The 288,358-nt window shown below is 48.3% G+C and overlaps 2 protein-coding genes and 1 long non-coding RNA gene across 3 annotated transcripts; all 3 read left to right on the plus strand.

Annotated features, from left to right (window-relative positions):
• Positions 1-8,249: 8,249 nt before the first annotated feature.
• Positions 8,250-10,212, plus strand: LOC122383168. The gene is made up of 2 exons (XR_006256788.1): positions 8,250-9,593; positions 9,979-10,212. It is a non-coding gene; the product is annotated as an uncharacterized LOC122383168 (long non-coding RNA).
• Positions 10,213-55,900: 45,688 nt separating this feature from the next.
• Positions 55,901-72,500, plus strand: LOC122383181. Its single transcript, XM_043369343.1, has 6 exons — positions 55,901-55,939; positions 59,625-59,837; positions 69,550-69,762; positions 70,623-71,090; positions 71,812-72,157; positions 72,445-72,500. Exons 1-6 carry the CDS (start codon positions 55,901-55,903, stop codon positions 72,498-72,500), a joined length of 1,335 nt encoding a protein of 444 aa, XP_043225278.1.
• Positions 72,501-73,448: 948 nt separating this feature from the next.
• On the plus strand, positions 73,449-238,202 carry LOC122383169. The gene is made up of 21 exons (XM_043369339.1): positions 73,449-74,006; positions 91,037-91,395; positions 92,227-92,376; positions 97,140-97,344; positions 97,825-97,970; positions 98,851-99,093; positions 135,133-135,337; positions 136,812-136,957; positions 146,296-146,544; positions 148,269-148,418; positions 151,114-151,318; positions 151,783-151,928; positions 155,132-155,374; positions 219,668-219,872; positions 220,316-220,461; positions 228,334-228,582; positions 230,361-230,504; positions 232,356-232,560; positions 233,028-233,173; positions 234,360-234,495; positions 237,191-238,202. The coding sequence occupies exons 3-20, from the start codon at positions 92,370-92,372 to the stop codon at positions 234,449-234,451; spliced, it is 3,132 nt and encodes a 1,043-aa protein (XP_043225274.1). The 5' UTR covers positions 73,449-74,006; positions 91,037-91,395; positions 92,227-92,369; the 3' UTR covers positions 234,452-234,495; positions 237,191-238,202.
• The last annotated feature ends 50,156 nt before the right edge of the window (positions 238,203-288,358 follow it).

Genomic DNA, 288,358 nt, shown 5'->3' on the forward strand with positions numbered 1-288,358 from the left:
CTGCAGCACATCCTCCGTCTCAAACTACCAGAGATGGACGGCCCGACGGTGGTCGCCACGGCCGGCCTCTGGCGCCGGCGGACGCAGCAGCTGCTGACCGGTGACCGGCTGCGCGCGGCCTATGACGCGGCCGTCGGCCGGTGGCCGGACCGGTGGCAGCTGCTGCAGCATTACCTGGCGGAGGACGACACACAAGGTAAGTCCGCCGCCGGCGCCGCCGCGCGGGTTTCGCTTTGGCAACCGAGCCACTCACTGAATAAATGCTACTTAGAAATACAGGCAAAAGCAAATGGATCAACCCGCCCGCGAACCCGCGACCTTTGGCTCGGAATGCGACTGCGCTAACTATTACGCCACGCAGCCACTTTTATTGAGGGGACTTATTAGTAACTTATAAGGAGAAGTTGATTTTTCCCCGTGTGGCTCCTCCCCCTCCCTCTGACACACAGACACACACACAAGTGGGCGGTGCACTCCGTCACCCGGTGGCCACAACACTGGACCGGATTGGTCATCACTGTACAGCGGCAATACGAGAGACCACCGACTGTTCAATGGCCGTGGACCGATACTGAATCATAATGTGACCCGTGGCATTGATCAATTCTACATATATAAGTAAATTATATGCTATGATCAGTATGATTGTATGATTAGGTAGATATACGCTCTATTATATGGTCCAAATGCGATTTGCCCATATCATGCTAATGAATATCTGTAAGAGTTTGCATCTCTCTAATGATGCCAAAGTTTATGCAATGCCGTTAACCCGCGCCCGGCTGGGGGTCCTGGATTTCCACGCCCTGCTGGGGGGGGGGGGGTGTTTGAACACCCCCCCCCTTGTAACTCGGCTCCTGGGCCACGTAGCGATACGCGGAAGGCGGCGTTCGAAAGAGCGTCAAAAATAATGACGAAATCATTTCGGTCAATTTTTTGGTCAGGTCAAAGGTCAGGTCACCAGAGGTCATTGAAGGCAAAATTTCGCCGATTTCCAGGTCGAATATCGAAAATTTCCAAGAAGCCAACGCATAACTCGGGAACCAATAGAGCTACAGCGCCGCGGAAAATCGCGTTCGATAGCCCTATTAACGCCCTTTCTGAGTAATTCTCTCAGATTTGACCTAACGTCAACGGTTTTGCCTGCAGGGGGCAAAAACTGCAAAAATAGACGATTTTTTTCGGAAACAGTTTTTCGGCAATTACTTTTGACCCAAGCCTTTTACGAGCTTACTTTTACCGGCATCGTGTTCCTCTCGTCAAGACGCATCGAATGAACTATAATTTGACCTTGAAAGGTCAACTTGAAAATATGACCTCAGGTCAAGGTCATGACCTGACCGGAAAGGGTCATGTTGCATATCAGTCGATCCGTATCGTCGAGTTGAACACATCTAAGGCGTTTTCATCGCTCTAGCATGCCTCTATCAAAAGTTATTTGCGAAAAACTGTTAGATACCATTCGTGACCTAAGATGACCTCAGGGCATAAGCAAGGGTCACGGACACCATTTTCATGTTCAGTGTGTCTAAACCACTTGTAATTCAGTGTTTGGGAGTGTTTATAATGTCTCTCGTCCAAAAGAGGCGCATTTCAATTTTCTCCCATTGACTTATAATGGGGAGGTCGCAAAATTGACCTGACCTTAGGTCACCGATATCAAAATTCCGAGGTATACATTTTATAGACACTGTTACCCTTATCAATCGCTTAAAGTTTCAAAGCGATCGGTCACTCGGTGTAGCTATGACAGACATTGAAACTTTTTATGAGGTGAGGTCACTTCAAGTGACCTGGTGACCTGACCTTGAATGACCTTGGTCTGAAATTTTCACAGCATGTGTAGAATTGATGTATGATAAGGTGTACCAAAAACGGCGGCGCTCCGCGCCGCCGTTTTTGAGATATTCGCGAAAAACCACAAGGGGGGTGTTCAAACACCCCCCCCCAGCAGGGCGCGGGTTAAAACCTCCAATACAATACCAATAGCACGGTGTTGAAAAGCCTCAGTAGCGAAGACGGCCCTTGGAGACAAATGTCCAAGATATGAGCTGTAGTCGGCTCCGAAAGCAGTTTGACAGATGGCAGCACCGTCAACTGATGCTTGTGTAGGTGGCAGCACCAGTCACAGAAACACCAGGCCAGAGCTGCAATCACAAACAAAAGGGTTATTGGTAACGAGCATGGGTGTCCATTTCCGCCAAGTCGGGGGTGCCCGAGCTCTCCAAATTCCCCGCCGGCTCGGCCGGCTTGGCTTTGGAGCCTCAACAGACCGCGCGGGTCAAGGTCACCGCTAGGGCAGCGGCGGATTTGCTGCGCCCGGGCACCCCCAACTCGGTAGAAATCGACACCTATGGTAACAAGACGCATATCGTTGAAAGGTGCGTCGAACTCTACGAATACAGCACAACGGAAAGGTATGCCAGTCATACTCGTTTTAGAGGAAGCATATTATGAATCATTTCCAGCTGCTGCATTGATTATTTCTCATTTGCGTTTCAGATTAGCTATAGGTAGCCATAGCCAGGATATTTGCAATAAAATAAAATGGTTAACGAAACTAGATTCAGCAGATGGAAAGTACATTTATTGTGCTAAATACAATGATAACGTTTGTATAGAGCTATACTTGATCCAGTCTCCAAGATACCCATCTGCTGCCGTCGGTGCCGTAATATGCCGTCAGATGACAGGACCGACATCAGAATAGGAACCGATTAAAATGTCCATATCAGTCTCAGAAACACCATGGAGTCGAGCTGCGAACAGAAACAACAAAACATGTCAGAGTGACCGAAACGTGCAGCTGAGTGAGCACTTGCCATTTCTGTGATGGACAAATAGGCACACACAACAAGAAACGAACAAAACAACAAACGTGCATCGTTAGCTCATGTTGAGGTCATCGTTACTCGAGGGCAGCGCTTTTCGAGGAGCGCTGTGGCCCGAAGGTTTGAACTTTGCATTGTGAAAAACGCCCGCCCGTCGTTAGCTCATGTTGAGGTCATCGTTATGGACAACTCAGAGTCTTGCATATCTCAAAGTGGTTTGACAAAAATTGACTATGGGACAACTTTGCACAGAAGGGCTATACCCCCCCCCCCTCCCCCTAGGATCTCGAAAACGATGGGATACATTCGGTTGTCTGCAATTTTTACACCGGGGTTTTTCAAGTCAGTGCAAAGATGACGTTGCAGGGGTGAAACTAGTCAAAGTTGTGGCGTGTGAGGCCAAGAAAGTACAGGGTGTCCCAAAAAAGGTTATGATTTAAAACTTCACCCTCGCCCTGGCAGGGGGGTCGATGCGACCCCCCCCCCTAAGGTTTTTCGAAGATAGCGTAAAAACGGCAGCGCGCAGCGTTGACAAATTTGGCACAGCCTATGGGGCATTTTTTTACATACGACCTGAAAATTTCAGGTCCAGGTGACCTTGGGTCAGGTCACCAGGTCAGTAAAAACCGGTACAGGGTCATGGTCAAATTTCAATTTTCTTTTTGCACCTGTTCTTCTCACAGTTTTGGACTGATTTCCTTTAAACTGTCAGGATGTGCTAAGTTCACCGAGTTGTATAACATATAGTTCGGGTTTTTTGAGGTCACTGACCTGAGGTCAGTTAGATTAGAGGTCATGACGTCGTAATGTTAAGCCTATGCGAAAATATTAAATTCCGAAAATACTGGAGATGTCTACTTCTTTCTATCACTTTTGTGCTTTCAATCCATAGTAATTAACAGCAGGTCACTTGGTGCTTCGTTGTTTGGTGTACTTATCCATGGGTCAGGTCAAATGAGGTCAACTGAGGTCAAATGACGTTTTTGCCAATAACTTGGCACATAATGACGCTAGAACTTAACCCTATTAGTGGCAGGCTCCTGGCTACCCCATATTAGTGGCAGGGGGGGGGGGGGGGCTGTTTACGACCCCCCCTTGATATCTCGAGATCTAACGGGCCGATTTTCAAAATTCAAACGGCATTCGATTTGGCTCAACGAGATCTACATTTCTAAAAAAAATAAAATTAAAAAATGTCAATAGGGGGTAGAGGGGGGTAAAAAAGGGCAAATTGCGACTCGCTTCACGAATAGGACCCCCCAATTCCCAGTGCTCTGGAGCCGCCCCTGGTAAAGTTATGAACTTGAAAATTTCAGGGAATGTGCCCAATTTAGTTTTAGGAAGAGTCAGAAAATTTCAGCATCGCAGCTTCAGCGGTTTCGGAGATATTCCCGAAAAACCTAATGGGTGGATAAAAACACCCCCCCTGCCACTAATAGGGTTAAAAATGGTATCATTGTGTTCCTGGTGATCAGCCGAATCGAATGATATGCGATAAGATGCAATTTGGTTAGCTTGAACTTATTTTATAATTTTAAGTTTACAAGAAAAACTTTAAGCACACTCAAGCAAGCTAAAAAGTATATCATTCGACGCGCCTTGACGTGCTGAGTTCACTGGTGCTTTTCTTTTTGCTCTATCTTAATTAGATCAAAAGTTATAAGCGAAAACTATTGACTTGATTTTAGCGAAATTTTTACATTTATACCCCCAAAACCCCCCTAAATATTGACCTAGAGCAACCAAATTTGCACAAAAGCGAGAACTCCAGGAAGCTCACCTACCTACCAAATTTGGTGTTTCTAGGTGCCATAGGAGCCAATCGCGAGGGGGGGTTGCATCGACCCCCCTTCCCCTGCCAGGCCGTGTTATGAAAAATGCCCTGCCAGGGCGAGGGTTAAATATCTCGAGAAGTAAGAGTCCGAATCACTTCCAATTTTAACACGTGCAAGGTACATCCATAAAATTATTTTTTTGCATGCTTAAACCATTTTTGATCATAACTACACCGAGCAGTAGGCATAAAACTGAGAAGGTCGAAATTCAACTCTTAGAGAGGGTCTGTCATTAACCCGGCAGTTGCTGGGGTATTTCGCCACCCACCGTTTGCTGGGGGGGGGGGGGGGGGGGCGTTAAACGCCCCAGCCGATAACTCGAGAACCAATAGGCGCAGCGAAACGCACGAGGCGGCAAACGAAAGAGCGCGACGAGACGCTTCAGATGAGTACTTTGAAGTTGAATTTTGAGGACACAGGTCGGGTCAAGGTCAGGTCAAACACCTGAAATCGGGCTTTCAGTAGCATGGACTTCAGGACTTCGCAATGGGCGCCTCTCGTCATAAACTCTGTCAAAACGGTGCACAATCCATCATATAAGGCCTACAAGAGTGTCAGTTCCATGTAGGGGTCAGTCAAGCATAGGTCAGGGTCAAGGTCAGGTCAACCGGGTAGGCACATATCCCCGAAAATCAAAACTGATATTCGCAGCCTGTGACACCTGTTTTATAGGTAATTTGGGGCGTAGAACACGATGGTGACATTCATTTTATCATATGTGTACGTGTTTGGCTCAAAAAGTTCAATTTAAGAAATGCATGTATCATGGTCGTGAAGTAGTCACGAAAAATTGCCAAGATTCAGTTCAAGATTATGGAAAATGCGGAACGATAATCAATAATCGAAGATATCCATTTGATTGATCATGGTATTTGCAGTCTAATGGCGTTTACGGCATGTCTGTATGTCTATTCTGTGATTTGATATGATTTTTTGAACATATGCCGTTTTTGGTCGAAAACTCAGAAATCATGACGTCACTAAAACCTCGATATCTCAAAAATTTTCCAACCGATTTTTTTGAATCTTTGTCACAATAAACTTCAATCAATTTCCTACAGGTACTCAAAATTTGGCGCGCCTGCGGCGCGCCGTTTTTATGCTATGGCCCGGCGAAAAAAGTGGGGGCGTTTAACGCCCCCCCCCCCAGCAACTCGCGGGTTAACCCGCGCCCCAGTGGCGGTCTCAGCCAACTTCGCCCTAGTGGGGGAGGGGGGGGGCATATCCCAGCCAGCCTTCCCAAATGGGGCCCATATGGGCTGAAAGTGGGGCATCTGGGCTTAAGTGGGCATGGGCTACATGTGGGCTATTATCTGGGCTAAATCTGGGTCCCATATGGGCTGAGCCCCAGCAAACATGCCCACATGGGTCCCATATGGGATGAACATGGGCCAGATGGGCCCACGTGGGACATGGGCTACAGATGGGCTACCCACATGGGCCCCATATGGAATAAAAATGGGCCAGGTGGGCCAAACGCATGTGGGCTGGAGATGGGCATCCCATGTGGGTCCCATATGGGGTGAACATGGGCCAGATGGGCCCACGTGGGACATGGGCTACAGATGGGCTACCCATATGGGCCCCATATGGGATAAAAATGGGCCAGGTGGGCCAAACGCATGTGGGCTGGAGATGGGCATCCCATGTGGGTCCCATATGGGGTGAACATGGGCCAGATGGGCTCACGTGGGACATGGGTTACAGATGGCCAACCCATATGGGCCCCATATGGGATAAAAATGGGCCAGGTGGGCCAAACGCATGTGGGCTGGAGATGGGCATCCCATGTGGGTCCCATATGGGGTAAACATGGGCCAGATGGGCCCAGTGGGACATGGGCTACAGATGGGCTACTCATATGGGCCCCATGTGGGATAAAAATGGGCCAGGTGGGCCAAACGCATGTGGGCTGGAGATGGGCATCCCATGTGGGTCCCAGATGGGCCCACGTGGGACATGGGCTACAGATGGGCTACCCATATGGGCCCCATAAGGGATAAAAATGAGCCAGGTGGGCCAAACGCATGTGGGCTGGAGATGGGCGTCCCATGTGGGTCCCATATGCGGTGAACATGGGCCAGATGGGCCCACGTGGGACATGGGCTACAGATGGGCTACCCATATGGGCCCCATATGGGATAAAAATGGGCCAGGTGGGCCAAACGCATGTGGGCTGGAGATGGGCATCCCATGTGGGTCCCATATGGGGTGAACATGGGCCAGATGGGCCCACGTGGGACATGGGCTACAGATGGGCTACCCATATGGGCCCCATATGGGATAAAAATGGGCCAGGTGGGCCAAACGCATGTGGGCTGGAGATGGGCATCCCATGTGGGTCCCATATGGGGTAAACATGGGCAGGATGGGCCCAGTGGGACATGGGCTACAGATGGGCTACCCATATGGGCCCCATATGGGATAAAAATGGGCCAGGTGGGCCAATCGCATGTGGGCTGGAGATGGATATCCCATGTGGGTCTTATATGGGGTAAACATGGGCCAGATGGGCTCACGTGGGACATGGGCTACAGATGGGCTACCCATATGGGCCCCATATGGGATAAAAATGGGCCAGGTGGGCCAAACGCATGTGGGCTGGAGATGGGCATCCCATGTGGGTCCCATATGGGGTGAACATGGGCCAGATGGGCCCACGTGGGACATGGGCTACAGATGGGCTACCCATATGGGCCCCATATGGGAAAAATGGGCCAGGTGGGCCAAACGCATGTGGGCTGGAGATGGGCAATTTGGGCATCCCATGTGGGTCCCATATGGATCACCCATGTAGGCCCCATTTAAGTTACTCCAAGAGCATAAAAGCAAAAAAAGTGACTGTTGTTCATGTGAATTTTGGACTCCAAGTACATCAAGTTCATACATGATGCCATATGGGGTCAATGTAGGCTGGCCCATATGGGTCCCATGTGGGGGCCGCGTGGGTCTCATATGGGGCCTACGTGGGCTTGCCCATATGGGTCCCATGTGTCACCCACTGCCATTCCCATGTGGGGCCCATATGGAAGAGGTGGGGGCCATGTGGGCCCATAAGGGAACCATGTGGGCATGTTTGCTGGGATATGAACATTTCCTTTACTACAAAATGTTGGTATCTGACCCGACACCTATCTGGGCTGGATGCGGGCAGCATGTGGGCAAACTGGGCACCAACAAGCTGGGCACACCCATCCGGGGCCCACATGGGGCCCAAATGGGCAAACTTTACTACACTTTGTTAACTGACCCGACACCTACTGGGCTGGATGCGGGCAGCATGTGGGCAGACTGGGCACCAACAAGCTGGGCACACCCATCCGGGGCCCACATGGGGCCCAAATGGGCAAACCTTACTACAAAACTTTGTTAACTGACCCGACACCTATCTGGGCTGGATGCGGGCAGCATGTGGGCAGACTGGGCACTAACAAACTGGGCACACCCATCCGGGGCCCACGTGGGGCCCAAATGGGCAAACCCCAGCCAGCATGCCCATGTGGGCCCCACATGGGCATTTGATGGGCATCGTGGGCTAGGTGGGCCATGGGCTTATATGTGGGCAAATATGTATATGGATGGGCAAATATGTGGGCTGCATGTGGGCCCCACATGGGCTGCCCACATATTTTTTGGCAGGCATAATGCTTGATAATGAGATTGCTTGCACATGTACGAGGGCATATCCAGGAATTTTGGTGAACACAGGCATTCACGCGGTGTTCCTGTATGGTGGGCTTAACATGGGCACTGCGTGGGCAGCCCATGTAGTGGGGTGTAGGTGGGCTGGATGTGGGCAGCCTATTATTTATTTTTTCACTGTCCAATGTGTATGATATTACAAGAAAAAAGAACTCGCTGTTTAGTCTCATGCCTCCAAAATACACTTCGACGTCGTGAGGAAGTCGCATAGTTGATGTTTGTGAGACCAGCTACGGCTGATATTGGACAGTCAATGTTGTGATTGTGTCGTATGATTGTGTCACCTGAGCCCGCCCCTGCGCGGGCGACCCGCCGGCGGAGCTCGGCCCACCGGACGGGGCCTGGGGCCGCCTCTGCACCGCCCGGGGCGGTGACCGGCCGACCGGCTGGCGGGGCTGCGGCGTCTGGGCGGGCCAGTTGGCGTTGAGACTCTGAGTGGTGTGCGTGTCCAATAAAGCCTTAATTCGGGCGGAACCGACACATGGCGCGGTCGGTATTAGCTCGAACCCGCCCATAGTGAGTACAAAGTGCGATGAACGAAAGTGAAAGGAAGCAGGAATGCGTAGCCGTGGCGGCCGCGCCGCAACCACGACCGCGTTCGAGTCTCTTCGGAGAGGCGCGCCCGCAGCGACGCCAGCTGTATCGCTAGTTGGTCGAGTCGCAGCTGTGACATCAGGACGTAGTCGTCCCATCTCTCCTTCCAGAGGTAGAAGGCGTCACTGCGGTCGGTGGAGATGTCCAGTCGGTCAGGCCGGATCGGCTGCAGGCTCGTCATACCACAGCGATTATGAAGGACTGTTCTAGAAGCCCTCCACGCCAGCCACCTGGTGAAGGAGAAGACGAAAGCCCGCGCAAGACAGATCGTCTACTGGCCCGGGATCTACCGGGATGTGGAAAATGTCACCCGCTGCTGTACCAGCTGCCAGAGAGATCTACCCGCTCAGCAGCAAGAGACCATGATGAGGAGACCGCCAGCGGAAAGGCCGTTCGAACTACACATCGACTTCGCCGATCACGCCGGCAGGAAGTACCTCGTGGCAGTGGACAGATTGAGATACTCCGGGTGGCTGTTTGTCGCCGACCTCGGTGTAAGCGCCCCCGCTTACACCGGTCCGAAGGACGATAGCAGGCGTCATGACGAGCGCACTCGCTACGCGACTAAGCGTAAATGGACGGCACGGGAAAAGGGCTTTCGGCGGTACCCGGCTTTTTGATGTCGTGTTCAGTAAGTAATGGTTTTATCTCTTTATTTAATTGCCCAACTCCCTTGGACACCTGATAGCGGATGTCAGAATAACAGCAGCACTCCCATTCATATGTTATTTCAGGTGTCGTCAATTACTGTCCGATTAGCGAATTCCAAGCAGCCGACTTATAAAGCACTAATGTCCTTTGTGTCCATCATAATCGGACCTTGTATGTTTATTCTGCATCAGATTATTTCCTGCAAAAAAAAAAATATTTAAAGTTCATTTCTCAATTATTCAAGTCAAATCAGATGATGTTACTTTTAATGCAGGTAATACAGAATCATGATAGAACACAGCACGGGCAATACACAATTCGCTTATGTGTCTGCACATTTTACATTGCTGGTGCTTATTTTACAGGAGCCGTGCGGCGGAACGGGCTTACCCAGGACACCAACAACGGCCAGCTGGAGGTGGCGCCACGAAAGTGGTTTACGGGTGCCAGGAACCGCGACGGAGGCCGCCAGGAGAGGAGACCAGCTGGAGTTTAAGCGGAGGAGCAGATGAGAGAAGAAGTCTAGAGATGAGCAGAAGAGAGCAGAGAGTTTAAACAGCATTTTTGTGTTTATCGATAATATAAATATTGATCACTGACAGTTTGTTTTGTTGCGGTGGTGAACGTTCAGCAATGATCAGGGGGAGTGATTGAAATAGCAGACATCGATTATACTATAATCATATTGAAATTAATTGTAGGTTCTGGTGGGAACTAAGATGGGCTTTGGTGAATATTTATTGATTAATACAAACGATGCTAGGGAGGTGTGAGCCAGCATGGGGCCCACCTAGGGCCCACATCTGCTGGCCCACGTGGACCCCATATGGTACCCACCTTGAGCCCATGTGGGCCAGCCCAGGTGGGCCACATATGGTACCCATCTTGAGCCCATTTGGGCCAGCCCAGGTGGGCCCCATATGGTACCCACCTTGAGCCCACGTGGGCCAGCCCAGGTGGGCCCCACCATTTACCCAGGGACAGATTTATGTGGGCCCCGCATGGGCTGCCCACATGGGTCCCACCAAGTGGCCCACCTGGGCCCCATGTGGGGCCAAGGTAATAATGTTGGCTGGGTATGGGTCCCAGCTGGGTCCCATTTCGAACCCACATGGGCTCCAGGTGGGATTTTTCGCTTATACCCATTTGGGTCCCGGCTGGGAAAGCCCATATGGGACCCGGCTGGGCCCCATATGGGTCCCATGTCGAACCCACATGGGCCCCATGTGGGATTTTTCGCTTATACCCATGTGGGTCCCGGCTGGGAAAGCCCATGTGGGACCCATATGTGCCCGGCTGGGCCCCATTTGGGTCCCATTTCGAACCCACATGGGCCCCATGTGGGATTTTTCGCTTATACCCATGTGGGTCCCGGCTGGGAAAGCCCATGTGGGACCCATATGTGCCCCGGCTGGGCCCCATATGGGTCCCATTTCGAACCCACATGAGCCCCATGTGGGATTTTTCGCTTATACCCATGTGGGTCCCGGCTGGGAAAGCCCATGTGGGACCCATATGTGCCCCGGCTGGGCCCCATATGGGTCCCATTTCGAACCCACATGGGCCCCATGTGGGATTTTTCAGTTATACCCATGTGGGTCCCAGCTGGGAAAGCCCATGTGGGACCCATATGTGCCCCGGCTGGGCCCCATATGGGTCCCATTTCGAACCCACATGGGCCCCATGTGGGATTCTTCAATTATACCCATGTGGGTCCCGGCTGGGAAAGCCCATGTGGGACCCATATGTGCCCCGGCTGGGCCCCATATGGGGCCCATCTGGGCTGCCCATATGGGACCCAGTTGGACGCCCATGACAAACACATCTGGGTCCCAAGTGGGCAGCCCAGATGGGCCCCAGTTTGCTGCCCACTTGGGGCCCATATGGGCCCCATTTGGGAAGGCTGGCTGGGATGTTACCACCCACCTCTAACTAAAAAACTAAGAGGGCTAGAAAGACGCGGGAAAAAGCAGTCGATAGCTCTCAATGCGTACGTTTGAAGGTAATTCAGTCATTTTTCATCTTAGAGCAATATTGGGGTCACCAGAGGTCATCAAAGGTCAAAATTTGCCAACGGTCATAATATTTTTTAGAAAACATACCGCTATCTCAGGAACTAATAACTATTGTAGCTAGAAAAACGCATGGAAAAGCAGTCGATAGCTCTTGAACTCTTCTTTTGAAAAGGTCATTATCAAAATTGACTTCAGGTCAACGGTTTAGCCTCCAGAGGGCAAAAACTCCAAAAATAGCTGTTTTTACGAAAAGTGTTTTTCGACAATTACTTTCAACTACAAAAAGCCACGACATTTCTATTGCCAGAATCGTATTCCCCTCGCCGAGACGCGTCGAATGAACTATAATTTGACCTTGAAAGGTCAGCTTGAAAATTTGACCTCAGGTCAAGGTCATGACCTGACCGGAAAAGGTCGTCATGTTGCATATCAGTCGATGCGTCTCGGCAAGACAAACACAATGAGACCATCCCCAGCGTTCTATCTCTTTCCATTCGCGAGTTATGGGCAAAAATCTGTTTGTAGCCTCAAATGACCTCGGATGACCTTTCTAGAGGCTATCAGCAAAAATGACATCTTGGTCATCACGGTTGGTCCAAATCATTGTGATTCTGAAATATTTGGACTGTTCCTATGCGTACACACGGATCTAGAGGCATTTTCATTTTTCTCCATTGACTTGTAATGTAAAGGTCACGCCACTGACCTGACCTTAGGTCACAAATATAACAAATCCGATATATGCAAATTGTCGGCGCCCATAACATCATGCACTCCACCAAGTTTCAAACCTTTCCGACAAACACTGCAGGCTGGACATGATTGCAAACTTTTTTAGGCTTGGTCAGTTAACTTGACCTGGTGACCTGACCTGAAATGGCCTCGGTCAAAAAATTCACACATTGTCCAAAATTGATGTACCAAAAGCTACCCCAAGCGGCGCGGCGCTACGCGCCGCGGTTTTTTATTCACACGTCAAAAACGCAACAGGGTGGTAACATATGCCCCATTTGGGGCGACGGTTAGGGTAAGGGCGGGTAAGAGGACGCAGGCGACAAGAGTACGCAGCAGCTGTTTCGGTTGCTTAGCAACGCCTCATCAGCGTCATCTCGAGTCCTAAGGAAGCTGTCTCTCACGCGGCTTCGATGGTGGAAGGTGGGCGCGCTACGGGTTCACATGTCTTTTTTAGAGGCTTAGACGTGTTTATCACATCGCTTTTAGACTTTTTGGGGTGCAGGAAAAGGTGTGACCTTCCTCAGGGAGCGGCAATAGAATTTTCATTTTTTCCTATCAAGATACCACGGGGAATCTGGTGCGTGTGTCAAGTCCCAATTGTTCACGCGACGACTGTGGCGCCAGCTCTCAGCCCGCGTTGTGTCTACCGTATGTGTCGGCCATGAGTACGCATTGCCGTGGCGGATAAGAGTACGCAGTTTTCCGAGTGCGTGGTTGTGTTGCATTTATCCGACTCAGTGTATCAGGCGCGCAACCCCTCAGCAGATTCACGGGATTGGCCAACAAGGTGGATGACACTCGGGGGGACGCCGATCAGTTGGGGAAACCACGAAGAGCATCACTGTTTCTGGTAGACCAGGGGGCATTTGCACGACCACAGCGGGGCGCCTCGACTCTGTTAAGAGTGACCGTTTTAGTGGCTGCGGCAATAAAGATAACAATAGTTTAATTACTTGCATGAATGCATTGATTGCAGCGAGTAAGAATACATACACGTAGTGCGTACTCCACCCGCACGAAGTGCGTACTCTTGTACTGCCTATCGGGCAAGAGTACGCAAATGCAGGGTGTTAGAAAATTGCTTACGGTCATGCTTTAAATTGGACGTAGGCCGCTGTGGTCATGACAGTTTGTGGACAAATGATCAGGCTTTATGGGAATATACTGATCGTAGCCGTAAACCAAAACCGAACGGCGTGAGACGACAAAATGCATTAGGTGCGTACTCTTGTACGGTCCTCCCCTAATTATAACCAGTCGATGCGTCTCGTAACGGCTCACACGTTCGTTTTTTCCGTGACGTTCTAGCTCCATCGGGGGCGAAACGGCAAAGGGGTCGTACCCTCCCCCATCGGCCGGCACGTATGTAGAAAACAAATATGTCCAGCGAGGGTTAACCCTCGCCCTGGCAGGGGGGGGGGGGGGGTAATGCAACCCCCCTAAGGTTTTTCGAAGATATCGTAAAAACGGCGGCGTTTAGCATAACCTATGGGGCAACCTTTTTACATATGACCTGAAAATTTGAAGTCCAGTTGACATTGGGTCAGGTCACCAGGTCAGAAAAACCGGTAAAAGGTCATGGTCAAATTTTAATTTTCTTTTTTCACCTGTCCAACTCACAGTTTTGGACAGATTTCCTTCAATCTTTCTGGATGTGCTAAGTTCACCGAGTTGTATAGCATATAGTTCGTTTTTTTTAGGTCATTGACCTGAGGTCAGGTAGAGGTCATTACGTCGTAATGTTAAGCCTATGGGAAAATACTAAATTCGGAAAATACTGGAGATATCCGCTTTGTTCCATAACATTTGTGCTTTGAAACCATAGTAATTAATAACAGGTCATTTGGTGCTGCTTTGTTTGGTGTACTTATCCATGGGTCAGGTCAAATGAGGTCAACTGAGGTCAAATGACGTCTTTGCCAATAACTTGGCACATATTGACGCTAGAGCTTAACCCTCGCCCGCACATGCCATTTTCCCATCCTAGAACGCACATGGGGGGGATGGTTGCCACCCCCCCCCGCGCCATTTCGTTCCTGTTGGAGATAGAGCTTAGCAGTAAAGACCAAAAAGATTCTTTGGGAACAGACGAATCCAATGATACCCAGTTTTAGCTTCTAAGGTCAGTCATTGACCTTCCAGGTCAGGTCAAACTAAAAAATGTTGCTGTTTTGGGTCACCGTTTGATATCAAGTGCGCTGCTTATCAAATACCGATGACGATGCTGTTTTCTGGTGCCAAGCCAGCTAGAACCTCTTTGTCACACTATCCGACCAGAATTTTGCTGCTGAGGTCATTTCAGGTCAAGGTCAATTATATGTGTTTGTATGTCTGTGTGTGTCTGTGTGTATACTGATGTGTGCACCGATTGTTTTTGGGTCCATATCACATCATGGTGTGTCAAAAGTGGAAATAGCCAGTGCGCCGTCTGGCAACCCGGCAGCCCGCCGCCATAGGGAAATTCATGCTTTTTGTTGCTTTTTCGCTCCTTATGAGTCACTTGATCTAATTAGAGCTTAACTAGGAACGAGGCGGGTCACTTGGACGTATTCGGGAGCCGAATGCGGTGTTTTGGAGCCAATACCTGAGAAATCCTATCCGCCCAATGCGAGTTTTTAAGAGTCTGCATGCCCAAATTAACGTTGAGCGCGGCCGTCTTCGGTCGGTTTTCCGCGACCTTGTGGCGAAATCGCCTTATTTATTCAACCAGGGTGGGCTAATTCGCTTAACTAGGAATGAGGCGTTGAAGAGAATTGTTCAAGGAATAGAGCTGTGCAAAAATATTTTTTGTATTGTTAAAACTGTTTCCGCCCTCGAACGATAAATATTGTTGACCCATTAGAAACACATCCCCTGGAATGCGTTTGGACTTGGCTGGATCTAATATTAGCGAGTATCTGCTAATGCAGTTTCTTGGCTTACACAGTACGCACACAAGCATACATACTTCCTTCCCTTGGTTATTCCTCACTTGAATGAAAATTTTGCTGTAATAACTATTCCCAGCAGTTAACAGGTTTTAGCGCAGTGCCAATTCGGAACCGTTCAGCGCCGCCATTCGGCGGCCGGCGGCGGCGCGGCGCCGCCGGCCGCCGCGCCGCCGCTCTGGCAGGGTGTTTAACTTCATATCTCTGTTGCTAGAAAAGTTGTGGACCGATTTACTTGAATCTTGCATGAAAAGATCCGCCGTTCAATTCTTAGCAGGTAGCGAAAATTTGACGTCAATTGCACGATCCGCTGCCCATATTGTGGTACTGCCATCTATTGACAAGGCTGGCGAACTAAAGCCGGGCGGCTATTTCCACTTTTGACACACCATGGAATTCATGATCTGAGAAGCTTTTACCAAAAATGCAGTCAAAAAACTTTAAATTCAGCTTGACTAAAACGCAATTATCTTAGATGACCTAGGTTGACCTTGACCCTGACCTTGACCCCTGTACATCGTCGAACAACATGTTCCATGATAGGTGGGAGGTAAAACTGGCAAAAAAAGCCGAAATCAGGGTGTCAAAAGCTCACAAGGCCCATGGCAAACGCAAGATGTTGAGAATTGGCCATTTGGGTCATGACATGACCTGAAAAACAAGGTCATATCTCCGAAACCAAAAATCACAGAAACTTGAAATTTTCAGTGGACATCAAGAAAGGATAGACGAGCAGCTATACGAAAAAATCAGCCTTCTAACTCTAAAAATGTTGAGTGCAGAGCAGAAAGACTCCCTGGGGGGTGGCAACCCCCCCCCCCATGTGCGGGCGAGGGTTAAAAAATGGTGTCATTATGTTCCTTGTGATCAGCCGAATCGAATGATATGCGATATGATGCAATTTTGATTTGGTTAACTTGAACTTAGTTAATTAACCCTCGCCGGCCGAGGGGGGCGGGTGCCGCCCCCCCCTAGTTTTTTTTTTTCGCGATAGCTCCGAACACGCTGGCGATAGAGAGCTGAAACTTCGCATACCTGACCTTTGATCCAAGCCGGATCTTTTGACACCAACCGCGTTTTTGGTCAGGTCAGGTCACTGACCTATGACGTCATAAGTGAACCTCTGCACGGTCTTCAGATGTCGCAACTTCGCAACGCCCTCACTGCCAGAGGAGATGTCACAGGGAAATGAAACTTGCAGGATGTAGTATCCATTATGAGTCCCACAACTTGTATATCTCGGATTTTTCCTTAAGGTCATATGAGGTCAGGTCATTTTCGTGACCTCACCATTATAAGTCAATTAGGAAAAATGAAAACTTATAAAATATATTTTAAAACTTATATATATATATATATATATATAAATAAAACTTATAAAAAATACTTATATCATTCGACGCGACTTGACGTGCTGAGGTCACTGGTGCTTTTGTTTTTTCTCTATCCTAATTAGATCAAAAGTTATAAGCGAAAAACTTTTGACCTGTTTTTAGCGAAATTTTTTACATTTATACCCCCTAAATATTGACCTAGAGCAACTAAATTTGCACAGGGGCGAGAAATCCAGGGGGCCAGCCTACCTACCAAATTTGGTGTTTCTAAGTGCCATAGGAGCCAATCGCGAGGGGGGTCGCATCAACCCCCCTGCCAGGCCGTGTTATGAAAAATGTCCTGCCAGAGCGGGGTTAACCCGCGCACTGTTGGGGTCTGTTTATAACGCGACCTGGTGGGGGGGGGGGGCTATTTTTGGCCCCTCGTATCTCCGAAACAACTGGACGGATCCGCGAAATTCAAACGGCGTTCGAAAGGCCTGTCAAATTTGTCGAAGGAAATCAAATTTCATTGACCTTAGGGTCACCGATGACGTCACAGGTCAGGTCAAAGATGAAATGTTTCACCGTTCACGGTTCATCTAGGGAATGCGCTATAACACCGAAGAAAACGCATTTTGTCGAAAATCAGCGATAGGGCGTCAGTTGCCTAGTACATATGTTGCTATAAGAGTTCACTGACATTACCAGGTCAGGTCACAGGTCAGGTCACCAAGGGTCACAGGTCAGGTCACATGAACCTAACTTTAGGTACTAAGGTTGTGCGATGCATGTTTTGTGGCCAATTTTTCATTTCCAACTCAATGGTGTTGGTTATAAGACTTTTAGGTACGGCTTAGGTCACTTTCTGGTGAAGGTCAGGTCAAGGTCAGGTCAAAAAAGATCAAATTTTAAAGTTGATAGGTTTGCATAAAAGGGGTAATAATTCGATGCAGCTCGTCACGGGGAGTCTAATGGTGGTCTTTGTTTTGCGCTAAGGGGTCTAGAATTGCTAAAAATTAAGTTTGAAAATTTGACGTCATCAATTTTGAACCGTTTTTCGCTATAACTTCGCCAAAAAAGAGATATCAATCTCAAATTTGGTATGTGGATAGGAGGTGAGGACTATCACATATATTGTTTTTTGCGAAATTCAAAAAACTTTTGGATTTTTCGGCTATTATATTCAAAAAATCTATTTTTTGATTTTTGGGGGGTCAAAATCCAAAAATTTCAAAAACCCGAGATAGTAGTTTTGTAGCCCTGTCAATTCTACAGCTTTTATGTCTTTATCGTTTTTCTGTTTTTGCAAAGCTATAGGCCTGACAGCTCTTCCCGCGAAACCCTTTTTTTGGGTCGAAAACGGCAGAACATGACGTCACTCTGACGTCATTTCCGGCCAACCTATCATAGCCTTTGGAATTTTTTGTCACAATGTGTAAAATTGATGTCCGGGAGGGTACTGAAAGTTTGGTGACGATCGGCGCAGCGGTTCTGGAGATATATCGAAAAGTCAGGAGGGGGGGGGGAATTCCCCCCCCCACCAGGGCGCAGTTTAACCCTCGCCCGTAAACGGCGATCTGCCACCTTCGCCCATGCAGGGGGGGGGGGGGGTTGGTGCGACCCCCCCCTTGGCGTTTGAAAACGGAGCGTCGTAGAGCTTAGCGGAAAAGACCAACGGATTGCTCTCGCCGAGATCTCGCGATTGGTGGTATATTTTTTGGTCCTAGGTCAACATTTGACCTACTTTTGACCGGTCAAAGGTCAAATTTTCGGAAAATAGACTTTTTTCAACTTTCGGCGGCGATTGCGGCAAAACGGTGGGAGATATCGACTTGAAACCTTCACTATCGTGTTCCTTGATCAATTCTCTATCGTTTGGTATGTATTTCGTTTCCCTAGCTCTAAAAATGGCGCGTTGGGAGCGCCGGAAGTCGGCAAGGTCACAGTCGGCGGCAGAAATTCGAAAAATCAAAATTTAAATTTTTGAAATCTGATTGTATTTTTGGATTTGGGAGGTCCATTTGCTCCCTATAGAAGCTAATATTGCTGCATATTCCCATTGAGGTGACAAGAATTAGCAAAATAGTGGTTCGGGCGCTTTTCAAAAATAGTACCGGACGCTGTTCCTCTTGTGACGTCATAGCTCCGTGACCTGACCTGACCCGGTCAAGTTACTTATACCATATGATAGCCAATACTTGCCCCAACATGCATGGGAAGTTTCATCACGATCCATCAACCGATCTCCGTACCACCGGCAGGAAACCTCGGGCGTTGGCACTCAGTTTGTGAAAATCCGGCCGGAGGCTGTTCCCTTTGTGACGTCATAACTCCGTGACCTGACATGACCCGGTCAAATTTTTTTTATCAAAAGATGCGCAAGGTTTGCCCCATAAGGTACCCAAAATTTGGCGGCGCTGCGCGCCGCCGTTTTTGCACTATTTCCGAAAAACCTCAGGGGGGGTTGCACCAACCCCCCCCCCCTACATGGGCGAGGGTTAACCCGCGACCTGGTGGGGGGGGGGGGCTATTTTTTGCCCCCCCCTCCAGACTTTTCGATATATCTCCAGAACCGCTGCGCCGATCGTCACCAAACTTTCAGTACCCTCCCGGACATCAATTTTACACATTGTGACCAAAAATTTTTCCAAAAGCTATGATAGGTTGGCCGGAAATGACGTCAGAGTGACGTCATGTTCTGCCGTTTTCGACCCAAAAAAGGGTTTCGCGGGAAGAGCTGTCAGGCCTATAGCTTTGCAAATACAGAAAAATGTTTAGAACATAAAAGCTGTAGAATTGACAGGGCTACAAAACTGCTATCTCGGATTTTTGATTTTTTTTTATTTTGACCCCCAAAAATCAAAAAATAGATTTTTGGGATATAATAGTCAAAAAATCCAAAAAGTTTTTTGAATTTCGCAAAAACCGGAATATATGTGATAGTCCTTACCGCCTTCCATCCACATACCAAATTTTAGATTGATACCTCTTTTTTTGGCGAAGTTATAGCGAAAAAAACTGTTCAAAATTGATGACGTCAAATTTTCAAACTCAATTTTTGGCAATTCTAGACCTCGTAGTGCAAAACAAAGACCACCATTAGACTCCCCGTGACGAGCTGCATCGAATCGACACCCATTTTATGCAAAAATATCAACTTTAAAATTTGACCTTTTTTGACCTGACCTTGACCTGACCTCCACCAGAAAGTGACCTAAACCGTACCTGATGGTCTTATAACCAACACCATTGGGTTGGAAATGAAAAACTGGCCATAAAACATGCATCGCACAACCTTAGTAAAGTTGGGTTCATGTGGTGACCCTTGGTGACCTTTGGCGACCTGACCTGTGACCTGACCTGGTATGACCAGTGACCTCTAATAGCAACATATGTACTAGACAACTGACGTCTTATCGCTGATTTTCGACAAAATGCGTTTTACTCGGTGTTATAGCGCTTTCCCTAGAAGCCCCGTGAACGGTGAAACATTTTATCTTTGACCTGACCTGTGACGTCATCGGTGACCCCGAGGTCAATAAAATTTGGTTTCCCTCGACAAATTTGACAGGGCTATCGAACGCCGTTTGAATTTTGCGGATCCGTCCAGTAGTTTCGGAGATACGAGGGGGGGGGGGGGCAAAAAATAGCCCCCCCCCACCAGGTCGCGTTATAAACAGACCCCACCAGGGCGCGGGTTAAGGGGCGAAATAGCCCCCCTACGGGTGGCAGTGTACTGCGATAGCCCCACGGCTCACGGGGCGTACGGGTTATGCGAATCATTTAGATAGCTTACCTTCTGTCATGACGAAATAGAAGTAGGTATTGGTTTTTTGTAACAAAAAAGTTGGAACTTGGACGAGCGGTCACCATTACAAAAGAATCTAAGGCGGAAAAATAAAAATAAATAGTACAAAATGCAGTAAAGCAATTATTACACCTACAATGTATTAGATATTATTCAGGAGGATGAATGAAGCTATGAAGGTTTTCGAGCATTTACTTTACCGTTTACGTATCGTGACCGAGTTGTGACCCAAATTCCTGAAGGCCGTCTTTCTGATCTTCGCTCTCAATCACGTTTACATCTTCTTATACCAATACCTATTTAGAGTTGATGCCGCATGAAAACACAAGAATCCGTTTTCGCCGGCATTTCCGGCATTTCCATCCGCTCCCTCCCTCCGCTCCCCGATACAAGCCGTTGCCAGGCAACCGTTGTCATGACAACCAATCTGGGCATTCCAATTCGCCGAGTTTCCCGCCATACCGGGATCCAAGATTGTGAAGGATGCACAGTTTACAGTTCGCATGACGCATTGGCCCGGGGGGGGGGGGGGGACTTCCCTTTTCGGTGATTCACTATCCACCCACAAAATGCCTGTTTTTTGTTATATGGTGAGCTCAAATGGGGTTAACCCGCCCCCTGCATGGCCGTCAACCGACCCTGCCACCCGTGACACCCCCCCCCCCCCTCCCAAAGATCTCGGAAAGTTACCGACCGATTTTCGAATTTCAAACGACATTCGATAGCCCCAGCGGAGAACTACCTTGTGACCAAATTTCATTGACCTAGTTTAACCCTCGCCGGCACAGGGGGGGGGGGGGTTGATGCAACCCCCCCCCCCCTCTAAGGTTTTTCGCGAATAACTCGCGTAAAAAGCGGCCGATCGCGACGAAACTTTCAGTGCCCTCGCATTGATCAATTTTACACTATCCCTGAAAATTTCATGACCCTGACCCCAATGACCTTTGATCTGTGACCTCTTTTCCGAGACCATGTTTGGCCGGAAACGCGATTCAGCATATGTCGGCTCACAGCCGCGCGTTTGCAAGCTTTTTGTGGTTTCAAACGTTCAAACATGTAATTTGATGTCGCTCCCATACATTAGGGTGGGTGTCAATGTCACCTGAAGGTCAGGTCAGGTCATTGACTTTTGGTGACCTCGGGTGACCTCGGTTCACTTTTTCGAGTTTTACATGTTTCTAGGCTAGTTTTTTTAGCTGAATTCGAATTTGGCAACCATTTGAACATTTACGAAGTAGTTTTGTTGCCTTCGTAACATGTTACGAAGCTGTCTAACTTGGCATTTTTTTAACAAACTGATTTTAAATTAAATCATTAAAAATTCTGAACTTTCTAATTTTACCAAAACATACAGAGCATGCAGATAGGTCCCAACCCTGTTATTAATTTTTCAAATCAATTTTTCAGTACGTATTTGACATCGTACACCAATATAAATGGCACCATCGTGTTCCTGAGCTCAATCTGCATCCAATTGACACCTTTTTTGTTGAAAAATTTTAACTTCAAAATTTGACCTTTTTTGACCTGAAAGTGACCTGACCTAAGCTAAATTCGACTCAAAATGACCTCGAATGACACAGACGACATCAAATTCGAAATCTATGGCCTAAATGGACCATAAAACATGTGTCACGTGACCGACGCATGGTATAATATTTTCGTGACCTGTGATGACCTGACCCTGACCTGAAAATCAAAGTACAAGTTTGGTACCCTCAAGGTATCTAGAGAATCTGTTCACGGGTGTGGAAACCAAAAATGAGCCTGATCTGACTTGTAAGACGGCGGCCAGAGCCCAAAATAAGAACAAGCCAAAATGCTAATAATTTTTACTTTGACCTGACCTGTGACGTCATCGGTGACCTCGAGGTCAATGAAATTAGGTTTCGCTCGACAGTTTTTCCGGGGCTATCAGACGCCGTTTGAATTTTGACGATCGGCTCAGTAGTTTCGGAGTTAGGAGGGGGGGCTATGAATAGCCCCCCCCCCCAGTAGGGCGTGTTATACACAGACCCCAGTGGGGCGCGGATTAAGTTTTTTTTACTGCAATTTTGGTAAAAGCTTCTCAATTCATGATCTCATGTAACAGGGACACACAAACCAATCGGTGCACACATCACTATACACAGACACAAACACAGACATACAAACACATATCATTGACCCTGACCTAAGCTGACCTAAGACTCCAGTCAGTAAAAACTTAGTCGGATAGTGTAACAAAGAGCTGTTCTAGCTGGCTTGGCACCAATACTGCAGCGTCATCGGTATATGATGGGCACTGCACGTGATATTCCAACGGTGACCCCATACAGCAACATTTTTTAGTTTGACCTGACCTGGAAGGTCAATGACTGCACATTGAGGTAAAATTGGATACCATTGGATTTGTCTCTTCCAAAAGAACCTGTTGGTTTTTACTTTTTACCGCGAAGCTCTATCTCTAGCAGGAACGAAATGGCGCGGGGGTATAGCCCCCCTCCCCGATGTGCGCTCTACGGTGGAAAAATGGCATGCGTGGGCGAGGGTTAAAAAACTAACCCCGACCACTCTAAGTAGGTACCCTGTCCACCGACTGCCGTCCTGTGTTCTTTTCAAACATCATGGGCTAGATGGCGATAGTAATGACGCTGATACTGAACAGTTTTAGTAATGTACAGTACCGCGAGTCAGTGTCTTATTTGTAACATTATCACCGTGAGGCACGATGCAGTGTTCATTATTTGAATAAATGGTAAAAATTAAAAAAATCATTGATTGAACAAATCGTAACGAATCGTAAAAACAAATGCATAAAAAAATGTTGAGCGAAGTAACTAGATTTTGCAACTCTGTTGCCCATGCTGATAAATGGCATGCCATAACACAAGGTCTTTTACATTGTACTATGAATAGTGATCCAGTTTTATTTCGATTTGGTCGCCTATCGACCGTCCTCCCAGCATATGACTTCTGCCTGACCTGCTGTGTTCCAGACTCGCCACAGGGTGACCGCGACGGAGAGATCGAAGACGAGGAGCAGCACTGCGATGAGGAGGAGCGGCCATCAGATGGTCCTCCTCGCCCAAACCAAGGTCGATGTCAGGAGCTGGAACTGCGAGGTGCCGCACACAGTCGCAGCGGTCTGAACAAGAAACACGCAGAGGAGCGTCGGCAGCAGGAGCAGGAGCACGGCAAGGAGTGGCAGGAGCTGGACGAACGTCACTATGATGAGCGCATTGAGCTCCATCAGCAGCACAGGGGGGACACCAGATGCATCAACATGCCGTCTGAGGACCAGTTAAGGCAGTTGGATCGCTCCCACCAGAAGCAGTGGGAAGAACTCCTACAGGCCCTGCAACAGCAGTGTCGAGAGCTGGAGCTCAGACACCAGAGAGAGCCACGAGAGCTGGAGCAGAGACACCAGAGAGAGCCACGAGAGCTGGAACAGAGACGCCAGAGAGAGCCACGAGAGCTGGAACAGAGACACCAGAGAGAGCCACGAGAGCTGGAACAGAGACACCCCAACGAGGATGGTGAGCGGCAGGCTTAGAACTCAGATGGTGAACGAATTTACATTGAAACAATCAGACGTCAAACGCTTTCTGAGCACCCACGCTGTTTAGGCTGTGGGAAAAAAAAAACTGGTGATTTGTTTGACCCCAACCTTATTGAGACACCCTCACAACGTTTTGTAAATAATTTTCAAAGGTGGCCGAATTGGGCTAATTTTATTATGTACTGAGTCCTCATTTTCTTATTACATTCACAAAATAAATACACATGTTATCGTTACGATAGCCCAATGTATCTATCTTTAAATATTTCTACCTCCGTTTGATCTATATCGGAATCGTCTTTGTCCCTCTATGTTTTCTCTGTCCCTTTGCCCTAAGAGGTGTCCCTGACTCTGTTCGATACGAAATTTTATTTATTTTTCTCTCTGCCATCAATCCAAGAACTCATAGTGTCCCTGTCCTTCTCTGGCCAGCTTGTTCAACGACGTGAATTGTATTGGCCCTGATCTGCTGCAGAATCTGACGAGGAGCGGCAAGATCGGCGTCTCAGTCAGAGGCTGTTCGAGGCGAGCGAAAGACACCGCCGACAGCAGCTCCAGCTCAGTGAACGGCACCGCCAGGAGCTGGAGGAGCAGGAGAGCCGACACCGCCAGGAGAGGAAGGATCTGGAGCGGCGCCTCAGCCGCCGGCGGCACGGACAGCTGAGCGGCGCCATGGACACTGACCGCCCCGTGAGTATAGGCTCTGAAACAAACGGTATACGGTAAATGACGTGTTATTTGTTGGTCAGTCACTGAGCGGCGCCATGGACACTGACCGCCCCGTGAGTATAGGCTCTGAAACAAACGGTATACGGTAAATGACGTGTTATTTGTTGGTCAGTCACTGAGCGGCGCCATGGACACTGACCGCCCCGTGAGTATAGGCTCTGAAACAAACGGTATGCGGTAAATGACGTGTTATTAGTTGGTCAGTCTCTGAGCGGCGCCATGGACACTGACCGCCCCGTGAGTATATGTAGGCTCTGAAACAAACGGTATACGGTAAATGACGTGTTATTAGTTGGTCAGTCACTGAGCGGCGCCATGGACACTGACCGCCCCGTGAGTATAGGCTCTGAAACAAACGGTATGCGGTAAATGACGTGTTATTAGTTGGTCAGTCACTGAGCGGCACCATGGACACTGACCGCCCCGTGAGTATAGGCTCTGAAACATACGGTATACGGTAAATGATGTGTTATTAGTTGGTCAGTCACTGAGCGGCGCCATGGACACTGACCGCCCCGTGAGTATAGGCTCTGAAACAAACGGTATGCGGTTAATGACGTGTTATTAGTTGGTCAGTCACTGTGCGGCGCCATGGACACTGACCGCCCCGTGAGTATAGGCTCTGAAACAAACGGTATGCGGTAAATGACGTGTTATTTGTTGGTCAGTCACTGAGCGGCGCCATGGACACTGACCGCCCCGTGAGTATAGGCTCTGAAACAAACGGTATACGGTAAATGACGTGTTATTTGTTGGTCAGTCACTGAGCGGCGCCATGGACACTGACCGCCCCGTGAGTATAGGCTCTGAAACAAACGGTATGCGGTAAATGACGTGTTATTTGTTGGTCAGTCACTGAGTGGCGCCATGGACACTGACCGCCCCGTGAGTATAGGCTCTGAAACAAACGGTATGCGGTAAATGACGTGTTATTTGTTGGTCAGTCACTGAGCGGCGCCATGGACACTGACCGCCGTGAGTATAGGCTCTGAAACAAACGGTATGCGGTAAATGACGTGTTATTAGTTGGTCAGTCACTGAGCGGCGCCATGGACACTGACCGCCCCGTGAGTATAGGCTCTGAAACAAACGGTATGCGGTAAATGACGTGTTATTAGTTGGTCAGTCACTGAGCGGCGCCATGGACACTGACCGCCCCGTGAGTATAGGCTCTGAAACAAACGGTATGCGGTAAATGACGTGTTATTTGTTGGTCAGTCACAGTGGCGGGTAGAGCCATACTGAATGGCCGGTCCGGACCTGATTGTTTACTCAGTCGGACCGGCAGTTCGGGTGTGGGAGTGACGTCACACCACTGTCAGACCCGGTGTGGGATAGCGGTAGCGACACGGCGGGTGTGGGAGTGACGTCACACCACTGTCAGACCCGGTGTGGGATAGCGGTAGCGACACGGCGGGTGTGGGAGTGACGTCACACCACTGTCAGACCCGGTGTGGGATAGCGATAGCGACACGGCGGGTGGGGGAGTGACGTCACACCACTGTCAGACCCGGTGTGGGACAGCGGTAGCGACACGGCGGGTGTGGGAGTGACGTCACACCACTGTCAGACCCGGTGTGGGATAGCGGTAGCGACACGGCGGGTGTGGCTGTCAATATCAGGGGACCTAAAACTGGACACTGGTGTTTCAGATCACCACAGACGTCACCATCACCAGCAGTGACAGCACCACCGGCACCACCGGCAGGCGTGAGTACACCCACAGCAGTCGGGTCCAGCTTCACGGTCTCCGAAACCACTATCAAGTGAACTGCCATTGACTTAGAGTTACCGTAAATGATAATATAGCTACTATAAGACAATGTATGATGTTATTTTCACAATTTGTCTGCTGACTCAAAATATTTGTGGTTGTAATTTCGCTTCTTTAGCGCTGTATCTAAACTATAAACATCAAAGACGACATTAATAACTAGCGCCTTCTATTTCAGCTCCGCCATCACCACCGTCCCCAGCATAACCATCACCATCACCATCACCAGCACCATCACCAGCACCACCGGCTCCGGGATCAAACCCGTCACCAGCATGTCCGTAAGTGTCGAATCATAAAATGGCAATAAACATGTAAAACTCAAAACCTTTTTCCAATCGTCATAATTTTGACCAATTTCCTCTGTTTGTCATACTGCTTGTTCTTACTGTGGATAATACGCTGATCTAAAAACCTACTGACTGTTTTCAGATCATCTATCATCACCACCACCAGCACCACCGCCAGCACCACCGGCTCCGGGAACCAGTCCGCCACCAGCCTCCGTGAGTACAGACGCGATAACCGGGCAGACTGTTGCCTCTTGCTTGTCTCTGGGAAAGAAACATTTGGAGATGCGCAATGATGCATGAACTATAAAAAAACTAAAAATGAAAATAAGAATAAAAGCAGTGAAATATTTGATTGTTTTTCATTGTCTTCGTTACGTACATTTGTATTTATTCGGTCTACCAAACTGTCAGTTCCCACTCTTCTTTGATCTGACCAATAAATAGTCCTTTACTTGGCATGAAAAACACCACGAACGTTTTTTTTTTCAGTTATATATTTCACGGTCTTGCTATATGTTATCGATAGGTACTTTTTCTATTGAATGTACTTGTCCGAACATTTTTGTTTATTTTGCCGTAGATATTGCTACCGCTGTGTCTGTATGATAAGGTGATCGTTTCGTCTAATGATTCAATCGTTTATATTGTTTCAGGTCCGCCATCACCACCATCACCAGCATCATCACCATCACCGCCACCGCCACCAGCACCACCGGCTCCGGGATCAAGCCCGCCACCAGCGTCCGTGAGTGTCTTATCATTGGATGCATCCTGAAACGTAAAACTTGTTCTTTCCGCAATGTTACATAGGATTTGTGGTCCATATTTTTTTTCATAATCAGATCGATAGGAATAACAAATAGTAATATTGATATATTGATACAACAATAATAACGGATTCCGTCAGGATTTTGCTGACCGTAGGACTGGTTGAGAGGAGAATCCACTGTATTTTATAGGAGTTCTATCGGTTTGCGGTTAATTTGTATTATCTCCCTTTCAGGTCATCTACCAGCACCACCACCAGCACCACCGGCCTCAACACCAAGCCCGCCACCACCAGCAACACCGGCCTCAGCACCAAGTCCGCCACCAGCCTCCGTGAGTATCTTATTATCAAGTGACCATAAAAGCGTATATTTTTGTATTTTAGTCGTAAGTTCGAGACACACTGATATTTTATTTTCCATCACCAATTTTTTATCGATAGGCTACATATTTTATTGTAACATATATTTCATCAGGAATGCAGTGCTAATTAGCGCAAGAGGTGTTGAAATTGGCGCAATAGTTTTCTTACAGTGAATAACAATTGGAGCTCAACATGTGCTACTTCTCTTCCAGGTCATCTACCATCAATACCACCAGCACCACCGGCTCCGGGACCAAGCCCGCCACCAGCCTCCGTGAGTACAGACGGGATATCGGCGGGCACACTGTCTTCTCCTGTACGCACGGCTCAGTAGTTTGAAATTAAGCCAACAGATGGCTCTGGCATACAGCGCCTGAAGCATGCTGTACCGCGCGAATCAGTAGTTTCAGTGTTAGCCACCAGATGGCTCTGGCATACAGCGCCTGAAGCATGCTGTACCGCACGACTCAGTAGTTTCTTATGTCGACAACAGATGGCTCTGGCATACAGCACCTGAAGCATGCTGTACCGCACGACTCAGTAGTTTCTTATGTCGACAACAGATGGCTTTGGCATACAGCACCTGAAGATTGCTGCGCCGCACGACTCAGTAGTTTCTTATGTCGCCAACAGATGGCTCTGGCATACTGCCCTGAAGCATGCTGTACCGCACGGCTCAGTAGTTTCTTATGTCGACAACAGATGGCTCTGGCATACAGCACCTGAAGCATGCTGTACCGCACGGCTCAGTAGTTTCTTATGTCGACAACAGATGGCTCCGGCATACAGCGCCTGAAGCATGCTGTACCGTACGACTCAGTAGTTTCTTACTCAGTAGTTTCTTATGTCGACAACAGATGGCTCTGGCATACAGCACCTGAAGCATGCTGTACCGCACGGCTCAGTAGTTTCTTATGTCGACAACAGATGGCTCTGGCATACAGCACCTGAAGCATGCTGTACCGCACGGCTCAGTAGTTTCTTATGTCGACAACAGATGGCTCCGGCATACAGCGCCTGAAGCATGCTGTACCGTACGACTCAGTAGTTTCTTACTCAGTAGTTTCTTATGTCGACAACAGATGGCTCTGGCATACAGCACCTGAAACATGCTGTACCGCACGACTCAGTAGTTTCTTATGTCGCCAACAGATGGCTCTGGCATACAGCACCTGAAGCATGCTGCGCCGCACGACTCAGTAGTTTCTTATGTCGCCAACAGATGGCTCTGGCATACAGCACCTGAAGAGTGCTGCGCCGCAGGTCTCAGTAAATACATAGGGAAGACCACCACCGGCCTCTGATAGTACGGACACGATGTCATTTGGCACACTGTCGTCCGTGGCTAGTTTCTAGCTAAGGAACGCTTGACGTTGATAATTGATACACAAACGAAACAGATGGAATGATGTGTTCCGTCATTGTCTTGGATACACTTATTTAGATTCGATATACGAAACTGTAAATTGCGACTCTTCTTTGCTGTTTCTAATAGTCCTCTATCTGTGTGAAAAACAGCATGAACAATTGTTTTTTTTCAGCTACAGATTTCACGGTTGCGTTATTGGTGTCGAAACTTTTTGTATTGTATATTAGTGTCAGACCAATTTTGTTCATTTTGCCGTAGACAGTGCTACCGCTCTGTCTGTATGGTAAGGTGATCATGTCAAATACAATTAATAAATCGTTTGTATTTTTTCAGGTCCGCCATCACCACCGTCCCCAGCATCACCATCACCATCACCATCACCACCACCAGTTCCAGCACCACCGGCTCCGGGACCAAGCCCGCCACCAGCCTCCGTGAGTGTCTGATTTTTTTTAATTGAAACCTGAAAACTTGTTCTTCTCGCTATGTTACATAGGATATTTTGTTCGGTAATTTCTTCTTCATAATCAGATCAATAGGAATAATAATATGTATAATGAAATAAAACGCTGTTATGATAAAATATAATAATAAAACGCTGACAACGGATTCCGTCAGGATTTTGCTGACCTTTGGACTGGTTGAGAGGTGAATCCACTGCATTTTACAACAGTTTCATCGGTTTACGGTCAATTTGTATTCTTTCCATTTCAGGTCATCTACCATCACCACCACCAGCACCACCGGCCTCAGCACCAAGCCCGCCACCAGCCTCCGTGAGTGTCTTATCACAAATTGACTATAAAAGTGGAGATATCTTATTTTGGTCATAAGTTAGAGGCACATTTTTAATTTGTTTTTCATCGCCAAATCTATAACGATAGGCTATAAATTGTATCGTTACGAATAGGTATTCCATCAGGAATGCTAATGAGCGTATATGCAGCTTCGACTTGTCTCGAAGTCGCATCTATCAAATAGGTGGGGATGGGTGAGAAACTTCTTGCCCACTCTCTGAAACTTGTTAAGAAAAGAAGTGAATGCTATATTTTCATACAATGAATAACAATTAACCCGCGCCCCGTTGGGCTCTGCCGAGCAACGCGCCCGGTTGGGGGGGGGGCATTTTGGCCCCCCCCCTAAGATCTCGAGAACCACGCAACATAGCGACAAGCGGTAAACGGCGTTGGATAGCCCCAACGGGGAACTACCTTGTGACCCAATTTTATTGACCTAGGTCAAACCGATGACGTCACAGGTCAGGTCAAAGGTCCAATTTTCACCGTTTACAGGCACTTCAAGAAATGCGTTGTAAAATCGAGTAAAATGCATTTCATTGAAAATCATCGATGGGGAAATGTTCTTCAAACACATATTTTGCTATTTGAGGTCACTGATACCAGGTCAGGTCACAGAGGTCAGGTCACGGGGGGGTCACAATATGAAAGTGTCGTGTGATACATGTTTTATGGTCCATTTTACATGACAAATGCGATTATATGGGTCAGGCAGCCTTTGGGGCCAGCTTAGATCACGTTTTGGTCAAGGTCAGGTCAAGGTCAGGTCAAGGTCAGGTCAAATTAGGTCAAATTTCAAAGTTAATATTTTTGCTTAAAATGGGTATCGAATCGATGCAGCTCGTCACGGGGAGTTCAATGGTGGTCTTTGTTTTGCCGTACGAGGTCTAGAATTGCTAAAAATTGAGTTCAAAAATTTGACGTCATCATTTTTGAACAGTTTTTTCGCTATAACTTGGCCAAAAAACAAGATATCGATCTGAAATTTGGTATGTATATAGAAGAGCGCTGGGACTATCACGTATATTCCGGTTTTTTCGAAATTCGGAAAATTTTTGGATTTTTTCAAAGTTTTTCTAAAAAAATCAATTTTTTGATTTTTTTTGGGTCAAAAACCAAAAATTTTGAAAATCCGAGATAGCAGTTTTGTAGCGCCGCCTTTTGTCTACTAGACCATATAAAGAACTTTGAAATTGCTTGATAACTGTAGATTTGGTGAGCGTTTCAAGATTACATGTTTTTTGCTCATTTTTGCTCGAACATGACCTCAGTTTGACCTCAATAACTCCTGACCTAAGGTGACCTAAGACTTGAAATTTGGTGTGAAGGTGTCAAATTGATGCCCGGGAAGGTACTGAAAATTTGGCGGCGCTGCGCGCCGCCGTTTTCTTGCTATTCAGGAAAAACCACAGGGGGGGGGGCCAAAATGGCCCCCCCCCAACGGGGCGAGGGTTAATACTCAACATGTGCTGATTCTTTTTCAGGTCATCTACCAGCACCACCACCAGCACCTCTGGCCTCAGCACCAAGCCCGCCACCAGCCTCCGTGAGTACAGACGCGATATCGGCGGGCACACTGTTGCCCGCTGTAGCCTGTACTCGTCAATAGGAAATAAAATATTTGGCAATGTAATGAATGTTGATAGAATTCAAGTTTTATCTTAGATGATTTTCTTTTCAGCTAGGTACAAGACAATCAGTTCTGACTTTTCATTTTGTTATGAATGAACATGTTTCTGCGTCAAATAACCACAATTATATTTTTGTTTCTTACGAGATTTTTATCAAAATTTAAGAAGAAATTGGTACAATTTACCTAGGCCTACGTATGTAACGTCAAACCAATTTCAGTAATATCTGTTGTGTGCTTAGCCGTTGTATTGTATCTGTATTACATGCGGCGCTAATTGGTCTCTTCGTACCTAGTAATTAAAACGTTTGTATTATTTCAGGTCCACCACCACCACCAGCACCACCACCAGCACCACCGGCTCCGGGACCAGGCCCACCACCAGCCTCCGTGAGTGTGTGATCTTTGATTGAAACTGAAAACGATAAACTGATTTTTTTCTTTGCTATGCTGCTGATTATATTTTGTCAGAAATTTCTTCTTCATAATCAATGCAATGGAAGAACTGCAGTACCATCCTCACTCAAATATTGGTAACGGACTCCGTCATGATTTTTTCTGACCATTAGACTGGTTCAGAGGTGAACCCATTGTATTTCTGAACAGTTGCATCTATTTGCGGTCAGTTTGTACTTCTTTCCTTTCAGACCATCCACCAGCACCACCACCACCAGCACCACCGGCCTCAGCACCAAGTCCGACACCAGCAGGTAGGTGCGGCGCCAGAAATATTCCCTTTTCCAAACCTTTGACCTTTGTTTTGTTTCAATATGTATGTTTCAACTAACATTAACCCTCGCCGGACCTATTGGTTTTCTACATACGCGCCGGCCGAGGGGGGGGCGGGTACGACCCCCCCCCCTCGCCGTTTCGCCCCTGGTGGAGCTAGCGCGTCGCGGAAAAAACGAGCGTGTGCGCCGTTACGAGACGCAGAGATTGGTACCCGATTTTAAGGTCCTAGGTCAACCGGTGACCTCTGAGGTCAGGTCAAGTGCCCCAAGGTACGGTTCAGTTTTTGGTGAATAACTTCGCAAAAAACGGCCGCAGAGCGCCGATTTTGGCAGCATCGTGTTCGTCTCGCTCAGGCGCGTCGAATGGTATACTTTTTGTCCGGGTCAGGTCAACTTGGGGTGTTGACCTCAGGTCAAGGTCAGGTCAGCACCCCCAGGTCACAAAGTTGGTCGAAAGGGGTCATGTCGCATGTCATTCGATTCGGCAGGTCTTCCTGAGTCCATTGGTGGCTTTCTCGTCTCGCTAGCTCAATTTGATCAAGAGTTATTGACGAAAAACTAATATGACCTTGATGACGTCATAAATGACGTCACGCAAGGTCAACATTGCAAAAGTGACGCATCTATCCTTGCAAGGAGTGCATAAAATCACGATTCTGTGTGCTTGAGATAGTTGGAGATCGTTCCCGGCGCCAGAATAGCAGTTTTCATTTTTCCCCATTGACTTATAATGGTGAGGTCACGAAAATGACCTGACCTCATATGACCTTTAGGAAAAATCCGAGATATACAAGTTGTGGGACTCATAATGGATACTAGATCCTGCAAGTTTCATTTCCCTGTGACATCTCCTCTGGCAGTGAGGGCGTTGCGAAGTTGCGACATCTGAAGACCGTGCAGAGGTTCACTTATGACGTCATAGGTCAGTGACCTGACCTGACCCAAAAATGCGGTTGGTGTCAAAAGATGCGGCTTGGATCAAAGGTCAGGTATGCCAAGTTTCAGCTCTCTATCGCCAGCGTGTTCGGAGCTATCGCGAAAAAACCCTATGGGGGGGGCGGCACCCGCCCCCCCCCTCGGCCGGCGAGGGTTAACCCTCGCCGGCCGAGGGAGGGGGGGGGGCGGGTGCCGCCCCCCCCCCCATAGGGTTTTTTCGCGATAGCTCCGAACACGCTGGCGATAGAGAGCTGAAACTTGGCATACCTGACCTTTGATCCAAGCCGGATCTTATGACACCAACCGAATTTTGGGGTCAGGTCAGGTCACTGACCTATGACGTCATAAGTGAACCTCTGCACGGTCTTCAGATGTCGCAACTTCGCAACGCCCTCACTGCCAGAGGAGATGTCACAGGGAAATGAAACTTGCAGGATCTAGTATCCATTATGAGTCTCACAACTTGTATATCTCAGATTTTTCCTAAAGGTCATATGAGGTCAGGTCATTTTCGTGACCTCACCAATGTAAGTCAATGGGGAAAAATGAAAACTGCTATTCTGGCGCCGGGAACGATCTCCAACTATCTCAAGCACACAGAATCGTGATTTGATGCACTCCTTGCAAGGTTAGATGCGTCACTTTTGCAATGTTGACCTTGCGTGACGTCATTTATGACGTCATCAAGGTCATATTAGTTTTTCGTCAATAACTATTGATCAAATTGAGCTAGCGAGTCGGGAAAGCCACCAATGGACTCAGGAAGGCCTGCCGAATCGAATGATATGCGACATGACCTCTTTCGAACAACTTCGTGACCTGGGGGTGCTGACCTGACCTTGACCTGAGGTCAACACGCCAAGTTGATCTGACCCGAACAAAAAGTATATCATTCGACGCGCCTGAGCGAGGCGAACACGATGCAGCCAAAATCGCGGCTCTGCGACCGTTTTTCGCGAAGTTATTCACCAAAAACTGAACCGTACCTTGGGGCACTTGACCTGACCTCAGAGGTCACCGGCTGACCTAGGACCTTAAAATCGGGTACCAATCTCTGCGTCTCGTAACGGCGCACACGCTCGTTTTTTTTCGCGACGCGCTAGCTCCACCAGGGGCGAAACGGCGAGGGGGGGTCGACGAAACAAACACATCCTCATAAATGTTTGGCTGTTACGTCAAAACTTAGGTCATTTATCTCCAAAGTGTTCAATTATCTACAAAACCTCAGCAAATATAATTAAAAATATGATCAAGTATTGATGAGAATTACCATTTACCTTAGGTCCACCATCACCACCAGCCATCACCAGCACCAGCACCAGCACCACCGGCTCCGGAATCACCACCACCAGCCTCCGTGAGTGTTTTAGTATTGTATTGAGAGTGAACAGACACGCATGAATTGTGTATGTGTTATCAATACATTGATAAATGATTTGATAGTAATCTCAAACAGCTTTGTGTATGCTTAGTAGGTATTAGTTTATTTCTACCTTCATCTCGAAAATATTGTGAGGAGTCTTGCAAGCGATATACCTGGGCCAGTTGTCATGTCGTCAAAAAAAAAAAAAACTTCGAGTTACGATGTATACCTACAAATGGTGCAAGTGCTAAATATTTATCTATTGTGTTTCAGATCCCCTGCCAGCTTTGGCAGCACCACCACCATCACCGCCGGCCTCAGGACCAAGCCCACCACCTGCGGGCGTGAGTTTACCAGCTGAATCTGCTGATGATATACACATATTTCCCGGGGTCAATGTCCTGTGCTCCGTTCCGTGTGCCGTCCCCGTGTACCTTTTTATATATAAAGTCCTTCTTTGTTATATATGCTAACATAGACTACGGCTATGTCAATAATGCAGTTGTCAGAATTACAGTAGCTAGTAGTAATAGTAATACAGTAGTGTATGGTGCTAATCAAAGTAAAACTAGTAACTTACATATGACGTCATACATAAATCAGCTGGAATAATCATCTGTCCATTTTCTGCACTGGCAGGTTGACGGAGGCGGGTGTGCGGCTCTGGCGCAGCTGAGCCGTCGACCGCCGGAGCCAATCCGGCAGTCCGGCATTTCAGCTGCCGCACACTCGCCCGTCACAGGATGATAGGCCTCCCGAGACAGGTTAGTTTGGTGGGCGATTTTTGCATGATGCATACCTGTTTATGCTTCAACGTTTGTGAATATACTTGATACGTGGCGATTTGTAGTTAGCAGCATTCACAAATGACATCAGACCCATAATTATTGCATTACCAGCCCCCGGATGACGCGTTTTCCTTCCGCTGTTAGCGTCACCAGTTCCCCGCGCGGCCAGCTCTCTCCATAACGGTGAACAGAGCCCAGGGACAGGCGCTCAGTCGTTATACAGCCGTGTCAGCTGACTCCTGGGTATCCTTTCAGCCCACACGGTCACCTGGTGCGGCCGTCCTGAGCCAGTCGAGTTCTCGACAACCGGCTGCCGTCGGCCGTCTGGTGGGTAGCTGTCTGTCACCCAGTGGCAGTCCGTCTACGGTGGGTAGCTGTCTGTCACCCGGTGGCAGTCCGTCTGCCGTCTGGTGGGTAGCCGTCTGTCACCCGGTGGCAGTCCGTCGGCCGTCTGGTGGGTAGCTGTCTGTCACCCGGTGGCAGTCCGTCGGCCGTCTGGTGGGTAGCTGTCTGTCACCCGGTGACAGTCCGTCGGCCGTCTGGTGGGTGGCCGTCTGTCACCCAGTGGCAGTCTGTCTACGAGCAGCACACACCGAGATGGGATGCTCGGGGCCGGATGGCCGCCGTGTCTTCCCTCAGGAAATGGTGTGTGGGCTCTGCACTACCTGAGGGGTCTCGGGCGATAACAGAGACGCAGTCCGATGTGGCAGCCTCCACGTGGCGGATTGCGGGTCATGCTAATAGCCACACAGAGCCACACGTAAGTATTGCACTGTAGTATTCACCAGATTTGAGTGTGTTGCAGGAACCTGACACGTGACGTCACCTGTACCGCTGTTTCCGCTTCTAATGACGACGTGGTCAGGTGTCGGTTCTGCTGCAGTGTCAAGAGGACGCACGGGTTCTCCGACAGCATCATCTTGGTCGCGGTGGCGACTGTATCCGCCAGTGGGGGTGGTATTCAGGAGATCACTAACCTCTCGTCCTATTCTCCTCTCCATGCGGTGTACTCGACAACCACAGGTTCCGGACCAGACCGGTAGGCGGCGCTAGTGTCGCTGACGTGCTCTGTCTGCGGCTCTGTGCTCCCCTCCTCTGCCCGCTGCTCCTGTTGCTCTACCCAGACCTCACAGGTGGGTCCCCCTCTTCTGGTGGTGTCTACTACACACATTGTCAGATGGGCGGTACAGTGATAAGTAATGGACAGTGCACAGTGGACCGTGGTGCAATATATATTGACGATAAACCAGTCTGTGTGGTTTGTCACGCCGATGCTGTTTGCTATTTATGGCGACTCCGTTTGCTGTGTAGTGTGTGTCTCACACATATCATCTATGGTGTTTGTTGTGTGTTTGTTGTGACTCTGTTGTGTTTGCTGTCTGCTGCAGCTCCGGCCCGTACCGACATTGACTCACGACGAGTCTACTGAGTCATACAGAGTCATGGGGAGTCATCCAGAGTCCACATAGTCCTGGTAGTGATCATGAGTGTCGAGGAGTCCCCGGTAGTCAGTGAAGTCCCCCCGAGTGCCTAGAGTGCCGGCAGTGAGAATGAGCTCGGTCGGCGGGTAAAGACGCTTGTTATCCGCCTCCCACGCCGCTGCAGCTGCGGCTGACAGGAAGGACGTCAGATAGCCGGGCTAGTACCGCCGAGTCCCAGAGCCGCAGGCAGGATGGTGTGGTGAAACCGACGGCGGCCCTGGAAGGGGGGACGGGGCGGAACAGCAATCTGGTCGGGAACTGCGCAGTTCACAAACGGCGCCGTTGGGTCCGGGTCAGGTCACTGTGAAGGTCGGTGGGTCCGGGTCAGGTCACTGTAGAGGTCGGTGGGTCCGGGTCAGATCAATGGAAAGGTCGTTGGGTTGGGATCAGGTCACTGGAGAGGTCGGTGGGTCTGGGTCAGGTCACTGCAGAGGTCGGAGGGTCCGGGTGAGGTCACTGTAGAGGTCGGTGGGTCCGGGTCAGGTCACTGTAGAGGTCGGAGGGTCCGGTTTAGGTCACTGGAGAGGTCGGTGGGTCTGGGTGAGGTCACTGGAGAGGTCGGTGGGTCTGGGTGAGGTCACTGGAGAGGTCGGTAAGTCCGGGTCAGGTCACAGGAGAGGTCGGTTGGTCCGGCTCATGTCTCGTCTCATCTCCCCCCCCCATGCCGTATGTACGGAGCACAATGCACATCTAGCCCCCCATATCCAGAGTTGTTTTGAGCCGCCCTGTCCCATGGGGCCAGGTCCGCGGGTGTTTTACCGCCGTGTCAAACGGATTATTGTTTGAGTCGCCACCTGAAGGCCTGTCATTTGATTTAGGCACATATTGCTACGTTTGTTGACACTGCTTTGATAGACAGTAGGTTTGTTCAGTATCCGCGATTTATCACGCCCGAGAACACTGTCCAGCCGTCGGTAAACCGTTGTCACCGTGCCGGTGGTACCGCCGTGGTGACGTCACGTAGGTTGTGACGTCAGACGTGACGTCACGCTGGCTCACACCACTGCACTGTGCTGTTGTGTAGTAGTTTCAGTTTAGACCAGAGAGTGGTTGGAGCCAGCTAAGAGGGTGTCTGGTCCAGGCGATATCGGACCTCGCCCGTCACTGTGTCGGACCGTCGTTGGTCCGGTCGGCTGTGGATCGTTTGGACCAGATTTGTCCGGTTCGATGTCGTCCATTTTTGTGATATCACCGAACTGATGGCGATTGAATTACATTATTGATGGCTTAGTAATTTTATTCAAGAATCTGTGTTCAGGCCTCCTGTTAGTACATGAGAGCCTAAGGAGGGAGGTATCGAATACGCAATTTTACTGAAATGGCATTCGCAAGTGTTTAACCCTCGCCGGCCGAGGGGGGGGGGGGCGGGTGCCGCCCCCCCCCCATAGGGTTTTTTCGCGATAGCTCCGAACACGCTGGCGATAGAGAGCTGAAACTTGGCATACCTGACCTTTTATCCAAGCCGCATCTTTTGACACCAACCGCATTTTTGGGTCAGGTCAGGTCACTGACCTATGACGTCATAAGTGAACCTCTGCACGGTCTTCAGATGTCGCAACTTCGCAACGCCCTCACTGCCAGAGGAGATGTCACAGGGAAATGAAACTTGCAGGATCTAGTATCCATTATGAGTCTCACAACTTGTATATCTCGGATTTTTCCTAAAGGTCATATGAGGTCAGGTCATTTTCGTGACCTCACCATTATAAGTCAGAGGGGAAAAATGAAAACTGCTATTCTGGCGCCGGGAACGATCTCCAACTATCTCAAGCACACAGAATTGTGATTTGATGCACTCCTTGCAAGGTTAGATGCGTCACTTTTGCAATGTTGACCTTGCGTGACGTCATTTATGACGTCATCAAGGTCATATTAGTTTTTCGTCAATAACTCTTGATCAAATTGAGCTAGCGAGTCGAGAAAGCCACCAATGGACTCAGGAAGACCTGCCGAATCGAATGATATGCAACATGACCTCTTTCGACCAACTTCGTGACCTGGGGGTGCTGACCTGACCTTGACCTGAGGTCAACACCCCAAGTTGACCTGACCCGGACAAAAAGTATATCATTCGACGCGCCTGAGCGAGGCGAACACGATGCTGCCAAAATCGCGGCTCTGCGGCCGTTTTTTGCGAAGTTATTCACCAAAAACTGAACCGTACCCTGGGGCACTTGACCTGACCTCAGAGGTCACCGGTTGACCTAGGACCTTAAAATCGGGTACCAATCTCTGCGTCTCGTAACGGCGCACACGCTCGTTTTTTCCGCGACGCGCTAGCTCCACCAGGGGCGAAACGGCGAGGGGGGGGGGGTCGTACCCGCCCCCCCCCCCCCTCGGCCGGCGCGTATGTAGAAAACCAATAGGTCCGGCGAGGGTTAAACCCATTTATGCCCAGGAATATTGACCATCATGAAAATCGACGAAATCAAAATATGTTATGCTCCTACCAGGGCCTTGTATGGAATCGAAAATAATTTTTGCCTGCAGCAAAAGTTTCTCGAGAAAAACGTAAAAAACATGCGTTGCGAAATCGCAACGAAGGGCACACCGGGCGCCATCAGCGTTGCGAAAACGCAACGACGGGCACATCAGACGGACATAAAGTACACTGAACTGCCGTATATGCTAATATGTTTTGACAAAACATCAATCAACTGTTGACAACTATTGCTTGAAAATGCGGAACCCACATCCGTCATGCTCTATAACCCGCCTAAGAGCCTCAGTGAGGAAGCATAACTTCATGATTCGCGAACGGGGAGGTGGCAACACGGTCATTATCAACCATTTACGTTGTCCATTGCTGTTCATTTAAAGTTGTGGTCGACACGTATCCAGGGTGATGCTTTCTTTTTGGAAGCTAGACAGATCCATTACCTCCACCTATCAGACCCTGCACAGTGCACACTGAATACAATTAAACGGAGGATTGGGAGTAAACCAGTGCCTCTCGCATGCGCGTATATCCGCAATCATTTTTAACCACCCTCCTAGGAGTAAAGTTAAAATCCATTGCAGGTTAGTCGTACCCACTCTCAGCAAAAAGAAAAAAAGTACCGATCCGGCTCTAACAAATTACCCGCGTAAGGCGTAGCGCATCACAACAAATCGACTCCCAGTTTATCATGTTGACACCTAATCCAAAATTTTCATGGCCCCACACTCAGCGACCTTCACGTGTAACCTCTTTCTCGAGACAATGCCAGGACAGAATGGTGATTCGACGTCAATCCGTCCTTTCCATCTTCAGGATAGTTGAATCCTCCTCCACGCCTCATCCCCCTGTTCCGGGCTGGACCGGCAACGTATATCGCAATCGGGCAGCTCACATAGGAGCGCGCCTGTAGCCGGGTGCAGTGAGTGCTTGGGAGGGGGGAAGGGGGTGAGTCATGGGTGGCGGCTGCCCACTGGCTGGGCTCAGTCTCCAGTCTACGATTGACCGTGTCCGGTCAGACAAATGTCTCCCCTAATTCCAATAATCCTGCTAGCTCTAAAAATGGTCTGATTAGATAAAAAGCCTATCAAAGTAAGAAAACAGGCGTATACTCCACATCAAGCAGCTTATGAATCTATGCGAGTTATGAATCCTAAAAATTATTATTTTCCCATGGGTCCGCCCTCATTACCCCTGCCGAAGGGCTCAGCTACCCTCAGAGGGGGCCTATCCCACTATTTGCCGCCGACCCTCAGTTATCTTTTCTAACGTAAATGCTGGTAGTCAGCAGATTCTATCCAGAGAATGGCGATGCCTATATGTTGCCTGATACCAGAATACATCCCCGTTATTCATTATTTATGCACAATGTACATAGTAGATCCAATTTCCAAAGGACCTAATTATCTCTCAGCTCCGTTAGCATCGCCGACCGTTTGATGCATGGGTCCTTTTCCTACCATGCGATTTTCAGATGCATGGGAACACATTGCTTAGTGAACGAACAGCCCGAGGCCGAAAATCTGCGAGAGAAAAAGAAAGGAGTGTTTGTGGCTGTTTGAGCCAGCAAATATGAAATGTGTCGCAACATTTTACGTGCGAACGCACCTTGCACTAAACATACCTATATACGTCCCTCATGGCATAGGCGGCGGAGCGGGGGAGGGGGCACCGGGGCACCGTGCCCCCCTTGATTTTGCCATTTTAACATTATCCCGATAGGCGTTGCATGGAAATGGAAATGGAAAGAATGAGACCAAAAGTCAGCAGTGCTCCCCCCCCCCTTAATTGAAGATGTTCCGCCGCTACAGCCTCATGGCTACAAAATGAGAGAGAGAGAAAGAAAGAGAGAAAGAGAGAGAGAGAGAGAGGGGAGAGAGTTGGGGAACGAGGAGGAGAGGGAGGAAGATGGGGGAGAGAAAGAGAGAACCCACAGCGTATCACGAGTGAAGTCTACTGTTGATATTCATACTTCCGCTACCCTGCCAATGTGCCCATCGTTGCGTTTTCGCAACACCGCTGTCTTTCCGATGTGCCCTTCGTTGCGTTCCCGCAACGCGACCGTAGTCATATTTGAAAATAGTCACAAACCCTTTTTGTAGCATTATTTCTTAACAAAATGCATATCTACGCTATTGTAGGGACTCTGCAGAATATGTTTACACAATTTTCATTACGATATTATTAAGCACTTAGCCTACTTATCTTGGTTTTCGTGACCTCATCACTCATAAAACCTTCGACTTCCCTCTGGGAGCTCTAGGCAGTAACTTACCGGCCGCACAGACTTGTAACTGCGTAGTATCATGCGCACAACCATGCTACACACGCTGAAACTTGTCTCATCGGTTAGTCTCTTTTACACACTTCTCAAGCTTCGATCACGTCGACGCTTGCTTGCGTTGCGAAAACGCAACGAAGGGCGTAAATGGGTTAATTTATTGCCACAACCAACCATTATAAACGATGTAGGATGTTATTATTGTAATCGTCATGCATTCTACATATATGCATCATCTTCCATTGTATTGTATATCGATTTAGCATTGACATTCAGTAAGTTTGTACCTACTTTGTTGTCATGGGTAAGCGCCGTCAAATCGACCACCTGGGCTGGATGTACTGCCGGCTGAAACTGCAAGCTGCATGCCAGGGGAGGGGGAGCCTGCACACTGACCGACTCGTGTTGTCACGTTACCATGGTAGCTCTGATGACGTCATCAAATTATTGAGCCCCGCCACCAGGTTAATGGGTTAGTTCCAAGGCCATGCTAGTTCGGCCTCATGACAAAGCGACACAGGGGCGGCACTGCGCAGTGTCAGCGCTGTGACCTCGTACAGAGAGTGGAGGACTAGGACGAAAGGTGTGCTGCGGAAAGTAAGGTAAGCAATTCAAGTTGAGCCCGCGCCCCGGACTGGGGTCCTATATTTAAGGTTTCAACGCCCTGCTGGTGCGGTGCTTTGACTTCAAACTCGCGCCCCGCTCACTCGCTGGGGGGGGGGGGGGGCTGGATTTGCTCGCAATGTTGGTACGGTGTTATAACCCTCGCCGGTCGAGGAGGGGGGGGGGGGCTGCCACCCTCCCACATCGTTTTTTTTTTTCTTCGCAATAGCTCCTATTTTCGAACACGCTGGCGATGGAGAGCTGAGACTTAGGATACCTGACCTCAACCGCATTTTCGGGTCAGGTCAGGTCACTGACCTATGACGTCATAAAGGAGCGTCTGCACGGTCTTCAGATCAGATGTCGGAAATTCGCAACGCCCTCAGTGCCAGAGGAGCTTTTACAGGGAGATGAAACTTACCGAGCCTAGTATCCATTAGGAGTCTCACAACTTTTATTACTCGGATTTTCCTAAAGGCCACATGAGGTCAGGTCGGTCACTTGACCTCACTAGAGATGTCAATCGGATACCAACTTTTTGGTATACCGATAGGGGAAGGTGGGGTAAGACGGCCCAGCGGGGCAAGACGGACCACCAGCCCTCCCGGCTGAACCGCTGCTGGTATCTATTGCTTTATGCACTCACTATGTTTGTTTTCCTTCGTAACAATGGCCACCTTGAGCTGATGCTGCTAGGAGGCATAGCTTTTGAGTTATTGAGAAAAATGTTGTTTTTCGTCAAAACGATCTAATATAAGAGGTCTACGGGTGATTCAATTACGGTGCCTTTCTTGCATGATTAGTTTCTATTTTGCACTTTACTGTGAAGAACAAAGTTATAAACTTAGTTATAGTCACACTTTAGGAAAGGCAAGGTTTTGCAATGTTGCGCTATTTGACATATACGTCATGATAATGACAGAATTTAGATTTGGGGCAAGACGGACCACTGTGGTCCACCTTACCCTGTGGTGGTCCATTGTACCCTGCATATGGAAACTTCTTTTCCAAAACATTGACACAAGTTTAAGTAAGCTAATTTTTCAGGAAGGAGTCTTTGTTGCATGTGAGCCATGCATGCAAGTGCTCAGTTAGCATGCATTCATGCCAAACGACAATCAACACACATGTTCCCAGCTTTTAGCTGCACTTCCATCACACATGAGTAAAGAATAAAGGCTCATTTTGTTATTTTACCATTCTGGTTACTTTTTCTTACAAGAGTACAGAGCAGAAGTGTAACACACATGAACGGATAGCAGGCACTGCTGGGTGGTCCGTCTTACCCCACGTTTTTTCTTGTCTGAGTTTTTGACATGTCCCTCTTTAAGAGCATCCACCACCTAGATGTCTTTAATTTGAAATTTAGTCTTTACACATATCAACAGAGGAAGGATTGAGCATTCCGAAGACTATAAATAATATGAATTACGAGAGCAGTGTAGCAAGATATGCGGCCTCAAACCTTAGCTGGTCCGTCTTACCCCACCTTCCCCTACCCAACCGATACCAACTTGGTATTTGGTACTTCAATCCTAATGTGCTTGATATTTTGTTGGTATCAGGAATCCTCGCAGGCAGAGGTGGGGCAGAGGTCTAACCCGGCAGGCGGTGGGCCTCCCGGCCACCTTCCGCGCGGTGGGGGGGGGGGCATTTTTTGGCCCCCCTCCCGTATCTCCAAAACTACTGGATAGATCCGGAAAATTCAAACGGCGTTCGATAGCCCTGTCAAATTTGTTGAAGGAAACCAAATTTCATTGACCTCGGTGTCACCGATGACGTCATAGGTCAGGTCAAAGATAAAATGTTTCACCGTTCACGGGGCTTCTAGGGAAAGCGCTATAACACCGAGTAAAACGCATTTTGTCGAAAATTCAGAGGTGAAAAAAGCTGCTACTCGCCTGCGTGCGTAGGTGACAGCCATAGGAATAAAGAGACAGATTCGAACATCTCAGATGATGCACTTAACCCGCGCGGGGCTGGGGTCTCCAGCCGAAAGCGCGGGGCTGGGGGTGGGTAAATTTTACCCCCCTGTTGTCTCCCGAACTAATGGTCCGATTTGGAAAATTCAAACGCCAATCGAAAGATCTCATCACGAACAACTAAAAACATGTACTTAATTTAAAGTTTAAGCCTTGAGGTCAAGGTCAGGTCAAGGGTACTGAAATTGCAAGTTTCTACAGTATCGGCCTTACACCATAGAAGCCGAAGAATGGACTGAGACTGATTGCCCAAAACGTGTTCTTAGGCTACCAAGACAATATTCGCTGCATAAAATATCATTCGGAGGTCAAGGTCAAGGTCAGATCAGGTCAGGTCAGGTCACCAAAAACAAAATATAGAAAAGGGTATGTGCGACACATGTTTTATGGGTCATTTTATTCATAGAATTCAATAGGCACACTCAATTGGTGATTTTGACCACATCTGGTTGAATTTCAGGTCGAGGTCAGGTCAAGGTCAGGTCAAGTGAGGTCAAATTTTGAACTTGGTTGTTAAGGCCTAAAAAGGTGTCTATCTGATGCAGTTTTTCACGGCGAATCGAATGATGCTATTTTTGTTTCCGTGCAAGGCCTAGAACTTCCAAAAAATTCATTTTTCAAAATTTTGTGTGTCGTGACGCCATGGAATTTTTAAAAACTCCCACATTTTTGAACCGATTCTTCTAAAAATTGGTATGTAGGTCACATACACCACATCTCTGACATATATTCCGGTTTTTTCGATGCACGCAAAATTTTGGATTTTATAATTATTTTCCCAAAATAGTCAGTTTTTTGAAGAAAAAAAAAATTGAGCCAAAATCCAAAATTAAAAAAAAACGAGATAGTCATTTGATAGACAAAGCAGCATTACGTATAACCCTTTTTTTACGTCTTGATTCCTTTAAAAATGAAGATGTTAACGGCGTTTGAAATTTTGCCGTTTTTGAGGCGAAAGTGCAGAGGTGAATAAAACTGCTGAAAAAAAAAGCTGTCACCTGCGCGATGTCTAGCTGTCACTAATTTTTTACAAGTAATCTTGAAACAGAAGGTACTTTTTTGACGTTTTCTCATCACGGCTTAAAAATTGAAAATGAAGCCATAATGTTAAGAAACTGACCTTTTAAATTTCGGACTCTGGGACCTTTCAAACTTCGGACCTTTCAGATTTCGGACAACGCATCACCACATTGCAGTGACACAACACAACAAAAATAAATCACTACCATCCAACTTACCTATAGGTCTGATCGACGTCCTAGCTCGTCCTGGCTTCCTGATCCAGTTCAATCAGAACTCACGAAAGTGTCAGTTGTCACTGATTCACTTGCCTTTGCTTCAGTAGTCAGAACCAATTATCAACGCTCCTACCAAGTTTCTGGGACCGATGGTCATGGGCCTCACCCCAGTTGTGGCCCAGATGTGACGTCCCCCGTCCCAGTCACCCGGTCCTTCCCTACTCCGGCGGCGGCCAAGGCCGCGCCGGCCGCGCCGGTCCTCGCCACCGTTCAACCGGCGACGAGCGGGGACGAGCTGTCGCGCTGTCGCCGTTTTTCCTGCGTTATCTATGGCGCTTCACAACGCACCGGCTGTCGCACCGGCGGAATTTTTCAGCCCCAGCTGTCTACAAAGAGATGACGCTGTTAAATTTTTGTGCCGTGGTCCATAGTGGCCCTCTATGGGAAGACAGCTCTGATTTTAGCGGACACGGACTAGTTATCTACTTTAAATGCATCAACTGAGATGCTCGAATCTGTCTCTTTATGCCTATGGCTGTCACCTACGCACGCAGGCGAGTAGCAGGGTTTTTTCACCTCTGCGAAAGTGGCGAACATGACGTCACTAAAACGTCAATTTCTCAAAAATTTCCGACGGATTTCGCTCACATTTTCAGGGAACGTGTCAAATTGATGTAAGAAAAGGTACTGAAAGTTTCGCGGCGCTGTACGCCGCCGTTTTTGAGTTATTGCAAAAATTCGCGAGGGTTGGTAAAATTTACCCCCCCCCCCCCTCCCAGCCCCGCGCGGATTAAAATAGATAACTAGGCCGTTTCCGCTAAAATCAGAGCTGTCTTCCCACAGAGGGACACTATGGACCACGGCATAAAAATTTAACAGCGTCATCTCTTTGTAGCCAGCTCCTGCTGAAAAATCCCGCCGGTACGACAGCCGGTGCGTTATGAAGCGCCATAGACAACGCAGGAAAAACGGCGACAGTGCGACAGCTCGTCCCCGCTCGTCGCCGGTTGAGCGGTGGCGGGGACCGGCGCGGCCTTGGCCGCCGCCGGAGATAGGGAGGGACCGGGCGACGGGACGGGGGACGTCACATCTGGGCCACAACTGGGGTGAGGTCCATGACCATCGGTCCCGGGAACTTGGTAGGAGCGTTGATAATTGGTTCTGACTACTGAAGCAAAGGCAAGTGAATCAGTGACAACTGACAATCCTTTCGTGAGTTCTGATTGAACTAGATCAGGAAGCCAGGACGAGCTAGGAAGTCAATCAGACCTTAGGTAAGTTGGATGCTAGTAATTTATTTTTGTGTTGTTGTGTCACTGAAATGTGGTGATGCATTGTAATGCACAGAGGCCGAAATTTGAAAGGTCAGTTTCTTTCTAACATTCTGGCCTCATTTTATTAGGCCTACAAAGGTGATGAGAAAACGTAAAAAATATGGTACATACTGTTTCAAGATGACTTGTAAACAATTGGTGACAGCTAGACATTGCGTAGGTGACAGCTTTTGAGTTTTATTCACCTCTGCGAAAATTAGCGATAGGGCGTCAGTTGTCTAGTAGGTACATATGTTGCTATTAGAGGTCACTGGTCATACCAGGTCAGGTCACAGGTCAGGTCACCAAGGGTCACCACATGAACCCAACTTTACTATGGTAGTTTAACCCTCGCCGGCCGAGGGCAGGGGGGCGGGTGCCGCCCCCCCCCCCCATGGGGTTTTTTCGCGATAGCTCCGAACTCGCTGGCGATAGAGAGCTGAAACTTGGCATACCTGACCTTTGATTCAAGCCGCAGCTTTTGACGCCAACTGCATTTTTGGGTCAGGTCAGGTCACTGACCTATGACGTCATAAGTGAACCTCTGCAGGTCTTCAGATGTCGCAACTTCGCAACGCCCTCACTGCCAGATGAGATGTCACAGGGAAATGGCAGGATCTAGTATCCATTTTGAGTCTCAAAACTTGTATATCTCGGATTTTTCCTATAGGTCATATGAGGTCAGGTCATTTTCGTGACCTCACCATTATAAGTCAATGGGGAAAAATGAAAACTGCTATTCTGGCGCCGGGAACGATCTCCAACTATCTCAAGCACACAGAATCGTGATTTGATGCACTCCTTGCAAGGTCAGATGCGTCACTTTTGCAATGTTGACCTACCGTGACGTCATTTATGACGTCATCAAGGTCATATTAGTTTTTCGTCAATAACTCCCGATTAAATTGAGCTAGCGAGTCGAGAAAGCCACCAATGGACTCAGGAAGACCTGCCGAATCGAATGATATGCGACATGACCTCTTTCGACCAACTTCGTGACCTGGGGGTGCTGACCTGACCTTGACCTGAGGTCAACACCCCAAGTTGACCTGACCCGAACAAAAAGTATATCATTCGACGCGCCTGAGCGAGGCGAACACGATGCTGCCAAAATCGCGGCTCTGCGGCCGTTTTTTGCGAAGTTATTCGCCAAAAACTGAACCGTATCCTGGGGCACTTGACCTGACCTCAGAGGTCACCGGCTGACCTAGGACCTTAAAATCGGGTACCAATCTCTGCATCTCGTAACGGCGCACACGCTCGTTTTTTCCGCGACGCGCTAGCTCCACCAGGGGCGAAACGGCGAGGGGGGGTCGTACCCGCCCCCCCCCCCTCGGCCGGCGCGTATGTAGAAAACCAATAGGTCCGGCGAGGGTTAAAGCGGCTCCGGTGGAGCAGTATCCTTTACCGCGTTTTAATTAAAAGAGCTCTCAGCAAAGCTCCAGGGGAGTACGGTGTACTCAAAGGTTGATCTCAAATCGGGCTATAATCAGCTCCCTCTAGACGAAAAATCACGAGAATATCTTACCGTCATCACTCTAAAAGGCTTACTGATGCCCACGAGACTCGGGTTTGGTTATTCATCCGCACCAGCACTTTTCCAAAGGACGATGGAGGTGCTCTTAGCGGGCATCCCAGGGACGTGCGTCTGTCTGGATGACGTCGTAGTCTCGGTTAAGACGCTGCAGGAGCATAATGTCGCACTGCGAGCGGTGTTGGCGCGTATCCGTGAGGCCGGACTGCGGCTTAACAAGGACAAGTGCGTTTTCCGAGCTCACAGGGTGGTGTACCTTCAGTGGTGAGGGTATCAAACCGACAGATGACAACGTGGAGGCGATCACAGCGGCCCCGGAGCCGGAAAATGTCTCCCAGCTGCGCTGCTGGCTGGGACTGGTTAAGTTCTATGGGAAGTTTCTGCGTGGTCTCGCCACTACGCTGTCACCACTGTACGCTCCTTTGCGAAAGGATGCTGTTTGGAAATGGGCGGACGCGGAAAAGGAGGCGTTTCAGGATGCCAAGCGCCTGTTACGGAGCCCTCCTGTTCTGGCACACTTTGATCCTCAGTTACCGATCACGCTGGCATGTGACGCCAGTCCGGTGGGGATCGGTTGTGTCCTCATTCAAAAGACGCCGTCCGGCGAGCGTCCAGTAGCGTATTATTCGCGCACGCTCAATGAGACGGAGCGGCGTTACTCGCAAACAGACCGAGAGGGCTTAGCGGTGGTGGCAGGGTCAAACATTTTCACTTTTATTTAGCTGGCAAGACGTTCGTTATCCAAACTGATTATAAGCCCCTGCTGGGTTTAATTGGCGAGATGAAATCGAATGGCTTAGCTGAAAAGTGTGTGGGAACTTTTAAACGCAGTTTCAAGAAGCAGCAGTCGGGATCTGTGCACACAAAAGTTTCGAGATTTTTGTTTCATTACCGAGCGACTCCCCATACCACGACTCGCGCTACACCGGCAGAGTTGTTTTTGGGGCGGCGTATGCGAACACCGCTGAATGCTCTAGTGCCTGATTTAGGTGTGACAGTGCGGCAGACTCAGGTGAAACAGAAATTGTATCGCGATCGGCACACGGTTGGTCGTCAGGTGGCCGTGGGCGATGCTGTGTTTGTGTCTGCAGTGGACCAGCTCAGCGGTGGCGGGGGGAGGACGTGGCTGCCCGGTGTCCTGGTGGGGAGAGAGGGTGTGAAACTGTCAGTGCGACTCAGTGATGGGCGTGTGATTCATTGACACCTCGACCGTGTGCGGACGTCTGGCCAAAATGTTTGCAATGCTGCCCATCGCAATGTCAGCATACCCAGTGTTGGATACCCTCCCTCATGTGTGCGTGAGCCGTCCTCACGGGCCGCTGAGACGTCGCCCTCGGCGACGGAGGCCGAGGGAGACGGCCCGGGGGGCGGGGGACGTTACGCTTTGCGAGACCGTGCGCGGCTCCGTCCGCCTGAGAGACTGTCATATGTGTAAAGTGCTAGTGGCGACTGTTCAAAAGTGTCATGTTTTGTCCTGAGGTGGAGGGATGTAGTAGATTGCCCCACACCTGGCTGCGCCAGTGGCCCATGTGTCGCTGTACCAGGCGCCGCCCCTGACTCGGCCCGGCCCGCGGCGCACGGCCTGAGCCGAGGCCGCGGTTCAATAAACCAGTACAGAACGGACCGCCGTAGTGTAACAGGTCAATGAACTTGCATGTTCACATGCTGACCTCCGTGATGTGAGCTGTGTTTGGAGGGGTTTCTTGAGTTATGCGTTGGCTTCTTGGAAATTGTCGACATTCGACCTGAAAATCGGCGAACCTTTGCCTTCAATGACCTATGGTGACCTGATCTTTGACCCGAAGTGATTTCGTCATTATTTCTGGCGCTCTTTTCCGCGTAACACTACGTGGCCCAGGAGCCGAGTTAAAACGGGGGAGGGTGTTCAAACGATTGTTGAGATTTCATGACAAAATTTCGAAACGCAAAATATCGAATCCCAAAATATCGAGTCGCATAGTATCGAAATCGCAAAATATCGAAATAGCAAAATATCGACTCGCATACCTAAATCGAAGTTGCAAAATATCGAAATGGCAAAATATCGAAAGACAAAATATCGAACGCCAATTATCGAAAAGACAAAATATGGAAAGCAAAATATCGAAAAGACAAAATATCGGATGCAAAATATCGAAAAGACAAAATATCGAAAACATAATACCGAAAAGGCAAAATATCGAATGCATAATATCGAAAAGACAAAATACAGACAGCAGAATATCGAAAAGACAAAATATCGAAAGCATAATATCTAAAGGACAAAGTATTGAATGCAAAATATCGAACAGACAAAATATCGATGAAGCGAAATATAAAAAAAAAACGAAGGCATAGGCGGCACCAGGGTGGGATAATTGACGAGGCACTAAAACTGTATTCCATGACAACTGAACCAGTGACAACTAAACCAGTCACAGATGCACCGATGGCAAGTTAACCAGTAAACCGCTGAACCTGTGGACAACTAAGCCATAACTTGATTCAACCCTTCCCGTTATTGGCGTTTCATTAGAAGGAAACAGTTGCATTTGTTCTAAAATAATAATCAAACCTGATCAAACCTAATGAAACCTAACCCAACCTAACCTAACCTAACCTAATCTAGCCTAACCCAGCCCAACAGGACCTGGTAAAAAAGCAAATTGCGTCCCCGACCAAAAAATGAGAGCGAAAAATGACCCCGACCTTTTTACGATTCATGTATGCAGGCTGCATGCAACTACGATGCGCGTTTCCTTAGGTTTCATTTCTATATTATTTTTTTTTACGAGCAGTCATATGTACTAAATTGCTTATCAGACTCGCGCTTCGAAATTTCCAGTTTGTTAATTAAATGTCACGGCATCACTCGGTCAGCGGGTAGCGTAACAGACGATGAACCCGGAAAGGGTAGGGGGCGCTACGATCGTCGAACAGATGCAATAGGTGTCGCTATTGTATCGGTAGCTCACAACGACGACGGCTAGAAACTATCGACCCCGCATGAATTTACCATGTCCAACCGGTCTGACCCCGGTTCCGAATCTAGTCGTTTGTCTAGTCGTATAGCTGGCTACAACTGGTCGTCAATCAACCCCGCTTGAAATAGCACAGCCGACAGCGGGGTCGGTGTCTAAGCGTCTGTTAGTAAGTGTTTGATCATCTAGTTTGATTTAGTTTTCGTTAGCAACTGTCGACGGTAGTTTTGCTGTTAACGGAAGTGAGTTGTGGCTACTACTATGGACGTCAAACCCCTTGAGACCCCACTTTTTTGCGATAATTTTTAAATGTGTCAACTCTCGTTGACAATATTCTGGCAATGTGTGTTTCAGAACCTGCCGAAACTTTTATTACTAAGGTATTTTGACACCAAACGATTATGAAAGGTACTTCTCATTCACTCGTAATGTTAAATTTCACGGAACGAATCTGCTGTTTGGGTAGAGGCTACGCGCTCATGAGGCGGAGCCACGTAATGACGTCAGCGCTAAGCTCCGCCCTACCCCTCCGGCGCTCCTTGCCCGGCGGCCGGTCACTCGCGCCTCTCGCTCCATTCAGGCTTGATGGTGGGCGGTAGCTGGTAGCGGTAGCGGGCGCTGATAGATGACATTAAGAGCAGATGGCGCTGGTGGCGGGGCTCGAGTGTGGCCGAGCGCAAGCCTCTGCCCGGGCCTGAATTGACCTTAGCATTACGAGTGAATGAGAAGTACTTTTCATAATCGTTTGGCGTCAAAATACCTTAGTAATAAAAGTTTCGGCAGGTTCTGAAACACACATTGCCAGAATATTGTCAACGAGAGTTGACGCATTTAAGAATTATCGCAAAAAAGTGGGGTCTCAAGGGGTTTGACGTCCATAGTAATTGTTCATAACCATATTGTAGGTATGTATTAGGTATAGGGGCTTTTTATGTCCTTGTTAAAGGGGATATACGTTGTGGATTCAATGATATCTTTTACTTGCGTTTAGTTTCTGCTTTAGGTATTTGAAAGTTATTTAGGTAGGGGAGAGTGGGGTAAGATGCCCAGGGTGGGAAAGACGCCCCACCCCCTCTAGCGGCGAAACAAAGAATCGAACCTAGAAATTAATGTTCTTAGCGTAAAGCGGAAGCCTGCCTTGTTAACTGCACAAAAATTTGCGAAGCTCGGTTGGGCAACGGCTGGCTGGTGATTGCATGTTTTTTATTTGCTGTTTTAAAAAATATTTTGGTGTCAAAACATTGTAAATATCAAAGAAGGTAGATAATATTTGCGTCCCTTGCTATAGTCGTGATGCATCAACATGCGTGCACTGTGTCCCAAACAGTTTGTTTCAGGGTGTAGTTTTATGGCTAACAAATTGTACTGATTTAATGTTACTTCGGTACCTTGGGGTAAGATGCCCCTTGTCCTGATGGGGAAAGACGCCCCCCCCCCCCCTAAATCCGTAGGCTGTCCTTCAAGCAGCCCGTCAAATCATTTATTACATTTTTGTGATGAGAGACAGAAGCCGATCTGGGACTATTGAGAGTCCAGTACGGTCGGGTGCTCCCCATGCCGGTCTCTCGGCCCACACAGCGACTTTTTGGGCGGCATCTGACTCTGAGAGCCCTCACGACGGCCTCTGTGGGCCCCATTATTGGCTCCAGGGCCCCTCACGACATCCTTTGAGGGCTCCCACGTTGGCTCCACGGGCCGCGCTGGCATCTGAGGTCCCCACGATGGGCTCGAGGGCCCTCAAGCATCATGAAGACCTATAAGGGCCCCACAGTGGTCTCCGAACGCCACCACGGAGGCTTGTGTGGCCACGCTGGACTATGATGGCCCTAACGATGACCTCTGAAGCCCCTTACGACTACTTTTGAGGGCCCTTACGATGACGTTTGGTGTCTACTGCACACTGAAAACAATTCAACCCGCGGATTGCGAGTTGGCCCGGGTATCGCGGGTATTTTGAAGAAATTACCCGCTCTGCGCGAGTTTTTGCTGCCGGGTAGGCTGACTACCCGTTTAGCTTCCCGCGTTTCGCAGAGCATCCCGTTATCATCGTAGCTTGCACCCGCTTCAGGGGTGTCAACGCCCGCTATACTCGGGTAAAACAGCAACCCGTCATGCGCGGATACATGAAACCTCCTCTGGCGGGGTCAATCACTCGTCCGCAGCGGGTTGTGGCCGCAGGCGTTACTCGCGCCCACGGAGTAAGCGCATCACGCAGGTTTTGCATCGTGTAACTCGCTGCGCCAAGGTAGGTGACATGCTATACGCAGGTTGCCTTGATCACGCATGTGTCATGGCAGATATCCCACTGATGCACGGCATTGGTTTTGAAATTAATACTTTTGACTTCGACGCTCAAACGAGTGTTGAAATGTGACGCGCCACAATAGTCGCTTTTCGGCTCGGCTGCGTGCTTGTGCAGGCCTTGTGCAGGGGTAGAGATGTGCAAGGCAATTGTAATCGTAACTGTAACAGCTGTGGGGCTGCGTTCTGTGAGTTAGGAGGGTACTTAACGGGCTTGGGACATTTGAATCATTGTTTGGATGACGTCACGTCTTGGCCGGCAGAATATTTCGCTGGAACGCTCAGCAGAATATTCTGCAGTCCGCGAATCTGGCGCATTGTGGTGAAGTTTGCAGACCGTTCTTAGCACATTTTATTGGTAAAAATAAGCCTGGATAAATAAATATTTCCCGATGCAAATGAAATATTTGTCCAAACTATTCCTTAACCCATTTACGCCCTTCGTTGCGTTTTCGCAACACAAGCAAGCGTCGACGTGATCAAATTTTGAGAAGTGTGTAATGGCGTCTCACCGATGAGACAAGTTTCAGCGCGTTTAGCATGGTTGCGCGCATGATGCTACGCAGTTACAAGTCTGTGCGGCCGGTAACTTACCGTCCAGAGCTCCCAGAGGGATGTCGAAGGTCCCGTCAGTGATGACGTCACGAAAACCAAAATAAGTAGATTAAGTGATTAATTATATCGTAATGAATAATGTGTGAACATATTCTGCAGAGTCCCTACGATAGCTAGAATATGCAGTTTTTTAACAAATTCTGCTGCAAATAGGGTTTGTGACTATTTTCAAATATGACTACAGTCGTGTTGCGGTAACGCAACGTTGGGCACATCGGAAAGACAGGGGTGTTGCGAAAACGCAACGAGGGGCAAATTGGCAGGGCAGCGGAAGTATAGGAACATCAAATAGACTTCACTTGTGATACGTTGTGGGTTCTTTCCTTCTCTCCCCAATCTTCCTCCCTCTCTTCCACGCTCCCCCAACTCTCTCTCCTTCCTTCCCTCCCTCCCTCTCTCTCTCTCTCTCTCTCTCTCTCTCTCTCTCTCTCTCTCTCCCTCTCGTTTTGTAGTCGTGAGGGATGTGTAGGTATGTAAAGTGCAAGGTGCATTTGCACGTGAATGTTGCGACACGTTTCACATTAACTCACTTAAACAGCTATCAAACACTCATTTCTTTTTCTCTCGCAGATTATCGGGCTGTTCACTAAGCAATGGGTTTTCGAGCATCTGAAAATCGCATGGTAGGAAAAGGACCTGCATCAAACGGTCGGCGATGCTAACGGAGCTGAGAGATAGCGAGGTACTTTGAAAATTGGATCTACTTTGTACTAAATAATGGGGACGTAGTCTGGTATCAGACGACAGATAGGCATTGTCATTCTTTGGATACAATCCGCTGGCCCTTACGTTAGAAAAGATAACTCCCAGAGTCGGCAAATGTGGGATATGCCCCCTCGGGGGGGGGGGGGGGGGCAACAGACCCCTTCGGCAAGGGTGATGAGGGCGTCTGGAAAATAATAGTTTATTTTTAGAATTCATGGTTTGCACGGATTGATAAGATGGTTGATGTGAAGCATTGCTTGTTTGTTTACTGAGGGTAGGCCTTTTGTCTAATTAGACCATTTTAGAGCTGGAAGCATTATTGGAATTACGGAAAACATTGGTGTGAGCGGGGCCCGCTCAGCGTCGTCGAAACTGAGCCCATCCATCCAGGCACCCATGAACCAGCCCCCCCCCCCTTCCCAAGCACTTTCTGTATCCGGCTACAGACCTGTGCTCCTATGTGAGCTGCTCGAATGCGATATAGTTGCCCGTCCAGCTCGAAACAGGGGTTGAGGCATGAAGGAGAAGGATTCTACTATCCTGAAGATGGAAAGGACGGATTGACGGAACACTTGGAAACTGTGAACTGCGTCGAATCACCAGTCTGCCCTGGCATTGTCTCGAGAAAGAGGTTACAAGTGTGAAGGTCGCTGAGAGTGGGACAATGAAAATTTTGGATTAGGTGTTAAAGTGATAAATGGGTCCTGGGAGACACTTCAAGCCGAGTTGTTATGACGCGCTGCGACTTACGCGGGTAATTTGTGAAAGCCGGATAGGTTCATTTTTTGCTAAGAGTGGGCACGACTACCCTGCATTTGAATTTGTCTTTACTCCTAGGAGGGTGGTTAACAATGGTATTGCGGATAGGCGCTCAGGCGAGGCACTGGTTTACTCCCAATCCTCGGTTAAATTGTTTTCACTTTGGGGTTCACATATGAGAGGGTAATGGGCTAATGGCTCTGTCTAACTTCCAAAAAGAAAGCACCGCCCAGGTACGTGCCGACCACTAGGTACTTTAAATGGACAATTGTTGTTGATAATGACCGTTTGTTGCCATCTACCCGTTCGCGAACCCTTAAGTTATGCTCCCTCATTGAGGCTCTTAGACGGGTAATAAAGCATGAGGGATGTCGGTTCCGCATTCTCAAGCAATATTTTTCAACAGTTGGTGAAATATATGTTAAAACAAACTAGCATATACGGCGTTTAGTGTACTTTATGTCCGTCTGATGTGCCCGTCGTTGCGTTTTCGCAACGCTGATGGCGCCCGGTGTGCCCTTCGTTGCGATTTCGCAACGCACGTTTTTTACGTTTTTCTCGAAAAACTTTTGCTGCCGGCAAAAATTATTTTCGATTCCATGCAAGGCCCTGGTAGAATCGTAACATGTATTGATTTCATCAATTTTCATGATGGTCAATATTCCTGGGCATAAATGGGTTAATATTTAAAACACTATAGGCGGATTCATGTCAATTGTCTAAGATAAGCCTTTTTACTTTCTGTATTGAGACCGCCGTCAGTTCTTCATTTTAATCTGATATACACCGACATTTCAGTCGCTTTGAGTCAGGTCGCCTGTGGCGCAGGTGGTAGCGCATCGGTTTGTAATGTCAAAGATATCGGGTTCGAATCCCGGCGATGGCGGCGTTTTCCTCCTTGAACGCCGCCACTGGAGGGTACTTTACCCTCCAGCTGATTTGGACACCCTACCAGCGGATATTTGTACTCGCAGAAAGCGAGTTCCCAACCCACGCAGCGCAGGTAATACGCCATGTGCGGATTGTGTACCCGCTGCGAACGGGTAGGTTGCCTTCTGTGTGTGGATTGAGTCCCCATCCTATGCGGGTTAGGTACACAATATACTCGGGTTCACAGCCTGCGATATGCGGGTAAACGCACCCGCTGGTAGAGTGTCAAATTAGGTGGTGGGTAGGTGTACCCGCCAGCAGCGGGTTTTACTCGCTGTACGCGGGTTGAATTGTTTTCAGTGCAGGCTCGAAGGGACTACTGATTCGTTCAGGCGATTCACGTGCCCATTTATGTCATTTATAGTGCAGGGGGCATCTTCCCCAACGCCAGGGGGCGTCTTTCCCACCCTGTGGGGTAAGATGCCCCCTTTCACTTCTTCAGGAAAATGCTCAATAGCAAAAAAAGTTATCATATTTCAGGCACGAAAGTGTGATCTTTTTGGAGAAAAATGATGTCGGCTTCCGTTGAAACTCCAAGTTTTTGCTTTCCGATCGTCATTTTCGAATAATATATGACATAGTAAAACCCTGGGCATCTTTCCCCACTCTCCCCTACCTATTACTGTAAAAGTTTACTAAATGTGGTAATTTTGACCCCGGGTACTTGAACTTTTACTGGTACTGTGTCCCCGACGACGTCAATAGGACATAACACTTTACCAGCCCTGCAGCCCAACTTAACCCAGCCCAACAGCAACACAGCCTATGATGTTTTTTTCATTTCAAAGATAGAAGTGTTGGAAATGTCAGTGCATCAGCGATTCTTTTCAATATTCTACTTTCGATATTTTGTCTTTTCGATATTCTCCTTACCGATAATTTGTCTTTTCGATATTTAGCATTCGATATTTCGTCTTTTCGACATTCTGCTTTCGATAATTTGTCTTTTCGATATTCCGCTTTCCATATTTTGTCTTTTCGATATTCTGCATTCTATATTTTGTCTTTTCGATATTTTGTCTTTCGATATTTTGCCTTTTCGATATCTTGCCTTTCGATATTTCGTCTTTCGATATCCTGTCTTTTCGATCTTTTGTCTTTCGATATTTTGTCTTTCGATATTTTGCAGCTTCGATATTATGCTATTCGATATTTTGCGATTCGATATTTTGCCATTTCGATATTCTGCTTTTCAATATTTCGCAACTTCGATATTTTTCCATTTCGATATTTTTCCATTTCGATATTTTGCTTTCGATATTTTGTCACTTCGATATTTTACCTTCGATATTTTGCGATTCGATATTTTGAATTTCGATATTTTGTCCGGAACCCTGTTCGAACACCCCCCCCCCCCCAACAGGGTGTGGAAATCCAGGACCCCCAGCGGGGAGCGGGATACGATGTTGCTCCCATGGCATTAGGGTGGGTGTCAAGGTCACCGGAAGGTCAGGTCAGGTCATTTACCTTTGATGACTTCGGTTCAGTTTTTTTGAATTTTTCATGTTTCTGGCTTCTGGGCTAGTTTTTGGACCTGAATTCACATTCAGCATTAATTTGACATTAATTTGTCTTGGTGCCTTCGTAACACGTTACGAGGCCTTCAGAGGCGGATAACACGTCACCTACTACGAATACCCGGCAAAACCCTTACTAGTGACCTGATCTGACCTGACCCGACTTGGCCTAAATGCATGAAGACATCATCTATGATGGCATAACTATAACATGATATTCGTGATCTGCACCCCAAAAAAACACATAGCAGCCATGCTATACGACGTTCTGATAGGTCCTGATTTCCCCGACTTTTGGGTCATTTACCTGACCTGGAAGGTCGACCGATGATCTAGGGCCTTAACCCTCGCCCGTAAACGGCGATCTGCCACCTTCGCCCATGCAGGGGGGGGGGGTTGGTGCGACCCCCCCTTGGCGTTTGAAAACGGAGCGTCGTAGAGCTTAGCGGAAAAAACCAACGGATTGCTCTCAACGAGATCTCGCGATTGGTGGTATATTTTTTGGTCCTAGGTCAACATTTGACCTCTTTTTGACCGGTCAAAGGTCAAATTTTCGAAAAAATAGACTTTTTCAACTTTCCGCGGCGATTGCGGCAAAACGGTGAGAGATATCGACTTGAAACCTTCACTATCGTGTTCCTTGATCAATTCTCTATCGTTTGGTATGAATTTCGTTTCCCTGGCTCTAAAAATGGCGCGTTGGGAGCGCCGGAAGTCGGCAAGGTCACAGTCGGCGGCAGAAATTCGAAAAATCAAAATTTAAATTTTTGAAATCTGATTGTATTTTTGGATTTGGGAGGTCCATTTGCTCCCTATAGAAGCTAATATTGCTGCATATTCCCATTGAGGTGACAAGAATTAGCAACATAGTGGTTCGGGCGCTTTTCAAAAATAGTACCGGACGCTGTTCCTCTTGTGACGTCATAGCTCCGTGACCTGACATGACCCGGTCAATTTTTTTTTATCAAAAGATGCGCAAGGTTTGCCCCATAAGGTACCCAAAATTTGGCGGCGCTGCGCGCCGCCGTTTTTGCACTATTTCCGAAAAGCCTCAGGGGGGGGGGTGCACCAACCCCCCCCCCTACATGGGCGAGGGTTAAAATTGGGTATCAACGGCTTTCTGACGTGACGGGCAACACGCTCGTTTTTACCGTGAAGTTCTAGCTCGATCAGGGGCCAAAGGCGAGGGGGGTCGTACCCCCCCCCCCCCGTGTGCCGTCGAAGGACGCAAAATGACCTGTGCCGGCGAGGGTCGGGTCGAGGTCAGGACAGTGGTCTAATCGTGCGAAGGGAGAATAGACCTGGGATGGAACTTCCACATTAGGGAAACGAATTAGGGTTTTTTGACTACCATGAAACGTCACGGATGTAGGTATGTATGTGTTTATGATTGTTGTCCCCTATCCAAGGAATGACACTTTCTGGCGGACCTGAGGGTGTGGCTGACCCGAGACCTGTACTTTCCGCTCAGGAGGTGCGTCCCCTCATGGACCGCCTGTGCGACGAGCTGAAGGGTCTGAAGGAAGCCGTCATAACTCTGACGGAACAGCAGTCGCCGCCGGCGGCCGGCCCGCACACCCGGCCCCAGAGTTCCGCGGAGCTGCGGGACGCGGTGCTGGCCGACGTTCGCGGCATGCTGAACGAGGAGCTGCGGCAGCTGCGCCGAGAGCTGCAGAAGCTGAGCGTGAGTCAGGGGGACGTTTCATTGTGTTTGTCTTGTTGAGACGCATCGACTGATATGCATCATGACCTTTTCCGGTAAGGTCATGACCTTGACCTGAGGTCAAATTTTGAAGTTACCCTTCAATATCAAATTATAGTTCTTTCGACGCGCCTCGACGAGGGGAACACGATTCTGTTAACCCGCGCCCTGGTGTGGGTCTGAGCCACCTTCGCCCTGGTGGGGGGGGGGCCAAAATGACCCCCCCCGTCTAACTCGAAAACGAAGAGGGCTAGGAAGACGCGGAAAAAAGCAAACGAAAGCCCATAACAAGTACGTTCGAAAGTATTTCGGTCATTTTTTCGCTAAGGTCAATATTGAGGTCGCTAGAGGTCATCATAGGTCAAATTTCAGTGTTTTCGGTGTTGCCGGACATATTCCGCTGTAGCTCGGAAACTAGAAGAGCTAGAGAGCCGCGGAAAAAAGCAATCGATAGCTCTTTTCAAGCTCTTTCGCCAAAGTTCGTCAGATTTGACCTCAGCTCAACGGTTTGGCCTACAGAGGTCATGCAAGGTCAACTTGGCAAATTTCTTTGAAAATGTTTTTAACTATAGCATGCATTCACGAGAAAATAGAGAAACGATTCATGCACCATCGTGCTTGGCTCGTCGAGACGCGTCGAATGATATATAGTTTGACCTCGAAAGGTCATTTTGAAAATTTGACCTCAGGTCAAGGTCATGACCTTACCGAAATAGGTCATGCTGCATATCATTCGATCCGCATTGACGAGACAAACACGATAAACGTCGAACGGAGTCTCTATCTCTATTCAATAACAAGTAAGTGCAGAAAAACCGCTGGTGACCTCTGGTGACCAGGGAGATGACCTAGCGTGACCTCAGCGAGGTCACAAGCAAATGGTTTCACATGGGCTGTGATTTGCTGACCCAAGACACTTCAATAACGAAATATAGGAACAATCACGCCCGATTTAGCTGAAAAACAACTACTTTTCGATTCTCCCATTGACTTATAATGGGGAGCAGCGATGACCTGACCTGACCTTAGGTCACATTTATAAAAAAATCCGAGATAGCCATTTTGTAGAGCTGGGTGACATCTTCAAGTACTGTAAATTTTACATCGATCGGATAAAAGCTGTGCCTTTGAGAGAGCTTTGAACTTTTTTAGAGGTGGTGTCAGTTTTGGTGACCTTGTGACCTGACCTGACCTGACCCGAACCCCCCAAAAAAGGACATGATGTAAAAATGTTGAATAAACAGCTATACAAAGTTTCAGGGCGCTAACTCAAGTGGTTTCTGAGTTATCGCTGAAAAACCACAGGGGGGGCCAAAATGGCCCCCCCCACCAGGGCGAAGGTTAATAAAAATGCGGTGGCTTTTGGTAGTCGAAAGTTATTGTCGAAAAACACTTTTCGTAAAAACAGCTATTTTTGGAGTTTTTGCCCTCTGGAGGCTAAACCGTTGACCTGAGGTCAATATTGATAACGACCTTTTCAAAAGAAGAGTTCAAAAGCTATCGATTGCTTTCTATGCTTTTTTCTAGCTACCATAGTTCCTGAGATAGCGGCATGTTTTCTGAAAATATCATGACAATTGGCAAATTTTGACCTTTGATGACGTGTGGTGACCCCAATGTTGCTCTAAGGTGAAAAATGACCGAAATACTTTCAAACGTACGCATTGAGAGCTATCGACTGCTTTTTACCGCGTCTTTCTAGCCCTCTTAGTTTTTGAGTTAGAGGTGGGTGGTAACATAATACATATGCCCCCCCCCCCCCCCCACTAGGGCGAAGTTGGCTGAGACCGCAACTGGGGCGCGGGTTAAAAACTGAGCTCTTGGGAGCGATTCCAATGGTTCAATGTTTTGCGGCGAAATCGGCCGAACATGACGTCACTCTGACGTCATTTCCGGCCGACCTATGATAAATACGAAGTTGAAATTTAAAAAAAGTATCAAATTGATGCAGCCGAAGGTACTGAAAGCTTGGCGGCGATACGTCAAGCGGTTTAGAAGCTATTGCAGAAAACCCCCAGTGCAGTGGGTCGCGGATTGAAGGTGTTGACCTCGGGTCGAGGTCAGGACAGTGGTCTAATTGTGCGCAGGGAGAAGAGACCTGGGATGGAACTTCCACATTAGGGAACCGAATTAGGGTTTTTTTGACTACCATGAAACGTCATGGATGTAGGTATGTGTTAACCCTATTAGTGGCAGGCTCCTGGCTACCCCATATTAGTGGCAGGGGGGGGGGGGGGGGCTGTTTACGACCCCCCTTGATATCTCGAGATCTAACCGGCCGATTTTCACAATTCAAACGGCATTCGATTTGGCTCAACGAGATCTACATTTCTAAAAAAAAGTCAATAGGGGGGTAGAGGGGGGTAAAAACAGGCAAATTGCAGATACATTTTAGACTGTTTATCACGGCCAGGTTTCTGAACCAATCTTAACGCAACTTCTGCCGATCGATAGAGAATGAACCAGGAATTCACATGGATCCTAAAAATATGCATTTTCAAAAATCATAGGCGGATACAGATCATTGAGATTGGGGGTACACAAAAAGTATAGTAAATAAGGTTTTTGTTGGTACTGTTTCTAAAAAGGGTGGCAATGGTCTTGTTATGCATAGGCGTAGGAACGTTTTCGAAAGTGGGGGGGCCAGGGTCCCAGAGATCCAAAACCTAACCTACCCCCAAAATCCGATTTCTCCTCGGATTTCGGCCACTTTGTTTTCGCAAACATGCTCAGAGGTAAAAAAAATAGAGACAAAAAAAAGAAAAAAATTGGTTGAAATTTCAGGGAGTCTCCACTCTCCCGTCCATAAACTCAAACTGATGGACGCGTTCCCCTGTCCTCCGCAGCCGTTGGCACCCATGCAAATTCCAGAGGCATCCAGCAACTTTTTCATTACGAGCAAGCGTGAAACGTGCAAAGCGAGTCTTTTCAATATACCTATAAAAATCAGCATGAACGGCCAGCTAGGCTCAGCCAGGCCTATAACGTTTTAACCCTCGCCCATGTAGGGTGGGGTTGGTGCAACCCCCCCCCCCTGAGGTTTTTCGGAAATAGTGCAAAAACGGCGGCGCGCAGCGCCGCCAAATTTTGGGTACCTTATGGGGCAAACCTTGCGCATCTTTTGATAAAAAAAAATTTGACCGGGTCATGTCAGGTCACGGAGTTATGACGTCACAAAGGGAACAGCCTCCGGCCGGATTTTCACAAACTGAGTGCCAACGCCCGAGGTTTCCTGCCGGTGGTACGGACATCGGTTGATGGATCGTGATGAAACTTCCCATGCATGTTGGGGCAAGTATTGGCTATCATATGGTATAAGAAACTTGACCGGGTCAGGTCAGGTCACGGAGCTATGACGTCACAAGAGGAACAGCGTCCGGTACTATTTTTGAAAAGCGCCCGAACCACTATTTTGCTAATTCTTGTCACCTCGATGGGAATATGCAGCAATATTAGCTTCTATAGGGAGCAAATGGACCTCCCAAATCCAAAAATACAATCAGATTTCAAAAATTTTAATTTTGATTTTTCGAATTTCTGCCGCCGACTGTGACCTTGCCGACTTCCGGCGCTCCCAACGCGCCATTTTTAGAGCTAGGGAAACGAAATACATACCAAACGATAGAGAATTGATCAAGGAACACGATAGTGAAGGTTTCAAGTCGATATCTCCCACCGTTTTGCCGCAATCGCCGCGGAAAGTTGAAAAAGTCTATTTTTCCGAAAAATTTGACCTTTGACCGGTCAAAAGTAGGTCAAATGTTGACCTAGGACCAAAACATATACCACCAATCGCGAGATCTCGGCGAGAGCAATCCGTTGGTCTTTTCCGCTAAGCTCTACGACGCTCCGTTTTCAAACGCCAAGGGGGGGGGTCGCACCAACCCCCCCCCCCCTGCATGGGCGAAGGTGGCAGATCGCCGTTTACGGGCGAGGGTTAAGAGGTTTTATATCAGCGACCACTGCAACTGGGCTGATTGACTTTCACTTATCAGAGGCCGGTGTGGGACTTTTAGACGGTCTGGGCCTTCAGAGGCCAGTTTAACCCTCCACGGCCCGGTCCTATAGGTTTTCTACATATGCGCTGGCCGAGGGGGCGGAAGGCGGGTACGACCCCCCTCGCCGTTTCGCCCCAGGTGGAGCTAGCGCGTCGCGGTAAAACGAGCGTGTGCGCCGTTACGAGACGCAGAGATCGATACCCGATTTTATGGTCCTAGGTCAACCAGTGACCTCTGACACCGTTCCGTGCTTCTATCCTCAGGATACTGAAATCCTTCTCCTCCACACCGCAACCCCCTCCGGGCTGGACAGGCAACTTTATCTCATGCGGGCTGCTCCCTTGGAGCGGCACCGCTGCTCCCGAGGGAGCGCACCCCGTAGCCGGGTGCAGTGAGTGCCTTGGGGCTGGGTGGCCTGTCCTCTGGACGGGCTCAGCCCCGGCGACTCACTAGGGTGCCTGCCCAGACCAATGTCTCCCCCTATGTATATCCTATCATCCTTCCGACTCTGAAATGGTCTCATTGGACTGAAAGGGCCTAACCCAGCAAAACAAACAAAAACCGGTGACCTCTGAGGTCAGGTCAAGTGCCTCAAGGCACGGTTCCGTTTTTGGTGAATAACTTCGCAAAAAATGGCCGCAGAGCCGCGATTTTGCCAGCATCGTGTTCGCCTCTCTCAGGCGCGTCGAATGATATACTTTTTGTTTGGGTGAGGTAAACTTAGGGTGTTGACCTCGGGTCACGGTCAGGTCGGCGTCCCCAGGTCACGAAATTGGTCGAAGGAGGTCATGTCGCATATCATTCGATTCGGCAGGTCTTCTTGAGTCCATAGGTGGCTTTCCCGACTCGCTAGCTCAATTTGATCGGTACCTAGTTATTGACGAAAAACTCTTATTTCCACACACTTATTTCACACTCTCTTATCACACTCTCTTAAACACACTCTTATTTCCAAAGGTACCCATGAACAAAAGGCAACCTTTCATTTGTAGCTAATTTTGAATGAAATTGGGGAAATTGTAGGTAGGGTAGGTGCATAGGTCCGTCCAGAAAGGCAACCCTGGGATTTACATAATTCTCCACCCCTGTCAAGGTCGCATTAATCATGCAATAGGGGAGAGTGGGGCAATGGCGACACCATAAGCATTTTGCTCAATAGCTTAGCTTTTGAAGCTATTTTATGGTGATTTTGACTGTGGTTATAGCCAAAGGAATAGGCTTTCAGATAGCACCCAGTTTTAGTATCTTAGATCACTGATGGCAGATTCAGAGCCTACGCGAAAATGTGGTGAAAAATGGAGGTGCAAAAAAGCGAGGGGTAATGCCGGCCACTAAGTGCAATAGCACAAAAGTCGAAATATCGTCACTGGTATTCATCCTTAACCCTCGCCGGACCTATTGGTTTTCTACATACGCGCCGGCCGAGGGGGGGGGGGCGGGTACGACCCCCCCCCTCGCCGTTTCGCCCCTGGTGGAGCTAGCGCGACGCGGAAAAAACGAGCGTGTGCGCCGTTACGACACGCAGAGATTGGTACCCGATTTTAAGGTCCTAGGTCAACCGGTGACCTCTGAGGTCAGGTCAAGTGCCCCAAGGTACGGTTCAGTTTTTGGTGAATAACTTCGCAAAAAAACGGCCGCAGAGCGCCGATTTTGGCAGCATCGTGTTCGTCTCGCTCAGGCGCGTCGAATGATATACTTTTTGTCCGGGTCAGGTCAATTTGGGGTGTTGACCTCAGGTCAAGGTCAGGTCAGCACCCCCAGGTCACGAAGTTGGTCGAAAGGGGTCATGTCGCATATCATTCGATTCGGCAGGTCTTCCTGAGTCCATTGGTGGCTTTCCCGACTCGCTAGCTCAATTTGATCAAGAGTTATTGACGAAAAACTAATATGACCTTGATGACGTCATAAATGACGTCACGCAAGGTCAACATTGCAAAAGTGACGCATCTAACCTTGCAAGGAGTGCATCAAATCACGATTCTGTGTGCTTGAGATAGTTGGAGATCGTTCCCGGCGCCATAATAGCAGTTTGAATTTTTCCCCATTGACTTATAATGGTGAGGTCACGAAAATGACCTGACCTCATATGACCTTTAGGAAAAATCCGAGATATACAAGTTGTGGGACTCATAATGGATACTAGATCCTGCAAGTTTCATTTCCCTGTGACATCTCCTCTGGCAGTGAGGGCGTTGCGAAGTTGCGACATCTGAAGACCGTGCAGAGGTTCACTTATGACGTCATAGGTCAGTGACCTGACCTGACCCAAAAATGCGGTTGGTGTCAAAAGATGCGGCTTGGATCAAAGGTCAGGTATGCCAAGTTTCAGCTCTCTATCGCCAGCGTGTTCGGAGCTATCGCGAAAAAACCCTATGGGGGGGGCGGCACCCGCCCCCCCCCCCTCGGCCGGCGAGGGTTAAACCGTTCTTTCGATGGAAATTAAAGTGAGAATTAAGAAACGACAACTGTATTCAGCAGTTAACAGTACAGTCTGTCTTAAAAGTACCGCGCAAAGTGACTGTGGATTAGTGGTGTCAATTACGGAAAATCGGAATACCGATACCAAACCAAATACCAACCAAAACCGTGGGGAAATACCGAAACCAAACCAACTTGGGAAAATGAGGGAAATACCAACTTTATACCGACTTCTTAGCCTCTTATACATTAGTGAGGGTTCATGATACCAACAAAATACCAAACACATTAGGATTGAAATACCAAATGCCAAGTTGGTATCGGTTTGGTATCGGTATACCAAAAAGTTGGTATGCGATTGACATCTCTACTGTGGATCCATCAAGCCTGACTGAGGTAGGGCCTGCTTTAACCTTCGCCCCAGTGGGGGGGGGGGGCATATGTTACCACCCTGTCGCGTTTTTTTCGTATAAATAAAAAACCGCGGCGCGTAGCGCCGCGCCGCTTGGGGTAGCTTTTGGTACATCAATTTTGGACAATGTGTCAAATTTTTGACCCCAGGTCATGTCAGGTCAGGTCACTAGGTCAATTTAACTGACCAAGCCTAAAAAAAAGTTTGCAAGCATGTCCAGCCTGCAGTGTTTGTCAGAGAGGTTTCAAACTTGGTGGATTACATGATGTTATGGGTGCCTACAATTTGTATATCTCGGATTTTTTATATGCGTGACCTAAGGTCAGGTCAGTGGCGTGACCTTTCCATTATAAGTCAATGGAGAAAAACGAAAATGCCTCTAGATCCGTGTGTACGCATAGGAACAGTCCAAATATTTCAGGATAACAATGATTTGGACCACCCGTGACGACCAAAATGTCTTTTTTGCTGATAGCCTCTTGAAAGGTCATCCGAGGTCATTTGAGGCTACAAACAGTTTTTTGCCAATAACTCTCGATTGGAAAGAGATAGAACGCTGGGGTTGGCCTCATTGTGTTTGTCTTGCCGAGACGCATCGACTGATATGCAACATGACCTTTTTCGGTCAGGTCATGCCCTTGACCTGAGGTCAAATTTTGAAGTTGACCTTTCAAGGTCAAATTATAGTTCATTCGACGCGTCTCGGCGAGAGGAACACGATTCTGGCATTAGAAATGACCTAGCTTTTTTTAGTCAAAAGTTATTGTCGAAAAACACTTTTCTTAAAAACAGCTATTTTTGGAGTTTTTGCCCTCTGGAGGCTAAACCGTTGACCTGAGGTCATTTTTGATGATGACCTTATCAAAAGAAGAGTTCAAAAGCTATCGATTGCTTTTCCCAGCGTTTTTCTAGCTATCATAGTTCCTGAGATAATGGCATGTTTTCTGAAAAATATAATGACAATTCGCAAATTTTGACCTTTGATGACCTCTGGTGACCCCAATATTGCTCTAAGATGAAAAATGACCGAAATACTTTCAAACGTACGCATCAAGAGCTATCGACTGCTTTTCACCGCGTCTTTCTAGCCCTCTTAGTTTTTGAGTTAGAGGTGGGTGGTAACATATGCCCCCCCTCACTAGGGCGAAGTTGGCGGAGACCGCCACTGGGGCGCGGGTTAATTTGAAAGTCACCGAACCAATTGACCTAGGGAATGGACGAGGATGTGAATTGCTTCAGTGACTCAAATTTAGTAGGCCCTTCCTCGATCAGGCATGATGGATCCACCGTCACTTTGCGCGGTACTTTTAAGACAGACTGTACACTGCACTGCAACACAACACTGCACTCGCTGCAACACAACAGCGCGGCGCCAACAGAGCAGCAAACTAACACAACCGTAAACACAGCAAGCAAACTAACACAGCCGTAAACACAGCAACCCGAAACGTTGAGCTTTAACGACAGAAGTCGCAAACAAAACCGCGTGGAGTCATTCCGGACACGTGTCCGGTATTACCCCGAGGTCAGCTTTATTTTAAGAAAGCAGGCAGCAGTCAAAGGCATTGCGCCGCAAACGCCTGACATCCAGCAGTCGCCTAAGAAAGGCTTAATTGAAGGTCATTGCAAAGCAGCACTTCTGAAAATGCGTTAACACATTTCACAGTCAGCAAATAGATGCAACAAAAATTAAAAATCAGATACAAAAAACACATTTAACGCTATAAAAATGAAAATAATGGAGCTACCGTGACAACCTTGCACCACGTGCTAGAATGGCGCTCAACTGAAATGTAAACAACATCAGCTGATTAGTGATGGACAAAGTACTCACTAGAGATGGGTGGCCGGCATTACCCACCGTCCGCCATTGCCCCACTCTCCCCTATGTATATTCACCAGATGCACACCCACCTTTTTCGCAAAAAAACTTCTTATATCCATCTCATTTCTAAATTCTACCTGACTCAAACCAGATCTTCATCTTAGTGCCTTGACCAGATCCACAAAACGAAACCGGTTGGCGCAATAAACATATCAGATATGTCTCTTCTGCGCTGAATTTGAAAATTTACGCGCTAAATCGCTAAACTGCTGCATGTTTTAGACGGTGTTAATTCTACCTGCAAAGCACAGATTATCCGTGACAGAAACGGCACCGTGGCCCATCTTTTTGTGTTTAGTTGGTTGAATCGTGTTTAAAGTAAAGAGCGAATCTCAGACATTGGAGTGCTCTCAAAAGTGGGGGGGCCACACACATTACTGGCCCCACCCCCACTCCAAAATGGTGGGGTGGCCGTGGCCCCCCTGGCCCCCCGGTTCCTACGCCTATGTTGTTATGTTACAATTTTCTTATGAGAGAACGACTAAAATTGTATTGGTCATGCATAGGCGGTGTCAGGGCACCTATGTTGGGAGGTAAAAAATAACCCCCCTTTTTGGACGCCTGGATCCACCTATTATAGCAAAAACGTGTCAAAAGAGGATGCACAATAACTTTGTATATGTTATCACATGATACCTTTCATTCACTGTTCGTAAAACTGGTGCAGCATCGTGATCTTCGCCCAAATGACTCGCTTCACGAATAGGACCCCCAATTCCCAGTGCTCTGGAGCCGCCCCTGGTAAAGTTATGAACTTGAAATTTTCAGGGAATGTGCCCAATTTAGTTTTAGGAAAAGTCAGAAAATTTTAGCATCGTAGCTTCAGCGGTTTCGGAGATATTCTCGAAAAACCTGAGGGGTGGATAAAAACAACCCCCCTGCCACTAATAGGGTTAATGATTGTTGTGCCCTATCCAAGGAATGACACTTTCTGGCGGACCTGAGGGTGTGGCTGACCCGAGACCTGTACTTTCCGCTCAGGAGGTGCGTCCCCTCATGGACCGCCTGTGCGACGAGCTGCAGGGTCTGAAGGAAGCCGTCATAACTCTGACGGAACAGCAGTCGCCGCCGGCGGCCGGCCCGCACACCCGGCCCCAGAGTTCCGCGGAGCTGCGGGACGCGGTGCTGGCCGACGCTCGTGGCATGCTGAATGAGGAGCTGCGGCAGCTGCGCCGAGAGCTGCAGGAGCTGAGCGTGAGTCAGGAGGACGGCGATTCAGGCCCAGTGGCAGGCCCATGTCACTCCACTTTTGATGACATCATAAGGGGGCCTCAGGACAATCATGGCGCGGTGCGCCACAATCGCTTCAAAGCTACTTGCCAACAGTTGCCATTTTTGAAAATATCATTTTGAAATAAAGTTACAAATAATAAAAATATTTTAATAAAGTTGTTGAATAAATCGATACCATATCTAAAAACTTACTGAAAAATGATTTATTCATAGTAAAAATATAACCTCGATGCGTTTTCACGTTGATTTCCTGCAACTGCAGAGGATTTTTAAATCGTCTATATCTTCAAAACCGGTCATTTCTTAGCATATTGCTGCTCTTTTTTATCGCTAGAAAATTAGTTGGACTTTCCATTGACATCAACGGATGAGCGATATGTGTAGAGTGTCACCAACAATTTTCAAATTAGATTAGTCATTTTTACGTTGTAAAGGAATGGAGTACCCCTTGCGAGCATCAGGGGTGACGTCACTCAGGATCTGTCTCTTATTGGTCGGCGGGGGAGTGACTGTACCTTCTATATGTAGATGGCCTTGCCCAGTTGGACGGAGCGCTGCTGGTCCGTCAAACCCAGTGGTGGGTGGCCTGTGCAGTCACAACAATGTCCGATCGCATCATCAATGGCAGAGACCTTCACTGTGCTGACCATGTTTATCTCACTGATCCTTGTTGATTTAACCATCGCCGGTATGTTGTGTTGGATCTCATCGCATGGCGAGGAACGATAGTGTTGTGCATTTTCTGGTATGTCGTGCTCCTAGGTAGTGTCCCGTTGTCACTGAAGTCTCCACCTCTGACACTCCTTCTGCCCCTTCGGCAGCTGGAGGTGGACCAGATGAAGAACCAGAAGCAGCTGGAGGTGGACCAGATGAGGAACCAGAAGCAGCTGGAGGTGGACCAGATGAAGAACCAGAAGCAGCTGGAGGTGGACCAGATGAAGAACCAGAAGCAGCTGGAGGCGCAGGCGGCACCACAGCTGCAGCAGCTCCCCATACCGCAGCTGTTTTCCTGCGATGGCAAGGCCCCTGCCACGACGGCTCCCACCATCTTCGGGTCGGGGTTTAGTAAGACGACGCCCGCTACCAGGACGGTCTGTAGCACGGACGGCGGTCTCAGGTTCGGCCAGGCACCGTCGGCCTGGACTGGGCGTACCACCACTGGCGCCTCTGCTGCCGCCTCCACTGGCTTCAGCTTTGGACCGACCACAGCGCCACCTGCTCAGCCGAGCACGCCGAGCTTCTCGTTCCGTCCGCCGACCGCCGAGGGCGCCACCAGCACACCGGCCAAGGTCAGTCAGTCAGAACACAAACCGTCAGCCAGCTACGAACGATGCCCCCAGGGCTCACTACCTTTCCCGAGGCACGTGGCTAATAGTTTCTCGCCCCACTCTGTCCATCACTATTGTCTGCCCAGATAAAAGTACCACACTCTCCATTTCGTCGCCAGTTCGCCTGCTAACCTTGCTCATGGAATGTTCAGCTTATAGTGACTATATCTGCCTCCATCGATATCCGCACCGTTCCATCGTTTCCATCCTCAGGATAGTCAAATCCTTCTCCTCCACGCCGCAACCCCCTGATCCGGGCTGGACGGGCAACTTTATCCCATGCGGGATTGCCCGTAAGCCGAGCACCGCCCGTAGCCGGGTGCGGTGAGTGCTGGGGAGCCCCAAATTCCCCAGCAGGGCGTGGAAATCCAGGACCCCCAGCGGAGCGCGGACTTATAATCGGGTATCATTTACTGCGTATGGTAACAGGGCACACGCTCGTTTTTTCCGCAACGCTCTTGAGCTCCATCAGGAGCATAACGGCGAGGGGGTTCGTAACCCCCCTTCCATCGGCCGGCACGTGCGAGTATGTAGAAAATATAAAAGGTCCAGCGAGGGCTAAGTGTTCCCATGGCCTTGTCATTGTTCCTTTATTTTATATTGTATTTTCATGTGTTCAATTACTGATGTGTTCAACTGGATGTCTGAACTAAAGCCGCCCCTGCACCGGTTTCCATCGCAGGCAAGGGGCGAGAACACCACGGAGGAGGAGCCTGTCAGCTCGACCTCTGGCTCTGGCGCCGCGGTCTCCACTACCACCTCCAGCGTCGTGACCTCTGCCCCCGCCGTCGGCGCCGGAGCCGCCACCCCCAACAGTTCCTTCCATTTCAAGGCTGCCCCGTTTGCGTTCGGCGTCGACCAGGGTAAGGTCGTCGAGGCGACTCCCAAGGCCACGTTCGAGTTCGGCCTCTCGTCCGCAGCCTCGTCGCCGTTCAAATTCTCATTCGGCGGCGACGCTGACAAGTCTGGATCCTCGATCTTCGGAGGAGCGGCGGCAGCGGACACAAAGACCACGTCAATATTTGGAGGTTCATCGGGTAACAAGGCAACTTCGATCTTCGGAGGAGCGTCGTCAACTAAAACCAAACCTGTGTCTATTTTCGCAGGAACGCCCTCTTCCGAAACCAAAACCACGTCCATCTTTGGTACCCCATCGGTGTTCGGAGGAAAGGGAACTGACAAAGCCGTATCTCTCTTCGGTGGGGCGACCACCACCGACAAGACATCCAAAGAAGACCAGATATTCGGCGGCTCCGGGACTGACTCCAAGCCCGCCTCTCTGTTCGGCGGCTTTGGTGTGGCCTCTGGTGCCCAGTCGTCTACGTTCGGCTCCAGCTCCTCAGTGTTAAGTGGATGGCCGTCGTTCGGTAGCGCCGCGTCTAAGTCGGCCTCCAGCGAGAGCGGCGCCACGGCCAAGCCACCTACTCCGGCCAAGCTGTCCGCCCCCAAGGCGCCTGAGCCGGCCAGCTCCGTCTCGGCCCCGTCAGCACCACCGGCCGCCGCCACTGGATCGACTGGTGCCGGCGCTGCGGCCACCCCGGCCCCGTCAGCACCACCGGCCGCCGCCACTGGATCGACTGGTGCCGGCGCTGCGGCCACCCCGGCCCCGTCAGCACCACTGGCCGCCGCTACTGGATCGACTGGTGCCGGCGCTGCGGCCACCCCGGCCCCGTCGGCACCACCGGCCGCCGCCACTGGATCGACTGGTGCCGGCGCTGCGGCCACCCCGGCCTCGTCAGCACCACCGGCCGCCGCCACTGGATCGACTGGTGCCGACGCTGCAGCCACCCCGGCCCCGTCGGCACCACCGGCCGCTGCTACTGGATCGACTGGTGCCGGCGCTGCGGCCACCCCGGCCCCGTCAGCACCACCGGCCGCCGCCACTGGATCGACTGGTGCCGGCACTGCGGCCACCCCGGCCCCGTCGGCACCACCGGCCGCTGCTACTGGATCGACTGGTGCCGACGCTGCGGCCACCCCGGCCCCGTCAGCACCACCGGCCGCCGCTACTGGATCGACTGGTGCCGGCGCTGCGGCCACCCCGGCCCCGTCAGCACCACCGGCCGCCGCCACTGGATCGACTGGTGCCGGCGCTGCGGCCACCCCGGCCCCGTCGGCACCACCGGCCACTGCTACTGGATCGACTGGTGCCGGCGCTGCGGCCACCCCGGCCCCGTCAGCACCACCGGCCGCCGCCACTGGATCGACTGGTGCCGACGCTGCAGCCACCCCGGCCCCGTCGGCACCACCGGCCGCCGCTACTGGATCGACTGGTGCCGGCGCTGCGGTCACCCCGGCCCCGTCGGCACCACCGGCCGCCGCCACTGGATCGACTGGTGCCGGCGCTGCGGCCACCCCGGCCCCGTCGGCACCACCGGCCACTGCTACTGGATCGACTGGTGCCGGCGCTGCGGCCACCCCGGCCCCGTCGGCACCACCGGCCACTGCTACTGGATCGACTGGTGCCGGCGCTGCGGCCACCCCGGCCCCGTCGGCACCACCGGCCACTGCTACTGGATCGACTGGTGCCGGCGCTGCGGCCACCCCGGCCCCGTCGGCACCACCGGCCACTGCTACTGGATCGACTGGTGCCGGCGCTGCGGCCACCCCGGCCCCGTCGGCACCACCGGCCACTGCTACTGGATCGACTGGTGCCGGCGCTGCGGTCACCCCGACCCCGTCAGCACCACCGGCCGCCGACACTGGATCGACTGGTGCCAGCGCTGCGGTCACCCCGGCCCCGTCGGCACCACCGGCCACTGCTACTGGATCGACTGGTGCCGGCGCTGCGGTCACCCCGACCCCGTCAGCACCACCGGCCGCCGACACTGGATCGACTGGTGCCAGCGCTGCGGCCACCCCGGCCCCGACCAATGGGTGAGGCTCCGAACTAGGGATGTCTATTTTAGAAAACATATGTCCAATGTCTGTCCATTTTCCAATGCTTACGTCGACCGTTTGTCCAAAAATGTCCAAGCCAGCCATTTGTCCAAAGATGTCAGACATCTACGCAATAGTTTACACTCAACACCGTTATTTAACCCGCGCGGGGCTGGGGTCTCCAGCCGAACGCGCGGGGCTGGGGGGGGTAAATTTTACCCCCCTGTTATCTCCCGAACTAATGGTCCGATTTGGAAAATTCAAACGCCAATCGAAAGCTCTCATCACGAACTACTAAAAACATGTACTTAATTTAAAGTTTGAGGTCAAGGTCAAGGCCAGGTCAAGGGTACAAATTGCAAGTTTCTACAGTATCGGCCTTGCACCGTAGTTGCCGAAGAATGGAGTCATGGACTGAGACTGATCGCCCAAAACGTGTTCTTAGGCTACCAAGACAATATTCGTTGCCTACAATATCATTCAGAGGTCAAGGTCAAGGTCAGGTCAGGTCAGGTCAGGTCACCAAAAAAACAAAATATAGAAAAGGGCATGTGCGACACATGTTTTAACTTTTATGGGTCATTTTACTCATAGAATTCAATAGGCACACTCAATAAGTGATATGCACCACCTCTGGATGAATTTCAGGTCGAGGTCAGGTCAAGGTCAGGTCAAGTGAGGTCAAATTTTGAAGTTGGTTGTTAACCCTATTAGTGGCAGGGGGGTTGTTTTTATCCACCCCTCAGGTTTTTCGAGAATATCTCCGAAACCGCTGAAGCTACGATGCTGAAATTTTCTGACTTTTCCTAAAACTAAATTGGGCACATTCCCTGAAAATTTCAAGTTCATAACTTTACCAGGGGCGGCTCCAGAGCACTGGGAATTGGGGGGTCCTATTCGTGAGGCGAGTCATTTGGGCGAAGATCACGATGCTGCACCAGTTTTACGAACAGTGAATGAAAGGTATCATGTGATAACATATACAAAGTTATTGTCATCCTCTTTTGACACGTTTTTGCTATAATAGGCGCATCCAGGCGTCCAAAAAGGGGGGTTATTTTTTACCTCCCAACATAGGTGCCCTGACACCGCCTATGCATGACCAATACAATTTTAGTCGTTCTCTCATAAGAAAATTGTAACATAACAAGACCATTGCCACCCTTTTTAGAAACAGTACCAACAAAAACCTTATTTACTATACTTTTTGTGTACCCCCAATCTCAATGATCTGTATCCGCCTATGATTTTTGAAAATGCATATTTTTAGGATCCATGTGAATTCCTGGTTCATTCTCTATCGATCGGCAAAAGTTGCGTTAAGATTGGTTCAGAAACCTGGCCGTGATAAACAGTCTAAAATGTATCTGCAATTTGCCCGTTTTTACCCCCCTCTACCCCCCTATTGACATTTTTTAATTTTATTTTTTTTTAGAAATGTAGATCTCGTTGAGCCAAATCGAATGCCGTTTGAATTTTAAAAATCGGCCGGTTAGATCTCGAGATATCAAGGGGGGGTCGTAAACAGCCCCCCCTGCCACTAATATGGGGTAGCCAGGAGCCTGCCACTAATAGGGTTAAGGCCAAAAAAGGTGTCTATCTGATGCAGTTTTTCACGGCAAATTGAATGGTGCTATTTTTGTTTCCGTACGAGGTCTAGAACTTCCAAAAAAGTCATTTTTCAAAAAAAATTGTGTGTCGTGACGTCATAAAGTTTTGAATAACTCCCACATTTTTGAACCAATTCTTCTAAAATTTGGTATGTAGGTGCACATAGACCACTTCTCTGACATATATTCCGTTTTTTTTCGATAGACTCAAAATTTTTTGATTTTTTAATGATTTTCCCAAAAAAAGTCAGTTTTATGAAAAAAATTAGGTCAAAATCAAAAATTTTCAAAAAACCGAGATAGCCATTTGATAGACAAAGTAAAATTACGCATAACCTTTTTTGTTACGTCTTGATTCCTTTAAAAATGAAGATGTTAGCGCCGTTTGAACTTTTGCCGTTTTTGAGGCGAAAATGGCGAACATGACGTCACTAAAACGTCAATTTCTCAAAAATTTTCCGACGGATTTCGCTCAAATTTTCAGGGAACGTGTCAAATTGATGTAAGAAAAGGTACTGAAAGTTTGGCGGCGCTGCGCGCCGCCGTTTTTGAGATATCGCAAAAATTCGCGAGGAGGGGTAAAATTTACCCCACACCCCCGCGCGGTTAACCCTCGCCCTGGCAGCGCATTTTTCATAACACGGCCTGGCAGGGGGTCGCATCGACCCCCCTCGCAATTGGCTCCTATGGCACCTAGAAACACCAAATTTGGTGGGTAGGTGAACCCCCTGGAGTTCTCGCCCCTGTGCAAATTTGGTTGCTCTAGGTCAATATTTAGGGGGTTTTGGGGGGTATAAATGTAAAAAATTCGCTAAAAACTGGTCAAACGTTTTCGCTTATAACTTTTGATCTAATTAAGATAGAGCAAAAAGAAAAGCACCAGTGAACTCAGCACGTCAAGGCGCGTCGAATGATATACTTTTTAGCTTGATTAAGTGTACTTAACCCGCGCCCCACGGGGGGGGGGCTATTTATAGCCCCCTCCCGTTTTTTTGCAATAACTTCCAAACCGCTTGACGTATCGACGCCAAAATTTCAGTACCTTTGGCTGCATCAATTTGACACCTTGTGTCAAAATTTGAACTTCGTACCTACTATAGGTCGGCCGGAAATGACGTCAGAGTGACGTCATGTTCGGCCGATTTCGACGCAAAACATTGAACCACGGCAATCGCTCCCAAGAGCTCAGTTTTTAAGCTAGATCCAATTTCTTTGCATGAGAGGGCTCAGAATAGACTGCGCTATCAAACTGCAATCTCGGATTTTCAAATTTAAAAAAATGGAAATTTTATATAATAAATCTCAAAGTTTATATTTTTACATTTTTTTCACATTTTTTTTTTTACTTTTCGAAAAAAAAACGGAATATATGTGATAGAACGCATTATTATGACTAACTCTAGCAAGTTTTAGCTAAATATCTTCAAAAATGGCCAAGTTATACGCATTATTCCAAAAATTACCAATTATTAATTTTTCAAATCATTTTTTTAGCATGAATTTGACATCGTACGCCAATATAAATAGCACCATCGTGCTCGTGAGCTCAAACTGCATCCAATAGACACCTTTTGTGTTGAAAAATTTTAACTTGAAAATTTGACCTTTTTTGACCTGAAAGTGACCTGACCTGAGCTAAATTTGTCTCAAAATGACCTCGAAAGACACAGACGACATCAAAATCGAAATCTCTGACCTTAATGGATCATAAAACATGTGTCACGTGACCGACGGATGATATAATATTTTCGTGACCTGTGATGACCTGACCTTAACCTGAAAATCAAAGTACAAGTTTGGTACCCTCAGAGTATCTAGAGCATCTGTTCACGAGTGTGTGAACCAAAAATGAGCCTGATCTGACTTGTAAGACGGCGACCAGAGCCCAAAACGTGAAGAAACCAAAATGCTAATAATTTTTATTTTAACCTGACCTGTGACGTCATCGGTGACCTCGAGGTCAATGAAATTAGGTTTCGCTCGACAGTTTTTCCGGGGCTATCAGACGCCGTTTGAATTTTGACGATCGGCCCAGTAGTTTCGGAGTTAGGAGGGGGGGCTATGAATAGCCCCCCCCCCCCCAGTAGGGCGTGTTATACGCAGACCCCAGTTGGGCGCGGGTTAAAGTTTTTCTTGAATTTTAAGTAAACTTAAATTAATAGATTAAGTTCAAGTTAACCAAATTGCATCATATCGCATATCATTCGATTCGGCTGATCACCAGGAACACAATGATACCATTTTTTAAGCTCTAGCGTCATTATGTGCCAAGTTATTAGCAAAAACGTCATTTGACCTCATTTGACCTGTTTTGACCTGACCCATGGATATGCACACCAAACAAAGAAGCACCAAGTGACCTGCTGTTAAGTACTGTAGTTTCAAAGCACAAAAGTGATAGAACGAAGCGGATATCTCCAGTATTTTCCGAATTTAGTATTTTCCCATAGGCTTAACATTACGACGTAATGACCTCTAAATGACCTCAGGTCAGTGACCTCAAAAAACCCGAACTATATGTTATACAACTCGGTGAACTTAGCACATCCTGAAAGTTTGAAGGAAATCAGTCGAAAACTGTGAGTTGGACAGGTGCAAAAAGAAAATTAAAATTTGACCATGACCTTGTACCGGTTTTTCTGACCTGGTGACCTGACCCAAGGTCACCCGGACCTGAAATTTTTAGGTCATATGTGAAAAGGCTGCCCCATAGGCTTTGCCAAATTTAGCGGCGCTGGGTGCCGCCGTTTTTACGCTATCTTCGAAAAACCTTAGGGGGTCGCATCGACCCCCCCCCCTGCCAGGGCGAGGGTTAACCCTCGCCCATGTGGGGGGTAGCTACACGCCGAACCGTTTCAGATAGCCTGCTCAAATTTTTAGTACCCTTTGGGGCATTTCTTGCGCAACTTTTGTTTTTGTCAAGGTCATGTCAGGTCACGGAGTTATGATGTCATAAAGGGAACAACCTCCAGCCAGATTTACGCTAAATTTGAGATTGCTTCACATTGGTATAAATGCCGACTGACCTGACACACTGATGGATTGTTTTAGAATCACAACTGGCTGATTTGACATTGGCACAATGTCTGTTGACATTTTGAAGGTTACTAAAGGTCAGGGTAAGTTCAGTGACCTCGATTGACCTATAATGACTTCTTGCACTTGTAGGCCTTTTCGGGGTATTTTGATGCCCTGAATTCGAACTTGCTATCCATTTCAGGCATCGTCGGATGTCTCTTGTAGTTCATATTGGGTCAGGGTCAGGTCAGTGACGTCACACGCCTGACGTGACTCAATGCACAAATGACCTTGCAGACTTCCGATGCTCCCAACGCATCATTTTTAGAGTTATGATATCGAAATACACACCAAACGATAGAGAATTGATCAAGGATCACGATACTGAAGGTTTCAAGTCGATATCTCTTACCGTTTTGCCGCAATCGGCGCGGAAATCTGAAAAAAGTTAGATTTTTCCGAAAATTTGACCTTTGAACGGTCATAAGTAGGTCAAATACTGACCTAGGACCAAAAATATACCACCATCGCGAGATCTCGTTGGGAGCAATCCGTTGGTCTTTCCCGCTAAGCTCTACGACGCTCCGTTTTCAAACGCCAGGGGAGGGTCGCACCAACTGCATGGGCGAAGGTGGCAAAACACCGTTTACGGGCGAGGGTTAACCCTCGCCCTGGCAGTGCATTTTTCATAACACGGCCTGGCAGGGGGGGGGGGGTCGATGCGACCCCCCCTCGCGATTGGCTCCTATGGCACCTAGAAACACCAAATTTGGTAGGTAGGTGGGCCCCCTGGAGTTCTCGCCCCTGTGCAAATTTGGTTGCTCTAGGTCAATATTCAGGGGGGTTTTGGGGGGTATAAATGTAAAAATTTCGCTAAAAACAGGTCACAAGTTTTTCGCTTATAACTTTTGATCTAATTAAGATAGAGCAAAAAGAAAAGCACCAGTGAACTCAGCACGTCAAGGCGCGTCGAATGATATACTTTTAAGCTTCCTTAAGTGTACTTAAAGTTTTTCTTAAATTTTAAGTAAACTTAAATTAATAAATTAAGTTCAACTTAACCAAATTGCATCATATCGCATATCATTCGATTCGGCTGATCACCAGGAACACAATGATACCATTTTTGAAGCTCTAGCGTCATTATGTGCCAAGTTATTGGCAAAAACGTCATTTGACCTCAGTTGACCTCATTTGACCTGACCCATGGATAAGTACACCAAACAAAGAAGCACCAAGTGACCTGCTGTTAAGTACCGTGGTTTCAAAGCACAAAAGTGATAGAACGAAGCGGATATCTCCAGTATTTTCCGAATTTAGTATTTTCCCATAGGCTTAACATTACGACGTAATGACCTCTAACTGACCTCAGGTCAGTGACCTCAAAAAAGCCGGACTATATGTTATACAGCTCGGTGAACTTAGCACATCCTGAAAGTTTGAAGGAAATCAGTCAAAAACTGTGAGTTGGACAGGTGCAAAAAGAAAATTGAAATTTGACCATGACCTTGTACCGGTTTTTCTGACCTGGTGACCTGACCCAAGGTCACCCGGACCTGAAATTTTCAGGTCATATGTAAAAAGGTTGCCCCATAGGCTGTGCCAAATTTGGCGGCGCTGCGCGCCGCCGTTTTTACGCTATCTTCGAAAAACCTTAGGGGGGGTCGCATCGACCCCCCCCTGCCAGGGCGAGGGTTAATTTGCAATTAATGTATCGTTACCAGCTCAAAAGTGGTAATCATATCGAAAGCTGAGCTTTCTTATAGCCAATCAATGTTAAACACGATTACTTTATAAAAATGTTGAGGTGTAGCAAGCGATTGTCCAAAGTTGTCCAAAGCCTGCTGTCATTATCCAACCGAATTCCGAATTGGACATTGGACAAAATCGGAATTCCGAAGATTCAAGCTCCGATTGACACCACTACTCCGAACGGAGCGGGATCGTGGCTCCGAACGGGGCGGGATCGTGGCTCCGATGGCCGGGATTGGTAGTAATCTTAGAAAGAGTATGGCGGCGAAAACCACAGTCGGGTAATTAATGTAATGTGCTGGGCGTTTGCAGCGCTGGCATTAACCCTAGAACGCCTAGGGGAGGGGGGTTGTATCAACCCCCCCCCTGAGGTTTTTTCGAAGTGCACGCTAAACGGCTTGTCGTAGCGGGCTGAAATTTTCAATACCCTCTGGGGCAGCCTTTGCGCATCTTTTGCCGAAAAAAATTGATCGGGTCATGTCAGGTCACGGAGTTATGACGTCATAAGAGGTACAGCCTCCGGCCGGATTTTCACAAACTGAGTGCCAACGCCCGAGGTTTCCTGCCGGTGGTACGGACATCGGTTGATGGATCGTGATGAAACTTCCCATGCATGTTGGGGCAAGTATTGGCTATCATATGGTATAAGAAATTTGACCGGGTCAGGTCAGGTCACGGAGCTATGACGTCACAAGAGGAACAGCGTCCGGTACTATTTTTGAAAAGCGCCCGAACCACTATTTTGCTAATTCTTGTCACCTCAATGGGAATATGCAGCAATATTAGCTTCTATAGGGAGCAAATGGACCTCCCAAATCCAAAAATACAATCAGATTTCAAAAATTTAAATTTTGATTTTTCGAATTTCTGCCGCCGACTGTGACCTTGCCGACTTCCGGCGCTCCCAACGCGCCATTTTTAGAGCTAGGGAAACGAAATACATACCAAACGATAGAGAATTGATCAAGAAACACGATAGTGAAGGTTTCAAGTCGATATCTCCCACCATTTTGCCGCAATCGCCGCCGAAAGTTGAAAAAAGTCTATTTTTCCGAAAATTTGACCTTTGACCGGTCAAAAGTAGGTCAAATGTTGACCTAGGACCAAAAAATATACCACCAATCGCGAGATCTCCTTGAGAGCAATCTGTTGTTTTTTTCCGCTAAGCTCTACGACCTTCCGTTTCGAAACGCCAGGGGGGGGTTCGTAACAACCCCCCCCTGGTCGTTCGTGTTATGAGAAATGGCCTGGTCGTGCGAGGGTTAATCAGTAACTGCTAATAAATAACTCCATACCCTTTTGCATGATGATAGAGAAGACTGTGAACCCTCGCCCGCACATGGGGGTTCCCCCCCCCCCAGGTAGTCTTTCTGCTCTGCACTCAATATCTTTAGAGCTAGAAGCCTGATTTTTCGTGTAGCTGCTCCTCTATCCTTTCTTGATGTCCACTGAAAATTTCAACTTTCAGGTTTCTGTTTTTTTTTCGGAGATATGACCTCCTTTTTTCAGGTCTTGTCATGACCCAAATGACCAATTATTAACATCTTGCGTTGGCTATGGGTCTTGTGAGCTTTTGACACCTTGCTTTCGGTCTTTTTTGCCAGTCTTACCTCCCACCTATCATGGAACATGTTGTTCGACGATGTACTGATGTCGAGATCAGGGTCTAGGTCAACCTAGGTCATCTAAAATAATTGCGTTAGGCAAGTTGAATTTGCTTTTCGTGATTTTTTTTTTTGACTATATTTTTGGTAAAAGCTTCTCAGATCATGATTTCATGTACACACAGAAAAATATTAACACCGTTAGCGGTGTAATTGCACAGTACATATCTGAGCACTTGAGGAAAGTTAATTTAGTCCCTTCCCCGCTTAAATTACTCGCGCTTCTAAATGAACACCAGGAAGAAGGTAATAGAACACTGCTAGGAGGGTTGGGTGTTTTGCTACATGTAGTAAAACACCCAACCCTCCTAACAGTGTTCTATTACCTTCTTCCTGGTGTTCATTTAGAAGCGCGAGTAATTTAAGCGGGGAAGGGACTAAATTAACTTTCCTCAAGTGCTCAGATATGTACTGTGCAATTACACCGCTAACGGTGTCAATATTTTTCTGTGTGTAGGTAATATGGACACATAAACAATCGGTGCACACATCAGTAACACACAGACACACACAGACATACTAACACATATCATTGACCTTGACCTAGCTTGACCTGAAATGACCTCAGCAGCAAAAACCTGGTCGGGAAGTGTGACAAAGAGGTTCTAGCTGGCTTGGCACCAGAAAACGGCATCGTCTTCGGTATATGATAAGCAGCGCACTTGATATCCAACGGTGACCCAAAACAGGAACATTTTTTAGTTTAACCTGACCTGGAAGGTCAATGACTGACCTGAGAAGGTAAAACTGGGTATCATTGTATTCGTCTCTTCCCAAAGAATCTTTTTGGTCTTTACCGCGAAGCTCTATTTTCAACAGGAACGAAATGGCGCGGGGGGGTGGCAACCCCCCATGTGCGTTCTAGGATGGGAAAATGGCATGTGCGGGCGAGGGTTAAATTAACCCTCGCCCATATAGTGCGGGGAGGGGGGAGGCGTCGAACGGACCCCTTCTGCCATCGGTTTTTCGCGAATAACTCGCGCAAAAAGCGGCCGATCGCAACGAAACTTTCAGTACCCTCGCGTTAACCCGCGAGTTGCTGGGGGGGGGGGGGGGCGTTAAACGCCCCCACTTTTTTCGCCGCGCTATAGCATAAACACAATTTGGATACCTGTAGGGAATTGATTGAAGTTTCTTGTGACAAAGTTTCAAAAAAATCGGACGAAGCTTTTTTGAGATATCGAGGTTTTAGTGACGTAATAATTTCTGAGTTTTCGACCAAAAACGGCATATGTTCAAAAAACATAAAATCACAGATAAGACATACAAACATGCCGTAAACGCCATGAGACTGCCAATACCATGAACAATCAAATGGCTATCTTCGATTTTTGATTATCGTTCCGCATTTTCCAAAATCTTGAACTGAATCTTGGCAATTTCTCGTGACTACTTCACGACCATGATACATGCATTTCTTCAATTTAACTTTTTGAACCCAACACGTACACATATGATAAAATGAATGCCACCATCGTGTTCTACGTCCAAAATTACCCCTAAAACATGTGTCACAGGCTGCGAATATCAGTTTTGATTTTCGGGGATATGTGCCTACCTGGTTGACCTGACCTTGACCCTGACCTATGCTTGACTGACTCCTACACGGATCTGACACTCTTTTAGGCCTTATATAAAGGATTGTGCACCGTTGTGACAGAAATTATGACGAGAGGCGCCCATTGCGAGATTCTGAAGTCCATGCTACTGAAAACCCGATTTCAGGGGTTTGACCTAACCTTGACCCGACCTGTGAACTCAAAATTCAACTTAGAAGTACTCATCTGAAGCGTCACGTCGCGTTCTTTCGTTTGCCGCCTCGTGCGTTTCGCTGCGCCTATTGGTTCTCGAGTTATCGGCTGGGGGCGTTTAACCCCCCCCCCCAGCAAACGGTGGATGTCAAAATACCCCAACAACTGCCGGGATAATCAATTTTACACCTACCCTAAACATTTCATCACCCTGACCCAAATGACCTTTGACCTGTGACCTTTTTCTCGAGGCCATGTTTGGCCGGAATCGCGATTCGGCGTATGTCGGCTTGCATTAGCCGCGCGTTTGCTGTTTTTTTTTTCGTGGTTTCCAGCGTTCAAACATGCGAAAAGATAGTAGTCCCATGCATTAGGGCGGGTGTCAAGGTGACCTGAAGTTCAGGTCAGGTGATTAACCCTCGCCCTGGCAGGGGGGGGTCGATGCGACCCCCCCCCCCCTAAGGTTTTTCGAAGATAGCGTAAAAACGGCGGCGCGCAGCGCCGCCAAATTTGGCACAGCCTATGGGGCAACCTTTTTACATATGACCTGAAAATTTCAGGTCCGGGTGACCTTGGGTCAGGTCACCAGGTCAGAAAAACCGGTACAAGGTCATGGTCAAATTTCAATTTTCTTTTTGCACCTGTCCAACTCACAGTTTTGCACTGATTTCCTTCAAACTTTCAGGATGTGCTAAGTTCACCGAGTTGTATAACATATAGTTCGGGTTTTTTGAGGTCGTTGACCTGAGTTCAGTTAGAGCCTAGAGGTCATTACGTCGTAATGTTAAGCCTATGGGAAAATACTAAATTCGGAAAATACTGGAGATATCTGCTTCGTTCTATCACTTTTGTGCTTTGAAACGACTTTGCGACGAGCTTCGGCGTCTGACCGGTCGGCGGCGTTTCTGCCTCCGGACCGACCCGATGGATCCGGACCTCCTTCGTCTGGTGCTGTTCGCGCTCTTGGTGCGGGTCTTCGCCTCTGCCGCCGCGCCGGCCTCTATCCCGTGGCAGCACCGTGTACCGGCGGAAACCGGCAGCTCTATCGCCGGCTGGCCTGGGCCGCTGTATGGACGAGCCGCGCGCTATCTGGGATGCCTGGAGCCGTCAGCTGGCGGCGGCGGGTGTGTGGTGGCTGCGCGGACGGCTCGGCGTGGCGGACGTGGCGGACGTGGACGTGCCAGGGGGAGACGTGCGGGCAAGCACCATCGAAGGGGACAGGGACGGACTTCGGGAGGGGGGCTTGGTGGGGGTGGGGATGGGGGTTTATGTGTTATCTCTCTTAACGTACAGTCAGTGAAACCAAAGATTTTGTCATTGCGTCATGACCTCGATCATTTTAGCTGCGACGTTTGCATACTAACGGAAACCTGGCTGAAACCTGAGACTCTCTCTAGATATGTCAACTTCCCAGGCTACTCTCTTACGCGGGCTGATCGCTCCGATGGAAGGGGATATGGGGGTGTCGCTGTTCTGTGTAAAACTGATTTGAATGTCAAACGGCTCCAGTCGGTGTGTAACTGCAGGTCTTGCAAACTTGAAACCTTGTGGCTGTCAGTGTCAGATTCTAGAGGTAGGAAATTCAGTTTATGCGCAGCTTATAGACCACCTCGCCCCACCAGTGTTCATATATCAGCTGACTTCGACTGTTTAGAATCCCAACTACAGCGTGTGCTTTTAATGTCATCAGATCCCATTCTTATCGCCGGTGATTTTAACTGTGATTTACTCGCTTCAAACTCGAACTGTAGTAGAGATAGACTCATAGACTTCATGCACTGTTTTAGTCTCCATCAGTTTGTCGGCCAGTCAACTTTTAGAACCGGTTCGCTTTTAGATGTCTTTATATCTGACTTTGTTGGTTTAGTCCGTGATGTTTGTGTTCTACCATGTCCATATAGCGATCATTCTTTTATCAAAGCACGTCTTACTATACCAAAGCATCGATCTCGACCCACCATTGTGAACTCTAGACGCCTCGACCGCATCGATGTAGCTGATTTTCACCGTTCGCTTTGTCACACCGACTGGAGCCCGGTTTTCTCTCGTGTGGGTTTGACGGATCAGTGGGCCGCCTTTACTGAGCTACTCCTACCTATCCTTGACTTTCATGCTCCTTTACGACGTCTCAAAATCCGCAACCCCTCTGCACCCCCTGTCTCGGACACCACCCTGCGACTCATGGCACGGCGCCGTGGACTTCTTGCCCGAGAGGGCCGGACTCCTGCCTTCCTCACCCTGGACAAACAAGTAAAATCTGCTATACGTCGTGACGTTAAAAACGACATTGCCAGCCGGGTGAGGAGGCAGGGTCCGGCCTCCACTTTCCGTAACCTTCGGCAGGTGATCGAGGGCAAGAGGTCCACTCAGCGTATCGTGCCTGAGGCCACCCCCAACGAACTTAACAGCTTTTTTGTGGGGGTCGGCCCTCGCGTCGCGGCTGAGGTCCGGGACAGGGGGGAGCCTATCCCCCTTCCCTGCAGGCTACCTAGGGTAGGTGCCTGTGCCTTTTCCTTAAAACCTATTTCCCTTCAGTCCCTCCGATACATCCTTTTTTTCATGAAAAACTCCTCCTCCTCCGGCTCCGACGGTGTCAGCATCCGGATCCTTCGCCTCTGTTTCGATTCCATCAGTCACATCCTCCTTTACTTCGTCAACACCTGTCTCACAACTTGTGAATTTCCCGCATCCTGGAAGCACTCCATCGTCTACCCCATCCACAAAGCCGGTGATCCTACTGATCCATCCAACTATCGACCTATCTCCATTGTTCCTGCCTTTGCCAAACTTGTAGAAAAAGTTGCTCAGCAGCAGCTGTACACCTACATGTCTGGCAACCATCTGTTTTCCTCATCCCAGCACGGTTTCCGCTCTTGTCTCTCCACAGAAACCGCGCTCGCCACCGTATCCGATCACATCCTCTCTGCCACCGACCGACAGGAACTCACTCTCCTCTGTCTCCTCGATCTCTCCAAATGCTTTGACGTGATCGACCACACAAAGCTTCTGTCCAAACTTCAAACCTATTCTATCGATCCGACCTGGTTTTCTTCTTACCTCCGTGGCCATACCCAATCTGTTTGCACAGCTGACGGGCGAGGAAATCGAGTCCTCTCCGATCCTCTACCCAATCCTATCGGCGTGTTCCAAGGATCCTCGCTCGGTCCGCTCCTGTTCCAAATATTTGCCAATGACCTCCCCCTCTACGCCCCTGGGGCGCACGTGGTGCAGTACGCTGACGATACTCAAATCTTACTATCTGGCAAAAAAGACTCCCTCCCTCATCTCATTGCTACTTTGGAACAAATTTTGGACTCATTTGACGCCTGGTTTCATACCAACGGTTTGAAAGTTAACACTAACAAAACTGAACTCATCATGTTTGGCTCTCGTCAAAATTGCCGTGGCTTGGATCCCATCTCGATTCGGTTCCGTGAGGACACGATCCGTGAGGGCCCTACGGTGAGGAACCTTGGCGTGATTTTTGACAAGCACCTCACCTGGGACTCTCACGTATCGGCCCTCGTCCAAAAATGCAACGGTATTCTCATCGGGCTGTCCCACGTGCGTCACCACATCCCTAGTGAACTCCTGCCTACTGTGGTCAGCGCCTTGGTCCTCTCGCACGTCCGTTATTGTCTCTCGGTCTACGGAAACGGCTCGGACAAAAACATACAACGTCTCCAAAAAGTCATCAATTTTGCGCTGCGCGTTGTGTCTGGCCGAAGAAAATTTGACCACATATCGGACGTGCGAGAGGAACTGGGTTGGCCCACCGCCCGTCAGCTGTTCGAAATCCACTCACTCAATTTCCTTCACAAAATACGCTGCACTGGGGAGCCGGAGACTATATCCTCTCAAATCCTGACCAACTCTTCCCTGCGCTCACGCTCGACAAGGCGGGACACTGATCTGGCTCTCCCACGCGTGAGGACCGAAGCAGGGAGGCGCCGTCTGCTCTACAGCATCGCCCAGTTATATAATCGCCTGCCCCATGATTTTAGGAGCCTCTCTATGGGAAGTTTTAAACGCTCTGTTTCCGAGTGGTTTTTACGTATTTAGGGATGAGTGAATGGTTCGATATGTTTACTGAGTGCTGTGATTTGGGTGCATTTTAACTCGTTTTCCCCTTTTAACTCAGACGCGACACTCAGAATAGCCATTTTAATATGGAAAGTGTTTTAATTGTCAATACAATACAATACAATACAATACAAACCACAATACTTAACAGCAGGTCACTTGTTGCTTCTTTGTTTGGTGTACTTATCCATGGGTCAGGTCAAATGAGGTCAACTGAGGTCAAATGACGTTTTTGCCAGTAACTTGGCTTATAATGACGCTAGAGCTTAAAAAATGGTATCATTGTGTTCCTGGTGATAAGCCGAATCGAATGATATGCGATATGATGCAATTTGGTTAACTTAAACTTAATTTATTAATTTACGTTTACTTAAAATTTAAGAAAATTTTTAAGTACACCTAAGCAAGCTAAAAAGTATATCATTCGACGCGCCTGGACGTGCTGAGTTCACCGGTGCTTTTCTTTTTGTTCTATCTTAATTAGATCAAAAGTTATAAGCGAAAAACTTTTGACCTGTTTTTAGCGAAATTTTTACATTTATACCCCCCAAAACCCCCCTAGATATTGACCTAGAGCAACCAAATTTGCACAGGGGCGAGAACTCCAGGGGGCCCACTTACCTAATAAATTTGGTGTTTCTAGGTGCCATAGGCGCCAATCACGAGGGGGGGGGGGGTCGCATCGACCCCCCCCTGCCAGGCCGTGTTATGAAAAATGCCCTGCCAGGGCGAGGGTTAATCTTTAATGACCTCGATTCCTTTTTTGAGTTTTACATGTTACTAGGCTAGTTTTGGAGCTGAATTCAAATTTAGCAACCCTTTGATTGAACATTTACGAAGTACTTGTTGTACCTTCGTAACATGTTACGAAGCTGTCAGAGGCGGTTGACACATACTAGGAATCCCCGGCAGGACCCCTACTGGTTGACCTGACCTTACCCGACCTGGCCTAAATGCATGAAGACATCATTTGTGATCAAAGCTAACCGATGATATTCGTGATCAACACCCCGAAAACCCCCATAGCAGCCACACTTCACGACGTTCTAACACGTTACGGTCCAAACTCCATAGAGAAGGGGACATACGAATCTTCGAGAGTTAGGCGACGAAATACACAACTTGATTGTTAACCCTCGCCCGTATTGGTTTCTCAGCCGCGTACGTATAAAGGGGAGGGGGGGGGGTCCGTTGGACTCCCCTTGCCGTTTGGCCCCTGATTGAGCTAGAGCTTCGCGAAAAAAAAAAACGAGCGTGTTGCCCATGACGGGAGAAAGCCGATGATACCCAATTTTAAGGTCCTAGGTCATTAGTTGACCTTGCAGATCAAGTTAATGACCCAAAAGTCGGGAAAATCGGGACCTGTTAGAACATCGTAAAACGTGGCTTCTTTGGGGTTGTTCGGGGTGATGATCACCAATATCATGTCAGTTATGAATTATGATCATAGAGGGTGTCTTCATACATTTAGGCCAGGTCTGGTCAGGTCAGGATAACCAGTAAGGGTTTTGCCGGGTATTCATAGTAGGTGGCAACCGCCTCTGACAGATTCGTAACATGTTACGAAGGCACCAACCGAAGTCATCAAAGGTCAATGACCTGACCTGACCTTCCGGTGACATTGACACTCACCCTAATGAATGGGAGGAACACGATATCCCATGTTTGAACGCTTGAAACCATGAAAAGACTGCAAACGCGCGGCTAATGCGAGCCGACATACGCCGAATCGCGATCCTGGCCAAACATGGTCTCGAAAATTAGGTCACTGGTCAAAGGTCATTGGGATCAGGGTCATGAATTTTTTTTTAGGGTAGGTGTAAAATTGATTAACGCGAGGCCCGCGAGGGTACTGAAAGTTTCGTCGCGATCGGCCGCTTTTTACGCGAGTTATTCGCGAAAAGCCAAGGGGGGTCCGTTCGACCCCCCTATACGGACGAGGGTTAAGACTTTAGATATGATCATTTTGTGAATGTTGGGCAAAGCCTGACCACTACTGGGGCATTCCTTGACTCTGGCCCGGCCTGTAACGCTTTTGAGAGGCTTATATCTCAGCAACCGCTGGACCGATTAGCCTGCGGTCTTTTTTGCTGGGTAGCCCCATCCCTTCTACCCCGTAATTGACTACTTTTGATACATCTCAGTGACCGTCGTGGCACGTGCCACGTGAAAAGTCAAGGGTGTTCAAGCAGTTTTGCAAAAGTAGTGATTTTGAGAGGCCCATATCTCAGCAGCGACTTGAACGATTGTCTTGCGGTAATTTTTATAGGGTAGCTGCATCCCTTCTACCAAAGGTCGGATACTCTTAATCTATGTGAGTGACCCCCACTGCACGTGCAAAATACAAAGAGAAGAGGTGCCAAATTTGTTCCCATTTCAGTAACTCGGTAAATACTGGGGCGATTTCGCTGAAACTTGGCATACAGGTAGGCACCCACCAGGCAATGCATTCCCATATGTTGCGGTAGGGTGCTACTGCACGTGCGCACGTGCAGGGGGCGTTTCCAGATCTCGAGAACGGCTGGGCCGATTGCGCTCAAATTTGGTACACGGTTGGGGACCGGTTAGCAGGGTGCCGTGCAAAAGTCATTTTGGACCCCGTTTGCACGTGCGCACGTGCAGAATGCCGCTTCCTGATCTCAGGAACGGCTGGGCCAATTGCGTTCAAATTTGGCACACCGCTAGCGACCGGTTGGAAGGGTGCTTTGCACAAGCCCGTTGGAAGTACCCTCTCGCCCTTCCGCACATGCAGGGCGCACTATCTGTTTCGCTCGTTCTTCGCCCAAAAGGCGTTTTACTGGTTTATTTATTAGTTCAGTTATAATTCCTGAGAAGTCGTCTATCCCGGGGGGGGGGGGGGGGGTTGTAAATAAGGGCAAATACGAGCTACGAGTCGCCAGGTAGAAATAATTTTGATACAGTTGATCGTCTGTTAAATCAATGTGCATCAACCAGGTGTCTCAGTAATTCAGCCAGCAATTCTCGTGCTGTGTTAAAAAAAAAAAATGTTTACAGTGAGGGGCAAACTTGAAATGAACGAACTATAGTTATTTGTCAAAAACCGATTGGGTTCACCTGACCGCTCCCTATCAATCTAGGTGCGAGTTTTATGTATGAGCCTTCAACGTTATTCTCGTTTGCTTTTGCAGTCCATCTACAGAAACCAGCATCAACGACGCAGCACAGAGAGGGCTCCAGTCGCCGGCGGCCAGTGACGTCTCGAAGCAGACATTGAGCCAATCACCTGCGGCCAGTGACGTCTCGAAGCAGACATTGAGCCAATCACCTGCGGCCAGTGTAGTCACAGTCCAGAAGGAGGAACTCTCGACTGAGAAGCAGTTGAAGCAGTTCACATTTCCACCTGGTCTTGCAGAGCTACAGGTGATCGCGATTTTGGAGTCCCTCCAAGTCCAAACCTTGAAGAAGCTCACGGTCTCCACTCCTCCTGACTCGACGGGACGGTGGCTGCGGCTGCTGCCGCCGTCCTTGAGGAGCCTGGACGTTTACGGTGAGATGTCATCGATGAAACTTGTACCTAATCACACTGCTGTGTGGTGAGGACAGCGCTTAGTATTGTGATTGCAGCCATGCATGTGGGTTGTAAATATCTGTTCAGCCAGGGCTGCGGAGTCGATGGATTTTCGGCGACTCCGACTCCGACTCCGACTCCGGCTTTCAAAAACCAGCTCCGACTCCGACTCCGGGCAGAATTGTCGACTCCGACCGACTCCAACTCCCGACTCCGACTCCGCAGACCTAGCAGGGCTGCGGAGTCGACAGATTTTCGGCGACTCCGACTCCGGCTCGGGTTTCTAAAATCGACTCCGACTCCGACTCCGACTCCGGTCACAACTGTCGACTCCGACCGACTCCGACTCCGACTCCGACTCCGCAGCCCTGGTTCAGCCGGTCCGATACCATATGCAGTGGCATCATCACAGTAAAATGTGTAATGCGTATTCACTGTAACTCTTGTCAAAATTATGATAGACGTTGTTTTGAAGACCACATGCTCTACAAATGATCATACGAAACAGACGCCTAATGTTGATCATGGCCTGAGCCCTGACATCCAATACAGAGAGTTTTGACAGTATCGTCGATAGTGTTCAATCTCTATTTTTCATAGTTCATGGTCCATGCTGAGCTATGTAGGTATAACAATATGTGTGCTTGTATAAAACAGACATTGCCAAACTCATTCCTATCAGTGACGAGTCGGCTGTGTTGGTGTCAGTATCGGCTGTATCGTTGTTAGATACCATAGTATCAGCGGCCTCCCATCCCGGCGGCAGCTCCGTCCGACTGCAGTCAGCTGACACAGCTCTCTCTCCGATAGGACCGGGGGAGACGGGGAAGCCGGTGACTGTGCCGGAGAGTAGACAGCTCGACCATGGGCTGGATGTCGTCATACTACAGGCGGGAGATGACGTCATCAACCAGCTAGCCAAGGAGCTGGGACCACGGGTTACCGGGCTGACCATGTACAGTGAGTGGCGGTGGCACGGACAGGTTATCGGTATGAGTGGTTTGGTATACTGACGAACACCATATACCCAACTGAGCACGGTAACACCGTTCGGGGAGAGGTGAAACAGGGACTGTGATCAGAGTAGGGGAAGTTGGGGCAATGCCGGAGTTGGGGCAAAGCCGAAATTCGAGATATTTCGAAAACCGTAAGACATGGATGCCACCTGTCAATGATGCTCTGAAGCTTAACCCTATTCCTGGCGGGCTCCGCCGGGACAAGAAACTGGCGGGGGGGGGGGCGATTCGGCCCCCCCCTGAGATCTCGAGAACGAAGCAAGCTAGCGACAAGCGGTAAACGGCATCGGATACGCACGGCCAAGATCTACAATTTTTACTTAGGTCATTTTTAGGTCAGGTCAAAGATGACGTCACAGGGGTCGAAAAAGTCAAAATGGCGGCACTAGATATGGAGAGAGTTTTTCTCGAATAACTTTCGAATTAGTCAAGATAGGAACAAACTAAGGGCATCATCGTGATCCTCTCGTCAATCCGCATCGAATGATATATATGTTGACCTCGAAAGGTCAAGGTCAAAGGTTGACCTCAGGTCACGTGACCTCGAGGTCATCATGTATATCATTCGATGCGTCTTGACGAGCTGAACACAATGAGACCATCCACGCGTCTGTATCTTGTTCCTGTACGGAGTTATTGGCCAAAAACCTTTGGTGACCTTTGATGACGTCACATGACCTCACAGCTGCCCAACAGCAAAACAGACCTCAAGGTAGTGAAGGTTGATCGTATATGAAGTCATGTATGGTATATGGGGCCATTCCGACCCGTTTTAGTGGTAAAAACAGGGAGTTGATTTTTCCCCCATTGACTTATAATGGGGAGGTCGCGAAATTGACCTGACCTTAGGTCACCGATATCAAAATTCCGAGATATACAAATTGCACATACTGGTACCCTAACTAAACCCTGAAGAGAAGAAATTGATCGGTCAAAAACTCTAGCTCAGGCGTGATTGCAAACTTTTCTGAGGTAGCGTCACCAAACCGCCTCTGGTGACCTGACCTGAGGTCAGATCAACTCAAAATTTTCAGACATGTTGCGTAGAAGCCTTTTAGGAAAAGTCAGAAAATTTGAGCTTCCTAGCTCAACGCGTTTGGGAGATATAACCAAAAAACCTCAGGGGGGGGGCTCCTGAGGCCCCCCCCCGCCAGGAATAGGGTTAAGTGACTACAATTATCGCATGTTTGTTACGAGTCGTCATTCGGAATACTTCGGCTGTGAGGGCGCCAAAAGCCTTTTCAAGGTACGCGTTCCTTGTGCTACATGCGCCTTTGAAGCTGCATTTCTTACTCATTATGCTACCGTTTGTCTGGCCAATTCGGTCAAGTAATCTTCAGCATGTCTTTGCATAAGTGTGCTGCCTATTTGAAATTTATACGGCACGTTGAAAAGTTATGGGCCTGCAAATGAAAGGATGGCTGGCTGGGGTAATGCCGAAAACGTGCAATTACGCACGTTACAGCACGCTACGTGGACTTAACTGCTGTAGAATAGCAACGCGAATTTTTAGTCACACAAATTACACTTTCAACCGACACAACGGCCTGTTACCTATAAAGAATTATTTACCTGGCATTTTCTTATTATATCACACAATTATAGCTTCCAGTGTGCACCAAGCGTCCTCAAGCTCTTAACCCTCGCCCATGTAGGGGGGTTGGTGCAACCCCCCCCCTGAGGCTTTTCGGAAATAGTGCAAAAACGGCGGCGCGCAGCGCCGCCAAATTTTGGGTACCTTATGGGGCAAACCTTGCGCATCTTTTGATAAAAAAAATTGACCGGGTCATGTCAGGTCACGGAGTTATGACGTCACAAAGGGAACAGCCTCCGGCCGGATTTTCACAAAGTGAGTGCCAACGCCCGAGGTTTCCTGCCGATGGTACGGACATCGGTTGATGGATCGTGATGAAACTTCCCATGCATGTTGGGGCAAGTATTGGCTATCATATGGTATAAGAAACTTGACCGGGTCAGGTCAGGTCACGGAGCTATGACGTCACAAGAGGAACAGCGTCCGGTACTATTTTTGAAAAGCGCCCGAACCACTATTTTGCTAATTCTTGTCACCTCAATGGGAATATGCAGCAATATTAGCTTATATAGGGAGCAAATGGACCTCCCAAATCTAAAAATACAATCAGATTTCAAAAATTTAAATTTTGATTTTTCGAATTTCTGCCGCCGACTGTGACCTTGCCGACTTCCGGCGCTCCCAACGCGCCATTTTTAGAGCTAGGGAAACGAAATACATACCAAACGATAGAGAATTGATCAAGGAACACGATAGTGAATGTTTCAAGTCGATATCTCCCACCGTTTTGCCACAATCGCTGCCGAAAGTTGAAAAAAGTATTTTTCCGAAAATTTGACCTTTGACCGGTCAAAAGTAGGTCAAATGTTGACCTAGGACCAAAAAATATACCACCAATCGCGAGATCTCGGCGAGAGAAATCCGTTGGTCTTTTCCGCTAAGCTCTACGACGCTCCGTTTTCAAACGCCAAGGGGGGGAGGGTCGCACCAACCCCCCCCCCCCCTGCATGGGCGAAGGTGGCAGATCGCCGTTTACGGGCGAGGGTTAAAACGCGTGTCAGCTTTGATAAATTCTGGATAAAGTTTAAGATGAAGTGGCAAAACATCAATGTCGGCATTCCCCGTAGGCCGTAGACTATTTCTCCCATTTTCGGCTTTCCCCGCAGTCCGGGGCAACGCCGAAAAAGTCACTTCTTTGATATTTTTAGTTTGTGCGCTTAACGGTATGCGAATTCATCAAATGCGCCTGGTATGTTTGAAAGGCAAAAGACTGGCCTCTCGAATGACGCCAACAAGAATAGCTTATGTTGTCTACCTTGCGTGCTACGGGCGTCAGAAAAAAGTATTCGGCGTTCCCCCAACTTCCCCTAATAGTCATGTCAGATACTTTTTGCTGGTATATTTGGTATATTATATACATGGAGGAAGGAGTACTCTCCTATTGTTATTGGAAGGAATATTCTCTCCTCCATGTTATATATGTAAATGACGGATATGCCGGATACGTCGATATTCATTTCCGTGGTGTGTGTGGAAGTGTTGTCGCCAACATGGTGTTGGCGACCTGTGGTGAGTGCTCCATATAAATGCATAACCAATCACCAATCACCAGTTATGTGGGTGTGTTGTTTCATTTTCTGCTTGGCAGTTCTTCATTAGTAGGCATAGGCATCATTACTTGTACACAGAATGCATATACATATAGGTATACATGCATGCGTGTATAGCTACTTCTTTGTAGATATATACATAAACTGTACATACATACATGCATACGTACTTACATATACACAAATATACCTACATACAAATAATATTAACCCGCGCCCTGGTGGGGTCTGTTTATAACGCGACCTGGTGGGGGGGGGCTATTTTTTGCCCCCCTCGTATCTCCGAAACTACTGGACGGATCCGAAAAATTCAAACGGCGTTCGAAAGGCCTGTCAAATTTGTCGAGGGAAACCAAATTTTATTGACCTCGGGGTCACCGATGACGTCACAGGTCAGGTCAAAGATGAAATGTTTCACCGTTCACGGGTCTTCTAGGGAATGCGCTATAACACCGAGGACAACGCATTTTGTCGGGAATCAGCGATAGGGCGTCAGTTGCCTAGTAGATATGTTGCTGTTAGAGGTCACTGGTCATACCAGGTCAGGTCACAGGTCAGGTCACCAAAGGTCACCAAGGGTCACCACATGAACCCAACTTTACTAAGGTTATGCGATGCATGTTTTATGGTCAGTTTGTCATTTCCAACTCAATAATGTTGGTTATAAGACCATCAGGTACGGTTTAGGTCACTTTCTGGTGGAGGTCAGGTCAAGGTCAGGTCAAAAAAGGTCAAATTTCAAAGTTGATATTTTTGCATAAAATGGGTATTGATTCGATGCAGCTCGTCACGGGGAGTCTAATGGTGGTCTTTGTTTTGCGCTACGAGGTCTAGAATTGCTGAAAATTGAGTTTGAAAATTTGACGTCGTCAATTTTGAACAGTTTTTTCGCTATAACTTGGCCAAAAAAAAAGAGGTATCGATCTCAAATTTGGTATGTAGATAGAAGGCGGTAAGGACTATCACATATATTCCGGTTTTTTCGAAATTCAAAAAACTTTTAGGATTTTTTGGCTATTATATTCAAAAAATCTATTTTTTCATTTTTGGGGGTCAAAATCCAAAAATTTCAAAAATCCGAGATAGCAATTTTGTAGCCCTGTCCATTCTACAGCTTTTATGTCTGTATCATTTTTCTGTATTTGCAACGCTATAGGCCTGACAGCTCTTCCCGCGAAACCCTTTTTTGGGTCGAAAACGGCAGAACATGACGTCACTCTGACGTCATTTCCGGCCAACCTATCATAGCCTTTGGAACAATTTTTGGTCACAATGTGTAAAATTAATGTCCGGGAGGGTACTGAAAGTTTGGTGACGATCGGCGCAGTGGTTCTGGAGATATATCGAAAAGTCTGGAGGGGGGGGGGCAAAAAATAGCCCCCCCACCAGGTCGCGGGTTAAATGTGTTCATTATCACTATTTACTGCTCAATATTACCTAACAGTCAGCTCGAATGCAGCATGCAGTGCCATACCTGTCTATGTCTCAGCACGAGTGCTAGCGAGTAGCGTAGCAGCTCCCACGCCATTCACCTACCATGGCTGATGTGTCTGTGTTTCCCAGACTGCCCGCGTGTCACTGCCGGGGCCCTACAGAGGCTGCTGTCCGCCCTCACCGGCCTGGAAGACGTCACACTTGGCGGCTCTCTGTCCGGCGCAATCACTGACGCCTCACTGGCCGCCCTCCACGGCCGCTCCCAGCTGCGTATAATGCGGCTGGGAACGCGCAGTGTACTCTGTACGGATATACCGGTCACGGCGGTCAGCAGGTCAGTCAGCTGTACATCCAGACCAGACTCAGACCAGACCCAGACCAGACCAGACCCAGACCAGACTAGACCTAGACCAGACCCAGACCAGACCCAGACCAGACCCAGACCAGACCCAGACCAGACCCAGACCAGACCAAGACCAGACCCAGACCCAGACCAGACCCAGACCAGACCCACACAATACTCAGACCAGTTCTAGCTAGACGGGACCAATGAATGCCACCACGTATTGTCTGCATGTGTACACTGTTACAATGCATTGTGCTTAGAGCCTTGGTATGTATTGTCATGCTAACGAGCATACAGACCAATAGTAGATAGCACTGTAACTATAAGCTGGCGCATCGGGGCCGAACCCTCACCGGGACCGGACCGGATCTGACTTGAGCTGGTCCTGTGGAGACCGGACCCGTCCCTTCCAGACGGCCGGTCGGCCGGCTGGTGTCGCTGACTGGCCTGTGTCCTGTGCTGTCACAGACTGGTGGTTACCTGTCGGAGACTGGAGTGGCTGATTTTTCACGCAACGGAGGAGCTCAGTCAGACGGTCCTGGACGCCCTGGTCCGGGGAGACCTGGGGAAAAGAGATGACGGCACGACGAGAACACTGTGGTTCCAGGTCTCAGGTTAGTGACGGCGCCACCCAGCGCCTCTGATCAGTCCCACAACAGACGGCTCGGCGCCACCGGCCTCTCGGAGCCGCTGTCGCACACTCTCTCAACGGGTCGAGATGAGCACATGACGCTGATGTGACGTCACAACAGATAAAACAGCATAGTGATGCAATTCATATGTAGATGTGTCTACCCTCATGTGTGGCGTGAATGGTTGTTCGAGTGTGAACAATACCAAACACTAGCTGATTCCTATGATAGGCTAGCCACTAGCCAGTATAGTAAGATGACGTCACTCGTATTTAGGTAGGTAATTGGTATGGCTTGAGCTCTGACGCGGTGTGTGGTATGAATTGATGTTATGGACATGTTCACCGTATTGTGGTCTTCACTGTTTTTTTTTTTGTGCAACTCTGTGTATATGTAAGGTACTAGATATAGTGTGCAGTTGTGTGATTGGAACTGCCATATTCATGTTAATTAATGTTACCCGGGACGTAACTACATAGAGTTCACGTAGGTACTGTCATTGTTCATGTCTTTGGTGCTGAATTGGGCTTACGCAGATATATACTACAAACCAGTTTTGTGACTGGTGTCGGACTTGTGAAAATAAATGAACCTATCCAGCATGACCATTTGTGTCTGGTTGATATAGCTGTACCTTTTGCATTTATTTAGTTACTGCATGGAACATGACGTACTCAACCGATCATGGGATGTGTGTGCCATTACATGGGGCGGCACATCAGAAGTCCGAACTTGTGATGTGTAATGTCACATTAAACATAGTTTGTTTAGTTCGTCTTCGTACTTCGAAATATAAGAAACATTTTCCCCATTGTGTATGAGTTGTGATTTGTGACCCATCTTACTGGTGTCTTACCCGCAGGAGCCGTTTATGATAAACTGAACATACCGTCGGATACCGGCAACATCAAAGTACTGAGGGAGGACGAATCCTGCGGTTCATCTTTGAAGTTCATCTTTCCACCGGGCCATAGTGAGGAGCAGCTGACGGCTCTGCTGGAGTCCCTCCAATCCTTGGAGGAGCTCACGGTCTCTGTGCCTCCTGACTCGACGGGACGGTGGCTGCGGCTGCTACCGCCCTCCTTGCGGCGCCTAGACGTTTACGGTGAGATGTGATTGGTGGAACTTTTAATTACACTGTTGTGTGGTGAGGATAGCGCTTAGTATCGCGATTGTAGCTACGCATGTAGGTTGTAGGTAAATATCTGCTAAGCAGGTCCGCTACCATATGCAAAGTATGTACTTATTGCCAAGCATCTCACAAAAACAGCGTTTTAGCGGACGTGGAATCATCACAGCAAAAAAAAAAAGCAATGTGGAAAGCGTATTTACTGTAACTCTGGTCAAAATCATGAAAGACGTTTGTAGAACACACACATGCTCTACAAATGATCATAGCCCGGCACCGCCTGGGCTATTTCCGTACCCACGACAGCCTGGGGGGGGGGGGGTTCGGATCCGATCCCCCCTGTTATCTCAATGGTCGTATCGAGCCCCGCGAGGCGGCGTTCGAAAGGTCTCTAGGAGACCTTCCCAAACCACTCTTAACCCTCGCCCATGTAGGGGGGGTTGGTGCACCCCCCCCCCTGAGGCTTTTCGGAAATAGTGCAAAAACGGCGGCGCGCAGCGCCGCCAAATTTTGGGTACCTTATGGGGCAAACCTTGCGCATCTTTTGATAAAAAAAAATTTGACCGGGTCATGTCAGGTCACGGAGTTATGACGTCACAAAGGGAACAGCCTCCGGCCGGATTTTCACAAACTGAGTGCCCACGCCCGAGGTTTCCTGCCAGTGGTACGGACATCGGTTGATGGATCGTGATGAAACTTCCCATGCATGTTGGGGCAAGTATTGGCTATCATCAGGGGCGGATCCAAGGGGGGGGGTCACATGGGTCATGCCCCCCCCTTGAGGCCCGGGGGCCCAAAGACCTGCCAGGGGCACCACCGGCCTATCAGGGGTATCACAGTCCTGACAGGGGCACCACAGGACCGCCAGGGGCACCACAGGCCTAGCAGGGACACCACGGGCCTGGTGCCCCTGGGCCCTGACAGGACTGTAACGCCCCTGACAAGCCTGAAGTGTCCCCGGCAGGCACGTGGTGCCCCTGACAGGCCTGAGGCGCCCCTGCAAGGCCGGTGGTGCCCCTGGCAGGCCTGTGGTGTCCATGGCAGGCCTGTGGTGCCCTTGCTAGGCCTCTGGTGCCCCTGACAGGCTTGTAATGCCCCTGGAAGGACTGTGGTGCCCCTGGGCCCTGACAAGCCTGAGGTGCCCCTGACAGGCCAGTGGTGCCCTTGCTAGGCCTGTGGTGCCCCTGGCAGGCATCTGGTGCCCCTGACAGGCTTGCGGTGCCCTTGGAAGGACTGTGGTGTCCCTGGGCCCTGACAAGCCTGAGGTGCCCCTGACAGGCCCGTGGTGCCCTTGTTAGGCCTGTGGTGCCCCTGGTAGGCCTCTGGTGCCCTTGCTAGGCCGCTGGTGCCCCTGGCAGGCCTCTGGTGCCCCTGCGCCCGGAGAGGACTGGTGCCCCTGAAAAGTCTGAAGTGCCCCTCGGCAGGCCCGTGGTGCCCCTGACAGGCCCAAGGTGCCCCTGCAAGGCCGGTGGTGCCCCTGGCAGCCCTCTGGTGACCCTGGCAGGTCTGTGGTGCCCCTGGCAGGTCTGTGGCGCCCCTGGCAGACCTGTGTTGACTGGTGCCCCTGCTAGGTCGCTGGTGCCCCTCACAGACCTGTGGTGCCCCTGGGCCTTGACAAGCCTGAGATGCCTGGCTATGACAGGCTCGTGGTGCCCCTGATAGACCAGTGGTGCCCCTGCTAGGCCGCTGGTGCCCCTCACAGGCCTGCGGTGCCCCTGGAAGGACTGTGGTGCCCCTGCCCCTAGGGGTGCTCATGGGCCCAACAGGCCCGTTGTGCCCCTGACAGGCCTGTAGTGTCCTTGCTAGGCCTGTGGTGCCCCTGCTTCCTGGCGGGCCTGTGGCGCCCCTGCTTCCTGGCGGGCCTGTGGCGCCCCTACAAGGCCATAGGTGCCCCTGACAGGTTTGTGGTGTCCCTGGAAGGACTTTGGTGCCCCTGACAAGCCTGAAGTGTCAAGGACAGACCCTTTAGACGCCAGTGTCAAGTTCGTCGGACTGACAACGATTTGCTTACCTGATAACGTTCCTGGTAAGTACTCACTACTCAGCGTCCACAACATATACATATACACATAGCACATTCATATATACTTGCTTACAATTGGTAAATGTGGTTATGGCTAAGAGTTAAGATACTGACTAAAAAAGAAAAAAAAAACTGAAAATGGGGGCACCACCAAAATGAAGTGGACGAAATCCGTTGAGTTTTTAATTTTGGGTATAGGTAGGGGCACCACTTCGATTCATGACCCTCCCCTTGGAGTTTTCCTGGATCCGCCCCTGGCTATCATATGGTATAAGAAACTTGACCGGGTCAGGTCAGGTCACGGAGCTATGACGTCACAAGAGGAACAGCGTCCGGTACTATTTTTGAAAAGCGCCCGAACCACTATTTTGCTAATTCTTGTCACCTCAATGGGAATATGCAGCAATATTAGCTTCTATAGGGAGCAAATGGACCTCCCAAATCCAAAAATACAATCAGATTTCAAAAATTTAAATTTTGATTTTTCGAATTTCTGCCGCCGACTGTGACCTTGCCGACTTCCGGCGCTCCCAACGCGCCATTTTTAGAGCTAGGGAAACGAAATACATACCAAACGATAGAGAATTTATCAAGGAACACGATAGTGAAGGTTTCAAGTCGATATCTCCCACCGTTTTGCCGCAATCGCCGCGGAAAGTTGAAAAAAAGTATTTTTCCGAAAATTTGACCTTTGACCGGTCAAAAGTAGGTCAAATGTTGACCTAGGACCAAAAAATATACCACCAATCGCGAGATCTCGGCGAGAGCAATCCGTTGGTCTTTTCCGCTAAGCTCTACGACGCTCCGTTTTCAAACGCCAAGGGGGGGTCGCACCAACCCCCCCCCCCCCCTGCATGGGCGAAGGTGGCAGATCGCCGTTTACGGGCGAGGGTTAACCCTCGCCGGCACAGACCATTTTGCGTCCTTCGACGGCACAAATGGCGGGGGGGGGGGTGGAACGACCCCCCTCGCGTTTGGCCCCTGATCGAGCTAGAGCTTCGCGGAAAAAAACGAGCGTGTTGCCCGTCACGAGAGGATGGCGATGATACCCAATTTTGAGGTCCTAGGTCATCGGGTGACCTTCCAGGTCAGGTTAATGACCCAAAAGTCGGGAAAATCGGGACCTGTTAGAAAGTCGTAAAGTGTGGCTGCTATGGGGTTTTCCGGGGCGCTGATCACGAATATCGTGTTAGTTTTGATCACAGATGATGCCTTTAAGCATTTAGACCAGGTCGGGTCAGGTCAGGTCAGGTCAACCGGTAGGGGTCGTGACGGGTATTCGTAGTACATGTCAGCCGCCTCTGACAGCTTCGTAACATGTTACGAAGGCACCAAAACTACTTCGTAAATGTTCAAATGGTTGCTAAATTCTAATTCAGCTCCAAAAACTAGCCTAGAAACATGTAAAACTCGAAAAAGTGAACCGAGGTCACCAAAGGTCAATGACCTGACCTGACCTTCAGGTGACCTCGACATCCACCCTAATGCATGGGAGTAACATCAAATCACATGTTTGAACGTTTGAAACCACGAAAAGCTTGCAAACGCGCGGCTAATGCGAGCCGACATACGCCGAATCGCGATTCCGGCCAAACATGGTCTCAGAAAATAGGTCACAGGTCAAAGGTCATTTTGGTCAGGGTCATGAATTTTTAAGGGTAGGTGTAAAATTGATAAATGCGAGGGTACTAAAAGTTTCGTCGCGATCGGCCGCTTTTTACGCGAGTTATTTGCGAAAAAATTAGGGGGAGAGGGTTGCATCAACACCCCCCTGTGCCGGCGAGGGTTAAGATTTTAATATTGAGGTCAACTTTCGGGTCAAGGCCAGGTCAAAGGTCAAATTCTGGGGTTTTGCATGATGAGGCTAACGGACAGCGGATTTGATAGCTCCTGCTCGAAACTCACCAAAAATGACCTCAAAGGCCTAGTGAAGATAACATGTGCGTATAGGGGTCATACTAAGCACGGGTCAAGGTCAGGTCACGAAAGGTCACGGTTTTCACTTTCTGCTACATGCTGCCGTGAAAAGGAAGAGAAGCGTAAGCGCCATTATATCGATTTTGATATTTTGATACCAATCGATGCAGAATTTTAACCCTCGCCGGCACAGGGGGGGGGGGTTGATGCAACCCCCCCTAAGGTTTTTCGCGAATAACTCGCGTAAACAGCGGCCGATCGCGACGAAAATTTCAGTACCCTCGCATTGATCAATTTTACACCTACCCTGAAAGTTTCATGACCCTGACCCCAATGACCTTTGACCTGTGCTGTGACCTCTTTTCTGTGACCATGTTTGGCCGAAATCGCGATTCGGCGCATGTCGGCTCGCATTAGCCGCGCGTTTGCAAGCTTTTCGTGGTTTCAAACGTTCAAACATGTGATTTGATGTTGCTCCCATGCATTAGGGTGGGTGTCAAGGTCACCTGAGGGTCAGTCAGGTCATTGACCTTTGGTGACCTTGGGTGACCTCGGTTCACTTTTTCGAGTTTTACATGTTTCTAGGCTAGTTTTTGGAGCTGAATTCGAACTTAGCAACCATTTGAACATTTACGAAGTAGTTTTGGTGCCTTCGTAACATGTTACGAAGCTGTCCGAGGCGGTTGACACGTATTACGAATACCCGTCACAACCCCTACCGGTTGACCTGACCTGACCTGACCCGACCTGGTCTAAATGCTTAAAGACATCATCTCTGATCAAAACTAACACGATATTCGTGATCAGCACCCCGGAAAACCACACAGCAGCCACACTTTACGACTTTCTAACAGATCCGATTTTCCCGGTTTTCGGGTCATTGACCTGACCTGGAAGGTCACCCGATGACCTAGGACCTTAAAATTGGGTATCATCGGCTTCGTCTCGTGACGGGCAACACGCTCGTTTTTTTCCGCGAAGCTCTAGCTCGATCAGGGGCCAAACGCGAGGGGGGGGGGGGTCGTACCAACCCCCCCCCCCCTTGTGCCGTCGAAGGACTCAAAATGGCCTGTGCCGGCGAGGGTTAAGCTGAATCGATCTATGACAATTATATTATCAGATAACCCACCGTTTTTTTTCGTTATTTTGAATTAAAAAATTGACCTTTCTTAGTAAAAAGCGCAAGTACATCATCGGGAAGGTCCTGAGAAGGTAAAAAGACGTAATTCATTTTAAGGTGCCTTTAACCCGGCAGTTGCTGGGGTATTTCGCCACCCACCGTTTGCTGGGGGGGGGGGCGTTAAACGCCCCCAGCCGATAACTCGAGAACCAATAGGCGCAGCGAAACGCACGAGGTGGCAAACGAAAGAGCGCGACGAGACGCTTCAGATGAGTATTTTAAAGTTGAATTTTGAGGTCACAGGTCGGGTCAAGGTCAGGTCAAACACCTTAATCGGGCTTTCAGTAGCATGGACTTCAGGACTTCGCAATGGGCGCCTGTCGCCATAAACTCTGTCAAAACGGTGCACAATCCATCTTATAAGGCCTACAAGAGTGTCAGCTCCATATAGGGGTCAGTTAAGCATAGGTCAGGGTCAAGGTCAGGTCAACCAAGTAGGCACATATCCCCGAAAATCAAAACTGATATTCGCAGCCTGTGACACATGTTTTATAGATAATTTGGGGCGTAGAACACGATGGTGACATTCATTTTATCATATGTGTACGTGTTTGGCTCAAAAAGTTCAATTTAAGAAATTCATGTATCATAGTCACGAATAATTGCCAAGATTCAGTTCAAGATTTTGGAAAATGCGGAACGATAATCAATAATTGAAGATAGCCATTTGATTGATCATGGTATTGGCAGTCTAATGGCGTTTACGGCATGTCTGTATGTCTATTCTGTGATTTTATATGATTTTTTGAACATATGCCGTTTTTGGTCGAAAACTCAGAAATCATGACGTCACTTAAACCTCGATATCTCAAAAAATTTCCGACCGAATTTTTTGAAACTTTGTCACAATAAACTTCAATCAATTCCCTACAGGTACCCAAAATTTGGCGCGCCTGCGGCGCGCCGTTTTTATGCTATGGCCCGGCGAAAAAAGTGGGGGCGTTTAACCCTATTAGTGGCAGGGGGGGTGTTTTTATCCACCCCTCAGGTTTTTCGGGAATATCTCCGAAACCGCTGAAGCTACGATGCTGAAATTTTCTGACTTTTCCTAAAACTAAATTGGGCACATTCCCTGAAAATTTCAAGTTCATAACTTTACCAGGGGCGGCTCCAGAGCACTGGGAATTGGGGGTCCTATTCGTGAAGCGAGTCATTTGGGCGAAGATCACGATGCTGCACCAGTTTTACGAACAGTGAATGAAAGGTATCATGTGATAACATATACAAAGTTATTGTGCATCCTCTTTTGACACGTTTTTGCTATAATAGGCGGATCCAGGCGTCCAAAAAGGGGGGTTATTTTTTACCTCCCAACATAGGTGCCCTGACACCGCCTATGCATGACCAATACAATTTTAGTCGTTCTCTCATAAGAAAATTGTAACATAACAAGACCATTGCCACCCTTTTTAGAAACAGTACCAACAAAAACCTTATTTACTATGCTTTTTGTGTACCCCCAATTTCAATGATCTGTATCCGCCTATGATTTTTGAAAATGCATATTCTTAGGATCCATGTGAATTCCTGGTTGATTCTCTATCGATCGGCAAAAGTTGCGTTAAGATTGGTTCAGAAACCTGGCCGTGATAAACAGTCTAAAATGTATCTGCAATTTGCCCGTTTTTACCCCCCTCTACCCCCCTATTGACATTTTTTTTTTTGAAATGTAGATCTCGTTGAGCCAAATCGAATGCCGTTTGAATTTTGAAAATCGGCTGGTTAGATCTCGAGATATCAAGGGGGGGTCGTAAACAGCCCCCCCCCTGCCACTAATATGGGGTAGCCAGGAGCCTGCCACTAATAGGGTTAACGCCCCCCCCCCCCCCAGCAACTCGCGGGTTAAAAGCGTATTTCCGTGAAGAACAAGGCTGTGACCACTGCTTCTTCAGATTTCGCGCCATTTACGATCTGACGACGGCCCTCTATACATTGAGATGCGGTCAGTGAGCGGGGCGGGCGGGAATTTTAAGTTGCGTTGCGCGATGAAGCGGAAGTCGAAAAAGTCTGTGCCAAATGCGGAGTGCAAGATAAAAAGTGGAATCCTTTACGTCCTTGTGATATGGAACGACACAAGTCAAGGGCAGTCACATTACGTCCCAGTACAGTGCTTAAAGAGCCACAAACCGCTTGAAGGAGGCGTCGAAGTGTCTATGAAGCACTCAAAAAAGATATGGACTGGGAGAATTCAACTGTCGAAGCGGCGAATTGCTGTCCTGTCGCTCGTCCACGGTAAGATTTGTAAAACATGATCATTTTTACCCTTCTTAACCCGCGCCCGGCTGGGGGTCCTGGATTTCTACGCCCTGCTGGGGGGGGGGGGTTGGGGGTGTTTGAACACCCCCCCCCTTCTAACTCGGCTCCTGGGCCACGTAGCGATACGCGGAAGGCGGCGTTCGAAAGAGCGTCAAAAATAATGAGGAAATCACTTCGGTCAATTTTTTGGTCAGGTCAAAGGTCAGGTCACCAGAGGTCATTGAAGGCAATATTTCGCCGATTTCCAGGTCGAATGTCGACAATTTCCAAGAAGGCAACGCATAACTCGGGAACCAATGGAGCTACAGCGCCGCGGAAAAGCGCATTCGATAGCCCTATTAACGCCCTTTCTGGGTAATTTTCTCAGATTTGACCTAACGTCAACGGTTTTGCCTGCAGGGGGCAAAAACTGCAAAAATAGCCGATTTTTTTTCGGAACCAGTTTTTCTGCAATAACTTTTGACCCAAGCCTTGTACGAGCTTACTTTTACCGGCATCGTGTTCCTCTCGTCAAGACCCATCGAATGAACTATAACTTGACCTTGAAAGGTCAACTTGGAAATTTGACCTCAGGTCAAGGTCATGACCTGACCGGAAAGGGTCATGTTGCATATCAGTCGATCCGTATCGTCGAGGTGAACACATCTAAGGCGTTTTCATCGCTCTAGCATGCCTCTATCAAAAGTTATTTGCGAAAAACTGTTAGATACCATTCGTGACCTAAGATGACCTCAGGGCATAAACAGGGGTCACGGACACCATTTTCATGTTCAGTGTATCTAAACCACTTGTAATTCAGTGTTTGGGAGTGTTTATTATGTCTTTCGTCCAAAAGAGGCGCATTTCAATTTTCTCCCATTGACTTATAATGGAGAGGTCGCAAAATTGACCTGACCTTAGGTCATCGATATAAAAATTCTGAGATTAACATTTTGTACATACTATTGCTCTTAGCAATCGCTGAAAGTTTCAAAGCGATCGGTCACTCGGTGTAGCTATGACAGACATTGAAACATTTTATGAGGTGAGGTCACTTCAAGTGACCTGGTGACCTGACCTTGAACGACCTTGGTCTGAAATTTTTACAATATGTGTAGAATTGATGTATGATAAGGTGTACCAAAAACGGCGGCGCTCCGCGCCGCCGTTTTTGAGATATTCGCGAAAAACCACAAGGGGGGGGGGTGTTCAAACACCCCCCCCCAGCGGCCAGCAGGGCGCGGGTTAAGGACTTGCTCACGCTTGGCGCGCTACGAATGTCTGCAAGCCCGACATTACCCACAGTCATTGTTATAATTAACCCGCGCCCGGCTGGGGGTCCTGGATTTCCACGCCCTGCTGGGGGGGGGTGTTTGAACACCCCCCCTTGTAACTCGGCTCCTGGCCCACGTAGCGATACGCGGAAGGCGGCGTTCGAAAGAGCGTCAAAAATAATGACGAAATCACTTCGGTCAATTTTTTGGTCAGGTCAAAGGTCAGGTCACCAGAGGTCATGGAAGGCAAAATTTCGCCGATTTCCAGGTCGAATGTCGAAAATTTCCAAGAAGCCAACGCATAACTCGGGAACCAATAGAGCTACAGCGCCGCGGAAAAGCGCATTCGATAGCCCTATTAACGCCCTTTCTGAGTAATTCTCTCAGATTTGACCTAAATTCAACGGTTTTGCCTGCAGGGGGCAAAAACTGCAAAAATAGCCGATTTTTTCGGAAACAGTTTTTCTGCAATAACTTTTGACCCAAGCCCTGTACGAGCTTACTTTTACCGTCATCGTGTTTCTCTCGTCAAGACGCATCGAATGAACTATAACTTGACCTTGAAAGGTCAACTTGAAAATTTGACCTCAGGTCAAGGTCATGACCTGACCGGAAAGGGTCATGTTGCATATCAGTCGATCCGTATCGTCGAGCTGAACACATCTAAGGCGTTTTCATCGCTCTAGCATGCCTCTATCAAAAGTTATTTGCGAAAAAACTGTTAGATACCATTCGTGACCTAAGATGACCTCAGGGCATAAACAAGGGTCACGGACGCCATTTTCATGTTCAGTGTGTCTAAACCACTTGTAATTCGGTGTTTAGGAGTGTTTATAATGTCTTTCGTCCAAAAGAGGCGCATTTCAATTTTCTCCCATTGACTTATAATGGGGAGGTCGCAAAATTGACCTGACCTTAGGTCATCGATATCAAAATTCTGAGATATACATTTTGTACATGCTATTGCTCTTAGCAATCGCTGAAAGTTTCAAAGCGATCGGTCACTCGGTGTAGCTATGACAGACATTGAAACTTTTTATGAGGTGAGGTCACTTCAAGTGACCTGGTGACCTGACCTTGAATGACCTTGGTCTGAAATTTTCACAACATGTGTAGAATTGATGTATGATAAGGTGTACCAAAAACGGCGGCGCTCCGCGCCGCCGTTTTTGAGATATTCGCGAAAAACCACAAGGGGGGGTGTTCAAACACCCCCCCCCCCAGCTGGGCGCGGGTTAAGATATAATAATGTTAGCTTCCAGAATGTATCCACTACAGAACGGCGACCATTGTCACCTCATAGTTACCATGCTCCTGTGAGTTGTTCAACTTTGTGAGTTGGAACTTTGCTGCCCTCTAGCGGGAAAAGTATAAGGTGTAGGGTTTAACGGATTGCACCACGGCTCTACGACTCTACGCCCCAAGTTACCCCTATATGGGGATTTTCATCGGAATTCCAGGGGTCCGGCGACCAAGTTACCCCTATGTAGTGATTTTCAGCGGATTCCTAGGGGTCCGGCGAATCTGTCGCTGGAACTTTGCTGCCCTCTAGCGGGAAAAGTATAAGGTGTTGGGTTTAACAGATTGCTCCACGCGACTCTACGCCCCAAGTTACCCCTATGTAGTGATTTTCAGCGGAATCCTAGGGGTCCGGCGAATCTGTCGCTGGAACTTTGCTGCCCTCTAGCGGGAAAAGTATTAGGTGTAGGGTTTAACGGATTGCACCACGCGACTCTACACCCCAAGTTACCCCTATATGAGGATTTTCAGCGGAATCCTAGGGGTCCGGCGAATCTGTCGCTGGAACTTTGCTGCCCTCTAGCGGGAAAAGTATTTGGTGTAGGGTTTAACGGATTGCACCACGCGACTCTACGCCCCAAGTTACCCCTATATGGGGATTTTCAGCGGAATCCTAGGGGTCCGGCGAATCTGTCGCTGGAACTTTGCTGCCCTCTAGCGGGAAAAGTATTAGGTGTAGGGTTTAACGGATTGCATCCGCGACTCTACGCCCCAAGTTACCCTTATATGGGGATTTTCAGCGGAATCCTAGGGGTCCGGCGAATCTGTCGCTGGAACTTTGCTGCCTTCTAGCGGGAAAAGTATTAGGTGTAGGGTTTAACGGATTGCACCACGCGACTCTACGCCCCAAGTTACCCCTATATGGGGATTTTCAGCGGAATCCTAGGGGTCCGGCGAATCTGTCGCTGGAACATTGCTGCCCTCTAGCGGGAAAAATATTAGATGTAGGGTTTAAGGGATTGCACCACGCGACTCTACGCCCCAAGTTACCCCTATATGGGGATTTTCAGCGGAATCCTAGGGGTCCGGCGAATCTGTTGCTGGAACTTTGCTGCCCTCTAGCGGGAAAAGTATTAGGTGTAGGGTTTAACGGATTGCACCACGCGACTCTACGCCCCAAGTTACCCCTATATAGGGATTTTTAGCGGATTCCTAGGGGTCCGCGAATCTGTCGCTGAACGTCAATGTCAATAATTCGCTGAGTATACAGACGTCCTCGACGGCCGGTAATTCGCATCACATGACATGACATGACGTTTATTTGGGTAATGCCTTTGCAGCGGCCCCCACAAACACAACAGTTTTACATAACACGACCAACACGAACACGAACACATACTACAAAGTAGGTATCAAGTACCTATATGACATTTTCAGTGATGTTTTTCTCGGTTTGTTTTGTTTCATGTTATTTCCATGTAGTTGGCTTTAATTGAAAATATTGTTTTGAAAATATTGATTTCGTAATCTTTTTCTTTTCATTCTTTGTCATAATTTCATAGTTTTAAATTTTCATAGTTGCACTGATTTGCTGACACTTCACTGCCTCATCCTTTTTGTTCTTGCTTCCCACATCTTGTAAACACTATGTTTATTTTTCTCCATTTGCTTTTCATCATTATTAAATAAAAGGTTTGCCAATATTTCGGTGCTATCTTCCACATGTGGTCGTTGCAACGGCTCAATTACAGATCTCACATCATTGAGCGCTTCGCATCTTAACCCGCGCCGTGCTGGTGGCCTGAACTTTCCGCCGAGTGCTGGGGGGGGGCGTTTTCACGCCCCCCCGTCTAACTCGGCTCCTGGGCCACGTAGCGACACGCGGTAAGCGGCAATCGAAAGAGCGTCAAAAATAAGGACGAAAACACTTCGGTCATTTTTTGGGTCAGGTCAAAGGTCAGGTCACCAGAGGTCACCAAAGGTAAAATGTTGACTATTTCAACATTTTGGAAACTGCCAACGGCTATCTCGGGAACCGATAGAGCTACAGCGCCGCGGAAAAGCGCATTCGATAGCCCTTTTACAGACCTTTCTGAGTAATGTTCTCAGATTTGACCTCAGGTCAACGGTTTAGCCTCCAGAGGGCAAAAACTCCAAAAATAGCCGTTTTTACGAAAAACGTTTTTTCGTCAATAACTTTTGACTCATAAGCGCCATGACATTACTTTTGCCAGCATCGTGTTCCTCTCGTCGAGACGCGTCGAATGAACTATTCGTTGACCTTGAAAGGTCATTTTGAAAATTTGACCTCAGGTCAAGGTCATGACCTGACCGAAAAGGGTCATGTTGCATATCAGTCGATCCGTATCGTCGAGCTGAACACATCTGACGTGTTTTCACCGCTCTAGCACGTCTCTATCAAAAGTTATAGCCAAAAAACTGCTGGCGACCAATCATGACCTGAGATGACCTCAGGGGCACACAGAGGGGTCACTGGTGCATTTTTCCTATTCAGTGTGTCATGTTTACCTATGAACCGATGTTTGAGAGCGTTTTGAACGATATTCGTCCAAAAGAGGCGCATTTCAATTTTCTCCCATTGACTTATAATGGAGAGGTCGCAAAATTGACCTGACCTTAGGTCACAGATATCAAAAATCCGAGATATACATTTTATACATACTGTTACTCATATCAATCGCTGAAAGTTTCAAAGTGATCGTTCAGTCGGTGTAGCTATAGCGAGCCTTTGAACTTTTTCTGAGGTAAGGTCACTTGACGTGACCTGGTGACCTGACCTTGAACGGCCTAGGTCTGAAATTTTCACAACATGTGCGGAAATGATGTAGGAACACGTGTACCAAAAACGGCGGCGCTGCGCGCCGCCGTTTTTGAGATATTCGCGAAAAACCTGAGGGGGGGGCGTAAAAACGCCCCCCCCCAGCACGGCGCGGGTTAACTTAACCCTATTCCTGGCGGGGGGCCTCAGGAGCCCCCCCCCCTGAGGTTTTTTGGTTATTTCTCCCAAACGCGTTGAGCTAGGAAGCTCAAATTTTCTGACTTTTCCTAAAAGGCTTCTACGCAACATGTCTGAAAAATTTGAGTTGATCTGACCTCAGGTCAGGTCACCAGAGGCGGTTTGGTGACCCTACCTCAGAAACGTTTACAATCACGCCAGAGCTAGAGTTTTTGACCGATCAATTTCTTCTCTTCAGGCTTTAGTTAGGGTACCAGTATGTGCAATTTGTATATCTCGGAATTTTGATATCGGTGACCTAAGGTCAGGTCAGTTTCGCGACCTCCACATTATAAGTCAATGGGGGAAAAATCAACTCCCTGTTTTTACCACTAAAACGGGTCGGAATGGCCCCATATACCATACATGACTTCATATACGATCAACCTTCACTACCTTGAGGTCTGTTTTGCTGTTGCGCAGCTGTGAGGTCATGTGACGTCATCAAAGGTCACCAAAGGTTTTTGGCCAATAACTCCGTACAGGAACAAGATACAGACGCGTGGATGGTCTCATTGTGTTCAGCTCGTCAAGACGCATCGAATGATATACATGATGACCTCGAGGTCACGTGACCTGAGGTCAACCTTTGACCTTGACCTTGCGAGGTCAACATATATATCATTCGATGCGGATTGACGAGAGGATCACGATGATGCCCTTAGTTTGTTCCTATCTTGACTAATTCGAAAGTTATTCGAGAAAAACTCTCCATATCTAGCGCCGCCATTTTGACTTTTTCGACCCCTGTGACGTCATCTTTGACCTGACCTGAAAATGACCTTAGTAAAAATTGTAGATCTTGACCGTGCGTATCCGATGCCGTTTACCGTTTGTCGCTATCTTACTTCGTTCTCGAGATCTCAGGGGGGGCCGAATCGGCCCCCCCGCCAGTTTCTTGTCCCGGCGGAGCCCGCCAGGAATAGGGTTAACCTTCCAGGCGGTGGGGGGGCAATTTTTTGCCCCCCCCCCCCTTTAGTTTTTTCGATATATCTAGAGAACCGCTGCGCCGATCGTCACCAAACTTTCAGTACCCTCCCGGGAGCAGCTAGCGCACATGGTGACCAAAAATTTTTCCAATGGCTATGATAGGTTGGCCGCTAATGACGTCAGAGTGACGTCATTTTTGCCATTTTCGACCCAAAAAAAGGTTTCGCGGGAAGAGCTGTCAGGCCTACAGCTTTAGAGATACATAAAAATGTTTCAGACATAAAAGGTGTGGAATCAAAAGGGCTACAAAACTGCTATTTCGGTTTTTTCGATTTTTTTTGGATTTTGACCCCCAAAAATCAAAAAATAGATTTTTCGAATAAAATAGCCGAAAAATCCAAAAAGTTTTTTGAATTTCGAAAAAACCGGAATATATGTGATAGTCCCTACCGCCTTCTATCTACATACCAAATTTGAGATCGATACCTCTTTTTTTGGCCAAGTTATAGCGAAAAAACTGTTCAAAATTGATGACGTCAAATTTTCAAACTCAATTTTTAGCAATTCTAGACCTCGTAGCGCAAAACAAAGACCACCATTAGACTCCCCGTGACGAGCTGCATCGATTTGATACCCGTTTTATGCAAAAATATCAACTTTGAAATTTGACCTTTTTTGACCTGACCTTGACCTGACCTCCACCAGAAAGTGACCTTAACCGTACCTGATGGTCTTATAACCAACACCATTGAGTTGGAAATGAAAAACTGGCCATAAAACATGCATCGCATAACCTTAGTAAAGTTGGGCTCATGTGGTGACCCAGGGTGACCTTTGGTGACCTGACCTGTGACCTGACCTGGTATGACCGGTGACCTCTAATAGCAACATATGTACTAGACAACTGACGCCTCATCGCTGATTTTCGACAAAATGCGTTTTACTCGGTGTTATAGCGCTTTCCCTAGAAGCCCCGTGAACGGTGAAACATTTTGTCTTTGACCTGACCTGTGACGTCATCGGTGACCCCGAGGTCAATAAAATTTGGTTTCCCTCGACAAATTTGACAGGGCTATCGAACGCCGTTTGAATTTTCCGGATCCGTTCAGTAGTTTCGGAGATACGGGGGGGGGGGCAAAAAAATGCCCCCCCCCCCACCGCGCGGAAGGTGGCTGGTAGGCCCACCGCCTGCCGGGTTAAGAAAAAATGTTCCAAATCTTCTGATTCTCGTCTGCAGAGATCGCATAGGCTGTTTGATTGGTTGATTGATTGGAATTGCCTGCTTTTTATTTGTAATGTGTTCGATCTTGCCCTGTACAGGCATACAGAGGCTGCTGTGTTATCATATACTTTTTCTTCCCTTATCTCAGTTTTACACTTTCGATATAATGAAATGCTTGTCTTTTGTTCTTTCTCGTCTTCCCACTTCTTTTCATCATATTTTTTTAACCCTCGCCGGCCGAGGGGAGGGGGGGGGGCGGGTGCCGCCCCCCCCCCATAGGGTTTTTTCGCGATAGCTCCGAACACGCTGGGGATAGAGAGCTGAAACTTGGCATACCTGACCTTTGATCCAAGCCGCATCTTTTGACACCAACCGCATTTTTGGGTCAGGTCAGGTCACTGACCTATGACGTCATAAGTGAACCTCTGCACGGTCTTCAGATGTCGCAACTTCGCAACGCCCTCACTGCCAGAGATGTCACAGGGAAATGAAACTTGCAGGATCTAGTATCCATTATGAGTCTCACAACTTGTATATCTCGGATTTTTCCTAAAGGTCATATGAGGTCAGGTCATTTTCGTGACCTCACCATTATAAGTCAATGGGGAAAAATGAAAACTGCTATTCTGGCGCCGGGAACGATCTCCAACTATCTCAAGCACACAGAATCGTGATTTGATGCACTCCTTGCAAGGTTAGATGCGTCACTTTTGCAATGTTGACCTTCCGTGACGTCATTTATGACGTCATCAAGGTCATATTAGTTTTTCGTCAATAACTCCCGATCAAATTGAGCTAGCGAGTCGAGAAAGCCACCAATGGACTCAGGAAGACCTGCCGAATCGAATGATATGCGACATGACCTCTTTCGACCAACTTCGTGACCTGGGGGTGCTGACCTGACCTTGACCTGAGGTCAACACCCCAAGTTGACCTGACCCAAACAAAAAGTATATCATTCGACGCGCCTGAGCGAGGCGAACACGATGCTGCCAAAATCGCGGCTCTGCGGCTGTTTTTTGCGAAGTTATTCACCAAAAACTGAACCGTACCCTTAGGCACTTGACCTGACCTCAGAGGTCACCGGTTGACCTAGGACCTTAAAATCGGGTACCAGTCTCTGCGTCTCGTAACGGCGCACACGCTCGTTTTTTCCGCAACGCGCTAGCTCCACCAGGGGCGAAACGGCGAGGGGGGTCGTACCCGCCCCCCCCCCCCTCGGCCGGCGCGTATGTAGAAAATCAATAGGTCCGGCGAGGGTTAAACTCACCTGTTAAACTCACCGGTTAGGTTTCCACAACCTCGGCTCGTAAAGGAAGGAGTGGAAACCTATTGCGTGCAGAGACGCGCCAATTCCTTGGGTGGGCAGATGGCTGGACCTCAGGCAAGGAATTGGAATGGTGCGTCTGCATTTTGTAAAACACTGAAAAAAGAAAACTGGTGCGTGTTTTAGGTGCCAGAATCCTAGACAAGATGATCAATTATGTAAATGAGAAAAGAGGGTACCGAAATGTGATACGTTCTCGGAAGGAAATGTCAGGATAGGTAGCCTAGGTTAGTCCACCCGGTCCAGCTCGAGAAGGGCGGGCAGCAGCTACCTAGGGGGGTAAGGGCGGAATATGATAGGTAGCCCAGGCGCGTATAACCCCGCCCCAACTTGGGAAGGGTGGGGCGCTTACCTGGGGGGGGGGATGAAGGATGAGATTTGAATCGTTTGCCTTCTCTTATCCTGTGTGTTCGTACAATCTACTTCCCAGTGCGGCTTTCAGTCCCTTTTTAACACGCGCAGTGGAAGGGGGGGGGGGCGGATTTCGCCCACCCCTCCTGTTTTTCGCCAATAACTCGCGCCGCAAGCATAATATCAATGTGAAATTTCGGCTACCTGTCCAGAATTGAATTGCGGATCTTCTCGTGCAAAAAGTAAGAAAATCGGCTCACAACTTTTCTAGTAATAGCGGTGTAAAGTCAAACATCCTGCCGCCGCGGCGGCGCGGCGGCGCGGCGGCCGGCGCTAGCCGTTACGCGCCGCCTGAATTGTAGACTGTGCCGGGGCGGGACGGTTCCGTCTTTACATCGCGCTCCTTACCGCTGATTATATAAGATTCGCGTCAAATTCGGTGAGAAGACTGAGAAATGTACGGGCAATCATATGGTCAAAGAATTTTGAAAATCGGCCGGTAACAACTTGAGTTATGAGTGTGTAAACACAAAATTGTGATTGCCGCGTTTCCCGCGTCGGCCGATGCCGCTTCAGCCGGCGATATCTTATCCTTAGCAGGCTTCTAACTGCCATATTTATTGTTGGATTATCTAGAAATTCACCATACATACTCACAAATGTTTGTTCTTTCGTATAGTGAAAGATTTAAAAAAATCGGCCGGTAACTTTTTGAGTTATCGGCGTGTAAACGCCAAAAAGTCGCTAATATGGCAGATTTGACCACATTTGACCTCATTTCACCTTGAGGATATTGACCTAGGGTCATGAAATTCACACACAACAGAGTTTCCCATGGCCTCCACCTACGCTCCAAATTTCGTCTTTCTAGCTCCAGTGGGAGCTGAGATCTTAGGGGGGGGGGCGACATCCGCCCCCCCCTTCCACTGGGCGTAGTACTCGCAACCCTTCCACTGCGCGTGTTAAACTGCACCAGGGACTCCTCGTTCACCAGCCAATCTGGGAGGGCATTCCAATCGCGCACGACTCTGTGGGTGAAAAACCGTGACCTTGCATCTATAAGACTCCGACACGTTTTTATCTTTCTACTATGCCCGCGCGTTCTATTGTCGGCCTCCAGATCCCAGAGGATCTCCGGGGATATCTGACTGTGGCCGTGAAAAAATCTTCCAGCATTTGATAATATCGGCTCGAAGGAGGCGTCCCTTCACAGAGAATAGGTCAAGTTCCTTTAGGCGATCACCATATTCCATATTGCGGAGCCCAATCACATTGCGAGTCCAGAGCCTTTGAACAGACTCTAACCCTCGCCGGCACAGGCCATTTTGAGTCCTTCGACGGCACAAGGGGGGGGGGGGGGGTTGGTACGACCCCCCCCCCCCCCTCGCGTTTGGCCTCTGATCGAGCTAGAGCTTCGCGGAAGAAACGAGCGTGTTGACCGTCACGAGAGGAAGCCAACGATACCCAATTTTAAGGCCCTAGGTCATCGGGTGACCTTCCAGGTCAGGTCAATGACCCGAAAACCGGGAAAATCGGGACCTGTTAGAAAGTCGTAAAGTGTGGCTGCTATGTGGTTTTCCGGGGTGCTGATCACGAATATCGTGTTAGTTTTGATCAGAGATGATGTCTTTAAGCATTTAGACCAGGTCGGGTCAGGTCAGGTCAGGTCAACCGGTAGGGGTTGTGACGGGTATTCGTAATACGTGTCAACCGCCTCGGACAGCTTCGTAAAATGTTACGAAGGCACCAAAACTACTTCGTAAATGTTCAAATGGTTGCTAAATTCGAATTCAGCCATATAGGTATCAAGAACTGCGCGATCGAAAGATTGAGGGCAGGGGCGGGCCAACGCAACAAGCTTTGCTTAGCTGGGGCTCTGCCTCTGTCCTTGTGAATCCTAGTTCCTACCATTCAAAAGGCCTGCAGCAGTGGACTAAATTAATAAGAAAACTTACATACCAAGGTATTTTCCGCACATGCTGTTAAAATTTCAGACCCAAGTTCTTAAAGTTAAAAATAGCGACGCGGAACGCTGTCGTTACTACTTAGGTATAGTCTCTCTTGAAAGTATCGCGTCCTGGGCTGCGGCGGCTCAGCGAACTATTCCATTCAGTTTGAGGACCCCAGTAGGGAGGTCATGGCCTGTATCATAAAAGTACGCTGTAACACGATTTCACGCCAGCGGTAGAAGGAAAACTGCTATATGACGCAGGCCCCAGCGGCTGACAACTGGGTCAAAACAGTCGGAGGCCGGCCAAAGGTCATGCTCGTATCGCTCTCTCTTGACACCGTCCACCGCCCCAGGCGGATACCGGTGCCTCTTGGGCTCACCAGCCGGGCGCTCATTGGTGTGCCCAAGGGTGTGCCTTACTGGGCGCCAATCACTCAGTGTGCGTGACGCGTAAAATCACAACGAAGCGAAGTTCCGCCATAACCCTTACTGTGATGAGGCCTTCTGAATGACGTAAACAGGTCATGCGGGGGGGGGGCTGGCATCAAATAAGTTTTTAAAAAGAACATGGCTGAGCAGCATTTCGTTTCTTTTTTGTCGCCGTTCACTAACCGGCTCATTAAAAAGAGAGAACTTCAAATATAGGACTAAATGGCTAGACAGCGAATTGGCGAACTGGCTAGAGAGATAATTTTTGTTTTTGAATCCGCTTACGAGTGTATGTGCAAGCACGGATGCATTCTGTTAGCGGGTGCAACTGATGATTTTTTGGGTATATGGGCACGAGTTTCCGGATTTTACCACCCCCCCCCAAAAAAAATGTGACAGTCGTGCCGATGACGAGTCAAATTGCTAACTTTGCAATGAAACAAATTTCAACAAATCCTCTGCGAGCAGGGTGGCTTCCGTTGACCACATGCTTAGCTGCCATCACAAGTTACCGGATGGCGACTGCCATCTCCCCCTAGCCCTCCGCAATCCGCAACCACTCCCCTCGCCCCGCCGCGCCGGCTGCCTCCGCGTGTCAGACTTCGGTTAGTGCTACCAGCGGCTCTCAAACCTTTCCGCTCAACCGCGGCTGGGACAGGTGGCGCCTTCCCTCGGAGTCGCGATACTTTCAAGAGAGACTATACATCACGTTTATACGACCTTCCCGACCAGTTGCACCTTAAGTAGGTAGTTATATGTACTTACCTACTGCCTATATTATGTTTATCCTATGTATGTATGTGCATAGATGTCGCCATGGGTGTAGGAGCGCCAAAAATATTGGTGAAGGATGTCACCTGAACTTTCGGAGAAGGTGCAGGACCTTACCGCAGTGGAGGAGGGGGGAATTTCGCCAACTCCTCCTGTTTTTTTTTTCTCGCAAATGTCTCACGCCATTATCATCTAATTAACCCGCGCCCTGGTGTGGGTCTGAGCCACCTTCGCCCTGGTGGGGGGGGGGGGCCAAAATGACCCCCCCCCCCCGTCTAACTCGAAAACGAAGAGGGCTAGGAAGACGCGGAAAAAAACAAACGAAAGACCATAACAAGTACGTTCGAAAGTATTTCGGTCATTTTTTCGCTAAGGTCAATATTGAGGTCGCTAGAGGTCATCATAGGTCAAATTTCAGTGTTTTCGGTGTTGCCGGACATATTCCGCTGTAGCTCGGAAACTAGAAGAGCTAGAGAGCCGCGGAAAAAAGCAATCGATAGCTCTTTTCAAGATCTTTCGCCAAGGTTCGTCAGATTTGACCTCAGCTTAACGGTTTGGCCTACAGAGGTCATGCAAGGTCAACTTGGCAAATTTTGTTGAAAATGTTTTTAACTATAGCATGCATTCACGAGGAAATAGAGAAACGATTCATGCACCATCGTGCTTGGCTCGTCGAGACGCGTCGAATGATATATAGTTTGACCTCGAAAGGTCATTTTGAAAATTTGACCTCAGGTCAAGGTCATGACCTTACCGAAATAGGTCATGCTGCATATCATTCGATCCGCATTGACGAGACAAACACGATAAACGTCGAACGGAGTCTCTATCTCTATTCAATAACAAGTAAGTGCAGAAAAACCGCTGGTGACCTCTGGTGACCAGGGAGATGACCTAGCGTGACCTCAGCGAGGTCACAAGCAAATGGTTTCACATGGGCTGTGATTTGCTGACCCAAGACACTTCAATAACGAAATATAGGATCAATCACGCCCGATTTAGCTGAAAAACAACTACTTTTCGATTCTCCCATTGACTTATAATGGGGAGCAGCGATGACCTGACCTGACCTTAGGTCACATTTATAAAAAATCCGAGATAGCCATTTCGTAGAGCTGGGTGACATCTTCAAGTACTGTAAATTTTACATCGATCGGATAAAAGCTGTGCCTTTGAGAGAGCTTTGAACTTTTTTAGAGGTGGTGTCAGTTTTGGTGACCTTGTGACCTGACCTGACCTGACCCGAACCCCCCAAAACAGGACATGATGTAAAAATGTTGAATAAACAGCTATACAAAGTTTCAGGGCGCTAACTCAAGTGGTTTCTGAGTTATCGCTGAAAAACCACAGGGGGGGGCCAAAATGGCCCCCCCCCCACCAGGGCGAAGGTTAACGCCAACTTTTCAGTACATGCCTAAAATTGAATTTTTAGGTATCCAAGCATACCTTTGGATACCTACCAAAGGTATCCACTATCCAAGCATACCTTTGGAACCTGAAGGTATCTCCACTGCTCTTTTTCGTGACCAAAGTCTTACAACCCTTACAACTTTCCCACGAGTAAAAACAAGCCAATATATTTTGATAATCACGGCATTTACTGAGACACATTTACACTTTTACCAACTTCAGTACAGGGCCCTGTTCATGAACCCCGGCGGTCGCTGCGGCCGCTGCGGTCGCTGCGGCCAGCCGGGTTATTACGTCACAAAAAGGGGCGGGGCTCAAGTAGTATGACGAATGTATGACGTCATCTTGCTGCGGCCGCTGCGATCTCTGCGGCCGCAATCCAGCGACCGCCGAGCCTCAAGAAAACTAATTGCACTGAACTTGGCGCACTGAAGTCAAATAGGCGCAGGCCGTGTTGTCATGGAGACGATTTTGTAAACAAATTATCTACCGGTGTGCTTCAGTTGTAAACAATTGTCGGAAACTATTTCGGCAGCAGACGCTGTTCATGGAACGCTGCTGCGGCCGAGTGAGTGATGACGTTTCATAAATGGGCGGAGCTTAGAGCCTGCGGCCGGCCGCAGCGGCCGCAGACTTCATGAACAGGGCCCAGTTTTCGGCTTTACCTATCATTACGAAGCGAGCGAAGCGAGCGTTGTCTTTCCTTAGATTAACGGAAATTTCTGAGTATGAGCGGCCGGCCGACCGGCCGGCCGGCCGGCCGTGGTCACGATTCTGCGACGCTTATATCTCAGCAACCACTTGACCGATTTACACGCGGTAATTTTTGTAGGGTAGCTTCATTCCTTCTACCAAGTATTGGACCGACCCCCACCGGACACGATTTGGTAGCCGAGGTCTGTGACGTCAGCTGGGCGTGAAGTTTTCCCTTCACCATAGGCTTTGCACACAAACTGGCCAAAGTTCATGCCTGGATAGTAGGGTGTGTCGACAGAGGGGTTTTTCTCACAGATTCGCGTTAGACAAAGATATAAATTGGCGGGAGCATGCCAAAACACTAGCCCTGCAGTTGGTTTTGCGTAAAAATGCGATTTGACGAGGCTCGGGCAGGTCGAAGTTACAGCGAAAAAGTCGCAGTCGACGGTGCTGCCACCTACATTGCCAATAACGGGCACTATCATATCGTTATAATTGGGGTAGTTTCAAATGAGAAATGACTTCTATTTTTGTTCAAACTGCTTATGAAGAAATAAAACAATTCGGAAACATACATTTTTCCCAAATATCGCGTTCCATTTTTTCCTGTTGAGTTGTTAGGAAAGTGGTAAATTTCAAGGTTGACGGCTAAAAAACGAAACAGGAGGAACAGAGCAGGAATCACCAAGACGTGCGCCGCGCCGATGCTGTAGCCTGTAGATAAGGGGTGAGCAACAGAACCAGCATACCTAACGATTTTGATTAGTGATAAATATTTTTCTCTAAATGAAAGACTATTAGTAACTCAGGCAAGCCTTCTAATATAGGTATCGACAGGGTTGCGGTAAAAGGTACAATCGATGGCACATTACAATTATTCTGAGTTGGGAAACAACACTCTTCAGATACCTACCATCAACAACCTCACTATCTCCTATATGGGAGCTATTTCATCTGATTCCAGCGCCCTGAAAACAAACAGGTTATCATCAAAAATCTCTGTATTAGCGCCTACCGACATATGCTGAATGACGCTATCAATACCCAACATTTGTAAAAGGTGATTCGCCACACAGCCCGCCGGCGTCGGAGGGGTTGAATCAGTGAGCCAGATTGCCAGCGACTCACCGCTGAACTACCGGGCGTAACAAAACGGACGATGCGACATGACTCAGAGATCATCACAGACGCGACGGTAAGCCGCCAACAGCTCCTCTGATGTACCTATGCTTTAAAAATGTTGGCCAAAATTTAAGATCTATGTTATCTAGTGCTAATATTTGGGTTTTCGGTTTTTCTAATCCCCTCTATTTCACGGATTGCTTGAAAAAAGCTAGAGGGTTTCTTTTTACCGATGTCAAGTGGTTTTAGTTCAAAAGATTGGTGGTGCTGCTACTGGCAACAGTATTGGCGCAATATAACCGTTCTTTAGTCACCATGTCAATAATATTGACACAATCAATAACCACCGACTCTCACTGAATGTGTCTTCCTGTGTTCCGCAGGAAGCTGAGCTGTGACTGACTGGCCATTGCGTGTCATCAGTTCGGCCAGTAGCGGCGGAATACCTTCAATTAAGGGGGGCACTGCCGACTTTTGGTCCCATTCATTCCATGCAACGCCCATAGGGCTAATGTTAAAATGCCAAAATCAAAGGGGGCACGGTGCCGCGGTGCCCTCCCCGTTCCGCCGCCTATGAGTTCGGCTTGACAAGGGAACCGCGAGGTGGCAGATAGCGATATTACGTATCTGAACGAGGGTTCCGCACGAGCTCAGATGGGGCGGGGTGGGGCACGACACCTGGCGGGCTGCTGGGATCGTGCTGCCGATCGAGCCCCTGCTGCCCGCCCGCGCGCCGCCGTGGGAGGTGGCCGCCTGCCCACACGTCACATTCTCCCTGGACATCGGAGCGTTGCGGCGGGACGCCCCACCTGACGAACTGCACCAGGCGGCGCAGAGACACCTAGCGTCCCTCCCCCAGCAAGCCATCTGGGTTTGGACGGATGGGTCGGCGGATGCGGGAGTCCGCAGCGGAGGAGCAGGAGCCTTTGTGGAGTGGCCGGACGGTGCAACCGACGAGCTACGCGTCCCTGCCGGTCAACTCTGCTCGAGCTTCAGGGCGGAGATGGTCACACTCCGCGCGGCCCTGAACCACCTGCGCGACCACCCGCACCAGCCGAGCGCGCCGATCACCATCTGCTCGGATTCGCAGTCGGCCCTCGCGACGCTGAGAGAGGGCCCGGCGTCCCAGAAGACCCTGCTAGGAGCCGCCATCTGGACCGAACTAGCGGCCCTGGCCGGTCCGTCCCGCCGGATCCACCTACAGTGGGTGCCGTCCCATTGCGGCGTCGACGAAAACGAGCGCGCCGATCAGATCGCCAAGGAGGCGACCGCGCTCCCCCAGGCGGCGGTCCCGGTGGACGTCGCTACCGCCCACCGCGCGGCCGCCAGACTGGCCCGCGACCGCACCATCGCCGCCTGGCCGGAGGGCTGGTACCGGACCCTGATGGAGAACCGGCTGCCGCCGCCGGCCGCGACGGGGGACAGATCGTCGGCCATCGACGTCCACCAGCTCCGCGCGGGCCACTGGTCAGGATCCCGCCAATACCTTCACCGGATTGGACGGAACCCTTCCGATGATTGCCGCCAGTGCCCTGACACCGACTGTGCGGCGGGCCGGTGCACCGTGTGCCGGGAGGAGGCCACACGCCCCGGCACTTCTTCCGGTGCCCGGCCCTCATGGGCTGGCGTCTCCGGATGTACGGAACGATTTTCCTGAACCCGGAAGACGTCCGCGACGACGGAGAGGTGGCGGCCCTGGCGGCCGCCGTGAGGGACCTCCAGAGCCGCACGGCTACACCGCGGTGACGCGGCTGGAGGGAACACACAACAACAACAACAACAACAGCTCAGATGGCCTTCGGTTGCATTTTTCGTTGCGTCTGTGATGATCTCTGAGTCATGTCGCATCGTCCGTTTTGTTATGCCCGGTAGTTCAGCGGTGAGTCGCTGGCAATCTGGCTCACTTATTCAACCCCTCAGACGCCGGCGGGCTGTGTGGCGAATCACCTTTTACAAATGTCGGGTATTGATAGCGTCATTCAGCGTATGTCGGTAGGCGCTAATATAGAGATTTTTGGTAATAACCTGTTTGTTTTCAGGGCGCTGGAATCAGATGATATAGCTCCCATATAGGAGATAGTGAGGTTGTTGATGGTAGGTATCTGAAGAGTGTTGTTACCCAACTCAGAATAATTGTAGGTAATGTGCCATCGATTGTACCTTTTACCGCAACCCTGTCGATACCTATATTAGAAGGCTTGTCTGAGTTACTAATAGTCTTCCATTTAGAGAAAAATATCTATCAAATCGTTAGGTATGCTGGTTCTGTTGCTCACCCCTTATCTACAGGCTACAGCATCGGCGCGGCACACGTCTTGGTGATTCCTTTCCTGCTCTGTTCCTCCTGTTTCGTTTTTTAGCCGTCAACCTTGAAATTTACCACTTTCCTAACAACTCAACAGGAAAAAATGGAACGCGATATTTGGGAAAAATGTGTGTTTCCGAAAAGTTTTATTTCTTCTTAAGCAGTTTGAACAAAAATAGAAGTCATTTCTCATTTGAAACTACCCCAATTATCACGATATGATAGTGCCCGTTATTGGCAATGTAGGTGGCAGCACCGTCGACTGCGACTTTTTCGCTGTAACTTCGACCTGCCCGAGCCTCGTCAAATCGCATTTTTACGCAAAACCAACTGCAGGGCTAGTGTTTTGGCATGCTCGCGCCAATTTATATCTTTGTCTAACGCGAATCTGCGACTATCGACACACCCTACTGGATAGCCAAGCCTGAAGGGCAACAAATGATTACATTTTGCCCTTATTAGATTCAGCGCTTCATTTTATAACTGAAAACGTCCGTTATTAGGCCTCTATGGAGGTACAAAATACTCGAAATCGAAGTTCAAGAAGATGCTGTCCGAGCACAATCTGGTAACATCACGTGACTTCTTTTCAACAGATTATATATAATTTAAGGATATATTTACACGATTTCTGCCTAAAACATCATAAATAGTACACTTTTAATATTTATTACTTCTGTATAAGTCATAACATTGTAAAACGCAAAGTTTATCATTTTAGTCACGTGACCAAGGGTATAGCAGGGGGTTGGGACAAACACACAAAGGATTTCAAGTTTTGTAATTAAGTTATATAAGTTTCATATTGAAATTGAAAGACTGTATTTTTTGCTTATAAAATACAAATTTTCGTTTGTAGAATATTTTCCTTAAAGGCGAAATTCTCCATACCTACCTATAAGAAATGTCCGTGACGTCGCCAGGGCTTTACTCAAAACACCCGACCTACCTGTTTCTTGTAGGTATCTTGTATTGGACTATTCCCGATGCATGTGGGTGACCCCTTATGCACATGCCACGTGCAAAACGAAGAGGTGTCACTTTTGTAATTGTTGTAATATTTCGGTAACTACTTGGCCGATTGCGCTGAAAGTTGGCATGTAGGTAGGCACCCACTAGGCAATGCATATCCATGTGCCAGAGTTGGGGTGCTGCTGCACGTGCGCACGTGCAGGGGTCGATTCCAGATCTCGAGAATGGCTGGACCGATGACGCTCAAATTTGGTACACAGTTAGGGACCGGTTAGCAGAGCTGGGCAAGTGCGTTCCTTTAGCGCGTTCCTGCGTTCTTCCGTACGTACGCATCGCCCTTTTTAGGAACGCAAGAACGCAGGAACGCAAAGTTTTTCAAAGGAACGCAAGTAAGAGGAACGCACCACCCGAAATTTTGAAGCGTTCCTGCGTTCTTGCGGAACCACCCGAAAAATTATATTGCTGCCAATGACCTCTGTGTCGAATGTTTGAATCTCGAGTACGTGTGTTTGCCGGTAGAGGCGCCACTTGTCGGTCGAATCGAGGAAGGCTTGCTTAGATTTAGTGGTGATGTTTACTATTCGATTCGGTTTCAGGCATTAAATGTGTAAAAAAATTAGTGGTGATGTTTACTATTCGATTCAGTTTCAGGCATTAAATGTGTAAAGTAAATATGATAACTTTTACTAAGATACATCTTTTAACTTAACTATTGTTTTTTAAGCAGGTCGTATTTTTGTTGAAAACCCTACGGATGATATTGGTAAAACGTATTTCAGATATTCGATTCGGAAAAGAGATGTCGAGTTGCTTTTCGGCCCCACGTCGCCATTCTGGGTATTCTGTGATCGATTCGCCCCGTGTTTGGTTGGGCCCGCGCCGCGTGGTTCGGCGGTATTTTTGAGGGAGGAACGCAGGAACGCAGGAACGCTAACGCACCGAACGAAAAAAAATTGAGGAACGCTATTCCAGGAACGCACTAACCGCGGCCGGAGGAACGCAGGAACGCTAACGCACTACCGAAAATCGAGGAACGCGCCCAGCTCTGCCGGTTAGTAGGGTGCCGTGCAAAAGTCAGTTCGGGCCCATTTTGCACGTGCGCACGTGCAGGGTGCCGCTTCCAGATCCCGAGAACGACTGGGCCGATTGTGCTCAAATTTGGCACATCGCTAGAGACCGGTTAGTAGGGTGCCGTGCACAAGTCAGCTGGAGGTACCCCGTCGAAATTTCGCACGTGCAAAGCTCACCCTCTCGCTCGCTCCGTTAGTCGCCCCAAAAGGCGTTATACTGGTTTATTAAATGGCGTGAATTGTGAAGAAGGTGGGCATAACACTTCATAACTGAAAGGATGGGGTAATTGGGTACCTGTTGCCGTTTTAGCCTTTTTGTTCATCCCATTCGGCATTGCTTTTCTTTTTTTAACATTAGATCGACCGTCGAACCCAATCGTTCTAGCATTGGTGAAGACCCTCACCTGCATTGCTCAAGATTGGTGAAGGATCCTTCACCAATCTAAAACTTTGGTGAAAGGTATTCTTCACCAAAGAGATACGTTGCTACACCTATGGATGTCGCAACTGTAGCGACACATGCAGTGCAACTGGTAGCAGACAGCAGTAGTTTCCCCTACCAAAGTAGAGGTTTTCTACTACAGACGCTCGTCGAGGTCGGAATTTCCAAATACGCGAGCGAATGTCCGTCAAGACAGCCCATATTCAGCCCAGATTCGGGACACCTCCGATCAAGCTGAAACTCGCGCCGTGACATGCCCAATCCACAGTCCAAGTCATTCGGTGGCACTCCCAGCCGTTTGACCTACAGAGGTCAGCAAAGGTCACGCGGCTCAAATTTGCACAGCAGATTGTGGCCCACCCAGTAGAGCTAGAGCGCTAAAAATGGCACCAATCGACTCGCCAGCATCTAATCTTACTTTCCTAACACTCATTTGACCTCTCAAGGTCATGCGATGACCTAAGGTCATTTGTGGGCTATGTCGAAAATACACTTGCACAGCAGTTTTCGAGTAGATGGATTGACCGAATTCCAAATCAAAGCACATCATCGGGTAGCCCATAGGCCGTAGTAACTTTCCTTAAAAACCGCTTTTCGATATGTGACCCCGTTTGACCTCGGCAGGTCAAAATGTGCAAATAAACGACACTCAATACGTCGCAGCCCGGATTCAGCCCAGATTCGGGACACCTCCGATCAAGCTGAAACTCGCACACAATGTAGGCCATGACATGCCCAATCCACAGTCTAAGTCATTCGGTGGCACTCCCAGCCGTTTGACCTACAGAGGTCAGCAAAGGTCACGTGGCCCAAATTTGCACAGCAGATTGTGGCCCACCCAGTAGAGCTAGAGTGCTAAAAATGGCACCAATCGACTCGCCAGCATCTATTCTTACTTTCCCAACACTCATTTGACCTTTCAAGGTCATGCGATGACCTAAGGTCATTTGTGGGCTATGTCGAAAATACACTTGCACAGCAGTTTTCGAGTAGATGGATTGACCGAATTCCAAATCAAAGCACATCATCGGGTAGCCCATAGGCCGTAGTAACTTTCCTTGGAAACCGCTTTTCGATATGTGACCCCGTTTGACCTCGGCAGGTCAAAATGTGCAAATAAACGACACTCAATACGTCGCAGCCCGGATTCAGCCCAGATTCGAGACACCTCCGATCAAGCTGAAACTCGCACACAATGTAGGCCATGACATGCCAAATCCACAGTCCAAGTCATTCGGTGGCACTCCCAGCCGTTTGACCTACAGAGGTCAGCAAAGGTCACGTGGCCAAAATCTGCACAGCAGATTGTGGCCCACCCAGTAGAGCTAGAGCGCTAAAAATGGCACCAATCGACTCGCCACGCCAGCATCTAATCTTACCAGCTACCCGATGATGTGCTTTGGTTTGGAATTTGGTCAATCCATCTACTCGAAAACTGCTGTGAAAACTGCTGCCCACAAATGACCTTAGGTCATCGCATGACCTTGAGAGGTCAAATGAGTGTTGGGAAAGTAAGATTAGATGCTGGCAAGTCGATTGGTGCCATTTTTAGCGCCCTAGCTCTACTGGGTGGGCCACAATCTCCTGTGCAAATTTGGGCCACGTGACCTTTGCTGACCTCTGTAGGTCAAACGGCTGGGAGTGCCACCGAATGACTTGGACTGTGGATTGTCGTGTCGGGTCGCGGCCTCGGGGCCTCCTGCCCAGTATAAAATTTCCTGCCAGAGGGGGCCTCCTTTCTCCCACCCAGATAGGGCCCTCTGTGCAGAAGAGAGCCTCCCATACAGAAGGGGCCTCCTAAGCAGAAAAGGTCTCTTGCCAGAGGGGCCTCTTGCCCATAAAGGGTTTCCTGTCAGAGGGGCCTCCTGCTCTTGCCCAGAAAGGGCCTCCTGTGAAGAGCGAGTCTCGGGGGCCTCCATGAAGGGTCTCTTGCCAGAAGGGGCCTCTTGATTCCTGCCCAGATAGGGCCTCTTGTAAGAGGGTGCCTCAAATCCAGAAGGGGCCTCCTGTGCATAAAAGGTCCCCTGCCAGACGGGGCCTCCTGCCCAACAAGGGTCGCCTACCAGAGGGGGCCTCCTGACTCCTGCCCAGAAAGGGCCTCCTGTGCAGAGGGAGCCTCGCCCGCTCGGGGGCCTCCTGCCCATGAAGGATCTCCTGCCAGAGGGGGCCTCTTGATTCCTGCCCAGGTAGAGCCTCCTGTGAGAAGGTGCCTCACATCCAGAAGGGGCCTCCTGCCCATCAAGGGTCGCCTACCAGGGGGGCCTCCTTTCAGTACCTTTTCTTGCACCAATTTGACACGATCCCTGAAAATTTTAGCGAAATCTTTTTTGAGAAATTGACGTTTTAGTGACGTCATGTTCGCCATTTTCGCCTCAAAAACGGCAAAATTTCAAACGCCGCTACCATTGTCATTTTTAAAGGAATCAAGACCTAACAAAAAGGTTATACGTAATTCTACTTTGTCTATCAAATGGCTATCTCGGTTTTTTGAGAATTTTGGATTTTGGCCCAATTTTTTTTCTTCAAAAAACTTTAAAAAAAAACTTCAAAAGACTTTTTTGGGAAAATAGTTATTAAATCCAAAATTTTGTGTGTATTGAAAAAACCGGAATATATGTTAGAGAAGTGGTCTATGTGCACCTACATACCAATTTTTAGAAGAATCGGTTCAAAAATGTGGGAGTTATTCAAAATTTTATGACGTCACGATACAAAAAAAAAATTAAAAACTGATTTTTTTTGAAGTTCTAGACTTCGTACGGAAACAAAAATAGCACCTTTCGATTCGCCGTGAAAAACTGCATCAGATGACACCTTTTTAGGCCTTAACCCGCGCGGGGCTGGGGTCTCCAGCCGAACGCGCGGGGCTGGGGGGGGGTAAATTTTACCCCCCTGTTATCTCCCGAACTAATGGTCCGATTTGGAAAATTCAAACACCAATCGAAAGATCTCATCACGAACAACTAAAAACATGTACTTAATTTTAAGTTTGAGGTCAAGGTCAAGGTCAGGTCAAGGGTACAAATTGCAAGTTCCTACAGTATCGGCCTTGCACCGTAGTTGCCGAAGAATGGAGTCATGGACTGAGACTGATCGCCCAAAACGTGTTCTTAGGCTACCAAGACAATATTCGTTGCATACAATATCATTCAGAGGTCAAGGTCAAGGTCAGGTCAGGTCAGGTCAGGTCACCAAAAACAAAATATAGAAAAGGGCATGTGCGACACATGTTTTATGGGTCATTTTACTCATAGAATTCAATAGGCACTTTCAATAAGTGATATGGACCACCTCTGGATGAATTTCAGGTCGAGGTCAGGTCAAGGTCAGGTCAAGTGAGGTCAAATTTTGAAGTTGGTTGTTAACCCGCGCACCGACGGGGGGGGCGGATATCCGCCCCCCCTTGAGGTTTTTCGCGAATAGCGGGAAAACCGCGGCGCTACGCGCCGCGAAATTTGGTATGACTGTACCCTCATCAATTTTACACATGGTGTGCAAGTTTGAACCTCCTACCTTTTAAGGTCAGGTCACCAGGTCACTTTGAATGACCCAACCTCAAGTCACTTTTTTGCAACTTTGTCACCGTGCCAGAGCTACAGTAGATGTCGGAGACCTTTGAAAGTCGCAGGATGTTATAAGGTCATTAGTATCTACAATTTGTATATCTCGGAATTTTGATATCGGTGACCTAAGGTCAGGTCAATATCGCGACCTCCCCATTATAAGTCAATGGGGGAAAAATCAACTCCCTATTTTTACCACTAAAACGGGTCGAAATGGCCCCATATACCATACATGACTTTATATACGATCAACCTTCACTACCTTGAGGTCTGTTTTGCTGTTGGGCAGCTGTGAGGTCATGTGACGTCATCAAAGGTCACCAAAGGTTTTGGGCCAATAACTCCGTACAGGAACAAGATACAGCCGCGTGGATGGTCTCATTGTGTTCAGCTCGTCAAGACGCATCGAATGATATACATGATGACCTCGAGGTCACGTGACCTGAGGTCAACCTTTGACCTTGACCTTTCGAGGTCAACATATATATCTTTCGATGCGGATTGACGAGAGGATCACGATGATGCCCTTAGTTTGTTCCTATCTTGACTAGTTCGAAAGTTATTCGAGAAAAACTCTCTCAATATCTAGCGCCGCCATTTTGACTTTTTCGACCCCTGTGACGTCATCTTTGACCTGACCTGAAAATGACCTTTGTAAAAATTGTAGATCTTGACCGTGCGTATCCGATGCCGTTTACCGCTTGTCGCTATCTTGCTTCGTTCTCGAGATCTCAGGGGGGGGCGGTCATCCGCCCCCCCGTCGGTGCGAAGTTGGCGCAGAAGTCGGTGCGCGGGTTAAGGCCTAAAAAGGTGTCTATCTGATGCAGTTTTTCACGGCGAATCGAATGGTGCTATTTTTGTTTCCGTACGAGGTCTAGAACTTCCAAAAAGTCATTTTTCCATTTTTTGTGTGTCGTGACGTCATAAAATGTTTAATAACTCCCACATTTTTGAACCGATTCTTCTAAAACTTGGTATCTAGGTACACATATGGCTATCTCGGTTTTTTGAAAATTTTGGATTTTGGCCCAATTTTTTTTTTTAAACTGACTTTTTTGGAAAAATAGTTATAAAATCCAAAATTTTGAGTGTATCGAAAAAACCGGAATATATGTCAGAGAATTGTTACGTCTTGATTCCTTTAAAAATGAAGATGTTAGCGGCGTTTGAACTTTTGCCGTTTTTGAGGCGAAAATGGCGAACATGACGTCACTAAAACGTCAATTTCTCAAAAAAATTTCCGACGGATTTCGCTCAAATGACCCTTGGTGACCTTTGGTGATCTGACCTGTGACCTGACCTGGTATGACCAGTGACTTCTAATAGCAACATATGTACTAGACAACTGACGCCTTATCGCTGATTTTCGACAAAATGCGTTTTACTCGGTGTTATAGCGTTTTCCCTAGAAGCCACGTGAACGGTGAAACATTTTATCTTTGACCTGACCTGTGACGTCATCGGTGACCCCGAGGTCAGTGAAATTTGGTTTCCTTCAACAAATTTGACAGGGCTATCGAACGCCGTTAGAATTTTCCGGATCCGTTCAGTAGTTTCGGAGATACGGGGGGGGGGGCAAAAAATGCCCCCACCCCACCGCGCGGAAGGTGGCTGGGAGGCCCACCGCCTGCCGGGTTAATCCGCGGACTAGCGATTATTTTTCAGTGAATTCGCGGAATGCCGATTCTTTTTCAGAGAATTTCCGTAAAACATTGTTTAGTGTTAACCCGGCCGGGCCCGGGGGGTAATCCCAACCACCGCAGCCCGGGGGCGGGGCGTTTTTCGCCCCCCGTAATACGTAATACGTAATAATTTAATTTACTCCGTAAATAAGGGAGCTACCGAAACGAAAGCGATACCACACGAAAGATCCTTACAAGACGATTCTAAATCACCTAAAATTTTTGACCTCAGGACAATTTTCAAGGTCAGTGGTCAAGGTCAAAGGCAAAAATCGGTCATGTGTAGTGATATCAAAGTATGCGTTCTAGAGGACGACAGGATGTGAAAAAAACGGCAAAATTGGATGTCAAACGAAAGAAGAGAACCTGAGGATTCCGAAAATGTGCTCAACATTAATCCGCGCCCAGATGGGGTCTGCCGAGCAACGCGGTCTGATGGGGGGGGGGGGGGCATTTTGGCCCCCCTCAGATCTCGAGAACCACGCAATATAGCGACAAGCGGTAAACGGTGTTGGATAGCCCCAACGGGGAACTACCTTGTGACCCAATTTCATTGACCTCGGTCAAACCGATGACGTCACAGGTCAGGTCAAAGGTCGAATTTTCACCGTTTACAGGCATTTCAAGAAATGCGTTGTAAAATCGAGTAAAATGCATTTCATTGAAAATCATCGGTGGAGAAATGTTCTTCAAACACATATTTTGCTATTTGAGGTCACTGATACCAGGTCAGGTCACAGAGGTCAGGTCACTGGGGGGTCACAATATGAAAGTGTCGTGTGATACATGTTTTATGGTCCATTTTACATGACAAATGAGATTATGTGGGTCAGACAGACTTTAGGGCCGGCTTAGGTCACGTTTTGGTCAAGGTCAGGTCAAGGTCAGGTCAAGGTCAGGTCAAATTAGGTCAAATTTCAAAGTTGATATTTTTGCATAAAATAGGTATTGAATCGATGCAGCTCGTCACGGGGAGTTCAATGGTGGTCTTTGTTTTGCCGTACGTGGTCTAGAATCGCTAAAAATTGAGTTCAAAAATTTGACGTCATCATTTTGGAACAGTTTTTTTGCTATAACTTGGCCAAAAAACGAGATATCGATCTGAAATTTGGTATGTATATAGAAGAGCAGAGCGACTATCACATATATTCCGTTTTTTTTTTCGAAAGTCGGATTTTTTTATTTTTTTTTTGTTTTTTTTAAAAAAAAAATCATTTTTTTATATTTGGGGGTTAAAAACCCAAAATTTTGAAAATCCGAGATAGCAGTTTTGTAGCGCCGGTTTTTGTCTAGTTGACCATATAAAGTACTTTGAAATTGTCTGATAACTGTAGATTTGGTGAGCGCTTCAAGATTGCATGTTTTTTGCTCATTTTTGCTCGAACATGACCTCAGTTTGACCTCAATAAATCCTGACCTAACGTGACCTAAAACTTGAAATTTGGTGTGAAGGTGTCAAATTGATGCCCAGAAAGGTACTGAAAATTTGGCGGCGCTGCGCGCCGCCGTTTTCTTGCTATTCAGGAAAAACCACAGGGGGGGGGGGCAAAATGTCCCCCCCAACGGGGCGAGTGTTTTAAAGGTCAAGGTCAAGATCATGCTCTAAATTGACCTGAAACTTTTCACTTTTGTGTACATCTTGCGTGCTAACTTCCAATATGTTTTTAAATGTTTTGAGGCTTATCAGGTCTCTACTTGTGGTTCATTGTACGATGCAAGGCTGCTCAAAGGTCAAGGTCACAGAAGAGTATCCTTGCTAGAGGCTATTTCACTGATTCTAGTTAGTATATAATGATAAATAAGATAATTTTGCCATGCGGAGGCTCTAAATGAAGGCTTAGAGGAAAATAGATGCCAGATTCGTGATCAGCGGGTACGAATCCATCATAAACGACCTTTCATGTGTCAAGGTCAGCCAAAGGTCATCTTCGAGGTCACATAAGGTCAAGATAAAACTTGACCTTTTCAAACAAAATATATATCATTCGACGCGGCTTGACAAGGCGAATGCGTTGGTACCACTGCCGTAGCTCTAGGACCATTTTTTCGAAGTTATTTGCGAAAAACTAAAACCACAGCTCGGGGGTCGTTGATCTGACCTCTGACCTCAGGTCACCAAAACTATTTTTCTATTTTTCTCTAGGTCAAATGCTACAAAACCGTGCTCGTAATTTGTCTTTATCTCTAAAACTCTATTTTAGCAGCTATTTGAAGTTCGCGTCTGTAACGTCGAAATTTGTCGTGCAGGGGTCTAGAAAAATCGACCCTGTGACGTCATCAAGGGGGCTAGTTCCAAATTTTTTACTTCAGAAGATGTCAAATTGATGTCAGAAAAGGTACTAAAAGTTTCGCTTTCCTATCCCTAAGCGTTCGGGAGCTATCGCAAAAAGTCGCCAGGGGGGCGAAAAACGCCCCCCGGGCCCGCGCGGGTTAATGCTGATTATTGGTATAGGCTCAAAGATATTTGAATGGAGACTGAATCCTGTTGCTGATATGATTAGTTGACAAGTTGTCCTTTTGTACGTTGGCCGACATGACAGTGGCAACCAGTCTATAGGAATTAAAAACTAGGGGACATTTGGTAAGTTTTACGTTACATTGTTAATCCTCGCCCCGCTGGGGGGCCAATATGGCCCCCCTGTGGGTTTTCCTGAATAGCAAGGAAACAGCGGCGCGCAGCGCAGCCATATTTTCAGTACCTTCCTGGGCATCAATTTGACACCTTTACAAAAAAAAATCACTATCTATCACTATTACTGCTCACTATTAGCAGTCAGCTCGTATGCAGCATGTATGTAGTGTCATACCTACCTATGTCTCAGCACGTGCTAGCGTGGCAGCTCCCACACCATTCACCTACCATATCTGTATGTGTCTGTGTTTCCCAGACTGCCCGCGTGTCACTGCCGGGGCCCTACAGAGGCTGCTGTCCGCCCTCACCGGCCTTGAAGACGTCACGCTTGGCGGCACTCTGTCCTGCGCCATCACTGACGCCTCACTGGCCGCCGTCCACGGCTGCTCCCAGCTGCGTAAAATGCAGCTGGGGGACAGAGTGGACCAATGTACGGATATACCGGTCACAGCGGTCAGCAGGTCAGTTAGCTGTACATTCAGACCAGACTCAGACTAGACCCAGACCAGACCCAGACCCAGACCAGACCCAGACCAGACCCAGACCAGACCCAGACCAGACCCAGACCAGACCCAGACCAGACCCAGACCAGACCCAGACCAGACCCAGACCAGACCCAGACCAGACCCAGACCAGACCCAGACCAGACCCAGACCAGACCCAGACCGCACCAGACTCAGACCATTTCTACCTAGATGAGACCAAACCAATGCATGACGCTATGCTGTATGCATTGTCTGTTTGTGTACACTGTTGCTATGCATTGAGCTTAACCCTCGCACGACCAGGCCATTTCTCATAACACGAACGACCAGGGGGGGGGGGTTGTTACGACCCCCCCCCCCCTGGCGTTTCGAAACGGAAGGTCGTAGAGCTTAGCGGAAAAAACCAACGGATTGCTCTCAACGAGATCTCGCGATTGGTGGTATATTTTTTGGTCCTAGGTCAACATTTGACCTACTTATGACCGGTCAAAGGTCAAATTTTCCGAAAAAATCAAACTTTTTCAACTTTCCGCGGCGATTGCGGCAAAACGGTGGGAGATATCGACTTGAAACCTTCACTATCGTGTTCCTTGATCAATTCTCTATCGTTTGGTATGTATTTCGTTTCCCTAGCTCTAAAAATGGCGCGTTGGGAGCGCCGGAAGTCGGCAAGGTCACAGTCGGCGGCAGAAATTCGAAAAATCAAAATTTAAATTTTTGAAATCTGATTGTATTTTTGGATTTGGGAGGTCCATTTGCTCCCCATAGAAGCTAATATTGCTGCATATTCCCATTGAGGTGACAAGAATTAGCAAAACAGTGGTTCGGGCGCTTTTCAAAAATAGTACCGGACGCTGTTCCTCTTGTGACGTCATAGCTCCGTGACCTGACCTGACCCGGTCAATTTTCTTGCACCACACGATAGCCAATGCTTGCCCCAACATGCATGGGAAGTTTCATCATGATCCATCAAACAATGTGGGTATCACCGGCAGAAAACCTAGGGATTCGGCGCACACGTTTGGTAACTGTCGGCCGGAGGCTGTACCTCTTATGACGTCATAACTCCGTGACCTGACATGACCCGAACAATTTTTTTTTCGCAAAAGATGCGCAAAGGTTGCCTTAGAGGGTATTGAAAATTTCAGCCCGCTACGACAAGCCGTTTAGCGTGCACTTCGAAAAAACCTCAGGGGGGGGGGTTGATACAACCCCCCCCCCTAGGCGTTCTAGGGTTAAAAGATTGGTATGTATTGTCACTAACGAGCATACAGACCAATAGTAGTTAGCACTATAGCTATTAGCTGGCGCACGGCATCGGGGCTGGACCCTCACCGGGACCGGACCGGCCCTGACTTGAACTGGCCCTGTGGAGACCGGACCCGTCCCCTCCAGACGGCCGGTCAGCCGGCTGGTGTCGCTGACTGGCCTGTGTCCTGTTCTGTCACAGGCTGGTGGTTACCTGTCGGAAACTGGAGGCGCTGCTCTTAATCGCAACGGAGGAGCTCAGTCAGAGGGTCCTGGACGCCCTGGTCCGGGCAGACCTGGGGAAACGCGATGACGGCACGCCGAGAACACTGTGGTTCCAGGTCTCAGGTAAGTGACAGCGCCGCCCAGCGCCTCTGATCAGTCCCACAACAGACGGCTCGGTGCCACCGGCCTCTCGGAGCCGCTATCGGACACTCTCTCAACGGGTCGAGATGAACACATGACGTTGATGTGACGTCACAGCTGATATAAACTGATAGTGATGTCATTCGTATATATGTTACAGGCAAAGTGAAAACTCGGGCATTTTGCAAAATGCCTAGGCAATTTGCAAAATGCCTGACCCGCCAGGCATTTTGCAAAATGCCCAGGCAGTTTGCAAACTGCCTGACCCACCAGGCATTTTGCAAACTGCCTAGGCATTTTACAAAATGCCTGACCCGCCAGGCATTTTGCAAAATGCCTGGGAGTGGGTTTTCATATATTCCACCGTTTTTGTTGACTACAGGCGTTGATCATAAACGTTCCACTGTGACTGACCCCACAACACATTTCACATGTGTTGTGGGACTGGGCACATGTGACACATTCCACGGTCACGAATACAGGGTGTCACGAAATTGTTGCGAGATGTTGTGCTTGTGTCCCGAAATGTATTGCATCGTAGTTGCGTTAGTGTTCTCCAGCACCTCGCTGACAAGTTATCAGCGGCCACATGGTCTGTCCCCGCGGCACCTGGTGAAGCTCAAATAGGCCTCTGTAGCCCATCATGCCCCAAACGAGAATCCCCAGTGCCCAGTGAGTGCTTCACCGTCTCGACGGTGCAGCGCCTCTGAGCTGCTGTTGGCCCAGAACTGCTTGTCGGGACGGTTAGTGACTAAGAAGAGCTCCAATAGCCGTTTTCACGACGGGCTATCCGGCGAGTGCACCTAATGTGACCAAATCTGCACCTAATCTCTTTTACAGCAAATATATTTATCTTATGAATTTATTTCAGTGTTTTAACCGATGATGCTCTCTGATAATATGACAATTAAGGAGGCATATAAGCAATTAGTACCTACAACCCTAGCTGATAGCTACTAAGAGACACACTGAACCTCATTTGACCAAATATGCACTTAATCTGCACCAGATGTTAACCAAATGTGTACCAGATGGCCGTCGTGAAAACGGCTAATATCGCCTCACGGCCTCATCATTAAAAAGTCTGAATCTCTAGTCCTGAATGGTCCAGATTTGGTGGGTTTTGTCGAAATCCAGCTGCACCACTAATGGATGACGATTAGTCAGGGTTGCAGCCTGATGTTGAGCGGCTTGAGCTTCATGGTAAAATCTTCAGATACCGGGGAATGGCCGATTTAGATGCCCTGGTGCCGGACGCGTTCAAATTACATCCATTCAGCACTCAGGAGGGGCATAGAGGGACAAGACCGCGTCAACCGCGTATCAAGTTCGTGACACTCTGAATACCTACGTCTTGCGTCAATTCTGTCGAGATGGAGCCAACGCTGAATGGACATGAGCCACCGTCTCCGTACCTTTCGTATAGGTATACGGAGTTGTAGCCGTGTGTATAAAAGCTGCGATGTCCAGTATTCTGCCCTCGTGGGCAACTGTCCGGCAGAGACGATTGATAATGTACGTAAACGTGTAACAATCAAATTTTCGCAAATTGGAAGAGTATTCTTTTCTGATCAATATCCACCCATAGTATTTTCAAAAAGCCACCAAGAGCTCTTAGAAACAGTACAATCATTGTACCGAGCGCATGTTTACCCACGAAACCACGCCCGGTGCTCGGCACCCGACGGCCGCTGGGGCTCAGTGACCTGAACTCGGCTGCGCTACCCGGAGAACGCAGTGTCCCCTCGCTTGGTGCACATTGACAGCAATGAACTTTTGTAAGCGGCAGTTACAAATGATGCTTACCTATACATCGTCGCTAGTGCGAGTTTGATGCCAGGCATTTTGCAAAATGCCTGGGAAAATATTTCAGGCATTTTGCAAAATGCCTGGTGGGTCAGGCAGTTTGCAAACTGCCTGGGCATTTTGCAAAATGCCTGGCCGGTCAGGCATTTTGCAAATTGCCTAGGCATTTTGCAAAATGCCCGAGTTTTCACTTTGCCTGTAACATATAGATATGAGTCTATACTCATGTGTGGCGTGAATGGTTGTTCGAGTATGAACAATACCAAACACTAGCTGATACCTGTGGTAGGTTAGCCAGTATATAGTAAGATGACGTAAGATATATCCCTAGAACGCCTAGGGGGGGGGTTGTATCACCCCCCCCCCCTGAGGTTTTTTCGAAGTGCACGCTAAACGGCTTGTCGTAGTGGGCTGAAATTTTCAATACCCTCTGGGGCAACCTTTGCGCATCTTTTGCCGAAAAAAAAATTGATCGGGTCATGTCAGGTCACGGAGTTATGACGTCATAAGAGGTACAGCCTCCGGCCGACAGTTACCAAACGTGTGCGCCGAATCCCTAGGTTTTCTGCCGGTGATACCCACATTGTTTGATGGATCATGATTGAAACTTCCCATGCATGTCGGGGCAAGCATTGGCTATCGTGTGGTGCAAGAAAATTGACCGGGTCAGGTCAGGTCACGGAGTTATGACGTCATAAGAGGTACAGCCTCCGGCCGGATTTTCACGAAGTGTGTACCGAGTCCCGAGGTTTTCGTTTGCTGTGAATTGATTGTTGGAAGTTGGAAACACACTTTTCTGAGTCGTTACCTACAGTATTTATAGCGGAGCAGTGGTCAACAGCCGACGAATCGGGACAAACACCGGAGGGTGATGTGACACCATATCACTCATCAGCAATAGGCCTCTTACTTTTATAGGGTAAATACACCAAAAACACCATATATGATGCAGAATTGAGTGGGGAATACGTTGTTGAAGGTTTGAAGTTAATATCTCTCACCGTTTTGCCGCAATCGTTGCGCAAAGTTGAAAAAGATTGATTTTTTCGGAAAATTTGACCTTTGACCGGTCATAAGTAGGTCAAATGTTGACCTAGGACCAAAAAATATACCACCAATCGCGAGATCTCGTTGAGAGCAATCCGTTGGTTTTTTCCGCTAAGCTCTACGACCTTCCGTTTCGAAACGCCAGGGGGGGGGGTCGTAACAACCCCCCCCCCCCCGGTCGTTCGTGTTATGAGAAATGGCCTGGTCGTGCGAGGGATATAGTAAGATGATGTCACACGTATTTAGGTAGCTAATTGGTATGGCTTCAGCTCTGACACGGTGTGTGGTATGAATTGATGTTATGAACATTTTCACCGTATTGTGGTCTTCACCGTTCATTTGTGCCACTCTGTGTATAAGGTAGGTATAGCGTGCAAGTGTGTGGTTGCAACTGCCCGATATTCTTTTAATGTGTGTTTCTTTTCTTTTAATGCTCGATATTCTTTTAAGCTAGAATTTTTAAATGTCACAAAATAATGAATCTGATGATGCTGTAAAGCGAAAGCTCATTCTCATATTTGGCCTATTTTACAATAAAAGTTTTACATTTCTGCCATGTTATTGATCATTTTTGCATATTGATGCCCGATATTCATTTGAATTCATGTTACCGGGACGTTACCACATACTCAGTTCACGTACATGTCTTCGTTGTTATGTCTTCGTTGTTGTTATGTCTTCGTTGTTATGTCTTACATGTCTTCGTTGTCGTTCGTTGTTACATGTCTTTGGTGCTGAATTAGGCTTGCGTAGATAGATACTATCATTGGCGGATCCAGAAAGGCAATCTTTGATGCTGCGGGTGGGGCACACCCTCCAAAAAATTCTCCAAATTCCAAAAGCTCATCGAATTTCGGTTCCTTAGGCACTGCTACGCAGCTTAACCCGCGAGTTGCTGGGGGGAGGGGGGCGTTAACCCTCGCCCGTAAACGGTGTTTTACCACCTTCGCCCATGCAGGGGGGGGGTTGGTGCGACCCCCCTGGCGTTTGAAAATGGAGCGTCGTAGAGCTTAGCGGAAAAAACCAACGGATTGCTCTCAACGAGATCTCGCGATTGGTGGTATATTTTTTGGTCCTAGGTCAACATTTGACCTACTTATGACCGGTCAGAGGTCAAATTTTCTGAAAAATCTAACTTTTTCAGATTTCCGCGCCGATTGCGGCAAAACGGTAAGAGATATCGACTTAACCCGCGCACCGACGGGGGTCTGCGCCAACTTAGTACCGACGGGGGGGGGGGCGGATAACCGCCCCCCCCCCCTGAGATCTCGAGAACGAAGCAAGATAGCGACAAGCGGTAAACGGCATCGGATACGCACGGTCAAGATCTACAATTTTTACTAAGGTCATTTTCAGGTCAGGTCAAAGATGACGTCACAGGGGTCGAAAAAGTCAAAATGGCGGCGCTGAATATGGAGAGAGTTTTTCTCGAATAACTTTCGAATTAGTCAAGATAGGAACAAACTAAGGGCATCATCGTGATCGTCTCGTCAATCCGCATCGAATGATATATATGTTGACCTCGAAAGGTCAAGGTCAAAGGTTGACCTCAGGTCACGTGACCTCGAGGTCGTCATGTATATCATTCGATGCGTCTTGACGAGCTGAACACAATGAGACCATCCACGCGTCTGTATCTTGTTCCTGTACGGAGTTATTGGCCAAAAACCTTTGGTGACTTTTGATGACGTCACATGACCTCACAGCTGCCCAACAGCAAAACAGACCTCAAGGTAGTGAGGGTTGATCGTATATGAAGTCATGTATGGTATATGGGGCCATTCCGACCCGTTTTAGTGGTAAAAACAGGGAGTTGATTTTTCCCCCATTGACTTATAATGGGGAGGTCGCGAAATTGACCTGACCTTAGGTCACCGATATCAAAATTCCGAGATATACAAATTGTAGCTACTAATAACCTAATAACATCCTGCGACTTTCAAAGGCCTCCGACATCTACTGTAGCTCTGGCACGGTGACAAAGTTGCAAAAAAGTGACTTGAGGTTGGGTCATTCAAAGTGACCTGGTGACCTGACCTTGAAAGGTAGGAGGTTCAAACTTGCACACCATGTGTAAAATTGATAAGGGAATAGTCATACCAAATTGCGCCGCGGTTTTCCCGCTATTCGCGAAAAACCTCAGGGGGGGGGGGCGGATATCCGCCCCCCCCGTCGGTGCGCGGGTTAACCCTATTAGTGGCAGGGGGGGTTGTTTTTATCCACCCCTCAGGTTTTTCGGGAATATCTCCGAAACCGCTGAAGCTACGATGCTGAAATTTTCTGACTTTTCCTAAAACTAAATTGGGCACATTCCCTGAAAATTTCAAGTTCATAAGTTTACCAGGGGCGGCTCCAGAGCACTGGGAATTGGGGGGTCCTATTCGTGAAGCGAGTCATTTGGGCGAAGATCACGATGCTGCACCAGTTTTACGAACAGTGAATGAAAGGTATCATGTGATAACATATACAGTTATTGTGCATCCTCTTTTGACACGTTTTTGCTATAATAGGCGGATCCAGGCGTTCAAAAAGGGGGGTTATGTTTTACCTCCCAAAATAGGTGCCCTGACACCGCCTATGCATGAATAATACAATTGTAGTCGTTCTCTCATAAGAAAATTGTAACATAACAAGACCATTACCACCCTTTTTAGAAACAGTACCAACAAAAACCTTATTTACTATACTTTTTGTGTACCCCTAATCTCAATGATCTGTATCCGCCTATGATTTTTGAAAATGCATATTTTTAGGATCCATGTGAATTCCTGGTTCATTCTCTATCGATCGGCAAAAGTTGCGTTAAGATTGGTTCAGAAACCTGGCCGTGATAAACAGTCTAAAATGTATCTGCAATTTGCCCGTTTTTACCCCCCTCTACCCCCCTATTGACATTTTTTCAATTTTTATTTTTTAGAAATGTAGATCACGTTGAGCGAAATCGAATGCCGTTTGAATTTTGAAAATCGGCCCGTTAGATCTCGAGATATCAAGGGGGGGTCGTAAACAGCCCCCCCTGCCACTAATAGGGGGTAGCCAGGAGCCTGCCACTAATAGGGTTAAAACCTTCACTATCGTGATCCTCGATCAATTCTCTATCGTTTGGTGTGTGTTTCGATGTCATAACTCTAAAAATGATGCGTTGGGAGCATCGGAAGTCTGCAAGGCCATTTGTGCATTGGGTCACGTCAGGCGTGTGACGTCACTGACCTGACCCTGACCCAAAATTAACTACAAGAAACAACCGACGATGCCTGAAATGGATAGCAAATTCGAATTCAGGGCATCAAAATACCCCAAAAAGGCATACAAGTGGCAAGAAGTCATTACAGGTCAACCGAGGTCACTGACCTTACCTTGACCTTGAGTAACCTTCAAAAGGTCAACGGACATTGTGCCAATGTCATATCAGCCAGTTGTGATTCTAAAACAATCCATCAGTGTGTCAGGTCAGTCGGCATTTATACCAATGTGAAGCAATCTCCAATTTAGCGTAAATCTGGCCGGAGGTTGTTCCATAAATGACGTCATAACTCCGTGACCTGACATGACCTTGACAAAAAATACCAAAAGTTGCGCAAACGATGCCCCAAAGGGTACTGAAAATTTGGTCAGGCTATCTGAAACGGTTCGGCGTGTAGCTAAGAAAAACCTCAGGGGGGTGCACCAACCCCCCCCCCCCTACATGGGCGAGGGTTAAACGCCCCACTTTTATCGCCGCGCTATAGCGTAAAAACGGCGCGCCGCAGGCGCGCCAAAATTTAAGTACCTGTAGGGAATTGATTGAAGTTTGTTGTGACAATAAAAAAATCGGTAGGATTTTTTTGAGATATCGAGGTTTTAGTGACGTCATGATTTCTGAGATTTCGGCCAAAAACGGCATGTGTTCAAAAATCATATAAAATCACAGAATAGACAACAGACACACAGACATGCCGTAAACGCCATTAGACTGCTAATACTACGAACAATCAAATGGTTATCTTCGATTTTTCATTATAGTTCCGCATTTTCAAAAATCTTGAACTGAATCTTGGCAATTTCTCGTGACTACTTAGCGACCATGATACATGCATTTCCTAAATTGAACTTTTTGAACCAAACACGTACACATATGATAAAATGAATGTCACCATCGTGTTCTACGCCCAAAATTACACATAAAACATGTGTCACGGGCTGCGAATATCAGTTTTGGTTTTCGGGGATATGTGCCTTCCCGGTTGACCTGACCTTGACCCTGACCTATGCTTGACTGACCCCTACATGGAGCTGACACTCTTGTAGGCCTTATATGAAGGATTGTGCACCGTTTTGAGAGAGTTTATGACGAGAGGCGCCCATTGCGAGGTTCTGAAGTCCATGCTACTGAAAGCCCGATTTCAGGTGTTTGACCTGACCTTGACCCGACCTGTGACCTCTAAATTCAAATTTAACCCTCGCATGTGTAGGGGGGGGGGGTCGGATGGACCCCCCCCCATGGTTTTTCGCGAATAACTCGCGTAAAAAGCGGCCGATCGCGACGAAACTTTCAGTACCCTCGCATTGATCAATTTTACACCTACCCTGAAAATTTCATGACCCTGACCCAAATGACCTTTGACCTGTGACCTCTTTTCCGAGACCATGTTTGGCCGGAATCGCGATTTCGCGTATGTCGGCTCGCACTAGCCGCGTGTTTGCAAGCTTTTCGTGGTTTCAAACGTTCAAACATGTGATTTGATGTTACTCCCGTGTGTGAAGGTCACCTGAAGGTCAGGTCAGGTCATTGACCTTTGGTGACCTCGGGTGACCTCGGGTCACTTTTTCGAGTTTTACATGTTTCTAGGCTAGTTTTTGGAGCTGAATTCGAATTTAGCAACCATTTGAACATTTACGAAGTAGTTTTGGTGACTTTGTAACATGTTACGAAGCTGTCAGAGGCGGTTGACACGTACTACGAATACCCGTCACGACGCCTACTGGTTGACCTGACCTGACCTGACCCGACCTGGTCTAAATGCTTCAAGACATCATCTGTGATCAAAACTAACACGATATTCGTGATCAGCACCCCGAAAAACCCCTTAGCAGCCACACTTTACGACTTTCTAACAGGTCCCGATTTTCCCGACTTTGGGTCATTGACCTGACCTGGAAGGTCAACCAATGACCTAGGACCTTAAAATTGGGTATCATCGGCTTCCTCTCGTCACGGGCAACACGCTCGTTTTTTCCGCGAAGCTCTAGCTCGATCAGGGGCCAAACGGCAAGGGGGGGGGTCCAACCGACCCCCCCCCCTACACATTAGAAGCTGGCAAACGCCGCACACATGCGAGGGTTAAAGTACTCATCTGAAGCGTCTCGTCGCGTTCTTTCGTTTGCCGCCTAGTGTGTTTCGCTGCGCCAATTGGTTCTCGAGTTATCGGCTGGGGGCGTTTAACGCCCCCCCCCCCAGCAAACGGCGGGTGGCGACATACCCCAGGAACTGCCGGGTTAAAGGGACCCTCCCACCTTCAAAAAAGTTAATGAATTGGCACGAAAGTGATGTCGCTCGGTTCAGAAAGAGCGAAAACGAATATCTACCAAATTTCATCGAAAAATATTCACCGGTTTTCAAGATATTAGACTTTTACTTTTGTTTACTTTTTGGGATCTCCGCTGTTCCTAGCGACTTTATTTGAAAGTGCGGCATTTGTTGCGCGCAAAGCAGCATATACCACCGCGTGCTACCAAACGTTTTAGTAAAAGATTTAAAAATCGTTAGATCTCCGCTGACGTCACAAATTCTAAGGGGGCATACCAATGCACTAGCCCCTTAGAATCCGAAAACTGCAAGTTTGAAATTCCATATCTCCGAATTAAAGCATTTGTCGATGTTGTGAGTGCCCAAACCGGTATTTGCAGGCCATGGCCACCAATTTGGCTATCTCAACTCAAAACTAATGTTAAGGTGGGAGTGTCCCTTTAAAACAAACTTTTCCTAATAAAAGTTGTTTAGTTATCGTTTTATTCCTCAAAAACCGCAAATTTTCGTCGATTTCGGGCGCTGCGGGGGGGGGGGCATTGGCCCCAAATGCCCCCCCCCCTGGGTCCGCCAGTGGATACTACAAACCAGTTTTGTGGTGTCGGACTTGTGAAAATAAATGGACCTATCCAGCATGTCCATTCGTGTCTGGTTGATAGCTCTACTTTTGTATTGTATTGTATGTATTGTATTGAACAATCATGAACGATCCACATTCTCAAAGTGCGTGGCGATTACTGCTCATTTAGTTACTGCATGGACCATGACGTACTCAACCGATCATGTGATGTGTGTGCCATTATGGGGCGTCATATCAGAAGTCCGTACTTGTGATAAGTGTTATACCACATTAAACAAAGTTTGTTTACTTCGTACTTCGTACTTCGAAGTATAAGAAACATTTTCCTTATTGTGTATGAGTTGTCATTTGTAACCCATATTACTGGTGTCTTACCCGCAGAAGCTGTTTATGATAAACTGATCATACCGTCGGATACCGGCAACATCAAAGTACTAAGACTGAGGGACGACAAATCCTGCGGTTCATCTTTGAAGCTCATCTTTCCACCGGGCCATAGTGATGAGCAGCTGACGGCTCTGCTGGAGTCCCTCCGAACCTTGGAGGAGCTCACGGTCTCCATTCCTCCTGACTCGACGGGACGGTGGCTGCGGCTGCTGCCGCCGTCCTTGAGAAGCCTGGACGTTTACGGTGAGATGTCATTGATGAAACGTGTACCTAATCACACTGCTGTGTGGTGAGGACAGCGCTTAGTAGGTATTGCGATTGCAGCCATGCATGTGGGCTGTAATAGTTAGCCGGTCCGATACCATATGCAATGTAATATTAATCTACACACAAAAACAGTGTTTTAGCGGGCAGTGGCATCATCACAGAAAAATGTGTAATGCGTACCTATTCACTGTAACTCTGGTCAAAATTATGATAGACGTTGTTTTGAAGAACACATGCTCTACAAATGATCATACGAAACCGACGCCTAATGTTGATCATGGCCTGACATCCAATACATATAGTTTTGACAGCATCGTCGATAGTGTTCAATCTCTATCCCGCGCCCTGCTGGGGGGGGGGTGTTTGAACACCCCTTTTTGGTACACCTTATCATGCATCAATTCTACACATGTTGTGAAAATTTCAGACCAAGGTCATTCAAGGTCAGGTCACCAGGTCACTTGAAGTGACCTCACCTCATAAAAAGTTTCAATGTCTGTCATAGCTACACCGAGTGACCGATCGCTTTGAAACTTTCAGCGATTGCTAAGAGCAATAGCATGTACAAAATTTTTATCTCAGAATTTTGATATCGATGACCTAAGGTCAGGTCAATTTTGCGACCTCCCCATTATAAGTCAATGGGAGAAAATTGAAATGCGTCTCTTTTGGACGAAAGACATTATGAACACTCCCAAACACTGAATTACAAGTGGTTTAGACACACTGAACATGAAAATGGTGTCCGTGACCCCTGTTTATGCCCTGAGGTCATCTTAGGTCACGAATGGTATCTAACAGTTTTTCGCAAATAACTTTTGATAGAGGCATGCTAGAGCGATGAAAACACCATAGATGTGTTCAGCTCGACGATACGGATCGACTGATATGCAACATGACCCTTTCCGGTCAGGTCATGACCTTGACCTGAGGTCAAATTTTCAAGTTGACCTTTCAAGGTCAAGTTATAGTTCATTCGATGCGTCTTGACGAGCGGAACACGATGCCGGTAAAAGTAAGCTCGTACAAGGCTTGGGTCAAAAGTTCTTGCAGAAAAACTGTTTCCGAAAAAATCGGCTATTTTTGCAGTTTTTGCCCCCTGCAGGCAAAACCGTTGACGTTAGGTCAAATCTGAGAGAAATACTCAGAAAGGGCGTTAATAGGGCTATCGAATGCGCTTTTCCGCGGCGCTGTAGCTCTATTGGTTCCCGAGTTATGCGTTGGCTTCTTGGAAATTTTCGACATTCGACCTGGAAATCGGCGAAATTTTGCCTTCAATGACCTCTGGTGACCTGACCTTTGACCTGACCAAAAAATTGACCGAAGTGATTTCGTCATTATTTTTGACGCTCTTTCGAACGCCGCCTTCCGCGTATCGCTACGTGGCCCAGGAGCCGAGTTAGAAGGGGGGGTGTTCAAACACCCCCCCCCCCCCCCCAGCAGGGCGTGGAAATCCAGGACCCCCAGCCGGGCGCGGGCTATTTTTCAGAGTTCATGGTCCATGCTGAGCTATGTAGGTATAACAATATGTGTGCTTGTATACAACAGACATTGCCAAACTCATTCCTATCAGTGACGATTCTCCTGTGTTGGTGTCAGTATCGGCTGTATCATTGTTAGATACCATAGTATCAGCGGCCTCCCGACCCGGCGGCAGCTCCGTCCGACTGCAGTCAGCTGACACAGCTCTCTTTCCGCAGGACCGGGGGAGACGGGGAAGCCGGCGAATGTGCCGAAGGAGAGACGGCCCGACCATGGGCTGACGGTCGTCATAAAACGGGCGGGAGACGACGTCATCGACCAGCTGGCCAAGGGGCTGGGACCACGGGTTACCGCGCTGACCATGTACAGTGAGTGGCGGTGGCACGGACAGATTATCGGTATGAGTGGTTTGGTATACTGACGAACACCATATACCCAACTGAGCACGGTAACACCGTTCGGGGAGAGGTGAAACAGGGACTGTAATCAGAGTAATAGTCATGTCAGATACTTTTTGCTGGTATATTTGGTATATTATATACATGGAGGAAGGAGTACTCTCCTATTGTTATTGGAAGGAATATTCTCTCCTCCATGTTATATATGTAAATGACGGATATGCCGGATACGTCGATATTCATTTCCGTGGTGTGTGTGGAAGTGCTGTCGCCAACATGGTGTTGGCGACCTGTGGTGAGTGCTCCATATAAATGCATAACCAATCACCAATCACCAGTTATGTGGGTGTGAGTGTTTCATTTTCTGCTTGGCAGTTCTTCATTAGTAGGCATCATTACTTGTACACAGAATGCATATACATATAGGTATACACTAGGGTTACCCGCGTGCTCCGCAACGCGAAGGGGGGGATTTTTTGACCCGTGGGTATTGGGTTGGTCTGTGTCGATTTGGTTGGTAGATATCCATTTCGTTCGATTGCTTTTTGACGGCCAAGCATTTTGTAAGAAAACAAAAAGATACATCGCATCGAGGTGCCCGTGTCGTATTACCATGCGTTCTACTTTAGAATGATTCGAAAACTGGCGTGAAGTCTTTTGAGGGCCATCGATGAATTTCGCTAAAAATGACAATGTAATGGTTTGGAACATTTACATTTTTAAGGATACTGTTGCTAATCATGCAAAAATGAAGAGTGAATATTGGACAGAATTGAATGCTCTATCCAATGGTACCATATTCAATTGCCAAAGGTATCAGGTTATGCAGCAAACCCCGTGTGATTAATAAAGTGGCACAAAATTGACAAACACCATTTTCTCCTGTGATTTGCACCACCTTGATTTGGATTAATCAGCTTTTCACAATTTTTATATGAGAGGCGGTACCTTTCTCTTGCAAATAGGCGTTGATTCAACTCGCTCCGTTTAACGGTCACCTAAAAATAAAATCAATTCCAAAATCCGTCCAAAACGTCAATTTTCCACATAAAAGTGCTCTCCCCGGTGCACGTGGCGCGTGCCATCCCCTGCACCGCATACCATTCGATAGCCCGTTCAATTATCTACACGATGCCGTTTTCCCCGTGCTGATCGGGCCCACGGTTACCGAGATATTGCACGGGGATCGGACCCGTGTCGGGCAAATTTAGCCATTTTTGCCCGATTTTGCAAGCCGATTTATACATGTAAAGTCTATGACGCGAATTTGCACTTTTTGGACATGCGCCACGCGCTCCCTATCGACCCGATCGAGCTCAGACCCCTCAAAGGCACGTCACGCATCCTTGATCTATGAGTTGTGCAAATTTCACCAGGCTAGGTGCAACGGTCTGGCCTGTAGTCCACGCAAAGCACGACCAAGTCGGGACCTCGGTAACGGACAGACGCACCCTCCTCAAATAGTAATATAGATGCATGCGTGTATAGCTACTTCTTTGTAGATATATACATAAACTGTACATACATACATGCATACGTACTTACATATACACAAATATACCAACATACAAATAATATTAAATGTGTTCATTATCACTATTTACTGCTCAATATTACCTAACAGTCAGCTCGAATGCAGCATGCAGTGCCATACCTGTCTATCCCGCGAGTTGCTGGGGGGGGGCGTTAAACGCCCCCACTTTTTTCGCCGGGCCATAGCATAAAAACGGCGCGCCGCAGGCGCGCCAAATTTTGGGTACCTGTAGGGAATTGATTGAAGTTTATTGTGACAAAGTTTCAAAAAAATCGGTCGGAAAATTTTTGAGATATCAAGGTTTTAGTGACGTCATGATTTCTGATTTTTCAACCAAAAACGGCATATGTTCAAAAAATCATATAAAATCACAGAATAGACATACAGACATGCCGTAAACGCCATTAGACTGCCAATACCATGGTCAATCAAATGGCTATCTTCGATTATTGATTATCGTTCCGCATTTTCCAAAATCTTGAACTGAATCTTGGCAATTTCTCGTGACTACTTCACGACCATGATACATGAATTTCTTAAATTGAACTTTTTTAGCCAAACACGTACACATATGATAAAATGAATGTCACCATCGTGTTCTACGCCCCAAATTACCCATAAAACATGCGTCACAGGCTGCGAATATCAGTTTTTATTTTCGGGGATATGTGCCTGCCCGGTTGACCTGACCTTGACCCTGACCTATGCTTGACTGACCCCTGCATGGAGCTGACACTCTTGTAGGCCTTATATGATGGATTGTGCACCGTTTTGACAGAGTTTATGACGAGAGGCGCCCATTGCGAAGTCCTGAAGTCCATGCTACTGAAAGCCCGATTTCAGGTGTTTGACCTGACCTTGACCTGACCTGTGACCTCAAAATTCAACTTTAAAGTACTCATCTGAAGCGTCTCGTCGCGTTCTTTCGTTTGCCGCCTCGTGCGTTTCGCTGCGCCTATTGGTTCTCGAGTTATCGGCTGGGGGCGTTTAACGCCCCCCCCCCCCAGCAAACGGTGGGTGGCGAAATACCCCAGCAACTGCCGGGCTATGTCTCAGCACGAGTGCTAGCGAGTAGCGTAGCAGCTCCCACGCCATTCACCTACCATGGCTGTATGTGTCTGTGTTTTCCAGACTGCCCGCGTGTCACTGCCGGGGCCCTACAGAGGCTGCTGTCCGCCCTCACCGGCCTGGAAGACGTCACACTTGGCCGCTCTCTGTCCGGCGCAATCACTGACGCCTCACTGGCCGCCCTCCACGGCTGCTCCCAGCTGCGTATAATGCAGCTGGGGGACACAGTGGACATATGTACGAATATACCGGTCACAGCGGTCAGCAGGTCAGTCAGCTGTACGCACAGACCAGACCAGACACAGACCACACACAGACCAGACCCAGACCAGACCCAGACCCAGACCAGACCCAGACCCAGACCCAGACCCAGACCAGACCTAGACCAGACCCAGACCAGACTCAGACCAGACCCAGACCAGACCCACACCATACTCAGACCAGTTCTAGCTAGACGGGACCAATGAATGCCACCACGTATTGTATGCATGTGTATGTACACTGTTACAATGCATTGTGCTTAGAGCCTTGGTATGTATTGTCATGCTAACGAGCATACAGACCAATAGTAGATAGCATTGTAACTATAAGCTGGCGCATCGGGGCCAGACCCTCACCGGGACCGGACCGGCCCTGACTTGAACTGGCCCTGTGGAGACCGGACCCGTCCCTTCCAGACGGCCGGTCAGCCGGCTGGTGTCGCTGACTGGCCTGTGTCCTGTTCTGTCGCAGACTGGTGGTTACCTGTCGGAAACTGGAGGCGCTGCTCTTTAACGCAACGGAGGAGCTCAGTCAGAGGGTCCTGGACGCCCTGGTAGAGGCAGACCTGGGGAAAAGAGATAATGGCACGCCGAGAACACTGGGGTTCGTGGTCCTAGGTAAGTGACGGCGCCGCCCAGCGCCGCTGATCAGTCCCACAACAGACGGCTCGGCGCCACCGGCCTCTCGGAGCCGCTGTCGCACACTCTCTCAACGGGTCGAGATGAGCACATGACGCTGATGTGACGTCACAACAGATAAAACAGTATAGTGATGTCATTCATATGTAGATTCGAGTCTACCCTCATGTGTGGCGTGAATGGTTGTTCGAGTGTGAACAATACCAAACACTAGCTGACTCCTATGATAGGCTAGCCAGTATAGTAAGATGACGTCACTCGTATTTAGGTAGGTAATTGGTATGGCTTGAGCTCTGACGCGGTGTTTGGTATGAATTGATGTTATGGACATGTTCACTGTACTGTGGTCTTCACTGTTTATTCGTGCAACTCTGTGTATAAGGTATAGCGTGCAAGTGTGTGATTGCAACTGTCATACTCATGTGAATTCATGTTACCGGGGCGTTACTAGATACTGAGTTCAAGTACTGTCGCTGTTACATGTCCGTTGGTGCTGAATTGGGCTTACGTAGAAAGAGAAGTACCTACCTACAAACCAGTTTTGTGGTGTCGGACTTGTGAAAATAAATGGACCTATCCAGCATGACCATTTGTGTCTGGTTGATAGCTCTACTTTTGCATGTAGTTACTGCATGGAACATGACGTACTCAACCGCGTTAGGCGGTACGGGCGGACATCGATAGCAGCGCCTCTATCGGTCACTAGGGAAAGCTGGGCTGTAGGCGACGAAATACCGGCTGAGTTGTCACAAGTTAACCCTCGCCCGCACATGGGGGGGGGGGGGGGTGGTGGTTGCCACCCCCCCCAGGCAGTCTTTCTGCTCTGCACTCAACATTTTTAAAGCTAGAAGGCTGATTTTTCGTATAGCTGCTTGTCTATCCTTTCTTGATGTCCACTGAAAATTTCGAGTTTCTGTGATTTTTGGTTTCGGAGATATGACCTTGTTTTTCAGGTCATGTCATGACCCAAATGGCCAATTCTCAACATCTTGCGTTTGCCATGGGCCTTGTGAGCTTTTGACACCCTGATTTCGGCCTTTTTTGCCAGTCTTACCTCCCACCTATCATGGAACATGCTGTTCGACGATGTACAGGGGTCAAGGTCAGGGTCAAGGTCAACCTAGGTCATCTAAGATAATTGCGTTTTAGGCAAGCTGAATTTACTTTTTGTGAAGTTTTTTGACTGTACTTTTGGTAAAAGCTTCTCAGATCATGATTTCATGTGATATGGACCCAAAAACAATCGGTGCACACATCAGTATACACACAGACACACACAGACATACAAACACATATAATTGACCTTGACCTAACTTGACCTGAAATGACCTCAGCAGCAAAATTCTGGTCGGATAGTGTGACAAAGAGGTTCTAGCTGGCTTGGCACCAGAAAACAGCATCGTCATCGGTATTTGATAAGCAGCGCACTTGATATCCAACGGTGACCCAAAACAGCAACATTTTTTAGTTTGACCTGACCTGGAAGGTCAATGACTGACCTGAGAAGGTAAAACTGGGTATCATTGTTTTCGTCTCTTCCCAAATAATCTTTTTGGTCTTTACTGCTAAGCTCTATCTCCAACAGGAACGAAATGGCGCGGGGGGGTGGCAACCACCCCCCCCCCCCCATGTGCGTTCTAGGCGTTCTAGGATGGGAAAATGGCATGTGCGGGCGAGGGTTAAATAGGTTTATAGACATCCGTCTTGTGAAAAAGTTGAACTTTTGCCTTCAATATTTCTACAGGCAATTTTAGAAGTGCCCTCACATAGATTACAAACCGCTTAAATTATTTTATTCACTTCAAGCCTTCCCTATTGTTCTTGATGATGCGGGAACTATTTTTAATTAGTGTTTCTAGCTTAGTAAAAGAACATATTGTGCAAAAGATGAAAAAAGCATAAATGGAAGATTTTAAATGCAATTTTCTGTAACAAATAATGGTAAATTCTCTACACATCAAGGAAAAGGTGCATGCTAACTGATAATTTAAAGTTCTTGGGGCCAGTTGGTTTCTTCTTTTCTTACGTCGCCCCAATGGCCGCGAATACACTTGTGATAACGCCTATCGGATCATGTGATGTGTGTGCCATTACATGGGGCGTCACATCAGAAGTCCGCACTTGTGATGTGTAATGTCACATTAAACATAGTTTGTTTAGTTCGTACTTCGTACTTCGAAATATAAGAAACATTTTCCCCATTGTGTAGGGTGAATAGGTCAAAAACGCCCCCATTAAGCGCGAAACCTTCTGACACTCAACCCAACCCAGATTACTCAAACCTTTGGGCACCATCATGTAGCTCATTCTTTTTACTACGCTTTGAGACCAAGAAAAGACACTTGCGTGTGGTATTTAACCCCCCAAAAAGGTTTCCGCATACCCTTACAAAAGGGCGTTTTGCCCCACACCCTGGGTAATACGCCCACACCCATGTGCAAAGCGCCCCCACCCCATCCATCAACAGAAAATGATGAACATGGCAGAATTTGACGTCATTCTGACGTCATTTGTGGTCAACCTATCATAGCCTTTGGAATAAAATGTTGTTGCAATGTGTAAAATGGATGCCCGGAGGAGTCCTGAAAGTTTGGTGACGATATCTGCAGTCGTTTAGGATATATCAGCAAAAAAGGACAGGGAGAGGCCTTTTCGGCCCCGACCTACAGGGCGCTACCCTGCACTCTCACCACCGTGCAAAACGCCCCCCTTTCAGAAAACTGGGGGCGTCTTGCCCCATGCATCGAGTAGGCGTCTTTCCCCATCCACTCCATTTCCGGTCAACAAAATATTGACAAAAAACGCGCCACTAACGCCGCAGCATAATAAATTCAACAGAATGACAATAAAACGCAGTTTTGAGTGATGTGCACAATAGCAAGTTTTGTGATATAAAGAAGGCATCAAAAGCTTAGGAATCTTCTGTAAAAACAACAAAAACAACACCCAAAAACAACATCAGCATCTACCCACGCTGCTCCTCAAGACGCAGAACCGGAAATAGAGAACTACGTAAACAAGCAGCTGACTGTTCTGAAAGACAGGATAAAACACCTATCCGTCGATAAGATCTACGATTTTTTTAGGGGAGGCGTTTAACCCTGGGGTGCGTTTTCCCCACAGTTACCCTATGAGTTCAGAGTTGTCATTTGTGACCCATCTTTCTGGTGTCTTACCTGCAGGAGCTGTTTATGATAAACTGAACATACCGTCGGATACCGGCAACATCAAAGTACTGAGGGACGACAAATCCTGCGGTTCATCTTTGAAGCTCATCTTTCCACCGGGCCATAGTGAGGAGCGGCTGACGGCTCTGCTGGAGTCCCTACGAACCTTGGAGGAGCTCACGGTCTCCATTCCTCCTGACTCGACGGGACGGTGGCTGCGGCTTATACCGCCGTCCTTGCGGCGCCTGGACGTTTACGGTGAGATGTAATTGATGAAACTTTTAATTACACTGTTGTGTGGTGAGGATAGCGCTTAGTATCGCGATTGTAGCTACGCATGTAGGTTGTAGGTAAATATCTGCTAAGCAGGTCCGCTACCATATGCAAGGTACCTATTGCCAAGCATCTCACAAAAACAGCGTTTTAGCGGACGTGGAATCATCACAGCAAAAAAAGCAATGTGCAAAGCGTATTTACTGTAACTCTGGTCAAAACTATGATAGCCGTTTTGTAGAACACATGCTCTACAAATGATCATAGCCCGGCACCGCCTGGGCTATTTCCGTAGACAGCCTGGGGGGGGGGGGGGGTCGGATCCGACCCCCGCCCCTGTTATCTCGAGAACCAATGGTCGTATCGAGCCCCGCGAGGCGGCGTTCGAAAGGTCTCTACGAGACCTTTCCAAACCACTCTTAACCCGGCAGTTGCTGGGGTATTTCGCCACCCACCGTTTGCTGGGGGGGGGGGGGGGGGCGTTAAACGCCCCCAGCCGATAACTCGAGAACCAATAGGCGCAGCGAAACGCACGAGGCGGCAAACGAAAGAACGCGACGAGACGCTTCAGATGAGTACTTTAAAGTTGAATTTTGAGGTCACAGGTCAGGTCAAGGTCAGGTCAAACACCTGAAATCGGGCTTTCAGCAGCATGGACTTCAGGACTTATTACTAAATACTAAATTCTTAACCCGCGCCGGGCCGGGGGGGGGGGGGGTGTTTGAACACCCCCCCCTTGCGGTTTTTCGCAGATATCTCAAAAACCGCCGCCGTTTTTGGCACACCTGTTTGTGCAACTTTTTCGCACATGTTGTGAAAATTTCAGACCCAGGTCACCTTAGGTCAGATCACCAGGTCACGCCAAGTGACCTCACCTCAGAAAAAATAAGAATGCTCGTCATAGCTACACCGACTGAACGATTGCCTTTCAACTTTCAGCGATTGATAAGAGCAACACTATCTATAAAATGTATATCTCGGAATTTTGATATCGGTGACCTAAGGTCAGGTCAATTTTGCGGCCTCTCCATTATAAGTCACTGGGAGAAAATTGAAAAGCGTCTGTTTTGCACGAACGCTATTCTAGACACTCTCAAACATCGAGATGTAGGTAAAATAGACACACTGAACCAGAAAATAGCAACTCTGACCCCTCGTTATGTCCCCGAGGTCATCTCAGGTCACGAACAGAATCTAACAGTTTTTCGATGATAACTTCTGATAGAGGCGTGCTAGAGCGCTGAAAACGCCTTAGATGTGTTCGGCTCGACGTTGCGGTTCGACTGATATGCAACATGACCTTTTCCGGTCAGGTCATGACCTTGACCTGAGGTCAAATTTTCAAGTTGACCTTTCAAGGTCAAATTACAGTTCATTCGACGCGTCTCGACGAGAGGAACACGATGCTGGCAACAGTAATGTCATAGCTCTTTTGAGTCAAAAGTTATTGCCGGAAAAAAAAAACGTTTTTCGTAAAAACGGCTATTTTTGGAGTATTTGCCCTCTGGAGGCTAAACCGTTGACCTGAGGTTAAATCTGAGAACATTACTCAGAAAGGTCTGTAAAAGGGCTATCGAATGCGCTTTTTTGCGGCGCTTTAGCTCTATCGGTTCCCGAGATAGCCGTTGGCAGTTTCCAAAATGTTGAAATAGTCAACATTTTACCTTTGGTGACCTCTGGTGACCTGACCTTTGACCTGACCCAAAAAATGACCGAAGTGTTTTCGTCCTTATTTTTGACGTTCTTTCTGTAGCGGGGTTTCGCGGCGTTGCGGGGCTAACCGGGCAGTGTCTTTCGGGAGTGAGATGAGAGAGCAAGAAAAATAGGGAGAGCTCCGACGGTGCGCTCCTAGAAGCCCTTCTCAGTGTCCAGCCCCTCGCGAACCCGTTCCGACTCTGACTCTATCTTTCCGGGGCGATCAATCATCGGAAAACACATAGGCCAGGGTTAACCCGCGCCCTGATGGGGGGGGGGGGCCATTTTGGCCCCCCCCTGTGGTTTTTCTTAAATAGCGAGAAAACGGCGGCGCGCAGCGCCGCCAAATTTTGGGTACCTTACCGGGCATCAATTTGACACCTTCACACAAAATTTCAAGTCACAGGTCACCTCAGGTCAGGAGTTATTGAGGTCAAACTGAGGTCATGTTCGAGCAAAAATGAGCAAAAAACATGACATTTTGAAACGCTCACCAATTCTACAGTTAACAAGCAATTTTAAAGTTCTTTATGTGGTTGTGTAGAGAAAAGACGGCGCTACAAAACTGCTATCTCGGATTTTCGAAATTTTGGGAGTTTGACCCCCAAAAATCAAAAAAATTGATTTTTTTAGAAAAACTCAAAAATTTTCCAAAAATTTTTCGAATTTCGAAAAAACCGGAATATATGTGATAGTCCCTGCGCTCTTCGATATACATACCAAATTTTAGATCGATATCTCTTTTTTTGGCCAAGTTATAGCGAAAAAACTGTTAAAAATTGATGACGTCAAATTTTTGAACTCAATTTTTAGCAATTCTAGACCTCGTAGCGCAAAACGGAGACCACCATTGAACTCCCCGTGACGAGCTGCATCGAATCGATACCCATTTTATGCAAAAATATCAACTTTGAAATTTGACCTAATTTGACCTGACCTTGACCTGACCTTGACCAAAACGTGACCTAAGCTGGCCCTGAAGTCTGTCTGACCCACATAATCGCATTTGTCATGTAAAATGGACCATAAAACATGTATCACACGACACTTTCATATTGTGACCCCCCCAGTGACCTGACCTCTGTGACCTGACCTGGTATCAGTGGCCTCAAATAGCAATATATGTGTTTGAAGAACATTTCTCCATCGATGATTTTCAATGAAATGCATTTTACTCGATTTTACAACGCATTTCTTGAAATGCCTGTAAACGGTGAAAATTCGACCTTTGACCTGACCTGTGACGTCATCGGTTTGACCGAGGTCAATGAAATTGGGTCACAAGGTAGTTCCCCGCTGGGGCTATCCAACACCGTTTACCGCTTGTCGCTATGTTGCGTGGTTCTCGAGATCTGAGGGGGGGCCAAAATGGCCCCCCCCCATCAGACCGCGTTGCTCGGCAGACCCCATCTGGGCGCGGGTTAAGGAATGGGAGGAGAGATAATAATAACCTATTATCCTTGATCACACTGAAATACGAACCCAACTCTACTTAACAAAAAGGTCCCACTCTCAAACAACAGCACCCGTCCTAGCTGAGGGTTATCTCCCACCGGATATACATGCCAGTCATACGTTCATTTGCCCGTCACCTCTCATTTCTGTCATACGCCCAGCCATACCTGATAAATTGTCAGAGTTAACCATCTCTGATCCCTCCCCCTTTGCCTAACTTCCCCCGGTGGTGCTAAGGCGTGCGCAAGTCGTAATTTAGTCATTGACCTTAGATTTTATTAACCGTTATCCCTTCATAACCACAATGCTCCGTACATCAAACGAACGCTTCATCATGCTCACGCTACACAATTAGAGATACGACCCACCACAGATTTCGGCACTCGGCCCTCGCGTTACGTGACTTATTGCGGTCCGTCTCATCACCATGTCGAACTACCTACACAAAAAAAACATAAATGTCCTTCGGCCAGCGGTTCCGAGACTACGGCTCGCAGGACACTGTGTAGTCCGGTTTCCGCGGGGGACTTATCTGAAATTTGAGACCGGGGCTGGGTAACTAAGGTCCGTCCGGGCTGCCTGCATCGTCTCCGTATAGCCGCGGTTTTCGGGCCAGCCCCCGGCGACCGAAAGGGATTAGTCGTTCGTCGGCTTTACACGAATCCATGACTACCAGTTATGCCAAATTGCCTATAAGAAAACGAAAACTAAGCGTACCACGGCCCGCGGTGGGCTTATCTAAACTTTGAAACCGGGCTGGGTAACTAGGTCCGTCCGGGCTGCCTGCATCGTCTCCGTATAGCCACGGCTTTTGAAACAGCACCGGCGACCGAACGGGTTAGCCTCCGTTGGCTTCACACAATCCACGACTACCAGCGTTATAGGTGCCCGAAGCCCTATCTATCCGTTGCTGGTAGTTAAGCTGTCGTCACAGACCTATCCGAAATGACCGCTGCACGGCCGGAGTAAATCGACTAACAGCGGGGTGGCCAGTACCGACTTACCGCGATCACCCGACTCGCATGCTTTGGTATTTAATGTTCACCCCCGTCCTGCAGCATCACACGTTTCTTCGCGGGACATTACTTAACCGGCGGCATACGTCTCCTCGCTGGGACGCCTGGGGTCCTAACCATCTCCGAAACTACCTACGTCGCTTATCGAATGTCATCCTGCGCTGATCACTCAATGGACCGATAGCGGACCTAACCTATCTTTTAAAACCGGGCGGGGTCACTAGGTCCCTCCGGGCTGCCTGCATCGTCTCCGTATAGCCACGGCTTTATGGGGCCCGCGCCGGCAACCGAACGGATTAGCCTTCGTCGGCTATGCACTCATCCTCAATAATCGATCCTCAACTCGCTCTCATCCCTTCCCTTCACTTCGCGACTTATTGCACGTATCCAGGGCTTACCCAAGCGAGGCCTACTATTTAAGTGGGGTCTATCCGAGCTGAGCTTCATTCAGGAAATCCGATTCCTCTACGTGTACAGTCTTCTTTCATTTCACTCGCTTCTCATCTCCCTCCTAACCCGTAGCCGCGTCGGTGGACTCTCCACGCACAGGGGCGTGACGTGCATTATCTGTCCCCTTTGAGTCCCTTATTCATCTTAGGTGCGGGTTGACTTAAGTGGGGAGGATTTACTGAGACTCTAGCTCGAACTGACAACTCGTCTTTCTCGTTCTCGTCCTCCACCGTCACCCCTTTTTTCAAAGTTAAGCCACCGACCAGTGCGGACCGGGCTGAGCGGAAATCCCTTAGTTGAGGCCGTTCTGGGTTGGAAAATGGGAACGTATGACCCGGCCAGTGCTGACCAGACGATGATAAGCAGCTCCTGTGCGGGCGCTGTTAGGCAGGAGGATAAACAGCTCCTGTGCGGGCGCTGCGTTGGTCTTAGGACAGGAGGATAAGCAGCGCCTGTGCGGGCGCCACGTTTGTTAGGCAGGAGGATAAACAGCTCCTGTGCGGGCGCTGCGTTGGTCTTAGGACAGGAGGATAAGCAGCGCCTGTGCGGGCGCTGTTAGGCAGGAGAATGAACAGCTCCTGTGCGGGCGCTGTTAGGCAGGAGAATGAACAGCTCCTGTGCGGGCGCTGTTAGGCAGGAGAATGAACAGCTCCTGTGCGGGCGCTGTTAGGCAGAAGAGTGAACCGGCCAGCACTGACCAGACGACAACAAGGGGTGGAATCGGTTCAGATGTTTGAGGCCAGCCTGGCCACTCCCGTGGTCTCCGAAACGTGTATAGTTCTGGTCGTCCCGTACGCTGTACTACCAAACCACTGAGCCAATCACTGACGGCCGCGCCGGCCGGCTCCACCCACCTTGAGCGGGATCGGGCCCCACGGGCTCGATAAACTACCTGGGCCCTATCGGATTTGGATGTCCCTTGAGAACCAGGCAGACGAGAAGAAGAACTGTTCTGTTACCAAATACTATTGCGAATTAAATACCTCAAGACCACTTCCTCTCCCGCAACGACTTCCTCTCCGGCTGTGTAGATGGCATATGGGCTGTGACATTTCACTCTCCGGTCCTTTCCTTTCACCACTCCTTACACTCGTATTACAATATATACAAGTCCCATTTATTGACATTTTCTGACACAATGCTTTAAAATCCTGTACATGTCAAACTTAAAAGAAACGTTCTGGGACCCGGCCGTCCAGCAACTGAGTCTCACACGCCGCACGGTGCGGTGCACAGCCGCCCGTCCCTTTCCCGACTCCCCACGGAGCATAATCCCCTCCATCCGCCTTAATCACCACGGGGCGCCGGACGAGGGTCCATTCCACGTCGGCACGCGTCTCGCACCACGCCCATAGTTTAATAATTGACCGAAATCGGATTGTTAAATTAAGCTACCTAGACTGAAGGTTCTCAAAATAAATTGAACTACCTAAACTGAATGGCGCCTTAATCACCACGGGGCGCCGGACGAGGGTTCATTCCACGTCGGCACGCGTCTCGCACCACGCCCATAGTTAAATAATTGACCGAAATCGGATTGTTAAATTAAGCTACCTAGACTGAAGGTTCTCAAAATAAATTGAACTACCTTAACTGAATGGCCTAATTTATGGCGCAATGACACAAAAAAAGGAAACATAATGTGGCTCACATAGCAGTAACGAAGGGGGGGGGGGTGATTATTTGAAGGATTTAGGGACTAGGTGCGTGCCCGTGATCACCGTGACCTTACTTGAGATGGAGTCGCTGACATGATGGCCGTGTCCGTCCAGCGCCCGGCCAGGCGGCCGGAGCCGCCGCCGGCGCCGTGATGCCAGCCGCTGGTGTCTCGTGGGCTGTCCACGATGTCAGATGTGAGCCGAGAGCGAAGAGCGGCGTCGAATGCGTCGTCCGAGGGAGTGCCAGAGAGAGCGTTCCAGTTCCGTTTCATCAACTTATACTTTTGATGACGTCATACTTCAGAGGGCCGGGCAGCATCTCCTTGTCCAATCTTCGTCCTCCATTCTCAGAAAGTGCGTTTGGCTCCGCCTTCAAACGTTCGTGATTTGCTGAAGTTCGGCACCCCCGGCCATGGCAGTCGCACCCTTTCACGCAGCGATCGGATGGAACTCGCCGCCGGCGATTTGCGCCGCCTGAGGCGCCAGGTGGCGGCCGGCTCTGCGCCCTCCTTTCTTGTTTTCAGTCCTGCGCTCCCCCCTGTTTTGAATGTCTCCGGCCAGGTGTCCTTCTTCCATGGCGGTGACCGAGTTCCATTTCATCCTGTTTTCGTACAAACCGGGTCGGTCCTTGCTCCCCTTTCTTGTTTTGGTTCAAATCAGGGCCGGTCTGCACTCCCCTCTCCTTGTTCTTCTCTTCTGGCGGGGTGCCGAGCGTGGGACAGAGTCTTGTTTTCCAACGGCTAAACTGATAAATGGCTCGACACCAGCAGGATAGTGCGTTTCGGTATGCTATTTGTTGGCTTCAGATCCGGGTTCTCATGAAGTGGGGTGGTCATCTATAGAGGACCCCTGTTTGTCAGAGCCGACTGCGCCGTCTGTGTGGACGCCAGCTGGGACGGAGAGAGGGTATCACAGCCGATTTAGCCGGCTGACCGTGTCTGTGCGGCGCTCGCAGATGGCCGTGTTTTTTGCTTGTGGCACAGCTTGCAGTTCAGCATGAAAGATGAAAAAAATGTAACGCATCTGCGTTACATTTTCAGACCTCTTTTTATAGTCGCGCCCCGCGACTAAACGTTTGAGAGCCCGCTTCTGCCGTGCTATTTGGTGCCGTTTCGTCGTGTTTCTTGGTGACTTCTTTGACGAGAGCGGGTGGCCGTCTTCTAATGGATTGGTAGCTATTTCAACAGGAGTGTTCGGTTGGGGAGGATGGTGTAATACGAGCTTGGATGATTGGGACATAAGGAGTGCGGGTTTTTGTGTCATTGCACGGTATTTCAGGCCATCCTTACATTTCCAGAATTAAAAACATTCACGTACTATCCCGTAAAACACCACCAACTACACATCAAATAATTTGCGCGCAAAACAATGGAAATTGAATGAAATCATTGAAATAATTAACACATGACAATACAAAATAACATTGGTACATTTGGTTACTATAATTCAGATCAAATTAGCGATAACATACCGGTGCAGATCGTGATATGCCAAAGAAGTGAGCCCGGCACCTGATGGTGGCTCCATGAGCCACGACAGCTCCGGTCCGGGATGGCCGCGATGACGGACTGGCGGTCGTCCGCGATTTGGTCTCGAATCGGCCGGCTGCTGCTGTAGTCGTGTCCCAGTTCCGGATTTCCCCAGTCTCGTAGTTGCAGTCGTAGTTCGTCATTGCTGCCGATTGCGGCCGCCCTGGTGAACTGTCCGGCTTTGCTGCGATCGGGTCCAGAACTGGTCGCCTGTGGCTGGAACGTGGCTCCATCGTGTTCTTAGTTGTCACCACTGATCTGGCGGCCGCCGAGGTTGCGTTCTGGTGCGAACTGCCGGTGATGGAACGGCTGTCACATCCAGTGGCAGACTCGGCTACTGGCTACACTGTAGCCTTTCCGACGATTTTGCGGCTGTTGTAGGTGGGCCACAGCTCTGGCCTTCGCCGGCCTCCCAGTTGGTCTGGTTGTCACGGAAGTAGTAACCCAGCTTGACTGTCGACGCTGGAGCGGATGCAGTCGATGAAGCAGCTGTTGTCCCTGCAGTCTGCTCATGGTTGTTTGGCCGTGACTATGTACTGGCCCCGTGCAGGTCTCGTGGGTCGATCTTGAAGTGTGGGAAGTGGGGACCGCCTGCATTTGATGTAATGCCAGGTAACACCTCCCAGTGCAACGGGCGGCCCCGAAATGGGCTCGCAGGCTGATCCGGTCCATTACGGTTGTCTATTTCGCTCGAAACAGGCAGCATTCAGATCCGTCCGAATTGTCTTATCTAATGACGCTCTATAGTTGTAGTAGTCGTCACCACCACCCCAGTTGCTGCCTGATTTTGTTGACATAAATTGGTTATCAGTTTCTCCTCCTCCTGCTTCCGGTCTCTGTTGTTATTTGTTTCAGGCGTTGTCTTCATTTTGAGTTCCCTCGGGCACTGGCTATCAGTATCAGCCAGTCGCTGTTGATGACTAGCTTTTTTCTGTTCTTCTGTCGGCATCTCTTCTTCTCTCCGCTGCACGTTTGCTCTTCCAACTGGCTTCGTGATGTTATAGTTCTTCAATCATTTGCATTTTGCTCTTCTCAGCTGTCGTTTCCTTTCTGTGATTGCATGTTTCTATTGCCATGTAGTATCAACGTCGTTTCCATCGGTATACTACTTCAATGTCTTCTTTCTTGCCGTCACTCGGTTGTGTGTTGTCCTTCTTGTTCTTCTATCGCGTGTTTACTCTCCCAACTTGATTCGTGATGTCATTATTCTCAAATCATTTGCATATTGTCTTCCCAGCTGTTAATTTATTTCTGTGATTTCGTGTCTGCACTGTAATTCAGTATCAGTGGCACCGTTTTCATCGGTCTCCTCATTCAATATCTTCTCTTCCCGCCGTCAATCTCCGTTGTGTGCCCTCCTTCTTTCACCTTATTGTTCACATTGCTTCAATAACAATCTCGATCATCTTCAATCTGTGCCGTCACCTTTATTTCAATATCATACGTTCTATTTGTCATTCTTGCCTTCTTCAGCCCTGATTTCATTCCACAACATTCAATATCTTCATAGCGTCGCGCTCAGTCGTATCTTCAGTATGTACATCGGGTTCGGTAACACGTGACAGCCTGTTCTGTAACGGGGTTTCCCGTCGGGAAAAACGGCTCGTGGACGGTTGCCGATCTCCTGTCAGTTCTCTCCAGAGGCGGGTCAGTCCACGGGTCACACATAGGTTACTGCACCTTTTTGGTATAGGATGGGTACAATCTCTTAAAAATTGGGTTAAAATGGCATCCTCGGTGTGATTACTCTAACTTTGGATCACGGGATTTCACTCAAGGTTAGGGTTCGCTAGATGTGAGCCACATAAATTTAGTTAGCGATACCTGTAGCCAAAAAAAAAAAAAAAACTATACTAAGCCCGCTCGCCCGTCACTTAAAATTGATTCTCGAGTTACCCTTATCACTTCATGATATATACACCCTCCAGCAATCCACGCTTTCTGATTTCAATCAAATCAATTTAACCCGAGTAACGCTGCACTGAGTGACCAGCTCCCACTGCATCTAGCTCAGACAAGTTTTCTCACTCACGCTCGCATTTCCTCTGAAATTTTAGCTTTGGGTTCGGCAATGCACGTCCGTCCACCGACTTCATGTTTCTTTTGATTGATCCTACCCCACGTTGGGTGCGCCAAATCTGTAGCGGGGTTTCGCGGCGTTGCGGGGCTAACCGGGCAGTGTCTTGCGGGAGTGAGATGAGAGAGCAAGAAAAATAGGGAGAGCTCCGACGGTGCGCTCCTAGAAGCCCTTCTCAGTGTCCAGCCCCTCGCGAACCCGTTCCGACTCTGACTCTATCTTTCCGGGGCGATCAATCATCGGAAAACACATAGGCCAGGGTTAAGGAATGGGAGGAGAGATAATAATAACCTATTATCCTTGATCACACTGAAATACGAACCCAACTCTACTTAACAAAAAGGTCCCACTCTCAAACAACAGCACCCGTCCTAGCTGAGGGTTATCTCCCGCCGGATATACATGCCAGTCATACGTTCATTTGCCCGTCACCTCTCATTTCTGTCATACGCCCAGCCATACCTGATAAATTGTCAGAGTTAACCATCTCTGATCCCTCCCCCTTTGCCTAACTTCCCCCGGTGGTGCTAAGGCGTGCGCAAGTCGTAATTTAGTCATTGACCTTAGATTTTATTAACCGTTATCCCTTCATAACCACAATGCTCCGTACATCAAACGAACGCTTCATCATGCTCACGCTACACAATTAGAGATACGACCCACCACAGATTTCGGCACTCGGCCCTCGCGTTACGTGACTTATTGCGGTCCGTCTCATCACCATGTCGAACTACCTACACAAAAAAAAAACATAAATGTCCTTCGGCCAGCGGTTCCGAGACTACGGCTCGCAGGACACTGTGTAGTCCGGTTTCCGCGGGGGACTTATCTGAAATTTGAGACCGGGGCTGGGTAACTAAGGTCCGTCCGGGCTGCCTGCATCGTCTCCGTATAGCCGCGGTTTTCGGGCCAGCCCCCGGCGACCGAAAGGGATTAGTCGTTCGTCGGCTTTACACGAATCCATGACTACCAGTTATGCCAAATTGCCTATAAGAAAACGAAAACTAAGCGTACCACGGCCCGCGGTGGGCTTATCTAAACTTTGAAACCGGGCTGGGTAACTAGGTCCGTCCGGGCTGCCTGCATCGTCTCCGTATAGCCACGGCTTTTGAAACAGCACCGGCGACCGAACGGGTTAGCCTCCGTTGGCTTCACACAATCCACGACTACCAGCGTTATAGGTGCCCGAAGCCCTATCTATCCGTTGCTGGTAGTTAAGCTGTCGTCACAGACCTATCCGAAATGACCGCTGCACGGCCGGAGTAAATCGACTAACAGCGGGGTGGCCAGTACCGACTTACCGCGATCACCCGACTCGCATGCTTTGGTATTTAATGTTCACCCCCGTCCTGCAGCATCACACGTTTCTTCGCGGGACATTACTTAACCGGCGGCATACGTCTCCTCGCTGGGACGCCTGGGGTCCTAACCATCTCCGAAACTACCTACGTCGCTTATCGAATGTCATCCTGCGCTGATCACTCAATGGACCGATAGCGGACCTAACCTATCTTTTAACCCGCGCCCTGCTGGGGGGGGGTGTTTGAACACCCCCCCCTGTGGTTTTTCGCGAATATCTCAAAAACGGCGGCGCGGAGCGCCGCCGTTTTTGGTACACCTTATCATACATCAATTCTACACATGTTGTGAAAATTTCAGACCAAGGTCATTCAAGGTCAGGTCACCAGGTCACTCGAAGTGACCTCACCTCATAAAAAGTTTCAATGTCCGTCATAGCTACACCGAGTGACCGATCGCTTTGAAACTTTCAGCGATTGCTAAGAGCATTAGCATGTACAAAATGTATATCTCAGAATTTTGATATCGATGACCTAAGGTCAGGTCAATTTTGCGACCTCACCATTATAAGTCAATGGGAGAAAATTGAAATGCGCCTGTTTTGGACGAAAGACATTATAAACACTCCCAAACACTGAATTACACGTGGTTTAGACACACTGAACATGAAAATGGTGTCTGTGACCCCTGTTTATGCCCTGAGGTCATCTTAGGTCACGAATGGTATCTAACAGTTTTTCGCAAATAACTTTTGATAGAGGCATGCTAGAGCGATGAAAACGCCTTAGATGTGTTCAGCTCGACGATACGGATCGACTGATATGCAACATGACCCTTTCCGGTCAGGTCATGACCTTGACCTGAGGTCAAATTTTCAAGTTGACCTTTCAAGGTCAAATTATAGTTCGTTCGATGCGTCTTGACGAGAGGAACACGATGCCGGTAAAAGTAAGCTCGTACAATGCTTGGATCAAAAGTTATTGCAGAAAAACTGTTTCCGAAAAAATCGGCTATTTTTGTAGTTTTTGCCCCCTGCAGGCAAAACCGTTGACGTTAGGTCAAATCTGAGAAAATTACTCAGAAAGGGCGTTAATAGGGCTATCAAATGCGCTTTTCCGCGGCGCTGTAGCTCTATTGGTTCCCGAGTTATGCGTTGGCTTCTTGGAAATTTTCGACATTCGACCTGGAAATCGGCGAAAATTTGCCTTCAATGACCTCTGGTGACCTGACCTTTGACCTGACCAAAAAATTGACCGAAGTAATTTCCTCATTATTTTTGACGCTCTTTCGAACGCCGCCTTCCGCGTATCGCTACGTGGCCCAGGAGCCGAGTTAGAAGGGGGGGTGTTCAAACACCCCCCCCCAGCAGGGCGTGGAAATCCAGGACCCCCAGCCGGGCGCGGGTTAAAACCGGGCGGGGTCACTAGGTCCCTCCGGGCTGCCTGCATCGTCTCCGTATAGCCACGGCTTTATGGGGCCCGCGCCGGCAACCGAACGGATTAGCCTTCGTCGGCTATGCACTCATCCTCAATAATCGATCCTCAACTCGCTCTCATCCCTTCCCTTCACTTCGCGACTTATTGCACGTATCCAGGGCTTACCCAAGCGAGGCCTACTATTTAAGTGGGGTCTATCCGAGCTGAGCTTCATTCAGGAAATCCGATTCCTCTACGTGTACAGTCTTCTTTCATTTCACTCGCTTCTCATCTCCCTCCTAACCCGTAGCCGCGTCGGTGGACTCTCCACGCACAGGGGCGTGACGTGCATTATCTGTCCCCTTTGAGTCCCTTATTCATCTTAGGTGCGGGTTGACTTAAGTGGGGAGGATTTACTGAGACTCTAGCTCGAACTGACAACTCGTCTTTCTCGTTCTCGTCCTCCACCGTCACCCCTTTTTTCAAAGTTAAGCCACCGACCAGTGCGGACCGGGCTGAGCGGAAATCCCTTAGTTGAGGCCGTTCTGGGTTGGAAAATGGGAACGTATGACCCGGCCAGTGCTGACCAGACGATGATAAGCAGCTCCTGTGCGGGCGCTGTTAGGCAGGAGGATGAACAGCTCCTGTGCGGGCGCTGCGTTGGTCTTAGGACAGGAGGATAAGCAGCACCTGTGCGGGCGCTGTTAGGCAGGAGAATGAACAGCTCCTGTGCGGGCGCTGTTAGGCAGGAGAATGAACAGCTCCTGTGCGGGCGCTGTTAGGCAGGAGAATGAACAGCTCCTGTGCGGGCGCTGCGTTGGTCTTAGGACAGGAGGATAAGCAGCGCCTGTGCGGGCGCCACGTTTGTTAGGCAGGAGGATAAACAGCTCCTGTGCGGGCGCTGCGTTGGTCTTAGGACAGGAGGATAAGCAGCGCCTGTGCGGGCGCCACGTTTGTTAGGCAGGAGGATAAACAGCTCCTGTGCGGGCGCTGCGTTGGTCTTAGGACAGGAGGATAAGCAGCGCCTGTGCGGGCGCCACGTTTGTTAGGCAGGAGGATAAACAGCTCCTGTGCGGGCGCTGCGTTGGTCTTAGGACAGGAGGATAAGCAGCGCCTGTGCGGGCGCTGTTAGGCAGGAGAATGAACAGCTCCTGTGCGGGCGCTGTTAGGCAGGAGAATGAACAGCTCCTGTGCGGGCGCTGTTAGGCAGGAGAATGAACAGCTCCTGTGCGGGCGCTGTTAGGCAGAAGAGTGAACCGGCCAGCACTGACCAGACGACAACAAGGGGTGGAATCGGTTCAGATGTTTGAGGCCAGCCTGGCCACTCCCGTGGTCTCCGAAACGTGTATAGTTCTGGTCGTCCCGTACGCTGTACTACCAAACCACTGAGCCAATCACTGACGGCCGCGCCGGCCGGCTCCACCCACCTTGAGCGGGATCGGGCCCCACGGGCTCGATAAACTACCTGGGCCCTATCGGATTTGGATGTCCCTTGAGAACCAGGCAGACGAGAAGAAGAACTGTTCTGTTACCAAATACTATTGCGAATTAAATACCTCAAGACCACTTCCTCTCCCGCAACGACTTCCTCTCCGGCTGTGTAGATGGCATATGGGCTGTGACATTTCACTCTCCGGTCCTTTCCTTTCACCACTCCTTACACTCGTATTACAATATATACAAGTCCCATTTATTGACATTTTCTGACACAATGCTTTAAAATCCTGTACATGTCAAACTTAAAAGAAACGTTCTGGGACCCGGCCGTCCAGCAACTGAGTCTCACACGCCGCACGGTGCGGTGCACAGCCGCCCGTCCCTTTCCCGACTCCCCACGGAGCATAATCCCCTCCATCCGCCTTAATCACCACGGGGCGCCGGACGAGGGTCCATTCCACGTCGGCACGCGTCTCGCACCACGCCCATAGTTTAATAATTGACCGAAATCGGATTGTTAAATTAAGCTACCTAGACTGAAGGTTCTCAAAATAAATTGAACTACCTAAACTGAATGGCGCCTTAATCACCACGGGGCGCCGGACGAGGGTTCATTCCACGTCGGCACGCGTCTCGCACCACGCCCATAGTTAAATAATTGACCGAAATCGGATTGTTAAATTAAGCTACCTAGACTGAAGGTTCTCAAAATAAATTGAACTACCTTAACTGAATGGCCTAATTTATGGCGCAATGACACAAAAAAAGGAAACATAATGTGGCTCACATAGCAGTAACGAAGGGGGGGGGGGGTGATTATTTGAAGGATTTAGGGACTAGGTGCGTGCCCGTGATCACCGTGACCTTACTTGAGATGGAGTCGCTGACATGATGGCCGTGTCCGTCCAGCGCCCGGCCAGGCGGCCGGAGCCGCCGCCGGCGCCGTGATGCCAGCCGCTGGTGTCTCGTGGGCTGTCCACGATGTCAGATGTGAGCCGAGAGCGAAGAGCGGCGTCGAATGCGTCGTCCGAGGGAGTGCCAGAGAGAGCGTTCCAGTTCCGTTTCATCAACTTATACTTTTGATGACGTCATACTTCAGAGGGCCGGGCAGCATCTCCTTGTCCAATCTTCGTCCTCCATTCTCAGAAAGTGCGTTTGGCTCCGCCTTCAAACGTTCGTGATTTGCTGAAGTTCGGCACCCCCGGCCATGGCAGTCGCACCCTTTCACGCAGCGATCGGATGGAACTCGCCGCCGGCGATTTGCGCCGCCTGAGGCGCCAGGTGGCGGCCGGCTCTGCGCCCTCCTTTCTTGTTTTCAGTCCTGCGCTCCCCCCTGTTTTGAATGTCTCCGGCCAGGTGTCCTTCTTCCATGGCGGTGACCGAGTTCCATTTCATCCTGTTTTCGTACAAACCGGGTCGGTCCTTGCTCCCCTTTCTTGTTTTGGTTCAAATCAGGGCCGGTCTGCACTCCCCTCTCCTTGTTCTTCTCTTCTGGCGGGGTGCCGAGCGTGGGACAGAGTCTTGTTTTCCAACGGCTAAACTGATAAATGGCTCGACACCAGCAGGATAGTGCGTTTCGGTATGCTATTTGTTGGCTTCAGATCCGGGTTCTCATGAAGTGGGGTGGTCATCTATAGAGGACCCCTGTTTGTCAGAGCCGACTGCGCCGTCTGTGTGGACGCCAGCTGGGACGGAGAGAGGGTATCACAGCCGATTTAGCCGGCTGACCGTGTCTGTGCGGCGCTCGCAGATGGCCGTGTTTTTTGCTTGTGGCACAGCTTGCAGTTCAGCATGAAAGATGAAAAAAATGTAACGCATCTGCGTTACATTTCGATTGCCGCTTACCGCGTGTCGCTACGTGGCCCAGGAGCCGAGTTAGAAGGGGGGGGGGTGTTCAAACACCCCCCCGCGGCCCGGCGCGGAATCTCAGAGCACCGGCCCGGCGCGGGTTAAATACTAAATCCGGAAAATACTGGAGATATCCGCTTCGTTCTATCACCTTTGTGCTTTGAAACCACAGTCATGGGTGGAGAATGTTTGAAAAAGTTACCCCGGCCGGCGACCGTTAGTCGGAAAAACGATATGCTCACGCCGTTATCAACGGTCATCAACAAACCCCTTTTCTGACGCATGGCATGCAATAATGGATGTTGAGTTTATGAAAGGATGAGGGTTGTATCCGACATCTATCATTCATAACATTTCTGGCATGGATTCATAGGCGGCGGAACGGGGAGGGCACCGGGGCACCGTGCTCCCCTTTGATTTTGGCATTTTAACATTAGCCCTATGGGCATTGCATGGAAAGAATGGGACCAAAAGTCGGCAGTGCCCCCCCCCCCCCCCCTCCCCTTAATTGAGGATGTTCCGCCGCTACTGGCTAGCTGGATAAGCATTTCAAACATTCGAGTTTATTGTTCATTGAATGAGGCAACTCTCTGCAATAAACGAACAGACCATTATGTTGAGTGCACAGTAGGTACATACGGTCATGCTCAGGTATGCCCCCACGGAAACGAGTGGATGCGAAACGCAGGCACGAGATCTTGTTGCGGAAGCTAGAAATGAAAATGAACGTGGTAACTTCCCCAGTAAGCAACATGATGGTCAAAAGAGACATGGCATAATCCGCATGGTGCCAGGTCAGGTGCAGACGGAGCCGAAGCAGCCGGCTCGGTGTCGAGCGCGGAGACAGCTCCTGGTTTACCCGAAGGTGGGTAGGGGAACTCGGAGGAAATGGAGCCCAGCGCCTGGAGTGCACGGGCAGAGAGATACAGTCCAGTCAGTTCCTCCGCCACATACACAGCCTCCAGCGTAGACGCCGACCGGCCCCCGTTACTCACTTGGATGGTGGCAGGGAGGGTTCCCCAGATCGTAAGTCGGGCCCGGTTGGCGGTCGAGAGCGTGATACGTGACGGCAGCAAGGACGACCGCCGCACACCTAGGGCGCTGAGGGTATCCGGGCCGCAGCAGGTCACTGTGGCACCCGTGTCAGCCACTGCCACGCACGTAACTGGTGGCGGGACCGCGACACTGTCACGGGCCCGGTCGGTGCATGGGAGGCTGGCCACGTCGACTTGGACCTGCACCGGCAGACGGTTTGAAGCTGGGCCAGCGTCGGCGATGGAGCTGCTGCTCGGTTCCAGGATAAACCGGGAGCTCAGCTCTAGGAGAGTGGCGTCAATCTCATCTGCTGTTTCTCTACGGGCGGGCTGACGAGGCCGGTGTTGGCTACGGCAAACAGCTGGCAGATGGCCACGACGACCACAGGTGCAGAGGTGGTTGACTGCCTTACACTGGCGACGGTGGTCGTGGGCAGCCTCCCCACAGTTGCGACAGACTGTGTGGGATGCCTGGCCGCTTGGCTGTGGCGGTGCGTTGGTGCGGGGTCCAGAAAGTTTCAATTTTTGATACGAGGAGCGAATCCGACCCAGTTCTTCACTCTGGATAGCTTGCTGGCTCCGTTTGGCGGTTTCCTTCGTCACTGCATACTGCTCGGCCGCCGCAAGAGTAAGCGGAGTTTGAGTCAGCAACTCTGATTGCACCTCGGTGTCGCACAGGCCCGACAAGAACTGGAATAGCACCATTTCCTCCTCGAAGCTAACTGCCCGGTCACAACGGCACTGTACGACCAAGTGACACTGTCGCGCCACCTCACGCAGCCTCGCCGCGAATTGCGCCACGGGCTGACCGGGATCTTGCTTCATCCGCTGGAGCTTGAGGATGTGGGATAGCCGGTTCTCAGGTCGCACCATGAGGTCTGCGATATGAGTCAGGAGTTGGTGCTCGCTCAAGGATGTGAGTCCAGCACCAAATCGGGCGTACAACAGGCTGTACGCAGGCGAAGGCAGCGCCTGCAAGACAGTGTCTGGGTCATCGCCAGATATGCCGGCCCTTCGCTTGTAGGTCGTGAGCTGCTGCCTGAAGACCCCCAGCGCCGTGTCTGTTACAACACCATCTGGCGAGACCTCCAGTGTTGGTAACTTGGCCTTCTCAGGGGCGGCAGCAGCGGTTGGTGGGTGCGACGCTGTCTGATGCATCTGCAGCAGCTGAATGCCCACTGACCCGTCAAGCGCCGGAGTCTGGAACCCACAGTTGGGCCAGGGGCACTGCAACTGGATTGCAGAGGGCGTAGGTTGAGCAGGAGTGGTCATAGCTGTAGTTGCAGGCTTGTCGGCTCGATCAGATAGCAAAACTTCAGTGGAGTTGCCTCATAGCTGGATAAGCATTTCAAACATTCGAGTTTATTGTTCATTGAATGAGGCAACTCTCTGCAATAAACGAACAGACCATTATGTTGAGTGCACAGTAGGTACATACGGTCATGCTCAGGTACTGGCATGATTAAAAAAGTGATTTCCATTTAAATGATTTCTTTTTACTTAAACGTATGCAAACACCATACCCAAGCCATATAATATGCCATTATTAGTAAATGTTGCGTTTTCAGTTTTTTTATTGTGTCTCAAAACAGCCACAAAAAGACGACAGCTCACGTTGTAGGAGCTTTACAGAGAAAATTGAACGTTCGAATCAAAGTACTAACCCGCGCCCTGGTGGGGTCTGTTTATAACGCGACCTGGTGGGGGGGGGCTATTTTTTGCCCCCCCTCGTATCTCCGAAACTACTGGACGGATCCGCAAAATTCAAACGGCGTTCGAAAGGCCTGTCAAATTTGTCGAAGGAAACCAAATTTCATTGACCTCGGGGTCACCGATGACGTCACAGGTCAGGTCAAAGATGAAATGTTTCACCGTTCACGGGTCTTCTAGGGAATGCGCTATAACACCGAGGAAAACGCATTTTGTCGAGAATCAGCGGTAGGGCGTCAGTTGCCTAGTAGATATGTTGCTATTAGAGGTCACTAGCAATACCAGGTCAGGTCAAGGTCAGGTCACCAAGGGTCACAGGTCAGGTCACATGAGCCCAACTTTACTAAGGTTGTGTGATACATGTTTTATGGCCAATTTTTCATTTCCAACTCAATGGTGTTGGTTATAAGACTATCAGGTACGGCTTAGGTCACTTTCTGGTGAAGTTCAGGTCAAGGTCAGGTCAAGGTCAGGCCAAAAAAGGTCAAATTTTAAAGTTGATATTTTTGCATAAAATGGGTATCGATTCGATGCAGCTCGTCACGGGGAGTCTAATGGTGGTCTTTGTTTTGCGCTACGGGGTCTAGAATTGCTAAAAATTGAGTTTGAAAATTTGACGTCATCAATTTTGAACAGTTTTTTCGCTATAACTTCGCCAAAAAAGGAGGTATCAATCTCAAATTTGGTATGTGGATGGAAGGCGGTAAGGACTATCACATATATTCCGGTTTTTGCGAAATTCAAAAAACTTTTTGGATTTTTCGATTAGTATATCCAAAAAATCTATTTTTTGATTTTTGGGGGTCAAAATCCAAAAATTTCAAAAATCCGAGATAGCAGTTTTGTAGCCCTGTCCAATCTACAGCTTTTATGTCTTTATCATTTTTCTGTATTTGCAAAGCTATAGGCCTGACAGCTCTTCCCGCGAAACCCTTTTTTGGGTCGAAAACGGCAGAACATGACGTCACTCTGACGTCATTTCCGGCCAACCTATCATAGTCTTTGGAAAAATTTTTGGTCACAATGTGTAAAATTGATGTCCGGGAGGGTACTGAAAGTTTGGTGACGATCGGCGCAGCGGTTCTGGAGATATATCGAAAAGTCTGGAGGGGGGGCAAAAAATAGCCCCCCCCACCAGGGCGCGGGCTAAAGTGGGTGACTGACATCCAGGGACGCAGTCTTTTTCAAAGTTAAGCGGCTCAACCTCACATGAGACAAACAGAGGGTCAATCCAAGGAGATCGACCGGTCCCGATCTCGTAGCTCACTCGGTAGAGCGTTGGACTCCGCGTGGTGAGAGCACGCGTCCCGGTTACAACAGTCCGGGTTCGAATCGCGACGGGCGCTCGGTGTTGAGCATCCTGACGGGTATGGTTGCGGTTGGTGGCAGGCCAATCGAAGTCAGCCGAAGTCAATGAGAAGGACCGGCCGTGCGCGGCTTTGTGTGTACGTTCAGCTTCGGGCTCTAACTTCTGCCATGGATCAGGAATTACACCATCGGAAGGTATAAGGGCAGGGCCAGCGCAGCAAGCTCCGCTTAGCGGGGGCTCTGCATCTGTCCTTGTAAATCCTTCCATTTAAAAGGTTCGGGCCAAATTTGTTTAAAAAATCTTTAGATTTTTGTCAAGCAGACAGCAGTGGTTCTATATAGTGCGCCGAAGGAGCGCAAAATTTTCAAAATTGAGTACCTATGATTCATTGAGAGCAATCTGCAGGTATTGGCAACCACACGCGGGTCTTATAGTTGGAGATTTTGGCCCGTTAAGTAAATACCTACCCGATTTGCAACATTACACCCATGGCACTCAACATCCGAAGAACGAGTTTTTTTCTCTTATGGAGGAAGCTTTTAGGATTTGAGTGAAAAAGTTACCCCGGCCGCGCCGGGGTAGGCTGAAAGTTACCCCGGCCACGGCCGGGGTGGCCGGGGCAGGTTCTCCACCCATGACCACAGTACTTAACAGCAGGTCACTTGGTGCTTCTTTGTTTGGTGTACATACTTATCCATGGGTCAGGTCAAATGAGGTCAACTGAGGTCAAATGACGTTTTTGCCAATAATTTGGCACATAATGACGCTAGAGCTTAACCCGCGCCCTGCTGGGGGGGTGTTTGAACACCCTCCTTGTGGTTTTTCGCGAATATCTCAAAAACGGCGGCGCGGAGCGCCGCCGTTTTTGGTACACCTTATCATACATCAATTCTACACATGTTGTAAAAATGTCAGACCAAGGTCATTCAAGGTCAGGTCACCAGGTCACATGAAGTGACCTCACCTCATAAAAGTTTCAATGTCTGTCATAGCTACACCGAGTGACCGATCGCTTTGAAACTTTTAGCGATTGCTAAGAGCAATAGCATGTACAAAATGTATACCTATCTCATAATTTTGATATCCATGACCTAAGGTCAGGTCAATTTTACGACCTCTCCATTATAAGTCAATGGGAGGAAATTGAAATGCGACTCTTTTGGACGAAATACATTATAAACACTCCCAAACACTGAATTACAAGTGGTTTAGACACACTGAACATGAAAATGGTGTCCGTGACCCCTGTTTATGCCCTGAGGTCATCTTAGGTCACGAATGGCATCTAACAGTTTTTCGCTAATAGCTTTTGAAAGAGGCATGCTAGAGCGATGAAAACGCCTTAGATGTGTTCAGCTCGACGATACGGATCGACTGATATGCAACATGACCCTTTCCGGTCAGGTCACGACCTTGACCTGAGGTCAAATTTTCAAGTTAACCTTTCAAGATCAAGTTACAGTTCATTCGATGCGTCTTGACAAGAGGAACACGATGCCGGTAAAAGGTAGCTCGTACAAGGCTTGGGTCAAAAGTTATTGCAGAAACACTGTTTCCGAAAAAAAAATCGGTTATTTTTGCAGTTTTTGCCCCCTGCAGGCAAAACCGCTGACGTTAGGTCAAATCTGAGAAAATTATTCAGAAAGGGCGTTAATAGGGCTATCAAATGCGTTTTTCCGCGGCGCTGTAGCTCTGTTGGTTCCCGAGTTATGCGTTGGCTTTTTGTAAATTGTCGACATTCGACCTGGAAATCGGCGAAATTTTGCTTTCAATGACCTCTGGTGACCTGACCTTTGACCAGACCAAAAAATTGACCGAAGTGATTTCCTCATTATTTTTTACGCTTTTTGAACGCTGCCTTCCGCGTATCGCTACACGACAATTTGTGCAGAGCCTACTGACTGGCAGAGAGAGAGAGAGAGAGAGAGAGAGAGAGAGAGAGAGAGAGAGAGAGAGAGAGAGAGAGGGAGAGAGAGAGAGAGAGAGAGAGAGAGAGAGAGAGAGAGAGAGAGAGAGAGAGAGAGAGAGAGAGAGAGAGAGAGAGAGAGAGAGAGAGAGAGAGAGAGAGAGAGAGAGAGAGAGAGAGAGAGAGAGAGAGAGAGAGAGAGAGAGAGAGAGAGAGAGAGAGAGAGAGAGAGAGAGAGAGAGAGAGAGAGAGAGAGAGAGAGAGAGAGAGAGAGAGAGAGAGAGAGAGAGAGAGAGAGAGAGAGAGAGAGAGACTCCCATCCAGAGAGGGCAACCTGCCCAGAAGGGGTATCATGCAAGAGGCCAGAGGGGGCCTCCTGACTCCGGCCCAGAAAGGGACCTGCGTAGAGGAAACCTCGGGGCCTCCTGCCCAGTATAAAATTTCCTGCCAGAGGGGGCCTCCTTTCTCCCACCCAGATAGGGCCCTCTGTGCAGAAGAGAGCCTCCCATACAGAAGGGGCCTCCTAAGCAGAAAAGGTCTCTTGCCAGAGGGGCCTCTTGCCCATAAAGGGTTTCCTGTCAGAGGGGCCTCCTGCTCCTGCCCAGAAAGGGCCTCCTGTGAAGAGCGAGTCTCGGGGCCTCCATGAAGGGTCTCTTGCCAGAAGGGGCCTCTTGATTCCTGCCCAGATAGGGCCTCTTGTAAGAGGGTGCCTCAAATCCAGAAGGGGCCTCCTGTGCATAAAAGGTCCCCTGCCAGACGGGGCCTCCTGCCCATCAAGGGTCGCCTACCAGAGGGGGCCTCCTGACTCCTGCCCAGAAATTGCCTCCTGTGCAGAGGGAGCCTCGGGGGCCTCCTGCCCATGAAGGATCTCCTGCCAGAGGGGGCCTCTTGATTCCTGCCCAGGTAGAGCCTCCTGTGAGAAGGTGCCTCACATCCAGAAGGGGCCTCCTGCCCATCAAGGGTCGCCTACCAGAGGGGGCCTCCTGGCTTCTGCCCAGATAGTGGATCTTGTGCAGAATTTAAGTAGGTTAGGCAGGAAAGTCAAGTAAAAGTATCCTAAGCGGTGCTCAGGGGGCCTCCTAATTATGACCGAGCGGGGGGGGCGGGCCCCGAGGCCCCCCTCCCTTGGGTGCGCCACTGGTGTGACGGGCATACCGCCTTCCAGGCGAGTTGAAATCAATGAGGCTGTGACTGGCATGGACTGGCAGACAAGAGCACTCTGGTACCGCGCCAACGTGCATGTCAAAGAGGTCGGCAGAAGCAGAAAAGGAGCAGCTGACAGTGGCAGCAAGGTGCAGCGCCAGAAGTCGCTACTGTGCCAGTTACCGGATGCAGAAGGCAAACAAGTTCGAGTGTGTAAAGGTTTCTTCTTGAAGACAGCTGGATTGAAGCCGACAAACGACGAGCCCATTCGCACTGCTCTTGATATGGCAACAGTCAGCGCTGTGGATGGAAGAGGCCGTCACGCGCCTCCGAACAAGAAGGACTCGTCCATAATCAGGGACCACATAGAGTCCTTCCGACCGTGCGCACCGCACTACCGATACTTGCATGCCCCCACCGCCGATATCTCCCATCGGATGTCACCGTCATGAAGATGCATAAAGACTTCCTGGAGACACACCCACAGCAGGGTGTGAGCTACCAGAGATATCGACAGGAAGTCGCCTCCATGCGAGTCAGCTTCGCTGTCCTCGGCCACGAGGAGTGCGAGATCTGCAAGACTCACACGCAACACAACACAACCGATCATGGCCTGGGCAAAAGCAGCTTGGATGACCACACTGATGGGTGCGAGGCATGCACTCGACACATTGAACACATGACTCGTGCTTGCGAAGCGCGCGCCGAGTACAGGCGGGATGCAGACCGCGAGTGGGACGATGACGAAACAGTGTGCAGTGCCGACCTGATGAAGGTTTCACTGCTCCCCGTCCTCCCGCAAAAGGCAGCCGTGTTCACACCGCGACTCATCGTATTTAACCCTCGCACGACCAGGCCATTTATCATAACACGAACGACCAGGGGGGGGGGGTTGTTACGACCCCCCCCTGGCGTTTCGAAACGGAAGGTCGTAGAGCTTAGCGGAAAAAACCAACGGATTGCTCTCAACGAGATCTCGCGATTGGTGGTATATTTTTTTGGTCCTAGGTCAACATTTGACCTACTTATGACCGGTCAAAGGTCAAATTTTCCGAAAAAATCAAACTTTTTCAACTTTCCGCGGCGATTGCGGCAAAACGGTGGGAGATATCGACTTGAAACCTTCACTATCGTGTTCTTTGATCAATTCTCTATCGTTTGGTATGTATTTCGTTTCCCTAGCTCTAAAAATGGCGCGTTGGGAGCGCCGGAAGTCGGCAAGGTCACAGTCGGCGGCAGAAATTCGAAAAATCAAAATTAAAATTTTTGAAATCTGATTGTATTTTTGGATTTGAGAGGTCCATTTGCTCCCTATAGAAGCTAATATTGCTGCATATTCCCATTGAGGTGACAAGAATTAGCAAAATAGTGGTTCGGGCGCTTTTTAAAAATAGTACCGGACGCTGTTCCTCTTGTGACGTCACAGCTCCGTGACCTGACCTGACCCGGTCAATTTTCTTGCACCACACGATAGCCAATGCTTGCCCCAACATGCATGGGAAGTTTCATCATGATTCATCAAACAATGTGGGTATCACCGGCAGAAAACCTAGGGATTCGGCGCACACGTTTGGTAACTGTCGGCCGGAGGCTGTACCTCTTATGACGTCATAACTCCGTGACCGACATGACCCGATCAATTTTTTTCGGCAAAAGATGCGCAAAGGCTGCCCCAGAGGGTATTGAAAATTTCAGCCCGCTACGACAAGCCGTTTAGCGTGCACTTCGAAAAAACCTCAGGGGGGGGGGGGGTGATACAACCCCCCCCCCTAGGCGTTCTAGGGTTAATGAGACGTTTGCTCCACTCATCAAGAAAGGTGCGCGAAGCGAGAAGGAGAAGCCGTTGGCCGTGCTTTGGCACGAGGCGGTGGCCGGGAGAGACGCTGATGATGTGGCCGCAACTTTCTGGCGTTATTTCATGGAGCACCGCGACAAGAAGGTGATCACCATCTACGCCGACAACTGTGCCGGTCAGCAAAAATCTTGGGTGTTCGCTACGGTGATTCTCACCTACGTTCAGCAGTGTGACAAAACCACTGAAAAAATAACAATCAAGTACCTGGAGCCTGGCCATACGGCCATGAGCGCGGACGCAGCGCATCAGGTCATCCAAAAAAGATGGCGAAAGCGCACAGCGTCTGTGACTATCAGGAATTTGTGGGCCTAGTCGAGGAAAGCGGAGTCAAGGCCCTAACAATGCAAAGCGGTGACTTCTTCATCTTCGAGGACGGCGTCAGCCGCAGCAAACTCTCACTGCTGGGAAGAGGAGGCCTGCGGCCACACCTGCGTGAAGTCCGCGCCATTCAGGCCAGACGAGGGGACGACAAGCTGTACAACAAGACGTCCCATACGGCGCAGGTGTGGCGTGAACTGCAGCTCCTTAAAACCACCTATGACCCAAGCGAGGCACCGCAAACGAGAACGGCACCCCGGGAAGTCAACAAGGCGAAAGTGGACAGGCTCTGCCAGACCTTGCTACCGCTGATGCCGTATCACAAGCGGCTTTTCTGGCTGAAGCTGCAAACGGAGTACGCCAACTCTGCGCGTGAACTTACACAGTGATGGGTAGTCGCCGACATGCACTGCGTTTCTGCGCGGCCCCGAAGGAGGTGGACAGGCCGTGAAGGAGATACCGTGTCCTGGAGGCGCAAGTGACACATCACAATGCTCTGACCTTTTGATCATGTCAAAAGCTAGTCGTTTGAGGTCAGCACATAGTCACAGCGTCACAGCAAATGCTTCACTTATTTGTTAGGCCTTATAGTAATCAAATATTTCACTTAGGTATTTGAAAGCTATTTCGTAACTAAAACAGGCAACGTCAATTTTTGTGTGCTCGTGCTTTGACAACATACCTACTGATTACTTCACGAATTTGCTGATTCGTTGTTAATGTTCCAAGTTCTCACATGGATTTACAGCGAGTTCGCTTGAAGCCTTAACCTTCGCCCCAGTGGGGGGGGGGGGGGGCATATGTTACCACCCTGTCGCGTTTTTTTTCGTATAAATAAAAAACCGCGGCGCGTAGCGCCGCGCCGCTTGGGGTAGCTTTTGGTACATCAATTTTGGACAATGTGTGAAATTTTTGACCCCAGGTCATGTCAGGTCAGGTCACTAGGTCAAGTTAACTGACCAAGCCTAAAAAAAGTTTGCAATCATGTCCAGCCTGCAGTGTTTGTCAGAGAGGTTTCAAACTTGGTTGATTACATGATGTTATAGGTGCCTACAATTTGTATATCTCGGATTTTTTATATGCGTGACCTAAGGTCAGGTCAGTGGCGTGACCTTTCCATTATAAGTCAATGGAGAAAAACGAAAATGCCTCTAGATCCGTGTGTACGCATAGGAACATTCCAAATATTTCAGGATAACAAAGATTTGGACCACCCGTGACGACCAAGGTGTCTTTTTTGCTGATAGCCTCTTGAAAGGTCATCCGAGGTCATTTGAGGCTACAAACAGTTTTTTGCCAATAACTCTCGATTGGAAAGAGATAGAACGCTGGGGTTGGCCTCATTGTGTTTGTCTTGCCGAGACGCATCGACTGATATGCAACATGACCTTTTCCGGTCAGGTCATGACCTTGACCTGAGGTCAAATTTTGAAGTTGACCTTTCAATGTCAAATTATAGTTCATTCGACGCGTCTCGGCGAGAGGAACACGATTCTGGCATTAGAAATGACCTAGCTTTTTTTAGTCAAAAGTTATTGTCGAAAAACACTTTTCTTAAAAACAGCTATTTTTGGAGTTTTTGCCCTCTGGAGGCTAAATCGTTGACCTGAGGTCATTTTTGATGATGACCTTATCAAAAGAAGAGTTCAAAAGCTATCGATTGCTTTTCCCAGCGTTTTTCTAGCTATTATAGTTCCTGAGATAATGGCATGTTTTCTGAAAAATATAATGACAATTCGCAAATTTTGACCTTTGATGACCTCTGGTGACCCCAATATTGCTCTAAGATGAAAAATGACTGAAATACTTTCAAACGTACGCATCAAGAGCTATCGACTGCTTTTCACCGCGTCTTTCTAGCCCTCTTAGTTTTTGAGTTAGAGGTGGGTGGTAACATATGCCCCCCCTCACTAGGGCGAAGTTGGCGGAGACCGCCACTGGGGCGCGGGTTAAGAAAGATCCACCTGTTCGAGATTTGATAGTAATGTTGTTTATATGCACGATGTTTGCAGCCATTGGAGAGTGGGGCTATTTGTTACAGGGGTAAGTTGTTACAAAGCAAATATCTTTAAAAATGCTCTTGATATCGCGCCAATATTTACAATAGTAGAAAGGTTGCGAATGTTTTACATGTCACTGCAGGCTCAGACCTGGTGGAACGCCATGTCGCCCTGTAGGCGCACCGGGGTAAGTTGTGACAGCAAAAGTATTTTTTGCTAGTCAACACTTTGGATCGATTTTTGTCAAGGTTATTCGTGTAAGGTTGTTGAATGCATGTTCACAAAATTAACCCTCGCCCTGGCAGGGGGGGTCGATGCGACCTCCCCTAAGGTTTTTCGAAGATAGCGTAAAAACGGCGGCGCGCAGCGCCACAAAATTTGGCACAGCCTATGGGGCAACCTTTTCACATATGACCTGAATATTTCAGGTCCGGGTGACCTTGGGTCAGGTCACCAGGTCAGAAAAACCGGTACAAGGTCATGGTCAAATTTCAATTTTCTTTTTGCACCTGTCCAACTCACAGTTTTGCACTGATTTCCTTCAAACTTTCAGGGTGTGCCGAGTTGTATAACATATAGTTCGGGTTTTTTGAGGTCACTGACCTGAGGTCAGTTAGAGGTCATTACGTCGTAATGTTAAGCCTATGGGAAAATACTAAATTCGGAAAATACTAGATATATCCGCTTCGTTCTATCACTTTTGTGCTTTGAAACCACATTAGTTAACAGCAGGTCACTTGGTGCTTCTTTGTTTGGTGTACTTATCCATGGGTCAGGTCAAATGAGGTCAACTGAGGTCAAATGACGTTTTTACCAATAACTTGGCACATAATGACGCTAGAGCTTAAAAAATGGTATCATTGTGTTCCTGGTGATCCGCCGAATCGAATGATCGAATGAATCGAATGAAGCTTTGCAGGCGCTGTTCTTCAGTGATTTTCTTCAGCTCCTCCAGAATATCTTTCTGGACCGCCAGCATAGCTTCCACCCGGGACCGGTGTTCTTCTCCTTCCCCCCTTCGCGGACGTTTCTTCGGTGGAAGCTGCGAAGTGCTTGGATGGTCGCCGTTGGTTACATCTTCCACAGTTTCCGACGTGTCCACGCCCCCCACTACACCGTCAACTGCCTCCTCCCCGATCACTTCAATTATCTTAATGCTCAGGCTGTTGGGAGGTGGCGGTGGAGGTCCTCCGCCGGTTTTCCTTGTTTCGGCCTTGTACCTGCCTACATCTTTCTTGGCTTGAAGCTTCAAGTCGTTCCACTTCTTTTTCAAGTAATCAGTGGTACGGCTGATCGCGGTTGCCGCCTGCATTTCTTCCTGTATCGTTTTCCATGTTTCTCCTTTCGTTTGAGAGCTGTTTCCAGGTCCAGAAAATTTCCCCAAGATTGTGGCTTTGTGGCTCTCAATACATCTAACTAAGCGTTCTACTTCGGAAGATGAAAAATTGGGCTTTCGCTTTGACATTTTGCTTACCTACCAAGCTGTCTCTCAAAACAAATACCAACAACTTGACCAACAACAGCCTTGCCAACAATCAAACCTCAAAACCAACTGAACTTGCAAAATTTCACGTGCATCTCGTCACGTGATTGCTGTTGTGCTATATCGGCAATTTGGCTGGTATATGAGAGGGTGTGAAATATCAGAACTTTTTTCTCCCAAATCAATCGCTTTTGCTGATTTTTTTTCGACCCAAATCCAACTGAAGCCCTGCGACACTTTTTTATTTTTCTCTCCACATACACAAAAATATCGAGCGACGCCGGTCGAACTAAATTTAACCCTCGCCCGGCGAGCGCCGGGCGTTGATGCAAACACCCCCTCCCTGAGGTTTTCCGCCAAATTTAGCATACCTACTTGATAGTCTTCTTATGACTTACTTATAACCAACATCATTGAAATGGACATGCAAAATTGGCCTTCAAACATGCATCGCACAACCCTACTGAAGTTCGGTTCATGTGCTGACCCTTGGTGACCTGACCTGTGACCTGACCTGGCATTATCAGTGACCTCCAATAGCAACATATGTATTAGGCAACTTACGCCCTGTCGCTGATTTTCGACAAAATGCGTTTTATTCGATGTTATAGCGCATCCCCTAGAAGACCCGTGAACGGTGAAACATTTTATCTTTGACCTGACCTTTGGTGTCATCGGTGACCCCGAGGTCAATGAAATTGGATTTTCCTCAACAAATTTGACAGGGCTATCGAACGCCGTTTGAATTTTGCGGATCCGTACAGTGATGATGCCCCACAAGCCCGCCCCCCCGCCCCCCACCGCGCGGAAGGTGCCCGGGAGGCCCACCGCCTGCCGGGTTAAGATTTTCAGCGGGGCCAGCGTTGCAGTCTCCATGCTGAGTACAATGCGCGCGGTGACATCAGCGAACCCGGGCGAACTACTCCTATATTAGTTTTTTTTTTTTACCAATTCTTAAAAAATTGTAATGCAGTTGAACAAACTTCAGATACCTACGCCTATAAAACACAGGTTTTCTTTATGAACTAAACATCTGTATGCATCAAATTTGAGATTATTGCACACGCACTTAGGTACCCACGCAAGCACGGCAAATTCAGATGTAACTATATTCCTTTAAGGATGCATATTACCATTGCATCACGAGATTTTGTGGCAGGCAAGGGTCGATAAAAGTAATTGTTGATGATGAGAAATTATATTGTAAGTTATGATCAACGCAAGTTCTTGGACATACTATTATAGACAGACAACTCAAAAACATTCACAACAAAAACAACCTCAATTTTCAAGGCAAATAAAAATTCGTGCAATAAAAAGTAATGCGCGTGGTTGCTAAGGTTACAGGCGGGAAAATAAAAGTGAATCATACAAAGCGCAATTAATCAATAATAATTAAACAAGATAGAATAATATATCGATAATTCGCGAAACTTAAACAATAATTATGTCTCTGTAAAATATAAATAAAAATATACTTAAGATGCGCCACAATACTCCCCGCCCCAGAGCGGAGCTATATGAAATATATACAGACATGAGGCATACAAAAACCAGTAAACACTGTTCGTCACCAAGGTTCGTCACGTAACGTTCGCCCGGTGGCCAAAGTTCATCCCGGCGCGGCGGCAAGTTCATCGCTGTTCAGTGTTCATCACTGTATCGCCCCGTTCCGCCCCCGCGGCTCGCGCAGCAGGCCCCCTCGACGGGTAGGAACCGCTACGGAGTTGGGGCGGAGCGAGGCAGATGGTGGCAATCGAAAGCGCACTCGTCTTGGTGTTCGCGTCGGGGTACTGCCGCTGTCTGGCCCGGTCGTCATCGTCGCTCGGCTGCTACGCGAGTCGGCTGTCGGCTCCTCTCGTGCAGCTTCCCTGTGGGCACGGGCAGAGAACTCGGCAGCAGAGGGCAGTCGTGCAGGCTTTAGGCGATTGATGGACACCGAATCAGTTTCACCAGAGGCTAGTTCGACAATGAAGAACTTGGTGAACCGTTTTACAACGCGCAGTGGACCTATGTAGGGGGACTCAAGGGGGCGACGCACTCTATCTACACGTATCCAGACATGCGAACAATTTGCTAGGTCCTTCGGAATATATACATCTTTTGCACTGCTGCCGTGACAATGTCCTTCCGACATAGTACAAAAATCAATCTCATTCATTCGTCTGGCCAATTCACGGATAAAGTCATGACGGGAAGAACTCGATTCTCCGTCCACTGCGACTCTGGGGAACAGAAGCTGACTACCCGTAACGGCCGTAAAAGAAGACAAGCCCGAATCGTTCGGTAGGGCGCGAATCCCAAGCATTACAACCGGAAGAGCCTGGAGCCACTCCTGTTTTCGTGCCATTATCGCTGCCTTCAGCGTCCTGTGGCTCCTTTCGACTAACCCGTTCGAGCGTGGCGTATATGCAGTCGTTCGCAAACGATGGAAACCTATCAAGGCTGAAAGGTGACTGAAAAGCTCGGACTCGAATTGACTTCCTCTGTCAGTCACCACATATAAAGGAACTCCGAAACGAGATATCCATACGTCAAGAAACGCCGCGGCTATACTCGCAGCTGAGATGTCAGTTAGCGGGGTCGCCTCCATCCAGCGCGTTGCCCTGTCAATGCATGTCAATAGGTATCGGTACGGAGACGAAAAGGGCTGGCCATTTTGGAAAGACGGCGGGAGAGGACCGACGATATCGATGTGAACGATTTCAAAACGACCACAAGGAACGTCAAAAAGACCGTTTGCCGACTTCGTGTGGCGGTGTACCTTGGCTTCCTGGCAAGATGTACACTCACGCACCCAGTCCTTGATCTGTTTGTTCATGTCGGGCCAAAAATAGCGAGCAGTTATGAGACGCTGAGACGCTCCCTGACCGGGATGTGACAAACCGTGCAGTTTGTCGAATACGGCACGACGGGACGCGCGCGGCACAAAAGGCCTGGGATGAGCGGTCGAGCAGTCACACCAAATCTCTCGACCATCGCCGAGCGGAAATGCCTTAAGCCGATGCCTGAAATCAGCTGTTTCGGGGTCATCCGTTTGCTGTTCGGCGAGAGAGGTCAGGTCATGCGTATCGACTCGAATAGCGTTTACTGGACGAGACAAACAATCGGCTACCACATTGTCCACCCCTCTGACGTATTCTACTTCAGCAACATATTCAGTGATCACGCACCAGTGGCGCTGCTGTCTGTCAGACTTTGCTGGTTTCTGACTATGAAAAGCGGTGGTCAGTGGCTTATGATCTGTGAATAAGATCACATGTCGCCCGTCGATGATATTTTTGAAATGTAAGGTCGCCAGGTAGGCTGCTAGCAATTCCCTATCGTATGTGGAGTATTTCTGTTGGGCGCTGTTCAGCTTCTTGGAAAAGAATGCTACTGGTACTGGCTGTCCATCAACCACCTGATGAAGAGCAGCTCCCACCGCTACTAGAGATGCGTCGGTAACTAAATGATATGACTGGCCGACTGGTAACGGATGCTTTAGCATGGTAGCATTTACTAGCGCTGTCTTTGCGTTATCAAATGCCTCTGTTTCTTCATCTCCCCATGGAAGTTGCTTGTTTTTTGGATGAAGTCTGATAAGTTCCGTCAGCGGGAACACAAGCTCGGCGAAGTGAGGTATCATCCGCCGATAAAAACCGATCATGCCCAGGAATCGACGAAGTCCGTTCGAATCAGTCGGCTGCACGAATTCAGCGACTGCTGACACCTTGTGTGGGGCTGGCTGGACTCCCTGAGCGGTGATACGATGGCCCAGGAAATCGATCTCCGTCTGGAAAAATGAGCATTTGTCCAGCGACACCCTCAGTTGATGCTCGTGGAGTATCTTGAATACTGCATCGAGATCTCGCTGGTGGGTTTCGTCGTCAGGTGAGAAGACAAGGATATCGTCCAAGTAGTTGAAAACACAATCTAAATCTCTAAACAGACTATCCATGAATCTCTGGAAACTCGCGCCGCTATTGCGGAGACCCATCGGCATATAAAGCCACTCATATTTGCCGAAGGGAGTTGTCACGGCGGTTTTCTGAATGTCGTCCTGGTTCATGGGTATTTGATGATACGCGCGGAGCAAATCTATCTTTGAAAATCTGCCCTTACCGTGTAGGTTAGAGGAGAAGGTCTGAATGTGTGGTAACGGGTACCTGTCAGGTTTCGTCAAAGAATTAAGAGCTCGGTAATCGCCTGTCACACGCCAGTGTCCGGGACTGTTCTTCGGCACCATGTGCAAAGGAGAAGACCACGGTGAGTTGGAGGGCCGGATAATGCCAGCCTGTAGAAGTGTTGAAAAAGATTCCTTGGCTGCTTTCAGTTTATCAGGAGGCAGTGGACGCGGACTGGAAAAGGTCGGCGGAGCACTACCCGTGTCTATAGTGTGCCTGGTATGAATAGGAGTCTGCTGCAAATCAGCAGCCTTCTGCGGATTGAGGACGGCGGGATACTTGTGAAAGAGCGCCTGGGCCGGCGCCGCTAAATGCGATGGATCATTTGCGATCAGATTCGCGCTCGTGCTGGACGCTGTCAGGACCGAGCAGCGAATCGAAGTTACTGAATCTGTCAGTGTTTGTGACCCACAGTCTACAATCAGTTTGAATGTCGCGAGAAAATCGTTCCCAAGGATAGGATCTGTCACATCAGCGACAACGAACGTCCAAGGGAAAGTTCGACGCAAGGAGGGTATTTCGACATCGATAAGGATTTCACCGTAAATTCGAAGGGGCTGTCCTGTGGCAGTCGATACATGTACGGCTGAAGGAGAAAGATGCTTACGAGTTACCAAGTCGCGTGGTAAAAGTGAAATGCCGGCGCCAGTGTCAACAAGAAATGACAACTTAGTTGACCCGACATTGGCTGCGACCTTCAGTAGTGGCAGACCCTGCGCAGCATTTACAGCCTGCCGTTGTAGTTTCCCGGTTCTGATTGTTCGGCTGCTGGGGTAGAGTCCCTATATCTAACTGGCGTCCTGCCCCTCACACTTTTACCAGGCCACGTACACCAGGGGCGGCACGTGCGGGCATGGGGACCGTAAAAGATGTGAGCCCGGCACACTTTAGGTGGCTGTCCGTCATGGTATGGCTCGAGGTCCCTTCCCTGGCCGCGTCGATCAGCTGATCGGGGTCGTTGACCCCTAGCAGCCGGTGAGATGCCTCTTTGAGGGGAACGTGAACTGCCGTGAGATTCTACCGGGTGAGCGGCTACTACGGTCTGCTTTTGAACGAGAGGAACGAGCTCGTCGGCTAGCTTCCCCATCTGTGACAGGGTAAGGTCTCGTTGAGCAGCCAGGACCGTGCTCATGGCAGAAGGAAGAGACTGAATGAATTTGTGCCTGACCAGGTCCTCTCCGACTCCTACCTTCGAAGCAATCTCCCTCAGCTCTCCCAAAAACTCTGAAGGACGTCCGGTCATGACATTTTTGGAGATGAATTTTTCGAAGAGTTCGGGCTTAGTTTTCTCAAACATCTCTACCACGACACATTTTAGGTTAGAAAAGTTCTGACCAGCAATCACAGAAGGATCGACCCTAGCTACCACATCCGCGGGAAGAGATGCCAAGACATGAAAGAACTTCGTGGTATCACAAGTAACATTCGCAAGATGGAATTGGGCGTCAAGAATCGCGAACCAACCTGATACAGCAGTCTCCATAAACGGTGGCGGTCGAACAGACATCTTTGTTTCATTCTGGTCTCCTCTCTCTCGGTTTCTTGACATTTTGACAAACAGATAAAAACAATCAAATTAAATACAAAAGAATCAAATAGGCTAAGCAAAAGTTACGTTACTTGTCTTCAATGTTTCAATGTTTCAATGTTTTTCGTGGCAAATGATCTTCAGTCTTGTTTATGTTTGCATTTCGTTATCAAATCACGTCGGGGTCACCAATTGTGGCAGGCAAGGGTCGATAAAAGTAATTGTTGATGATGAGAAATTATATTGTAAGTTATGATCAACGCAAGTTCTTGGACATACTATTATAGACAGACAACTCAAAAACATTCACAACAAAAACAACCTCAATTTTCAAGGCAAATAAAAATTCGTGACATAAAAAGTAATGCGCGTGGTTGCTAAGGTTACAGGCGGGAAAATAAAAGTGAATCATACAAAGCGCAATTAATCAATAATAATTAAACAAGATAGAATAATATATCGATAATTCGCGAAACTTAAACAATAATTATGTCTCTGTAAAATATAAATAAAAATATACTTAAGATGCGCCACAATTTCCCATGAAATCACGCGCGTTAAATGAAATCATTTAAGCCAATTTCAACAATGCTAGCAAATAGGCACTGAGCAGACGCCACTATTAACTTGATTGAATCCTTATTGTTGCACAATGCACAACTAAGACAGTTACGGACATTTCAAAGTTGTTAATTTCTCAAGCGTTGTTTTCTGTAGATAGGTATCTGTGCAACGTTTCTGGATAGACAGTGGAAAATGGCAGAATTTCTTCTTATTTATGATGTCGATCGTCCCTTTATTCCCCATAGAGATAGAGAAGATGAGTCCGTTTTTGCTCATCCCGACGACTATCTATTGAAAAGGTATAGGCTACCAAAAGTGACGCTAGATCGTCTCTGTGAAGAACTGGGACCTCTTCTCACAAATGAATACAGAGGAACAAACGTTCCAGTGGCGGTGCAGGTCGCGACTGCTCTCCGGATTCTCGGGGAAGGTAACTTCCAGCGCCCGTCCGGAGACATCTACAGTCTAAGTCAGCCCACCGCCAGCCGCATCCTCGGGAAGTTTTGTGGTGCAGTGATCGAGAAATACCGCGCAGACTACATGAGATTTCCAAATGACGAAGACGCCATCAGGACCACGAAGGAGAAGTTCTACACCCGCTACGGACTGCCAAATGTCCTCGGGTGTATTGACTGCACCCACGTGGAGATTAAAGCGCCACGTACCAATGAGCATCTGTATGTAAACCGCCATCAACGCCATAGTATGAACGTACAAGCTGTCTGCAACGCCGACATGGAGTTCACCGACATCGTCGCCAAATTCCCGGGCAGCGCTCATGACACCTTCATCTTCACACAAAGTGCCCGTGGACGGCAGCTGGCCACGTCCAACGGGCGTGACGGCTACTTGTTGGGCGACAGTGGGTACCCGCTCAGGCCATGGCTGATGATACCTTTCAATCAGCAAGAGGCAGAAGGACACCCGGACCGAGCCCACTTCAACAACATCCACTGCAACTGTCGTGCTCTCGTGGAGAGATCGTTTGGCATCCTCAAGTCACGGTTCAGGTAAATGTGTTTTTTTTTTCCTTTGATGATAGGTGAATTTAAACGAAACTCTTCTTAGGTAATACTGCAGTGAGGGGGGAGGCAGTCTATGTTGATCTGGTCGGATGGCTCAGTCACAAGAACCATATGATTCGAACCCATCGTAGCCATTAGCATTGGCGCCAAACAGTTTGTAGTCAAACTAGGCATTACTTATCACAAATACTAGCATGCGTGCTCGATGCTTTGCCTGCATTACAATTGCATGACTGATACCATGTGATTTGTTTCCAACAGATGTCTGGACCGGTCTGGAGGCGCCCTGATGTACACCCCGGACAAGGTGTGCCAGCTGTTTGTGGCATGTGGCATCCTCCACAACATCTGTCGGAGGGACGGCATACCGCTCCCGGATGACCCACCGGCGCCCGAAGCCGAACGGGTCGGTGCTCTGCAAGATCCGCAAGAGGCCCATGACGAGGAGCTGACAGACTACCGGCGCGGTTGGGAAATGCGAAACCAGCTCATGAGGCTCCTGAGAAGAGCTTAACCCTCGCATGTGTGCGGCGTTTGCCAGCTTCTAATGTGTAGGGGGGGGGGGGTCGGTTGGACCCCCCCCCTTGCCGTTTGGCCCCTGATCGAGCTAGAGCTTCGCGGAAAAAACGAGCGTGTTGCCCGTGACGAGAGGAAGCCGATGATACCCAATTTTAAGGTCCTAGGTCATTGGTTGACCTTCCAGGTCAGGTCAATGACCCAAAGTCGGGAAAATCGGGACCTGTTAGAAAGTCGTAAAGTGTGGCTGCTAAGGGGTTTTTCGGGGTGCTGATCACGAATATCGTGTTAGTTTTGATCACAGATGATGTCTTGAAGCATTTAGACCAGGTCGGGTCAGGTCAGGTCAGGTCAACCAGTAGGCGTCGTGACGGGTATTCGTAGTACGTGTCAACCGCCTCTGACAGCTTCGTAACATGTTACGAAGTCACCAAAACTACTTCGTAAATGTTCAAATGGTTGCTAAATTCGAATTCAGCTCCAAAAACTAGCCCAGAAACATGTAAAACTCGAAAAAGTGACCCGAGGTCACCCGAGGTCACCAAAGGTCAATGACCTGACTTGACCTTCAGGTGACCTTGACACACACGGGAGTAACATCAAATCACATGTTTGAACGTTTGAAACCACGAAAAGCTTGCAAACACGCGGCTAGTGCGAGCCGACACACGCGAAATCGCGATTCCGGCCAAACATGGTCTCGGAAAAGAGGTCACAGGTCAAAGGTCATTTGGGTCAGGGCCATGAAATTTTCAGGGTAGGTGTCAAATTGATCAATGCGAGGGTACTGAAAGTTTCGTTGCGATCGGCCGCTTTTTACGCGAGTTATTCGCGAAAAACCATGGGGGGGGGGTCCATCCGACCCCCCCCCCTACACATGCGAGGGTTAAACAGCACCAGACCGGCGCGTGACATTGAGACGCACTCATGTGCCGGAGTGTATGTTTGTGTGCGTGTGTGGATCGTGTTTGTTCCCGTGCGGTGTGTTGAAGGTAGTGATTGCTTCAAAAAAGAAAGAAAGAAGATGGTTTGCTACCTAGAATATCCCCTCGCATAACTTGTTCAAATTATGATGGAAATGTCTGAAATACAAAGCCCCGCCGGTTTCTCTGCAATATCTTTTAAACTGCTAGACGTATCAACACAAAACTTTCAATACATTCGGCTGCATTAACCCTTGCCCCGCTGGGGGGGGGGGGGGCAATTTGCCACCCTGGTCGCGCAGCGCCGCCAAATTTTCAGTACCTTCCCGGGCATCAATTTGACCTCTTCACACAAAATTTCAAGTCTTAAGTCACTTTAGGTCAGGAGTCATTGAGGTCAAACTGAGGTCATGTTCGAGCAAAAATGATCAAAAACATGAAATCTTGAAACGCTCACAAAAAAAATACAGTTGCCAAGCAATTTCAAAGTTCTTTATATGGTCATGAAGAGAAAAGGCGGCGCTATAAAACTGCCATCTCTGATTTTCAAAATTTTGGGATTTTGATCCCCAAAAATTCAAAAAAATATTTTTTAGAAAAACGCATCCGAATTTTGAAAAAAAAAAACGGAATATATGCGATAGTCCCAACACTCTTCTATATAGGTACATACCAAATTTTAGATCGATACCTCCTTTTTTGGCCAAGTTATAGCGAAAAACTGTTAAAAATTGATGACGTCAAATTTTTTAACTCAATTTTTAGCAATTCTAGACCACGTAGCGCAAAAAAGACCACCATTGCACTCCCAGTGACAAGCTGCATCGAATCGATACCCATTTTATGCAAAAAAAAAATCGACTTTGAAATTTGACCTTATTTGACCTGACCTTGCCCTGACCTTGACCTGACCTTCACCAGAACATAATCTAAATTAACCCAAAAGGCTGCCTGACCCACATAATCGCATTTGGCATATAAAATGGACCATAAAAATGCATCACATGATAATTTCATATTGTGACCCTCAGTGACCTGACCTCTGTGACCTGGCCTGGTATCAGTGGCCTCAAATAGCAAAATATGTGTTTGACGAACATTTTTCCATCGATGATCTTCAATGAAATGCATTTTACTCGATTTTACAACGCATTTCTTGAAATGCCTGTAAACGGTGAAAATTCGACATTTGACCTGACCTGTGACGTCATCGGTTTGACCTAGGTCGATGAAATTGCGTCACAAGATAGGCCCCTGTTGGGGCTATCCAACACCGTTTGCCGCTTGTCGCTATGTCGCGTGGTTCTCAAGATCTTAGGGGGGCAAATTGCCCCCCCCCCAGCAGGGCGCGTGGCTCGGCAGACCCCAACGGGGCGCCGGTTAATTTGACACCGGCTCGTGTCTCAACAAATGAATTTCCTAGCCACCATACGTCGGCCGGAAAGACGTCATAATATGTGTATATATTTTTTTATATATTTAATATATATATTTCTTTTAATATGTGTATATTTTTAAAGATATATTTTTAAGATTTTAAGATAAAAACGAGTGAAGATTTATTAAGTAATATGTAACTAATTAGCTACGAAGCTACGTCATCAAACATGCATGCAATACATTCATAAATGCGTGATTCAAGCTTCCATTCTATTCAAAAAATGACTTACGTGTCCTCCGGAGCACACGTAACTTCACAATGATAAACAAATGGACATACTTACGCCAATCGTAAGTAGATTTGACATGAATGCCAAATATACGCCTCACTTACGTGCGCCGTTCGACCTGAATACCAAAATGCAAGATTTACGTAAGTTGTCTGGAATTGAACAATTTTTACTTAAGTATGTACTTACGCCAAAATGATACTTAGGCCGTCAACCTGAATACAAAAACTACTTACGCATTTGCGCAACTTAAGTAAAACTTAAGTTACGCCGTCGACCTGAATACGGGCCCTGGTCGATGAAAATCGTGGTGCAAAATTGACAAAAAAATGTGTATTTCATAATTCCTTAACCCTCGCATGTGTGCGGCGTTTTCCAGCTTCTAATGTGTAGGGGGGGGTCGGTTGGACCCCCCCTTGCCGTTTGGCCCCTGATCGAGCTAGAGCTTCGCGGAAAAAACGAGCGTGTTGCCCGTGACGAGAGGAAGCCGATGATACCCAATTTTAAGGTCCTAGGTCATTGGTTGACCTTCCAGGTCAGGTCAATGACCCAAAGTCGGGAAAATCGGGACCTATTAGAAAGTCGTAAAGTGTGGCTGCTAAGGGGTTTTTCGGGGTGCTGATCACGAATATCGTGTTAGTTTTGATCACAGATGATGTCTTTAAGCATTTAGACCAGGTCGGGTCAGGTCAGGTCAGGTCAATCAGTAGGCGTCGTGACGGGTATTCGTAGTACGTGTCAACCGCTTCTGACAGCTTCGTAACATGTTACGAAGGCACCAAAACTACTTCGTAAATGCTCAAATGGTTGCTAAATTCGAATTCAGCTCCAAAAACTAGCCTAGAAACATGTAAAACTCGAAAAAGTGAACCGAGGTCACCCGAGGTCACCAAAGGTCAATGACCTGACCTGACCTTCAGGTGACCTTGACACCCACCATAATGCATGGGAGCAACATCAAATCACATGTTTGAACGTTTGAAACCACGAAAAGCTTGCAAACGCGCGGCTAATGCGAGCCGACGTACGCCGAATCGCGATTCTGGCCAAACATGGTCTCGGAAAAGAGGTCACAGGTCAAAGGTCATTTGGGTCAGGGTCATGAAATTTTCAGGGTAGGTGTCAAATCGATCAATGCGAGGGTACTGAAAGTTTCGTCGCGATCGGCCGCTTTTTACGCGAGTTATTCGCGAAAAACCATGGGGGGGGGTCCATCCGACCCCCCCCCCCTACACATGCGAGGGTTAAACTTTCTTTTTCTTTTTACCTTAATGCATCATATTGCATATCATTCGACTCGGCTGATGAAGAAGAACACAACGACACCATTTTTGAAGCTCTAGCTTCATTGTCTGTCGCGTTATCTGCAAAAACGTAGTTTGACCCTAGTTGACCTTAACCCGCGCCCTGCTGGGGGGGGGGGGTGTTTGAACACCCCCCCCCTTGTGGTTTTTCGCGAATATCCGTTTTGGGCACACCTTATCATACATCAATTCTACACATGTTGTGAAAATTTCAGACCAAGGTCATTCAAGGTCAGGTCACCAGGTCACTTGAAGTGACCTCACCTCATAAAAAGTTTCAATGTCTGTCATAGCTACACCGAGTGACCGATCGCTTTGAAACTTCCAGCGATTGCTAAGAGCAATAGCATGTACAAAATGTATATCTCAGAATTTTGATATCGATGACCTAAGGTCAGGTCAGTTTTGCGACCTCCCCATTATAAGTCAAGGGGAGAAAATTGAAATGCGCCTCTTTTGGACGAAAGACATTATAAACACTCCCAAACACCGAATAACAAGTGGTTTAGACACACTGAACATGAAAATGGTGTCCGTGACCCTTGTTTGTGCCCTGAGGTCTTCTTAGGTCACGAATGGTATCTAACAGTTTTTCGCAAATAACTTTTGATAGAGGCATGCTAGAGCGATGAAAACGCCTTATATGTGTTCAGCTCGACGATACGGATCGACTGATATGCAACATGACCCTTTCCGGTCAGGTCATGACTTTGACCTGAGGTCAAATTTTAAAGTTGACCTTTCAAGGTCAAGTTATAGTTCATTCGATGCGTCTTGACGAGAGGAACACGATGCCGGTGAAAGTAGGCTCGTACAAGGCTTGGGTCAAAAGTTATTGCAGAAAAAAACTTTCCGAAAAAATCGGCTATTGTTGCAGTTTTTGCCCCCTGCAGGCAAAACCGTTGACGTTAGGTCAAATCTGAGAGAACTACTCAGAAAGGGCGTTAACCCGCGCCCCACTGGGGGGGGGGGGCTATTTATAGCCCCCCATCCCGTTTTTCTGCAATAACTTCCAAACCGCTTGACGTATCAACGCCAAACTTTCAGTACCTTAGGCTGCATCAATTTGACACCTTGTGTCAAAATTTGAACTTCGTACCTACTATAGGTCGGCATGAAATGACGTCAGAGTGACGTCATGTTCGGCCGATTTCGACGCAAAACATTGAACCACGGCAATCGCTCCCAAGAGTTCAGTTTTTAAGCTAGATCCAATTTCTTTGCATGAGAGGACTCAGAATAGACTGCGCTATCAAACTGCTATCTCGGATTTTAGAAATTCTGAAAATTTCGAAAATTTTATATAATAATATCCAAAATTTATATTTTTACATTTTTTTCAAAAAGTTTTGACTTTTCGAAAAAAAAAACGGAATATATGTGATAGAACGCATTATTACGACTAACTCTAGCAAGTTTTAGCTAAATATCTTCAAAAATGGCCAGATTTTACGCATTATTGCAAAAAATTCACAATTATTAATTTTTCAAATCAATTTTTCAGCACGTATTTGACATCGCATGCCAATATAAATAGCACCATCGTGTTCCTGAGCTCAAACTGCATCCAATAGACACCTTTTTGTTAAAAAATTTAAACTTCAAAATTGACCTTTTTTTACCTGAAAGTGACCTAACATAAGCTAAATTTGACTCAAAATGACCTCGAATAACACAGACGACATCAAATTCGAAATCTCTGAACTAAATGGACAATAAAACATGTGTCACGTGACCGACGCATGATATTATATTTTCGTGACCTGTGATGACCTGACCTTGACCTGAAAATCAAAGTACAAGTTTGGTACCCTCAGGGTAACTAGAGCATCTGTTCCCGAGTGTGTGATCCAAAAATGAGCCTGGTCTGACTTGTAAGACGGCGGCCAGAGCCCAAAACGTGATCAAGCCAAAATGCTAATAATTTTTACTTTGACCTGACCTGTGACGTCATCGGTGACCTCGAGGTCTATGAAATTAGGCTTCGTTCGACAGTTTTTCCGGGGCTATCAGACGCCGTTTGAATTTTGACGATCGGCCCAGTAGTTTCGGAGTTAGGAGGGGGGGCTATGAATAGCCCCCCCCCAGTAGGGCGTGTTATACGCAGACCCCAGTGGGGCGCGGGTTAATAGGGCTATCGAATGCACTTTTCTGCGGCGCTGTAGCTCTATTGGTTCCCCAGTTAAATTTTTTGTTCCCGAGGAAATTTTCGACATTCGACCTGGAAATCGGCGAAATTTTGCCTTCAATGACCTCTGGTGACCTGACCTTTGACATGACCAAAACATTGACAGAAGTGATTTCGTCATTGTTTTTGACGCTCTTTCGAACGCCGCCTTCCGCGTATCGCTACGTGGCCCAGGAGCCGAGTTACAAGGGGGGTGTTCAAACACCCCCCCCCCCTCAGCAGGGCGTGGAAATCCAGGACCCCCAGCCGGGCGCGGGTTAAGTGACATGACTGGCTTTGTCTATGATAACATGTTTATTTTCGAAATTTATCTTTTATAGTTCGTTTTTTTTTTAAGTTTGCCCCTCACTGTAAACGTCTTTTTGAACATAGCACGAGAATTGCTAGCTGAATTACTGAGAAAACTGGTTGGCGCACACTGATTTAACCAGATTTCACAGACGATCAATTTCATCAAATTTATTTACTATTTCACAGACTCGTAAATCGTATCTGCCAATACCTACAGCCCCACAGGGATAGACGACTTCTCAGGAATTTTGTCTGAACTAATAAATAAATTGCACGGCGCTTAACATAACGTTAAATCGTCGATGTTCAAAACTTATTTTTGAAAATATTATTCATATCTGCAATACAATGTGCGCTAACCAGTTTTCTCAGTAATTCAGCTAGCAATTCTCGTGCTGTGTTCAAAGAGACGTTTACAGTGAGGGGCAAACTTAAGAAAAACGGACTATATCTAGGTGTAAACCAATCCTGCTCAGTACCTATTATCTCATGGAAAACAGTGGTTTAGTGGCATTGCTCTCGGTTGGGGGTAAGCTCGCCCGGGGTTACCCCAATGTGCTAATTTTTATTTTAGAACAGCGATATTCGAAAAAATGTCATACTTAAGCCAGCCTGCCTCGTTACCCCTCTCTACAAACACTTAAACAGTCCTTACATAACATTCGTATAAATACTAGTACTGTATGGTATAACCCTCGCCCTGGCAGGGCATTTTTCATAACATGGCCTGGCAGGGGGTCGATGCGACCCCCCCCCTCGCGATTGGCTCCTATGGCACCTAGAAACACCAAATTTGGTAGGTAGGTGAACCCCCAGGAGTTCTCGCCCCTGTGCAAATTTGGTTGCTCTAGGTCAATATTTAGGGGGTTTTGGGGGGTATAAATGTAAAAATTTCGCTAAAAGCAGGTCAAAAGTTTTTCGCTTATAACTTTTGATCTAATTAAGATAGAGCAAAAAGAAAAGCACCAGTGAACTCAGCACGTCAAGGCACGTCGAAATATATACTTTTTAGCATGCTTAAGTGTACTTAAAGTTTTTCTTAAATTTTAAGTAAACTTAAATTAATAAATTAAGTTCAAGTTAACCAAATTGCATCGTATCGCATATCATTCGATTCGGCTGATCACCAGAAACACAATGATACCATTTTTTAAGCTCTAGCGTCATTATGTGCCAAATTATTGGCAAAAACGTCATTTGACCTCAGTTGACCTCATTTGACCTGACCCATGGATAAGTACACCAAACAAAGAAGCACCAAGTGACCTGCTGTTTAGTACTGTGGTTTCAAAGCACAAAAGTGATAGAACGAAGCAGATATCTCCAGATTTTTCCGAATTTAGTATTTTCCCATAGGCTTAACATTACGATGTAATGACCTCTAACTGACCTCAGGTCAGTGACCTCAAAAAACCCAAACTATATGTTATACAACTCGGTGAACTTAGCACATCCTGAAAGTTTGAAGGAAATCAGTCCAAAACTGTGAGCTGGACAGGTGCAAAAAGAAAATTGAAATTTGACCATGACCTTGTACCGGTTTTTCTGACCTGGTGACCTGACCCAAGGTCACCCGGACCTGAAATTTTTAGGTCATATGTAAAAAGGTTGCCCCATAGGCTCTTCCAAATTTGGTGGCGCTGCGCGCCGCCGTTTTTACGCTATTTTCGAAAAACCTTAGGGGGGGTCGCATCGACCCCCCTGCCAGGGCGAGAGTTAACATTAACAGTGCAGCATATCTCACTTTTTTAGCTAAAAACCCTTTAAATATCATTTTTGCGCTATAACTTTAACAATATGCAATTTTTGTTAGCCTTAACTTTTTGCTGGCGTTATCTTAGCTGCCACGCTGAAAGGACAAACAGTTGAGCATTTTATTGTGAATAATTTAGCCGGAAACGGGGTGGCCGGACTTCCCCCGCGCCCGGGCTTCCCCCGGCTTCCCCTACACTTTCTGGTTTTCGTTTTAATGTATTTGTGGTTAGGGGATGCAGCTTAACCCTCGCCGGACCTATTGGTTTTCTACATACGCGCCGGCCGAGGGGGGGGGGGGCGGGTACGACCCCCCCCCCTCGCCGTTTCGCCCCTGGTGGAGCTAGCGCGTCGCGGAAAAAACGAGCGTGTGCGCCGTTACGAGACGCAGAGATTGGTACCCGATTTTAAGGTCCTAGGTCAACCGGTGACCTCTGAGGTCAGGTCAAGTGCCCCAGGGTACGGTTCAGTTTTTGGTGAATAACTTCGCCAAAAACGGCCACAGAGCCGCGATTTTGGCAGCATCGTGTTCGCCTCGCTCAGGCGCGTCGAATGATATACTTTTTGTTCGGGTCAGGTCAACTTAGGGTGTTGACCTCAGGTCAAGGTCAGGTCAGCACCCCCAGGTCACGAAGTTGGTCGAAAGAGGTCATGTCGCATATCATTCGATCCGGCAGGTCTTTCTGAGTCCATTGGTGGCTTTCTCGACTCGCTAGCTCAATTTGATCGGGAGTTATTGACGAAAAACTAATATGACCTTGATGACGTCATAAATGACGTCACGGAAGGTCAACATTGCAAAAGTGACGCATCTAACCTTGCAAGGAGTGCATCAAATCACGATTCTGTGTGCTTGAGATAGTTGGAGATCGTTCCCGGCGCCAGAATAGCAGTTTGAATTTTTCCCCATTGACTTATAATGGTGAGGTCACGAAAATGACCTGACCTCATATGACCTTTAGGAAAAATCCGAGATATACAAGTTGTGAGACTCATAATGGATACTAGATCCTGCAAGTTTCATTTCCCTGTGACATCTCCTCTGGCAGTGAGGGCGTTGCGAGGTTGCGACATCTGAAGACCGTGCAGAGGTTCACTTATGACGTCATAGGTCAGTGACCTGACCTGACCCAAAAATGCGGTTGGTGTCAAAAGATGCGGCTTGGATCAAAGGTCAGGTATGCCAAGTTTCAGCTCTCTATCGCCAGCGTGTTCGGAGCTATCGCGAAAAAACCCTATGGGGGGGGCGGCACCCGCCCCCCCCCCCTCGGCCGGCGAGGGTTAAGCCCAATCTAAAACATGAAGGCAAAAACATCTTTTTGCACACCTTTACCATTTTCACCACTTGGTGTCCCAATTCTCCCACAACACCGCCACATCAAATCACGCATTTTTTGTCATTTATCAGTTACAGAGCGTGTTCATGCAAACTAGCAATCGCATAAAGACGATGTTCAGCTAACATCGTAACATGTTGAAAGAAAGATAGTTTGTCATATGAAATACACAGACAACTCAGAATAACACTCGAAAAAAAACTAGTTTTTTGGTGTTCAGTCAGCACAGCCCAACCGGCGACCACAAAAGGGTTGCTGAGGCTTCCCATCGTTGCACGACAAAGAGAATCAAAAGGTAAAGGCAAACACCGTGCAAAGATGCTGCCCATTTTTTTTTTTAATATTGGCGTGTTCCTATTCTCCTGCGTCCCAATTCACCCGCCTCTCCCCTATTGATTACTTCACGAATTTGCTGATTCGTTGTTAACCCGGCAGGCGGTGGGCCTACCAGCCACCTTCCGCGCGGTGGGGGACATTTTTTTGCCCCCCCCCGTATCTCCGAAACTACTGGATGGGTCCGGAAAATTCAAACGGCGTTCGATAGCCCTGTCAAATTTGTTGAGGGAAACCAAATTTCATTGACCTCGGGGTCACCGATGACGTCACAGGTCAGGTCAAAGATAAAATGTTTCACCGTTCACGGGGCTTCTAGGGAAAGCGCTATAATACCGAGTAAAACGCATTGTGTCGAAAATCAGCGATAAGGCGTCAGTTGTCTAGTACATATGTTGCTATTAGAGGTCACTGGTCATACCAGGTCAGGTCACAGGTCAGGTCACCAAAGGTCACCAAGGGTCACCACATGAGCCCAACTTTACTAAGGTTATGCGATGCATGTTTTATGGCCAGTTTTTCATTTCCAACTCAATGGTGTTGGTTATAAGACCATCAGGTACGGTTTAGGTCACTTTCTGGTGGAGGTCAGGTCAAGGTCAGGTCAAAAAAGGTCAAATTTCAAAGTAAATATTTTTGCATAAAATGGGTATCTATGCGATGCAGCTCGTCACGGGGAGTGTAATGGTGGTTTTTGTTTTGCGTTACGAGGTCTAGAATTGCTAAGAATTGAGTTTGAAGATTTGACGTCATAAATTTTGAACAGTTTTTTTTCGCTATAACTTGGCCAAAAAAAGAGGTATTGATTTAAAATTTGGTATGTAGATAGAAGGCGGTAGGGACTATCACATATATTCCAGTTTGTTTCGAAATTCAAAAAACTTTTTGGATTTTTTTGCTATTATATTCAAATTTTTTTTTTGTCAAAAACAAAAAAATTCGAAAAAACCGAAATAGCAGTTTTGTAGCCCTTTTGATTCCACACCTTTTATGTCCAAAAACATTTTTATATATCTCTAAGGCTGTAGGCCTGACAGTTCTTCCCGCGAAACTTTGTTTGGGTCGAAAATGACAAAAATGACGTCACTCTGACGTCATTAGCGGCCAACCTATCATAGACTTTGGAAACATTTTTGGTCACCATGTGCGCTAGCTGCTCCCAGGAGGGTACTGAAAGTTTGGTGACGATCACCGCAGCGGTTCTTGAGATATACTGAAAAAAACTAAGGGGGGGGGGGCAAAAAATGCCTGGAGGGTTAATGTTCCAAGTTCTCACATGAATTTACAGCGAGTTCGCTTGAAGCCTTAACCCTCGCCCGTAAACGGCGATCTGCCACCTTCGCCCATGCAGGGGGGGGGGTTGGTGCGACCCCCCCTTGGCGTTTGAAAACGGAGCGTCGTAGAGCTTAGCGGAAAAGACCAACGGATTGCTCTCGCCGAGATCTCGCGATTGGTGGTATATTATTTGGTCCTAGGTCAACATTTGACCTACTTTTGACCGGTCAAAGGTCAAATTTTCGGAAAATAGACTTTTTCAACTTTCCGCGGCGGTTGCGGCAAAACGGTGGGAGATATTGATTTAAAACCTTCAATATCGTGTTCCTTGATCAATTCTCTATCGTTTGGTATGTATTTCGTTTCCCTAGCTCTAAAAATGGCGCGTTGGGAGCGCCGGAAGTCGGCAAGGTCACAGTCGGCGGCAGAAATTCGAAAAATCAAAATTTTAATTTTTGAAATCTGATTGTATTTTTGGATTTCGGAGGTCCATTTGCTCCCTATAGAAGCTAATATTGCTGCATATTCCCATTGAGGTGACAAGAATTAGCAAAATAGTGGTTCGGGCGCTTTTCAAAAATAGTACCGGACGCTGTTCCTCTTGTGACGTCATAGCTCCGTGACCTGACCTGACCCGGTCAAGTTTCTTATACCATATGATAGCCAATACTTGCCCCAACATGCATGGGAAGTTTCATCACGATCCATCAACCGATGTCCGTACCACCGGCAGGAAACCTCGGGCGTTGGCACTCAGTTTGTGAAAATCCGGCCGGAGGCTGTTCCCTTTGTGACGTCATAACTCCGTGACCTGACATGACCCGGTCAATTTTTTTTTTATCAAAAGATGCGCAAGGTTTGCCCCATAAGGTACCCAAAATTTGGCGGCGCTGCGCGCCGCCGTTTTTGCACTATTTCCGAAAAGCCTCAGGGGGGGGGGGTTGCACCAACCCCCCCTACATGGGCGAGGGTTAACCCTCGCCCGCACATGGGGGGGGGGTTGCCACCCCCCCCCCCCCCAGGCAGTCTTTCTGCTCTGCACTCAACATTTTTAGAGCTAGAAGGCTGATTTTTCGTATAGCTGCTCGTCCATCCTTTCTTTGTGTCCACTGAAAATTTCAAGTTTCTGTGATTTTTGGTTTCGGAGATATGACCTTGTTTTTCAGGTCATGTCATGACCCAAATGGCAAATTCTCAACATCTTGCGTTTGCCATGGGCCTTGTGAGCTTTTGACACCCTGATTTCGGCCTTTTTTGCCAGTCTTACCTCCCACCTATCATGGAACATGTTGTTCGACGATGTACAGGGGTCAAGGTCAGGGTCAAGGTCAACCTAGGTCATCTAAGATAATTGCGTTTTAGGCAAGCTGAATTTACTTTTTGTGAAGTTTTTTGACTGCATTTTTGGTAAAACCTTCTCAGATCATGATTTCATGTGATATGGACCCAAAAACAATCGGTGCACACATCAGTATACACACAGACACACACAGACATACAAACACATATAATTGACCTTGACCTAACTTGACCTGAAATGACCTCAGCAGCAAAATTCTGGTCGGATAGTGTGACAAAGAGGTTCTGGCTGGCTTGGCACCAGAAAACAGCATCGTCATCGGTATTTGATAAGCAGCGCACTTGATATCCAACGGTGACCCAAAACAGCAACATTTTTTAGTTTGACCTGACCTGGAAGGTCAATGACTGACCTGAGAAGGTAAAACTGGGTATCATTGGATTCGTCTCTTCCCAAAGAATCTTTTTGGTCTTTACTGCTAAGCTCTATCTCCAACAGGAACGAAATGGCGCGGGGGGGGGGTGGCAACCCCCCCCCCCCCATGTGCGTTCTAGGATGGGAAAATGGCATGTGCGGGCGAGGGTTAACCCGCGCCCCGTTGGGCTCTGCCGAGCAACGCGCCCGGTTGGGGGGGGCCATTTTGGCCCCCCCCCCCCTAAGATCTCGAGAACCACGCAACATAGCGACAAGCGGTAAACGGCGTTGGATAGCCCCAACGGGGAACTACCTTGTGACCCAATTTTATTGACCTAGGTCAAACCGATGACGTCACAGGTCAGGTCAAAGGTCCAATTTTCACCGTTTACAGGCACTTCAAGAAATGCGTTGTAAAATCGAGTAAAATGCATTTCATTGAAAATCATCGATGGGGAAATATTCTTCAAACACATATTTTGCTATTTGAGGTCACTGATACCAGGTCAGGTCACAGAGGTCAGGTCACGGGGGGTCACAATATGAAAGTGTCGTGTGATACATGTTTTATGGTCCATTTTACATGACAAATGCGATCATATGGGTCAGGCAGCCTTTGGGGCCAGCTTAGATCACGTTTTGGTCAAGGTCAGGTCAAGGTCAGGTCAAGGTCAGGTCAAATTAGGTCAAATTTCAAAGTTAATATTTTTGCATAAAATGTGTATCGAATCGATGCAGCTCGTCACGGGGAGTTCAATGGTGGTCTTTGTTTTGCCGTACGTGGTCTAGAATTGCTAAAAATTGAGTTCAAAAATTTGACGTCATCATTTTTGAACAGTTTTTTCGCTATAACTTGGCCAAAAAACGAGATATCGATCTGAAATTTGGTATGTATATAGAAGAGCGCTGGGACTATCACATATATTCCGGTTTTTTCGAAATTCGGAAAAATTTTGGATTTTTTCAAAGTTTTTCTAAAAAAATCAATTTTTTGAATTTTTTTTGGTCAAAAACCAAAAATTTTGAAAATCCGAGATAGCAGTTTTGTAGCGCCGCTTTTTGTCTACTAGACCATATAAAGAACTTTGAAATTACTTGATAACTGTAGATTTGGTGAGCGTTTCAAGATTGCATGTTTTTTGCTCATTTTTGCTCGAACATGACCTCAGTTTGACCTCAATAACTCCTGACCTAAGGTGACCTAAGACTTGAAATTTGGTGTGAAGGTGTCAAATTGATGCCCGGGAAGGTACCGGGAGTTCCTAAATAAACAGTCGTATTTAAAAGCTGTATATTATCAGCATGGAAGGCATGACAGAAACGAATCACTTTCTAACATACACAATAGTCGATGCCATTTCACGTGATACCATCTTCTTTTTGCTGTCTTTTCATTTGCGGCCACAGAGGACGTGTTCCAGATGAGCCCCCTCTCGCTCCACACACAGCTCTGCGCGTCGCCGAGCGGACTCCACCGCAGCCCGGCAGATCTCCGGCCGCACTCGGCGCACCGCGGACGACACGGCCCTCTTGAGGTCATCTGTGGTTCTGGGGTTGCTTTTGTAGACCTGTGACTTCAGGTGACCCCAGAGAAAGAAGTCAAGTGGGGTCAGATCCGGAGAGTGCGGGGGCCAGGTCCGCACCTCTCTGCGGGAGATAACCCGCGAACCGAACCGGTTCCGCAGCCATTCTCGAGTCGCAACGGCCGTGTGCGCCGAGGCTCCGTCTTGTTGGAACCATTGTTGGTCCATCAGCTGCCTGTCTCCACCCAGCCGCCTGTTCAGCGCAGTCCAGAACTTGGCTAGGACTTGCCGGTAGCGCTGAGCGTTGACGGTGACAGACTCCCCAGCGTCGCTCTCAAACCAGAAAGGTCCGATTATGCCACTGCTGGTCATTGCACACCAGGCTGTGCACTTCACACTGTGCAGAGGGGCTTCCGCGACCAAATCGGGTGGCTCCGTCGACCAGAATCGAAAATTCTGGGAGTTCACGCGGCCATCCATATGAAAATGGGCCTCGTCGCTGAACCAGATTCGGTGAAGGAACTCATTGTTCTGCTCGCAATTTCTAAAAAACCAGCCGCTGTAAAGAAGCCGTGACTGTTTGTCGACTTTCGAAAGTGCTTGGTGAACGGAGACCTTATACGGGAACAGCTGAACGTCGTTTCTGGCCAAACGGTGAGCGGTGGTTTTGCTACAGCCCAGTTCCTGGCCAAGCCGTCTGAGCGACTTTTGTGGGCTCCTCTGGAGGGCTTCTCGTGCCTTTTGGGCGTTTAGAGGCGTCCTCTTGGTTCTTTTTCGGCCACATTTACCCTTTTTTACGTTCTCCACACTACCTCTTGCCAAAAACTTCTCAACTATACTTAAAATGACGGTTCTTGATGGCACTTGGGTCCTTTTTAAGTGTCGGCGTAGCTTACGTTGTGTTGCAACGATTGACTTTGTCTCAAAATAGAAATGTACTATTTTTCTTTTTATGTCTGTACTATACGGCTGCATGATAGAAAGTGATTGATTTTGGTATGAAATAAAATGGCATTGCACGTGCTATCATCACGTGCAATTTGATTGTTGTGATTTGTTAGTTGACGCCACTAGAGGCAAAAATAATTCGACTGTTTAATTAGGAACTCCCGGTACTGAAAATTTGGCGGCGCTGCGCGCCGCCGTTTTCTTGCTATTCAGGAAAAACCACAGGGGGGGGGGCCAAAATGGCCCCCCCAACGGGGCGAGGGTTAAGAAAGATCCAACTGTTCGAGATTTGATAGTAATGTTGCTAATATGCACGATGTTCGCAGCCATTAACCCTCGCCGGCCGATGGGGGAGGGGCGGGTGCCGCCCCCCATAGGGTTTTTTCGCGATAGCTCCGAACACGCTAGCGATAGAGAGCTGAACCTTGGCATACCTGACCTTTGATCCAAGCCGGATCTTTTGACACCAACCGCATTTTGGGGGCAGGTCAGGTCACTGACCTATGACGTCATAAGTGAACCTCTGCACGGTCTTCAGATGTCGCAACTTTGCAACGCCCTCAATGCCAGAGGAGATGTCACAGGGAAATGAAACTTGCAGGATCTAGTATCCATTATGAGTCCCACAACTTGTATATCTCGGATTTTTCCTAAAGGTCATATGAGGTCAGGTCATTTTCGTGACCTCACCATTATAAGTCAATGGGGAAAAATGAAAACTGCTATTCTGGCGCCGGGAACGATCTTCAACTATCTCAAGCACACAGAATTGTGATTTGATGGCCTCCTTGCAAGGTTAGATGCGTCACTTTTGCAATGTTGACCTTGCGTGACGTCATTTATGACGTCATCAAGGTCATATTAGTTTTTCGTCAATAACTCTTGATCAAATTGAGCTAGCGAATCGGGAAAGCCACCAATGGACTCAGGAAGACCTGCCGAATCGAATGATATGCAACATGACCTCTTTCGACCAACTTCGTGACCTGGGGGTGCTGACCTGACCTTGACCTGAGGTCAACACCCCAAGTTGACCTGACCCGGACAAAAAGTATATCATTCGACGCGCCTGAGCGAGACGAACACGATGCTGCCAAAATCGGCGCTCTGCGGCCGTTTTTTGCGAAGTTATTCACCAAAACTGAACCGTACCTTGGGGCACTTGACCTGACCTCAGAGGTCACCGGTTGACCTAGGACCTTAACCCTCGCCCGCACATGGGGGGGGGTGGTTGCCACCCCCCCCCCCAGGCAGTCTTTCTGCTCTGCACTCAACATTTTTAGAGCTAGAAGGCTGATTTTTCGTATAGCTGCTCGTCTATCCATTCTTGATGTCCACTGAAAATTTCTAGTTTCTGTGATTTTTGGTTTCGGAGATATGACCTTGTTTTTCAGTTCATGTCATGACCCAAATGGCCAATTCTCAACATCTTGCGTTTGCCATGGGCCTTGTGAGCTTTTGACACCCTGATTTCGGCCTTTTTTGCCAGTCTTACCTCCCACCTATTATGGAACATGTTGTTCGACGATGTACAGGGGTCAAGGTCAGGGTCAAGGTCAACCTAGGTCATCTAAGATAATTGCGTTTTAGGCAAGCTGAATTTACTTTTTGTGAAGTTTTTTGACTGCATTTTTGGTAAAAGCTTCTCAGATCATGATTTCATGTGATATGGACCCAAAAACAATCGGTGCACACATCAGTATACACACAGACACACACAGACATACAAACACATATAATTGACCTTGACCTAACTTGACCTGAAATGACCTCAGCAGCAAAATTCTGGTCGGATAGTGTGACAAAGAGGTTCTAGCTGGCTTGGCACCAGAAAACAGCATCGTCATCGGTATTTGATAAGCAGCGCACTTGATATCCAACGGTGACCCAAAACAGCAACATTTTTTAGTTTGACCTGACCTGGAAGGTCAATGACTGACCTGAGAAGGTAAAACTGGGTATCATTGGATTCGTCTCTTCCCAAAGAATCTTTTTGGTCTTTACTGCTAAGCTCTATCTCCAACAGGAACGAAATGGCGCGGGGGGGGTGGCAACCACCCCCCCCATGTGCGTTCTAGGATGGGAAAATGGCATGTGCGGGCGAGGGTTAAAATCGGGTACCAATCTCTGCGTCTCGTAACGGCGCACACGCTCGTTTTTCCCGCGACGCGCTAGCTCCACCAGGGGCGAAACGGCGAGGGGGGGGGGGGGTCGTACCCGCCCCCCTTCTCGGCCGGCGCGTATGTAGAAAACCAATAGGTCCGGCGAGGGTTAACCCGCGCCCTGGTAGGGTCTGTTTGTAACGCGACCTGGTGGGGGGGGGCTATTTTTTGCCCCCTCGTATCTACGAAACTACGCGACGCATCCGCAAAACTTAAACGGCGTTCGAAAGCACTGTCAAAATTGTTGAGGGAAATCCAATTTCATTGACCTCGGGGTCACCGATGACGCGTTAGGCGGCACGGGCGGACATCGATAGCAGCGCCTCTATCGGTCACTAGGGAAAGCTGGGGTGTAGGCGACGAAATACTGGCTGAGTTGTCACAATAGGCGCTAGGAGGACACAATACACAATTCACAATTCACAATAGGAGTGGGCTGAGTTGAATAGGTTTATAGACATCCGTCTTGTGAAAAAGTTGAACTTTTGCCTTCAATATTTCTACAGGCAATTTTAGAAGTGTCTTCACATAGATTACAACACCGTTTAGATTATTGTATTCACTTCAAGCCTTCCCTATTGTTCTTGATAATGCGGGAACTATTTCTAATTAGTGTTTCTAGATTAATAAAAGAACATATTGTGCTAACGATGAAAAAACATACCTAGATTGAAGATTTTAAATGTAATTTTCTCTAGCAATTAACCCGCGCCGTGCTGGTGGCCTGAACTTTCCGCCGAGTGCTGGGGGGGGGCGTTTTCACGCCCCCCCGTCTAACTCGGCTCCTGGGCCACGTAGCGACACGCGGTAAGCGGCAATCGAAAGAGCGTCAAAAATAAGGACGAAAACACATCGGTCATTTTTTGGGTCAGGTCAAAGGTCAGGTCACCAGAGGTCACCAAAGGTAAAATGTTGACTATTTCAACATTTTGGAAACTGCCAACGGCTATCTCGGGAACCGATAGAGCTACAGCGCCGCAGAAAAGCGCATTCGATAGCCCTTTTACAGACCTTTCTGAGTAATGTTCTCAGATTTGACCTCAGGTCAACGGTTTAGCCTCTAGAGGGCAAAAACTCCAAAAATAGCCGTTTTTACGAAAAACGTTTTTTCGTCAATAACTTTTGACTCATAAGCGCCATGACATTACTTTTGCCAGCATCGTGTTCCTCTCGTCGAGACGCGTCGAATGAACTATTTGTTGACCTTGAAAGGTCATTTTGAAAATTTGACCTCAGGTCAAGGTCATGACCTGACCGAAAAGGGTCATGTTGCATATCAGTCGATCCGTATCGTCGAGCTGAACACATCTGACGTGTTTTCACCGCTCTAGCACGTCTCTATCAAAAGTTATAGCCAAAAAACTGCTGGCGACCGTTCATGACCTGAGATGACCTCAGGGGCACACAGAGGGGTCACAGGTGCATTTTTCCTATTCAGTGTGTCATGTTTACCTATGAACCGATGTTTGAGAGCGTTTTGAACGATATTCGTCCAAAAGAGGCGCATTTCAATTTTCTCCCATTGACTTATAATGGAGAGGTCGCAAAATTGACCTGACCTTAGGTCACATATATCAAAAATCCGAGATATACATTTTATACATACTGTTACTCATATCAATCGCTGAAAGTTTCAAAGTGATCGTTCAGTCGGTGTAGCTATAGCGAGCCTTTGAACTTTTTCTGAGGTAAGGTCACTTGACGTGACCTGGTGACCTGACCTTGAACGGCCTAGGTCTGAAATTTTCACAACATGTGCGGAAATGATGTAGGAACACGTGTACCAAAAACGGCGGCGCTGCGCGCCGCCGTTTTTGAGATATTCGCGAAAAACCTGAGGGGGGGGCGTAAAAACGCCCCCCCCCCAGCACGGCGCGGGTTAATGGTAAATTCTCTACAGATCAAGGAAAAGATGCATGCTAACTGATAACTTAAAGTTCTTGGGGCCAGTTGTTTTCTTCTTTTCTTACGTCGCCCCAATGGCCGCGAATACACTTGTGATAGCGCCTATCGGTCACAGGTCAGGTTAACCCGCGCCCTGCTGGGGGGGGGGGTGTTTGAACACCCCCCCCCCCCTGTGGTTTTTCGCGAATATCTCAAAAACGGCGGCGCGGAGCGCCGCCGTTTTTGGTACACCTTATCATACATCAATTCTACACATGTTGTGAAAATTTCAGACCAAGGTCGTTCAAGGTCAGGTCACCAGGTCACTCGAAGTGACCTCACCTCATAAAAAGTTTCAATGTCTGTCATAGCTACACCGAGTGACCGATCGCTTTGAAACTTTCAGCGATTGCTAAGAGCATTAGCATGTACAAAATGTATATCTCAGAATTTTGATACCGATGACCTAAGGTCAGGTCAATTTTGCGACCTCACCATTATAAGTCAATGGGAGAAAATTGAAATGCGCCTGTTTTGGACGAAAGACATTATAAACACTCCCAAACACTGAATTACAAGTGGTTTAGACACACTGAACATGAAAATGGTGTCTGTGACCCCTGTTTATGCCCTGAGGTCATCTTAGGTCACGAATGGTATCTAACAGTTTTTCGCAAATAACTTTTGATAGAGGCATGCTAGAGCGATGAAAACGCCTTAGATGTGTTCAGCTCGACGATACGGATCGACTGATATGCAACATGACCCTTTCCGGTCAGGTCATGACCTTGACCTGAGGTCAAATTTTCAAGTTGACCTTTCAAGGTCAAATTATAGTTCGTTCGATGCGTCTTGACGAGAGGAACACGATGCCGGTAAAAGTAAGCTCGTACAATGCTTGGGTCAAAAGTTATTGCAGAAAAACTGTTTCCGAAAAAATCGGCTATTTTTGCAGTTTTTGCCCCCTGCAGGCAAAACCGTTGACGTTAGGTCAAATCTGAGAGAATTACTCAGAAAGGGCGTTAATAGGGCTATCGAATGCGCTTTTCCGCGGCGCTGTAGCTCTATTGGTTCCCGAGTTATGCGTTGGCTTCTTGGAAATTTTCGACATTCGACCTGGAAATCGGCGAAAATTTGCCTTCAATGACCTCTGGTGACCTGACCTTTGACCTGACCAAAAAATTGACCGAAGTGATTTCCTCATTATTTTTGACGCTCTTTCGAACGCCGCCTTCCGCGTATCGCTACGTGGCCCAGGAGCCGAGTTAGAAGGGGGGGTGTTCAAACACCCCCCCCCCAGCAGGGCGTGGAAATCCAGGACCCCCAGCCGGGCGCGGGTTAAAGACAAAATGTTTTGTTGTTCACGGGTCTTCTAGCCTTCGCCCCAGTGGGGGGGGGGGGGGGGCATATGTTACCACCCTGTCGCGTTTTTGCGTGTGAATAAAAAACCGCGGCGCGTAGCGCCGCGCCGCTTGGGGTAGCTTTTGGTACATCAATTTCGGATAATGTGTGAAATTTTTGACCCCAGGTCATATCAGGTCAGGTCACCAGGTCAAGTTAACTGACCAAGCCTAAAAGTTTGCAATCATGTCCAGCCAGCAGTGTTTGTCAGAAAGGTTTCAAACTTGTTGGATTGCATGCTGTTATGGGCGCCTACAATTTGTATATCTCGGATTTTTTATATCCGTGACCTAAGGTCAGGTCAATGGCGTGACCTTTCCATTACAAGTCAATGGAGAAAAATGAAAATGCCTCTAGATCCGTGTGTACGCATCGGAACAGTCCAAATATTTCAGAATCACAATGATTTAGTCCACTCGTGATGACCAAGGTGTCATTTTTTCTGATAGCCTCTAGACAGGTCATCCTAGGTCACTTGAGGCTACAAACAGTTTTTGCCAATAACTCACGATTGGAAAGAGATAGAACGCTGGGGATGGTCTCATTGTGTTTGTCTTGTTGAGACGCATCGACTGATATGCAACATGACCTTTTTCGGTAAGGTCATGACCTTGACCTGAGGTCAAATTTTCAAGTTGACCTTTCAAGGTCAAATTATAGTTCATTCGACGCGTCTCGGCGAGGGGAACACGATTCTGGCAATATAAATGTCGTGGCTTTTTGTAGTCGAAAGTTATTGTCGAAAAACACTTTTCGTAAAAACAGCTATTTTTGGAGTTTTTGCCCTCTGGAGGCTAAACCGTTGACCTGAGGTTAATATTGATATGACCTTTGATAGCGGCATGTTTTCTGAAAAATATAATGACAATTGGCAAATTTTGACCTTTGATGACCTCTGGTGACCCCAATATTGCTCTAAGGTGAAAATGACTGAAATACTTTCAAACGTACGCATTGAGGGCTATTGACTGTTTTTTACCGCGTCTTTCTAGCCCTCTTAGTTTTTGAGTTAGAGGTGGGTGGTAACATATGCCCCCCCCCCCCCCCCCCACTAGGGCGAAGTTGGCCGAGACCGCCACTGGGGCGCGGGCTAGGAATGCGCTATAGCATCGAGTAAAACGCATTTTATCGAAAATCAGCGATAGGGCGTCAGTTGCCTAGTGCAGATGTTGCTATTAGAAGTCACTGATAATACCAGGTCAGCTCACAGGTCAGGTCGCCAAGGGTCAGCACACGAACCCAATTTTACTAGGGCTGTGTGATGCATGTTTTATGGCTAATTTCTCATTTCCAACTCAATGGTGTTGGTTATAGAACCATCAGGAACAGTTAAGGTCACTTCCTGCTGGAGGTCAGGTCAATGTCAGGTCAAAAAAGGTCGAATTTCAAAGTTGATATTTTTTCATAAAATGGGTATTGATTCGATGCAGCTCGTCACGGCGACTCTAATGATGGTCTTTGTTTTGCGCTACGTTGTCTAGAATTGCAAAAAATTGTGTTGGAAAATTTGACGTCATCAATTTTGAACAGCTTTGAGCTTTTTTTGCTATAACTTGGCCAAAAAGAGATATATCGATCTAAAATTTATTACGCGAATAGAAGCCTATGAGGGCTATCTCATATATTTCGTTTTTTTTTCGAAATTCGAAAAACTTTTTGGATTTTTAGACTATTATATAAAAAGAGTTTTTTATTTTGGGGGGTTAAAATTTAAAAATTTCGAAACTTCGAGAATCGAGATAGCAGTTTAGTACCTCTGGTAATCCTACACCTTTTATGTCTTTAACGTTTTTTCTGTATCTTCAAAGCTATAGGCCTGACAGCTCTTCCCGCGAAACTTTTTTTTTTTGGTCGAAAACGGCAGAACATGACGTCACTCTGACGTCATTTGCGGCCAACCTATCATAGCCTTCGGAAAAAATTGGTCACAATGTGTAAAATTGATGCCCGGGAGGGTACTGAAAGTTTGGTGACGATCGGCGCATCGGTTCTGGAGATATATTGAAAAGTCTGGAGGGGGAACAAAAAATAGCCCCCCCCCCCCACCAGGGCGCGGGTTAATAAATGTGTTGCTCGGATAGTTTTGTTCGCGTTGTTTTCGAACAGCAGTCACTTGAAAAAATGATCATCGCGGATGAAAATGTGTGGATACCAGGCAACCTAACTGACCAGAAAGAGGTGTATATGTTACAGTGTGTTCGCGAAAATCGTGATTTCGCGGAGTCACCGGTTGCTCCACGGACTCCCTAGGGACTCCGCGAACTCACATGCACTCTCGTGAATCTGCGGAATCACTGCCGTGGTTTCGCGGATTTACTAGAGTTTTCAGTGTGTTCGTTGAATTACTGAAGAGTCGTGGGGATCCGCGAACTACCTAGTTAATCCGCAGACTAGCGATTATTTTTCAGTGAATTCGCGGAATGCCGATTCTTTTTTTCAGAGAATTTCCGTAAAACATTGTTTAGTGTTAACCCGGCCGGGCCCGGGGGGTAATCCCAACCAACGCAGCCCGGGGGGTCGTTTTTTGCCCCCCCCCCCCCCTGACTAACTCCGTAAATAGGGGAGCTACCGAATCGAAAGCGATACCAAACGAAAGATCCTTACAAGACGATTCTAAAGCACCTAAAATTTTTGACCTCAGGTCAATTTTCAAGGTCAGTGGTCAAGGTCAAAGGCAAAAATCGGCCATGTGTAGTGATCTCAAAGTAAGCGTTCTAGAGGACGACAGGATGCGAAAACTGGCAAAATTGGGTGTCAAACGAAAGAAGAGAATCTGAGTATTTCCGAAAATGTGCTCAACATTAGCCCGGCACCGACTGGGCTATTTCCGTACCCACGACAGCCTGGGGGGGGGGGGGTCGGATCCCCCTGTTATCTCGAGAACCAATGGTCGCATCGAGCCCCGCGAGGCGGCGTTCGAAAGGTCTCTACGAGACCTTCCCAAAGCACCCTTAAGATTTTATGATTGAGGTCAACTTTCGGTTCAAGGTCAGGTCAAAGGTCAAATTCTGGGGTTTTGCATGATTAGGCTTACGGACAGCGGAATCGATAGCTGCTGCTCGAAACTCACCAAAAATGACATCAAAGGCCTAGTGAAGGTACCATGTAAGTATAGAGGTCATACTAAGTTAGGGTCAAGGTCAGGTCAGGTCACGAAAGGTCACGGTTTTCACTTTTTGCTACATGGGCGTGCGATACATGTTTTATGGCTTATTTTTCACGCCGAATTCGATGGTAATGGTTATATGTGACCCCAAGTCACTGTGCTGGTGATAAGTGCGCATTGAAAGCATAAAAATCGTTTATACCATTCATAACTAAACGAGGGCTGAGAAAAAAAGTCAATTTTTCAACTTTTTATTTTTGACATAAAAAATGCACGTTTCTAGACGAGCTTTGTCCCAGGAATCTAGTGCTGCCATTTGTTTTCACATGCGATGTTCAGAAGTGCCTCTAATTCACGAAAATGCTTATGACGTCACCATGCCCTATGCATGTTGGAGCTATTTTTTTACAATTTGGGGGTCAAAAATCAAGATAGAAAGTTGAAATTTGGAGCATGTAATTTTCTAATAGACCTCTATAACATATATTTCGGTTTTTTGAAAATTCTCAAAATTTTAGATTTTCTTAGCTGTTTTCCAAAAAATGTAGTTTTTTGAATTTTTAGGGGTGAAAAAAACGCATTTTATGGAAAATCCAAGATAGCCATTTTAAAGAACTCGTTGAGCTGCGTCTATTTAGGTCCTTAATTTGCAATTTGCTTTAAACGCTGATTTTTGGCGATTTTTTAAACATTTACCACTTTTTAACTAAAAACACCACGTAGTAACATCACTAAAATCGATATATCTCAAATTTTTTGAATTTTTTTCTTAAAAATTACACAAAAGACGTCAAATTGATGGGGGAGAAGGTATGCCAAGTTTCAAGTTGATAGCGTAAGCGATTCTTGAGTTATTCAAGAAAAACGGAGGGGGAGTCGGATCCGACCCCCCAGGCGGTCGCGGGTTAAAGGTCAAGGTCAAGGTCATGCTCTAAATTGACCTCAAACTTGGCACTTTTGTGTACATATTGCGTGGTAACTTCCAATATGTTTTTAAATGTTTTGAGGCTTATCAGGTCTCTACTTGTGGTTCATCGTACGATACAAGGCTGCTCAAAGGTCAAGGTCACAGAAGAGTATCCTTGCTAGAGGCTATTTCACTGATTCTACAGGGTGTTCCAAAAAAAGTGAGCCCCCCAACTAAGATCGACTATACCTCTGCAACCGTGCATCCTACAGCTTTGGGAAGCCACTCATTAGAAAGAACAATCAAATTCCATCCAGATAGGCCGTAATTCCGTTACATATCTCACACAACACGGCCAGCATTGTGAAAAGCACAATTCAATACCAAACTCTTGGTGAAACATTAAACGGTATCGGATATGGTTGAAAGTTCTTCGCATCTGACCGCATATTTCAGTTCACGTGCTTTTATTCATTCTTCGCACATGAACTTTTATCATGAAAATTGAACACTGAATGGATGACCTAGTTCAACCAGTATTTTGACCACTCCGATATCGGTCATGCGTTGCCGTCAGCAGTAGGTACACGTTTACCGCCGTCGCCGTGTTTCACCCGATCTGGCAACACATTTTGTTCTGGTCGTTCTCGGTGTAATACGTAATCATTCAGAGCCACACTAGGTAGCCTACTAGAACCGATTTTGACCGTTCTTTCCAACAAGGGGTCTCTCATTATCGTAGGACGTACGGTTTTGGAGATAAAAGCAATATAAGTAAGGGGGCTCACTTTTTTTTTGAACACCCTGTAGTTAGTATATAATGATAAATATGATAATTTTGCCATCCGGAGGCTCTAAATGAAGGCTTAGAGGAAAATAGATGCCAGATTCGTGATCAGCGGGTACGAATCCATCATAAACGACCTTTCATGTGTCAAGGTCAGCCAAAGGTCATCTTCGAGGTCACATTAGGTCAAGATAAAACTTGACCTTTTCAAACAAAATATATATCATTCGACGCGGCTTGACAAGCCGAATGCGTTGGTACCACTGCCGTAGCTCTAGGAACATTTTTGTCGAAGTTATTTGCAAAAAACTAAAACCACAGCTCGGGGGTCGTTGACCTGACCTCTGACCTCAGGTCACCAAACCTATTTTTTTTCTTGGTCAAATGATACACAACCGTGCTCGTAATTTGTCTTTATCTCTAAAACTCTATTTTAGCAGCTATTTGAAGTTCGCGTCTGTAACGCCGAAATTTGTCGTGCAGGGGTCTAGAAAAATGGACCCTGTGACGTCATCAAGGGAGCTAGGTCCAAATTTTTTACTTCAGAAGATGTCAAATTGATGGGAGAAAAGGTACTCTAAGTTATGCTTTCCTATCCCTAAGCGTTCGGGAGCTATCGCAAAAATTCGCCAGGGGGGGGGGGCGAAAAACGCCCCCCCCCCTCCCGGGCCCGCGCGGGTTAATGCTGATTATTGGTATAGGCTCAAAGATATTTGAATAGAGACTGAATCCTGTTGCTGATATGATTAGTTGACAAGTTGTCCTGTTTTAGGACAACGTATGCCGACATGCCACTGTCATGTCGGCCTACGCTGGCCGACATGACAGTGGCAACCAGTCTATAGGAATTAACCCGCGCCCCGTAGGGCTACCGGCGGACCCTACCACCCGTAGGGGGGGGGGGGGCGTTTCGGCCCCCCCCTAAGATCTCGGAAAGTTACCGGCCGATTTTCAAAATTCAAACGGCGTTCGATAGCCCCACCCGGGAACTACCTTGTGACCAAATTTCATTGACCTAGGTCAAACCGATGACGTCACAGGTCAGGTCAAAGGTCAGATTTTCACCGTTCACAGGCATTTCAAGAAATGTGTTGTGAAATCGAGTAAATTGGTAATTTATTGAAAACCATCGATGGTACATTGTTCGTCAAACACATACTTTGCTATCTGAGGTCACTGATACCAGGTCAGGTCACAGCGAGGTCAGGTCACCGGGGGTCACATTATGAAAGTGTCGTGTGATGCATGTTTTATGGTCTATTTTACATGACAAATGCGATTATGTGGGTTAGGTAGCCTTTGGGGCCAGCCTAGGTCACGTTTTGGTGAAGGTCAGGTCAAGGTCAGGTCAAATTAGGTCAAATTTCAAAGTTGATATTTTTGCATAAAATGGGTATCGATTCGATGCAGCTCGTCACGGGGAGTCCAATGGTGGTCTTTGTTTTGCTCTACGAGGTCTAGAATTGCCAAAAATTGAGTTTGAATATTTGACGTCATCATTTTTGAACAGTTCTTTCGCTATAACTTGGCCAAAAAAACGAGGTATCGATCTGAAATTTGGTATGTAGATAGAAGACGGTAGGTACTATCACATATATTCCGGTTTTTTTCGAAAATCAAAAAACTTTTTGGATTTTTCGGCTTATATATCCAAAAAAATGCATTTTTGATTTTTGGGGGTCAAAACTCAAAAATTTCAAAAATCCGAGACAGCAGTTTTGTAGCCCTGTCAATTCTACACCTTTTGTGTCTTGATCATTTTTTTGTATCTTCAAAGCTGTAGGCCTGACAGGTCTTCTCGCGAAGGTCTTTTTTCGGTCGAAAATGACAGAACATGACGTCATTTTGACGTCATTTGTGGCCAACCTATTATAGCCTCTGGAAAAATTTTTGGTCACAATGTGTAAAATCGATGCCCGGAGGGGTCCTGAAAGTTTGGTGGCGATATCTCCAGCCGTTTAGGAGATATCGACCGAAAAGGACAGGGGGGGCCATATCGGCCCCCCCTACGGGGCGCGGGTTAAAAACTAAGGGACATTTGGTAAGTTTTACGTTACATTGTTAATCCTCGCCCCACAGGGGGCCAATATGGCCCCCTGTGGATTTTCCTGAATAGCAATTAAACAGCGGCGCGCAGCGCAGCCATATTTTCAGTACCTTCCTGGGCATCAATTTGACACCTTTACAAAAATGCTATCTATCACTATTACTGCTCACTATTAGCAGTCAGCTCGTATGCAGCATGTAGTGTCATCCCTACCTATGTCTCAGCACGTGCTAGCGTGGCAGCTCCCACACCATTCACCTACCATGTCTATATGTGTCTGTGTTTCCCAGCCTGTCCGCGTGTCACTGCCGGGGCTCTACAGAGGCTGCTCTCTGCCCTCACCGTCCTGGAGGACGTCACACTTGGCGGCTCTCTGTCCGGCGCCATCACAGACGCCTCACTTGCCGCCCTCCACGGCTGCTCCCAGCTGCGTAAAATGCAGCTGGGGGACAGAGTGGACCAATGTACGGATATACCGGTCACAGCGGTCAGCAGGTCAGTCAGCTGTACATCCAGACCAGACTCAGACTAGACCCAGACCAGACCCAGACCCAGCCCAGACCAGACCCAGACCAGACCCAGACCAGACCCAGACCAGACCAGACCCAGACCAAATCCAGACCACCAGACTCAGACCATTTCTACCTAGATAAGACCAAACCAATGCATGACGCTATGCTATATGCATTGTCTGTTTGTGTACACTGTTGCTATGCATTGTGCTTAAAAGATTGGTATGTATTGTCACTAACGAGCATACAGACCAATAGTAGTAAGCACTATAGCTATTAGCTGGCGCACGGCATCGGGGCCGGACCCTCACCGGGACCGGACCGGACCTGACTTGAACTGGCCCTGTGGAGACCGGACCCGTCCCTTCCAGACGGCCGGTCGGCCGGCTGGTGTCGCTGACTGGCCTGTGTTCTGTTCTGTCGCAGGCTGGTGGTTACCTGTCGGAAACTGGAGGCGCTGCTCTTTATCGCAACGGAGGAGCTCAGTCAGAGGGTCCTGGACGCCCTGGTCCGGGCAGACCTGGGGAAACGCGATGACGGCACGCCGAGAACACTGAGGTTCAAAGTCCCAGGTGAGTGACGGCACCGCCCAGCGTCTCTGATCAGTCCCACAACAGACGGCACGGCGCCACCGGCCTCTCGGAGACGCTGTCGTACACCCTCTCAACGGGTCGAGATGAGCACATAACGCTGATGTGACGTCACAACTGATATAAACTGATAGTGATGTCATTCATATATAGATATGAGTCTAGACTCATATGTGGCGTGAATGGTTGTTCATGTATGAACAATACCAAACACTAGCTGATACCTGTGGTAGGTTAGCCAGTATATAGTAAGATGACGTAAGATATATAGTAAGATGACGTCACTCGTATTTAGGTAGCTAATTGGTATGGCTTGAGCTCTGACACGGTGTGTGGTATGAATTGATGGTATGGACATGTTCACTGTACTGTGGTCTTCACTGTTTATTTGTGCAACTCTGTGTACAAGGTATTAGCGTGCAAGTGTGTGATTGCAACTGCCCGATATTCTTTTAATGTGTGTTTCTTTTCTTTTAACCCGCGCCCCACTGGGGTCTGCGTATAACACGCCCTACTGGGGGGGGGGGGGGCTATTCATAGCCCCCCCCTCCTAACTCCGAAACTACTGGGCCGATCGTCAAAATTCAAACGGCGTCTGATAGCCCCGGAAAAACTGTCGAGCGAAACCTTATTTCATTGACCTTGAGGTCACCGATGACGTCACAGGTCAGGTCAAAGAAAAAATTATTAGCATTTTGCTTGTTCGCGTTTTGGGCTCTGGCCGCCGTCTTACAAGTCAGATCAGGCTCATTTTTGGTTCACACACTCGTGAACAGATGCTCTAGATACCCTGAGGGTACCAAACTTGTACTTTGATTTTCAGGTCAAGGTCAGGTCATACAGGTCACGAAAATATTATATCATGCGTCGGTCACGTGACACATGTTTTATGGTCCACTTAGGCCAAAAATTTCGAATTTGATGTCGTCTGTGTCATTCGAGGTCATTTTGAGTCGAATTTAGCTTAGGTCAGGTCACTTTCAGGTAAAAAAAGGTCAAATTTTGAAGTTATAATTTTTCAACAGAAAAGGTGTCTATTGGATGCAGTTTGAGCTCAGGAACACGATGGTGCTATTTATATTGGTGTACGATGTCAAATACGTGCTGAAAAATTGATTTGAAAAATTTATAATTGTGAATTTTTTGCAATAATGCGTATAACTTGGCCATTTTTGAAGATATTTAGCTAAAACTTGCTAGAGTTAGTCATAATAACGCGTTCTATCACATATATTCCGGTTTTTTCGAAAAGTCAAAAAAAAAGGAAAAAAATGTAAAAATGTAAATTTTGAATTTTATTATATAAAATATTCAAAATTTTCAAAATTTCCAAAATCTGAGATAACAGTTTGATAGCGCAGTCTATTCTGAGTCCTCTCATGCAAAGAACTTGAATCTAGCTTAAAAACTGAGCCCTTGGGAGCGATTGCCGTGGTTCAATGTTTTGCGTCGAAATCGGCCGAACATGACGTCACTCTGACGTCATTTCCGGCCGACCTATGGTAGCTACGAAGTTCAAATTTTGACACAAGGTGTCAAATTGATGCAGCCGAAGGTACTGAAAGTTTGGCGTCGATACGTCAAGCGGTTTGGAAGTTATTGCAGAAAAACGGGAGGGGGGGCTATAAATAGCCCCCCCCCCGTGGGGCGCGGGTTAATGCTCGATATTCTTTTAAGCTAGAATTTTTAAATGTCACAAAATAATGAATCTGATGATGCTGTAAAGCGAAAGCTCATTCTCATATTTGGCCTATTTTACAATAAAAGTTTTACATTTCTGCCATGTTATTGATCATTTTTGCATATTGATGCCCGATATTCATTTGAATTCATGTTACCGGGACGTTACCACATACTCAGTTCACGTACATGTCTTCGTTGTTATGTCTTCGTTGTTGTTATGTCTTCGTTGTTATGTCTTACATGTCTTCGTTGTCGTTCGTTGTTACATGACTTTGGTGCTGAATTAGGCTTGCGTAGATAGATACTATCATTGGCGGATCCAGAAAGGCAATCTTTGATGCTGCGGGTGGGGCATACCCCCCCCCCCCCAAAAAAAAAATCTCCAAATTCCAAAAACTCATCGAATTTCGGTTCCTTAGGCACTGCTACGCAGCTTAACCTGCGAGTTGCTGGGGGGAGGGGGGCGTTAACCCTCGCCCGTAAACGGTGTTTTGCCACCTTCGCCCATGCAGGGGGGGGGGGGTTGGTGCGACCCCCCTGGCGTTTGAAAACGGAGCGTCGTAGAGCTTAGCGGAAAAAAACCAACGGATTGCTCTCAACGAGATCTCGCGATTGGTGGTATATTTTTTGGTCCTAGGTCAACATTTGACCTACTTATGACCGGTCAAAGGTCAAATTTTCTGAAAAATCTAACTTTTTTAGATTTCCGCGCCGATTGCGGCAAAACGGTCAGAGATATCAACTTAAAACCTTCACTATCGTGATCCTCGATCAATTCTCTATCGTTTGGTGTGTGTTTCGATGTCATAACTCTAAAAATGATGCGTTGTGAGCATCGGAAGTCTGCAAGGTCATTTGTGCATTGGGTCACGTCAGGCGTGTGACGTCACTGACCTGACCCTGACCCAAAATGAACTACAAGAAACAACCGACGATGCCTGAAATGGATAGCAAATTCGAATTCAGGGCATCAAAATACTCCAAAAAGGCATACAAGTGGCAATAAGTCATTACAGGTCAACCGAGGTCACTGACCTTACCTTGACCTTGAGTAACCTTCAAAAGTTCAACGGACATTGTGCCAATGTCATATCAGCCAGTTGTGATTCTAAAACAATCCATCAGTGTGTCAGGTCAGTCGGCATTTATACCAATGTGAAGCAATCTCCAATTTAGCGTAAATCTGGCCGGAGGTTGTTCCATTTATGACGTCATAACTCCGTGACCTGACATGACCTTGACAAAAAAATACCAAAAGTTGCGCAAACGATGCCTCAAAGGGTACTGAAAATTTGGTCAGGCTATCTGAAACGGTTCGGCGTGTAGCTAAGAAAAACCTCAGGGGGGTGCACCAACCCCCCCCCCCCCCTACATGGGCGAGGGTTAAACGCCCCACTTTTATCGCCGCGCTATAGCGTAAAAACGGCAAAATTTAAGTACCTGTAGGGAATTGATTGAAGTTTGTTGTGACAAATAAAAAAAAAATCGGTAGGATTTTTTTTTAGATATCGAGGTTTTAGTGACGTCATGATTTCTGAGTTTTCGGCCAAAAACGGCATGTGTTCAAAAAATCATATAAAATCACAGAATAGACAATAGACGCACAGACATGCCGTAAACGCCATTAGACTGCCAATACTACGAACAATCAAATGGTTATCTTCGATTTTTCATTATGGTTCCGCATTTTCAAAAATCTTGAACTGAATCTTGGCAATTACTCGTGACTACTTCACGACCATGATACATGCATTTCCTAAATTGAACTTTTTGAACCAAACACGTACACATATGATAAAATGAATGTCACCATCGTGTTCTACGCCCAAAATTACACATACAACATGTGTCACGGGCTGCGAATATCAGTTTTGGTTTTTGGGGATATTTGCCTTCCCGGTTGACCTGACCTTGACCCTGACCTATGCTTGACTGACCCCTACATGGAGCTGACACTCTTGTAGGCCTTATATGAAGGATTGTGCACCGTTTTGAGAGAGTTTATGACGAGAGGCGCCCATTGCGAGGTTCTGAAGTCCATGCTACTGAAAGCCCGATTTCAGGTGTTTGACGTGACCTTGACCCGACCTGTGACGTCTAAATTCAATTTTAAAGTACTCATCTGAAGCGTCTCGTCGCGTTCTTTCGTTTGCCGCCTCGTGTGTTTCGCTGCGCCAGTTGGTTCTCGAGTTATCGGCTGGGGGCGTTTAACGCCCCCCCCCCCCAGGGGCCCGGGAACGATTTTCAAGTTGGGGGGGGGCGAGCCTAAAATACCTGACATGATGCATATGAAACAGTGGCGTAGCTAGGGGTCTAAGGGGACACGTACCCCCCCCCCCCCCCATCGGGTTCAAAGGGACCTTCGGTTCCGAGGGGCCCTGCGGCGCCATTTGACCGCTGAAGGTCAAACCGCTGACGCCCCATGTGGCTCGTTAGAGCACCTCATGGGCCCTAAATAGCCACACTAAGATCTCCATAAGGGCCCCACGCCGGCTTCTGAGCGCCTCTTGCGCCTTTTCAGGGCACCTCGGTGGTCTCCTCTGAGAGTCCTTATCGGCCTATGAGGGGCCAGTTCTAGGGGCATTTCCCGCCTGTGATGGTCCCAGACTTATTTTTCTGAGGGCCCCATAACGGCAACTATGGGGCCCTCATCGGCGCCTATGAGGGCCCACACCGGTGTCTCTGAGGGTTTCACACCCCCAACACTGAGTGCCTACACCAGTGCCTATTAAAATTAAGCCCTGTATCGGCGGCTCTGAGGACCCAACAAACACCTGTGCATCTGAAGGCCACCCACTGGTGACTTTTGAGGGTCCCACACCGGTGAGTCTGAGGGCCCCACCGGCGTCTGACAGTACCATGCCGGTCTCTAAGGACCCCACAGGACTTCTTCTGCCGGCCTAAGGACCCCTTGCCGGTCACTGAGACCCCCTGCGGGCTTGTAGAGAGTTCGCGTCAGCAGCTCTAAAGCCCCCACACCCGTCTGTAACGGCTCCACACCAGCGTCTATGAGGGCCCACAGCAACGCCTGTAAGGACCCTCATCGGCGCCTCTGAGAGAATCACACTAGCACCTCTGAGCGCCCACACCGGCACCTGGTGTGGGCGGCACCTGGTGGTAAAGGCCCCTTACCGCCGGCTCTGAGCGCCCTACGCCGGTGATTCTGAGGGTGCTGCCGATAACCGAAGGCACCACATAAGCCCTTAGTGTCGCTGAGCTTTAATCCCATACCGGCCCTCTAATGTATCCCATGCATCCCATCCCATACCGAGGGCGCCACGTCAGTGCACTCATTGCCCCACACCCCTCCCTCACACCCGGAGCGGGTAAACTGTGTTATACCTATAGCAACGATTTTGCCACCGTTGTACGTTATGCATTTCTCAAAGTTGACTCAAAATGGTCCAGTATAAAACTGGCCTGCCAAGCTTATGGCCAAGGTCAGGCCCAAATCAAAGCGGGATGACAATAGCAGATGTTGTCAAATCGATACTGTATCAGCAGAAACCATTCAGATGGCAAGGAAAATGCCGTGTGTTGATGTTTAGATGTATAAAGGAAACAAGAAGGAAAGAAGTCCGGAAAAGGGAGGAAAGACCTTTTCTCGCTGCCTCAATGTTGAGGGGGCGCCGCCCCCTCAGCTCCCAAGTTGGGGGGGCAAGCGCCCCCGCTGCCCCCCCTGTTCCCGGGTCTATGCCCCCCCCCCCCCCCCCAGCAAACGGCGGGTGGCGACATACCCCAGCAACTGCCGGGTTAAAACAAACCCTTTCCTAATAAAAGTTGTTTAGTTTTCGTTTTATTCCTCAAAAACCGCAAATTTTCGTCGATTTCGGGCGCTGCGGGGGGGGGGGGCATTGGCCCAAATGCCCCCCCTGGGTCCGCCAGTGGATACTACAAACCAGTTTTGTGGTGTCGGACTTGTGAAAATAAATGGACCTATCCAGCATGTCCATTCGTGTCTGGTTGATAGCTCTACTTTTGTATTGTATTGTACATGGGTGGACCAAAAAGGATGGAAACATTTTGAACTCGCATAAAACATGCATTATTGTATGCATGTAACTGAAAATGGTACCAAACGAGAGTATATTTCGTGGAAATTCATAACGGCATCACTCTCATCTCCTTTCTCTCGTTTTCAGTCTCTCACAGCAAATGTTCGAAGAGACTAGTTTCGCGAGACAGGCACAGAGCGGCCGGTCTGGTGGCTGACGCGATAGCCCGACGACACATGTTCGCTGGTATGGCTCACACAGTCTTGGTGATCGCTCTCTTCATCAGGTCACAGAGACCTTCCTTGTAGACCTGGCCCTTGAGATGAGATGATAGAGAAGTCACTGCACAGCAGCAAGGTCACCGCAATGGTGTGCCCTCAGCGGAAAATGAATCGTGGGTCCACTTTGGTTCGAGGAAGGGAGCGGCGACACCGTGACCGTCAATCAACAGCGCATACCAGGCGGCGCTGAGGAAGTTCTGAGAGTGAGTCCAAACGAAGCATGGCAGCCTCATCATACACCTTATGTGGTTCCAGCAAGACGGTGCGCCTCCTCACATCGCAAAAACAACGCTCAAGTGCATCGAAAACCACTTCAGTGACCGGCTGATATCCCGCGGTGCCAGTCGGAACTGGCCTACCTGCTCATCCGACCTGACCCCTATGGATGTTTTACTGTGGGGTCATCTCAAGGGCCAGGTCTACAAGGAAGGTTCAGACTTCAGAAAGCCTCTGAACTGAAGATAGCGATCAACAAGGCTGTGTGAGCCATACAAGCGGGCTATCGTGTCAGCAGCCAGGCTGGTCGCTCTGTGCCTGTCTCGCGAAGGTGGTCATTTCGAACATCTGCTGTGAGAGACTGAAAACGAGAGAAAGCATATGAGAGTGATGCCATTATGAATTTCCACGAAATGTACTCTTGTTTGGTATCATTCCCAGTCACGTGCATGCAATGATACATGTTTTATACGAGTTTAATTAACCCTCGCATGTGTGCGGCGTTTGCCACTTCTAATGTGTAGGGGGGGGGGGGTCGGTTGGACCCCCCCTTGCCGTTTGGCCCCTGATCGAGCTAGAGCTTCGCGGAAAAAACGAGCGTGTTGCCCGTGACGAGAGGAAGCCGATGATACCCAATTTTAAGGTCCTAGGTCATTGGTTGACCTTCCAGGTCAGGTCAATGACCCAAGGTCGGGAAAATCGGGACCTGTTAGAAAGTCGTAAAGTGTGGCTGCTAAGGGGTTTTTCGGGGTGCTGATCACGAAAATCGTGTTACTTTTGATCACAGATGATGTCTTGAAGCATTTAGACCAGGTCGGGTCAGGTCAGGTCAGGTCAACCAGTAGGCGTCGTGACGGGTATTCGTAGTACGTGTCAACCGCCTCTGACAGCTTCGTAACATGTTACGAAGTCACCAAAACTACTTCGTAAATGTTCAAATGGTTGCTAAATTCGAATTCAGCTCCAAAAACTAGCCTAGAAACATGTAAAACTCGAAAAAGTGAACCGAGGTCACCCGAGGTCACCAAAGGTCAATGACCTGACCTGACCTTCAGGTGACCTTGACACACACGGGAGTAACATCAAATCACATGTTTGAAGGTTTGAAACCACGAAAAGCTTGCAAACACGCGGCTAGTGCGAGCCGACATACGCGAAATCGCGATTCCGGCCAAACATGGTCTCGGAAAAGAGGTCACAGGTCAAAGGTCATTTAGGTCAGGGTCATGACATTTTCAGGGTAGGTGTAAAATTGATCAATGCGAGGGTACTGAAAGTTTCGTCGCGACCGGCCGCTTTTTACGCGAGTTATTCGCGAAAAACCATGGGGGGGGGTCCATCCGACCCTCCCCCCCCTACACATGCGAGGGTTAAAATGTTTCCATCCTTTTTGGTCCACCCTGTATTGTATTGAACAATCATGAACGATCCACATTCTCAAAGTGCGTGGCGATTACTGCTCATTTAGTTACTGCATGGACCATGACGTACTCAACCGATCATGTGATGTGTGTGCCATTATGGGGCGTCATATCAGAAGTCCGAACTTGTGATAAGTGTTATACCACATTAAACAAAGCTCGTTAAGTCGTACTTCGTACATCGAAATATGAGAAACATTTTCCCCATTGTGTATGAGTTGTCATTTGTAACCCATCTTACTGGTGTCTTACCCGCAGAAGCTGTTTATGATAAACTGATCATACCGTCGGATACCGGCAACATCAAAGTACTAAGACTGAGGGACGACAAATCCTGCGGTTCATCTTTGAAGCTCATCTTTCCACCGGGCCATAGTGATGAGCAGCTGACGGCTCTGCTGGAGTCCCTCCGAACCTTGGAGGAGCTCACGGTCTCCATTCCTCCTGACTCGACGGGACGGTGGCTGCGGCTGCTGCCGCCGTCCTTGAGGCGCCTGGACGTTTACGGTGAGATGTCATTGATGAAACTTGTACCTAATCACACTGCTGTGTGGTGAGGACAGCGCTTAGTAGGTAGGTATTGCGATTGCAGCCATGCATGTGGGCTGTAATGTTTAGCCGATCCGATACCATATACAATGTAATATTAACCCGCGCCCTGCTGGGGGGGGGGGTGTTTGAACACCCCCCTTGTGGTTTTTCGCGAATATCTCAAAAACGGCGGGGCGGAGCGCCGCCGTTTTTGGTACACCTTATCATACATCAATTCTACACATGTTGTGAAAATTTCAGACCAAGGTCATTCAAGGTCAGGTCACCAGGTCACTTGAAGTGACCTCACCTCATAAAAAGTTTTAATGTCTGTCATAGCTACACCAAGTGACCGATCGCTTTGAAACTTTCAGCGATTGCTAAGAGCAATAGCATGTACAAAATGTATATCTCAGAATTTTGATATCGATGACCTAAGGTCAGGTCAATTTTGCGACCTCCCCATTATAAGTCAATGGGAGAAAATTGAAATGCGCCTCTTTTGGACGAAAGACATTATAAACACTCCCTAACACCGAATTACAAGTGGTTTAGACACACTGAACATGAAAATGGTGTCCGTGACCCTTGTTTATGCCCTGAGGTCATCTTAGGTCACGAATGGTATCTAGCAGTTTTTCGCAAATAACTTTTGATAGAGGCATGCTAGAGCGATGAAAACGCCTTAGATGTGTTCAGCTCGACGATACGGATCGACTGATATGCAACATGACCATTTCCGGTCCGGTCATGACCTTGACCTGAGGTCAAATTTTCAAGTTGACCTTTTAAGGTCAAGTTATAGTTCATTCGATGCGTCTTGACGAGAGGAACACGATGCCGGTAAAAGTAAGCTCGTACAAGGCTTGGGTCAAAAGTTATTGCAGAAAAACTGTTTCCGAAAAAAATCGGCTCTTTTTGCAGTTTTTGCCCCCTGCAGGCAAAACCGTTGACGTTAGGTCAAATCTGAGAGAATTACTCAGAAAGAGCGTTAATAGGGCTATCGAATGCGCTTTTCCGCGGCGCTGTACCTCTATTGGTTCCCGAGTTACGCGTTGGCTTCTTGGAAATTTTCGACATTCGACCTGGAAATCGGCGAAATTTGCCTTCAATGACCTCTGGTGACCTGACCTTTGACCTGAGCAAAAAATTGACCGAAGTGATTTCGTCATTATTTTTGACGCTCTTTCGAACGCCGCCTTCCGCGTATCGCTACGTGGCCCAGGAGCCGAGTTACAAGGGGGGGTGTTCAAACACCCCCCCCCCCCCAGCAGGGCGTGGAAATCCAGGACCCCCAGCCGGGCGCGGGTTAATCTACACACAAAAACAGTGTTTTAGCGGGCAGTGGCATCATCACAGTAAAATGTGTAATGCGTATTCACTGTAACTCTTGTCAAAATTATGATAGACGTTGTTTTGAAGACCACATGCTCTACAAATGATCATATGAAACCGACGCGTAATGTTGATCATGGCCTGACATCCAATACCTACAGATAGTTTTGACAGCATCGTCGATAGTGTTCAATCTCTATTGTTCATAGTTCATGGTCCATGCTGAGCTATGTAGGTATAACAATATGTGTGCTTGTATACAACAGACATTGCCAAACTCATTCCTATCAGTGACGAGTCGGCTGTGTTGGTGTCAGTATCGGCTGTATCGTTGTTAGATACCATAGTATCAGCGGCCTCCCGACCCGGCGGCAGCTCCGTCCGACTGCAGTCAGCTGACGCGGCTCTCACTCCGACAGGACCGGGGGAGACGGGGAAGCCGCTGACACTGGCCCGACAGCCCGACCATGGGCTGGAGGTCGTCATACAACAGGCGGGAGATGACGTCATCAACCAGCTGTCCAAGGAGCTGGGACCACGGGTTACCGGGCTGAATATGTTCAGTGAGTGGCGGTGACACGGACAGGTTATCGTTATGTGTGGTTGGGTATACTGACGAACACCATATACCAACTAAGCACGGCAACACCGTTCGGGGAGAGGTGAAGCACGAACTGTGATAAGAGTAAAAGTCATGTCAGATACTTTTGCTGGTATATTTGGTATATCATATACGTAAATGACGGATATGACGGATATGTCGATATTCATTTCCGTGGGGTGTGTGTGTCGCCAACATGGTGTTGGCGACCTGTGGTGAGTGCTCCATATAAATGCATAACCAATCACCAATCACCAGTTATGTGGATGTGTTGTTTCATTTTCTGCTTGGCAGCTCTTCATTAGTAGGCATCATTACTTGTACACATAATGCATATACATATAGGTATACATGCATGCGTGTATAGCTACTTCTTTGCAGATACATACATAAACTGTACATACATACATGCATACGAACTTACATATACACAAATATACATACAAATAATATTAACCCGCGCCCTGCTGGGGGGGGGTGTTTGAACACCCCCCCCCCCTGTGGTTTTTCGCGAATATCTAAAAAACGGCGGCGCGGAGCGCCGCCGTTTTTGGTACACCTTATCATACATCAATTCTACACATGTTGTGAAAATTTCAGACCAAGGTCATTCAAGGTCAGGTCACCAGGTCACTTGAAGTGACCTCACCTCATAAAAAGTTTCAATGTGTGTCATAGCTACACCGAGTGACCGATCGCTTTGAAACTTTCAGCCATTGCTAAGAGCAATAACATGTACAAAATGTATATCTCAGAATTTTGATATCGGTGACCTAAGGTCAGGTCAATTTTGCGACCTCCCCATTATAAGTCAATGGGAGAAAATTGAAATGCGCCTCCTTTGGACGAAAGACATTATAAACACTCCCAAACACTGAATTACAAGTGGTTTAGACACACTGAACATGAAAATGGTGTCCGTGACCCCTGTTTATGCCCTGAGGTCATCTTAGGTCACGAATGGTATCTAACAGTTTTTCGCAAATAACTTTTGATAGAGGCATGCTAGAGCGATGAAAACGCCTTAGATGTGTTCAGCTCGACGATACGGATCGACTGATATGCAACATGACCCTTTCCGGTCAGGTCATGACCTTGACCTGAGGTCAAATTTTCAAGTTGACCTTTCAAGGTCAAGTTATAGTTCATTCGATGCGTCTTAACGAGAGGAACACGATGCCGGTAAAAGTAAGCTCGTACAAGGCTTGGGTCAAAAGTTATTGCAGAAAAACTGTTTCCGAAAAAATCGGCTATTTTTGCAGTTTTTGCCCCCTGCAGGCAAAACCGTTGACGTTAGGTCAAATCTGAGAGAATTACTCAGAAAGGGCGTGAATAGGGCTATCGAATGCGCTTTTCCGCGGCGCTGTATCTCTATTGGTTCCCGAGTTATGCGTTGGCTTCTTGGAAATTGTCGACATTCGACCTGGAAATCGGCGAAATTTTGCCTTCAATGACCTCTGGTGACCTGACCTTTGACCTGACCAAAAAATTGACCGAAGTGATTTCCTCATTATTTTTGACGCTCTTTCGAACGCCGCCTTCCGCGTATCGCTACGTGGCCCAGGAGCCGAGTTAGAAGGGGGGGTGTTCAAACACCCCCCCCCCCCCCCCCAGCAGGGCGTGGAAATCCAGGACCCCCAGCAGGGCGCGGGTTAAATGTGTTCATTATCACTATTTACCGCTCAATATTAACAGTCAGCTCGTATGCAGCATGCAGTGTCATACCTGGCTATGTCTCAGCACGTGCTAGCGAGTAGCGTAGCAGCTCCCACGCCATTCACCTACCATGTCTGTATGTGCCTGTGCTTTCCAGACTGCCCGCGTGTCACTGCCGGGGCCCTACAGCGACTGCTGTCCGCCCTCACCGGCCTGGAAGACGTCACACTTGACGGCTCTCTGTCCGGCGCCATCACTGACGCCTCACTGGCCGCCCTCCACGGCTGCTCCCAGCTGCGTAAAATGCAGCTGGGACAGCCATATGTACTCTGTACGGATATACCGGTCACAGCGGTCAACAGGTCAGTCAGCTGTACACTCAGACCAGACCAGATCAGACCCAGACATAGAGCAGACCCAGACCAGACCCAGACCCAGACCCAGACCCAGACCCAGACCCAGACCAGACACAGACCAGACCCAGACCAGACCCAGACCAGACCCAGACCATACACAGACCAGACCCAGACCAGACCCAGGCCAGTTCTAGATAGACGGGACCAATGAATGCCACCACGTATTGTCTGCATGTGTACACTGTTACCATGCATTGTGCTTAGAGCCTTGGTATGTATTGTCAGTGTCATGCTAACGAGCATATAGACCAATAGTAGTTGGCACTATAGCTGGCGCATCAGGGCCGGACCCTGACCGGGACCACTGAGCGGACCTGACTTGAACTGGCCCTGTGGAGACCGGACCCGTCCCCTCCAGACGGCCGGTCGGCCGGCTGGTGTCGCTGACTGGCCTGTGTCCTGATCTGTCGCAGACTGGCGGTTACCTGTCGGAAACTGGAGTGGCTGAATTTTAACGCAAAGGAGGAGCTCAGTCAGAGGGTTCTGGACGCCCTGGTCCGGGCAGACCTGGGGAAACGCGATGACGGCACGCCGAGAACACTGAGTTTCAAGGTCCTAGGTAAGTGACGGCGCCGCCCAGCGTCTCTGATCAGTCCCACAACGGACTGCTCGGAGCCACCGGCCTCGGAGCCGCTGTCGCACACTCTATCAACGGGTGGAGATGAACATATAACGCTGATGTGACGTCACAACAGATAAAACAGTATAGTGATGTCATTCATATGTAGATTCGAGTCTACCCTCATGCAGGGCTGCGGAGTCGGAGTCGGAGTCGGAGTCGGAGTCGGTCGGAGTCGACAGTTGTGACCGGAGTCGGAGTCGGAGTCGGAGTCGATTTTAGAAACCCGAGCCGGAGTCGGAGTCGGAGTCACCGAAAATCTGTCGACTCCGCAGCCCTGCTAGGTCTGCGGAGTCGGAGTCTGGAGTTGGAGTCGGTCGGAGTCGACAATTCTGCCCGGAGTCGGAGTCGGAGTCGGAGCTGGTTTTTGAAAGCCGGAGTCGGAGTCGGAGTCGGAGTCGCCGAAAATCCATCGACTCCGCAGCCCTGCCCTCATGTGTGGCGTGAATGGTTGTTCGAGCATGGGCATACCAAGCACTAGCTGATGCCTAATGATAGGTTAGCCGGTATAGTAAGATGACGTCACTCATATTTAGGTAGGTAATTGGTATGGCTTTTGGCTTGGGCTCTGACGCGGTGTGTGGTATGAATTGGTGTTATGGGCATTTTCACCGTTTGTGGTCTTCACTGTTTTTTGTGCAACTCTGTGTATAAGGTACTACATACAGTGTGCAGTTGTGTGATTGGAACTACCATATTCATGTGGTTACCCGGGACGTAACTACATAGAGTTCACGTAGGTACTGTCATTGTTACATGTCTTTGGTGCTGAATTGGGCTTACGCAGATATATACCACAAACCAGTTTTGTGACTCAGACTGGTGTCGGACTTGTGAAAATAAATGAACCTATCCAGCATGACCATTTGTGTCTGGTTGATATAGCTGTACCTACTTTTGCATTTAGTTACTGCATGAGACAGTATGTGCTCACCCGTGCTGTTTTTTGCCATTCTGAGGCGTCTCATCAGAAGTCCAAAGTTGGTGATGTGTTAAATCATATCACGTTAAACGAAACTTTGTTTAGTTCGTACTTCGTACTTATTTTGAACTATGAATGAATTTTCCTCATTCTGTATGAGTTGTCATTTGTAATGTAACCTCTATTTCGTTGTCTTATCCGCAGGAGCCGTTTATGACAAGCTGAACATACCGTCTCATACCGGCAGCATCGAGGTTGTGAGGGGCCCAAACACTAGATGGGATTATCACTTGTAACGACTCGCCGACACCTACAGCGGTGTCAGCGGTGATCATTCTCGGTGAGTACACCAGGTGGCAGCACTTTCCAAACTAGGTGGCAGCACCATCGTATCCTCACCATGCGATATCAGTATGACACGGCAACGGCAGAGGGTAGGTAGAACATTTAACCCTAGAACGCCTAGGGGGGGGGGGTGTATCAACCCCCCCCCCCCTGAGGTTTTTTCCAAGTGCACGCTAAACGGCTTGTCGTAGCGGGCTGAAATTTTCAATACCCTCTGGGGCAACCTTTGCGCATCTTTTGCCGAAAAAAATTGATCGGGTCATGTCAGGTCACGGAGTTATGACGTCATAAGAGGTACAGCCTCCGGCCGACAGTTACCAAACGTGTGCGCCGAATCCCTAGGTTTTCTGCCGGTGCTACCCACATTGTTTGATGGATCATGATGAAACTTCCCATGCATGTTGGGGCAAGCATTGGCTATCGTGTGGTGCAAGAAAATTGACCGGGTCAGGTCAGGTCACGGAGTTATGACGTCACAAGAGGAACAGCGTCCGGTAATATTTTTGAAAAGCGCCCGAACCACTATTTTGCTAATTCTTGTCACCTCAATGGGAATATGCAGCAATATTAGCTTCTATAGGGAGCAAATGGACCTCCCAGATCCAAAAATACAATCAGATTTCAAAAAATTAAATTTTGATTTTTCGAATTTCTGCCGCCGACTGTGACCTTGCCGACTTCCGGCGCTCCCAACGCGCCATTTTTAGAGCTAGGGAAACGAAATACATAGGTACCAAACGATAGAGAATTGATCAAGGAGCACGATAGTGAAGGTTTCAAGTCGATATCTCCCACCGTTTTGCCGTAATCGCCGCCGAAAGTTGAAAAAGTCTATTTTTCCGAAAATTTGACCTTTGACCGGTCAAAAGTAGGTCAAATGTTGACCTAGGACCAAAAAATATACCACCAATCGCGAGATCTCGTTGAGAGCAATCCGTTGGTTTTTTCCGCTAAGCTCTACGACCTTCCGTTTCGAAACGCCAGGGGGGGGGTCGTAACAACCCCCCCCCCCTGGTCGTTCGTGTTATGAGAAATGGCCTGGTCGTGCGAGGGTTAACCCTCGCCGGACCTATTGGTTTTCTACATACGCGCCGGCCGAGGGGGGGGGGGCGGGTACGACCCCCCCCTCGCCGTTTCGCCCCTGGTGGAGCTAGCGCGTCGCGGAAAAACGAGCGTGTGCGCCGTTACGAGACGCAGAGATTGGTACCCGATTTTAAGGTCCTAGGTCAACCGGTGACCTCTGAGGTCAGGTCAAGTGCCCCAGGGTACGGTTCAGTTTTTGGTGAATAACTTCGCAAAAAAAACGGCCGCAGAGCCGCGATTTTGGCAGCATCGTGTTCGCCTCGCTCAGGCGCGTCGAATGATATACTTTTTGTCCGGGTCAGGTCAACTTTGGGTGTTGACCTCAGGTCAAGGTCAGGTCAGCACCCCCAGGTCACGAAGTTGGTCGAAAGAGGTCATGTCGCATATCATTCGATTCGGCAGGTCTTCCTGAGTCCATTGGTGGCTTTCTCGACTCGCTAGCTCAATTTGATCAAGAGTTATTGACGAAAAACTAATATGACCTTGATGACGTCATAAATGACGTCACGCAAGGTCAACATTGCAAAAGTGACGCATCTAACCTTGCAAGGAGTGCATCAAATCACGATTCTGTGTGCTTGAGATAGTTGGAGATCGTTCCCGGCGCCAGAATAGCAGTTTTCATTTTTCCCCATTGACTTATAATGGTGAGGTCACGAAAATGACCTGACCTCATATGACCTTTAGGAAAAATCCGAGATATACAAGTTGTGAGACTCATAATGGATACTAGATCCTGCAAGTTTCATTTCCCTGTGACATCTCCTCTGGCAGTGAGGGCGTTGCGAAGTTGCGACATCTGAAGACCGTGCAGAGGTTCACTTATGACGTCATAGGTCAGTGACCTGACCTGACCCAAAAATGCGGTTGGTGTCAAAAGATGTGGCTTGGATCAAAGGTCAGGTATGCCAAGTTTCAGCTCTCTATCGCCAGCGTGTTCGGAGCTATCGCGAAAAAACCCTATGGGGGGGGGGGCGGCACCCGCCCCCCCCCCCTCGGCCGGCGAGGGTTAACATCACAACATTTTGTCATCAATTAGTACGCACCTAAGCGATTGGTCGTTGCGACCAATATCTTGGAAAGGCGAAAGCAATGCGAACAAATAGATTTCACTCTGAGGTCTGAGTTCTGAGTATTTAGCGGTGGACTTGAAGGTCACTGCCCGAGATGAGATGCCTTACCGTACTACTCCCGTGACGTCACTTTGTTCCACGTCTCAGTGACATCACTGTTTTGTCATTTTGTCTGTTCTTGTCACTTGTATATACCCCAAACTGCATTCTATAGATGTCATTGGAGACCTGTGATGACGTCACTTATTTTCATACTCCATTAATTCCTCTGCTGACGTCACTGTGCGCCTCACGTTCCCACGTGAGAGAGCGCCTATGTGACAATCCACTGTGAAAGGAGAATGTTCTTATTACAAATTGTCAACAATACTGCTTGGACAAGTAAGGTTAGGTTAGCTTGTTTTTTTTTTTCAAGACATACTTATTTAAAAATGTATTTCTATATAAGCTAACAAAAGAATGCGGCAATACGGCATTACTTATAGTCCAAACTAATAGTCGTAGTAATGACGTCATACCTACCTCGTCCGGCAGGCTCGTTCCCCCTTCTGATTGGCTCATCACAAGACGCCGAGGTGACGGACAAATGGGACGACAGTCTGCCGGGCTTTATTACCAACTGGGAGCTGGTGAAGCTGCGCTCCTTCAGCATCAGCGTGCACCGGGTGAACACGGTGGGGTCGAACATAACGCCTGCTCGTTCTTACTACGCTGCTTCTGCTTATGTGTCTTCTGTATCATGTATGATGAGAAACAATGACGTGATAGTTCGGTGAAAATCATTCAAATGATGTGAGCAATATTAGAGATTGTGTGACTTAGGGAATACAAATATGGATAAGATGCACAGATAGATGATCATGCTGCCTTATCCAGCCTTATCCGTTAGAGCACCCTGCTCTACGGAATCGATAGAATGAACGCACCATATGTCCTTTACATTTCGAACGACGCCTGTGAAAACTGAATAGTTATTAGTGCGCTCAGTGTCTCCGTATCGATGCACCGTGCGGCGGTGTCAACAAACCCGACCGAGGGATGACTGCCAAGTTTGAGAGCCACCGAACCACCTGACCTTGGGATGGGTGACGATGGCTGAGGGGGGGGGGGGGGAGGAGGGGGCGGGCGAGTTTAGCCGGCGGTTCACCGCCCCTAACATTTACCGGGTATCGGTACTTTCGTGAGAGACTGTACATTCACATGGCGTGTGCTGTGAAATTTGCTGTTGGGTGTAAATTGGATAGAAACTGGTTGACGTGAGAAACAAGTGTAATTAATGGCTAAGTGCCGATATTATGCACGGCTATAGGGATAAGGGATAAGTGGCTTTTTCCACATTGTCTACAAATGTGTGAATGATGTATGAGCGCGAAAGTATGCAAACGAGACATACTTTTAGGACACCTGTATCGGAGAAAGGTAATTTTGCTACGCGTTTTTTGCTTTCTTACAGGACAACAGTTCTATACTTCACTCACATGAGAATGCTTTTGCTGCTTGAGATTGCTCACGATAAATACATGCAAGTTCTATCGTTTTTTTTCCATGCGTTCTTTTGCTACGCTGACCCTCGCCGGTGGGGAGGGGGGGGGGGGCAGAATCTGCCCATAACCGTTTTTCGGCAATATCCAGTAGATTCCCAGTAAACATGACGACGTCGGCCCGACGTCGGGCCGAGGCTCGGCCCGACGTCGGCCCAACGTCGGTTCAACCTCGGCCCGACATCGGCTGGACGTCGGATATGCCCGCATGTTCCGACGTCCACCCGAAGTCCAGCCGACGTCGAGCCGACGTCGAGCCGACGTCGGGCCGAGATCATTTGCCGAGGTTGACGAGATCGTTTGTCGTTGGACCGACGGGGCCGACGTCGGCATGTTTATTGGGACAACGCGCCAAAAATATCATCCGGCGGCGGGATTCGAGCCCCCCAGTCGCCGACGTCGGCATGTTTACTGGGACAACACGCCAAAAGCATCAGCCGGCGATGGGATTCGAACCCCGTGTCATTCGAACGCATGGTTAGTGCGCTAACCACTACACCACGCAGCCAGCTAACGAATTAGGTTTGTTTTGTTAGGTTATGCCCCTTCGGTCTGACAAGACCATTTCAGAGCCGGTAGGGTCATAGGATGGAGACATTGGTCTTCTTGGCGAGCACCCTGGGTCCAGTTCATATAGAGTCCCTGGTCCCATTGCTGTTACGTGACACTAATTGGAAAGGGCGACCCCACAATGGATTCATATAGCCACTCTTACACACCTGCACCAACGTTGCCCAAAGTGTCCCTTTGATAAGTGGCACTTTGGCAAAGTGACACTTGCCGACTGGCCTTTCTATATGAACTGGGCCCGGCCCTGGTGAGTTGCCGGGGCTGAGCCTGACCAAAGGATAGGCCGAGCAGCCCCCAAGCACTCACCGCACCCGGCTACGGGCGAGCTCGGCTTACGGGCAATCCCAAATGGGATAAAGTTTCCCGTCCAGTCCGGATCAGGGGGTTGCGGCGTGGAGGAAGATTTGAGTTTCCTGAGGATATTTTGAATACAGAAGCTCTTTATGAAACATGAAACATGCATTTTGTATTATTTTAACGGTCAAAACAGCGGCCGATGTCGGATCGACGTCGCCCCGACGTCGGCCCGACGTCGGCTAGACCTCAGCAATTGATCTCGGTCCGACGTCGGCCCGACGTCGGCTGGACCTCGGCTGGACGTCGGAACATGCGGGCATATCCGACATCCAGCCGACGTCGTGCCGAGGTTGGACCGACGTCGGGCCGACGTCGGCATGCCGATGCCGAGTTGCCGACGTCACCCCGACGTCGGCCGACGTCGGGCCGACGTCGGCATGTTTACTGGGTTAACGGTCGATAACGGCAGATAACAATGTTGGATAGCGATACCTACTTTGCTAACGAAAATAAAGCTTCGCGAAAAAACGAGCATATTGTATGTGTCGAGAGGAGGCCGATTCTACGCAGATTTGTCCATGACCTAGTTCATTGGTTGATCTTACAGGTCAAGTCAGTGACCCAAAGGTCGTAAAAATTGGGCGCTGCTAGAACTTGGTACAGTGAAGTTGTCTTGGGTTTCAGGGTCCTGCCCAGCTCATGGATATCGTTGGTTCAACGTTGTCAAAACGTTGCATTTCGGTAAGTTATGGTGTACAACGTTGTCAGGACGCTATGGCAACGTTACAAGCGTGCGTCGGCAAGGCTGCCGGAAGGTCCGTCATTTTACGTTTTGTATTTGTATTTGTATTTGACCACAGCAGACACTCCACAGACAATTCGTGGCTATTACGTGTCCTTAGTCAGATGGTAAGTAAAAGGGGTCATTAATGTCACGGTAAAAGACAGGTTAAAGTGAAACTCGCATACAGTCACACACACACATACTCACACGCACAGACAAACGCCTCATCACTCTATCGCCGGAAAAATTGTCTGGCGGCTCTTTTAAAACCCACCGGACCTAGTTGTACAACACACTCAGGGATCGAGTTTAAAAGGTGCGCCGCGCGATATTCAAATGAACGCTGTCCGGCTGCCGTACGCATGGCTGGCGGACGCAGGCGACGGTCCTGTCGAGTCACCCGGTCACCATCCCGTGTCTCGCCATGGGTGCGCAACAGCTCGACAAGGTCGCCAGGCTCTCGATGCAAGAGGGCCTTGTGGGCGGCGATTGCGGTCGAGTCCCTTCAGAATTCGAACAGCGAAATTTACCACTTTCATCAGCCTCCGATCATTCAACTCCGAACCATTTCCATAAACAGCGATACAATACCTCACGCGCGAGATGACCAGCCCCTGCACAATGGTGAACATCACGTGCCGCGGGAGGAAGTGCCTCAGGTGGCGGAGACCCAGCAGGAGACCCATGCACTTCTGAACCACATCAGTGACGTGAACGTCCCAGCTGAGGTGACGGTCGAAAATCACACCAAGGTTTTTAACGTGGGGGCTCTCCTGCAGGGTCTTCCCACCGACCCGCACGCTGACAGGTGGTAGGTTGCGGGTATTCTGCCGGGTGCCTAGGAGAAGGATTTCTGTTTTGGACGCGTTCAGGCCCATGTCACTCTACTTTTGATGACATCATAAGGGGGCCTCAGGACAATTAATGGCGCGGTGCGCCACAATCGCTCCCAAGCTACTTACCAACAGCTGCCATTTTTGAAAATACTATTTTGAAAAAAAGTTTCAAGTAATGAAAATATTGTAATAAAGTTGTAGCTTAAATCTATACCATATCTAAAAACTTACTGAGAAATGATTTATTCATAGTAAAAATATATGCTCGATGCGTTTTTACGTTGATTTCCTGCTGCTGCAGAGGGTTTTTAAATCGTCTGTATCTTAAAAACCGGCCATTTCTTAGCATATTGCTACTCTTTTTTGTCGCTGGAAAATTGGTTGGGCTTTCCATTGACATCAACGGTTGAGCGGTATGTGTAGAGTGCCATCAATAATCTTCAAATGAAGTTAGTCATTTTTACGTTGTAAAGGAATGGAGTACCCCTTGCGAGCATCAGGGATGACGTCACTCAGGATCTGTCTCTGATTGGTCGGCGGGGGAGTGACTGTACCTTCTATAGATGGCCTTGGACGAGTTGAGCAGGCCGTGTGCATGGAACCACGATGCAAGAGAAGAGAGGGTGGACTCCATGCGTAGGATGAGGTCAGGAAGGTTCGATAGGCGTTATCACGAGTGTATTCGCGGCCATTGGGGCGACGTAAGAAAAGAAGAAAACAACTGGCCCCAAGAACCTTAAATTATCAGTTAGCATGCACATTTTCCTTGATGTGTAGAGAATTTACCATAAATTGTTAGAGAAAATTGCATATAATATCTTCCATTTATGCTTTTTTCATCGTTTGCACAATGTGTTCTTTTACTTAGCTAGAAACACTAATAAGAAATAGTTCCCGCATCCGTCAAGAACAATAGGGAAGGCTTGAAGTTAATACAATAATCTAAACGGTTTTGTAATCTATGTGAAGACACTTCTAAAATTGCCTGTAGAAATATTGAAGGCAAAAAGTCAACTTCTTCACAAGACTGTTGTCTATACACCTATTCAACGTGTGACAACTCAGCCGGTATTTCTTCGCCTACAGCCCAGCTTTCCCTAGTGACCGATAGAGGCGCTGCTATCGATGTCCGCCCGTGCCGCCTAACGTGCGTTTGACATCGGATAGAAGGATTTGGGTGTCGTCAGCGTACTGGGTCACATGAGCGTCCGGCGCGTGTAGGCTGAGGTCATTGGCAAAGATGGTAAACAACAAAGGACCAAGGGCGGATCCCTGGAACACTGCCATGGTATTTGGGAGGGGTTTGGATACTACCTTGGGGCCGGAAGACGAGGATATGCTAACAGACTGAGTATGGCCAGAAAGATAGGATGAAAACCAGGTCGGGTCGATGCCATAGAGCTGAAGTTTGGATAGGAGCAGGTCGTGAGGGATCACATCGAAACACTTGCTGAGGTTAAGAAGGCATAACAAAGAGAGATGACCACGGTCCATATTGGAAAAGATACGGTTAGTGACGGACAGGAGTGCAGTTTCAGTGGAATGGTGGCGGCGGAAACCATGTTGGGATTGGGAGAGGAGGCAGTTGTCGGTCAGGTAAGCAAACAGCTGTCGCTGTACCAGACGTTCAACCGCTTTGGCCATGATAGGCATAGGCGCGGGAGCCGGGGGGCAGTGGGGGCAGCTTGCCCCCCAACTCTGGGGCCGTGGGGGCGGTGCCCCCACAGCTTTGAGACGGAATACCACACTTTTTTGCAAATGTTTTCTTTTTTGTTGAAAAGGCCGAGGGATGAAAAACAAGTGGCCTAAAACCGGTGAGAAAACTAGATTTGGGGGTACCCTAGGTTGATCTCTTTTATGGTGTGCCCCCCCCCCCCCCCCCAGTCGGAAAGTAGTTCCCGCGCCCCTGATGATAGGAATAATGGAAATAGGACGGTAGTTTGAAGGTAGGGTCGGGTCACCTGACTTGAAAATAGGATGAACCAGGGAGTGCTTCCAGGGATCGGGAAAGTCACTGGTGGTGAGACAGGTATTGACAATGTGGAGGAGGATGGGGCCGATGGCGTCAAAACTGAGGAGAAGGATACGGATACAGATGCCATCAGACCCGCACGCACCGGAACGTTTTGTTGACTTTATGCCGATACGTTGTGCCGACGTCGTTTACGACGTCGGCACAGTTATGCTATAGCATAACTTCGAAATCTCGGTTACAAGAGTTCCAAATGCTTTTCTGCTCTGATCGGTGGACAATCTTCAGACAGCCAGAATAGACATAGATTGCCGTTCTGGTATGTCTTGTTTTGAATTGACTACCTACACATTCATCGTTCTCATCATAACTGCTTGTGGCTTTTGTAACATTATCACATCTTCTCGTGACTATTCGTGACGTCATTATAGCTGTCGGGGGCGTGGGTACCACCCTGAGCGGTGTCCGTGTTTTAGTGTTGAATATCCGTCCATTGTCTGTGAACTACAGACAGGGAGTGTACAGACGTCGTATGTGGTGATTTAGGGGGTTTGTTTTACTGAGATGGAACGGGGAGGGAATACATTTGGAGAGGATGTGTGATTTTGTAGAGAGGAGAGAGAGAGAGAGAGAGAGAGGGAGGGAGAGAGAGAGAGAGAGAGAGGGAGACCAACGTCACGTGATAGCTGGGTACCGCGCTGAGTGGTGTCCGTGTTTTAGTGTTGAATATCCGTCCATTGTCTGTGAACTACAGACCGGGACTGTACAGACGTCGTATGTGGTGATTTAGGGGGTTTGTTTTACCCAAGGCCCTAAATAGAAGGTTGCACGGACTTATTTCTACTAAACCTACCAGAATATAGTTTCACGGTTGATTATTTAAATAATTATTCAATCAAAATTTCTTTATTATTATCTCGTAATCATTTAAAAGCAATTTTATAAATCAACTTTCAATTTGCTTGCCTTTTACTAGCAAAATAACTTTTCTAGTATTGGGTCAACATAGTGGTGTAGCAGTAGGAACCACATCTGGCAAAACCCCAATGCCTACATGCAGCAGAAAAGCAGCCACCAGGTGTCGCCACAGTCACCACTTGGTCGCCACACAGATGTCGCGCGCGTCGCCAATCGCCACACTACCGATTTCCATAAGGACGCATATGTACGGATATGTATAGGAAAGTCGCCCTTAAGGATTACGCTTACATCCTTTGCTTATGAGGTCGGTGGTTGGAAATTGGGAGGGGCTCAGCTATTTTCGACCACGGATATGCCTTTATCACATGATGAGGAACATGCTGATAAGCGTTTTATGCGTCATAACAGCACAAAAGTATTTTTAATCATTTTTCAAAATAGCCGTTCTGCCGTATCTTTCAGTGCAAGGTGCCGTCGGTCATCCCCGACGTGACGTCACGCAGGGAATTTGCCAGATTTTCCTACTAGACTTCGACACCCCCTGGTTTTACCGAGATGGAACCAGGGTTGTATACCAATCAAGTCGATTGAATTGATTGATTTGTTTCAACGCGTATTTTGAGTTGATTGGATTGAGTCGATTGACTTTTCGCGATGACTGGTTGACTGACTCGTTTGACTTTAGCGACTGTTTGACTGATTTGATTCCCGAAAATTAGAGTGACTCGTATGATTGAGTCGATTGAATGGAAAGTTCAAATGTTTTAGTTGACGAAAAATAATGACACCAATTGATGACATCAAAGATCACCAAACTACTCTGAAAACTGCTTGTCATCACAACTGCAATATGGGGTACATGGCCAAATAAAGAACAGGTCCTAAACATGAACAGCCAACTAAGCCAACTTTGACTTTCAACTGCAATAACTGCTCCAATCCTGGTGATAGAACTTGGCGATGCACCTACCTACCTTTCTGCACTCAGCAGGAAACGTTTTTTTTTTTTTAATCCAGATGATAAAGTGCAAGGCCCTATATAGAGGGAATACATTTGGAGAGGATGTGTGATTTTGTAGAGAGAGAGAGAGAGAGAGAGAGAGAGAGAGAGAGAGAGAGAGAGAGAGAGAGAGAGAGAGAGAGAGAGGGAGACCAACGTCACGTGATAGCTGGGTACCGCGCTGAGTGGTGGCCGTGTTTTAGTGTTGAATATCCGTCCATTGTCTGTGAACTACAGACCGGGACTGTACAGACGTCGTATGTGGTGATCTAGGGGGTTTATTTTACCGAGATGGAACGAGGAGGGAATACATTTGGAGAGGATGTGTGATTTTGTAGAGAGAGAGAGAGAGAGAGAGAGAGAGAGAGAGAGAGAGAGAGAGAGAGAGAGAGAGAGAGGGAGGGAGACCAACGTCACGTGATAGCTGGGTACCACGCTGAGTGGTGTCCGTGTTTTAGTGTTGAATATCCGCCCATTGTCTGTGAACTACAGACCGGGACTGTACAGACGTCATATGTGATGATTTAGGGGGTTTGTTTTACCGAGATGGAACGAGGAGGGAATACATTTGGAGAGGATGTGTGATTTTGTGAGAGAGTGAGAGAGAGAGAGGGAGAGAGAGAGAGAGAGAGAGAGAGAGAGAGAGAGGGAGAGAGAGAGCAGTCGTCGACACGTTACACCAACATACATGCCCCAGAGAATGTAGCCGGAATGACCAGATCCCTAACTATGACGTCACCGTACGATATGACGTCATACAGCGGTTCATTCACGTCAGGTCACTGTTCCACTGTTCCACTCTTCACACAGGCCGTGTGGACCGCCCGGGGTCACAATTGTGACTGTTCCGGAACACCAGAGGTCACACAGGTGTGACCCGAGTTTGACCTGAGACACCACTTCCGGCTAGTGCCGGCCGTCGGAGGAGCCCCTCAGACGATAGCCGAGAACCGCCGGAGCCGATAGGTGCGCCGCCGATTGCAGGGAGCCGCATTCCCCGCCGCTTTTCAGAGTGGCGACGCACCGGGAGCTCTTCAGTGCTGTTGACACTGCAAATGACACAGCCGAGGCGGGCTCGATAACGCGGCGTCGTTCAAACATTACATGGCGCAAGCAGCTCTCCAAGGGACAATTTATCACTGAAATATGTGGCCCGGTACCGATATAGCTAATGCATCGTGATGACCAGCCCGTCATCGCTAATCCGAACAAGGTGTGGCTGTTGTACTCTGTCCTGTGTCGCGTGATCTCGACTGGCGTCTGGGGTAGGATTGGGGGGGGGGGGGCTGCAGGCACGGTGCACTGGCGGTCACGGGGCCGACCTTACTGGTGACCTCTGACCCCGGTCATGACCCGAGGAGAGTCTCTCTCTCTCTCTCTCTCTCTCTCTCTCTCTCTCTCTCTCTCTCTCTCTCTCTCTCTCTCTCTCTCTCTCTCTCTCTCTCTCTCTCTCTGTCTCTCTCTCTCTCTCTGTCTCTCTCTCTCTCTCTCTCTCTCTCTCTCTCTCTCTCTCTCTCTCTCTCTCTCTCCTCTCTCTCTCTCTCGTCTCTCTCTCTCTCTCTCTCTCTCTCTCTCTCTCTCTGTCTCTCTCTCTCTCTCTCTCTCTCTCTCTCTCTCTCTCTCTCTCTCTCTCTCTCTCTCTCTCTCTCTCTCTCTTCTATCGGTCAGTTCTTCTCGTTGACTGCCGTTCATCCGTTGCTGCTGGCGGTGACACTGGTGGTGGATTGGAAGACGAAATGACGACTGGTGGTGGATTGGGAGACGAGATGACACTGGTGGTGGATTGGGAGACGAGATGACACTGGTGGTGGATTGGGAGACGAGATGACACTGGTGGTGGATTGGGAGACGAGATGACACTGGTGGTGGATTGGGAGACGAGATGACACTGGTGGTGGATTGGGAGACGAGATGACACTGGTGGTGGATTGGGAGACGAGATGACACTGGTGGTGGATTGAGAGACAAGATGACGACTGGTAGTGGATTGGGAGACGGGATGACACTGATAACAGATTGGGAGACGAGATGACGACTGGCGGTTGATTGGGAGACGAGATGACGACTGATGGTGGATTGGGAGACGGGATGACGACTGGTGACGGATTGGGAGACGGGATGACACTGGTGACGGATTGGGAGACGAGATCGAGAAATGATCCTCAGCCGCTCTGGCCCGGGGGTTTTGGCAACCCATCTCCCTGCGATTTTTAGCAGATATATAAAAAATGACGGCGCAGAGCAACGCTTTTTTTGTACACCAATTCATGCATCTTTTCCGCCCAAGTTGTGGAGAATTCCAGACCCAAGTCGCCTAAGGCCAGGTCATCAGGTCACGCTAAGTGGCCTCACCTCAGAAAAAAGCTGTGATGGAGCTTTCTACGGCCGTACAAAGTTAGAGAGCTCGTCATGGCTTCATCGATCGATCGCTTTAAAACTGTCAGCTATTGGCAAGAGTAGCAGTATCTATACAAATTTACATATCGGAATTTCGGTATCGGTGATTAACGGTCGGGTCAATTTCACAAACTCTCCATTATCAGTCAATTGCAGAAAAATACCTAATAATTCAATGGCGTCACTTTTGGACGAACGCCATTCTAGACACTCTCAAACATCGGGATACACGTATGTACACTTGACATACTGAATAGACAATTTGCAGGTCTGTCACCCCTTATTATGTCCCCGAGGTCATCCCAGGCCCTGAAAGGTCCCCAGCAGTTATTTGGCAATAACTCTTAATAGATATGGAAGAGCGATACAAACACCTAAGGTGTACTCAGATTTATTCAAGATGTCTGAATACACCTAGGTCTAGGTCTGCCGTCTGTATAGACTTAACCCTCGCCCTGGCAGGGCATTTTTCATAACACGGCCTGGCAGGGGGGGGGGTCGATGCGACCCCCCCCCTCGCGATTGGCTCCTATGGCACCTAGAAACACCAAATTTGGTAGGTAGGTGGGCCCCCTGGAGTTCTCGCCCCTGTGCAAATTTGGTTGCTCTAGGTCAATATTTAGGGGGGTTTTGGGGGGTATAAATGAAAAAAATTTCGCTAAAAACAGGTCAAAAGTTTTTCGCTTATAACTTTTGATCTAATTAAGATAGAGCAAAAACAAAAGCACCAGTGAACTCAGCACGTCAAGGCGCGTCGAATGATATACTTTTTAGCTTGCTGAAGTGTACTTAAAGTTTTTCTTAAATTTTAAGTAAACTTAAATTAATAAATTAAGTTAAAGTTAACCAAATTGCATCATGTCGCATATCATTCGATTCGGCTGATCACCAGGAACACAATGATACCATTTTTTAAGCTCTAGCGTCATTATGTGCCAAGTTATTGGCAAAAATGTCATTTGACCTCAGTTGACCTCATTTGACCTGACCCATGGATAAGTACACCAAACAAAGAAGCACCAAGTGACCTGCTGTTAAGTACTGTGGTTTCAAAGCACAAAAGTGATAGAACGAAGCGGATATCTCCAGTATTTTCCGAATTTAGTATTTTCCCATAGGCTTAACATTACGACGTAATGACCTCTAACTGACCTCAGGTCAGTGACCTCAAAAAACCCGAACTATATGTTATACAACTCGGTGAACTTAGCACATCCTGAAAGTTTGAAGGAAATCAGTGCAAAACTGTGAGTTGGACAGGTGCAAAAAGAAAATTGAAATTTGACCATGACCTTGTACCGGTTTTTCTGACATGGTGACCTGACCCAAGGTCACCCGGACCTGAAATTTTCAGGTCATATGTAAAAAGGTTGCCCCATAGGCTGTGCCAAATTTGGCGGCGCTGCGCGCCGCCGTTTTTACGCTATCTTCGAAAAACCTTAGGGGGGGTCGCATCGACCCCCCCTGCCAGGGCGAGGGTTAACCCGGCCGGGCCCGGGGGGTAATCCCAACCACCGCAGCCCGGGGGGGGGGGCGTTTTTCGCCCCCCCTGTCTAACTCCGTAAATAAGGGAGCTACGGAAACAAAAGCGATACCAAACGAAAGGTCCTTACGAGACGATTCTAAAGCACCTAAAACTTTTGACCTCAGGTCAATTTTCAAGGTCAGAGGTCAAGGTCAAAGGCAAAAACCGGCACATGTGTAGTGATCTCAAAGTAAGCCTTCTAGAGGACGGCAGGCTGCATCAAACCGGCAAAATTGGGTGTCAAACGAAAGAAGAGAATCTGAGGATTCCGAAAATGTGCTTAAAATTAAAGGTCAAGGTCAAGGTCACGCTAAAAATTGACCTCAAACTTGGCACTTTTTCGCACATCTTGCGTGCTAGCTTCCAAGATGTTTTGAAATGTTTTGAGGCTTATCAGTTCCCTATTTGTGGTTCATCCTACGATACAAGGCTGCTCAAAGGTCAAGGTCACAGAAGAGTATCCCTGCTAGAGGCTATTTCACTTATTCAAGTTAGTAATAATAAATAAGACAATTTTGCCGTCCAGAAGCTCTAAATGAAGGCTTAGAGGAAAATAGATGCCAGATTCGTGATCAGCGGGTAAACATCCATCATAAATGACCTCTCATGTGTCAAGGTCAACCAGAGGTCATTCGAGGTCACATGAGGTCAACATAAAACTTGACCTTTTCCGAACAAAATATACATCATTCGACGCGGCTTGACAAGGCGAATGCGATGGTACCACTGCCGTAGCTCTAGGACCGTTTTTGTCGAAGTTATTTGCGAAAAACTAAAACCACATTTCGGGGTCGTTGACCTGACCTCTGACCTCAGGTCACCAAAACTATTTTTCTATTTTTCTCTAGGTCAAACGCTACACAACCGTGCTCGTAATTTGTCTTTATCTCTAAAACTCTATTTTTAGCAGCTATTTGAAGTTTGCGTCTGTGACGCCGAAATTTGCCGTGCAGGGGTCTAGAAAAATGGACCTTGTGACGTCATCAATGGGGCTAGGTCCAAATTTTTTACTTCAGAAGATGTCAAATTGATGGGAAAAAAGGTACTGAAAGTTTCGCTTTCCTATCCCTAAGCGTTCGGGAGCTATCGCAAATATTCGCCAGGGGGGGCGAAAAACGCCCCCCCCCCGGGCCCGCGAGGGTTAAGGTACCTATTATTCAGATTCAGATATTTGATGACAATTTAGTGTTTTTTGCACTCAGGATGACGTCGCAGTGCTGGCGTCATAAACTGCTGTCGCCCTTCTATATGGAGCATTCCTGATGTCGCTGAGCGTGAAACGCAACAGTACATGAACTAAACAGCATCTGCTGTCATCCTGACACATATTGGTACACTATCAACTGGTTCCTGACGAGTGATCAATCGTTCTACACATAAATTGATATCATATGTTGGATATATCGTGAGGAAACTAAGAAACGCCTATCTATAATTTGACTCCTGACGTCACTGTATCGTCATTGCTAATGAAATCAACACCAAATTTGGACACAACCTCGGCTTGCGATTAACCCGCGCCCCGTTGGGCTCTGCCGAGCAACGCGCCCGGTTGGGGGGGGGCATTTTGGCCCCCCCTTAGATCTCGAGAACCACGCAACATAGCGACAAGCGGTAAACGGCGTTGGATAGCCCCAACGAGGAACTACCTTGTGACCCAATTTTATTGACCTAGGTCAAACCGAAGACGTCACAGGTCAGGTCAAAGGTCCAATTCTCACCGTTTACAGGCATTTCAAGAAATGCGTTGTAAAATCGAGTAAAATGCATTTCATTGAAAATCATCGATGGGGAAATGTTCTTCAAACACATAGTTTGCTATTTGAGGTCACTGATACCAGGTCAGGTCACAGAGGTCAGGTCACGGGGGGGTCACAATATGAAAGTGTCGTGTGATACATGTTTTATGGTCCATTTTACATGACAAATGCGATTATGTGGGTCAGGCAGCCTTTGGGGCCAGCTTAGGTCACGTTTTGGTCAAGGTCAGGTCAAGGTCAGGTCAAGGTCAGGTCAAATTAGGTCAAATTTCAAAATTGATATTTTTGCATAAAATGGGTATAGAATCGATGCAGCTCGTCATGGGGAGTTCAATGGTGGTCTTTGTTTTGCCGTACGTGGTCTAGAGTCGCTAAAAATTGAGTTCAAAAATTTGACGTAATCATTTTTGAACAGTTTTTTCGCTATAACTTGGCCAAAAAACGAGATATCGATCTGAAATTTGGTATGTATATAAAAGAGCGCTGGGACTATCACATTTATTCCGTTTTTTCGAAATTCGGAATTTTTTGGATTTTTTGTAAGTTTTTCAAAAAGAAAATCAACTTTTTGATTTTTTTGGGTCAAAAACCAAACATTTTGAAAATCCGAGATAGCAGTTTTGTAGCGCCGCTTTTTGTCTACTAGACCATATAAAGAATTTTGAAATTGCTTGATAACTGCAGATTTGGTGAGCGTTTCAAGATTGCATGTTTTTTGCTCATTTTTGCTCGAACATGACCTCAGTTTGACCTCAATAACTCCTGACCTAAGGTGACCTAAGACTTGAAATTTTGTGTGAAGGTGTCAAATTGATACCCGGGAAGGTACTGAAAATTTGGCGGCGCTGCGCGCCGCCGTTTTCTTGCTATTCAGGAAAAACCACAGGGCGGGCCAAAATGCCCCCCCCAACGGGGCGAGGGTTAACCCTCGCCGGCACAGGCCATTTTGAGTCCTTCGACGGCACAAGGGGGGGGGGGTTGGTACGACCCCCCCTCGCGTTTGGCCCCTGATCGAGCTAGAGCTTCGCGGAAAAAACGAGCGTGTTGCCCGTCACGAGAGGAAGCCGATGATGATACCCAATTTTAACCCGCGCACCGACGGGGGTCTGCGCCAACTTAGTACCGACGGGGGGGGGGCGGATGACCGCCCCCCCCTGAGATCTCGAGAACGAAGCAAGATAGCGACAAGCGGTAAACGGCATCGGGTACGCACGGACAAGGTCTACAATTTTTACTAAGGTCATTTTCAGGTCAGGTCAAAGATGACGTCACAGGGGTCGAAAAAGTCAAAATGGCGGCGCTAGATATGGAGAGGGTTTTTCTCGAATAACTTTCGAAGTAGTCAAGATAGGAACAAACTAAGGGCATCATCGTGATCCTCTCGTCAATCCGCATCGAATGATATATATGTTGACCTCGAAAGGTCAAGGTCAAAGGTTGACCTCAGGTCACGTGACCTCGAGGTCATCATGTATATCATTCGATGCGTCTTGACGAGCTGAACACAATGAGACCATCCGCGCGGCTGTATCTTGTTCCTGTAAGGAGTTATTGGCAAAAAACCTTTGGTGACCTTTGATGACGTCACATGACCTTACAGCTGCCCAACAGCAAAACAGACCTCAAGGTAGGAAAGGTTGATCGTATGTGAAGTCATGTATGGTATATGGGGCCATTCCGACCCGTTTTAGTGGTAAAAACAGGGAGTTGATTTTCCCCCATTGACTTATAATGGGGAGGTCGCGAAATTGACCTGACCTTAGGTCACCGACATCAAAATTCCGAGATATACAAATTGTAGCTACTAATGACCTAATAACATCCTGCGACTTTCAAAGGCCTCCGACATCTACTGTAGCTCTGGCACGGTGACAAAGTTGCAAAAAAGTGACTTGAGGTTGGGTCATTCAAAGTGACCTGGTGACCTGACCTTAAAAGTTAGGAGGTTCAAACTTGCACATCATGTGTAAAATTGATGAGAGAATAGTCATACCAAATTTCGCGGCGCTACGCGCCGCGGTTTTCCCGCTATCCGCGAAAAACCTCAGGGGGCGCGGATATCCGCCCCCCCGTCGGTGCGCGGGTTAAGGTCCTAGGTCATCGGGTAACCTTCCAGGTCAGGTCAATGACCCGAAAACCGGGAAAATCGGGCCATGTTAGAAAGTCGTAAAGAGTGGCTGCTATGTGGTTTTCCGGGGTGCTGATCACGAATATCGTGTTAGTTTTGATCACAGATGATGTCTTTAACCCGCGCACCGACGGGGGTCTGCGCCAACTTCGCACCGACGGGGGGGGGGGGGCGGATGACCGCCCCCCCTGAGATCTCGAGAACGAAGCAAGATAGCGACAAGCGGTAAACGGCATCGGATACGCACGGCCAAGATCTACAATTTTTACAAAGGTCATTTTCAGGTCAGGTCAAAGATGACGTCACAGGGGTCGAAAAAGTCAAAATGGCGGCGCTAGATATGGAGAGAGTTTTTCTCGAATAACTTTCGAATTAGTCAAGATAGGAACAAACTAAGGGCATCATCGTGATCCTCTCGTCAATCCGCATCGAATGATATATATGTTGACCTCGAAAGGTCAAGGTCAAAGGTTGACCTCAGGTCACGTGACCTCGAGGTCATCATGTATATCATTCGATGCGTCTTGACGAGCTGAACACAATGAGACCATCCACGCGTCTGTATCTTGTTCCTGTACGGAGTTATTGGCCAAAAACCTTTGGTGACCTTTGATGACGTCACATGACCTCACAGCTGCCCAACAGCAAAACAGACCTCAAGGTAGTGAAGGTTGATCGTATATGAAGTCATGTATGGTATATGGGGCCATTCCGACCCGTTTTAGTGGTAAAAACAGGGAGTTGATTTTTCCCCCATTGACTTATAATGGGGAGGTCGCGAAATTGACCTGACCTTAGGTCACCGATATCAAAATTCCGAGATATGCAAATTGTAGCTACTAATGGCCTTATAATATCCTGCGACTTTCAAAGGCCTCCGACATCTACTGTAGCTCTGGCACGGTGACAAAGTTGCAAAAAAGTGACTTGAGGTTGGGTCATTCAAAGTGACCTGGTGACCTGACCTTAAAAAGTAGGAGGTTCAAACTTGCACACCATGTGTAAAATTGATGAGGTTATAGTCATACCAAATTTCGCGGCGCTACGCGCCGCGGTTTTCCCGCTATTCGCGAAAAACCTCAGGGGGGGGCGGATATCCGCCCCCCCCCGTCGGTGCGAGGGTTAAGCATTTAGACCAGGTCGGGTCAGGTCAGGTCAGGTCAACCGGTAGGGGTTGTGACGGGTATTCGTAATACGTGTCAACCGCCTCGGACAGCTTCGTAACATGTTACGAAGGCACCAAAACTACTTCGTAAATGTTCAAATGGTTGCTAAATTCGAATTCAGCTCCAAAAACTAGCCTAGAAACATGTAAAACTCGAAAAAGTGAACCGAGGTCACTCGAGGTCACCAAAGGTCAATGACCTGACCTGACCTTCAGGTGACCTTGACACCCACCCTAATGCATGGGAGCAACATCAAATCACATGTTTGAACGTTTGAAACCACGAAAAGCTTGCAAACGCGCGGCTAATGCGAGCCGACATGCGCCGAACCGCGATTTCGGCCAAACATGGTCACAGAAAAGAGGTCACAGGTCAAAGGTCATTGGGGTCAGGGTCATGAAATTTTAAGGGTAAGTGTAAAATTGATCAATGCGAGGGTACTGAAAGTTTCACCGCGATCGGCCGCTTTTTACGCGAGTTATTCGTGAAAAACCTTAGGGGGGGTTGCATCACCCCCCCCTGTGCCGGCGAGGGTTAATAAATACATAGGTATGTGTGCCAAGTTTCCGGTTTCTCTATCTTTCCCCATTGCAAAAATATCGTCGGAGAAGTAAAGGGGCAACTGCCGCCCCCAGCGGCCGTCGGGTAGCACGGAGGCCCAGCGGCCGTCGGGTAAAAGGGCTATCGATTGCGCTTATCTGCGGTGGTGCACCTGTTTTCATCCCCGAGTTATGCGTTGGTGTTTCAAAATAACGTTTAACCCTCGCCCTGGCAGGGGGGGTCGATGCGACCCCCCCCCCCCTAGGGTTTTTCGAAGATAAAACGGCGGTGCACAGCGCCGCTAAATTTGGCACAGCCTATGGGGCAACATTTTTACATATGACCAGCAAATTTCAGGTCCAAGTGACCTTAGGTCAGGTCACCAGGTCAGAAAAACCGGTACAAGGTCATGGTCAAATTTCAATTTTCTTTTTGCACCTGTCCAAATCACAGTTTTGCACTGATTTCCTTCAAACTTTCAGGATGTGCTAAGTTCACCGAGTTGTATAACATATATTTCGGGTTTTTTGAGGTCACTGACCTGAGGTCAGTTAGAGGTCATTACGTCGTAATGTTAAGCCTATGGGAAAATACTAAATTCGGAAAATACTGGAGATATTCGCTTCGTTCTATCACTTTTGTGCTTTGAAACCACAGTACTCAACAGCAGGTCACTTGGTGCTTCTTTGTTTGTTGTACTTATCCATGGGTCAGGTCAATTGAGGTCAACTGAGGTCAAATGACGTTTTTGCCAATAAACTGGCACATAATGACGCTAGAGCTTAAAAAATGGTACCATTGTGTTCCTGGTGATCAGCCGAATCGAATGATATGCGATATGATGCAATTTGGTTAACTTTAACTTAATTTATTAATTTAAGATTACTTAAAATTTAAGAAAAAAACTTTAAGTAAACTTCAGCAAGCTAAAAAGTATATCATTCGACGCGCCTTGACGTGCTGAGTTCACTGGTGCTTTTTTTTTGCTTTATCTTAATTAGATCAAAAGTTATAAGCGAAAAACTTTTGACCTGTTTTTAGCAAAATTTTTACATTCATACCCCCAAAACCCCCCTAAATATTGACCTAGAGCAACCAAATTTGCACAGGGGCGAGAACTCCAGGGGGCCCACCTACCTACCGAATTTGGTGTTTCTATGTGCCATAGGAGCCAATCGCAAGGGGGGGTCGCATCGACCCCCTCCCCCCCTGCCAGGCCGTGTTATGAAAAATGCCCTGCCAGGGCGAGTGTTAACCCTCGCCCGCACATGCCATTTTCCCATCCTAGAACGCACATTGGGGGGTGGTGGTTGCCACCCCCCCCCCCCTCCCCGCGCCATTTCGTTCCTGTTGGAGATAGAGCTTCGCGGTAAAACCAAAAAGATTCTTTGGGAAGAGACGAATCCAATGATACCAAGTTTTACCTTCTCAGGTCAGTCATTGACCTTCCAGGTCAGGTCAAACTAAACAATGTTGCTGTTTTGGGTCACCGTTGGATATCAAGTGCGCTGCTTATCATATACCGATGACGATGCTGTTTTCTGGTGCCAAGCCAGCTAGAACCTCTTTGTCACACTACCCGACCAGGTTTTTGCTGCTGAGGTCATCTCAGGTCAAGTTAGGTCAAGGTCAATTATATGTGTTTGTATGCCTGTGTGTGTCTGTGTGTATACTGTATACTGATGTGTGCACCGATTGTTTTTGTGTTCATATTACATGAAATCATGATCTGAGAAGCTTTTACCAAAAATGCAGTAAAAAACTTCACAAAAAATAAATTCAGCTTGCCTGAAACGCAATTATCTTAGATGACCTAGGTTGACCTTGACCCTGACCTTGACGCCTGTACATCGTCGAACAACATGTTTCATGATAGGTGGGAGGTAAGACTGGCAAAAAAGGCCAAAATCAAGGTGTCAAAAGCTCACAAGGCCCATGGCAAACGCAAGATGTTGAGAATTGGCCATTTGGGTCATGACATGACCTGAAAAACAAGGTCATATCTCCGAAACCAAAAATTACAGAAACTTGAAATTTTCAGCGGACATCAAAAAGGGTAGAGGAGCAGCTATACGAAAAATCAGGCTTCTAGCTCTACAATTGTTGAGTGCAGAGCAGAAAGACTACCTGGGGGGTGGCAGCCCCCCCATGTGCGGGCGAGGGTTAAATAGGCAACATTTAACTTTTGATGACCACATGTGACCTGACCTTTGACCTGGCCTACGAAACGACGAACGTATTTTTATCCTGATTTTTTTTTTCAGAAAAATCACAGAAAAAGAGGTCACAGGTCAAAGGTCATTTGGGTCAGGGTCATGAAATTTTAAGGGTAGGTGTAAAATTGATCAATGCGAGGGTACTGAAAGTTTCACCGCGATCGGCCGCTTTTTACGCGAGTTATTCGTGAAAAACCTTAGGGGGGGGGTTGCATCACCCCCCCCCTGTGCCGGCGAGGGTTAATAAATACATAGGTATGTGTGCCAAGTTTCCGGTTTCTCTATCTTTCCCCATTGCAAAAATATCGTCGGAGAAGTAAAGGGGGCAACTGCCGCCCCCAGCGGCCGTCGGGTAGCACGGAGGCCCAGCGGCCGTCGGGTAAAAGGGCTATCGATTGCGCTTATCTGCGGTGGTGCACCTGTTTTCATCCCCGAGTTATGCGTTGGTGTTTCAAAATAACGTTTAACCCTCGCCCTGGCAGGGGGGGTCGATGCGACCCCCCCCTAGGGTTTTTCGAAGATAAAACGGCGGTGCACAGCGCCGCTAAATTTGGCACAGCCTATGGGGCAACATTTTTACATATGACCAGCAAATTTCAGGTCCAAGTGACCTTAGGTCAGGTCACCAGGTCAGAAAAACCGGTACAAGGTCATGGTCAAATTTCAATTTTCTTTTTGCACCTGTCCAAATCACAGTTTTGCACTGATTTCCTTCAAACTTTCAGGATGTGCTAAGTTCACCGAGTTGTATAACATATATTTCGGGTTTTTTGAGGTCACTGACCTGAGGTCAGTTAGAGGTCATTACGTCGTAATGTTAAGCCTATGGGAAAATACTAAATTCGGAAAATACTGGAGATGTTCGCTTCGTTCTATCACTTTTGTGCTTTGAAACCACAGTACTCAACAGCAGGTCACTTGGTGCTTCTTTGTTTGGTGTACTTATCCATGGGTCAGGTCAATTGAGGTCAACTGAGGTCAAATGACGTTTTTGCCAATAAACTGGCACATAATGACGCTAGAGCTTAAAAAATGGTACCATTGTGTTCCTGGTGATCAGCCGAATCGAATGGTATGCGAAATGATGCAATTTGGTTAACTTTAACTTAATTTATTAATTTAAGATTACTTAAAATTTAAGAAAAAAACTTTAAGTAAACTTCAGCAAGCTAAAAAGTATATCATTCGACGCGCCTTGACGTGCTGAGTTCACTGGTGCTTTTTTTTGCTTTATCTTAATTAGATCAAAAGTTATAAGCGAAAAACTTTTGACCTGTTTTTAGCGAAATTTTTACATTCATACCCCCAAAACCCCCCTAAATATTGACCTAGAGCAACCAAATTTGCACAGGGGCGAGAACTCCAGGGGGCCCACCTACCTACCGAATTTGGTGTTTCTATGTGCCATAGGAGCCAATCGCAAGGGGGGGTCGCATCGACCCCCTCCCCCCTGCCAGGCCGTGTTATGAAAAATGCCCTGCCAGGGCGAGTGTTAACCCGCGCCCTGCTGGGGGGGGTGTTTGAACACCCCCCTTGTGGTTTTTCGCGAATATCTCAAAAACGGCGGCGCGGAGCGCCGCCGTTTTTGGTACACCTTATCATACATCAATTCTACACATGTTGTGAAAATTTCAGACCAAGGTCATTCAAGGTCAGGTCACCAGGTCACTTGAAGTGACCTCACCTCATAAAAAGTTTCAATGTCTGTCATAGCTACACCGAGTGACCGATCGCTTTGAAACTTTCAGCGATTGCTAAGAGCAATAGCATGTACAAAATGTATATCTCAGAATTTTGATATCGATGACCTAAGGTCAGGTCAATTTTGCGACCTCCCCATTATAAGTCAATGGGAGAAAATTGAAATGCGCCTCTTTTGGACGAAAGACATTATAAACACTCCCAAACACCGAATTACAAGTGGTTTAGACACACTGAACATGAAAATGGTGTCCGTGACCCCTGTTTATGCCCTGAGGTCATCTTAGGTCACGAATGGTATTCTAACAGTTTTTCTCAAAAAACTTTTGATAGAGGCATACTAGAGCGATGAAAACGCCTTAGATGTGTTCAGCTCGACGATACGGATCGACTGATATGCAACATGACCCTTTCCGGTCAGGTCATGACCTTGACCTGAGGTCAAATTTTCAAGTTGACCTTTCAAGGTCAAGTTATAGTTCATTCGATGCGTCTTGACGAGAGGAACACGATGCCGGTAAAAGTAAGCTCGTACAAGGCTTGGGTCAAAAGTTATTGCAGAAAAACTGTTTACGAAAAAATCGGCTATTTTTGCAGTTTTTGCCCCCTGCAGGCAAAACCGTTGACGTTAGGTCAAATCTGAGAGAATTACTCAGAAAGGGCGTTAATAGGGCTATCGAATGCGCTTTTCCGCGGCGCTGTAGCTCTATTGGTTCCCGAGTTATGCGTTGGCTTCTTGGAAATTTTCGACATTCGACCCGGAAATCGGCGAAATTTTGCCTTCAATGACCTCTGGTGACCTGACCTTTGACCTGACCAAAAAATTGACCGAAGTGATTTCGTCATTATTTTTGACGCTTTTTCGAACGCCGCCTTCCGCGTATCGCTACGTGGCCCAGGAGCCGAGTTAGAAGGGGGGGGTGTTCAAACACCCCCCCCCCCCAGCAGGGCGTGGAAATCCAGGACCCCCAGCCGGGCGCGGGTTAACCCTCGCCCGCACATGCCATTTTCCCATCCTAGAACGCACATTGGGGGGTGGTGGTTGCCACCCCCCCCTCCCCGCGCCATTTCGTTCCTGTTGGAGATAGAGCTTCGCGGTAAAACCAAAAAGATTCTTTGGGAAGAGACGAATCCAATGATACCAAGTTTTACCTTCTCAGGTCAGTCATTGACCTTCCAGGTCAGGTCAAACTAAAAAATGTTGCTGTTTTGGGTCACCGTTGGATATCAAGTGCGCTGCTTATCATATACCGATGACGATGCTGTTTTCTGGTGCCAAGCCAGCTAGAACCTCTTTGTCACACTACCCGACCAGGTTTTTGCTGCTGAGGTCATCTCAGGTCAAGTTAGGTCAAGGTCAATTATATGTGTTTGTATGCCTGTGTGTGTCTGTGTGTATACTGTATACTGATGTGTGCACCGATTGTTTTTGTGTTCATATTACATGAAATCATGATCTGAGAAGCTTTTACCAAAAATGCAGTAAAAAACTTCACAAAAAATAAATTCAGCTTGCCTGAAACGCAATTATCTTAGATGACCTAGGTTGACCTTGACCCTGACCTTAACGCCTGTACATCGTCGAACAACATGTTTCATGATAGGTGGGAGGTAAGACTGCAAAAAAGGCAAAAATCAAGGTGTCAAAAGCTCACAAGGCCCATGGCAAACGCAAGATGTTGAGAATTGGCCATTTGGGTCATGACATGACCTGAAAAACAAGGTCATATCTCCGAAACCAAAAATTACAGAACATTGAAATTTTCAGCGGACATCAAAAAGGGTAGAGGAGCAGCTATACGAAAAATCAGGCTTCTAGCTCTACAATTGTTGAGTGCAGAGCAGAAAGACTACCTGGGGGGTGGCAGCCCCCCCCCCCCCATGTGCGGGCGAGGGTTAAATAGGCAACATTTAACTTTTGATGACCACATGTGACCTGACCTTTGACCTGGCCTACGAAACGACGAACGTATTTTTATCCTGATTTTTTTTTAACCCGGCCGGGCCCGGGGGGTAATCCCAACCACCGCAGCCCGGGGGGGCGTTTTTCGCCCCCCCCCCCTGTCTAACTCCGTTAATAAGGGAGCTACGGAAACAAAAGCGATACCAAACGAAAGGTCCTTACGAGACGATTCTAATGCACCTAAAATTTTTGACCTCAGGTCAATTTTCAAGGTCAGAGGTCAAGGTCAAAGGCCAAAACCGGCACATGTGTAGTGAACTCAAAGTAAGCCTTCTAGAGGACGGCAGGCTGCATCAAACCGGTAAAATTGGGTGTCAAACGAAAGAAGAGAATCTGAGGATTCTGAAAATGTGCTCCAAATCAAAGATCAAGGTCAAGGTCACGCTCAAAATTGACCTCAAACTTGGCACTTTTTCGCACATCTTGCGTGCTAACTTCCAAGATGTTTTGAAATGTTTTGAGGCTTATCAGTTCCCTATTTGTGGTTCATCTTACGATACAAGGCTGCTCAAAGGTCAAGGTGACAGAAGAGTATCCCTGCTAGAGGCTATTTCACTGATTCAAGTTAGTAATAATAAATAAGACAATTTTGCCATCCGGAAACTCTAAATGAAGGCTTAGAGGAAAATAGATGCCAGATTCGTGATCAGCGGGTACAAATCCATCATAAACGACCTTTCATGTGTCAAGGTCAACCAGAGGTCATTCGAGGTCACATGAGGTCAACATGAAACTTGACCTTTTCCGAACAAAATATATATCATTCGACGCGGCTTGACAAGGCGAATGCGATGGTACCACTGCCGTAGCTCTAGGACCATTTTTGTCGAAGTTATTTGCGAAAAACTAAAACCACATTTCGGGGTCGTTGACCTGACCTCTGACCTCAGGTCACCAAAACTATTTTTCTATTTTTCTCTAGGTCAAACGCTACACAGCCGTGCTCGTAAATTGTCTTTATCTCTAAAACTCTATTTTTAGCAGCTATTTGAAGTTTGCGTCTGAGTCCACAGAGATGGAGTACAGCGATCATATAGGACGGCACCACCATCAACATGCTGCCGATGACTGACATGTTCTGTCGGTCCCACCCAGTCCACAGAGATGGAGTCCAGCGATCATATAGGACGGCAACACTATCAACATGCTGCCGATGACTGACATGTTCTGTCGGTCCCAACCAGTCCACAGAGATGGAGTACAGCGATCATATAGGACAGCACCACCATCAACATGCTGCCGATGACTGACATGTTCTGTCGGTCCCACCCAGTCCACAGAGATGGAGTCCAGCGATCGTATAGGACGGCACCACCATCAACATGCTGCCGATGACTGACATATTCTGTCGTTCCCACCAAGTCCACAGAGATGGAGTACAGCGATCATATAGGACGGCACCACCATCAACATGCTGCCGATGACTGACATGTTCTGTCGGTCCCACCCAGTCCACAGAGATGGAGTCCAGCGATCATATAGGACGGCACCACCATCAACATGCTGCCGATGACTGACATGTTCTGTCGGTCCCACCCAATCCACAGAGATGGAGTCCAGCGATCATATAGGACGGCACCACCATCAACATGCTGCCGATGACTGACATGTTCTGTCGGTCCCACCCAGTACACAGAGATGGAGTACAGCGATCATATAGGACGGCACCACCATCAACATGCTGCCGATGACTGATATGTTCTGTCGGTCCCACCCAGTCCACAGAGATGGAGTACAGCGATCATATAGGACGGCACCACCATCAACATGCTGCCGATGACTGACATGTTCTGTCGGTCCCACCCAGTCCACAGAGATGGAGTATAGCGATCATATAGGACGGCACCACCATCAACATGCTGCCGATGACTGACATGTTCTGACGGTCCCACCCAGTCCACAGAGATGGAGTACAGCGATCATATAGGACGGCATCACCATCAACATGCTGCCGATGACTGATATGTTCTGTCGGTCCCACCCAGTCCACAAAGATGGAGTACAGCGCTTCATATAGGACGGCACCACCATCAACATGCTGCCGATGACTGACATGTTCTGTCGGTCCCACCCAGTCCACAGAGATGGAGTACAGCGATCATATAGGACGGCACCACCATCAACATGCTGCCGATGACTGACATGTTCTGTCGGTCACACCCAGTACACAGAGATGGAGTCCAGCGATCATATAGGACGGCACCACCATCAACATGCTGCCGATGACTGACATGTTCTGTCGGACCCACCCAGTCCACAGAGATGGAGTACAGCGATCATATAGGATGGCACCACCATCATCATGCTGCCGATGACTGACATGTTCTGTCGGTCCCACCCAGTCCACAGAGATGGAGTACAGCCATCATATAGGACGGCACCACCATCAACATGCTGCCGATGACTGACATGTTCTGTCGGTCCCACCCAGTACACAGAAATGGAGTACAGCGATCATATAGGACGGCACCACCATCAACAGGCTGCCGATGACTGGCATGTTCTGTCGGTCCCACCCAGTCCACAGAGATGGAGTACAGCGATCATATAGGACGGCACCACCATCAACATGCTGCCGATGACTGACATGTTCTGTCGGTCCCACCCAGTACACAGAGATGGAGTACAGCGATCATATAGGACGGCACCACCATCAACAGGCTGCCGATGACTGGCATGTTCTGTCGGTCCCACCCAGTCCACAGAGATGGAGTCCAGCGATCATATAGGACGGCACCACCATCAACATGCTGCCGATGACTGACATGTTCTGTCGGTCCCACCCAGTCCACAGAGATGGAGTACAGCGATCATATAGGACGGCACCACCATCAACATGCTGCCGATGACTGACATGTTCTGTCGGTCCCACCCAGTCCACAGAGATGGAGTACAGCGATCATATAGGACGGCACCACCATCAACATGCTGCCGATGACTGACATGTTCTGTCGGTCCCACCCAGTACACAGAGATGGAGTATAGCGATCATATAGGACGGCACCACCATCAACATGCTGCCGATGACTGACATGTTCTGTCGGTCCCACCCAGTCCACAGAGATGGAGTACAGAGATCATATAGAACGGCATCACCATCAACATGCTGCCGATGACTGACATGTTCTGTCGGTCCCACCCAGTCCACAGAGATGGAGTACAGCGATCATATAGGACGGCACCACCATCAACATGCTGCCGATGACTGACATGTTCTGTCGGTCCCACCCAGTCCACAGAAATGGAGTACCGCGCATCATATAGGACGGCACCACCATCAACATGCTGCCGATGACTGACATGTTCTGTCAGTCCCACCCAGTCCACAGAGATGGAGTCAAGCGATCATATAGGACGGCACCACCATCAACACGCTGCCGATAACTGACATGTTCTGTCGGTCACACCCAGTACACAGAGATGGAGTCCAGCGATCATATAGGACGGCACCACCATCAACATGCTGCCGATGACTGACATGTTCTGTCGGTCCCATTCAGTCCACAGAGCTGGAGTACAGCGCATCATATAGGACGGCACCACCATCAAAATGCTGCCGATGACTGACATGTTCTGTCGGTCCCACCCAGTCCACAGAGATGGAGCACAGCGATCATATAGGACGGCACCACCATCAACATGCTGCCGATGACTGACATGTTCTGTCGGTCCCACCCAGTCCACAGAGATGGAGTACAGCGATCATATAGGACGGCACCACCATCAACATGCTGCCGATGACTGACATGTTCTGTCGGTCCCACCCAGTCCACAGAGATGGAGTCCAGCGATCATATAGGACGGCACCACCATCAACATGCTGCCGATGACTGACATGTTCTGTCGGTCCCACCCAGTCCACAGAGATGGAGTCCAGCGATCATATAGGACGGCACCACCATCAACATGCTGCCGATGACTGACATGTTCTGTCGGTCCCACCCAGTCCACAGAGATGGAGTCCAGCGATCATATAGGACGGCACCACCATCAACATGCTGCCGATGACTGACATGTTCTGTCGGTCCCACCCAGTCCACAGAGATGGAGTCCAGCGATCATATAGGACGGCACCACCATCAACATAATACCGATGACTGACATGTTCTGTCGGTCCCACCCAGTACACAGAGATGGAGTACAGCGATCATATAGGACGGCACCACCATCAACATGCTGCCGATGACTGACATGTTCTGTCGGTCCCACCACGTCCACAGAGATGGAGTACAGCGATCATATAGGACGGCACCACCATCAACATGCTGCCGATGACTGACATGTTCTGTCGGTCCCACCACGTCCACAGAGATGGAGTACAGCGATCATATAGGACGGCACCACCATCAACATGCTGCCGATGACTGACATGTTCTGTCGGTCCCACCCAGTCCACAGAGATGGAGTACAGCGATCATATAGGACGGCACCACCATCAACATGCTGCCGATGACTGACATGTTCTGTCGGTCCCACCCAGTCCACAGAGATGGAGTACAGCGATCATATAGGACGGCACCACCATCAACATGCTGCCGATGACTGACATGTTCTGTCGGTCCCACCCAGTACACAGAGATGGAGTACAGCGATCATATAGGACGGCACCACCATCAACATGCTGCCGATGACTGACATGTTCTGTCGGTCCCACCCAGTCCACAGAGATGGAGTCCAGCGATCATATAGGACGGCACCACCATCAACATGCTGCCGATGACTGACATGTTCTGTCGGTCCCACCCAGTCCACAGAGATGGAGTCCAGCGATCATATAGGACGGCACCACCATCAACATGCTGCCGATGACTGACATGTTCTGTCGGTCCCACCCAGTCCACAGAGATGGAGTACAGCGATCATATAGGACGGCACCACCATCAACATGCTGCCGATGACTGACATGTTCTGTCGGTCCCACCCAGTCCACAGAGATGGAGTACAGCGATCATATAGGACGGCACCACCATCAACATGCTGCCGATGACTGGCATGTTCTGTCGGTCCCACCCAGTCCACAGAGATGGAATATAGCGATCATATAGGACGGCACCACCATCAACATGCTGCCGATGACTGACATGTTCTGACGGTCCCACCCAGTCCACAGAGATGGAGTACAGCGATCATATAGGACGGCACCACCATCAACATGCTGCCGATGACTGGCATGTTCTGTCGGTCCCACCCAGTCCACAGAGATGGAGTCCAGCGATCATATAGGACGGCACCACCATCAACATGCTGCCGATGACTGGCATGTTCTGTCGGTCCCACCCAGTCCACAGAGATGGAGTCCAGCGATCATATAGGACGGCACCACCATCAACATGCTGCCGATGACTGGCATGTTCTGTCGGTCCCACCCAGTCCACAGAGATGGAGTCCAGCGATCATATAGGACGGCATCACCATCAACATGCTGCCGATGACTGACATGTTCTGTCGGTCCCACCCAGTCCACAGAGATGGAGTCCAGCGATCATATAGGACGGCACCACCATCAACATGCTGCCGATGACTGACATGTTCTGTCGGTCCCACCCAGTCCACAGAGATGGAGTACAGCGCATCATATAGGACGGCACCACCATCAACATGCTGCCGATGACTGACATGTTCTGTCGGTCCCACCCAGTCCACAGAGATGGAGTCCAGCGATCATATAGGACGGCACCACCATCAACATGCTGCCGATGACTGACATGTTCTGTCCGTCCCGGCCAGTCCACAGAGATGGAGTAGGTATGCAACATGACCTATTTCGGTCAGGTCATGACCTTGACCTGAGGTCAACTTTTGAACTTGTTCTTTCGAGGGCATAGCATATACCATTCGATGCTCCTTGACGAGCTAAGAACGATGGTGTGTGAATTATTTCTCTATCTCATTGGGAAGAAAAGTTATTGCAGAAAAAGCATTTCCGGAAAATTTGCAATATTGATCTGACATCATATGACCTCTATAGGCTGAACCGTTGACCTTAGGTCAAATTTGAGGACAGCTTAGCGAAAGAGCGTTTCAACAGCTACCGAATGCTTTTATCGCAAATTTCTAGCTCATCTAGTTCCCGAGATAAATCGGGAAATATGGAGGGATGTCGAGATCGCTAAAAAATCGCAACATTTTGAGTTTGGTGACCTCCGCTGACCTCGTTTTTGACCTGACCCAAAAATGATCTTTGTATTTCTTGTAGATCTCATCTCAACCTACCCAACGCCGTTTACCGCTTGTCGCTACGTTGCGCCGTTTTCGAGATCTCAGGGGGGGGGGGTGTATTCAACCCCCAACCTTCTAAACACTAAATACATATAAAATCGTTATATTGTGCTTGCATGTTACCTAAGTTCGATGGTTTGGTCTTCATTTCTAAGCAATCACCAATCACCGTTCTACAAACCGTTAGTTTTCATCATCACGTTTCATCACGTTTTTGAACCGTTAGTTTTCAGGACAGGTATGAGCTGCGTGCCCCCTCTCTAGCTCCCCCTCCCCCCCCCCCAACAGACAGCAAAGGGTTCTAAGAAGTTGTTTATTCAAAAACATTTACACTGATATTCTAGCATCACCGCACTCGGTGCTCATTGGACGTTCCAGTATGGATGGACGAGTCCATTATTTTGCTCATCCAGACGGGGGAGGTAGCTTCCATCCCCGTCGTGTAGGTATAAACAGCACGGAACAAGGCAATTATGTTTGTTTGCAACTAACAAGGCTGAAAAATGATTCATTTTGTAATGAATAGATCGGCGCAGGTACCACCTTTGGTGTGTGGCCCCGCGCCGGCCCGGCTCGTCTCTGTGTTGGCCGTGACGCCGGCAGCCGGAGATGGCCGCCGGCCGGCTCCAGTCGGCGCCGCGCGCCTGTCGATGCCGGCGGCTGGCGGCTCTTATCAGGGCCGCCGCCGACGGTCGGTATATCAGCAGCGGCGCCGGCCGGCACCGGCCAGTCCTTCTGTGACAGTGCCACAGTGACTGTGTGATTTGCTACTTGCTAGTGACCTCTTACAGCAACAAGATGTCTAACATCTTCGACGCTATCTCTTTTTACAGGGTGGAGCAAAATTGGAGGCTGGTGGAGAGGAGGCTGGACCCCGCGGTGCAGCAGCTGGTGAGGAGGTGCGGGTCGGCGGCCCACCTGGTCGCCGACACGCTGCTGGTGGCCGATGACCTGGTGGTGAACCACGGCCCGGGCAAACAGGCGTACATCACCGCCCAGGAGGTCTATGACGCCGTCGTTGATCTGGTGTACCGCCCTCTGCTGTCGGCGCTGGCGGAGGTCGGGGCCGCCGCCGCCGCCGCCCGGTGTCGTCACTGCCAGCCCCGCCAGCCGCTCCGGCTGGTCACCCGTAACAGGTCGGGGAGCTCGGCTGAGGGGCTGTCTGACCTTATCATCGGTAAGGGGGGCACGTCAGACTACGACATTATGTTGGAGTTTGACGGCCCCTTCCGCTGGGCGCCGCCGGGCGCGGAGAAGCCGGCCGACATCGAGCCGCGCTCTGCGCCGCAGCTGTGGGCCCGGCCGACCGACAACGCCGGCTTCGTGACGCTGCACTGGGTGCGGACGGACCGGTGCGGCCACGAGGAGCCGCTGGCGGCGCTGCCGGCCGACTCCGTCCGTCGGCTGATGCTGGACTTTTGCCGGGTCGGTATGACTGGTGAGATCACCCCCACCGGCCCGGCAGTCAATGTCAAAAAGCCTGATGCTAAAGACGGCGGCACAGACTACGTCTTCTGCCTGCTGGTGCGCGGCTGGTGGCCCGCGCCAGTCTGGCCCGACGGCGCCCCCTGGGACACCAGCTTCGGGGTCCACCTGGTGCCCACCGGCCGGCCGGGCAGTAAGACGGAGTCTATTGAGTACCGCATCTCGCTGTCTCGGGCGGAGCTGCTGGCCGTCCGTCAGCTCTGCCCGGGGCTGCGGGCTGCGGTTAGAGCCCTAAAGGCCATTAAAAACATCCTGAAGGAGAGCGGGGTAGCCATCGGCGACTTATTAAAGTCGTACTTCATAAAGACGGCGGCGCTCTGGGTGGCCCAGGAGCCGCACGGTGGACCGCGGACGGGCGTCACGGACGGCGTCCACCGGCTCCTGGACTGGCTGGAGCGGCGCCTCGATGAAGAATGGCTGCCCTGCTTCTTCTACCCGGACATCAACGTGGCGGCGGAGCTGACCGCGGACCAGCGGCAGGCCATCATCGGCTCCCTCCGGCTGGTGAGGGAGCACCTGACACCCCTTCTGATGGCCTGCTGTGAGAAGAACTGGTCCCTGAACACCCTGCTGGAGGGGCGGCCGACGGAGCCGCTCTCAGAGCGCCAGCTGCGGCTCCGTCTGGGACGGACGCTCCTCCGGCAGGCTGTGTTGGAAGGTATCAGGTTCCGCCCCACGGCTCCCTGCTGGGAGAGCTGGTGGAGCTGCGCCATCCCCCGCCTGGCCCGCGCGGTCCCCCGCCTGCTCCAGTGGCTCCACCACGTGACGTCGGGGACACACTGGCAGCAGTGTCGCCTGCTCATGGCCTGGAGCGTGGTGGACCCGGCGGACCTGGCGGACGGCGAGCCGGTGACGTCACCGGTCGGTGACGTCACCGTCACGCTCGACGTGACGCCGCTCACCCGGCTCCTCACCGACTCCGACCTGGTGTTCCTGCTGGGTGAGCCGGCTGCGGTGGCCGCCTGGTGTCGCCGGGAGCGGCCGGCCGGCCTGACCGCCGAGCCGGACACGCCGCGGGGCCGGGCCGAGCTGCTGCTGCGGCCCGAGCTGCTGCTGCGGGCCCTCGGTGAGGCCGTGCCGTGGATGATGGACGTGTGGCGAGAGGTGGACCGGAAGGTGAAGGAGGCCTGGGAGGGGAACTACCGACCACCGGTCACCTACAAGCAGTGCCGGGGGTGTTTGGAGCGGGCCCTCAGCTGTGACCTGCAGCACAACCTCCGTGTCAAACTACCAGAGATGGACGGCCCGACGGTGGTCGCCACGGCCGGCCTCTGGCGCCGGCGGACGCAGCAGCTGCTGACCGGTGACCGGCTGCGCGCGGCCTACGACGCGGCCGTCGGCCGGTGGCCGGACTGGTGGCAGCTGCTGCAGCATTACCTGGCGGAGGACGACACACAAGGTAAGTCCGCCGCCGCGCGGGTTTCGCTTTAGCAACCGAGTTACTGACTGAATAAATGCTATTTAAAAACACAGGCAAAAGCAAATGGAGGAACCCGGCCCCGAAACCTTTGGCTTGGAATGCGACTACGCTAACTATTACGCCACGCAGACAGTTTTCTGGGGCTGACTTATTAGTGAGTTATAATGAAAAGTGAATTATTCTCCGGATGGCTCCTCCCCCTTCCGCTGACACACAGACACACAGACACACACACACACAAGTGGGCGGTGCACTCCGTCACCCGGTGGCCACAACACTGGACCGGATTGGTCATCACTGTACAGCGGCAATACGAGAGACCACCGACCGTTCAATGGCCGTGGACCGATACTAAATCAGAATGTGACTCGTGACATTGATCAATTCTGCATATATAAGTAAATCATATGATATGATGTAATGATAAGTATGATTTTATGATTAGATGTATGTACCCAGGCTCTATTATATGGTCCAAATTTACCTATACCTACCTACCTATCATGCTAGTTAACCCGCGCCCCGCTGGGGGGGGGGGGGGGCAGAATCTGCCCCCCTCCTCCCGTTTGTCGCCAATAACTTCTAAACGCGTTACGCCAGCGACGTCAAACTTTCAGTACCTTATCATACATCAATTTGACACGTTCGCTGAAAATTTGAGCGAAATCCGTCGGTAAATTTTCGAGAAATTGACGTTTTAGTGACGTTATGTTCGCCATTTTCGCCTAAAAAACGGCAAAATTTCAAACGCCGCTAACTTCTTCATTTTTAAAGGAATCAAGACGTAACAAAAAAGGTTATACGTGATTCTACTTTGTCTATCAAATGGCAATCTCGGTTTTTTGAAAATTTTGGATTTTGGCCAACATTTTTCCAAAAAAACTGACTTTTTTGGGAAAATATTTATAAAATCCAAAATTTTGAGTTTATCGAAAAAACCGGAATATATGTCAAAGAAATGGTCTATGTGCACCTACATACCAAGTTTAAGAAGAATCGGTTCAAAAATGTGGGAGTTATTCAAAATTTTATGACTTCACGACACACAAAAAAATTTGAAAAATGATTTTTTTGGAAGTTCTAGACCTCGTACGGCAACAAAAATAGCACCATTCGATTCGCCGTGAAAAACTGCATCGGATAGACACCTTTTTAGGCCTTAACAACCAACTTCAAAATTTGACCCTTCTTGACCTGACCTTGACCTGACCTCGACCTGAAATTCATCCAGAGGTGGTCCATATCACTTATTGAGTGTGCCTATTGAATTCCATGAGTAAAATGACCCATAAAACATGTGTCGCACATGCCCTTTTCTAAATTTTGTTTTTGGTGACCAGACCTGACCTGACCTTGACCTTGACCTTTGAATGACATTGTGTGCAACGAATATTGTCTTGGTAGTCTAAGAACACGTTTTGGGCAATCAGTCTCAGTCCATTCTTCGGCAACTACGGTGCAAGGCCGATACTGTAGAAACTTGCATTTTGTACCCTTGACCTGACCTTGACCTGACCTCTGACCTACTTAAGCAAAAAAAATTTGGGCTCTTAAGATCTGCCTTGTTGAGAGCTTTCGATTGCCGTTTTTCCCGTCTTTCTACGACCATCGGTTCGGAAGTAAGACAGGGGGGGCAGAATCTGCCCCCCCCCCCCCCCCCCAGCAGGGCGCGTATGGCTGAATAGCCCAGCGGGGCGCGGGTCAATAGGTATCTGTAAGGGTTTGCATCTCTCTAATGATGTCAAAGTTTATGCGATTCCGTAAATACCTCCAATACAATACCAATAGTCAATACCACGGTGTTGAAAAGCCTCAGTAGCGAAGACTGCCCTTGGAGCCAAATGTCCAAGATATGAGCTGTAGTCGATGCCGAAAGCAGTTTGACAGATGGCAGCACCGTCAACTGATGCCTGTGTAGGTGGCAGCACCAGTCACAGCAACACCAGGCCAGAGCTGCAATCACAAACAAAAGGGTTAGGTATTGGCAACGAGACGCATATCGTTGAAAGGTGCGTCGGCCGTCGAACTCTACGAATACAGCAAAACGGGAAGATATGCCAGTCATACTAGTTTATAGAGGAAGCAGATTATAAATCATTTTTAGCTGTTGCATTGATTGTCTTTATTATGTTTGCGTTTCAGCCTATGATTTTTGAAAATGCATATTTTTAGGATCCATGTGAATTCCTGGTTCATTCTCTATCGATCGGCAAAAGTTGCGTTAAGATTGGTTCAGAAACCTGGCCGTGATAAACAGTCTAAAATCTATCTGCAATTTGCTCGTTTTTACCCCCCTCTACCCCCCTATTGACATTTTTCAATTTTTTTTTTTTAGAAATGTAGATCTCGTTGAGCGAAATCGAATGCCGTTTGAATTTTGAAAATCGGCCCGTTAGATCTCGAGATATCAAGGGGGGGGGGGTCGTAAACAGCCCCCCCCCCTGCCACTAATAGGGGGTAGCCAGGAGCCTGCCACTAATAGGGTTAAGCATTTAGACCAGGTCGGGTCAGGTCAGGTCAGGTCAACCGGTAGGGGTTGTGACGGGTATTCGTAATACGTGTCAACCGCCTCTGACAGCTTCGTAACATGTTACGAATGTACCAAAACTACTTCGTAAATGTTCAAATTGCTAAATCCGAATTCAGCTAAAAAAAAAACTAGCCTAGAAACATGTAAAACTCGAAAAAGTGAACCGAGGTCACCCGAGGTCACCAAAGGTAAATGACCTGACCTGACCTTCAGGTGACCTTGACACCCACCCTAATGTATGGGAGCAGCATCAAATCACATGTTTGAACGTTTGAAACCACGAAAAGCTTAACCCTATTCCTGGCGGGCTCCGCCGGGACAAGAAACTGGCGGGGGGGGCGATTCGGCCCCCCCCCCTGAGATCTCGAGAACGAAGCAAGATAGCGACAAACGGTAAACGGCATCGGATACGCACGGTCAAGATCTACAATTTTTACTAAGGTCATTTTCAGGTCAGGTCAAAGATGACGTCACAGGGGTCGAAAAAGGTGTCCGGACAAATTGCCGAAAGGCGATTTACCGAATGTCATTTTGCCGAATGCATTTCGCCGAATGTCATTTTGCCGATGTGCTTTTTGCCGACGTGTCAAAAAGTCGAAATGCTAAAAGTCGAAATGCCATTTGCCGACATGCCTTTTTGCCGAAATGCCAATTTGCCGAAATGCCTATTAGTCGAAATGTAAATTTGCCGAAATCCGATTTGCCGAAATGTCGATTAGTCGAAATGTAAATTAGTCGAAATGTAAATTTGCCGAAATGTCAATTTGCCGAAATGTTAACTTGCCGAAATGTCAATTTGCCGAAATGTCAATTTGCCGAAATGTGAATTTGCCGAAATGTAAATTTGCCGAAATGTTGAAAAATTGCCTGTCGAATTGGCAGTTTGCCGAAATGTCAATTAGTTGACATATAACTTTGCCGAAATGTCAATCTGCAAACCTTGGTTAGGTTAGGTTAGGTTAGGTGGTGTTTATTTACTTAGGACCGATCACCAATTTACTTTTGGTGCAATCCCCAAGTAAGAAGCAGGTCACATGATATCCTTTGACCTCCTGATTTCATAACTAATCATTATTCATGGCACAAGCAAGTTTAAAAGCACCAATACCATGTGGAAATAAACATGAAATTGCTCGTGGCGAAGCAGTGCAGTGCCGAAGGCAATGCCTTAGGAGAGATTACAGGCAAAGGTAAGTCAAATATTTTTAGGTTAAAGGGACTATCCCACCTTTACATTAGGTTTGAGTTGAGATAGCCAAGTTTGCGGCGACGTCCAGAAACCACTATCTACCTTGGTTGTAACCCCCGCGGCCTCGTGGTGTTGAAGAAATTCGTTCCCTTCATTTGAAAATGAGCCCTGCGCAAGGCCCAATCTCTTAACCATTAACGGTAATCTGATGACGTCATTTGCCTCTTGAACGCAGGGCGTATTTTAAGGGATTTTCACTGGGTCGGCAATCACATTTAGGGGCGGCATTTTGCACTCATAGGGGCGGCACTTGGCATCTGAGGGGGGCGCCATACCTATTGATATTTAATGACAAAAAAGACACGTTCGACGGTTCTTTTATAACTCTTTCTAAGTAATGATTTCAGATTCAACCTACCTAAGCTCAGCGGTATTACGTCTATTTTTCCGGGATATAACTAGTATTTCTCGTGTCACAATGCGACAAATGAACTATAATTTGACTTCACGAAAATTAATTTAAAAATTTTACCTGAGGTCAAGTTCATGACCTCACCATAAATAAAACATGTTGCATACCAGTCGATCCGTATCGTCAAGCTTAAAACATTCACGGTGTTTTATGGCTCTAAAACAGTGGTCGGCAGGTCGCACGAGTGGTGCCCACTTTATGGGCGCTGGACGGGGCCATTACCCCCACTTGTCATACCCCATTGCAAGCCCCATTGCTTACACAGCAAGGGTCGCTGATATATTCGGCCATATCCTTTGACGCCTCTATTTTTCTGCATCTAAATAAAATGCATTACAATTAACTCTCTTTTTATGGAGAGGGAGAGCGGGTGGAGTAAGGATGAAGTCATACATTTTTTATTCATTAGTACCTCGCGTAATGAACAGTGTATTAATTTGTAACGATACGTTCATCCCCCCCCCCCAAGTTAATGAATGGTATACCTACCTACTCAAATATTTTCGTGACCCCAGTTACATTTTCATTGAGTTTTTGAAATTTGAATGACCTTCACTCGGTAACTTTCTCTCCGGATCGGCCGGCGGACAAAACGCAAGCGAAGACAATGCGGGGAGTCCGGTGCTCTACCAACTGAGCTACAGAACAGGCAGATGCTCACCATAGATACACCGACTGAACGATCCCTTTATAACTTCAGCGATTGATAAGACAAACAGTGTGTAACTGTATATATAAAATGTAAGTCTCGAAATTGCTATGTCTTTGACCAAAGGCAAGGACAATTTTGCGACCCTTCCATTAGGTATAAGGAAATGGGAGAAAATCAGGGCATGCATGCCTCTTTTTAGAGGTAGACAAATGTCAAAGTTAACGAATTTAAACATCATAAAACAATTAAAAATGAAACACTTAATCGGAAAATTGCCACCCACGACCCCTCGTTATGTCCTTGAGGTCATGTCAGGTCATGGAAGGCCTCCAGCAGTTTTTTCAATAACTTTTGATAGAGACATGCGACATGCCTGAGCGATGAAAACACCTTAGATGACTTCAGTTTGACGATACAAATCGACTGATATGCAACGTGACCTTTACGAGTCAGGTCATGACCTGGACCTGAGCTCAAATTTCCCAAATGACATTTGAATGTCAAATTATAGTTCATTCGATGCATCTCGACGAGAGGAGCACAGTACTGAAAAAAACAATGTCATAACTTTCGTGAGTCAATAATTATTACAGTAAAAAGGTTCTTCATTAAAACAGCTCAGTAGAGGGGCGGAGGGGGTCCACTGTCCACTCCAACCCTCCCCGGCCCGGCACGGGTTAAACTAGTTGTGCTCTGGAGGTTAAGCCGTTGATGTTAGGTCAAGTCTGAGGACTTTATAGGAACGTTGAAGAGCAATCGAATGCGCTTTTTTCGCGGTGCTGTAGTTCTATTCTTCCCCGAGTTATGCGCCAGTTTGTCAATAAATGTTGGAACAGACAACATTTCACCCACATTTCACCTTTGATGACCTCTGGTCACCTGATATTTGACATTTGACTTGACCTAACCAAAGTACGGTTAACCAACTAACCCAAGTAGTTTTTGACACTCTTTCGAATGCCGCTTACCGCGTGTCGCTACGTGGCCCAGTAGCCAAGTTATAGGGGTCGGGAGGGGGGTTCAAACCTCAGCCCGGCGCCGGTTAAGGGAAGGCACTATCATTTTGGAGAGTTATCTCTTTGAGCGTTGGGGGTGGCACCATTTCATTGAAGGGCGCCATGTGCGCAGTGATGTGGGGCAAAATGACAATGAGGAGCGCCTCCGATACTTAGAAGAGACGCCAACATTACTCGGGGGGGGGGGGGGGGGGGCAACATCACTTTTATTTTGAGGACGCCACCCCCAAAGGTGGTAATTCAAAGCAGCCCGAGAATTACCGTCCAATATCCCTTACTTGCATCTGCTGTAAATTGATGGAGCGCATTTTAACTTGTGCAATCACAACTTATTTAGAAGAAACAAACCTATTTTCGCGGTTTCAGTTTGGATTCCGAAAGCACTTATCGTGTGAGTCACAATTAATAATGTTGTGTCAAGATACTTTCTCGTCACTTGACCAAAAACATAGTGTAGATCTTGCATTTATCGACTTCAGCAAAGCTTTTGACAAAGTGTCACATTACCACCTCTTAAAGAAGCTTGAAACGTACAAGTTAGATAAAAAAGTAATTGATTGGATTAAAGCATTCCTATGTAACAGAAAACAAAGTGTTGTGTTAGATAATTGCCATTCTGACGAGATACAGGTAACGTCAGGATTTCCGCAGGGAAGTGTACTCGGGCCAATTTTGTTTCTCTTATCCCGGCGGCCGCTGGGCCTCCGCGCCACCCGCCGGCCGCTGGGGGGGGGGGGGGGCATAAAGTTGCCCCCCTTTACTTCTGCGACGATATCGTCGCAACGCGAAGAGATAGAGAAGCGAAACTTTGCACACATCTTCCTAAATACCTAGCCGAGGTTGTGTCCAAATTTGGTGTCGATCCCATTTGAAATTACGTCACAGTGACGTCATAAGTGAAATTATAGATTTGCGACTCTCATATTCCTCACGATACATCACATATATGGGACCGAATATAAAGGGCCGATTATTGGTCAGAAACTAGATGGAAGTGTAGTAAGATGTTTTAGGATGACAGCAGGTGCTGTCTAGTTCATTTACAGTCGAGTTTCATGCTCAGCGTCATCAGAAACGGTCCATATCGGAAAACGACAAAACTTTATGACGTCAATGTGACGTCATCTTAGGTGCTACAACCACCAAACTTTCCTCAAACATTGCCTAGGTATTCATTTGAAGCTATGCCAAGTTTCACGTTCGTAGCTCATCAGGTTTCGGAGATATTTCACAAAACGTAAAGGGGGGGGGGGCAACTTTATGCCCCCCCCCCCCCCAGCGGCTCGTGGGTTAAATAAATGACTTGCCTGATAGAATTGATTGCTCGATACGCATCGCTGATGATGTTGTACTATACACAGATGTTGTAAGTAACATAGACTCTACTCATAAGTTGCAGACAAACCTAGATGCATTATTGCAATGGTGTAAGGATTGGAAAATGTCAGTAAATGTAAATAAATGTGCTATAATGAGAATGTCAAGAAACAAGCGTGCGGCAGTCCCAAAGTACTTTTTCAATAACTCAGCAATTCCAGTAGTAGAAGAGTTCAAATACTTAGGAGTGTTCATTTCGAATACTTGTAGCTGGCAAAGACATATACAGTATGTGGCTAGTAGAGGTAACCAAATGTTAAGATTTGTGAAAAGAAATTTTAAAGGCTGTCCACAAGTAGTAAAAGAAACAGTGTATACATCTTTAGTTAGGCCATTAATAGAATATGCAAGTTGTGTTTGGGATCCCAACGCAGAAGGAATGAAACACAATTTAGAGATGATACAGAGGCGTGCAGCTCGTTTTACCTTGAACGATTACAGTAGGGATAGCAGCGTCACAGATATGTTGTCATCAATTGGCTGGGACACGCTGGAAGCACGACGCAAAGTTGCCAGATTGTGTTTTTTGTTCAAATTGTACCATGGCGAGAGTAGACATGACACTGATAATATTATTCTTAGGCCTAACTACATAGGGAGGAACGATCATCCAAAAAGATAAGGCGGATACAATCGCGACTACTATCATACCACAATTCGTTCTTTCCTAAAACTATCCGAGAATGGAACCAACTTGATGTAAATTTAGCCGCAATAGAGACGCTTTCTGACATCAAAGCGATGTTGTAATGTGTGTACTTGTAGTGTATAATGTTGTGTTCGATGTGTATTTGAAAGAGGAGACTCATGCTACGACCAATCCAGACGAATCGAATTTAGTACGATCCGCCGACCATCACCAGGACCTACCAATGGTATTTGTGATGTTTTTCTATGGATACAAATGAAATGAATACCCACTGGCGGTCGCAGCCGTTAGCTAAAGGGGGGGGGGGGGGCAAAGTCAAACCCGCGGAACATAACATTTATCCGTCGACCGGGGGGGGGGGGGTGATCGGCTAAGTTTTTACGTGTGTAGCAAAGTCGACGCCACAAAGTGCCGCGCAGTTGGCATTTCTTAGGCTACATCCATCTCATTCTTGCGTACAATTTTTGAACTCAGTTTAAGCGAAACAACCACTTCCATTTACCGTCCCAAGGTGTGCTCACCGGTCGGGCCGCCGCACCGTGGTGACAGATCGGAGCAGCATATAAAACCAAGAGAGCATTTTTAGACTATGGCATTTACCCATGACATAGTTGTGTAGCTGCGGGAGAGAGTAGGTACACCGACCTCTAGAGACCCCCCACAGGTTCCTGGCTTTCAAATTTGGCATTGGGGGCCGCGCGCAGACTCCTGCGGGGCTTTGCAACGACTCTATTGGGGCTCACTCAACCTGCCTAATCCTCAACTGCCAAAAAGACTGTCCCTGGGCCCTGGAGACTTCATCGGTCTCTGTCAGCCAAGGACCCACGCCGGCTCATGGGGCCCCGGCGCCGAAATATGAGGGAATCTGCTCGGAACCATCGGGACACGTTAGGCTCTGCAGGAGTTTGCATGCGTTCTCAGAACTTCAGAAGTCCATCCCTGTATGTTTTCAAATAGAGACCAGTTTAGGGCCCTCAGAGACTAGTACAGGGCCTGCAAAGGCCATGACACAAAGGCCGACATGGGGCCCTCAGAGGTCAGCGTAAGGTCCTAAAAGACCGGCATGGGCCGGCGTTGGACCCAGAGGCCAGCAAAGGGCCCTCAAAGGCCAAGATGGGCCATCAGAGGCCGGTACGGGCCCTTAGAGGCCGGCATCGGGTCTTCAACAGCCAGTGAGGGCCCTCATAGGCGCCTAAGGTTAGTTTTGGGACCCCAGAGACAGAAATAAGGCCACCAGAGACCGGTGTGAGGCCCTCAGACGCCGGTTTAGGGGCCCTCAAAGGCCAGTGGAGGGCCATCAGAGGTCGATCTGGGCTCTTAGCGGTCAGTGTGGGCGCTTGACCGCCACTGAAGGGCCCTCAGAGTTCAGTGTAGGACGCTCAAAGACCGGTGTGGGAGCTATTAGGTAACAGCTGGGCGTGGGTTTCTTGAGCCTCGTCACAATCGGATAACGGCCAGGGCCCCATACGCTCATGGGGGCCCAACGGCTGTTTGGGAGGGGGGCAAAATGATATGATGCCCCATTATTTGCCCTTGGGGGATGGCCCTGATGCCCCCCCCCCTCCGACCGCCACTGTGTACTGTGTACACAGGCCTCTGAGATCACATACTAGTTCATGCAATCTCTAATACGCAGGCCCCGGAGATCCCACGCTAATCCTTAAGGAACTAAGCCGGCATACACCGGGCTTCTGAGTTGCACAGCACCAACCCATGAGGTCATACTTTAGTGTCGTAGAACCACGCTCATTTGGCAGGAGGATCTCATGCCAGCCAATGCTGTGCCTATGAGAGCCTCAAGTAAACCCAACCCGATATTCCACATAAGTTAGAATACCTATATCTCACATCCGGCCATACTTGTGAACCGGTGCCAGCGCCACTGACCACCAAATTGACAGAATGTGAAACTGAGCCCACTCATGAGTGAAATTTACTTCCTTTGCTGGTGCAAGAAAGACCTTTCACTAAACAAGAAAATGAAACATGCAAACAGTTTTTGTAGGACTTTTGTTCGATCTGAAAAGGTGGGGCCAAAAGATAGTATGGCCCCACCTTTCAGCACCAAAGGGGGGGGGGGGCATGGCCCCCGTGGCCCCCCCTGGGACCGCCTATGGCCACCCCATTGCAGGCATCGGTAGGATTGTGATTGCAGGATTGCAAAATCCTGATTGCATTCCTTTTTGGTGGATTGCACCTGGATTTTAAATCCATTCAAAAAAAAAAACAGGATTTGATTGCGGATTGGACTGCATCATACTTCCAATTTTTGCAATCCAATCCGGATTGTGTTTGATTAGTGCTTTGAAATGGTTTGTTGCGATTGAAAATTATGAGATCGGCTTCATCGGCTTAATGTACTTTGCTATCAAGGGCTTGGAATTACTCGCAAGACTAGGTACTAGAAATGGGTGATTTGGGGATGGAGGCACGGCCCTATGCCCCCCCCCCCCTTTCCCAGATCCGCTAGTGCACATATAATAATACAACAGGATTGCAAAAAAGGATTGCGGATTTGATCACAATCCAAGTGAAAAAGGGGATTGCGGGTAGGAATGCAATCCACTTCGGCACTAGGAATGTGGATTGGGAATGCAATCCTTCCAAAAAGGATTTTACCGATGCCTGCCCCATTGTAAGGGGCGGCACTGTAACTTTAAGGACCGCCGCGGATACTTAAAGGGGAGGCTCCATCATATGGAGGGGCGCTACAGATCGTTAATGGGCGGCAATAGTTATGATATTTAGGGACTCCGATACTTCGAAGGGCGCCACCGTTTGTTTGAGGGTGACATCATCACTTTGAGGGGCACCACCGATACTGTTCGGGGCGCCACCGACACTATAAGGGGCGCCACCGACACTGCCAGGAGCACAGTCATCACTTTGACCGGCGCTTCTATGACATTTAAGGGCGCCGTGAGCACATTGGGGGGGGGGGGGGCGGCACCATGACGTTGAGGGGTGTTACAGGAGGTTTGAGGGGCGGCAACATGACATTGAGGAGCGCCTCCGACACTTCGAGGGACACCAGCATTTCTTTGAGAGGCGGCACCTTGACTTTTGAGGAGACACCACCGACACTGTAAGGGGCGGCACCATCACTTTGAGGGGCGCCACGGATGGTTTGAGAAGCGGCACCATTATGTATATGGAAGGACGCTACAGAAAGTTAGAGGGCGGCAACATTGTATTGATGAGTTCCTCCAAAACTTTGAAGGGCGCCACTGACACTGTAAGGGGCGGCACCAGCACTTTTAGGGGCGGTAGCATCATTTTAAAGGCCGCCACCGACTCGTTGACAGGAGACACCATCACATTTAGAGGCGTCACTGGCACTTTGAGGGAGGCACCATCACATTGAGGGGCGCCACCGATGCTGAAAGGGGCGGCATCATCTTCTTGAGGGGCGGCATCATCTGCTTGAGGGGCAGCTCCATCACAATGAGGGGCGATGTGGATACCTAGAGGGGCGGCACCATTATATTGGTGGGTTCCTCTGACACTCCGAAGAGCGTCACTGACACTATGAGGGGCGGCACTAACATTTTAAGGGGCGGCAGCATCATTTTGAGGCGCGCCACCGACTCGTTGGCGGGCAGCACCATCACATTCAGGGGCGGCATCATCTTCTTGAGGGGCGGCATCGTCTGCTTGAGGGGCGGCTCCATCACAATGAGGGGCTATGTGGATACCTAGAGGGGCGGCACCATTATATTGGTGGGTTCCTCCGACACTTCGAAAGGCGTCACTGACACTATAAGGGGCGGCGCCAACACTTTAAGGGGCGGCAGCATCATTTTGAGGGGCGCCACCGACTCGTTGGCGGGCAGCACCATCACATTCAGGGGCGCCACCGGCATTTTGAGGGCGGCACCATCACATTGAGGGGCGCCACCGATACTGAAAGGGGCGGCATCATCTTCTTGAGGGGCGGTATCATCACATTGCGGGGCTCCACAGATGCTTAGAAGGGCGGCACCATTAGGTACATTGAGTGGGGCTACTAACAGATTTAGGGGCGGCACTGTCACATTGAGTTGCGGGATCATCACTTTCTATAGACGGCTGCTTCACTTTAAGAGGCGGCATTATCATTTCGGAGGGCAGCAGCCTCACTATGAATGACGGCACCTAGCCTGCATGTGCGTGCTGCATCCTAGAGGGGGCGGCAACTGGGTCGGCAAACGGCTGTCACTGGGTCGGCATTCTCCGTGACTGGGTCGGCAATTGCCGACCCAGTTAACATGTTAAAATACGCCCTGCTTGAACGCCTGTTCAAGTGAAGTATCACTTGGTTTACGAATAAGCCAATCAGAGACACTTTTGTTATTGTATGAGCCGAGTCATATTTGAGAGCAAATACCTATATTTGCTGCCAAATTTCCCCCACACTGACATGAAGTAAATCCTTCATTACGTCACAGATCCGATCTAAATGACGTCACGATGAAATATAAAAGTCGCAATATCTCAAAAAATATACGATGAAAACGCGTAAAAACTTGCAAAATTCGTCACAATATCATGAGTAACATTTCCGAATCCTAAACGGGACTTTTTTGAAGGTAGGATAGTCCCTCGCCGGCCGAGGGGGGTGCGGGTGCCGCACCCCCATAGGTTATTTTCGCGATAGCTCCGAACACGCTGGCGATAGAGAGCTGAAACTTTGCATAGCTGACCTTTGATTCAAGCCGAATCTTTTTACACCAACCGCATTTTCGGGTCAGGTCAGGTCACCGACCTATATGACGTCATGAGTGAACCTCTGCACGGTCTTCAGATGTCGCAACTTCGCGACGCCCTCACGGCCAGAGGAGCTTTCACAGGGAAATAAATGAAACTTGCAGGACCTAATATCCATTACGAGTCTCACAGCTTGTATATCTCAGATTTTCCTAAAGGTTATTTACGGTCAGGCCATTTTCGTGACCTCACCATTATACATAAGCCAAGAAGAAAAATGAAAACTGCTACTCTGGCGCCGGGAAGGACCTACAACTATCTCAAGCACACGGAATCGTGATTTGACGCACTCCTTGCAAGGTTAGATGCGTAAATTTTGCAATGTTGACCCTGCGTGACGTCATTTATGACGTCATCAAGGTCATATTCGTTTTTCGTCAATAACTCCCGATCAAATTGAGCTAGCGAGTCGGGAAAGCCACCAATGGACTCAGGAATACCTGCCGAATGGAATGATATGCGACATGACCTCTTCCCACCAACTTCATGACCTGGGGGTGCTGACCTGACCGTGACCTGAGGTCAACACCCTAAGTTGACCTGACCCAATCAAAAATTATATCATTTGACGCGCCTAAGCAAGGCAAACACGATGCTGCCAATATCGCGGCCCTGCGGCCCTTTATGGCGAAGTTATTCACCAAAAACTGAACCGTACCTTGGGGCTTTTGACCTGACCTCAGAGGTCACCGGTTGACGTAGGACCTTAAAATCGGGTATCAATCTCTGCGTCTCGTAACGACACACACGCTCGTTTTTTCCGCGACGCACCAGCTCCATCAGGGGCGAAACGACTAATAAGCATTTCGGCAAAAAGGCATGTCGGCAAATGGCATTTCGACTTTTTGACAGGTCGGCAAAAAGCACATCGGCAAAATGACATTCGGCGAAATGCATTCGGCAAATCGCCTTTCAGCAATTACCACCTCGGCCGGCGCGTATGTAGAAAACCAATAGGTCCGGTGAGGGTTAAATTGTTGTGTATCTGGCTTCAGGCCGAAGGCCTGAAGCCTGATGCACAACCACTTAACCTGAAAATAATTGACTTATCATTGTCTGCAATCTATTAATGAATCTTCTTCCTTATCCACGATTAGGCAAAAATCAGTAGGTCAGGTAAGGTAAGGTTTGGTTATGTTTTTCTTATACTTTGGTGACATGTAAGTGGGTTTCTAAGACCTTTGAAAAGCGAGTCGGTCCTAAAGTTGATACTTACGGGTCAGGTTAGTTTAGGTTAGGTTAATTTCGGCTAATTGGCATTTTGGCAAATTGACATTTCGTCTAATTGACTTTTCGGTAAATTGACATTTTCGACTAATTGACACTTCGGCAAATTTACATTTCGACTAATTAGCATTTCGGCAAATTAGCATTTCGGCGAATTGACATTTCGACTAGTTGACATTTCGGCAAATTTACATTTCGACTAATTAGCATTTCGGCAAATTAGCATTTCGGCGAATTGACATTTCGACTAATTGACTTTTCGGCAAATTGACATTTCGGCAAATTGACATTTTCGGCTTATTGCACGTCGGCAAAAAGGCATGTCGGCAAATTGCATTTCGACTTTTAGCACTTCGCCCTTTTGACACGTCGGCAAAAAGACACGTCGGCAAAATGCATTCGACATATTGACATTCGGCGAATAAGCATTCGGCAAAATGCAGTTCGGCAAATTGTCCTGTAACCGTCGAAAAAGTCAAAATGGCGGCGCTAGATATGGAGAGAGTTTTTCTCGAATAACTTTCGAATTAGTCAAGATAGGAACAAACTAAGGGCATCATCGTGATCCTCTCGTCAATCCGCATCGAATGATATATATGTTGACCTCGCAAGGTCAAGGTCAAAGGTTGACCTCAGGTCACGTGACCTCGAGGTCATCATGTATATCATTCGATGCGTCTTGACGAGCTGAACACAATGAGACCATCCACGCGTCTGTATCTTGTTCCTGTACGGAGTTATTGGCCAAAAACCTTTAGTGACCTTTGATGACGTCACATGACCTCACAGCTGCCCAACAGCAAAACAGACCTCAAGGTAGTGAAGGTTGATCGTATATGAAGTCATGTATGGTATATGGGGCCATTCCAACCCGTTTTAGTGGTAAAAACAGGGAGTTGATTTTTCCCCCATTGACTTATAATGGGGAGGTCGCGAAACTGACCTGACCTTAGGTCACCGATATCAAAATTACGAGATATACAAATTGCACATACTGGTACCCTAACTAAAGCCTGAAGAGAAGAAATTAATCGGTCAAAAACTCTAGCTCTGGCGTGATTGCAAACTTTTCTGAGGTAGGGTCACCAAACCGCCTCTGGTGACCTGACCTGAGGTCAGATCAACTCAAAATTTTCAGACATGTTGCGTAGAAGCCTTTTAGGAAAAGTCAGAAAATTTGAGCTTCCTAGCTCAACGCCTTTGGGAGAAATAACCAAAAAACCTCAGGGGGGGTCCTGAGGCCCCTCCCCCCGCCAGGAATAGGGTTAACGCGCGGCAAATGCGAGCCGACATACGCCGAATTCGATTCCGGCCAAACATGGTCTCGGAAAAGAGGTCACAGGTCAAAGGTTATTTGGGTCAGGGTCAGGAAATTTTCAGGGTAGGTGTAAAATTGATCAATGCGAATGTACTGAAAGTTTCGTCGCGATCGGCCGCTTTTTACGCGAGTTATTTGCGAAAAACCTTAAGGGTGGTTGCATCACCCCCCCTGTGCCGGCGAGGGTTAAAATTGGATATCATCGGTTTACTCTCGTGACGGGCAACACGCTCGTTTTTTTTTCCTCGAAGCTCTAGCTCGATCAGGGGCCAAACGCGAGGAGGGGGTCTTACCAACCAACCCCCCTCGTGCCGTCGAAGGACGCAAAATGGCCTGTGCCGGCGAGGGTTAAGGTCTCAGGTTAACCGGTGACCTCTGAGGTCAGGTCAAGTGGCCCAGGGCTCGGTTTTTGGCCAAAACCTTCGCAAAAAACGGCCGCAGAGCTGCGATTTTGGCATCATCGTGTTCGCCTTGCTCAGGCGCGTCGAATGGTATACTTTTTGTTCGGGCAAGGTCAACTTGTGGTGTTGACCTAAGGTCACGGTCAGGTCAGAGCCCCCAGGTCACGAAGCTGGTCAAATGAGGTCATTTTGCATATCATTCGATTCGGCAGGTCTTTCTGATGCCATTGGTGGCTGTCCCGGCTCGATAGCTCAATTTGATCAGGAGTTATTGACGAAAAACTATTATGACCCTAGTGACGTCATAAATGACGTCACGCAAGGTCAACAATACAAAAGTGAAACATTGCAACTTGCAAGGAGTGCATGAAATCACGATTCCATGTGGTTAACCTTCGCCACAGTGAGGGGGGGGGGGGCATACCACCCTGTCGCGTTTTTTGCGTTTTTCGCGCCGCCGCGGTTTTGGTGACCACAATATTGCTCTAAGATGAAAAATGACTGAAATACTTTCAAACGTACGCATTGAAGCTGTCGACTGCTTTTTACCGCGTCTTTCTAGCCCTCTTAGTTTTTGAGATAGAGGTGGGTGGTAACATATGCCCCCCCCCCCCCCACTAGGGCGAAGTTGGCTGAGACTGCCACTGGGGCGCGGGTAAAGTTAATGTGACATCGTTCCCGTTAACCCGGCAGTTGCTGGGGTATTTCGCCACCCACCGTTTGCTGGGGGGGGGGGGCGTTAAACGCCCCCAGCCGATAACTCGAGAACCAATAGGCGCAGCGAAACGCACGAGCCGGCAAACGAAAGAACGCGACGAGACGCTTCAAATGAGTACTTTAAAGTTGAATTTTGAGGTCACAGGTCGGGTCAAGGTCAGGTCAAACACCTGAAATCGGGCTTTCAGTAGCATGGACTTCAGGACTTCGCAATGGGCGCCTCTCGTCATAAACTCTGTCAAAACGGTGCACAATCCATCATATAAGGCCTACAAGAGTGTCAGCTCCAAGTAGGGGTCAGTCAAGCATAGGTCAGGGTCAAGGTCAGGTCAACCGGGTAGGCACATTTCCCCGAAAATCAAAACTGATATTCGCAGCCTGTGACACATGTTTTTTAGGTAATTTGGGGCGTAGAACACGATGGTGACATTCATTTTATCATATGTGTACGTGTTTGGCTCAAAAAGTTCAATTTAAGAAATGCATGCATCATGGTCGTGAAGTACATAGTCACGAAAAATTGCCAAGATTCAGTTCAAGATTATGGAAAATGCGGAGCGATAATGAATAATCGAAGATAGCCATTTGATTGATCATGGTATTGGCAGTCTAATGGTGTTTAAGGCATGTCTGAATTTCTATTCTGTGATTTTATATGACTTTTTTAACATATGCCGTTTTTGGTCGAAAACTCAGAAATCATGACGTCACTAAAACCTCGATATCTCAAAAATTTTCCGACCGATTTTTTTGAAACTTTGTCACAATAAACTTCGATCAATTCCATACAGGTACCCAAAATTTTGCGCGCCTGCGGCGCGCCGTTTTTATGCTATGGCCAAGCGAAAAAAGTGGGGGCGTTTAACGCACCCCCCAGCAACTCGCGGGTTAACCCGAGAGTTGCTGGGGGGGGGGGGCGTTAAACCCGCGAGTTGCTGGGGGGGGCGTTAAACGCCCCCACTTTTTTCGCCGGGCCATAGCATAAAAACGGCGCGCCGCATGCGCGCCAAATTTTGGGTACCTGTAGGGAATTGATCGAAGTTTATTGTGACAAAGTTTCAAAAAAATCAGTCGGAAAATTTTTGAAATATCGCGTTTTTAGTGACGTCATGATTTCTGAGTTTTCGACCAAAAACGGCATATGTTAAAAAAATCATATAAAATCACAGAATAGAAATACAGACATGCCTTAAACGCCATTAGACTGCCAATACCATGATAAATCAAATGGCTATCTTCGATTATTGATTATCGCTCCGCATTTTCCATAATCTTGAACTGAATCTTGGCAATTTTTCGTGACTACTTCACGACCATGATGCATGCATTTCTTAAATTGAACTTTTTGAGCCAAACACGTACACATATGATAAAATGAATGTCACCATCGTGTTCTACGCCCCAAATTACCTAAAAAACATGTGTCACAGGCTGCGAATATCAGTTTTGATTTTCGGGGATATGTGCCTACCCGGTTGACCTGACCTTGACCCTGACCTATGCTTGACTGACCCCTACATGGAGCTGACACTCTTGTAGGCCTTATATGATGGATTGTGCACCGTTTTGACAGAGTTTATGACGAGAGGCGCCCATTGCGAAGTCCTGAAGTCAATGCTACTGAAAGCCCGATTTCAGGTGTTTGACCTGACCTTGACCCGACCTGTGACCTCAAAATTCAACTTTAACCCGCGCACCGACGGGGGTCTGCGCCAACTTAGTACCGACGGGGGGGGGGGGCGGATGACCGCCCCCCCCCCTTAGATCTCGAGAACGAAGCAAGATAGCGACAAGCGGTAAACAGCATCGGATACGCACGGTCAAGATCTACAATTTTTACTAAGGTCATTTTCAGGTCAGGTCAAAGATGACGTCACAGGGGTCGAAAAAGTCAAAATGGCGGCGCTAAATATGGAGAGAGTTTTTCTCGAATAACTTTCGAATTAGTCAAGATAGGAACAAACTAAGGGCATCATCGTGATTCTCTCGTCAATCCGCATCGAATGATATATATGTTGACCTCGAAAGGTCAAGGTCAAAGGTTGACCTCAGGTCACGTGACCTCGAGGTCATCATGTATATCTTTCGATGCGTCTTGACGAGCTGAACACAATGAGACCATCCACGCGTCTGTATCTTGTTCCTGTACGGAGTTATTGGCCAAAAACCTTTGGTGACCTTTGATGACGTCACATGACCTCACAGCTGCCCAACAGCAAAACAGACCTCAAGGTAGTGAAGGTTGATCGTATATGAAGTCATGTATGGTATATGGGGCCATTCCGACCCGTTTTAGTGGTAAAAACAGGGAGTTGATTTTTCCCCCATTGACTTATAATGGGGAGGTCGCGAAATTGACCTGACCTTAGGTCACCGATATCAAAATTCCGAGATATACAAATTGTAGCTACTAATGACCTAATAACATCCTGCGACTTTCAAAGGCCTCCGACATCTACTGTAGCTCTGGCACGGTGACAAAGTTGCAAAAAAGTGACTTGAGGTTGGGTCATTCAAAGTGACCTGGTGACCTGACCTTGAAAGGTAGGAGGTTCAAACTTGCACACCATGTGTAAAATTGATAAGGGAATAGTCATACCAAATTTCGCGGCGCTACGCGCCGCGGTTTTCCCGCTATTCGCGAAAAACCTCAGGGGGGGGGGGGCGGATATCCGCCCCCCCGTCGGTGCGCGGGTTAAAGTACTCATTTGAAGCGTCTCGTCGCGTTCTTTCGTTTGCCGGCTCGTGCGTTTCGCTGCGCCTATTGGTTCTCGAGTTATCGGCTGGGGGCGTTTAACGCCCCCCCCCCCCAGCAAACGGTGGGTGGCGAAATACCCCAGCAACTGCCGGGTTAACACGCGCACCGACGGGGGGGGCGGATATCCGCCCCCCTGAGGTTTTTCGCGAATAGCGGGAAAACCGCGGCGCGTAGCGCCGCGAAATTTAGTACGAATAATCTCTTATTAA

The sequence above is a fragment of the Amphibalanus amphitrite genome, unplaced genomic scaffold (assembly GCF_019059575.1).
Source record: "Amphibalanus amphitrite isolate SeventyFive unplaced genomic scaffold, NRLGWU_Aamphi_draft 000157F_arrow, whole genome shotgun sequence".
Classification (NCBI taxonomy): Eukaryota; Metazoa; Arthropoda; class Thecostraca; order Balanomorpha; family Balanidae; genus Amphibalanus; species Amphibalanus amphitrite.

Excerpts from the sequence above, each read along its gene's own strand:
- LOC122383181 (XM_043369343.1), top strand. The coding sequence starts at position 55,901 with ATGGCTCTGTCTAACTTCCAAAAAGAAAGCACCGCCCAG. Across the intron at positions 55,940-59,624 it reads AAAAAGAAAGCACCGCCCAG|GAGGTGCGTCCCCTCATGGA; the intron begins GTACGTGCCGAC and ends CTTTCCGCTCAG. Across the intron at positions 69,763-70,622 it reads GAGAGCTGCAGGAGCTGAGC|CTGGAGGTGGACCAGATGAA; the intron begins GTGAGTCAGGAG and ends CCCCTTCGGCAG.
- LOC122383169 (XM_043369339.1), top strand. Across the intron at positions 97,971-98,850 it reads ACTGTGGTTCCAGGTCTCAG|GAGCCGTTTATGATAAACTG; the intron begins GTTAGTGACGGC and ends TCTTACCCGCAG. Across the intron at positions 99,094-135,132 it reads GCGGCGCCTAGACGTTTACG|ACTGCCCGCGTGTCACTGCC; the intron begins GTGAGATGTGAT and ends TGTGTTTCCCAG.